This window comes from Xenopus laevis, chromosome 5S (assembly GCF_017654675.1).
Source record: "Xenopus laevis strain J_2021 chromosome 5S, Xenopus_laevis_v10.1, whole genome shotgun sequence".
Classification (NCBI taxonomy): domain Eukaryota; kingdom Metazoa; phylum Chordata; class Amphibia; order Anura; family Pipidae; genus Xenopus; species Xenopus laevis.
Genome location: NC_054380.1, coordinates 88,441,086 through 88,729,443, shown reverse-complemented (window position 1 = coordinate 88,729,443; position 288,358 = coordinate 88,441,086). Strand labels below are relative to the sequence as shown.

General features: G+C 39.3%; 3 protein-coding genes and 1 long non-coding RNA gene across 4 annotated transcripts; 3 read left to right on the top strand and 1 right to left on the bottom strand.

Annotated features, from left to right (window-relative positions):
• The first annotated feature begins 97,164 nt into the window (after window positions 1–97,164).
• Window positions 97,165–111,680, top strand: MGC89871.S (eukaryotic translation initiation factor 4E family member 2 S homeolog). The gene is made up of 7 exons (XM_018265609.2): window positions 97,165–97,314; window positions 99,803–99,917; window positions 102,194–102,328; window positions 104,101–104,205; window positions 106,817–106,969; window positions 107,842–107,978; window positions 110,782–111,680. Exons 1-7 carry the CDS (start codon window positions 97,295–97,297, stop codon window positions 110,819–110,821), a joined length of 705 nt encoding a protein of 234 aa, XP_018121098.1. The 5' UTR covers window positions 97,165–97,294; the 3' UTR covers window positions 110,822–111,680.
• An 11,716-nt stretch (window positions 111,681–123,396) lies between these two features.
• prss56.S (serine protease 56 S homeolog) lies at window positions 123,397–138,760 on the bottom strand. The gene is made up of 15 exons (XM_041564751.1): window positions 138,649–138,760; window positions 137,570–137,623; window positions 136,454–136,643; window positions 135,666–135,774; window positions 135,375–135,534; window positions 134,318–134,460; window positions 133,308–133,467; window positions 132,783–132,959; window positions 132,088–132,248; window positions 131,776–131,873; window positions 130,976–131,150; window positions 128,822–128,939; window positions 126,193–126,276; window positions 125,165–125,271; window positions 123,397–124,391 (listed from the first exon to the last, which is right to left on the bottom strand). The coding sequence occupies exons 1-15, from the start codon at window positions 138,758–138,760 to the stop codon at window positions 124,218–124,220; spliced, it is 2,022 nt and encodes a 673-aa protein (XP_041420685.1). The 3' UTR covers window positions 123,397–124,217.
• LOC121394265 lies at window positions 129,158–145,628 on the top strand. The gene is made up of 2 exons (XR_005961600.1): window positions 129,158–129,729; window positions 142,915–145,628. It is a non-coding gene; the product is annotated as an uncharacterized LOC121394265 (long non-coding RNA).
• A 15,842-nt stretch (window positions 145,629–161,470) lies between these two features.
• Window positions 161,471–286,704, top strand: LOC108718044 (solute carrier family 12 member 9). Its single transcript, XM_018265607.2, has 13 exons — window positions 161,471–161,736; window positions 174,317–174,451; window positions 184,463–184,600; window positions 186,856–187,155; window positions 189,802–189,909; window positions 191,775–191,886; window positions 214,762–214,919; window positions 227,024–227,106; window positions 239,637–239,761; window positions 269,523–269,715; window positions 276,332–276,506; window positions 279,583–279,729; window positions 285,466–286,704. Exons 1-13 carry the CDS (start codon window positions 161,559–161,561, stop codon window positions 286,278–286,280), a joined length of 2,667 nt encoding a protein of 888 aa, XP_018121096.1. The 5' UTR covers window positions 161,471–161,558; the 3' UTR covers window positions 286,281–286,704.
• Window positions 286,705–288,358: the final 1,654 nt, after the last annotated feature.

Below are 288,358 nucleotides of genomic sequence, written 5' to 3'. Positions count from 1 at the left end.
GACCTAACATGTATTGGTTTGTTTGGTTTGTTAGTGTGCACCATGAATCCTACGACCCCAGGGGGCGGCTCTTGTTTTTTAAAATGGCAATTTTCTATTTATGATTACCCAATGGCACATACTGCTGAAAAAGTATATTATTATGAAAATGGTTTATTTACACGAAGCAGGGTTTTTCATAGGAGTTTTTTTATGCAATGTCTTTTTGTAGACACCTACATTGTTTGGGCGGTATAGTTTTCCTATAACTGGTGATATCAGTCAGTGCCACCCTCCAACAGTCCCTTATTACTTCAGCCAAGGCACCACTGGCATAACTAACTGTCTGACCACTGGGCACAGCCAAGCTGCAACGTTCTATAGCCTCTCTCCTTTCCAATGAAGCTCTGTGTCACTGTTGGAAAGTAAGAGTGGCAGCATATTTGCTTCTCCCAACTACTACACCAATGTGGCTATGTGGCTCCAAACAAGACTGATGTGTCTGTGCAAAGAGATGTGCAGGGAGGCTGGAAGTTCACTTGGGTGCCTAAACAGTCTGGGCATAGTGGATGAAGTTTTGTGATAATGTGGTGTAGCTGAGGCCGATCAGATATATACATTTTTAAAATGGCAGTATTATAAGTCCCGGGATGAAAACATATATTTGCTGCTTGGTGTGTATTAGAATTCTATAAAAAACACTGATGAAAATACATAAAGAATTTTAGACATGGGTTTCCCTGCTCTTAATGTAATATCGGCACAAATGAAAATTGGAGTGGAGCCCCATTGGATATTAAGTGATTTCTTTAATGAGCTGGAAAGCCAGCGGATTAGTGGGATATACAGCCAGAGGACTGTGTAAGGCTCCAAGTAGTCACTGTTTGCTAAACATAAAAACAACGATACATGAGCTGAATAAAGAAAACTTTGCAGATCACTTGATATTGTTATTTAAATTAGCATTTGGGAGCATGGGTTTAAATCAACTCAAATTTGTTACTGTTGTTTTTATTGTTTTTTTACTTCTGCCTTGATTGATATTTGATTTAGCTATTTCTGATAAATAACCTACCTGATTACCAAACCAATCGGTTAGTGCCATCTTAATGTTATAGATTGAAGGAGACAAGAAATGTGCTTGAGTAATTGAGAGCCGTGTCCAGACAGGAATTTATAGCCTAATATAATAATAAGCTTCTGCAAATACATTTCTCTGGGGTAATAATCTAGCCTTACCGAGGAAAGCTTTAAATATGTTTGTAACCAGAGAACGGGTGTGATTTGCCCTATTAATGAGCCATTGAACCTCACTAATGGGCTAAAAGGAAAACATGTCCTCCTGGGTGAAATAAAAGATCATCTCCATATGCCAAGGTGTCTTCTTCCTCACCCACTAGCTGTGTCCGCAGCCAGCTTAAGAAACAGGTCAAGTTACTTCATTTATCAACCTGTCCAAGAGGATTGTGTACCTGCAATGCGTGACTGTAGGTGCAACCTGTGGCCCTCCAGCTGTTGTTGAACTACAACCCAACCATCCCTAGAGAAAAGCTGAGAGCTCAACAACAGTTGCAGTCTGACAGATCTAGCCAGTTACAGAACACTTTAAGGGGTTCATTGACATACAATTCCCACAGCACTGTTTGGGAACACTGCCTACCATAATCACTTTCTTATTTAATGTTTGAAACATCACACTACTAACAGCAATTGACAATTCTTACAAATATTTAAGAAAGATAAATCAAGCAAATATCAATTAAGCAGGATTAAAACAAAAACAATAAAAATGTCAGTAACTGATTTGAGTTCATTAAAACCCATGCTCCCAAATGCTTATTTAAATAACAATATCAAGGGATCAGCAACGTTTTCTTTATTCAGCACATGTATAGCTGTACTTGTGTTTAGCAAACAGTAACTACTGGAGCCTTGCACAATATGCTGGCTAAATATCCCACTGAGCCCCCTCATTTTGCTCTGGCTTACCAACTCATTAAGAAATAACTCAATATTTATACTGGCTCCATAACCATAGTTGCTTGTGACAATATAACATTGATAGTAGAGGGAAAATTATTTTCATCAATGACATTAATTACCTACCGCCAAAGAAATCAGTATTTTCATGCCAGGGCTTATAATAGTGCCATTTCTTAACCTATGCATGGGAATAGCACTGACACATGAATTGTGTAAAGTGTGATATATAGAGAACAAATCTGGAGTGTAACTTCAGTGGCCAAGGCACCAGCAAAAACATTTTGCCCCCAGCATAAAATTTTGGATCATCCATAATCTCACGTTTGTCATGACCCTAAATCATGTGCCCCCTGCGCCCCCGGTTTCCCCCCTCGTGGAGTCTGCTCCCTCTATAGTTACACCACTGGAACAGAAGCAGGGCATTATGACAATTTTAAAGGCAAGAAACATTTAAATTGCTATTTACTGTTGAAGTATTACTAGCATATATGTGTTCTCCCCTCTATAACTTGTAATAATTAGTATATCTTTACCTCTGATGCTAAAAGTAAAAATATTGTTTATCAGTCTATACATACAGCATTCAGAAAGCAAACACTTTGCTTGTACCTTACTTAAGATCCAACCTTACTTCAGCTGGATCAGAGTTTGATAGTAAAGTTCACTGGTAATGCACAAGTTCATCTAAAAATGAGCTTTTGGCACTTTGTAGATGGAAGCAACTTAAAACTCATGTCACATATAGTTGTTTAGGGTGTTTTGTCCTCAACACCTCCTCGCTTAAAATGCAGTTATTGCACCTACTGCTGTGCATTACATGTTTTTAAATCTGCAAAATGAATCGATAAACAAAAGAAATAAAAAAAATACCAATTGTAAGTTGTCTTAAAATGCAAATGTCTATATCTATACCACAATGAAAATACATGTTACGGTGACCCTCCTTTTAGTGCACATAAAGTACAATGCCCTGACACTGCAACAAGCTTTTTAGTATCTGTTAAGCTAAAATGACAATATATTTTGGATTTCATCTCTTAAATGTACCAGCAAGATTAAAACAATCTGCCCCACAGTTGCCTTTGTAAGGGTTCCTATACTGACCGGCGAGAGACTACTTTACTGTATGTATTTTCCTATTTTGATCTATACACATGCAGTTTTCTGCCAGGCAGTGCCTTTTGTTACATTTGGCAAAAAACATATTGATTTACTTAATGATGTGGATGGAGCAAGCCACACTTATTCACAGCTTGCTGTTGAGAATTTGTGTTGAGTTACAGCACAATGGTAACACTCCCACAAAACTACAATAAGATCCTAGCACGCTGCAGATGCATTCCAAAGCTTAACCCATGGCCTGTGGTAAAAAAAAGAATGATGTTTCTAGCAGAGCAAATATCATTTGTGCTCTATAATTACCAATCTGCTGGTGTCCCACTACAACGTTGCTATGTGCCATATAAGATTACTTAGAAAGAGCTCTTGGATGAGTGCTGCCCAGCTGGAGTTCTACTGATCCTACTCAAAAGGATTTTATGGCCCTCTAGATTTCCCCTTAGACTTCTCTGTGCAGCAACATTATTGAAAGTTAGGAGTACAAATAAGATTTGCTCATTTGATCATGCGAGGTATGGTTCTTTGCTTACTATGCTATGGCATGCTGACTCGACCCTTCAGCCCCAAGCTAATGATCAGAATATATTGGGGATGTCCATGCAGGATTACATCAAGTGCCAGGATGCAGACTCAAGAGTTACCAAGTAGTAAACATAGAAAAATTGGACAATCAGTCCACTACATGAAAAAAAGTTTATTTAAATCCTAAAATGAATATTTGCCTGATGTTTACGTGTTTATAAGTGCTTCTGTACTAGAACAATGCACTGAATTAAACAAGTCTTAAGCTGGCCATAGACGCAAAGACTTCCCCATCTCCCGTCCTGCCACTAACCATTCAGATCAAATAATGTAGTAAAAGAACAGATCAGCCGATGTTCTGCCCCTGACAGCAATCGTACAAAAGTTATGTCCGACAAAGCTAGTGACAGTCTTCCTCTAAAAATCGTCGATCGCAATTCATGCAGAGATATTATCGACAGCCGACAGAAATCTTTTAAACTGTCCGATCGACCAAACGACCGATCTCCGCCGGATGAAAAAAGTCAGGAATCTCCACACGGTCCAAAAATCGTATGAATACTCGATTCGTACGATCAGATCTTTGCGTCTATGGCCAGCTTAACATTATGTTTGTCTCTTCATTGATCTTTTGTCCCTTCATTTTCCCTTCATTGTCCCTGCTCTTTGCTATGCCAGTAACATGTCCAAGCTCAGTTCCAAACAGAGTGCGCATGGGCAAGGGGTTTGAATAGGAATGTTTGGTGTTAGCCTATAATGGTTGCTTCTGGAGCAGTTATAAAACAGTATGTTGTATTCTTAGTCATGGTTTGCATCTTTAGGACAAGTGTAGAAGCCATGGCCTTCAGATATCCTTAAAAAGAAAAACACATTTTTATATATTAAATGAGTTTAAAGGTTCCCTTTAGTGTACATTACAGGATATGCAACATTTTCAGGCATCTTTGCAATTTGCAGAAATAAAGGGAAAATGCACATATAAAGGGTGGAGTTGATATTTAAGGTTTTGCAGGGGGAACAGGTTCAGCTATCAGAGTGCAAGGGGTGGGGGAAACACAGGATAATAATATACAGCTGAAAAGTAATAGTTTTATTTGCACAACACACTAGGCTTGAAAAAAATGCCTTTGAGTTTGAATTGTTTCCACCCTGCTGGATCCAGTGTCTAGATACTGAAAGTATTTTCAAATCCCCAAAAATTTCCCAGGTCTTTGAATAAATGGAGCAGAACAGCATATTTTGTACCCACCAGTACCATGTAGGTCTTCAGTGAAACCATGATTAAGGCTACTTTGATTTTTATACTTCATAAACATTGAGAGGGCAGTGTCCAGTTCTAATTAATATTTCTAACATCAGTTGCTTTTCATGCACTGATCTCTTATTAGACAATTATAGTGCATACGTGTATGTACAGTATATATAAGACAGTGGTCCGGGGAATTAAATGGGGTAGAACTGTAACTTCAACTGCTGGCATAACTGGATTACACAATTAAAGGATGGTGTCTCTTAATAGCTATGCCTCTAATGACTACAATTTTTTTACTCCCTAACCATCATCTAATCATACCCTTTCAGCTCCTGTTTTTGGGTGGTGCTTTGAGACCTTTAACACTGAATGTTCAGACCTTACTTTGTTACAATCTTGGCATTTGTGCCACCTAAGGGTGGGTGGCAAAAAAACATACTGTCAGTGTCAGCGTGTCCAAATTGAGAATTGAATTTGACAATATCTTTACTTGGTTCATGAGACATCAGTAAATACAGAAGAGAGAGAAGATGCAGTCTATATGCCCTCTAAGGTGCACGATTGAGGTTAGCGCACACAGCAAATTGAGGTGCAGATGAAGAATTTTGTGTAAAAACACTAATTAATTCTGACCTGAGCACACACAAGTTTAAAATGTGCGCACAAAATTTTTTGTGTGAACATAACTAAGGAGTTAGAGGGAAAATTGGATGCAGTTTCCACTCACTTCTACCCAACACGGCCAATATTATCATCTTTTATTTATACAGGTCAGGCAAATTACACAGCATTTTATAGAGATTGTAATTAGATAAGTACATGTAGGATAGCTTGAAATTTGATATTATTGGCATCAGTGCTCCCCAATGTGTTGGCTAAATATCAAATATCAGACTTTGTTGATCTACTATAAAAATTGTCCCTCATAGAAACCAGTGGAGTGATGAGACAGTCTGGGTTAATAAAATACTCCATAGGTGGTCCCCATACAGCCTGTGGTTTTCCAGATGAACAGCAGTGTTCTAAATGCAGGTTATTTTACACCAGTGCACAGTCTCAATCCATTTTAAAGTCCTACCAGAATAATGAAGCCAGCAGCTCCATAGTTTAACTTGCTGAAGTCCGACACAGGTACTGTATGACAGTTCTTAATGATAGGGATTGTGTGCACAAGTAGGGAGATCCCTGAAATTGCTTCTATTCTCTATTGAATGTACTTTGAGCTCTCAGTTCTATAGAATAATGTGTGTTAAAGGCATTGTAATTCCTTTGTGGCAGACTGGCAGTTGAACTGACATATTAGTATTTACCATGCTTTGGTAGGAAATCACTGTTCAGGTCCCCTATGCAGGTTATTTTAATGACTAAATGACAATGTTTTCATGTGAAATTTCTGTTTATTCTGCGTATAACTTAAAACAGGTTTAATAATTTCAGAGAAGCAGCAATCAATGTTATTTTTTCTATTCTATGGCACATGCTGCTAAAGTGTTGGTGTTTACCTTGTATTTAGTAATACTGCTCAGCAGCAGAGCTGGAACTAGGGGTAGGCAGAAGAGGCCTAGGCATTTTTTTGAATGCCTAGGGCTATAAGCTTGGGGGCGCCAGGAAAGTACCCCACATGCAGCCTATCCCTAGTCCAGCAAGTCTTACCTCAGTGAAAAGTGGGTGCGCTTTCGGTTGCGCACGGTTCCGCACGCGGATCCCCGGTTGCGCACGGTTACCCACGGGCGTCCAAGGTTGCGCACGGTTACGCACGTGCGTACTTGGTTGCGCACGTTTACGCACGTGCGTACTTCGTTGCGCACTGCTGTGGATAGGGCCGAAGTGGGCGGCCGGCTGGCCTGGCCTGGCACTGCTCAGCACTCCCAGGTCCCTACAGAGACAGGCTTTTGCTTTTAGCCATGAGCATGGGAAAAGTCAGGGGGAGCTCTGAATCTGAATGCACAGACATCTCTACTGCCTTCTGCTACCTCTGCTATACCTCTGCTAGGCTCTTGCTGAAAACCAATGGCAGCACCACCAGTGGTTCTCTGTAACTTCCATATAAAGCAGAGAGATTGTTAGTGATCAAGTCACTCTTGTTCTGGTCTGATCTCTGGTACATCACATAAAGGCAAAGAATTCCCCATTTATAGGGAGTCCTGCAAGGTAACCCCTTCTGTGCAAGGGAAAAAAAATCAAATTCTTTCATATTAAATATTACTAACAACCTCTGAAAAGTGTGTGTGCTGAAGAAACTATTAAATATTTTTTTGAATGTTTGTAAGTGGAGTGGGTAACAAGGCAGGTGAAGAATCACGAGTATCTTCCATCCCTGTCCCGTAGCGGACACACATACGCCTTACAGTAATTTTCCAGACTTTTTTTTATTGCATATAGGTAGGGAAGGAGATAGATCGGTTATCCAAAAAAGTACTGCAGGAAGTTCATAAAACATTAGCTGACTTGTCTATTATTAATCTGATTGTCAAGCAGGTGAAACAGTTCCATAGTGTCAAATTTGGCCATCTATATAAACGGCAAATAATGAATTAGCTAATGACCAGAATGAGAGACATTAGAGCTGCAGGCATCAGTTTATGTGTGTAACCAATCAAAGTGGTTCTTTTGACTTTAATTTTCCCTCATTTCAGTCAGTATGGCAGCTCCACCACATATTAATAATTATAAGAAAAAAAGAATTACTGTGTTGAATAACAAAAGCCCATATATTTTCCTAAAAAGCTGTAGAAAATATAGGGTAGAAAAATGAATCACTATTATGCTTATAAAGAAGATGCTTAAGACATCTGCAACTGATGGGATAAAAGATATATAATTTCACAGATGTTGCAGGGCCATATTTACAAACTGTTTATTTATCACCATAGTTATATTTATTGCGCTAGCTAATTTTTACTCTTGTGCAAGAAATCATCTCACTAAAAAAGGCTAAATTGATGCATTAAAATCGTTGTTATTGTTGCCATCTAGTGGACATTTAAAAACAAAATGTGCAAAAATCTCAGTGTATTTGTATCAATCTTTGTCCCAGTGGAACCTACAATAAAAGCTGTCTAACAATCATTTTGATTGTAAGCTGTACAGGGCAGGAACCTCCATTTGGCTGCATGTGTTTGACTGTGGAACTATACTTTGTAACTGTGCATATTGTTTATTATTATTGCAATGTTTGTTTCCCCTGTTTGTACTATTACAGTATTGTAAAAATGGTTTCTGTCATGGAACACCAATTCTTTATCACTGTGGCCTCAGAATTACACATATTCCAGCTGTTAACATATATCCTATAGCTGTTGTTGGCTTGCAGCTCCCAACATCCCCTCCAATAGGAGGGTAGAATATTTGCTTTCAACAAGGAGGGTAGAATATTTGCTTTAAACAAGTGCAGTCAATTTTCCTTATTATATGTGGACATATATAATTTATGTCAAAGTATGGAGCAGTGTGTGTGGCTGCTGGGTTTTCATTTGGGGTTGAACTTGATGGACTTTGTCTTTTTTCAACCAAATTTAACTATGTAACTATGTATCTGACTGATCAGGAGATTTGCCACCTGCGATAGAAATGTGCGACTGCGGGCGACAGATGTCTCTAAAATGTTTCCCGTTGAAAATAACTGAAATCGCTGGCGGTAAAACATCGTCTTTTTATCGCGGGCGACAAATCTCCCCATCAGCCATTGCCCTATGGGGACACAGAAGCTGCTCTGGCAGTGCTTGGGGAGCTAATAGGTACATACAGCTGACGGTACAATGGTAGCTCATATTAGGAAATGTTGTGAGGCTTAACAGGCAATGGTTTGTTTTTGCTGCAGGAGGCTCCTGCCCAGTGGGACTTGCAGTATCAAGTGCCTGATAGAAGTATGGGACCTGTTATCCAGAATGCGTGGGACCTAGGGTTTTCCAGATAAGGGATGTTTCTGTAATAGGAATCTTCATACCTTAAGTCTGCTAGAAAAACATGTAAATATTAAATAAACCCAAAAGACTGGTTTTGCCTCCAATAAGGATTAATTGTATCTTAGTTTGGATCATGTACAAGATACTGTTTTATTATTACAGAGAAAAAGGAAATCATTTTATATGGGTAAAACGAGGTCTATGGGAGGTGGCCTTTCTGTAATTCAGACCCTTCTGGATAATGAGTTTCCTGATAACGGATCCCATACCTGATATACCCTATGGGTAATTTAATCAGGAGTCTATTAACCTGCCTGTATGTATATGGAGTGTGTGAGAAAACTAGAGTACCCACAAGAAAACCAAGGTGTGTGTGAGTAGAACATACACAATTCTAGCAAGCTAGGACCTTAGAGCTGTAAGGAAGCAATGCAACCCACTGCACCACTGTGCTGCCCATAACACAGCAATTCAATTTGTCTTGTGGCATTGTCCTAGAACTAGGCATAGAGTTTGTTGTTCCAAAAATACATTATAAGAAAGGAGTTAAAGGGAAATCAGAGATTTCTTGAAACTGCTTTTCCTTAGATATGCCTGGATCATTTAAAGATAAATCTAATTCAGTGTACTTATTTCTGTAGAGCACTCCCTGTTGGTCATGTGGGGAAAGTGCACACAGCATTGTAGAAGACGGGAGTTTATAGGGCACATTTATAAAGTTAGTTGGTGTAGAATTCAGAAACGAATTACAATCCCATTTGCTTATTACACTCATTTGCCAAAAAAGTAAACTAGTAATAATAATAATACAGGTATGGGATCTCGTATCAGGTAACCTGATATCCAGAAAGCTCTGAATCTGAATGCACAGACATCTCTACTGCCTTCTGCTACCTCTGCTATACCTCTGCTAGGCTCCTGCTGAAAACAAATGCAGCACCACCTGTGGTTCTCTGTGACTTCCATATAAAGCAGAGAGATTGTTAGTGACCAAGTCACGACGATCTCTGGTACATCACATATAGCAAATTGTTTGCACTTCATCAGTGCTGATTTAATTTCCCTCCCCTGTGGGAGAGCCTGTGCCATCCCTTATTTTTACCACTGTGGCATTTCATCAACAAAACTTGCTTTAGAACCTACTCTACATACTTAAAAAACAGCCCTTTTTCTATTTACCCTACTCTCTCAACATGAAGGGCACCAGCATCACAATAGTGCTTGTTAAAAAATTAGTTTCTCGTAGTGCATTATAATATCTTCTACATACAAGCCTTAGTATTCTGTGATTAGTGTTATTTATAGTCCTGATTATCAGATAAATCTGATCATCACTATCAGTACTGATATTAACCTGGAGCTCCAACCAGATTCATTCCCAGATTAGTGAAGTGATGGACCCTTTCTTAAACCTGTAAATAAAGATGATTATGAGACAGTATTTTTATGTAATGAGCCAACTGTTCAGTTCATCATAGATGTCTGGATGCCAAATTATAATAAAATAAGGATTTTATACAAATATCTTGCCCTCTTTAAACATTCGCCTCCGGAGTGAGTACCGTATCAATGAGCTGATATGTTCCTTGATCTGACAGAAGAATCAAGCCTGTCTGATCGAGATGTGGCCAATTATAGGCCAGATATTGATCGGGGAGGCTGTCAGAGGGCCCCATACACATGCAGATAAGCTGCAGAATCAGTCTAAAGGACCCAAATTGACATCTTAAATCTGCCCTTGTATGACCACCTTTAGTCTATTTTAGAACTGTCCAAGGTGGGAGGCAAAATAAAGACTCTGAAGCACCAGTGGTAACACTCCAAATACTTCCCAGATAATCCAGATTTTAGAAACATTTGCTGGATGTCCTGAGTAAATGTCCTTTCTTTCATTGTCCAAATGAAACTGACGTTACTGATTTCATAGCCCATAAGGAAAGGATTTTCCATTGGGCCTTTATACATTATTTCAGCTTTGTTGTTTTCTATTTACATTAAAATTAAAACTCTATTTGGGGAAATGTGCTCCATCTCTGTACCTGTGTATCCTAGTGGGCATTCTATGACTGTAGGTTCATATACACTGAATGCAGCAGGACTCTTTGTCCTGTTAGCCCACAATTCCCAGAATTTTCCCAAATCCAAATGACATTGCTTTGAGGGTATAACATGTTTCCACACATCTAATATTTTACTTGCATGCACTGTATGTTATACATTGTGAGTTGCAGTTATTGTTGATTGACATCTTTTTAATTGATGGGAAAATGGAAAATTAGAAAAAGCATCAGTAGAGGAAAAAGGTTTAAGAAAGAAAAACTGGAGTTGTTATTAGTTTAGTTGTAAAATTAGCATTTCCCTCTTTGCAGAAGAGGGAAATAGTTCTGCAGAACAAATCAGTGTATTATTCCATTACACATTTTGGTAATTTTTTTTGTTCCTCTGCATTCTGGAAGCATTATTTGTATCTTGTTGAACATTTCTAATCTAGGATCTACATCCACTCATAATATGACTTCTTCGCAGGCTAACCCTCAGCTTAATGCACCGAGTAGGATTTCCTTTTTCAGAGATACCCCTTACATTTACAGTTGCACTTTAATTTTAATGTAGTGATAAAAATGAACATATATACATATATATATATATATATGTGGCTTTGTAAGACATAAACAAGCTAAGTACTTAACACTGTACATTTAGTAGTGGGGGGGGGGAAGAACACCCCCATCCTGTGCTTTGAACATGCCACTTGATCTTTGTTAAGGTGTATATTCATTTTTATTTTATTGACATTTGTACAATTGCTGTAAACTCACATTGAATATAGCTATAAATAGTTACATTGTGTATTCTTATTGCTAGTACAATATACAGTAACTACTCAGATATAAGGCAATGACTGACTTCTGACAGATAACAAAGGCTTATTTTAAACTGATATACAACTATATATCTGAAATAGATTTAACAGTTGCTCTTACCTTAATATGGGCACTTCTTGTCTGCATTTTCATTAAAGGATGACATGAAGATTTCATTGGTATCATTAACTAACAACTTGCCTCACACGGAGATGGACCAGATAATATTCATCAGCCCCTCAGCAAGAAACCAAAATAGCTTTGATTTCCTTACTAAGATATTACAGGGGTATTTAAACTAAGAATAACAACGGCAGCAGCCACCTGCCTGGGCTCAAGCGATTGGTTAAATGGAGCCAGCCAGTAGTATTTTCATTGAGCAGATTTTTAGCTGACCTGTGATCCCTTTCCTGTTTTAGAAAAGTCCCTTTGATTTCATGCTGGCTTTTTAAATTGAGGATAAAGTTAATTCACAGCTGGAATTAAATATGCGTCTTCTGCTTCAGTAGGGAAGGGCTTGCATTTTACTCATGATACCTTATTGGGTCTTTAACACTCCTCAGGGATGGCACAAATTCAGCTATGCCCCCAGTGACCGGCAAGAAGTTAACTAATTATGAACATATGGTTCAGCAGTAGAACTAAACTCAGTGGATACCTTGTTAGATGTAATGAGGGTAGGTGATTTTTAAAGGGGAAAGTTTAAGGTTGAAGGTGTGGCTTAAAGTCCCACTGACAAGCCTTAGGGAGGCTTGATTGATCCTAATCTATTCTCATTGTTTAATGGCAGCATGCTGCTGGCAGTAACAGCTTGGTAATAACAGAGATTTATGGCCTTTATATCCTTGTGGTTATGACCAGCACGAGTCACTCAATTGGCTCCTCTTATGCTTCTTGTTTAATTGGCCTCAATGGTCAAAAATGAGATATTAGGTAAAGGTACAACACATGGTCTACCTGAAATTGCACACTGTGACTTAGAGCACAGATGTCCCCTTTATCAGATTGTTTACCACAAAGGGAATTAGAGATCACTCTAGAGAAAAGCACAGGGGACCTCGCAGTAGATCTGGAGAATGTTTAGTGTAGAATTAATTAGAGGGGCAGTCGGTGCAAGTCTCTCAGATGTTAGATAACATGTCAATATTGTCTGTCACTGCTTGGGCCTTGGGTTGTACTTGCAGGAATATGAAATAGTACTATATTGTGTGCTTTGTACCCTGAATGTATTGGTCAGCTGTGTTACACGGCAATGAGGTTAATGCTGATAAACCTCTAAAATATTCTGTTCTGGCATTATAAAATGATTCTCTCTAATGTATGAGTTACTACTATGCATCTGTTATCAACAAACAAATATTTTAACCCTCCTACTTCATGGAGTTTCTGACTCTCATTAGCACTGTAATTATTTCACAAACCTTTTTCAGCCTTGTAATAATATCCCCTTCAGTGCAACACAGGAAGGCACTGCCCATAAATCCCTTTGTTAGTACTGGGTGTATTCATCACTGTCCATGTACATGGAATTTGCTAATTGCGTATATGTTGTAATACAGATACCTTCTCCATTTACTGTTTGTTCATATTTACATTTAGGCACCTCTGTGGCAGGTATTTTAAAATATTTGGCTTGTTTGCAGCACACAGATACACCACATAGTGTTAGTGCTTGGAACACTTCTTTGCACTTGCATTCTTCATTACTGACTTAATCCTATAAATGCCATTAAACCTACAGGGAAGATAGATTAAAGGAATACAGCCAGCATTTATGGGGTTTAGTCAATTATTTTGAGAAGAAAGACTGACATCAGTAAGAGCTGAATAAACAAGCGGCTTAATTTGGAAACTATGAAACCCCTAGATGTGAAGGAGCTACACACATGTAAAACAGCATGCATAAAATAAATAGATGTTTTTGTTAAAATGTATTTAGATGTCTTACCTAAAAGATCCCCTTGAAATATGTTATTAGTAACCCATGTTTATGAAGTACCGATGTATTCTACAGTGCTGTACACAGCTAATATACAAATTGTACAAATACTATATAAATACTGGCTCGTGTAGGAGGTCCTCTACTCGTAGGTTACAGTTTTAAAAGCAGTAAGTGGTATGAGAAACAAGGCAGAAGGCCCGCTAAGAAATAAGCAATTCATACCACTCTATGCAAACTACATTCATGTATACTTACTGTACTTCCAGGTAGAGCAGAATTCCTTGTGTGCCAGTGAACTTAGTATCTAATTAAATGTTGTATTCTTAGCAGCTATGCACTGGCCCCTGCTCTTTAAGCCTATGATTGTTATTGTTAATTGCATAGCTTATTTATTTTTTCATGCCCTCTCTTATTCATTTTCCAATTTCTCTTTCAAACCACGTCTTGGTTGCTATGGTAAACTGGACCCTAGCAACAAAATATCTGCTGAAATTTCATTCTGGAGAGCTGCTGAACAACAAGCTAAATAATTTTAAAAAAAGCACAAAAAAAACCAAACAATTAAAATTGTCTCAGAATAGCACTGCCTGCATCATACTACAAGTTATTTGAAAGGTGACACATGGTGGTGACAGGCAGAGCATCAGCTCTGTTTATGCTTAGATTAATATGGGAAGCAGTAACTTTGTTCTCTCTGTTTTCTGCCTGAGCACAAGGGTGGTCAAAATGCTATTAGCCTTAACCGTCATTTTTAAATGTGTTTTTTCATTACACCTTAACTTATCCCTTCTGCTTGTCCCGCCACTCCAGTTACCTTACTCAATAAGGAAAATTACTTTGCATGTGGCCAAAAACGTAGTTACAATAAGCAACAAGGGTATTGAGTGACCTTGTTCTTTTAATCCCAATGTACAGTAGCTTTGGTCAGCAATCCTTAAATCTCTGTGTTCCACAGACTTGCTCTATACTGTCTGAACAACTCCCTCTGATCTCTTTGTGTCAGCTCCTGAATTCTTTTGTTAGAAGTCACTGTGTTACCCTTTATTCTGCCCATAATCTGGACAAGGAAGCTAAAAGCTATCAAAGCATTGATCCTTTCCTCATGCCAGTAATTTACTACATAAGGAAATGCAGTGCTGGATTTAAGGACTAATAAAAAATAAATGAAGAAAAATGATTTGCTAGAAATTAGTTTTTTAAGTGTAATTTTCTTTTCAAATACAATTTTATTTATATTCTGAAGAAAATGAGCTCTGTGAGAGAGAGAATATAGATTAATTTATGGCAAGTAATTTTCTATGGAGAATGTTTGTGAATATTGTAAAAACAACTTTGGCATAACTACCATACAACTGACCCTGCAACCCAGGTGATGCCTGGGGGATGGGAGTGCCCAGACTGTGAGGGTTCTGCTGTATGGTACAACATGCCCTGCTCCTTCTGCCATTTCAACTTGTGCTTCCCAAAAAAAGGCATTTTAAAGACTCAAATGTCAGATCACCTCACAAAAACATGCAGAGATTCACCTGTTATTAAAGGGAAATATGTGTTCCAAAGATTGTCACCTGCTGTAGCGCAGTTTACCCATAGGAGACAATTCTCCTTGTGTGCCTCTGTCCTATTAATTAATAAAAAATAATAATAATAGTAAAAGTTTATGACCGATGTTATGAATGGGCTTGGCTGTCTTGTGGAAAGCTAATGATGAATATACTGTGCAAAGCTATACTTTATACTCTATTTGCAGCATCAGATTAGGTGTATTTCTTCCTACGCTCCACTTTATAGACAGAGACACCTAAACTAATGTGGGTATGCAGTGGTTTGAGCACAAACACATGTTGATTTAAAAAGGGGTTAAAGGGGAATGTTGAAGTTTATTAAATGCCCTGTATTTTTTAGCTCATGGAGCTCAACATTCATGGCATGAGAGGGTGTGTAGGCCTCACAAACCCTTGTTTGTTATGCTAAACATCTAAAATTCAACATTTAATTGTCTGCAGTGCTGCTCAGGTTTAGATAAATTGGTATACTGTATGTATATATATATTGTACAGGTAATGTGCTAATACATAGTGAAAGCAAATCATAAAAAGTACTTAAAATGTTATATTTTTATTTACAGTTTTGTATCATAGGCAAACCCCCCGCCCATCATTCTGGTTTAATTACAAACTTGGGTGACTCTAACATGTCTTTGAAATGGAGAAGAGAGATCTCTGCTTAGAAAATGTCACATCCTCTTGCATTAACGGAATCATGTTCTGATCAGTGAAGCATTCAGCAGAAGGAGAACAGCTTATATCTTATGCCGCAGTAGATAATTCATTGACAGAGAGCTCACTGGCAACTATTTTCCCATCATATTAGCAATGTTTAGAAATCCTTGAGAAACCAGAAACTAGGCCAAAGCATTCTCCATGGCATTTTATATTTTTATTAACAAGTAATTTAAATGAGGTTCTCGTAAAGTAAACTTATGGGAATGTACTGTATATGGCGATGGCTGCCACAATGTTTCTTTAGCTAAGGGTGGGTTGTCATTGTTTAGGTTGGGGTTAGGGGAGACAAAGGGGAACTAAGTGGCTCCAAGCTGTTGTGTTTGACCTGCCCACATGGCCTACTCGACACCAATAAAAATTTTTAGAATTATGCTATATAGTATTTGTCACCATGTATCCCATGCAATGTCACCATCAGGGGGACAATGAGAAGTTGTGCTGTGCTTCCTGGTTTAGGCACCCTTGAGTCGCCGACGTAGGAGCCGAAGCTCCCGAGGGAGCCAAAGCCAAAAAAAGGAGCCAAAGCTAACAAAGGAAGAAGGTAAGAAAACTTGAAAGGTAAGTTTAACTGAACACCAATGGTCTTTTTTTTTTTCATTTTAAACCCCTGGCCATCAATGTTTCTTTTTATATTTATGGGGGGACCCTGGCCACCAAAGTTTTTTAAAAAAAATTATGGGGGAACCCTGGGCCCCAATGTTTTTTTTACTTGTAACAACATTTTGTGGTATAGGGCCCCGCGAATTTTGACAGCAGCCCTGATCCCATAACATTATTGAACAGCTTTAAACCCCTGGCCACCAATGGGTTTTTTTTCAATCTTAATGTGGGAACCATAGCCACCAATGTTTTTTTTCATCTTTATGGGGGGCCCTGGCCACCAATGTTTTTTTTTACTTGTGGGGAGAGCCTGGCCACCATTGTTTTGGTTTTTTCATTTGTGGGGGGCCCATAAAATTTTGTCGTACAGGGCCCCGTGAATTCTGATCCCATCGCATAAGTGAATAACCTAATGCATGGACTAAAAATCAAAGAAGACCATGATATTTTAAATAGAATTCATGGCGCACAGCTCCAAACTGGTTCTCCATGAATGATTATGGTGTTCTGCCATTTGCCATGATATAGATTACTAGTCAGCCTCCTAGTATATTGTGTACCTTAAATAAATCATTTACTGAATTTATGCATTTTCTCACTTTTCCTTTTTGTTTCACCTTTGGTATAAACATGGTCAGTCTGCATTTCCAAAAGCCCAAATGTTACTTTAATACACCTGTCCCACCACCTCCCCCTTTATATTTTGCTTATGGACCAATGCTCAGGATTGTCAGTCACATTCAAGTGTTCAGATCAGGATAATTGAATCTATTGTAGCCTAAAATTCTGAACAGCAAGAACAAACTGGCAATACAAATAGTGGCTAATCTGTGATATGAACTGAGCCCAAGGCCTCTTAGTTGCGGAGATTTACTACTAGTCTAAAGTTATGTAGTTAGTTGTAACTCAGAATAAAATTAAATGAATAAATGAAAAGTTAGTTTTGCAAGTGGTTTGGAGTTAAGTTCAGAATTCTAGGGTGAAGAAGCCCTGTGAACATCAGTCAGTAATTGTAGTGAAAGATAGTGTAGGCATAGCATAAAAAAAACATTGTTGAGGTTCATAGACCTAGCAGATGCATTTATTATGCACTGGAGAGTAGTGAAGGGCCAATTTGTCCCATTTTGCTTCACCACGAATATTGCAGATTTCCTGCGAAATTCGCGAAACTGGCGAAAAATTCACGCAGCGCTGATTTAGACGCTGGCGACAATTCACTGGCATGAAAATTGTGCGAGCGTCCGTTAATCTTCACCTGTGTCTAAATTGTCACTACTGGAGAGATGACAGGTAGAGTCAAGATTACAGATTTGTAGTAATCAATACATAACATGATGACATGAATTAGACTTTTGGTGGCTTTTTGCATGATGAATAATGTGAATGCAGATATATCTCTTAGGGGAAAGTGATTTTATTGAGTTATTAATTGCCTATGAGAAATAAAAGACATGGCAGAATCCAAGGCACTGGGTGTAGAATTAGGAGTCAAAAGATTAAAAGCCTAAAGATGGTTTTAGACAAAGGAGGAATTATGCACAGAGAATAACTGGCCCATGAGACTATATGCATGATATAACAGCAATGAGCGAATGAATCTTCTTCAACCTTCTACCCTGTCCCCCGCTCTGGAACTGTGAAAAATGTGCAACGTATTTAAGAGAGGACAGTATCTTCAAAAAATAAAAGCCAGGTTTTACTTGTCTTAAATAAATTGGTAATTAATAGGTCATGGTGAGAATTAGGTTAGTTGCATAAAGAACTTCCAGAGGTCAAGAGAGAGAGAGGGAAATTTATTTTAGGAAAGGGTTTTTTTTTATTATGTCGATGGCTGCATTAGACTGGAAGTTGGCTTTGTCTAAAATATGACCTGGTTAGGGCCATAGATGAAGCAAATATCTCGAGTAGTTTGTAATAAGAACGAGAGAAATATTAAGTGAGAGTGGGAATTTTCGGTGCTCAGTTTATTTGAGGATGAAGAAATTGGTGCAGATCTTACAGGTCATTGCGGTCAATGATGGAATAAACTAGTACATACCAAGCAGTCACCACAGAATAATCAGAATTGGCTGACAACCTATAGGCCGACATTGGTAAGTAACTCACCTTTTGGTCATTGTAGTGCTGGTCCCTACATGACATGAGTGTAAAGTGTTCATAAACACCCGGGATGGGAGAAATGTAAAACTTAAAACACTGACTTAAAACACTGACCTGTGAAACAAAGGGAGTAATTTATCTTTTACAATATGGATGCGGCACTTGATATGTGGGAAAAACCTAGCATAGATTGGTAACACTCCTATTAGAACATCAAGGCAACATCTTGAGGAAAAATTTGAAAAGCCTGGTGGCTAGACATTGTAGTCTGCATGGGGTCAGCCAGCTTCAGTGCTGGGGTCTACAAAAGATGACCCCCCCAAATATGGGGGTGGGGACCTTAATAGATTGCTATTACAAATTGAGGAATGTTAGATTTATAATTCGGGTACATTGTCCCCTGGAGGCTTGAATGAAGAACTGGTGTTCAGCTCCTTTGTTTATTAGATATGAGCCATGCTGATTGGAAGGGAGTTATAACAATCAAATATGCCTTTTGTTGATGATATTTGCATGTTATATTAGATATGTATTTTTCCTTTTTTACATGAGAATTTGGGAATTTTCTCCACTACCCCTCCTCTTTTATATGGACGTAAAAGCATGTATCCCTATGAGGATTATTCCTAGATTAAAGACAATGATTAGGCTTTATGATTCTGCACATGTGTATATAGATAGATGCATTTGTGGATATATATATTATTTGAGTGATAGATTCCAGATGCAGCGGCCATGCCGGAGCAGGAGTTTGTCTCTCCACCCCCAAGACCGCCATCAGGGGGGACAAGTGTCCTGGGCCCGGGCATGAAAGGGGGCCCGGCAGTGCTGCACTTTTGAAAGAGCCGGGCCCCCCATTGAGAGCGCCAAAGTTGTGCGGCCATTTTTGAAGTCCCGACCAGCTGAAATGTGAAAGTACAGAACAGCCGAAGGACCTGAAGCCGTGAAAACAGCTGAAGCCGAACTCCCGAAGTGGTGAAAAGACCCAAATACATTCCCCTGTCCGCAACATTGAATCTTTATGAGTGGTTATTTACTAAAATCCAAATTTATTCAAAATATTCCAAATTATTAAAACTACTTCGACCAAACAATTTTACCTTATTTATCAATAAATAAACTCGAAAAATCTGGTACAGGGAAAAGACAGGTGTGTGATACAAATCAGATTTTTCTCAGATTTGACCAAAAGTGACATTACTGGCGGCCAGAAGTGACGTCACTCTGGAGTAGGAGGCAATAGTCACCAGGTAGGGGGAAATAGTTACTTTTAACTGCAGGACTCTAACAGGAGGTGGGGGCAGAATGCAGTCTTCAATGGGCCAGATAGCTTTTAATTACGAAGCATTTGGTTAAAACTGTGCTCCCATAATAGGATACTTTGTAGTATGGGAACAATTATTCTTTAAGATGATTATTATGAATATGACCTCTCTGTATCACAACCATACAAGCATTACATTCTTGCTTCCTGGAATAAATGTTTATTCTCTGCTTGGATGACGTTTTCAATTTGACGTTCTACTGCTTGCTGGATGCCTCTTTCAACAGACATTGAGACATATTTATCCACAGAAAGACATTAACTGCACACACATTATTCTTTCAGACTTAATTGTCTCCTGAAATCACTGATGCATTTGTACCTCCTCTGAGAATACCTAATGAGACATTCTTTATCTCACTAGGTAAAGCATCAGTTAGAATTCCGAATCCATAACTATATTCATTATGGATGCTTAACTATGTTTTTGTTATCAAATGTATCTATACTTTAATGTACAGAAAATAAGCTCTGATATCTGGAAAAAGGCAAGAAAATTCTGCCATAAAAAATCTAGCAATGAATAGTGTTTTTCATGTAACAGGATTTCCAAAGCATTACTTGGAAATAATGACAAGGATTTTTTCATCTGGTTCCTAGTCATCATATAACCTCCTCTGGTACATAAAGTTTATTTTATAGTATGGTCAACCTTTACAATACTGCCTCTCCAAACTTGATATTGGCATTTGGCAGATTTCTAATTTAACAGAATTGATTGGTAACAATCTCTTATCGGCTTTGGTAACTTTTTCTATTTTATTTTGTTTTTTTCTTAGCAGGGCAATAGGTTTATTTACAAGATTTTTATGTACTGGGTTTTAGTAAAAACACAATGCCATAGTGAATTCCGTTTCTCTGTTGGAGGGCCAAATCTGGGTCATGGCCATTTAGTTAGACACTCTCAGTGAGGTCTACTTATCATGTAATTTTACTCTAGTCTCATAGACCAAATTTATGTAAATCTGAAATAATTTGTTTTATGGAAAATATGTTTTTCCTCCCTCTAAATTTTAGTTTTATTATTTGTGTGATAATTTACCAAACTGTACTTGGTCATTATAGAACACTACTACTGATTTACAAAACATAGGGAATAATGTACTCCCTATTGTAAAATATAAGTATATTGGATGCCACTGCGGAGTTCCATGGCCAGATTAATGCAAAGCCTTTATACACATCATATAGCTGTCAAAGTGACCTACAGCATCCTATTGTTTTACAAAATGGTGATTAGTGATGTAACACCAATTACTTTGCTAAGCGCAGAGTATAAGGATGTATTTAACAGAATATTATATACAAGTAAAACTAGGCACATTCTTGCAAATTACATGCACTGTTCTATGTGGGGGCACCTCTAACACGGATGCCTGTATGCAGAGATCCCTGGATAAATATCATCAAAACCAGGATGATTACAGGGTGGCCACCTAGCTAGACTCATGGTACAAGGAAGTGCTGGGGAAATTCCTTGTACCCAACGAGATAGCGAGAAGAATGAAGAAGGTTCTGTGCTGAAAACAGGTGAAGGCCTTCTCCCTCCCTGTCACATCTCAGACCTCTACAGCAACTCCACACATCAAGAAGACACATGGGCAGCAGAAGTGCATGTAAAGGTGGTGACCTGATGCATGTGTAGAGAAGGCAGCAGCAGCCACCAAAAGCAGCTGGACAATATGGAGACTACATGGGGTATGTGGGTGCGCATGGATTTTTGGGTTTCAACGCTTGACTAGTGGCCAGAACTGGCAGAATATTCCTAAAAGTGTTGGCTTCCCTCTTTGCCCATGTTCTGTCCTTCCAATTGACTCCAATGCATTTGAAAAATATCAGCCGAATGTCATCATTCCGCAAATGTTTCCAAGTTTTTTAAAATTTTTCAGCAGAGCAAAATGGGCCAGTTTCAATCATTACTATCCTCCTCTCCTTAAAGATTTATCTTCCTCTCCCAATGTTGCCATCTGTAAAAGGTATCTTGCAAACTGGTCGACAGCACTGTTGCAATCATTTTCTTGTTGTCATGTTCTTGGTGAGGCCTACACAACCTCTATGGAATATAAGAAAAGCATTTCCAGGTAGGTGGTCCACAAGTACCCTGCCTGGGTATCTGGTAAAGCTGCAGATTGATCCACCTCCGAAGTGATGTCACTTCCTGTCCATAATTACGCCATTTCTTGTTGCCCGGGTCCCTGGGTCAGTTGTGAGTTGCAAGTGTGTGTCAGGTAGTGGGTCTTGTTAGGGGGTATAGTAGGGGTGGCAGGTGTGTGTCAGGTTGCAGGTCCAGGTTGGGCACGGGTCTGCCTTAACAGACCCATGCAGGACTCTATCCTACTCTGAAGTTGTAGAAACTGGAGGGACACCAATATTAATAACATTAACAGTCTCAATAATGATGCTTATGCTCTACATTGGGGTGGCTTTGCAGGCCATGCATATTTTTAGACGAAAAGAAAATGTTTGAAGATTTATTATGCTCTGAAGCTACTAAAAATTTGAATCCTAAAATACTCCAGCTAAAACTTGTTGAAATCACGTAGAAGTCAAAGGCAGATGGGCCCTTTAACAAGTGGGAAATGTCTTTTACCCTCAGGAGTCTCAATAATTTTGGGCTGCTTGTGCTGGTTTTTGGGGCATTGATTCAATAAAGTTGACTTTTTGGAGTGACAATTTGAAAAAAAAAAAACGCACAGTTCAAATTGACGCTGTGTTTTGTCACAACTTTTTGTCACACCAATTTTTTAGAGAAGTTTCATTGGTAAATTAAGGGGATTCATGTTTGGGAGTTTGGTCAAGTTTTAGTAAAGTGGGGTGGCTTGCCTGTCACACTCTGAAGCCCTGCTACCTGTTTGTGCTCTGGAGATGCACTTACATACTATCTTTAATGTAATCCAAAAGTGTCACCCTACAGTCATCTTATTTAATGTAAATTTTACAATGGTCTAAAAAACTATTTTATGCAAACATGTATGTAACATTACAGTATTTTAAAGTTTCAGTAATGTGGCCCTCCTACAGAAGTAGCCTGGGCTGGTGTGTTATTCAGTTTACAACCATTATGGAAAAATAAGGAGAAGATAATAAGACACATTTAGAAAAAGGAAGATCCAAAGTGCTGCGTTAGGAAATTGCAAGAAAAAAGTAATCAGTGGTAGCAACGGTTAATGTATTGTTCACATTAACAAATGGAAATTTGATAGAAAAGTTTACAGACTAGATAGGTAGATTTTAAAGGGAACTATAGCTAAAATGAAAATTTTATAGAAGATTTCTCATATTAAATAAGAAATATTCTAAAATTAACCAATTTAACAATTTGGATCCTTTCTGAAATAATCAATTTACTCTTCACTTTCTCCTTTTCAGCATCTATTTCTCTTCAGTCTCTTTTCATGCAGGAGATGGGTGTCAGATTATGAATGTCAGTTACGTCTAATATTTGCAGGGTGCTCCTTTTGCCTAGAAGATATATCAGAGCTCAATCTTTTAAATTCTCTAGAAATCCTGTCTCTCTGTACATGCAGGATTTGTGCCAAAGTCAGTTATTTTGTTGGATTTTGTTTGATTTTGTTTGCACTGGAATCAGTTATTTGAGTGAACTCTCGTGCATATGCTCAAAAAGGGAACCCCCTAAAAATATATATTTTATCTAACTGTCAATCAAAATCGAACACCCAATTCCTGCATGAAGAGAGAATAAAGAGACTGATGTTGAGAGTGGGATAGTTAAGAAAAACTTGATTATCATTTTTAATTGATTATATTTACAACGTTTCTTATTTCAGTATCCTGAAGCCTATATTGAAGTTTAATTTTCGTGAGAGTGCCACCTTTAAGGGGACCAGTCACCTTAGGAAATATTTACAAATCCTATTTTATGATGTTACTCAAGCAAAATAAACTTCACTTACACTTTAAAATGTATTTAAATTTTGTTTTTAAAGTCTTGGGATCCACAATCACAATAAGCAGGCAGGTGTCATTTTGTAGACATTATTATTAAGGCAAGCTTTGCATCTTGCTAAAATCTTGTTTATGTGTCAGAATAGGGGAACCAATAAAGTGGTAATGAGGGAGGGGGAATTTGGGGAGTGCAAAGAAATCTAGGAAGTGCTAAATTAAAAGTGAACGTAAGTGGCTGCCTAAGGCATAGAGGAGGGGCAGGCAATATATGATTGACAACAGAGACTTTTTAACAAGCTTATAACAGGTATGGATGTGTTAATAACAAAAAGAATTTGGGTTTCATGTTTAATGTTTATTTTATCATACAACATTTATGTCTAGGTGACAGGTCCCCTTTCAATTTAGACTCTTATAAGACGGGGAAAATGTTTCACTTTACAGCTCATTTTAGTACAGATTCAGGAGAGGGATTTTCTCGAGAGCCAAAATAAGGGAGAATATAACTTCATGTTAAACACAAAAACAGGATGATGATAATTTAGTGGCTGTTCTGAAGTTAAAAAACTTGTTCTTCATTATCATTACAAGAGGATAGATGAATAAGACATAGTCTGGATCAGTGTTGTTCAACTTGTTTATTTTATTTATTTAATTTTTAGGCCAATGCTCTTTTAGCAAGTGAAAATAATGAAACATCCATCAAAATGAAGCTGCTGATTATTATTATGCTGCTGATTACGGGGAAACAATCATGAATACAAACATTTCAACTAATATTATTTCATGTAAACAAAATTTTTTAACAGTATAACAAATTGAATTATAGTTCTCCTTTAACATTGGAAAAGATACCCACCCTGTCTACATTCTCCCGTCTAAACATGATTTGTACCCACTCCTTATTTTCTTTAATTTTAAACAAACATTTAAAAAAAATTACTTTTTTTTAGGGAGAACTTGGGACGTCCACTTTAGAATTTTACACCTGAAAAAACTGGTGTGGGTATTAAAAAAATCAAATGATATGTAAATGACTCCCTTTTACCTTTTCCGCTCGATCTTACGTTCATACATTTTGTCGGGAATTCTAACTTGTAATAAGTGAGGAAAGCAGAAAAATTAGAAATAAAAGATTAAAAGAATAAGAATACATAGAAAAGGTTTCTTAGGGTAGAGTTGGGGTTTAAAATTAATCATATTTTTGTCATAAATGCTATTTTACTGCATTGGCTCCAATCAGAAGAATCTTTCCCTCTAAAAAATCAAGTAGGGATAGCACTATTCATGGTTTTGCCCACTGGAATTTTTTCACAAATCCAGGATAGAATTTTGTAAAGTGTAAACCTAAATTTCTACAGTGGTCTGAAAAAAGCCAATTGTGTGCATCGGCTTAAAGGACCAGTACCATCAAAAAATGTAATTGTTTTAAAGTAATAAAAATATAATGTAGTGTTGGAGTAAAACTGGTGTGTTTGCTTCAGCAACAATACTATTGTTTATATAAATAAGCTGCTGTGTCGCAATGGGTGCAGCTCTTCAAAGGAGAAAAGGCTCAAGTTACACTGCAGATAGCAGATAAGCTCTGTAGAACATAATGTTATCTGTTATCCATTATTTATCCTGTGCCATATAGCCTTTTTTCAGTTTCCGCCATTGCTGCTCAGCAGCTTGTTTATATGTTTCTGAAGTGAACTATAGTAGTGTTTCTGAAGCAAACACATCAGTGCAGGGAAACACTATGATATATTCATTACTTTAAAACACTTTAATTTTTTGGTGTTGATGTTTATTTAAATACGCCGAAAATGACCTATATACAATTAGCCTAAAGTATTCTTGGCACTGTCGTCCAGCAACATTTGAGTTGTATAGTTGAACTTGAACAATTTTGCTAGTTAAAACTGTTCCTGCAACTGCAGCTGGAAGCTTTAAACACAGTGTTTTGATTACAGAACAAATACACAGCAGTGTGATAACTAGGTTTGACTATAAAATAGTTGCCAATGCCTCTGATCAACTTTGTGAAATACATTCACAGACGCATATATAGAATAACAATATGTGTGAAATAGGTATGGGATATGCAGATGCTTGAGATCTTGTGTATGGGCAGCATGTTTCTCACACTGGGGGTCCAGCATCTTCAAACACAGCTACATATGTCTCTAGCCCTAAGGCTCTCCATACTCTTTCCCGCCACGTCTAACCTGTGCCACTGCGGTGACTTGCATGCTGCTGGAAGCAATATGTCAGATTTGCGACAAACAAAAGCTGACTTCAAAGCAGCCACAGAGGACTGAACAAACAGTCTCAGTAGGAGGATATGAACCTAGCCCTCTCTGACTAAAACAGCAGCCTATGTTTGTACACAGAACCTTTTAGTACCAGCGGGATATGCTCTGCTAGTTAATTGGATGTCAGATCATCCTGCAAGCACTGTCTAATGACTTTTCCTGGGAGAAAGAGATGTGTACGGTGATGTGTCGCTAGTCTGTTTACCTTAAAGGGATTAAAATGTATGACCTGGAGGGGCCATTGTTTACATTGACAATAATACCTCTAATGTGGGCCATACATGGGCCAATTAAAACTGGCAACTCAGGCCCTTCCAACCAAGTTGGCAAATTATAGGCCTTTGTATGGGGCCCACAGACCGCTGTCAAAGCAATATCTGGCCCAAACCAGGCAATGTGGGATGTGGAGTGCTTGAGTGCATTTATGCAGTCCTTGACCAATGGGATCCCATAGTCAATATTTGCAGCAGCGCACTCCGGACCTCCACAGAAAACTGCCGAAGCCAAGGTTCAGGTTAAGAGGATATATATTTTATTTATGCATCTGATATACAAACAAGCAACAGAGGTCTGATGCGTTTTGTGTCTACGCATTTTCTCAGAGACCTCATCCCACATTACTATGCATGGGATTCAACATGTTCAAATATTGTTGCACGTCAAAATTATTTGGCCTCCCATTGACTTTAATGCATTTAGCCAAAATAGGTACGTGTATAACAATTGTCGCGGGTGTTTAAATTGATGTCTAAATTATCAAAATAATTTTGACGCCCATTGACTTCAATGCGTTTCTCGACGCCCATCACTAATTATATTGTATCGTGGCAGCTAAGCTCTGTTTAAGGATACAGTATGTGCCATGTACATACAGAATTCTTCCTTTTATCTGCCTAGTTTGCCTCGTTTTAATGACATCATTGCATGGACATTAACAATGCACAACATATAGATAACAACTGCACTTTTACAGGATACAAATAGTGACTGAAGAGGTTAAATCTCAAACCAGGGATCCATTTCAGCTAACCAGCCAGTCTATTGTATGCAGCAACAGCCAGCACTTGGTTAAAGAAGAATTTTGCCTCCTATGCAGAGGCTCTCCTGCACAAGTGAGAAAATACCTGTTTTGCAAGTAAAAAGTAATTGGACAGCACAATTGCTGGTTTGTGGATAAATACTAACTGTTTTAACTAATTGCTTTAAAGAAATAGAGAGGGAAAAAACAATATGTGCAAACACCACTAGATATGGTAGCGTTAGACTTACAGTAGAAAGGCATTCAGGTAGCTTTAACAGAAATCTGTTTGTTGTTTTATTCATACCAGAGTTTCCAGAAACTCAATTCTTTTTTTACTTCGAATCCTTCACTCGAGCTTAGTAAATGTGCCCCTATATGTTACTAACACATGAAAATCTTCACTTTTGTCTCTGTCAAGATCATTTAAACATGAAGGAGCACATATCTGAATGTGCCCAATCTACAGCAATCCTTTTGCTACTTCCAAATTGCTGCACTTCAGGCTCAAATTTCAGCTTCAATAAGAAGCCACAACCCCCCTCTTTTTTGCGCAGTTGAATAGCTTTTAAGCTGTAAGTAAGCATGTAGTGCATGTAAGTAAGCATAAACTAAAACTTCTATGCAGTTCTATAGAAATAACTATATTAATTGATCCTCTGCAAGTGTCCTCTTGAGTACACAAACAGTTCCATATTCTGAGCATGAAAAAAGAAGTCTAACCAGTTATCAGAATGTAGAGAGAACGTCAGTTTTTTCACTCAATATAAAGAATGCATTGCATGCATTGGGGTATTAGTTCCTGAACAGGACAAAAATAAAGCGCAGGTTATTATTTCCAAAGCAAACAAACTATATATCAACAAAAATCAAAACCCAAATTGTATATATATAGATTTATTTAATGTCTTTTTACACAAAATTTACTTTTTATCACAGTTTTGTAAAAAGTTTGTAAAAAGTTGTAAAACTATAGAAAATAAAATCATCCAAACCACTCTTAAAATCATTAACAGAATCTATCATCACAACAACATCTGGCAGGACATTCCACAACTTCACTGCCCTCACTGTGAAGAACCACCTACGTTGCTTCAAATGAAAGTTCTTTTCCTCCAATCTGAAGGGGTGGCCTCTGGTACGGTGATCCACTTTATGGGTAAAAAGGTCCCCTGCTATTTGTCTATAATGTCCTCTAATGTACTTGTAAAGTGTAATCATGTCCCCTCGCAAGCGTCTTTTTTTTCCAGAGAAATCAACTCCAACTTTGACAGTCTAACCTCATAATTAAAGTCTTCCATCCCTCTCGCCCAGTTTATTTACATGTCTCTGCACTCTCTCCAGCTCATTTATATCACCCTTAAGGACTGGAGCCCAAAACTGCACTGCATACTCCAGATGAGGGCTTACCAGGGACCTATAAAGAGGCATAATTATGTTTTCATCTATTGAGTTTATGCCCTTTTTATGCAAGACAGTATTTTATTTGCTTTAGTAGTCACAGAATGACACTGCCCAGAATTAGACAACTTGTTACCTACAAAAACCCCTAGATCGTTCTCATTTAAGGAAACTCCCAACACACTGCCATTTAGTGTATAACTTGCATTTATATTATTATTATATTTATATTATTATTGTAACCTTTCATTTATCAATATTGAACCCCAGTTTTCCAATTTAGTCAAATCACTCTGCAAAGTGGCAGCATCATGCATGGAACCTTTAGTTCTGCACAACTTAGTATCATCAGCAAATATAGAAATAGTACTTTCATAGCCTACCTCCATGTCATTAAAACTAGTTGAAAAGCAAAGTTTTAAGTACAGAGCCCTGCGGTACTCCACTAGCAACACTGGTCCAATTAGATGTTCCATTTACCGTTCTACCATGTACCATTGTAATCTATCTTTCAGTCAGTTCTCTATCCAGGTACAAATACTATGTTCCAGACCAACATTCCTTAATTTAACCAGTAACCTTCTGTAAGGCACTGTATCAAATGCTTTAGTAGATTACACCCACTGCCATCCCAGAATCTAGGTCCCTGCTCACCTTCTCATAAAAATATCTATTATGGATAAAACCATGCTGGCACAAATTCACATTATTATTTTCAATGAAGTCAAGTATTTAATTCCTTAATACCCCTTCGAAAAGCTTTCCTACCACTGACATCAGACTAATCAGCCTATAGTTTTGAGGTTGAGAACGGGATCCCTTTTTGAATAGCGGCACCACATAAGCAATTCACCAGTTTCTCTGCACCATGCCAGAACTTAATAAATCCTGAAAAATAAAGTAAAGAGGTTTGGCAATCATAGAACTAAACTAGCTTAGTAACCTGGGAGGAATACCATCTGGTCCCGGACCTTTGTTTATCTTAACATGTTAACATATCTTAACATGTTCTAGTCTCTTCTGAATATCCTTGTGCATGAACCATGCATCATTAGTTGTATTACTAGAGTTGCGACTATTAAGAAGGAAACCTTCATTAACTGGTTCCTCATTTGTGTAGACAGATGAAAAATAACAGTTCAGAATCTCTGCTGTTCTCATCAACCAGCTGACCCCCACCGATATTAAGGGCTCCACCCCTTCGTGCTTTAGCTTACCTGATTTTTTTTGCATGATTTATTGGCCTCCTTGTACCTGATAAATGTTTCGGCTGTCCCAGCTAACTTCAAAGCTTAAAATGCACATCTTTTCTTACCCACCTCAGCACCAACATTTCTATTGAACCACAAATGTTTTGTTTTGTTCCTTGCTTACAAGGGGAATATACTAACATGTATATTTACTAAACAGCAGCTCCAGCCTGTATCTTACCCATTAAAATATGGCAACCTTATGTTTAAGTGATGTTCAAATCATAATGTTTTACTCCACACCCAAGCCTTCTCAATCTTGGCCCTCAGCCCAAGTTTGCACAGCAATCAACTCTAAGTGGCACTGCTTCCTTTTTAACCAACTTATTAAATGCTAAATGAAATATATCACATTCTGGGAACTAAAAGAGTTCCACTCTTGCACAATTCCTAGACAAAATACCTGCATTTAAACTACTGTAGGAGCTGTAAATCATGGTAAGTTTGGCATTGGGGCTCATGAATGTTTGGCCCTGAGAACTTGGTCACAGTTCTGAGACCCTGAGATTTTAACACTTTATATACTAAATGTATTATTCCTTGTTTGTATGTCAATATTATCTCCCCCCATTATTTGTAGTTGAGGGTGAATGGGGTGTGCATACAGATAAGTGACTCCATGGCTGTAAAATTTCTGTCTGGTAGTGTACCATAAATACATGGATAATAGTAATGTTAAAGTGAAAGGGATACTGTCATGGGAAAAAAATTTTTTTCAAAATGAATCAGTTAATAGTGCTGCTCCAGCAGAATTCTGCACTGAAATCCATTTCTCAAAAGAGCAAACAGATTTTTTTATATTCAATTTTGAAATCTGGCATGGGGCTAGACATTTTGTCAATTTCCCAGCTGCCCCAAGTCATGTGACTTGTGCTCTGATAAACTTCAATCACTCTTTACTGCTGTAATGCAAATTGGAGTGATATCACCTCCCTCCCTTCTCCCCCCCCAGCAACCAAACAAAAGAACAATGGGTAGGTAACCAGATAATGGCTCCCTAACACAAGATAACAGCTGTCTGGTAGATCTAAGAACAGCACTCAATAGTAAAAACCCATGTCCCACTGAGACACATTCAGTTACATTGAGAAGGAAAAACAGCAGCCTGCCAGAAAGCATTTCTCTCCTGAAGTGCAGGCACAAGTCACATGACATGGGGCAGCTGGGTAATTGACAAAATGTCTAGCCCCATGTCAGATTTCAAAATTGAATATAAAAAAATCTGTTTGCTCTTTTAAAAAATGGATTTCAGTGCAGAATTCTGCTGGAGCAGCACTATTAACTGATTGATTTTGGAAAAAATTTTTTTCCCATGACAGTATCCCTTGAAGACAGAGTTGCATAGATATACTGTACATGTCAGTATATTCCCATTGTAAGCAAGGATGTTATCACAAAGCAAAATCTTTGTGCTTTGACTTAAGTGTTGCTGTTGAGGTTGGTAATAAAATACATGTTTCAAGTTAGCTGGGACAACTGAAACATTTGTCAGGTATAAGGAGGCCAATACATCATGCAAGAAAGCTACCAGACAAGCTAAAACCGAGAGTTTAGTTTTATGTCAGATGTAGGAAAGCTTCTTGTGGGATAAGATACTTGACTTCATTGCAGATCATAATACTAAAAGTCTGTGCTATCATGGTTTGATGCATAACAGATCTTGCCAGACTAATTTAATGAGGAGGTGAGCATGAACCCCAACTCTGCAATGGCAGTGGATGTAATCTACTTGGACTTTGTTAAATCTTTTGATACAATAGCACACAGGAAGTTAATGGTTACATTTAGGAATATTGGCCTGGAACATAGTATTTGTACCTGGATAGAGAACTGGCTGAAGGATAGGTTACAAAGAGTTGTAGTAAATTGAACATCTTCTAATTGGACCAGTGTTGTTAGGGGCCTGTCCTGGACCTTATTAATGTCCTGGAGGTGGGCATGGAAAGTCCTGTTTCTATTTTTGCTGATGATACTAAACTGTGAAGAAATACAAATTCCAGCTGGATGCTGACACTTTGCAGAGTGATTTGACTAGATTGGAAAATTGATCCACAAACTGCATAATTCGGCTCAATACTGATAAATGCAAGGTTATGCATTTTGGCAGAAATAATATAACTGCAAGTTATACACTAAATGACATTGTGTTGGGGTTTCCTGTTATGAAAACATAATATTGCCTCTTTATAAGTCCCTGGTAAGGCCTCACCTTGAGTATGCTGTAGAGTTTTGGGCTCTAGTCTTTAAGAAAGCTATTAATGAGCTTTAGAGAGGGCAGAGACATGCAAGTAAACTGGTTATTGGGATGGAACATTTAAATTATGCGGGTAGACTTTCAAGGTTGGGGTTATTCTCTCCGGAAAAAAGATGTTTGCGAGGGGACATGATTACATTTATAAGTATATGAGAGGGCATTATAGACAGATAGTAGGAGATCTTCATAAAATGGATCATTGCACCAGAGGCCACCCCTTCAGACTAGAAGAACTTTTATTTGAAGCGGCGTAGGTGGTTCTTCACAGTGAGGACAGTGAGGTTGTGGAATGCACTGCCGGGTGATGTTGTGATGGCTGATTCTGTTAATGCGTAAGAGTGACTTGGATGATTTATTGGACAAGCATAATAACCAAGGCTATAGTGATATTAAAATATACAATTAATATACATAAATATACAAAAAACATTTAGTGCGCACTGTGCGTGCATGTGCACAGGCACATCGCCGGCGCGGCAGGGGGGGGGCCAGAGGGGGCCTAGGGGCAGTAGCCCCAGTGGGCCCAGGCCCCACAGTCCGACCCTGCGTTTATCAATATTGCAATGACATCTCAGTGGTACTCTTCTGTTGTTCTAGGAAATTGTATTAAAAAAACGCTGATTCTTTTTACATTTCTTAATAAGGTTCATCGCAGAAATGGCTGACCATTTTTTAGAATAGCTTCCTAAAGAGCATAGAGGCATGTCCCAGAGATGTCCATAAGAAACTGAAAAAAACATGGGCTGATATCTATGTGCACTATTAAACCCATATGCATATATGCACCCATGCATGTTACTGTGGGGGTTTATTCAAATACAAAGAAACAAACTATTAATCTGGAGAGAGCTTTAAAATTAGACCATATAAAGTGGAATTTAGGTACCCCCTTGGGCAGAGGTGCAAGAACACTAAGGGGTCATGACCCCCTTAGTGTTCTTGCAACCTAACTTATGTGTCTGAATGACATACAAGTAAAGGGATTGGTAGGGGGAGGGGGACATTTGCTTATTCCCTCCAGCCCCTCATCAATGCTATCAGTTCTAATTTCTTCAGGGCAGCAATAGGTCTTTGTGCTCCAAAATCTGCAGCAATTCTGTAGGGCAGGAAGGCAGTGTGCAAAGTATAAAAAAAAAAATACAGTATTGCTTTTCTTTGCACTTTGCCCACTTAAGATCATAAATAACCAATATATTGTGCCCCTCTGTCAGGCTGAAGGGAGACCATTAAGTACTTTGTCGAATTCTTGTAAGAGTCAGGTGATTATAAGTATAGTTTTCAAATATGCCTTTACCCCATTAAGGAGTGAACATTCATGCCACCTGCTAGTGTTACCACTGTACGTGCTCTTTTATTGTTTTACATACAAACCACATGTATTTTAGATCATTCAAAGAGTTAATGAAACCAGTAACTAAAACGAAACTAAGGTTGCAAGAAACAAAACATTTCCTAATCTCATGAAACTAGTGATGAAGGGTTTGACACCCTCACAGTCTTTGTGCTCTGTTTGACTATTGCCTCTTTTTCCTGTTCACAAAAACAATTAAATAACGTTCTGTAATTTGAGTAGATCTGATGGTGTGCATAACACTCCAGATTCCCCTAATTCATAACTCGCCAAATACTTTTTTTCATGCTTTGAATGTAGATAGATTATAACTATACAGGGATTTCTCCTTAAGAATGCATGGCCAGGAGTTAATAAAGCGGCAATGTAGAGAGTGCAGTAAGGGTCCATACTGAAATTAACTGTATATATGAAAATTTCAGTGTCAGAGTAGAACAATTTTATAGTTACTCTGTATTGTGCAGTTACTAGTCAGTTATATGTTGGAACCAAAGCCATCTTTGATCTGTTCTTGTTTGCAAATGTCCCCGTTGAGTCTCTTACAGACCTACGCTCAGTTGGCATATAGGTGACTAGCAAGGTTTACTAGTTATCAGTATATAAATACCACTATACTGTTTCACTACAGGGCTAACATACACTAAATCTATTCCATGTGTAAAAAGTTAGCTTTGTATGATTTTGCATTGCTTGCCTTTCTTTCCTGTAACCTCAAATTTGAAATATTGTCAGGCTGCTGGTGTCAGAGACAATCATTCTTTGTTATAATGATTTGCATGACTTATATTTCAATTCAGACTGTTTCATATACTTCCCTTTATGACATGAGCTCATTCAGTTGGGCTTATGTAAAAAAAAAAAGTAAAAATATAAGCATTCATACCCCCTGGAGAGGTCCCCCCCTGACCTGCACCTCTTCAAAGGTGTTATGTTTTGGTAGCCGAGGATGAATAGAGTATAACAGTGCTCTATTAGCAGGTTCATGCAGCCATTACACAACAGTAAGCAACTCTAACACCGCAAGCTGTATAGAAAGTATGCACAGTATACATCTTGAGCACAGTGACATCTACAGGCCATTTGTATAAACGCCACAAAAGGTGCCCTGCTTGTATTCAGGGCTGTATTTATGGTTGGTGCAGCCTTGGCACAGGCCGACAACTGTACTCCCCCTTTCCTCAGTAATTGGTGCATGCACAGCACAGTCTGTATACTGCACATGTGTTGATCACCAAACAGAAGTGTGCTCCTCTCTCTCAGTCAGCTCCATTGTGCCTAGCAGCAGGCTTGGTATTTTTTTAAATATAAGCATGTGAAGACTGCCCCCCCTAAAGCTGTCTTCCTAGGCACAGGCTATAAAGTGCCTCAGTATAATTACGACATTATTAATGTCCTTTGATTCTCTTTTGCACAATTCAAAAAACATAAACATTAAAATATAAATACTGGTTGGAAACTGATTGCCTTGTCATCATACTAAAAATTAATTCTGAGGTGAATTAACCATTTAAATATGCAACACGTGCTGGTGGGAGAAGGTGAGGATAACGTGGGCATCTACAAACAGGTGCAAGGGGGGTCACTTGCCCCCCCTCTGAATTATTTCGCATATCTCACAGCTAACAGACCGCTGGAGTATGTTTTGGAAAATGGGTGTGGTTTTTAATCGTGTGTTGCAGGTGGGCAAAAAATGTTTGGCACACTGCACAAGGCAGATTTCCATGATTTATCTCTCTACTTAAACAGCCCCCCTAGTAATATTATGTAAGCTGTTAGCAACTTAAAGGGGTTGTTCACCTTCAAACACTTTTTTCAGTTGGTTTCAGATAGTTGACCAGGTTTTTCCAATTACTTCCAATTTTCAATTTGTGACCATTTTTCTAATATTGAAGTGTAAAGTTTAATTTTTCACCTTCGAAAGAAGCTCTGGGAGGGGGAGGTGTCGCCGACTCTTTTAGCGGTTTTAAATGTATACATTTAGTTGGAACATTTGTTATCTTTAGCCCTGCAGAATTCCTGGTTTCATTAAAGGCAGCTGTTAGAATTGATACAATAGTTGCTAATATTCCACAGATATTTGCTGAGAAATCTATCAACTAATCAACTTGATGTAGCAAAGTGTAACAGTTCAGATGTTCCTGGATCACTTACCTGCCAGACTGAAACACCAGTGCCACGAACATTCAACTTTAAACTTAAATTTGGGTAAACTGTAAACTATAAAAGATGGAAAGCAATTGGAAAAAAGCTTTGTTTACGTTGAACAACTGAAAAAAATGTTTGGACGGTGAACAACTCCTCTAATGGGCCAATATTGTATACAGGCTTAGTCTAGAAAAACAGGTTGATTTTGCTTCATAACTTTGCCCCCTTCTGGAAAATTTTCTGTGGACACCCATGGCTTAGGGTAAATGTATTTGCAGGTTTGGACTGGCAATCTGTGGATTCTGGCAAATACGAAAATTACGCCCATAGACAAGGGTGAAAAAACTTGCATTTCACTGTTTCACGAAACAGGTTAAATTTGCCTATAACTAGTTGTTACCATGTTCTATTAAAAAAGCATTTTTTGCTGTTTAAGCAGATGTTTACCTCTTAAATAGTGCTAAACTAGTTCTAAACCTACACTTTCTGTTTCTGTTTTGCATCCAATATGCCCACTCAGGCTCTGACTTTCAGCATATTTTTATTGTGCATGATGTGCCTTGGAGCGTGTTTTCAGAAATAATTTCCTGCTACATTCCAGACTGCATTTGAGCCTAGCTTTATCCCCTTCCCTGCTGTTAACTGATCTCTAGTTCTCTCACTAGCAGTCCAAACAGACAGCCTGGCTCATGCTACCTGCTGCTTACAGGCAGATTAACTTTCTGTCAGCCATATGGACCAGCAACTTCAACAACTCTTGATGTTTTCCTTTTATTTAGCTAGGATCCTTTAGGTTTAGTTATGGGGGAAAAAAACTGTTTTGTACAAAAAAGAAAAAAAGATAACTTTGGTGAGTGTCTATCCCAATGATGCAGCCAAAGCCCTTTTAAATTTTCAAACAGAGAAGGAAGTTTATTGAAATACAGAACATAGAAGCATTCGGCAGCTCGGGAGAATGTTCTGCCCAAGCTGACCCTTACACACATATTTATCATGTTTCAAATGATATCAAAAGCATTGTGTTATACATGATTGGTTAAAATACATCTGCATTAAATCTATGTAATGAGACTAAGAAACATTCTTATATTAGCATAGATTTTATCCTTGGTACAGTTGTCTATTGACCACAATAATTTCATAAGAACCATCTAGCTAGGCATTGGCTATTAGGTTCCGCTTTTATAGCTGTTACATTTGCACATAGTTGCATCTTATAAAATCATTACTGTTATATGAAAATATATATGCTCTATATGAAATCTATGATTGCAGAAAATAAACAGGAGGTGAAAGGTCATATAGGCCTCAGAGTAGGCGAAATGCTAATAAGGATTCAACAGTAATAAAATGATGATGAAAATCTTCTGCAGTTGACTGTACAACACAATCTTTTACCTGTCCTTTGTCCAGTGGTGTAACTATAAAGTAAGCAGACCGCATCGTTGCAGGGGGTTTGGGGGGTTAGGGTGCAAATAACCCTAGCAAGCATGCATTCATTTGAATAAGAGACTGGAATATGAATAGGAGAGGCCTGAATCAGTGCCGGGCCAAGTCAGCCGGGCATTCTAGGCAGCCCAGCCAACTACTTTGCCCCTCCTTACATGCACTGAAGAGCACATGTTGGGGATGCTCAGGAAAGAGCGTACACGCTGTCTGTACCTGCCAGGTGGGGGACACAAGGGTCTGAACTAGGGGAAGGCAGCAGAAGAGGTAGATGGCTGGTGCCCCTCTACATTTGCGCCCTAGGCATGTGCCTCTTCTCTCTACCTCTAGTTCCAGGCCTTGCCCGAATAGAAAGATGAGTGATAAAAAGTAGCAAAAACTGTAAATTTGTAGCCTTACAGAGCATTTGTTTTTTAGAGGGGTCAGTGAACCCCATTTGAAAGCTGGGAAGAGTCGGAAAAAAGCAAATAAATAGAAAAGCTATTAAGAATAAATAATGAAGACCAACTGAAAAGTTGCTAAGAATTGGCCATTCTACTGTATAAGATACTAAAAGTTAACTTAAAGGTGAACCACCCCTTTTATGTACAGACCCATCTATTCAATTTGTCTGTAAATGATCTTGTGTGAAGAGTGCACAGTATTTTGATTACAATAGGTTAATAATATTATATAAACCACACAGTAACATAATGTCATTCACATTACTGAAAAAATACTATTTTTAATTTTTAATATAGTAAAAACCTTGTTTGCTCCTAATGACTAGCAGTGTCCTATTAGATATGTTTCATTGAGGTATATTATTAGTAGCTGTGGTCCTAAAAGCAGGCATTATCAAGGGAGGGAGCACAATTTAAGGATTTTCCATTCTGCACCCAGCTGTTCTAATTAGTGGCTTAATGATTTAAACTAGCACATTGGTGCTCTGCTAGTGATATCTTTGTAGCCTGAACTACATGCACATTATTGTCATCCGACACCATTGCCATCCACATAATCCCAAATCCAGTGAGAGCATGCGATTGTGTTGGAACACTGTTCCAGTGATGGAAAGTGATAAGCAATTGTGTGGGCTCACTAAAATGATATTGTCAATTTCCCTGTCAGCCCTTTAGGATTTTATTGTGATGAACATTTTAACAATAATAATAAGGAACTAATGTTGTATTGGAGAATAGATCACTTTTTGGGAAAAATTTTGTTATAATATTTAAGCCACTTAAAATGAGTGGCTTTCTGTTTTAAGCAGGCACTGTTCTCAGACTCCATCCCGTACTAAGCCATATTTAAAAAAAAAAAAAGGAATCAGCACTTTAAAGCTTCTTGTAGCCAGAGGCTTCTTGGCCAATTATTTGTGTCACACAAATTACCTGCATCAATAGAAGATATAATATGGAGAAAATGCGTATGTTGCCATAAAGAAACACTTTAGATAGATTGAAAATGAAAAAAATCCAGCAAAGTGTTTTGGCAAAACAAGTACCCTAACAGAATGGTACCTCTAGAAAGAAGGAAGAACCCAAATGAAGGATAGCTGTGTCCCTAAGGTAAAAGTAGTGGGAGAGTTTATGGCAAAATATGGTTCAGATTAAGAAAACTGCATAATACCTACATAATATCTACATAAATTCTATACTTAATTATATAAATTAACTCACTTGAAACTTATAGTAGTCTCACTTGTGGTGTCAGATAATGTCTAGGAGTGACCATTAGAGAGTATATACTGATTTAAGGGTGTCTAGCTAAGCATTGAAGAATAATTTGTAGGGCTGCCTGCGAGAGAAGATTAACCAGAATAGATTAAAGCCTAATAATGGTAGGTTGCTTAAAGAGCATCAGACAGTTAAGCTGGCCATAGATGTTGAGATTTTTAAAAGATCCGATCCTCATCGGGAGACCACGATTTTCTTGGAACGATCGTACGATTGTACGAATTGACCATCAACTTAAAAGACCAATTTGCCAGGAAAACAAAGGGGAGCTGCCTGCTTGTCCCTGCAAATATAGATAGATTGCACTGGGACCGACAAAGATTTTTTAACCTGGCCAATCAATTTCCTGACAGATGTCGGCCGAAAAATCATAAGATGTACAATCGTTCGAATCCCACTAATCGCACAATAATTTCAAAAGATTGGTCGGACTTCCCTAAAATCGGTCGTTCGGCAAGAAGAATTGTTGCGTCTATGGGGAGCTTAAAGGCTACAAAGTCAAGCAGCCCTTAGATTCACCAAGTATTAGCAGTATAGGGCTGCACTCATGGACTGGGGAAAATGTTTTGAGATTATGCATTCAATTTACAAGATCAACAACATGGATTAACTAAGGGAATAGTATGTTAAAATAATTTCTTGAGTAACATACAGTAATTAGTGATGGGTGAATTTGTCCTGTTTCACGTGAAACAGCAAATATATTAGCAAAGTCAACGGGCATCAAAATTATTTTGACACACGTCAATTTCGACGCCCACAACAATTTTTATACGCGTGCCTATTTTGTCCAAATGCATGGGCGTCCGAATAATTTTGACATGCGATAACACCTTATACGGTAACAAATGCCCATGTCTTGAAGTAAATATGTACTCACAAGTCTCATCTTTGTAAAAAAGATTAACTGAATGCAAGGCCAATGCTTTGCCAATTTTCTAACAAGACCAGCCTTTCTCAGGGTTATCGCAGAAGCGTTGGTAATATAGCTGTAGGCAATGAAAAATACTGTACCTTGTCAATTACACAGTATATGTTGCAGGATAAATAAAGTGTCATCCCCAAATACATGACAGCGGCAATTGTTTAGTTACCCTAGAACACATGGCTGACTAAATGCAGTACGGCTATGAGACCTGTTATCCAAATTGCTCCGAACTTGGGGTTTTCTATAATTTGGAACTTCATACCTTAAAAATTTTAAACAATTTAAACACGAAGTAAACCCAAAAGAATTGCTTTCCCACTAATAAGGATTATTTATATCTTAGTTGGGACAAAGTAAAAGGTATGGATATAAAAGGGAAATATTTTTAAAATTATTTAATTAAAATTGAGTTGATGGGAGACAACCTTCCTGTAAATTCGGAGCTTTCTGGATAATGGGTTTCTGAATAACAAATGCTATACCTCTACTAACTTAATTGTATAATACTTCCATACTGTTTGTTTGAAATTTGGGGAGGCTTATGGGATTATGCAGTAAGAGGCATAAGATGTAATTCACAGCACCCAATCAGTAGATAGCATTTACTAGTCACCTGTTTAAAAGTAAACATCTTATTCGTTGCTGTGAGTTACTGCTCCTAAGAAAAATCAGTGCCTTTTATTACATATGGGAGCAAGTATGTAGAAACTCATTGTTTGACTTAATTTATAGCAAAGGAGTTCTGTAAATAAATCCATAGATTCTGAAAGAAAATCAATAATTTTCCATGGATTCAAGTTCTCTTTAACTTACCATCAAGGCGGGGATAAACTGCTATGAGTTAACCCTACACTAAGGGACATATACATATATATATATATGTGTATGTATATATATATATATATATATATATATATATATATATATATATATATATATATGTGTATGTATATATATATATATAGATATATATATATAGATATATATATATAGATATATATATATATATATATATATATATATATATATATATATATATATATATATATATATATTAAGACTTTGCAGGCGTCGGCACTCACGTCACTAGGTACAACTTGCCTGGGTGCAGTGTCCAAAATTTTTGAACTAATTATTCAGTAAAGAAGGTCCGCACTCTCAGGACTTAAAAATGAAATAATTAGCAAAAGACTAACGTTTCGGCTTCGCCGAGGCCTTTCCCTCACTTTGGGTTCCCTGACGAAGGCTCCTGTGTGGAGCCGAAACTTTGGATCTCAATAAACCTCCACTGTTTTGACTATTTAAGTATCGTCTTCATATTATCCTCGGAGTGCTGTCAACCACTGCATTTTCTATTTGGATTTCTGGACTAGCACCCAGGTTTTTTTGTCACTATGGGAGTGTGTTCCATTCTGCTTGCTATATATATGTATGTGTATATATATATATATATATATATATATATATATATATATATATATATATATATATATATATATATATATCTCTACAGTATATTTATCAAAGAGTGAAATTTGGGCTTACCACAGTCCCATAAGAGTGAAAGTCCATGGCTCTCTATTAATTTCAGTGGGATAAGGGATATGCATTTGCTCCCGAAAATCCCAGAGCGATCAACAGAGAGTGACAGACTTTTTACTTTGGTGGACTGTGGCAAGTAGGGATGTACCGAATCCTTCAGCCGAGCCGAACTGAATCCGAATCCTAATTTGCATATGCAAATTAGGGGCGGGGAGGGAAATCGTGTGACTTTTTGTCAGAAAACAAGGAAGTAAAAAATGTTTTCCCCTTCCCAGCCCTACTTTGCATATGCAAATTAGGGTTCGGATTCAGTTCAGTGTTCGGCGAATCTATCGCAAAGGATTCAGGGGTTCGGCTGAATCCAAAATAGTGGATTCGGTGCATCCCTAGTGGCAAGTACCTGTTTCCCTTTTGGATAAAATGCTTCTAACCATATTTTTAACATCAACAGGACTATTAAGTGTGTTTGAAATAGTATACATTAATTGCATACATTGAATACCTCCTGACATAGTCATATTTAGGAAAACAATATGCTTCCATATACATCGAAATAAATGTATTTGCCAGCATGATTGCCATTACTAGCAGATACAAGGTACCTTCACATAAGTGTAATTTCCTATAGTCCAACTGTGAGCTGGTTAAATCCCTTCCCCAAGTATATGTAGAACTTCTCTGTGACCAGCTGGTTATTCTGTCCACAAATCTGTCTGATTTTCCTTAATGAGAACTGCTCTCATTATTGTGGTTGAAGGTCTATGGTGCAAAGTGTGCGTGACGCCACGGAGAGATGCATAAAGTCAGTCCTTATGTTTCACAACATACGGCCTTATTTATTTAGTGGGGATTTTGCCTTGTTTGTTGTGGTTAAATTTTTTTCTTCTTTATTAGTTTACTGTTGATTTGGACTGGCCTACAGCAGCCCAAACCCAAAGGTCATTTAAATAATATGTAACTGGTAGAAGGGAGGGGGCTGAATAATCTGCTTTCTTCTACTACTGCTGCTGACCAATAGAAAAATGTTACATTGTAACCCTCTCTAAGATGGGCCCAAACAAGATAGTGGCGAAAAGATTTTGAGAAGCTGCATTGTAATAGGACACTGATAATTAAATTCCAGTGATTTTTACCACAGTTTATTTAAAAATAGTGAAAGTACTTCCTGAGTCCTCCAATGGATGCTTTTCAGGCATGAAACCTAAGGCCAGCTTATGTCCACTGATAAATTCTTGTTAGTTTGAAGCAAATTTGAATGAAGTAGAATTTAGAAGAATTTACACTTTAACTGTTCTTTAATTAACCTCACATAAACCCATATGGGTGTTTAAGCTCTAGTGACCACAACTCCTACCCCACCTGTGAGATCTTGCTATATATTTCTTGAATGCTGGTTCTGTTCTGCAACATTGTAGCCTCCTGATCCAGTTAGGGGAACATGAAATCACAGACTGGTTCGCATTTCATTGGTTTCGGCAAATGGTTGCACTTGCACTGGCTAATACTGCTGTCTTGCATCACTGGGCTCAGTTACAACTGGAGAACTGTCTGCTTGTCTCTTGTACTGTTTGTGTTGGTTGTCTTCCACTAGGGATGCACCGAATCCACTATTTTGGATTCGGCCGAACCCCCGAATCCATTGCGAAAGATTTGGCAGAATACCGACCCGAATCCGAATCCTAATTTGCATATGCAAATTAGTGGTGGGAAGGGGAAACCATTTTTTACTTCCTTGTTTTGTGACAAAAGTCACGCGATTTCCCTCCCCACCCCTAATTTGCATATGCAAATTAGGATTCGGATTCAGTTCGGCTGGGGAGAAGGATTCGGATGAATCCGAATCCTGCTGAAAAAGGCCGAAACCTGGCCAAATCCCGAACCGAATCCTGGATTCGGTGCATCCCTATTTTCCACAGACTAAAATACATACAAACACACAGACAGGTTAGCTGGCTCCTTATGCAATTGAATGTGTGACTGGGGAAGGAAAACCGTATGCTCTAATGAGGCAAGAATATATTCAGATAATCATGATTCTCTATATAGCACTGTGGATTATGCAGGTGCTACATAAATGTAAAATATTAAAGATATTTTACCTGTGGAAGGGAGGTGACACCTATTGGTCTGGGGGAATTGGAAGCAGTACCTATTGTATAAAATGGAGAACTTTCTCCAGTCATTGGCCTCCACTCTGGAGGAAAGTGGGTGTTACTGCAGGGCCTGAACCGAAAGCCTTAATAAAGAATTGCCCTGAGGTTAGGAGAGCACTTCATCTTAAGGGGGAAGGGTCCACTGTGAATGAGGAGTAGGTCATGTTTAAGATTCTGTTATAGTATGCTATAGGAGTATAATGGAGTTGTGGGATAGCTAGCATGAGCAGTTCTACCCTCCACTGAGAAGAAGTAGTGCATTCTTAGTTCCCAACGTGACACCTGCTAGACTCAAGTGGTTAGGGCACGGAGCTGGACTTACTATTTTAAGTAAGACCATAAAAACCAATACACTGGGATAGGACACATGCTTTGTGTATCTACCCATGAAGGACACTATTTCTGTGATGGTGTCAGACAGACCTAATTATATTATTGATAATTAATTTGCCTTTATTGACCTATTCTCTTATGTCTCCTATTCGGAAATATTCTATGGATTTCATCATTAAAGTGCAATGTTTTTTACCACAATTTTTTTCAGTATTACAAGGCAACTATATATATATATATATATATATATATATATATATATATATATATATATATATATATATATATATATATATATATATATATATATATATATATACCAGCTACCGCTTTTCTTTTTTTCCCTCTTCTTTTTTCCCTTTTTCTGGGAGTGATAGTCCCAACAGTATGGCTCTGAGTTTGTGTTTTATGTTGTTTATGTTCCCCTTACTTTTCCTTCTTTACCCTCTGGTTGAGCCGGCTCTAACTTCTTAACAGGCGCTGCAACTACTGAGTGGCTAATGCCCTCTCCAAGCCTCAATCTATCTAGGCTACACATATATATTGTGTAATGACTGTCCATCGCTACTACACACATATACTTGGAAGGGTCTGGTGTCGCTAGCCCCTCTTGACTCCATCTAGGTGGCTGACCCTACCTACTACTCCAGTGTGTGAAGTCTTCCTGGCCTTACAATACCGAGTGCCAAGCCTAAATAAACAATTGATTCTCTGTAGTCCACCCTGTGGTGTTGACAAGCCATGAGGTGCCAATAGACAAAAAGCTGGATCTCTATCCCTGCAGCACGCCTCCAGTCCAAGCCATATGGATATCAAGAGCCTTGATATCAGCCAGCCCTCATGTGTTACATTCATTTGTGCTTATCTCTCTCCCCATGTTTGTATCTTCCAACTCACGCCAACATACTGAGTACCATTGAACCCTCCAAAAAATCTGTTATTAATGTTTATTTTTGTTTTTGTTTTTTAAGTTTAATTATTCATTTTTCATGTTTCATTTTTGATTTTTTTCCATTACTCAATTTCTCCTCCCTCATAAGGGCGACCGCTTCTGCCATATTAACCTCTATCTCTACTCATTGCTTGATTTTATAAAGAATCAGACTGACATGATCTGTGACTGCAGAATGGATCCATTACGTCCGCTGAGCTTGGACGCCTCCCCAGAAAGCACCTTGAACGATTGGTTGCTATGCACTGGGGGCATGACAACAGATCGGACAGAACACCCAGGATACAACCGCAGGACACTTTGGGGTAGCCATTGGTTACCGATTTCTCCACCGGATGTTTCGGACCTATGCATCGAATACTACACGCAGCACTGAAGAACCCTCCCGAGAGGAAGTGCCCCCTTGTAAGTACCGGCACTGACAGAACCAGGGGACGCATACATCCTAGCGATCGGTAAATTGGAGAAACGCGGAGCCGCCATAATGTAGATGCCCAGAAGTCTAGTGGAAAGCCGGTAACGTCGCGCTCCTTCATTAACACTACAGAGAACTGTCTTCTGTTGTGACTGTTTATTTCATAGCGCTTACAGGAATTAGACTATTTGTGATATTTTATTTCAAAACGCACATAGGAACTGAATGATTTGCGTTTTAAAGTCAAAGATTTTCTATTGCCTCACTAGCAACCGGACAAAATTGCCACTTAGATACTGCTTATAATTATGTAACATTGTTGCATTGTCTCTATTCACTTGACCTATTGCTAGCACAGTGGAACTTCCCCACACTTCCCGTCTGCACAGTGGAATTTCCCCACACACGTCATTATGACATCACCTACCCCTACTTCCCGCCATTTTGGGTTTAAATGGTTGATGTTTGTTTGCAATGTTCACTTTGAGAAAGGCTTGAGTGCAAGCCGAAACGTTAGTCGTTTTTTCATTGAATAAACACCATTTTTTGTTTTGATAAGTCCTGTGTGTGCAAGCTTTTCTACTTTGTTATCTAATTTTTTGGGCGTTTGCACCCAGGCAGCGATGACCTTTTGACGAGCAGTGCCGGCTTCCAGCTTATCTTATCCACATTTTTAAGCCGTTGCACCCGAGTTTTGTACACCTCATTCACCTAGTACCTAAGATCAACCGTTTCGACCCAGGCTATGGAACGCAGTGGAGATTCTGAATTAATTGATACACCACTTGGCGGACTCCAATTCCAGGATGCTATAGGTGTACTGATTGTACTACCTGTAGACAATTACTAACAGGACCTACATTCTCCCACCCACATTCAGGCAAACATGACCTTTTGACGAGCAGTGCCGGCTTCCAGCTTATCTTATATATATATATATATATATATATATATATATATATATATATATTTGTTTAGTTGGTGCAACAGATAGCAAATATTGGCTCCTAAAACTGCAGCAATTAATACTACACGTTGGTCATTTTTCAACTGTCACATGCTGCTATTAGTGCTTTCTCACTTCATAGGGCTCATTTGCTAATGGGGTTACTGCCATATACCCCTGCACTTTAGGCCATATAGAACTTGAAGGAAAAGATCTGTAAAATAAGCAACTGCATATTCTTACTGTAACTTTCTATTAGAACCAATGTTCCTAAGCGATCTTTCTACTAACTTTGTGACCAGGGTTTATTTGCTCCTATTGTTCCAAGCACCTGAGCATCACAACTGCATTTGTAATCATGGGCCATTTCTTTATAGCCTGCCTTATTATATTCAGGTTCAACAGCTTGAAGATAGTTTTATTATACATTTCTTGGGACTATGGGGGTCCACCAATGAGATCATTGCCCTGGGCCCAATAGCGTCCATGATTGTTGGCATTACCTATTGCAGTCTCATGACTCCAGGATTCCACTGTGACCACTGCTACAGTTTGGTGTGCTATACAGCTTGTCCTATATAATAATTACACCATAAAAGTAGAATTGCCAACAGGGATTAACATAAGAGAATAATACTGTTCTTTGTTCCAATATGCCACATGCAGACTGGCAAAGAATAGAGTTATTCCACACCTGTTGTCATTGCTTAAACATGCTGCAAGTGTTCTCCTCAGTGTTTGTGGTATACTCACCTGCACTGAAATCTGCAGCCACAAGATTGCTAGATGTCAGCAAAACGTACGTGTGGTTTCCTATGATTATAATCAGTATTTCCAGAGTGGATTAGTGGACACAGAATGAGCATAAAACATGAGCTTGAGCACGTGTAAGGGTTAAACTTTATAACCCCATTCCGATTTAATTTCAAGTTAAACCTCAAAATATTCCATTCAGTACAGCTTCCCAGTTGCTTCAGCCAAACAATGGTCAAATGAAACACAATGGAACACATAATTTTAAATCAAGGAAAAGCATGTTATTCAAGCCATTCTTCTTCATTCTTTCTTCAAATTCTTGCATGATGATGAACTACTGTGTTTTGTTACCTTATCCTAATGTGTGTACTATTTAGGCAATTTTGTTATTATTATACTTAATTACCCACTTATTTGTAATACCTACCCTCCATTGGCTGAATTCAAAACTCTCTTTTAAAAGAGGGGAATGTGCATCCTTAAAATTGTGTGAAAATCTATGATTGGTTCTATTCTCAATTTTTCAAATAAATACGATGAAGGCAAAATGGAAGTGTGGTACCATGAAAAACAGAGGAAAACACAGCAGTTACCACAGGAAACATTATTCACTCCCAATTGCAATTTTGAGCAATTACACAATTGATATTCATTGTTATTTTCAGCTTTTTCGCTGTAATAATAAAACAGAACCTTGCACTTGATCCAAACTAAGAAATAGTTTATCCTTATTGGAGGCAAAACCAGCCTATTGGGTTTATTTAATGTTAACATGATTTTCTAGTAGACTTTATATATGAAGATCAAAATTACAGAAAACCCTAGGTCCTGAGCAGTCTGGATAAAAAGTCCCATACCTGTATTAGTACAATTGTAGTAGAACTGTGTATACCTGTCCAGATTTCTCCCTGACAGCCTGTTTTTTGGAAGGGCTACCCTGGTGAAAGTTTCTGTCCGGATTTCCAAATTAGGAAATCATAGGGCGTGCGCGGCTCGCAACTTCCCTATTTGTTGGCGCGTGTCAACACGCCAGTGCACAGTGGCGCAAAGTTTAAAAGTATTTAAAGCCACAGAATGTATATTTCATTGCCTGTTATAGGTTTCCTCTTTGTGAGTTCCTGGTTCCTTCTGAGTATATCCTAGCCTGATTCTGATACCTGTTTTGACCCCTGCCTGGTTTTTGATGATTCTGACTTATGTATCCTGACCTCTGCCTGGTAACCGACTCTGCTTATTCCGTATTCTTCTGATTGATCTCCTGGTGTGACCCTTGCCTGCCCCGATCTGGCCTGATCTGACTATGCTTTCTGTCTACGCTGTGTACAGTGACCGTCTGCCCAAAAGACTTTGCATTACCGTCATGCCCCTTTGCTTGTTCAGAATCCTTCGCTTGGCACCTCTCTTAATAACACCTGGTGGCATCCGATTAGCCGAAGGCTCATCCCGAGGTGAAAGGCGGCTGTTAAAGGCAGAAGCAAGAGCCAAGAACAGGGTGCTTAGCATTGGTTCTGAATTTAGGGTGCTGACCGTGACGATGGATAGTCAAGAATTTTAAAAAGTTAGCAAATTCGCCAGGTGTAAGGGTGCGAAGTAACACTAGCGAATTTACGCCAGTGTCCGTTAGTGAATTGGCGAATTAACGAAAATGTGCTACGCTAGCGAATTAACGCTAGTGTTAGGCACTTTGTCCTTTAGTGAATTTGCCCCTATGGGCGTCCAACAAAATTTTTGGACGCACAATGCCATACAGGTCTATGGGCGTCAAAAAATTCGCCCATCCCTATTAGTAAGTTTTTTTCAGTGAGAGTATTTATTAAAAAAGCTTAAATCTCGAAACCCTACTGACTAAAAATGGGAAAGAAACTTGAAAGTAGCAAAATCACATTCTACTTATCATTTTCAATGAGTCTAGCAACTCTAAAAAATGTGAAAAACTCGAATTGCAAAAACTTCTACGAGAACACATTCTTTTAAATTTGAAAACTTATATTTTGGTAAATCTAAGTTGAATTTGTGAGTCAGGGAGCCCATTTAAGATTGCTTTTGTTTTTCAGCATGTGTAAATCCTTTATTTAACCCCCTTGAGTTTACTAATCACATCAGGTTTTGTACCTAAAAAAGGTGGCCAATTTTAGTAAATTTCCCAAACAGACTTTTGTAATGAAGAAAGACTTTGGCAGTTGGGATGTTATAATGTCCCAAACTTATGACCAAGTTTTTTGGTCTTCATTTTTTTATTTTGTTAAAGATGTTATTTGTCTTTAAACTTAACTTAACTTTTAGTATGTTATATAATGGGCAATTTTAAGCACCCTAATTGGTTGTCAGTATTTAGTTATTTGTTTATTTTTAGGTTTTTTAATTATTTGCCTTACTCTTCTGACTCTTTCCGGCTTTCAAACACTAACCCCATCTAAAAAAACAAACACTGACCCCATCTAAAAAAACAAACACTGACCCCATCTAAAAAACAAATGTTCTACAAGTCTACAAATGTATTGTCATTGCTACTTTTTATTACTCATCTTATCTATGAATTCAGGCCCCTTTCTATTCTCATTCCATTATTTTATTTAAATGAATGCATGGTTGCCAGGGTAATTGTAAGTGCAGAGCTGCTGAATAAAAAGCTAAATAACTTAAAAACCACAAATACAGTAATAAAGAATGAAAACCAATTGCAAATTGTCTCAGAATATCACTTTCTACATCATACTAAAAGTTACATCAAAGGTGAACAACCCTTTTAAATTGTTTACATTCTTCTGACACTTTCCAGCTTACAATGGGGGTCGCTGAACCCAGCAGACAAAAATTGTTGCTCTGTGAGTCTACAATATTGTTAGGGTTTAGTACGTAGGGGCACATTTACTAATCTTGAGTGAAGGATTCGAATGAAAAAACTTTTTTTTTTGGCTACTTAGACAATCAAATTGGCTACTTCGACCTTCGACTACGACTTCGACTTCAAACAGAACGATTTGAACTAAAAATCGTTTGACTATTCGACCATTCGATAGTACTGTCTCTTTAAATAATATTTCGACCACCTACTTCGCCACCTAAAACCTACCGAGGTACAATGTTAGCTTTTGGGGAAGGTCCCATAGGCTTCCTAACAATTTGGGATCAAAGGAAAATCGTTTGATCGATGAATTAATATCCTTCGAATCGTTCGATCAATGGAATTGCGGTAAATCCTTCGACTTTGATATTCAAACTCAAAGGATTTTACTTTGAGGTTCGAATATCGAGGGTTGATTAACCCTCGATATTCTACCAATAGTAAATGTGCCCCGTACTGTATTCAGCCCTCTCCTATTCATATTCACATTTCTCATTGAATCCATTTCTTGCTTTTGAGGATTAATTGAACCATAGCAACCAGATAGCTGCCAAAAATTCCAAACTGGAGAGCTGCTGAAAAAAAAAGCTAAGTACAACAATAAAAACCAATTGAAAATTGTCTAAGATTATCACTGCCTTCACCATATTAAAAATGTATCTATAAAGTGAACTAACTATTTAAAGGCAGTTTTCCCAGACAAGCACTGTATTGAGCTGTGCTTCATTAAGACTATTGATTTTATTGCTTAGGTAGCAATGCATTTAAATGATAATTGCCAGACCCGTGAGTGCACTTGTGGGTGCAGGGTATTACCATAGCAATATATGGACAATGAGCCTAAGGGTTTTGTCTCCCACACCTAAGTAAGAAAACATTTAGGCACAAAACATACAGAATTGTCCTTTGTGCCATTACACAAGCCCCCAAGATCAAAGAACAGACACAGGCCCCCATATTATTTGCACCTTACTCTTCCCACAGCCAGGGCCGGAACTAGGGGTAGGCAGAGTAGGCGCCCGCCTAGGGCGCAGTCATAGGGGGGTGCAATTTTGAAAAGAAAAAAAAAAAATATTTTTTACATTTTTTTTTTTTTATTTCTTTATTTTTTAACTCCCTTTTCCCCAATGGGGCTGCCCCAGGCCCCCAGCAGAGTTCCGCTCTGCTTTCCACCCTCCCCGACTCCCCGAGACCCAGCTAGTCTCTTACTTTCCCTGCTGGCTGGATCCGGATCCTTCATCAGAGGCAGCAGCGCACGTAATGCGCATCCAATCATGAGCTTGCAGGCTGCACGCTGCAGCAAGAGGAGCTCTGGAGGGCGCGGTGACGTCAGGAGGGAGCTGTGCGCGGCAGTGCGTCTGTGTGGTACAGGTACAGACTTGGGGGGGGGCTGGGGGGGCAATGGCACAATGCATTTTTTGGCACAACAGGTACAGTGACTTCAGGGGGGCAATATTTTGGTGCTGCTGGCTGGCACAGGTACAGATTGGGGGCAGTATTTTGGGTGCTGCTAGCTGGCACAGTTGTGTTAAAAGTAAAATGTTGTGGATATTCTAGTATTTGCACTTTGTTTAACAGGATAAAATTATCCTACTGTTTTGGTTTGTATGATATTTTTTTAGTGTACTTTATTTTTGTTTGTTAACATTACATATTTATATAAAAGAAAAGTTTAATTCATTAATGTGTTGTAAGGTTTCTTTATTAAAAAAACTGTAAGTGATTAGGTGGTAAATGGTCCTACAAAACGGGGGGCCCGCTGATTGAAGTCCTTGCCTAGGGTGCCAAACTACCGTGGCCCGGCTCTGCCCACAGCAAATGTGGGTGCAAAGCGCAAGGAACTGTACTTCCCCCACAAATACAATGCTACCTTCCTTTGTCAGGGTGAGATGGAGACATGTTAGCTCAGGTAGGGATTAGTGTCAGTAGAGCCCTGTACTTATGGTCTGACATATGCTGGTAGTAAGGACACAGCTGCCTTACACCCTCCAGGACTATGTTGCAGGTGCTATTTGAGTGAGCATTAAGGGGCCAGATTTTGTGCTGCTTGCTGCTCTAGCACTTGCTCCTGGTGATTTCTCAAGTGACCCCTCTATTGTTTATATTAAATGTATCCTTGAAAGAAAATTAGATTAATTGGAGTAGGATTTATAAAATAAAAAAAAATGGTTTGGATGAAAAGTATATTCCAGTTATAATATCCTCTAGCAAAAGCCATTTATTAGCAGACCTGTGAAGAAATATGCATGGAAATTAGAGTCTTGGCTGGAGGACATCTGACTTCTGCTACATAATATCAGCAGTGCAGAAAGGGACAAAAAATGCTGCATTCTGTTATAATTGCATTTACAAATGCCATGGGGACAGCCATCCAAAGTTAAAACAGGAGAAAAGGCAAATGTTTACATAGCAGATAAAATGTGTAAAATACAATGGGATTCTACAGAATTTTTGTGTTATCTACTATGTAACCTGTGCCTTGTCTTCTTTTTCAGCTTTGAATGGCTACCCCCATGGCTACACAGCAGCTTATTTATATAAACTATAGCAGTTCATACCTCCCAACATTTAAACAATGAAAAAAGGGACAAAAACTTGTGCCGCGCTTAGCCTAGTGAAAACATTTGACCACGCCCATTTTATGACCACACACACACTAATTACCATGTCCGTTTTATAAAATTTGTCAGGTTATGGAAGTTTGAACACATTTCTAGGAGTTTTAGTGCAATGTTTTATGTGTTATAACAGTTTTGCTAATGAAAGTGAATTGCTAGTTCTCCCATGAAACCTGCTTATCTTAAATAATTAGAACTGTTTTTTTTTGCTTATCTTAAATTGTTACAAAAGTATCTTAATGCAGCTGACGAATGTTCTGGAGTTTCCGCCAAAAAGCCTCTTATTTTAATTAAGTTTCAGAAACTTCAGTGCAGGAGATCAAAGAGAAAGTCGGGACATTTCAGTAAGAAATCTGAGACTGTGGGCTGATCTGTCAAAAATGGGACTGTCCTGCACAAAATGGGGCAGTTGGGAGGTATGCAGTCTTTCTGAAGCAAACTCACCAGTTTTACCAGTGCAGGACAACAGTATATTATATTTGCAAAAAATTTGCAAAAATAAGGGGTGGTGTTTCACTTTAAAAAAAAAAAAATCTTATAGCAAGATCCGTGCCCAACCTATAACCTCCATAAGCAGGAGCCTCTAAATGAAGAGCTAATTAAAGTTTTCTTGCAGAGTTGCAGGTCATGTTGTCAGAGAGATGGCGTCTCTCGTTTTTTCAGCACTATTTAGTGAGCATGTGTTCACTGTCACAAGTCTGCCACCCCTCCCCTCTGAAGGAAAAGCTCTGGACGGTAGGGGGTCAGTAATTTAAGGTGAAAAAAAATTCTTGAGGTAAAGCCGTAAGAGTAATCTTTTCAAAATATATTTTTATCCCTATTGTTATTCTAAGAGTAGGCAAGTAATGATTCAATGCAAGTCACTTCTGGATGTTATAATGTCTCATGGCATTGCAATTCCTTACTTACACTAATCTGTTTATTTAGTACTGTAATAGTGATGTACGATGCTCTTCAATTACTCACTATACAGATGGATTTAAAGGGACATTTCCAAACACAGCACAGTCTGAAAGTGCAATTTCAGATTCAAATTGACATCATTTTTTCTTCAAAATAATCTTTCATTCCCAGAATACCAGCAACACTGCAGCTACTTGCTGATTTGTCGGCTGCAATGATGCCCAATGTGACCAAATGAGCGCTACTGTGTGTATGTTTTTGCAGGTCAGATACACGTTGCAGAAACAATTTTCCGAGTGGGGATTTTTCCCTTTCCAGGGCACTGCATTTAAACAGCATTAGCGTGGGATTTTTTTTGGTGCAGACCTGTTGCAGCTACTAAAGCAGCCCACTGTGGGAACCCTGGATTTGCCACCAGGTTCAGGGTGGAGGTAGATCAAGGGCCTATAGTGTCAGTAGGAAAACTATTTATGAGATCAGACTGGGCAGATGCTGGACACTAAGATTGCCACCTTTTCTGGAAAAAAATACCAGCTTTCATATAGATTCATCTTTATTAATAATATTGTTACACATTGGTGCAAGTGCCCCATACAAAATTGGTACACACCACCCCTACAAGTTAAAAAAAAAAAAACATTAGTGCTATAGCCTCCTATAAGTTAAAAAATACATTTTCCAGCTTGGCTTCTTCATTGTTCTATGGAGCTGCTTTGTTCTTCTCTAGAGTGGCTTCTTCTGCAGCATGGCCTGGCCCCCCAAACCAGAAATCCTCCTGGACCCAGGGCCCCCCTGATTGCTGTCCTGCAAATATATTATGGTATCAGTAAGACCTACATTCATTTTAGTGCACTTTTACTTGAGTAATAATGCTTTTTCATTTCACACTATTTCAGAGGTATTGATTAAATAGATACCCCTTTGATTGGTGACAATTTCTACTGAAATTACTTTGTTTTTATTGTTAACTTTAACCCTTGAAAATATACTGGCATGGAATTGAGTGACAACTGGATCACATGTTCTTACCATTGTTCTTCCTCTTGAAAGGGGAAACAATGCTTTTCCTGTCATTAGAACTTCAGCAAGAGAAAGGTTGCTATTATTAGAAAAATAATTTGTATTTGTAGCTGAAAGCCTGCTAAAATGATAAAAGGAATTCCAAAATAAAATGTTTATTATTCCAAAATAAAATCCAAAATAAAATGTTTTTTTTAAATTATCTGTAAATGTAACTGCAACTGAAAGCAGTATTCATTTATCCTTTTCTAGTCTCCAAATCTGATACTTGGGGGCCTATTTATTAAGCCTCAAATTTTTCTGGTAGAGTTTTTAAAGGGGGAAAAACTTGGATTTTTTGAGGATTTTTCTCTAGATTTAGTATACCCCAAAGCTGCTAAAGATCTGAAAATACTCCAGCTAAAACCTGTAAAAGTCAATGTTAGTTGGTACCTTTCACAATTAGAAGTTGTTTTTTGCCTTTATGATGTTTGAACGTTTCGGGCTGTTTGATGCTGGTTTTTGTTCGATAATTTGAAATATGTGGGGTTTCTGTTCGATAATCAAAAAATGTTTAGTTTTTTGAGCGACAATGAGAAAAAATCAGACAATTTGAATTGTTGCACTATTTTGATTCCACGAGAGACTTTTCCCTCGTGCACAATTTTCGATCTGAATTGTTAGCAAATTAAGCCAGATCATGGCTAGGAGTTAGGTTGAATTTGTGTTATTAATAATAATAATGTTCCAGAGAGATAGCACTTGAAATAGCAATGATGTTTAAAAATAACTGTAGAACCCAGGGCCATTATTGGGGTTTTCGTAGCCTTTCAGATGCCGCCCCCTCACACCTGGAACTTACCTTTCCGAGCGCTGGAGCAGTTCAAGATGGGGTGGGAGCGCAATTGCACTAAATTTTGGCTCTTTCAATTACCAGGATTGACTTTTTGCCACCCTTGGAAAACTACTGCCTGTGGCCGCCTGAGGTGAGCAGCATCCCTAGTAAAACCACAAAACATATTTAATCAACAATTGCTTACACTTATGTTACATCTTTTTTTTGCTTGTGACTATCATTTTTTTTTATTCCAGAAACAGGGAAAGTTCCCCCTTTCAGTCCCAATACAGTTTTTTTTAAAGTTTTTTAAAATACATATATCTACTAAGAAATAGCAATCGAATCTGCAGCACAACAGAACGCCAGCATCATAATGTATTATGAAAATAATTAAGTCTTTTGATTCAGATTAACAGTTTTAAAACAGATTGGTTGCTTATTAACAAATATGTGAGGTTTCATGTAGCACCAATATTATATAATTTTTTGCATGTAAATCTTGATTGGACTAGAGAAGCAAATTCCATTTTACCTACACCCCCCTAAATAAAAAGTAAATAAAGGAATGCCATATTTTCCCAATGTAATGTGATCGGTAGCCCCCGCTGTCAGAAGCTGTGATTAATAGTCATTGCATGGGGACCTCAAGTTGGAGAAGGAGGTGAAATCAATTTCTGCTGACACAGGGCCAGTCACTCACTGGAGGCGTGCGGAGCAGGCCGTGACATTCTACCTCGTTCTGGGCTCCCCTTGTAGATGATAATGGAAGAAAGGGCATTTGAACAGCAGATAAGCTGAAATAAATATCAAACCTTATCTCAGAAGCATGCTTGTATTTTCCTTGACAAACATTCCTAGACACTTGGTGACATTTGTAGTCAGAAGGTAGCACAATGGCCAATATAGTAACAAATGAATCATGAAATTAGCCCAGATTGAAGCCAGAGAAAAGCTAAATGTACACAAATAAGTCTTCAAATGACAGGATCTCTGCCAGTTTAACCACCACTGCACTGGGCCAAATAGGATTGATCCAATCTGATTTTACAGCAGGCCTATAAAACCTGTATTACGCACAAATGCAAACCTTTTCAGGCAGATATTGGTTGAACAAGCCCACCTAAAAGCCCCATATACAAGAGTATAGCCATCTTATGAGTATTGAGTCTACTAGTAGTAGACAGTATTAAACATGAAATGTATTTGGTGCAAAAACCGTGTATGAGGCAGGGCAGGGACATTGGGAGCGTGGCCGGTGACATCGGGGGCAGGACTGGTGGCTTGCAATTAGCAATTGGCTGATCGCCATGTCATAATTTTCAATGTCCTGATCGGATTTCCTAATTTGGAAATCCAGACAGGAAGGTTTCACCCGGACAGCCTTTCCAAATACCGGGCTGTCCAAGTGAATTCCGAACAGGCGGCAAACCTTATCTAAAATGTTATGAAAAGGTAAAGAAACTGCCTGAATCGGATATGGTGAACCAGCTCTTGTCAAACTCTATCATCTTGCCTCTGAAAGCCTTAAGGTGGCCATACACGGGCCGATAAAAGCTGCCGACAGACTGTGTCGGCAGCTTATTGGCCCGTGTATGGGGGCCCCCGACGGGCTTCCCCGATCGAGATCTGGCCGAAAGTCGGCCAGATCTCGATCGGATGGGGTTAAAAATCCCGTCGGATCGCGGCCGCATCTGTTCGTTGATGCGGTACCGCGATCCGACCGCCCATTTGCGAGCGCTAGGATCCGATCGTTGGGCCCTAGGGCCCACGATCGGATCAGCCCGATATTGCCCACCTCAAGGTGGGCATATCGGAGGGAGATCCGCTCGTTTGGCGACATCGCCAAACGAGCGGATCTATCCGTGTATGGCCACCTTTAGTCTGGTGGTGGGATGCTGGTATTTCTTATGCAACATAATGAAAATAGATGAATATATTATGTAATTGGTTGGTATAAGCGGTAAAAACTGTTGCAAATGTTGTACCTTATATACATAACCTCCTAAGTATGTTATAGTATATATATAAAAGGTATTTTTGGGAAATCTGTTGCACCCTGATGTTGTTATAACACCTAGCAGCAGAGGGCTTTCTGGGTGTGTTGAAAACTTAACTTCAAGCTGGTCACAGATTGACTATCCTTGCTGGCTAATTTGGGCAGATACAGTACATGAATGAATGTGCTGCCCCAGCAGTTCATTATTTATTAGGTTTAAATGAGAAATAAAGCTTAACTAAAGAAGTAGGCTATAAATGTTGTACATTATGTTTCTGGCTTCTGTACCAGCCCAAGGCAACCACAGTCCTTTAGCAGTAAAGATATGTGCCTCTGATGATGCCACAGTAATAGGGAAATCCACTAAACCTGAACAGTGGCATTATGTTCCATCTGAAATTAACCCTGCAGATCATGCAACCAGGCCTTTGTCCACAGCTATCTCTGTAGGTACTTCCTGGTTAAAAGGTCCTGTATTTTCTCTGGTCCACTCAGAGGCTTCAACTACTACAGATGTCTTCAGCCTCCTAGATCCTGACAGAGACATCCTGAAGCTTCAACCCTTGCTACAAAAGCTGACCAAGGACTTGGGTTGCCAACTCATTAAACAATTCTCTAAGTGGATAGGATGCTATTTCACAGTTTCAAAGCCTCACCATATTGTTTTTCACAGTTGCCAAGGAGGGTACAAAGACTTTTATCCGGCTCATCACCGAACTTGTATTTTTTTTGCCCTTTGGGCAGGGGCGCTGCTGCCATGAGTCGAGTTGAGAAGCCGCTCCTGGTAACTGTAAGAGCCAAAATTCCGATAAATCTGAATTTCAGCTCTGCTAGTGCTAGCTCAAAATTGTACATGCAGGTTCGAGGGGGGAAAGCATCAAAAAGGCCACCTCAGGGTAGCAAGGACTACTGAAAAGCCCCTGCCTTTGGGGATTAAACTCTTATTTTGCTTCATCAGCACAGGATGCAGGATACTGTCACTGCTTAATGGAGAACCTCCCAAGGATATTGTGTCGTTTTGGAATGCCATATTGTTGCATTGCATGCTTGTTTTTCTTTTTGTCTTTCAGATCTCAGGATCTTCAAGTAAAATTGCACTGTAGTTTATTTGGCATTTTCATAACTGCCATTATGTTGTTTAATAATATAGTGATATCTAAAGATACTAGACAGAGAGTGTGCTGCCCCAGCAGTTAATTGTTTATTTTTTGTAACATACATATTTAATTTCTTATGTTTATATGCATACATATTGTTACCCTGCCACCTAGTGACTAAAGCTATATTGCAACCTATTTAATTTCCTTATTCGCAAAACCCTGCTTTCCATGTATGAGGGGAGCTGCTTCCGATGTTAGGAAGGAACATATTCCTTTTTACCTCTAACATTTGTCCATCCAACCAAAATAAAGAACCTTTGTGGATTCCAAGTGTCTGGTGAGTTCAGATTGCTGCAGTGGTTGTACCAGCTCCATACAGGCCAGGCAGAGAGGTCTCACTGGAAAATCAGCCAATATCACAATTGGAGTCAGGATAATGAATGTTGATTGGCAGAATTTTAGGACAGAAGAGAAGGATAGTGCTATTACTGTAAATGTTCTATGATCCCTATGGAGTTTGTCCTGGTTCTCACTTTGGTATTACATAAACTATGTAGCTACATCATTAGAATGTGATTGGTCAAACCCATTGTTAGAGGTCCCACATGAATATTGCAGATTATACAGTTTGAGGGGTATTTACTTTACATTGCACATAGGTGCATGTGGCCATCTTAAAGGGGAAGGAAACCTAGTTGGCGCAAAAAAACCCCTCCCACCCTCCCATGTGTTGCCCACCCTCCCTCCTCCCCCCTGGCCTACCCGTCCCGCTGGGCAAATGCCCCTAACTTGTTACTTACCCTTCTGTGCAGGTCCAGTCCAGGGAGTTCACAGACGACATCTTCTTCCACGCGATCTTCTTCCTGCTTTGAACGGCGTTTTGGCGCATGCGCAGTAGGAGCATTTCACCGGTACGGATCTACTGCGCATGCGCCAAAAGTCACAAAGTACTTTTGGTGCATCGTACTGGCGAAATGCTCCTACTGCGCATGCGCCGTTCAAAGCATTTGCCCAGCGGGACAGGTAGGCCAGGGGGGAGGAGGGAGGGTGGGCAACACACGGGAGGGTGGGAGGGTTTTTGCGCCAACTAGGTTTCCTTCCCCTTTAAAACCAGTGCTGAGAGAATGCATGGTTGTTATGTCTGGCTTTGTAATGATAGATGCAAATAAAGTAAGATAATTATTTGACTGGAAGTATTTACTCATCGTGTGGGTGAGAGAAAACTATTTGGTCTTAATCTGAGTTACTAGACCTGGAGCAAACTAAGCATGTACTACTACATAAACTGATGAATAACAAAGCAATGAGATTTCATTTATTTCCATTTTTCGATTTTGAGAGTTTAGTTCATTCTATCTGCCTTAATGGATTCAATGGACAGAAACAGACTGCATAATTTCAAAACTCTATTTTTTTATTTAGAATGAATGTATATATATTTATATAATACACAAAAGCCATGAATATCCTGTAAATTATATCCTTATAAACGGTGAGTTCTGATGTCATCAGTTATAAAAGGTGAGTTCTGATGTCATTTCTGTCACATGACTCACCGAAACTTGTGTATTATAATAAATAAAGTACCCCCAGTTGTAAAATATGAGGATATTAGAAGTTACCTCGGAGTTTCCTGACCTGTATAAAAACACTCGGCCTTCGGCCTCGTGTTTTTATATGGTCATGAAACTCCTCGGTAACTTATAATATCCTTATATTTTACAAAAGGGGGTACTTTATTCACTATATATATGCACACGCATATATATAAATATAAGTAAATTCGATAGATATCAAGTTTCAGGCTTCAGCTATTATGTTCAACTGTATTTATTATTTTATCTGAGGTATTATTATTATTATTAACATGTATTTATATAGCGCCAACATATTGCACAGCACTGTAAAGTAAATGTGATTATACAACTACATCACATGAATTACATATATAGAATATATGGAGTAACAAACATCACAATCAATACAGGTACAAAGAGGTGAGGAAGGCCCTATGCATAGGCATACAGTCTAAAGGGAAGGGAGTAATACACAAGGTGTGGGAGTGGGCAAGATCGAAGTAAGTGGGTGAGAAATGTGGTGTTGTATGTGGTGTTGCGTTTGGTAGTTAAGCAGAGATTTTTTGAAAGCAGAAAGGTTGGGAGAAAGTCGGACAGACCGTGGGAGAGCGTTCCAGAGGAGGGGTGCAGCCCTTCCAAAGCCTTGAATGCGAGCATGTGAGGAGGTAATGAGAGAAGAGTTGAGTAGCAGGTCAGTAGAGGAGCATAGTAAGCGAGTGGGTGAGTATATAGAGATGAGTTCAGAGATGTATGGTGGAGCAGAGTTGTGAAGTGCTTTGAAAGTCAGTGTCATTAATTTGAATTTGATTCTGAAAGGTAGCGGAAGCCAGTGCAGGGATTGACAGAATGGCGAGGCAGAGGAGGAGCGGTTGCTGAGGTGTATGAGCCTCGCAGCAGTGTTCATTATGGACTGGAGAGGTGACAGTCTCTGGAGGGGGAGGCCAATTAAAAGAGAGTTACAGTAGTCTAGACGCGATATGATGAGAGAGTGAATAAGAATTTTGGCAGCGTCTTGGGTGATAAATGATCGTATTTTGGATATGTTCCTTAGGTGGAAGTGACATGATTTAATAAGTGACTGGATATGAGGAGTGAATGACAGGGCAGAATCTAGGATAACCCCAAGGCACCGGGCCTGGGGAGAGGGGGTGATAGTGGAATTGTTAACTATGATGGATACTTCGGGGATGCTACTGGTGTTAGTTGGAGGAAAGAGAACCATTTCAGTTTTAGAGAGGTTTAATTTAAGGTACAATAAGTGGAGGAATTTCTCTGTTATTCCTTAAGCATTTGGAATGTTTTTCAAGACCCAGCCCATCTCTAAAACATAACCTGAGCCTTCTGAACATTCAGATTAAATATAAGTGAAATGAATTATTATATAAGAGTTAAATTGTGCTTTGAAAGATGACAAAACTAAGCAATATTTGTATGTATTTTGCCTTTCTTTAAGGGCAGGGACACACGGGCAGATTCAGGGAGATTAGTCCCCGGGCGACAAATCTCCTCTTCTTCAGGCGACTAATCCCCCCCGCCTTCCCGCTGGCTAGAATGAATATCTCCGGTAGGATGTCACTCGGATTGATTTGTTTTCCGAAGTCGCCTGAAGTTGCCTCACGAGGAAACCTCGGGTGACTTCGGAAACGAAGCGATGCAAGTGCCTTCCCACTGTCGATTTTCATTATAGCCGGGGGAAGGCAGTTTGGGGAGATTAGTCGCCCCAGGCCCCAAATCTGCCAGTGTGTCTCTGCCCTTAAGGAGAACTGAACCCTAGCCCCCATCCACCCCCCTCCACTGCCCGCTCTGTGGCCCCCCTCCAAGCTCCCTGCCCCCAGCATCTATATTCCTTTTAAAAGTCTGCCTGTCTCCTGACCTGCTATAAATCTGCAGAGTTGCCCAATGGAGTTCAAATGCCATCTTGTGTATGTCTCTGATCCTCTTCCCTAAGAGCGGGGACATGGATCTTAGAGGAGCATGCACAGTTGAATCTATACCCAGAATAAGCATGCTCCCATAAGATCCGTATCAGCAATGGGCAGAAGAGGATCAGAAGATGACCCCTTTGAACCCAACTGCGCAACTCTGCAGATTTGAAGTAGGTCAGGATACAGGGAAACATTTTAAAAAGGAATAGATGCTACGGGGAGTAGGCTTGGAGGGTGTCAATGGAGCGACAGTGGAGGAGGGCAAGGGTTTATTTCTCCTTTAAGTCTTTTTATTTAACAGTGGCTATAACTGAGTTGCATAATTATTTGAATGACAGACACCATTTATAGGGTCATTTAAAGGGAAGATATACAGAGATAAAAGTACCTTTTCTGAAGCCTTTCACTTTTGGTAAATAAGAAATGTGTTGCCCTATATTAATGGTAGGACCTTTAAGTAATTATCCCCCATCCTTAGAGGATAGCAGTAAAGAACCATTTCAACTTTATGAGCAAAACTATTATAACACATAAAACTTGACCCTAAAACCCCCAGAAATGTGTTCAAACCTTCCATAACCTGCCAAAATGTGGAAAATGGGCATGGTATTTAGGGGTCACAAAATGGGTGGGGGCAAAAGAAATTTCACCGTGCTATGGGTGGAAGATCTTTTTCTCCCTCTTTTCAATTTTCAACTGTTGGGAGGTATGAAAACCCTTTATAAGCTTTCATCATACTTGTCATTTTTATCACTCAATTTGCTGGCCATTTGATGCGTCTACAGGAAACCATTTTCAGTGTCACATTTGACCCCTTTTCACCACAATCTTCTAATCCATCACAGTGCCTTGTGGGCATTCTTTTTACAGCTCATGGTGTAGAAGAAGCACACAGTTTTTCCACTGCCTTCCTACAATAGCATCGCTGCTAAGCACATAGACTTAAACCAATATCCAACCACGTCAACAGCTGCCAGCACCAGGGGCGATCCTGGCCCCTCCGCTGCCTGAGGCAGCAGCAGTTGCTGCTGCCCCCCCTCCCCCAGAAATTCCCTCTTAAAGTACCAGCAGCAGCATTTTTGCTGCCCCTAGTACCTAGTGGGGCGCTGCCGCCTGAGGGGCCAGCCTCAACTCGCCTCATTGGCGAAGCACTCCTGGCCAGCACCTCAGGGGCACTACTGCACATATCATTTGTGCCAGCATGTTGCAGCTGTTTAGCCTACCTCTTATTTCATCTGGAGTTTGATATCTGTTCATTGCAAAATGTGCTCATTGCATTTTTCTGTTATTTGTTACAGTTTCACCTCTCTCTCTCTTCTGCACAATCATCCACTAAAATGCCACAGACTTCACCCTCTGTCTCTTTTAATGTAGTGTGGGGAGTTTTATCTGAATGTCAAACACATGCCTCAGGGTAATACGTAGTAAGGACAAAACACGGCATACAGCATCCCCACATTTTTAAAGAAAATGCATGCTCACTAGGTCTTGCTTAAGAATTCCCTGTCATGACTTTCCAATGTGCTCATACAGATTGCAGTGTAAACCTCAGGGAGATGCTTCTCGCCTTTGCAAAGTTCCTTTCCAAATTGCTATCACTTTACTTTCAGGCAGATTATTACTAGCTCTAATCCACCTATCGATCCTATATTGGAGTTTAGCGCTGCTTAGATTATTTGATATTCTAGTACATAAATGTCTATCTCTGCAAAGGGGTTGTTCACCTTCAAACAACTAGTTGTTTTCAGTTAGTTCACCAGAAATAGAGAGATTTTTTCCAATTACTTTCTATTTTCTATGTGTGACCGTTTTGCTAATATTCAAGTGTAAAGTGTTATTTGTCACCTTCAAAAGCAGCTCTGGGAGGGGTGGGGGATCTCTGAATTTTATTACAGGCAGCTGTTAGAATTGATACAATAGTTACTAATACTCCAGAGATGCTGCTGAGAAATGTATCAACTAAATGTTGCAAAATTGTAACAGTTTAGAGTCTGAATTAATGAGCTGTCAGACTGAAACACCAGAGACATTAAACTTTAAACTTAGATTTTGAAAAAGTGTTAAAGAATAAATAATGGAAAGTAATTGGAAAAGGTCTTTATTTCTGGTGAACAATTTGAAAACAACTGAACTGGAAAAAGTGTTTGGAAGATAAACAACCCCTTTAAGAACACCATAAAGTGCTCCTGGTTTTGCTTGTTGAGAAGTTAAGTTGAATGTTCCACTTTTTATTGATGTTTATGTACAGTATATAGCCTAACCAAAATGTTAATGTGTTAATGTGTCACTTTTTCTCTCTTAACGCTTTAAATTAGTGATCATGTGAAGCAGATCTATTTGTGAAATGTTCATTCCTGAACTGCATTTATATGCAAAACTTGGTCGACCTACAGGCTAAATATATTTTTTTTCATAAAAGAACTAGAAAGTATAACTTTATATGCCGAGATCTGTATTATTAAAACCATTATTCCCACTCCTATATCAATAATCTAGGCACAGACCACTATGATTCTCTTTCCAAAGAGTAGAACATTATCTTTTTTACAAACAAAGCTCACAAAGAACACACAAATAACACTAGCGCACCTACAGAAATAAGAATTTTCAAGTTTTTGTCTCTAATCACACATTCCCTTCATTTTGGGGTTTCAGCCTTCAGTCTGTGAGCAAAAGGTTTGTCATCTGCTTTCCCTATTTTTTTCCTTTTGGCCATTCTAAGTGAAAATGCCTTTTCCGCTTGGATGCAAAACAATCATTTCCGTCCAGAACCCTGAAAAGGCTTAGATTAGACACTTTGTCACTGGTGGTATATGAAGAGATTTCTATGTGCAGGTCAAGTTTCTGTATTGACATCTGTGCCCACAAACAATGGGTTGATTGGGCACACTATATTAATTAAACCAGTTTGCTCTCATATTTCTTATCAGTTCTAAATAAATGTACATTTCTAGACTCTCACAGTCCAGTATCAATGATTAGATATCTAATAATGTGTAGTACTCTAAACAGATATGATTTGAAAGGAATATAATGTGTCACAGAATTCCTCTTCTCAGGTGCTTCGTTGTGTAGAGCAAGCCATCAAGCCGTGAACTGGCTTGTTGACAGGTGGAAAGACATGCCTGGCTCCTGGCGCAACAGGTTAGCAGTTACTATAGAATAGACATAAAATGAATAACTTATTAAGATTACATAACATAAACCAACTTTACACTATGTCTTCAAAATCTCTTAATCTGCTTCCTTTAAACTGCTTAAGAAGTTTTTTGAAATGTGTGCCTGTTATCTGGAAAATGGGTCTAAACCTGATTTACATGTAGCCAAAGCAAAAAGTACAGCCCCTGCTACCTGAGGAATCAACATACTATTTTTCTGCATATTATTAACTATAGTAAACAAACAAAACAAACTGGAACTAACTGGAAACAAACAAAAAGACTGGAGACAAAAAAACTGTGAGAAGAAAGAAATAATCATCTCCCATAGATTCCATTATAATCAAATAATTGAAAATGATTTCCTTTTTCTCTGTAATAATAAAATGGTACATTATACTTGATTCCAACGATGATATATTAATCCTTATTGGAGGCAAAACAATCCCAACTCACAGCAACCAATAAGATGTTAGCTTTTAAACAGGTGACCAGTAAATCCTACCTGCTGATTGGTTGCTATGGGTTACTGCTCCTGGGCAAACTTATTACATTACCCATTATAAAAGTATAAAGTACAAAATATGAAAAGAGCCCTTATCTGGAAAACCACAAGTCCCATGCATTCTGGATAATAGGCCCCATACCTGTAGTTACTTATTCCTGTTTTTATTTGCCATGTATTGCTTGTCAGAACCACTAAACTAAATGAGTTGCTTTCTTTAGCTTTGAAGAAAGCTATCAACACTAAGTCTAGCACTGGGGTCATGAGAATGAAAAGCAGCTACTCATACAAATGGAAAAAGCTTTACAATAAATTAAGCAATTTCACTTTTCCTAACTGGAGTAGTGGAGTAACCAAGTAAAATAAGAAACAAATGAATATGCTAAAATATACATATATTAATATAGCTTGTTGTGGCTATGGGATTGCGCTCTAAGTACTCAGCTATTCAGAAAGCCTCCTGTAGGAATGGACCTCAGGTTCGTTTTGACTTTATTAGGCCAAAGCTGCATTTTCCTCAGGCTACATTAACGAGTAACCGACCTTTGCAATCAGCTTCTCAAATCCTTTTTTTTTTTTTTTTAAAGCTTGGTACAGAACACTCTCCTCATTAAGCAATTTGCTAAGGTCAACTGCAGGCTGATGCTAGGCAATCCCCAAAAAGGGTTCTGTATGGCGAAAAAAGACCCAAGTTGATGCAAAGCTAAGGTAAGGGCAAGGTGCTAGATGGGGAACCCCAGGCCTGAAGTAGATACCTGGGTAGCTTAGAATAACAACCCCTGTAAGAGAAAGGGGCAGCCAAATGATGGACTTCTGGTACCTTTCCTTCCATGATGCTTGAAGGTGGGTTAAAACACAACTGACCAGAGCAGTTTTGGGGCTGAGTTTTCAGACGAGGTGGGAATCAAACCTACGACCTTTTTGTTCAAAGGCACACACTCTTGAAGGCTCCTTTTGGAATGGATCTCAGGATGGTGTTGACTTTATTAGGCAGAAGATGGACTTCAGGCCCTGCCAGTCAATTCAGAGACACATGGGGACAATGGGTTATTACTATCATCCGGAACCTTTCCCAGCAGGCCTTGGTTCTTGTGGTGCAATGGTTAAAGCTTCTGCCCGTGGAGTCATGAGTTCAAATCCATGGTGGGTGATTTTTCAGACCTTTCAGGGTTCTTTATGCCTGTACAGAACCCTTTATACTATCAGGCTGCATTCAAGAGTGACTGCTACTTTGGAAATGGCAAATCCAGAGCTCCCATGTGGCTGTTCTATTGCGCTAGCAGCAAATCACCTTGTTTCTTCCCCCAAAGGGCCCAGAGCGTGAACCCCAGGGGGTACATTTCAGGGAAAGGTAACGTTTCTTCGGGCTACATTAATGAGTAACCAATATTTGCCGTTTGTTAAAGCACCAAAACTGCCTTCGCTAATCAGCTTCTCAAATTCTATTTTTCAAGCATTCTACAGAACCCTGTCTTTGTTAAACAATTTAATTTGATGCAAAGGTAGGGGCAAGGTGCTAGATGGGGAAACCCTGCCTGAAGTAGATACCTGTGAAGCTTAGAAGGACAAACCCATTGGAAAAAGGGGCAGCCAAATGGAAGGTGGTTGATGGACCATGCACTTTTTAGGCAGGCTCCTTTAGGAAGGGGCACAAGGGGGCAATAGGTTCTTACAGTCTTCCATAACCAGTCCCAGCATGTCTAGATTCCTGTGGTGTAATGGTTAAACTGCCTGTTTCCGCCCGTGGGGTCCTGAGTTCAAATCTTGGGTGGGTGCCTTTTTCAGGTTTCTTTATGCCTGTACAGAACCCTTTATGCTATGAAGGCTCGCCGATGGCATTTTCTTCATGCCGCATTCAAGAACGACTGCTACTTTGGAGACAGCAAAATCAGCACCCCCACATGGATGTTTCTATGGCGCATGCAGCAAATCACCTGTTTTTTTCCCCCCAAAGGGCCATGCGCGTGAGTCCCAGGGGTGCATTTGAGGGAAAGGTGCCTTTTCTTCAGGCTACATTAATGAGTAACCAATATTTCACATTTGTTAAAGCACCAAAACTTCCTTCCCTAATCAGCTTCTCAAATGCTTTCTTTCAAGAAGGTTCATCTGTGCCATCTTCTACAATCTGCATTCAAGAGTGACCTCTACTTTCTTTTCGGCAGAATCGCGCCCAAAGCTGCCCTCGCTAGTCAGCTTCTCAACTGCACAGAACACTGCCTCATTAAGCAATTTGCCAAGGTCAACTTCAGGATGATGCTAGGCAAACCCCAAAAAGAGTTCTGTATGGGGAAAAACATACCCAAGTTGATGCAAAGGTAAGGGCAAGGTGCTAGATGGGGAAGCCCTGGCCTGAAGTAGAAGTACATACCGGCGTAGCTTAGAAGGACAACCCCACTTGAAAAAGGGCAGCCAAATGATGGACTTCCGGCACTTTCCCTTCCTTCACTCTCGAGAGCTGGTTAAAGCACGACGGACCAGAGCTGAGTTTTTGGCAGAGGTGGGAATTGAACCCACAACCTTTTGGACCAGGTTATCGACCAAAGCCGCGCGCTCTACCGACTGAGCTATTCAGGGAGGCTCTTTTAGGAATGGGCCTCAGGTTGGTATTGACTTTATTAGGCAGAAGATGGACTTCGGCCAAGCCAGTCAATGAAGAGGCACAAGGGGACAATGGGTTATTACAGTCATCCAGAACCATGACCAGAAGGTCTAGTTTCCTGTGCTGTAATGGTTAAAGCGCCTGTTTCTGCCCGTGGGGTCCTGAGTTCAAATCCTGGGTGGGTGACTTTTCAGGTTTCTTTATGCCTGTACAGAACCCTTTATGCTATGCAGGCTCGCCGATGGCATTTTCTTCATGCCGCATTCAAGAGCGACTGCTACTTTGGAGACAGCAAAATCAGCACCCCCACATGGCTGTTCTATGGCGCATGCAGCAAATCACCTGTTTTTTCCCCCAAAGGGCCATGCGCGTGAGTCCCAGGGGTGCATTTGAGGGAAAGGTGCCTTTCTTCAGGCTACATTAATGAGTAACCAATATTTCACATTTGTTAAAGCACCAAAACTTCCTTCCCTAATCAGCTTCTCAAATGCTTTCTTTCAAGAAGGTTCATCTGTGCCATCTTCTACAATCTGCATTCAGGAGCGACCTCTACTTTCTTATCGGCAGAATCGCGCCCAAAGCTGCCCTCGCTAGTCAGCTTCTCAACTGCTTGTTTTTTTTAAGTTTGGCACAGAACACTGTCCTCATTAAGCAATTTGCCAAGGTCAACTTCAGGATGATGCTAGGCAAACCCCAAAAAGAGTTCTGTATGGGGAAAAACATACCCAAGTTGATGCAAAGGTAAGGGAAAGGTGCTAGATGGGGAAGCCCTGGCCTGAAGTAGAAGTACATACCGGCGTAGCTTAGAAGGACAACCCCACTTGGAAAAAGGGGCAGCCAAATGATGGACTTCTGGCACTTTCCCTTCCATCACTCTCGAGAGCTGGTTAAAGCACGACGGACCAGAGCTGAGTTTTTGGCAGAGGTGGGAATCGAACCCACAACCTTTTGGACCAGGTTATCGACCAAAGCCGCCGCTCTACCGACTGAGCTATTCAGGGAGGCTCTTTTAGGAATGGGCCTCAGGTTGGTATTGACTTTATTAGGCAGAAGATGGACTTCGGCCAAGCCAGTCAATGAAGAGGCACAAGGGGACAATGGGTTATTACAGTCATCCAGAACCATGACCAGAAGGTCTAGTTTCCTGTGCTGTAATGGTTAAAGCGCCTGTTTCTGCCCGTGGGGTCCTGAGTTCAAATCCTGGGTGGGTGACTTTTCAGGTTTCTTTATGCCTGTACAGAACCCATTATGCTATGCAGGCTCGCCGATGGCATTTTCTTCATGCCTCATTCAAGAGCGACTGCTACTTTGGAGACAGCAAAATCAGCACCCACACATGGCTGTTCTATGGCGCATGCAGCAAATCACCTGTTTTTTCCCCCCCAAAGGGCCATGCGCGTGAGTCCCAGGGGTGCATTTGAGGGAAAGGTGCCTTTTCTTCAGGCTACATTAATGAGTAACCAATATTTCACATTTGTTAAAGCACCAAAACTTCCTTCCCTAATCAGCTTCTCAAATGCTTTCTTTCAAGAAGGTTCATCTGTGCCATCTTCTACAATCTGCATTCAAGAGCGACCTCTACTTTCTTTTCGGCAGAACGCGCCAAAGCTGCCCTCGCTAGTCAGCTTCTCAACTGCTTGTTTTTTTAAGTTTGGCACAGAACACTGTCCTCATTAAGCAATTTGCCAAGGTCAACTTCAGGATGATGCTAGGCAAACCCCAAAAAGAGTTCTGTATGGGGAAAAACATACCCAAGTTGATGCAAAGGTAAGGGCAAGGTGCTAGATGGGGAAGCCCTGGCCTGAAGTAGAAGTACATACCGGCGTAGCTTAGAAGGACAACCCCACTTGGAAAAAGGGGCAGCCAAATGAGGACTTCCGGCACTTTCCCTTCCTTCACTCTCGAGAGCTGGTTAAAGCACGACGGACCAGAGCTGAGTTTTTGCAGAGGTGGGAATGAACCACAACCTTTTGGACCAGGTTATCGACAAAGCCGCGCGCTCTACCGACTGAGCTATTCAGGGAGGCTCTTTAGGAATGGGCCTCAGGTTGGTATTGACTTTATTAGGCAGAAGATGGACTTCGGCCAAGCCAGTCAATGAAGAGGCACAAGGGACAATGGGTTATTACAGTCACCAGAACCATGACCAGAAGGTCTAGTTTCCTGTGCTTAATGGTTAAAGGCCTGTTTCTGCCCGTGGGTCCTGAGTTCAAATCCTGGGTGGGTGACTTTTCAGGTTTCTTTATGCCTGTACAGAACCCTTTATGCTATGCAGGTTCGCCGATGGCATTTTCTTCATGCCTCATTCAAGTGCGACTGCTACTTTGGAGAAAGCAAATTCAGCATCCCCACATGGCTGTTCTATTTCGCATGCAGCAAATCACCTGTTTTTTTCCCCCCAAAGGGCCATGCGCGTGAGTCCCAGGGGTGCATTTGAGGGAAAGGTGCCTTTCCTTCAGGCTACATTAATGAGTAACCAATATTTCACATTTGTTAAAGCACCAAAACTTCCTTCCCTAATCAGCTTCTCAAATGCTTTCTTTCAAGCAGGTTCATCTGTGCCATCTTCTACAATCTGCATTCAAGAGCGACCTCTACTTTCTTTTCGGCAGAAGCGCACAAAGCTGCCCTCGCTAGTCAGCTTCTCAACTGCTTGTTTTTTTAAGTTTGGCACAGAACACTGTCCTCATTAAGCAATTTGCCAAGGTCAACTTCAGGATGATGCTAGGCAAACCCCAAAAAGAGTTCTGTATGGGGAAAAACATACCCAAGTTGATGCAAAGGTAAGGGAAAGGTGCTAGATGGGGAAGCCCTGGCCTGAAGTAGAAGTACATACCGGCGTAGCTTAGAAGGACAACCCCACTTGGAAAAAGGGGCAGCCAAATGATGGACTTCTGGCACTTTCCCTTCCATCACTCTCGAGAGCTGGTTAAAGCACGACGGACCAGAGCTGAGTTTTTGGCAGAGGTGGGAATCGAACCCACAACCTTTTGGACTAGGTTATCGACCAAAGCCGCACGCTCTACCAACTGAGCTATTTAGGGAGGCTCTTTTAGGAATGGGCCTCAGGTTGGTATTGACTTTATTAGGCAGAAGATGGACTTCGGCCAAGCCAGTCAATGAAGAGGCACAAGGGGACAATGGGTTATTACAGTCATCCAGAACCATGACCAGAAGGTCTAGTTTCCTGTGCTATAATGGTTAAAGTGCCTGTTTCTGCCCATGGGGTCCTGAGTTCAAATCCTGGGTGGGTGACTTTTCAGGTTTCTTTATGCCTGTACAGAACCCTTTATGCTATGCAGGCTCGCCGATGGCATTTTCTTCATGCCTCATTCAAGAGCGACTGCTACTTTGGAGACAGCAAAATCAGCACCCCCACATGGCTGTTCTATGGCGCATGCAGCAAATCACCTGTTTTTTCCCCCCCAAAGGGCCATGCGCGTGAGTCCCAGGGGTGCATTTGAGGGAAAGGTGCCTTTTCTTCAGGCTACATTAATGAGTAACCAATATTTCACATTTGTTAAAGCACCAAAACTTCCTTCCCTAATCAGCTTCTCAAATGCTTTCATTCAAGAAGGTTCATCTGTGCCATCTTCTACAATCTGCATTCAAGAGTGACCTCTACTTTCTTTTCGGCAGAAGCGCACAAAGCTGCCCTCGCTAGTCAGCTTCTCAACTGCTTGTTTTTTTAAGTTTGGCACAGAACACTGCCTCATTAAGCAATTTGCCAAGGTCAACTTCAGGATGATGCTAGGCAAACCCCAAAAAGAGTTCTGTATGGGGAAAAACATACCCAAGTTGATGCAAAGGTAAGGGCAAGGTGCTAGATGGGGAAGCCCTGGCCTGAAGTAGAAGTACATACCGGCGTAGCTTAGAAGGACAACCCCACTTGGAAAAAGGGGCAGCTAGGGATGTAGCGAACGTCAGAAAAAAAGTTTGCGAACATATTCGCGAACTTGCGTCAAAAATGCGAACGGTTCGCGAACGTCGCGAACCCCATAGACTTCAATGGGAAGGCGAATTTTAAAAGCTAGAAAAGACATTTCTGGCCAGAAAAATGATTTTAAAGTTGTTTAAAGGGTGCAACGACCTGGACAGTGCCATGCCAGAGGGGGATCAAGGGCAAAAATGTTTCTAAAAAATCCATTGTTGACACAGCGCTGCGTTTTGTGCTGTAAAGGGCAGAAATCACACTACATTTCTAAACCTGTGTAATAAAATGCTTTAAAACGTCCGGCGTCTACATGCCAATCAAGTCGTGTAAAGGTTACAGCCTGTTCACACGCAAAGACGAAACGCGGTGCTTACTGCAACGCAAAAAGACGCAAAGAGCTTTAATGAATGATACCGTCAAGTGAGCAAATAATAGTTTTTAATTACTAGTTGCTTCTCACCTCCAGGATGTTCGTCCTGTTGGTGGCAATATTTCTGTAGTGGTGTGTTTAGCAGTCACCGTGCTTGTGCGCACGTGCACGGTCAGGCAGAGGTAATTCAATGTACAGTGAAGTGAACCAAAAAACACTGATTCTGCAGTGTGGGCCCAGTTTTGGTCTACTTTATTGATCACCTGCGGTGACCATAAAAGATGCGATTTTGCCACTGTTGCAGAACCCTGAAAAATTAGGCATGTGTACTTTCCTGAAAAATTATGTTTTTTTTGTCGCAGCCACTGAACCAGAAGTCCAGAAAACAATATGCCATATAAATGCTGAAAATATTAATTTTTTTTTGTGGCAGCCACTGCAGCACAGAGGCCAGAAAAAAATATGCCATGTAAATGCAAACAATATTAATTTTTTTTTGTCGCAGCCACTGCAGCACAGAGGCCAGAAAAAATATGCCATATAAATGCTGAAAATATTCAATTTTTTTGGTCGCAGCCAATGAAGCACAGAGGCCAGAAAAAATATGCCATATAAATGCTGAAAATATTCTGTTTTTTTGGTCGCAGCCACTGAAGCACAGAGGCCAGAAAAAATATGCCATATAAATGCTGAAAATATTCAATTTTTTTGTCACAGCCACTGAAGCACAGAGGCAAGAAAAAATATGCCATATAAATGCTGAAAATATTCTGTTTTTTTTGGTCGCAGCCACTGAAGCACAGAGGCCAGAAAAAATATGCCATATAAATGCTGAAAATATTCTGTTTTTTTTGGTCGCAGCCACTGAAGCACAGAGGCCAGAAAAAATATGCCATATAAATGCTGAAAATATTCATTTTTTTGTCACAGCCACTGAAGCACAGAGGCCAGAAAAAATATGCCATATAAATGCTGAAAATATTCTGGTTTTTTTGGTCGCAGCCACTGAAGCACAGAGGCCAGAAAAAATATGCCATATAAATGCTGAAAATATTCATTTATTTTTGTCGCAGCCACTGAAGCACAGAGGCCGAAACAATATGCCATATGAATGCTGAAAATATTAATTTTTTTGTCACAGCCACTGAAGCACAGAGGCCAGAAAAAATATGCCATATAAATGCTGAAAATATTCTGTTTTTTTTGGTCGCAGCCACTGAAGCACAGAGGCCAGAAAAAATATGCCATATAAATGCTGAAAATATTCATTTATTTTTGTCGCAGCCACTGAAGCACAGAGGCCGAAAACAATATGCCATATAAATGCTGAAAATATTCATTTTTTTGTCACAGCCACTGAAGCACAGAGGCCAGAAAAAATATGCCATATAAATTCTGAAAATATTCTGTTTTTTTGGTCGCAGCCACTGAAGCACAGAGGCCAGAAAAACTCAGGATTTACCTGGATTCAAATTAAACCAGTAGGGTTTGCACCCTAGTTTGTAACGGTGGTGGAGGGAGGAGGACGCTAAAGGACAGCTGTATGTGGAGTCATGAGGCGTGCAAAGAAGGACAGCTGCATGGGGAGTCAGAATCAGAAACTCAGAACAAGTCTTCCGGCGTGCAGTAACCCTCCGAGATCCACCCCTCATTCATTTTAATAAAGGTCAGGTAATCCACACTTTTGTGACCTAGACGAGTTCTCTTCTCAGTTACAATCCCTCCTGCTGCACTGAAGGTCCTTTCTGAGAGGACACTTGAGGCGGGGCAAGACAAGAGGTTCATGGCAAATTGTGACAGCTCTGGCCACAGATCAAGCCTGCGCACCCAGTAGTCCAGGGGTTCATCGCTCCTCAGAGTGTCGATATCTGCAGTTAATGCCAGGTAGTCCGCTACCTGCCGGTCGAGGCGTTCTTTGAGGGTGGATCCAGAAGGGTTCTGCCGCTGCCTTGGACAAAAAAACATTTGCATGTCTGACGTTACAGAGTGGCCAAAGTGCTTTGTCCTTGCAGGTGCACTCGTGGCAGGATTACTGGCACCTCTGCCCCTGGAATGTTGATGAGTTCCTGAAGTGACATCACCCTTAAAAGCATTGTACAACATGTTTTGCAGGCTGGTTTGTAAATGCAGCATCCTTTCAGACTTGTGGTATGTTGGTAACATTTCTGCCACTTTATGCTTGTACCGAGGGTCTAGTAGAGTCGCGACCCAGTACAGGTCCTTCTCCTTAAGCCTCTTGATACGGGGGTCCTTCAACAGGCATGACAGCATAAAAGACCCCATTCTCACAAGGTTGGATGCAGAGGTATCCATCTCTGCTTCCTCGTTATCAAGGACTGCATCATCCACGGTCTCCTCCCCCCAGCCACGTACAAGACCAGGGGTCCCCAAAAGGTCACCACTAGCCCCCTGGGAAGCCTGCTCCTGTTGGTCCTCCTCCTCCACAAAGCCACCTTCCTCCTCTGACTCCACTTCTGACACCTCTCCCTGCGTTGCAGCAGGTGCCTGGGTTCGTTCTGGTGATTCCGACCAGAAATCGTGCGCTTCCTGCTCCTCGTCACGCTGGTCTACAGCCTCATCTGTCACTCGTCGCACGGCACGCTCCAGGAAGAAAGCAAAGGGTATTAGGTCGCTGATGGTGCCTTCGGTGTGACTGACCATATTTGTAACCTCTTCAAAAGGGCGCATGAGCCTGCAGGCATCGCGCATAAGCACCCAGTAACGGGGGAAAAAAATCCCCAGCTCTGCAGATCCAGTCCTACCACCCAGTTCAAACAGGTATTCGTTGACGGCTCTTTGTTGTTGCAGCAGACGTTCCAACATGAGGAGCATTGAATTCCAGCGAGTCTGGCTGTCGCAAATCAAACGCCTGACTGGCATGTTGTACCGCTGCTGAATGTCAGCAAGGCGTGCCATGGCTGTATAGGAACGTCTGAAATGGGCCGACACCTTCCTGGACTGCCTGAGAACGTCCTGGAATCCTGGGTACTTTGAGACAAAACGTTGTACTATTAAATTCAGAACATGTGCCATGCAGGGCACATGTGTTAAATTGCCCAGTCTCAGTGCTGCCAACAGATTGCTTCCATTGTCACACACCACTTTTCCGATCTTCAGTTGGTGTGGGGTCAGCCACCGATCGGCCTGTGACTGCAGAGATGACAGGAGTACAGATCCGGTATGGTTTTTTGCTTTCCAGGCACGTCATCCCCAAGACAGCATGACAACGGCGTACCTGGCACGTCGAATAGCCTAGGGGGAGCTGGGGGTGCACAGGTGTGGAGGAGGAGGACCCAGCAGCAGAGGACGAAGAAGAGGAAGAAGACGAGGTAGAGAGCGAAGGAGGAGTAGAGGTGGTGGCAGAACCGCGTGCAATCCGTGGCGGTGACACCAACTCCACTGTCGTTGTTGAGCCACACATTTCCTGCTTCCCAGCCATGACCAAGTTCACCCAGTGGGCAGTGTAGGTGACATACCTGCCCTGACCATGCTTGGAGGACCATGCGTCAGTAGTCATATGGACCTTTGGCCCAACACTAAGTGACAGAGATGCGGTGACTTGGCTCTGCACATGGTGGTACAGGTGTGGTATTCCCTTTTTTGAAAAAAAATTGCGGCTGGGTACCTTCCACTGCGGTGTCCCAATTGCTACAAATTTGCGGAAGGCCTCAGAGTCCACCAGCTGGTATGGTAAAAGCTGGCGGGCTAAGAGTGCAGACAAGCCAGCTGTCAGACGCCGGGCAAGGGGGTGACTCGCACACATTGGCTTCTTACGCTCAAACATGGCCCTCACAGAAACTTGGCTGGGGGCAGATGACTGGGAATGGGAACTGGTGGTCAAGGTGGAAGGCGGAGTGGAGGGTGGTTCAGACGGGTCAAGGACAGCAGAGGTAGAGCAGTAAGATGCTGGACCAGAAGGAGGGTGGCTTTTAGTTTGCCTGTTGCCTTTGAGGTGTTGCTCCCAAAGTGCTTTGTGCTTGCCGTTCATGTGCCTTCGCATAGAAGTTGTACCTATGTGGCTGTTGGGCTTCCCAAGACTCAGTTTCTGACTGCACTCATTGCAAATTACAACGCTTTTGTCAGAGGCACACACATTAAAAAAATCCCACACTGCTGACCTTTTTGAAGCTGGCAATCTGGCGGTAACAGTAGAAGTTGGCGGCGTTGGCGGCAATGGCGGGTGCGTTGGCCGGCTGACCACAGGTGCCGATACATGTTGTTGCCCTACTGTTCCCTGCGAGCTGTCCTCCCTGCTTCTTCTAAGTCTTATTCTCCTCCTGCCTCTCTGACTCTCCGTCTCTCCATCTGAACTATCCTCCTCTTGCTCTCTTCTACTGGGCACCCACAAAACATCAATCTCCTCATCATCATTCTCCTCAGATGCATCAATTTCTTCTAACAGCTCACAGAAGGAAGCAGCAGCGGGGACCTCCTCGTCATCACTCATTATGTCCATCTCTGTTGTGTTCTCTGCCAGAATTAAATCTGGTGTAACGTCCTCATCTCCTTCATCTTCTTCTGCCAATAATGGTTGCGCATCACTCAGTTCAAGAAACTCATGTGAAAATAACTCCTCTGACTCCAGTGAAGAAGGGGCGCCGGTGGTGGAGGAAGTGTTACGTGGGGTGGCCATAGCAGTGGAGGATGAGGATGTTGTGGTAAAGTTAGAAACGGTAGAGGATGGGGTGTGCTGTGTAAGCCAGTCAACTACCTCTTCAGCATTTTGGGAGTTCAGGGTCATTGCCTTTTTAAAACTGGGCAATTTCCTAGGGCCACAGGATAGCATAGCAGCACGGCCCCTAGTGCCTCTGCGTGGCGGCCTGCCTTTGCCTGGCATTATTTTTAAAACAAAAACAACAACAACTCAGGTGGTGTTTCTGGAGACGGTATTATTATTGATATTTAGACAGAATGTGAACAAGCTCACACAGCTAAGTGGCAGTGGTTTGAAAATGAAGAACACACTGGGCAAATAATGCCTGCAAGGTCAACGTATACACTACAGCAGTGGTGGATACGGAATATATTATTGCTGCTTGAAAAACGTCACTCAGGTGGTGTTTCTGGAGACGGTATTATTATTGATATTTAGACAGAATGTGAACAAGCTCACACAGCTAAGTGGCAGTGGTTTGAAAATGAAGAACACACTGGGCAAATAATGCCTACAAGGTCAACGTATACACTACAGCAGTGGTGGATACGGAATATATTATTGCTGCTTGAAAAACGTCACTCAGGTGGTGTTTCTGGAGACGGTATTATTATTGATATTTAGACAGAATGTGAACAAGCTCACACAGCTAGATGGCAGTGGTTTGAAAATGAAGAACACACTGGGCAAATAATGCCTGCAAGGTCAACGTATACACTACAGCAGTGGTGGATACGGAATATATTATTGCTGCTTGAAAAACGTCACTCAGGTGGTGTTTCTGGAGACGGTATTATTATTGATATTTAGACAGAATGTGAAAAAGCTCACACAGCTAAGTGGCAGTGGTTTGAAAATGAAGAACACACTGGGCAAATAATGCCTGCAAGGTCAACGTATACACTACAGCAGTGGTGGATACGGAATATATTATTGCTGCTTGAAAAACGTCACTCAGGTGGTGTTTCTGGAGATGGTATTATTATTGATATTTAGACAGAATGTGAAAAAGCTCACACAGCTAAGTGGCAGTGGTTTGAAAATGAAGAACACACTGGGCAAATAATGCCTGCAAGGTCAACGTATACACTACAGCAGTGGTGGATACGGAATATATTATTGCTGCTTGAAAACGTCACTCAGGTGGTGTTTCTGGAGACGGTATTATTATTGATATTTAGACAGAATGTGAAAAAGCTCACACAGCTAAGTGGCAGTGGTTTGAAAATGAAGAACACACTGGGCAAATAATGCCTGCAAGGTCAACGTATACACTACAGCAGTGGTGGATACGGAATATATTATTGCTGCTTGAAAAACGTCACTCAGGTGGTGTTTCTGGAGACGGTATTATTATTGATATTTAGACAGAATGTGAACAAGCTCACACAGCTAGATGGCAGTGGTTTGAAAATGAAGAACACACTGGGCAAATAATGCCTACAAGGTCAACGTATACACTACAGCAGTGGTGGATACGGAATATATTATTGCTGCTTGAAAAACGTCACTCAGGTGGTGTTTCTGGAGACGGTATTATTATTGATATTTAGACAGAATGTGAAAAAGCTCACACAGCTAAGTGGCAGTGGTTTGAAAATGAAGAACACACTGGGCAAATAATGCCTGCAAGGTCAACGTATACACTACAGCAGTGGTGGATACGGAATATATTATTGCTGCTTGAAAAACGTCACTCAGGTGGTGTTTCTGGAGACGGTATTATTATTGATATTTAGACAGAATGTGAACAAGCTCACACAGCTAGATGGCCACTGGGCAAATAATGCCTGCAAGTGCACTACTATTGGTGCACTACTATGAAGAACAGCAAACAGCACTGGACACCTTAAAGAACAGTAAGATAAGTAAAATAAAAAAAAAATTATATGTATATTAAAAAAATTTTCTCGGGTTGGTGCTGCTGAACTACTAGGAGCAGCACAGTAGCACACCAGTCCCACTCCCCAACACTTCTAGACTAATAGCACTTGGCTGTTAAAGTAGCAAAGTAAAACAACAAAAAATAAAATAAAAGCAGTCCTTACAAGGACTATTGGGTTATTACAGCAGTCAGCAGATGAGATCAGAAGAGATCAGTGCCCACAGCAGGCAGCTACATACAGAGCACTGCAGTAGAAGGTAGATTACTAGCCAGCAAAGCTACCCTAAAATGTCCCTCAAATCCCTGCAGACTTCTGTCCCTCCAATACAGAGCAGTATCAAGTAGATTACTAGCCAGCAAACTTACTATCAACTGTCCCTCAAAGAAATCAGTGAAATCAGTAACAGCTCTCTCCCTACACTAGCTCTTGCAAGCACACACAGGCAGAATGAAAAAACGCTGCAGGGCTTCAGTTTATATATGGAAGGGGAGTGGTCCAGGGGGTGTGGGGGTGGTCCAGGAGGGAGAGCTTCCTGATTGGCTGCCATGTATCTGCTGGTCTGGGGTGAGAGGTCAAAAAAAAGCGCCAGGTAAGGCGAACCCAAAATGGCGAACGTCGCGCGACGTTCGCGAACTTGCGGCGGACGCGAACAGCCGATGTTCGCGCAAACAAGTTCGCCGGCGAACAGTCCGCGACATCCCTATTTATCGTTAAAGTGGGCTAAGCAACTTTTCAATTGGTCTTCATTGTTTATTTTTAATATTTTGAATTATTTGCCTTCTTCTGACTATTCCCAGCTTTCAAATGGGGGTCACTGACCCCATTTAAAAAACCAATGCTTTGTAAGGCTACACATTTATTGTTATTGCTCCTATTTGTCCTGGTCCTGGTTGCTAGGGTAATTTGGACCCTAGCAACTATATTACTGCAATTGCAAACTGTAGAGCTGCTGAAGAAAAAGCTAAATAACTCAAAAACCACAAATAAGAAAAATTGAAAACCCATTGCAAATAATATCACTCTCTACATCGTACAAAAATTTTATTTAAAGGTGAACAGCCTCTTTAACTATGACTTCATATTGTCTTACTATGTCCATTTGTATCTTTAGGCTTTGAAGATGAACGAGACAGAGAGAATTCCATCACTCCTGGTAATGCCTCAGTGAAAAAAAATACTCTCTCATCTGAACTTTTGTTTCCCTATCACTCTTTTATATAACCTCTCCTTAGGGTTGGGGTACACGGGCAGATTCAGGGAGATTTAGTCGCCTGGCGACTAATCGCCTCTTCTTTGGGGTGACTTATCTCCCAGAACTGCTTCCCCCTGCCTTCTGCCTGCTAAAATGAAAAAAGGCCTGCGGCATGGCACTCGCGGAGCTTCATTTTCCGAAGTCGCCCGAAGTTGTCTCACGAGGAAACTTCGGGCGACTTCGGAAAACGAAGCACCGCTACTAAATCTCCCTGAATCTGCCCGTGTGACCTAACCCTTAAGCAGCTGTCTGTCTGCACTGCTTTCTTTTCTACATAGGTGGGAGCCGACATTGAGAGATTCTAATTACTACGTTTATATCCTTTTTCAGAAAAAATGTATGTACTATAGAAATCCTTTTCTGTCTCTATTCTCCTCAAAGCCAGACTGACTGTGAGTAGCATTTAGACGCATTTAGTATTATGTCCCTAATGCTCTTCCCTTTCATTTACAGTCACTGTTCTCCGTCCTGGAGGATTTCAGGGTGGAGGAAACAGATTTTGAGGCCCTCGCCTCTTATTACGGCAAAATACTATATTATTTATCAGTTGCTGAGGTTGCAGCGTTAGTTTTATTGTATGAGAATTCCTTTCCCCCTTTAGCTCAGTGTTTAATGGAAATGTGTTTTTCCCTGCAGAACATCACTACCGGGTCCAATATGGGAGCAACGTCATCTTGTAAGTATAACAAAAATGGTCTTATTACACGTTGGGAATAATTTGCTATTGTGCCAGGGGTAAGTGCAAGGGAAATAAGAGTGGAAAATGTTTTATTAACACTGGGATTTCTCTTTTTCAGAGATCAATTTATACTGCTCTACTTTTTGGACCCGAGCACGATCAATGGGAACATTATCCATTACTGGATAATGATCTACTATCTGGTAAGTAATGCAGAATAGACATTAAGATAAATATGGAATAAATGATATTAATTTGCCAGTTCTTGTCTCACACTGTTAATTTCTTTATGTTACAGGAAGTGCTTAAGAGGGAGCATGCCACCCTCTGCATTGATGTGTCGCTGTCTCCTGTAAGTGTCACTATTATTATTATTATAAGAGAGGTTATTGTTCACTGTGTGTCTCTATAATAATTAGGAACATTATTATTCGTTGTATGTCCTGCTCCCCTGGGAGGCATCTAAAGTCACCAACCCAAGTGCCATCTTCACCAGCAACAAAAATGTCATTATGCACAGACACTGCATAGAGTTTTGTTTCAAGGGGCCACATGGGCACAATAATGGTATTGGTGCAAAGCAGTGCTTAACATTGATGCTCTTCTTCCACAGGAGACACCAACAGAGCAGCAAATATGGAAGCAGCATCTGGAGTATCTGCGGCTGCAGAAAGTAAGTTCCCTGATCACTGTCTCTGATGCTTTTCTTGGATATTCAACCACTAGCTAATTTACTTTGATTGGTCTTTTTCTCCCTATGATGAGAAAAGGCATACTAATGGTCATAAATACAATACCACAACATCACCCGGCAGGGAATCCAACACCATCACTGCCTCAGCGTATAAAGTACTATGAGCACCACATATACAGGCATACTCAGGGCCGCCATCAGGGGGCGACTGGGGTGACAAGTGTCCTGGGCCTGAAGGGGGGCCTGGCAGTGCTACACTTTAGAAAAAGCCGGGCCCCCCTTGACAGCGCCGAAGCCGTGCGGCCATTTGCAAAGTCCCGAACAGCTGAAATGCGGAAATGCAGAAAAGTCGAAGTCCCGATGCGGCGAAAAGACGCGAAGCCACGAATACAGCCGAAGCCGAACTCCCGAAGAGGCGGAAAGACCAGAAGCCACGAAAATAGCCAAAGCCGAAAACCCCAAAAAGACCCGGAGTCACAAAACAGGCAAAATTTAAGTCCTGAAGCGGTGAAAAGACCCAAAGTCATGAAAGGAGGCAAAGTTGAATTTCTGAACACCAATTTGTGTTTTTTTTGTTAATCCCCTGGCCACCAATGTATTATTTTAATATTCTATAGGCCCCTGCCACCAATGTTTTTTTAAAAAAAATATTTTTTGGGGCCCCAATTTTTTTCAACTTGTAAGGGGGGCCCTGGCGCCAATGTTTTTTTTTTAAAAATATTCTTTTTTTTTTAAATATTTTTTTTTAACTTATAAGGAGGCCCTGGCCATCAATAGCTTTTTATAACTTGTGTGTGCGGGAGGTTACTTTTTTAGCGCTGATGTCTGTGTGGTCTTTTAACTGTGATGTGGAGTGGGTGGGATCAGGGGTGGGGCTTGGGTGCCAGGGGCCCCAAAAATTTTGTTGTACAGGGCCCCATGATTTCTAATGGCGGCCCTGGGCATAATCATAACTGTCTCCTTTCTTTCCTATCCTTGTGTTTCCCCTTTGCTCGCAGACTGTCCAATCACACCTTCTCCAGCTTGGCATGACATTCTGGGAGAAGGAGAAGAAACTGCAGGAAGCTGCAAACTGTCAGGAGGCTGACACTCCGAAAACGGGTCAGGAAGGCCATCATGAAGAGGCTACAGAGAGTTTGGGTAATGTATCTATTTACTGTCAATTACCCTTCATCTAGAGATGCCCCATGTTGTCCAGCGCAGTTTCACTTTACTTCCTGACATTCTGATAATTTTCGATCAGAACAATAGAAAGGAAGTTATACACCCTGTCTGTGTTGTCAAAGTGTTGATTTTATAGTAGGCCAATAAGAGGGAAGGTAGTTAACTCTTATAGGGCTGCTGTGCATCTAGCTTGGATATCCATCTTTAGAAATGGGTTGCCATTGGGTTATGAACTGGCACCAAGTGATCAAAGAGTATAAAAGAATAAATGGTGCATGCTCACTGAGGTTGATAAATCAGATTCATAACAGGCCCTGGCATTGTATATGTAGAGAGACCCAAACAGTCCCCACAGGCCTAACAAATAGTATGCTCTTAAAGACAGACTAAGCCTTTTATATCAGAAATAAACAAGTATTTGTATGTAATTTATTCTTATTTCAACACTTTCTAAACATTTTCTTTTCAGCATTCCACCAGAAAACTCGCCTGCTGCCATCGATCCACCGCCACCAACTGAATCCTTTTTATTTTTCCTGCAAGTGTGTAACTGTGTGTGTATGTGTGTGTCTAGCCATGATCCAGGGTGTAGAACTGACTGCCATTTCTAGGAGTCAGGAAGGAATTTTTACCTTCAGTGCAGATTGGCTGTTAAGCACTGGGATGTTTTTTTTGCCTTCCTTTGGATCATTAGCTTCTTGGGTGCATGTTAAGGGTGTGTGTGTGTAGGAGGGTGGGTACATGTATGTAGGAAAGAGGGTGGGTGGGTGCATGTATATGAGGGAGGGTGGGTGCATGTGTGTAGGAGAGTGGGTGGCTGTGTGCAGGAGGGTGGGTATGTGTAGGAAGGTGGGTACGTGTGTATATTAGAGAGTGGGTAAATGTGCGTAGGAAGGAGGGTGGGTGCATGTGTGTCGGAGCATGGGTGGGTGTGTTTTCTGTAGGAGGGAGGGTGCGTGTGTGTAGGAGGGTGTATGTTTTGTCTGGAGGAGGGAGGGTGGATGCATCTGTATAGGAGGGTGTGTGTGTGTGTGTGTGTGTGTGTGTAGGAGGATGGGTGGGTGCATGTGTGTAGGAGCATGTGTGCGTGCATGTGTGGGAGGGTTGGTGTGTATGTATGTGGGAGTGTGGGTGGCAGCATGTGTGTAGGAGGGTGGGTGAGTGTGTGTAGCAGGGAGGGGGGTAGGTACATGTGTGTGGGTGAGTGGGTATGTGTATTTTTCTGTAGGAAGGTAGGCACGTGTGTATATTGGAGTGCGGGTACATGTGTGTAGGAAGGAGGGTGGGTGGATGTGTATAGGAGCATGGGTGGGTGTGTTTTCTTACGGAGGGAGGTTGCGTGTGTTTGTAGGAGTGTGTGTGTTTTGTCTGTAGGAGGAAGGGGGGGCTTCTGCATAGGAGGATGGGTGCATGTGTGCAGGAGGGTGGGTGAGTGTGTTTTGTGTGTACCAGGGTGGGTGCATGTGTGTAGCAGGGAGGGAGGGTAGGTACATGTGTATAGGAGAGTGGGTTTGTATGTTTTGTCTGTAGGAGGGATGTAGAGTGGATGTGTGTAAGAGGCTGGGTGCGTGTGTATGAGGGAGGGTGTTGCATGTGTGTAGGAGGGTAGATGGCTGTGTGTAGGATGGTGGGGCATGTGTGCGTGTGGGTGTGGATGTATGTGGGAGGGTGGGTGCATGTGTGTAGCAGGGAGGGAGGGTAGGTACATTTGTGTAGGAGAGTGGGTTTGTGTGTTTTGTCTGTAGGAGGGATGGAGAGTGTGTGTTAGATGGTGGGTGCGTGTGTAGGAGGGAGGGTGGGTTTTTGCGTGTGTAGGAGGGTGGATGGCTGTGTGTAGGATGGTGGGTAAGTGTATTTTTTTCTGTAGGAAGGAAGGTGGGTGCATGTGTATATTGAAGGGTGGGAGTGTAGGAGCGTGGGTGTGTTTTGTCTGTAGGAGGGAGGGTGTGTGTGTGTAGGAGTGTGTGTGTTTTGTCTGTGGGAGGGAGGGTGAGTGCGTCTGTATAGGATGATGGGTGTGTGTGTGGGAGGGTGGGTGCATGTGTGAAGCAGGGAGGGAGGGTAGGTACATGTGTGTAGGAGGGTGGGTTTGTGTTTTTTGTCTGTAGAAGAGATGGAGGGTGTGTGGGTGTGTGTGTAGGAGGGTGGGTGGTTGTGTAGGAGGGAGGGTGGCTGGTGCATGTGTGTAGGAGGGAAGATGTATGTATGAGGGGTGGGTTTGTATGTGAGTGGGAGGGTGTGAGCGTGTGTGTATGCAGGAGGGAGAGTGGGTGCATGTGTACAAGGTGTGGGTAGCAAGTCTATGTAGAAAGGGTGGGTGGGAGCCTGTGTAGGGGAAGGATGGTGGGTTGATGTGTGTAGTTGAATTATTGTTAATGAATTTATAAAGCCATGGTCCAGGGAGTAAAACCGACTGCCGTTTGGAGTCAGGAAGGAATTTTTACCTTCAGCGCAGATCATTCCCAAGCACTTTAGGGTTTTTCTCCTTCCTCTGGATCATCAGCCGTTAGGGATGCCCAAACATAAATTGGCTATTTAATTTAATAAATCCTGTGCTCAATGCCTGGTTTCCCCATAAATATGTCTCTGTGTTTTTCTTTAATCCCTATGGTGAATATTGAGGGAAGGGGCTCCTGTGCCTCATTCTATTAAAGATAACTGGCAGTTGTGTGACGGGCTAATTAATACTGCTGGGGCTGCTCAAAATGGGCAAAGGCAGCATGGGGTAAAACTGGGTGGTTGTGCTGATATAGGGGTTTCGTTGAAGAAGGGAATGGGTTAATATTTCTGCAGGGTTAATTGATTAATATGTACATGATGGGACTTAAAGACCTAGGGACACATACTGGAAGGAACTACAATATTGCTTTACTCCATAGGCCACAATGCAATAGCATTTCTAAGTCCACGTCCCCTTTCTTAATATGGGAATTACAGCCACTTCCCACCAGCCTGTTAATACTATACCAGACATTTAGTATATGAATGTGATTGATATTGGGGGAATGCCTATGCTGGATTAGTTTTTGGGTATGTCCAGGTTGTGAGACATCCTTGTGGGGGTTGGGGTTTCTGCTAAAGTGATGCGTATTTAATTAAGTGAGGAGTATTTAATTTCTTCTTGCCCCCACAATGACACACTCTGTTGTTTGCTAGGCCAGCTAGCAATGTGAGGGGTAATAAGGAAGGTAGGGGCAAGTTGGACCAACCCTTTCCCTGGACCCACAACACCCCCACTCAGTACCAAAGGTCACATGGACATGAGCGCTGAACAGTAACTTTTGGCCAAAGGATTATTAAGCCTGCCACCATGCCAAGGTAGACTCTTTAAAGGAGAAGGAAACCCTGTAGAAAAAAAAACTGTACCCACCACCCCACGTAGACACCCATCCCTCTTCCCCCCACGCTAACTACCCCCCGGAGAAATGCTTACCGAGGACCCGGAAGATGGATGCCGTGAAGTCCGCTGCCAGAATCTGCAACGAGGGGTAAATATAAAGTATGGGGCATTTCCCTTGGGTGGAAGTTAGCCTGGGGGGAGCAGGGAGGGGAGTCTACGTGGGGTGGGGGTACGGGTTTTTTTCATATAGGGTTTCCTTCTCCTTTAAGCAAGTACCTAAGTGAAACTAAATCCCACTTAGTAGTAGAATTTTTCTGTGTTTATGATGTGTAACTAAGAGCCAGTTGGTTAATGTAATGGAAATGGAGGTCACTACTTACATCCAAGATGGTTACGGCGTCCAAGATGGCGACGGTGTCCAAGATGGCGACTCCTGGCCCCTCCATGTGGATCCTGCTGGTCGCAGCACTATGACGCCAGCGTCTTCCCGCCTGCTGATTGGTCGCCGGCGACGGAATGGTCGCCGGCGTCAGAACGTGAGTCAGCGTCAGTACGCCAGCGTCATGACGCCATTGCGCCCAAACTTTGGCACCAAACCTGGCCTATATAAAGCCTTCTGGACACTACAGACATTGCCCAAGTATAGGTTTAACTTTGTGTATTCCTGGGTGTGTTATTATTGATTGATTCCTGTGTACCTACCTTGCCTGTTATTTCGGATTGACCCTTCGCTGCCTGGATTGAACTTTTTGTCTGGACTTCGACTACTCTCTTGCCTCATTCTTCTGATACCACGAACTTTGGTTTGCTACCTGCCTCCTCCTTGGTCCGTACTCCAACTGCACCTTTGGGCCCTTACAGTTAAATCCCTTGGTCAAAAAGTAGCAATTCCTAATAAGGGCAATGGCAAACAAGGAAATTTGTTGCCCATGGGAAAATCTGCTCTATTGTCAGGTGACAGTTCTCATACCTTCCCCTGCTTTAACTCTTAAGTGTTAAGAAACATTGGTGGCCATTGGTGTTTATAGGAAGGTGTGTTCAAATGTGCATTCACTCCCCCAGTGCAATCCAAGTCAGACTTGTAGATTCCCAAAAAGCCAATGGAGTGCTTACCCCTGGTGCTCGGACCCTAGGGAGTCAGCACTTCCTCAACACATCCAGGAACAAAAGATACAGGTACCGGCACACAGGGCGAATTCAAGCAGGGGACTGGCCCCTTACGTGTAAGGGGCCAGTCCCCTGCTTGAATTCGCCCTGTGTGCCGGTACCTGTATCTTTTGTTCCCAAAAAGCCTAATCCATTTACCTCCCAGAAACTTGTAGAATGGTTTCTAGTCCTACTCACTGGCTAGCGAACACCACCGCTACTTGAATATGGTCACTGCCATTTAGGGGAGTATCTTAAATTGCCCCACCTTTTGATTTTCATATACTCAGATGTAAGTAATGTCTTACCCTCGGACCAAGAAGTGTTGCGCCACAGTTCAGCCGTATCACAATGGGAGAGAAGACCATCGTCCCTTCCACGCAGTGCTGGCACATGGAGTCAATCATGGATGGAGGGGAGTGCATGTGAAGGCCACACAAGAACAGGATTATGTGCGGGTTCTAAAAAGAAAGAAAGGAATCTTGCTTATACATTATCTGAAGGGCTGAGGTTAGAGAAATCAGGCCTAGGAACCCTAAGGCTACAGCTGTTGAGTTGAAGGTCCTCAAAAGCTGGAGGCCACATGATAGCCAATTGTAACGTAAATCACGGGGACCTCTTTAAAGTCAAGGGGACCCCTTCTGAGTTTGGGGTCCAAGACAGTTATCCTCTTTGCCGTGGCCTAAAACTAGTCATGGGCAGCAAAGAAACTCAATGATCATCCAGCCAGCAACTATAAAGCCAATGTCCGTCCTGAAGTGTCTCATTTTGCTGCATAGCATCACAGGCAACTACCATTGTGTTTGGCACAAAAAATATTTTTCAGAAATGAAGCAAATAACCCCAAACCATATCTGTCTAAGCAATCACTCTCTGAGGTAACTTTCCTTCACTACATCAATTCCAGCCTGCAGCCCGGCAGCAACACTCTCAGCGTTTCTTCACATTTATAATATTCTAAAGCTGAAAACAAGGAGAAAAGTTACAGGTTTAGGACAAGCAGCTTAGCACACACATTGCAAAGAGGAACAACAGATCAACAATTTAATTACATGAAGGCCAGTGGCTTTCAGATTTTTTGGGCTAAAGTAAAAAAATTAAAACGGTCAGCCAGAGGTATTTTTGAGTCCAACATTTGCACTGGGTTTACATTGTTTATTGTACATGTATTCTTGAATGTTATGACTACACAGAAATATTTATGTATTTATAAACCTTTCTTACCAGTTGCTGCACAGCCTTGATCTGTGCCATAGTGTAACTGCGTTCCTCTGTGGTCTTTTCCCACACTGCAAAGCTGCTTCCCATAACGGCCAAATACCACACGGGCAGCATATCGGGCTCAATAAACCAAAAACTGTCTGATAAAGGAAAAGAACATAACAGGGTTATTCCCATATCCTGATATTAGGTCAGGAAATTTTAATTGGTTCAAACTGATTGCAAAATGAACAAAAATAATATGACTCTCAGAAAAGGAAAATATGTCCCTGTTCTATAGTCAGAAATACAAAACATATTATAAATGTATTATATATAAAACTAGTTTAATGGCCCAATAATACACATAACATTACATTGCACAACATGCATAAAAGTGCCAACTTTATGTCAAATGCTCCAAAATATGTAAAGCGGTGTAAATGGTGATGTCGCCAAACGAGCGGATCTTTCCCCGATATGCCACTAAACGGAATGGCTATATCGGGGGTAATTCGACCGTTCAGCCGTACGGCCGAACGATCGAATTACGATACGCCAAGGGGCTCCAACGGGTCGGTCAGTTAAAAATCAAACCTTCTCGATCAATATCATGGCCAGATTTCGATCAGGAAGACCCGTCGGAAGCCCCCATACACGGGCCGATAAACTGTCAGATTGGTCCATAGGACCCATATCGGCAGCTTTATCTGCCCGTGTATGGCCACCATAAGACAACTCTCAGATGTCAGTGTCCCACTCCCCTCCGTGCACCAGCCCAAGGCAACGTAGAGTTAGAGTTCCTGCCCCTGCTTCTCTGCAGCATGGAAATCAGCCCTGCACTAAAGGCAGCACACAACGTTCAGTGTGCTATTCTCGCATAAAGTTTGTAAAAGACCATTCTATTCACAGAACACAGGTGCATTGGGAGGGGTCAGTCTGTGAGAGCAGAGGCTGAGCTACTGCAATGTGATTGGCTGAATGGTATTGCCTGCTACGGAGGGGGACAAAGTTATGAGGTGGGCACGTTTCCTAGGGGATTTTTCGACAAGTACTGAGACTCTGAAACGGGGTGGATCCCCGTGGGCCAGATGATAATCTTACCTTAACCCCTCTACCTTCTTTTTGCCTGAGCCGGAAGTCAGGGGCAGCAAAGGCAGGGAGCGGGTCTGTCCGACCCTGTCTTTCATATTTTCTCCCTCCTTCTGCTTTTCTCACCCCCAAATGTAATTCTTTCCCACCTTCAAACCCTCTCTCATCCTGCTCTTCTTATCCCCCCTCACCTTCCCTTTCCCTCTTTTCTACCCCTCTCTCATCCGGATATTCCTATCTTCCTTCTCCTGCACTTCCCAACATTTTTCCCCCTTTCTCCCCCACTCTCTTACCCCAGGCTCCTCCCATAGCTTAATTGTGTCAGACTTCCAGAGGCGCCACTGAAACAGAACAAACATTAAGACATTGTAGGGTTCAATTGCTATGTATGGGGGGGGTGATGTGCTGCCATAAGTTGGGGTGGAAACTTTCACATAGCCCTTGCACGGTTGCACCTGGCTGACTGGCGGGACAGCTGCTACTTACTCTGGTACAAGTAACGCGTCCGTCCTGTGTTGCGTCATGCATGCCTCCAATCCAAAGCCTAATCTTGCTCTGCAAAAGGGTGGGTGTGCGTCTATATCGGCTTGGACTACTCCATTTGAAAAAATAATGGGGGTGGGCTGTGGCCCAGCATTGATTCGAGCAAATAAGGAGTTCCAGGGTGTGGGGCCCCCATTGGCATAGGGCCCAATTGCGCCCAATCGGCTGGTCCTGTTTTCTGAAGCAAACACATCAGTTTTACCAGTGCAGGGCAACAGTACATTATATTGTCTTTCCTTTAAAACATTTTAATTCCTTGGTGTTGCTGTTCCTTTAAAGTAGTTGGCATTTGTGCATGGTTTCTGTTAATCGCTTGTTCATCCTGTTCATCAAGTGCACCTCCAAATGAACCCAGTGCACATGTTTACACATATACAGACCTATCTGTACACTTGCATATATATTCGAATTCTAACTTTATATACTGATATCTATCCTAAATTAACTGTAGATCTTCAGATCACAATAGCCTTGTGCTCAAGAAATCACCCAGCAGGGAACTCCACAACCTCACTGCCCTCAACATGATGAACCACCTATGCTGCTTCTAATGAAAGTTCTGTTCCTTTAAAGCAGGGATCCCCAACCTTTAGAACCCGTGAGAAACATTCAGAAGTAAAAGGAGTTGGGGAGCAACACAAGCATGAAAAATGTTATTGGGGTGCCAAATAAGGGCTTTGATTGGCCATGTAGTAGCCCCTATGTGGATTGTCAACCTACATTGAGGCTCTGTTTGGCAGTGCAGTTGGTTTTTATGCAGCTAAAACTTGCCTCCAAGCCTGGAATTCAAAAATAAGCACCTGCTTTGAGGCCACTGGGAGCAACATCCAAGGGGTTGGAGAGCAACATGTTGCTCACAAGCTACTGGTTAGGGATCACTGCTTTAAAGGAATGGTCTATGGTACCTTGATCTTCTCTATGCAGGGCCGGATTTCCTGTATGAAGACCCTAGGCCACGCGGCCCTATCGCCTTCCCACCAGCACCCCACACCCGCGATCGCACTCGAGCATGCACCAGAGCACTGGGGAGCTGCGTGTCCCCAATGCTCCTCAGAAAGCAGCTGGACGGCATGCCGCCCCTAGGCCAGAGCCTTTGTGGCCTCACCACAAATTCGGGCCTGCCACTATCTGTATATAGTGTTCTTTTATGTACTTCTAAAGAGTAATAATCAAGTCCCCTTGCAAAGGCCTTCTCTCCAGAGAAAACAATCCTAGCTCATTTATATCCTTGTGAAGAACTGCACTGCATATTCAATGTGCAGCCTTACCAGGGACCTATAAAGTGGCAAAATGATCCCCCTTTTTATGCAAGACAGCACTGTTTTTTGCCTTTTAATTCACATTTTTGTTACTTCTAGTGCATAACTTTGCACTTGTCAGCACTGTGTTTCCAGTTTGCTACCCAGAACTGCAAGGAACTTCTAGTTTTGCACAATTTAGTATCATCAGCAAAAAATAAATAAATAAACAAGTTGAAAAGCAAAGGACCAAGTACAGCGCCCTGTGGTACTCCACTAACAACACTGGTCCAATTAGAAAATGTTCCATTGATCACCATTCTTTGTAATCTATATTTAAGCCAGTTCTCTATTCAAGTACAAACATTATGTTCCAGGCCAATATTCCTTAATTTAACCATTAACCTTCTGCGTGGCATTGTATCAAATGCTTTACACTTGCCCAGAATAGTATTGTGATTTCAAGTATCACTTACCTTTCTTCGCCTTCCAAAAGCTTTCTACCGCTGATTTCTTTGCTGCAAAAATTAGTAAGCAACTCCATCTAAATTATATTTAAAAGAAACAACATTTTGCCTAATGAACAAAAATGCAATTCAGAAAGCTTTATTATATACATGAACTGAACTTTCTTAAAATCATTTTAATGACATTAAAGGGCTTGTTCAACATTGAGTTAACTTTTAGTATGACGTAGAGAGTGATATTCTGAGACAATTTGCAATTGGTTTTCATCATTTGTTATTTGTGGTTTTTGAGTTATTTAGCAGCTCTCCAGTTTGCAATTTCAGCAATCTGGTTGCTAGGGTCCAAATTACCCTAGCAACCATGCATTGATTTGAATAAGAAACTGGGATTTGAAGAGGAGAGGACTGAATAGAAAGATGTGTAATAAAAGGTAGCAATAATAATACATCTGTAGACTTACAGGGCATTTGTTTTTTTAGATGGGGTCAGGGACCCCCATTTGAAAGCTGGAAAGAGTCAGAAGAAGAAGGCAAATAATTAAAAAACTTTAACAAATAAATAATAAATACCAATTGAAACATTGCTTAGAATTAGTAATTCTATAACACAGTGGCGTAACTAGTTGTTACTGGGCCCCATAGCAAATTCAATTTAGGGCCCCAAAACAGTGTCGGACTGGCCCACAGGGATACCAGGAAAACTCCCGGTGGGCCCAGGTGTCAGTGGTCCCTCGTGCTTCAAAACATTTGGCATATTTCATGGCCATTACCTATTTCTATGAGAACAAAGAGAATAAATAGATTGAATTATAGATTATAGCATGTAAAGAAAAGAGACTTGCAGAATAGAGGTTGTGTGAGGAGAGGAATTATAATAGTACTGATTTAAGGTCTTTTGGTGGGCCCCTGGTCTAAAGTTTTTGGGTGGGCCCCTGGTGTCCCAGTCCGACACTGCCCCAAAATATTTATAAGTTGGACTATTTTACCAAGATATATTAAAATTGCTAATTAATTAGGGTCTCACTGGGCCCCCTACACTCCTGGGCCCCCTGCAACCGCAGGGTCTGCTTCCTCTATAGTTACGCCCCTGCTATAACATTAAAGTTATTTGTAAGTTTCTATTGAAAGCTACATCTGTGCATCCATTGCTATTCCCTGCACTGCTTGTCTGGACTAACTGTACGATCACTGAAACAATGTCACATTACTCAGCTCTCCTGCAGCCCAAATAAGCAAATATTGTTAGCCAGATAGAAGCAGTGGTTGTGATATTATGATTATGGCTGCAAGAAACCAGTGTCTATAATAAGAGTTGGTACTGGTAGCAGATGGATGCTGTCCCTTTGCACTGTATGGGGTTTTGCTGCATTTGGCACCAGGGAGGTATTAGTGACCGAGGGAGTAGATCAGTAATACTGAAGTGTGTGTGTGTCAGAAATGGTTCTACGTGGCCCAGTGTATTGTCTTTGTACCACACTTTTATAAGCACCTATAGAATGAATTGTGTAACTGAGAGTGTACAATCCGAATAGCACATGTGCACTCACCAAGAAAATCAATTCATGCACAGTTATAGCAACCACTCAGCTATGCGGCCCCCGCAACAGCAACCTGCTTATTTTGCACTGATTTGGGTCTATTTATTTTATGGTTACAAGGCAAAAAAAGAACAACTGTTCTGTAAGAACAATCAGATGTGCCTTGGGTAGAGCCTACAGGGCTTCAACAGAGAAGGGTGTGCTCCTGTCCACATATTGCAGAACTTCAGCTTCCGCTTTCTCCTGGGGGCTGGACAAAGTTGTAGTTTAACAACAGCTCGAGGCTGCAAGCTGGGCACCCCTCCATAAAGTTATAATTAAGAGAGAGAAACATGCATGTATTAATATGAATTCCTGAGTTCTGGTACTGCACATTGCTGGCCACTCTGTGTCTTAAAGGGGTTGTTCTGTAGAAATATGTAGAGGTGTGGGACAAATCCAAGGCAGCAACTGGACTGCAAAACTTCTTTATTGGAGATAGAGTTACACAACATGTTTCGTGCAGCGCCCTTTGTCAAAGGGGTTGTTCACCTCTGCATTAACTTTTAGTATGATATAGAGAATGATATTCTGAGATAACTTGTAATTGGTTTTCATTTTTTAATATTTGTGGTTTTTGAGTTATTTAGCTTTTTATTCAGCAGCTCTCCAGTGTGCAATTTCAGCAATCTGGTTGCTAGGGTTCAAATTACCCTAGCAACCATGCATTGATTTGAATAAGAGACTAACATATGAATAGGAGAGGGCCTGAATAGAATGATGAATAATAAAAAGTAGTAATCACAATACATTTACAGCCTTACAGAGCATTTGTTTTTTAGATGGGGTCAATTGGAAATAGTCAGAAGTAGAAGGCACATAATGAATAAACAATAAAAAAAATAATGAAGACCGTTTGAAAAGTGGTTTAGGATTGGCCATTCTTTAACATACTAAAAGTTAACTTAAAGGTGAACCACTTTCATGGAACTAAAGGAACTAGAGTGTGTAGCACTCCAGGTGGGAAGAGTCCAAGATGGGCAGTGCCTACTTTTGGTTCTGTACTTCTGTTACCTGAATCCTTAAAGGAACAGTAATACCAATAAATTAAAGTTTTTGAAAGTAATTCAAATATAATGTACTGTTGCACTAGTAAAACTGATATGTTTGCTTCAGAAACACAACTATACTTTATATAAATAAGCTGCTGTGCAGCCATGGAGGCAGCCATTCAAACACAGAACACATAACAGTATAGCCCAGTAGTAGGGTTGGACTGGGGGGCCGGGGCCCCCCTCCGGACCCCCTACTGCGACGCCGTATGTTGCAAAAAGAGCGGCACACATGCGCTGCAAATTGTTGTTTTTTTTTTTTGTGGGGCCAGGAGATCGGGAGAGGGGGTCTGGCATGGCAGGGGGCACATGAGGGCCGGGGCCCACCAGGTTTTTTCCAGGTGTCCCATCGGGCCAGCCTGACCATGCCCAGGTGGGTGTGTCCTAATGCCCTGCCAGAAGCACAGTAGGAGGGGACAGCCAATCACAGCCCTGCAGTCGCACAAGCAGAGACAGGCTTCAGTTCCCTATAAGGTCCTGCCAGCTGCTGATTGGTTCCTTTCCTACAGTGCATTGAGTTGAGAGACACCTGCTCCCCTGCACATCCTGGGAATTCAGGGAGCAGGAAGTCGAAGATAAGGGAGGGATTATTAGGGTTTTTGCAGAAATATTCAATAAATCAGCCTGAAACACTACTTTTTTAAGCACAATTCTTCTATATCTAATGGAGTATAATGCACTGGTACATTCTTATTTTTTTTACACAAAATGTCTCCTTTAAAAAAAATAAATAAATAAATAAGGAAGACCAATTGAAAAGTTGCTTAGAATTGGCCATTCTGCAACATATTAAAAGTTAACATGTCTGTAAATGTTAGCACAGGTGTCAACCCCAATACCATTACCATAGGATGCTGGGAGCTGCAATTTCAAAGCTACTGGAGAATGTGGAGTAGGTTATCCTCATGCTAGATGGCAGTGAGTATTAGGTTCTTCATTAATCACTAACCTTTTTGTAGTTGAAACCCTGACGTATTCTGTAATAGCAGCTGCGCCTATTATTTTAGGGTGAATAGGCTAGGGTGGCTGTGTCGCATCAGGGAATTGCTCAGGTATTCTACATATCAGCTGCGCTACCCTGAATATGCAATGTGTGCATTCTTTCCACAATTACTAATACACAGGCAGAAAAAGGCAACCCCCAAACTGACGAGTCGCACGTTAACCCTTTCATTATTCTAACAAAACCTCAGCATTCCACAAGTCCCCCCAAAATGCACTGTGAGCAAGCAGAACCTTCCAATGTTAGAGCTGGTGGGCACATCCGGACTACATGTCCCAGAAAAATGAATGGGCAGTTCAGTAAGCGGACTTTATTCACATGATTACAAATAAGAAATCTGTGAAGTTCACGTCTGATGAGATCCCATTAGTTGACTTACCACTTAAAATACGCTTTAACTAGGACCTGGTGGGCGTGGTCTGATGGCTGGGACATGGTATTGTCCCTCTGTGTCGGCATGTCCTCTAGGAGTTCTGAGGTACCTTGCAGTTGTCAGTATGCACATCCCGGGGAGGGGCCAACCCTTCCCTGGACACACCCACGCTAGGAAATGAGAGGCGGAGTAGGGAGTAGGGTTGCCGACCGGCCGGTATTTTTCCGGTAAAACACCTGCCAAGGCCGGGGTGGATATTACAAATTTACCAGCAATGCAGTTGCCGGTAATTTGAAATACCATTTAAAAAAAGCCCTTGGTCTGCCCCCAATCCGTGCAGAACCTTGTTTCCAGTGTTCTGGACATTGCTGCGATGTTGTTCCGCCCCTTTTGCGACACGCCACGTGGCTCCACCCATTTTGTGCTATGGGCCGCCTCTTTTAGTTCCCACCCCCACCGGCCGGTAATCTTTTTCAGTAAAGGTGGCAACCCTAGAGAGGGGTAGGGCAGAACGAGTCACACATCGCTATAATGATGCATTGTAAGGGTGGCCATAGATGCAAAGATCCGCTCATTGGCGACATCGCCAAATGAGCGGATCTTTACCCCCGTATTGCCCTTAACAAGCATAGCTATATCGGGGGTAATCTGAACGTTCGGCCGTATGGGCTCTGGCGGGATCGGTCAGGTCAAAATCAAACCTGACCGATCGACCAAACGACCGATCTCTGCCGGACGAAAGATGTCGGCACTCTCCACACACGATCATAAAATGGTACGAATCTTAGATTCGTACAATAGGATCTGTGCGTCTATGGCCAGCCTAAGCTACGTGAGTTCGAACGGTAGCGGCTAGTAGTAGTTTTTCTTATAATGTGGGTGTGGCTTGTTTTTAGAACGCTGCACTTTGAGCTATATTACGTTTGTACCAAAACTCACGGACTAAAAAGCGAGTCTTCACGTCCAGCCTACAAACCTAACAAGGCCTTTTATCAGTGATCCCCAACCAGTAGCTCGTGAGCAACATGTTGCTCTCCAACCCCTTGGATGTTGCTCCCGGTGGCCTTAAAGCAGGTGCGTATTTTTGAATTCCAGGCTTGGAGGCAAGTTTTAGTTGCATAAAAAGCCATACCTCCCAACATTTTGGAAGTAAAAAGAGGGACAAAAAATTTTTTCCCACACGTATCGCAGCAGTTTTTTGACCACACCCCTTTCTGTGACCACACCCCCTAATTACCATGTTTGTTTTACAAAATTTGGCAGGTTATGAAAGTTTTAAAATATTTCTCCTTATCTAAACTGTGTTTTTGTGTCTCAAAATTGTTACAAAGTATCTTATTTGCACCTGTTAACTGTTCTGGGCTCTCTGCTAAAAGCCAATTAAGTGAGAAACTTTGTTTCTTTTTCTGGCTGTTCAGTGCATAGAAAAGAGGGACTTTCCAGTACAAATGAGGGACTGCGGGTTCAGCTGTCAAGAGAGGGACTGTCCCTCCGAAAAAGGGACAGTTGGGAGGTATGTAAAAACCAGGTGTACTGCCAAACAGAGCCTCAATGTAGGTTGCCAATCAACATAGGGGCTACCAAATGGCCAATCACAGCACTTATTTGGCAGCCAAAGAACATTTTCATGCACGTGTTGCTCCCCAACTCCTTTTACTTCTGAATGTTGCTCACGGGTTGAAAAGGTTGGGGATCCCTGCCTTATATAGTAAAATGTCACAGCAAAGATGGCGAGCTGTGCCTTTTGCGCTACATTTTTATCTCCCCGAGTGGTAACGTCTTCCTTAAACTAAGAGTTCCGCATATGCACCGGAAATGGCAGAATTGTGTGCGGAAGAATGCCAGGGTGGGAACGGAAGTGGTCGGAAGTAGAGCGGATCGGCAATGAACAACAAATTCGATGCGTAAGTGTGCAAGGCTCTGTGCTGATTTATTGCTTTGGTCTTCCTGACAGTCGCCACATGGCACACTATCGTTATCTATATGTATAGTCGTCCTCATAGCAGCTGTATCAATAAGCAATACCCTGTGCTTGACTTCTCGGCCACTGGAGCAGTTTGTTGTGACGTTCCATTAAATCGGACTCCCATATTACGCCCTTGGTGGTTGTGAGAAATAGGAGCGCGGCACATTGTGTAGTTTTTATGCAGCTAACGTTAAGTGCCAATGGTTCAACGACTGAAGGGATTTTGGTAGCATTTTATTGTTAAATGCATGCAGGCTAAGGAATAATAAAGTGTTTAAAATGGTTTTGCAAAACGGTGTGTCATATTTAGTAATTGTGTAGCTTTGGGCTAACAATAATTCACTAAAGAGAAAGTATTTTTGGACACGTGGAAGTGGATTTCATGGTACTTCTAATTTTATGTATTATCCTGGAGAAAAAAAAAAACAGTCCTGTCTTGTCTTTTATGGTACATGGCCCAGAGCTTGTCACATGCATTTGCTTAATGGAAAATTTCTGCAGTTTATTTTCAGGCTAATACTAGAACTGTTAGACTATGGGAGGTGGCAGGGAGTCATTGAAACACTTCTGCACTGAAAAACAAAGCAGACTAAGAACCCCAAATTCCACCCATGTGTCATAAACCTTAAATTACATAGCTTCCTTAAAGGGGAAAATGAAAATTTAATATAAGCTTCTGCATACTGAAATAAGGGGAACTAACGTGAAAATTTAATATAAGCTTCAGCATACTGAAATACGAAACTTTCTAAATACAATCAATTATAAATTATGTAACGTTTCTGAAATAATCAAGTTTATCTTCACTATTCCTCTCTCATCATCAGTTTCTCCTCATTCTCTCTTCATTCCGGAGTTGGGTGGCAGATGAACGATCCAATACATATTATAGGGGGGCTCCGTTTGACTAGAAGATGTATTAGAGCTCACTATTAAAATCAACAGAAATCCTGTCTATCTACATGCAGAATTAGTGCAGATCATTTGTTAGATTTTGTTTGTACTGGAATCAGTTATTTGAGTGAGCTCTAATACACCTGCTAGGAAAGGAAGCCCCCCCCTTTTAGGAAATATTGGATCTAACTGTCTGACTCCCAACTGCTGCATGAAGAGAGAATAAAGAGAAACCGATGCTGAGAGGGAAATAATGACTGTAAACTTGATTATTTCAGAAACAATGCAGATTTTGTAATCGATTGTATTTATAAATTTTCTTACTTCAGTATATATTAAAATTTTATTTTTGTGATAGTTCCCCTTTAACTGAGATGTGTACTGACATGTCCAGGATATTGTTTCCAACCCATTATGTGACAGGAATGCACATGTAGTGAGAGTGTTGGCTGGTACTGCATACTGCTCTTAACAGAGGGGATCTGCTGCTTTCAGTACTCTACCTGTAATGTGAATAGCTGGTATTGTGTGATAATGTGTGTGAATGGAAGGTGGAACTGTCCTGTGGTGCTTATATTTGTGTTGGTGCAATATGTGTGAAGGAAAGTGAGTATTGCTGGTTCCTAAACTACGTTTGCTGTATGAACATATCATGGTGTAGAATTGTGTACAAGGTTGAGACCAAGATGGCATCAAAGCATTAACTAAATTATGTGCCAGTAAACTTGGCAAATAATTACAGAAATGTCAATAAAAATCAGAGGACGCACACTGGAACATATCCAAAAAGAATTACTGTACTTTAGCATGCCTCCTTTTTGGGATATACAGAATCCTTTGCTTAAATGGAAAATACACTATTACGCACAAGCTATAAGTGATAATGTGCCTGCATGCTAAGTGTAATTTACTTTTTTCCAGCAGCAAAACATTACATTTACAAAAAAGCAAAACAATAAAAGCCACCTAGAATTCTTATCTGTTTGGGTTGGTTTTTAGTAAGAGTTTTTAACGGAGCCGCGCATACGCGATTTGATGCAGTTGGGAGCTTATCCCCTTTATTTAACACACCAAATTATAACACAGCCATTGCAGTCTATAGTTGAATTACAGGGTGTGGTGCATTAACTTCATTCTTAAGTACTTGAATTGGATATAAAGCACTTTTGGATCCTTTTTGTATAATGATATGGTTAATGTGTTCCCATTCACATCCCATATGCTCTCCCAGTGGGGTCTTCATTGATTCATGTGGCACAAGTTACATCACAGATCAATATTTATAACAAATGACACTACTTAGGGCAGTTTATAAGGATATTATATTGGATATTCACGACTCTTGTGTATTTTATATACATGTAAAGTTCTTAGATACAGACCCGGTATTGAGGAGCCATGGTTTAAAAGAAAGGCGTTCCTGGTTCCTAACCATTCTTTAGTATTTTATAAATCTTTATGCAACCCCATTGTCTATATACAGTTAGCAACGTTTTTTTTAAACACACATGATATATTTATTTTTCTTTTAGTCTTAAAGATGACGACAGTGGGGATCATGATCAGAACGAGGAAAACGGCACACAGAAAGATGGTGAGAAGGAAAAAAATGACAAGGAGAAAAACCAAGGCTCTTCAAGGAAAAAGGTGTGATTACAATTTGCAAGTGAACATTTAAAGATATAAAGTCTGGCCATATAGGGACTGAATAGCATGAGATGCCACCATTCATCGAGCTGAATAATTGGCTATATGTTATTGATATTTGACCATGTACTTTGGTGGAAACGTAGCACTGATGTGACAGATCAACCTGTGGGCTCATTAGTATCATGATGGGATTTTTGCCTATGCTTTTTTAGGTTGGCTATTAATGGAGTATACACTCAGGTCACTGGTTTGCATGTTAAAGGGGTTGTTCACCTTCCAAACACTTTTACCAGTTCAGTTGTTGTCAGATTGTTCACCATAAACAAAGACTTTTTTCAATTAATTTCCAACTTTTATTTTTTACCCTTTTCTCAAAATTTAAGTTTAAAATTGAATGTTCGTGTCTCTGGCGTGGCAGCTCAGTGATGCAAGAGCATCGTAACTGTTGCAATTTGCTACATTTAGTTGCTACATTTAGTTGCTACATTTAGTTGCTACATTTAGTTGCTACATTTCTCATTAGTATCTCTGGAGTATTCGCAACAATTGTATCAATTCTAACAGCTGCCTTAAATGAAACTCAGGGATTCTGTTCAGCAGGGACAAAGATAACAAATGTATCAATTTAGAACAGTTATAAAGAGTCAGGAACCCCCCCAAGCTGCTTTTGAATGTGAAAAATTAAACTTTACACTTCAATATTAAAAAAAACAGTCACAAATAGAAAGTATTTTCAGGGAGCTCACTGCAGCCATCTTCCGGCTCTTCGGTAATCTTCGGAATGAGAGCATCGCTTCGTCAATTTCGGCTTTCGGTGCATGTGCAGTTGTCGCAAAACAGAAAATTGCTCCAAATGCGCATGCGCCAATACGGCACTTCTCGTAGATTAACGAAGCGAAGAAGATGGCTGCCATGAACTCCGCTGGACAGAAACTGCACTGGGGGGTAAGTAAAAACTATGGAGCATTTGCCTGGGGTAGCAGCTAGGCTGGGGGGGGGAGGAAGGTATATGTAGGGTAGGGGGGTAGGTTTTTTTTTTTTTACTTTACTGTTGAATTCTCCTTTAATTCAAATTCTGGTTTGCACTTTGTATGAGTAACAACAATAGGCAAACATAATCTTGAGTAAACGAATAAAACAAAAACAGTTGTACAATTTAATGTGAACCCCGTTGGCTGTTGTACAGAGGAAATAAGCTGGCAATCGTTTGACATACCTTGTTGTCAGAGGAATGTTACTTTTTAGAGTGGTGTAACGTTCTGTTACCTGGGATCCCGTAGGAAGATGGCTGGTCCACGGAGGACTGGTGGCAACTTGAACTCCTCTGCGGCTCCGGTCTTTACCGACGCCCTTTTGGGGCCCCGGGTTTTCTGCGGCGGAGACAGCAAAGGAGCCAAGCGTGTTACCAAAGCGTAGTACAAGGGATCAGGCAAGGTCAGTTCCAGAAGTCAGAGAAGCGAGGTACCAAAGGATAATACGAAAGCGTAGTCAAGTTTCAGGCAAAGGTCGGTTTCAGGCAGCGAAGGTTCGAAGGTCCAGGAAAACAAGCAGAGGGTCAAACGGGAACACGGACAACCAGGGCTTTAGCGGAACAGTAGAAACTGAAGCCAGCTTGGGCAAGGAGAGGAGGAAGGTATTTAAGGGAGCAGGTTGAGGAACAACAGGCACATCAACAGCCAATAGGGGACTGGGCGCACCATTATGAGGTAATACACCTAAGTGTTTTGACGGTAGCGTCCGTTTTGATGCGCGCCGGCGTTTCGACACCGGCACCTAAATTGGCTTACGCCGGCGCCTAAGTTGGTGCACGCCAGCATTTATGTGCTGGCACACGGCGGATGTTACAAGTGGCTAGATTGCTTGAAGTTTTAGGGCAATGATACATAGGACCTTTGCCCATGACTATGCCAAAACGTCCCTTGTTTCCTTTCCACCAGCTTTCCCCAGCTGCGATTCCCATGTTAGCCTGTGAACAGTAAACTAGGGGCAGTGTGTCTCTGCTGTAACATAAAGTAATCTTGGGTGATGAAATGTCCCACGTGACATTAAACTGAATGACAAACCCACACTTAATCCTTGTTCAAGAAGCATTAATATTTTTGTCGTTAGAGAATAAACACTATTTAATTCAGGGTAAATTTACCATATTAGTACATTTATGTTGTGGCTGTTTGTTCAGGTGCAGCAGAACATAATATATTTTTTTTAGTTCTGATGTGTTTTTACATGTTGTTTAATATTTATAAAACCCTGAATTATTCTGTGTTTCATAGAGTGTTGTGCCAGGACCAGCGGAGCACCCCTTACAGTACAACTACACATTTTGGTACTCACGCAGAACTCCAGGAAGGCCGACCAGCTCCCAGAGCTATGAGCAGAACATTAAACAGATCGGTATCTTTGCTTCTGTGAGTGTTGTTTCCATTGCATTGTCAGACGTGAGCAAAAGACAATTTTTATTTAAAGAAGTCTTGAGGGAAAAATTGTACAGATTATATTGATTCTAGGGATGCACCTAATCCACTATCCATGAAAGATTCGGGCGAATAGCGAACTGAATCCTAATTTGCATATGCATATTAGGGGTGGAAAGGGGAAAAATGTTTACTTCCGTGTTTTGTGCCAAAAAGTCAAGCTGTTTCACTCCCTGTCCCTAATTTGCATATGCAAATTTGGTTCGGCCGGGCAGAAGGTTTCGGCCAAATCCTGCTGAAAAAGGCTGAATACCGAACCGAATCCTGGATTCGGTGCATCCCTAATTGATTCATCCAAATGTAAAATCTGCTGGCTTATCCAATGTCTGTGAAAGTTGTAATTTGTCTTCTTTTTTCCATTTGTATAGTTATGGCAGAAGGAAGCTTGAAGTAATTTGTTGTTCTGAAGTTTTGGGGCAAAATACTGCAAATCTATTCACATTTAAAGTAAATAGGAAAGGCCACCATCCCACTTGTCCTGCTTAGTGATGCTTGTTTCCCTCAAAAGCCCGTGGTCCGGCATTTTCGGCCAATACATGTCTTCTGCTGATCAGGACAAAGTACAATTACAATATTTGCCATTCACTTTGAATGGTGGGACTTGTGATTTTCTTTGTTAATTTTCCCTACCTTGGGGCAGTAAGGCCTGCCTTAGATTCTGCAGATCTCGGCCTGTGGTGAAACGTAGACCCAAATAGATTGCCTCAGCATGGGTGAAGGCAGACATGGCAGATTTTGGTGCAAAATCTTGCATTTTACTGCTGAAATCCACTCCTCTGTCTGCACCTGAGCCAAGGCAATGTGTCCGGGTCCTGGCACATTAAGTGACGGAGCAGCAGATTGTCAGCCTTTTCCACAGGCGAGATCTGCAGCATCTGAGACTAGCAATATTCCCTCTTAATTCTCATTTGTGCGTACATTTTAAACTTGTGTTTGCGGTTTTAAAAACTGCATGCTCAGGTCAAAATGTTATACAGCATGATGGCATAGTTTCTTTATTTAATTCAACCATTAAACTTTGTTTATAGTTATAGCAACACTGCACATACCGCTTGTTACTTGGAAAAGCATATAAGGACCTTAAAGGGATACTGTCATGGGAAAAAACGCATCAGTTAATAGTACTGCTCCAGCAGAATTCTGCACTGAAATCTGTTTCTCAAAAGAGCAAACAGATTTTTTAATATTTATTTTGAAATCTGACATGGGACTAGATATATTGTCGGTTTCCCAGCTGCCCCCAGTCATGTGACTTGTGCTCTGATAAACTTCAGTCACTCTTTACTGCTGTACTGCAAGTTGGAGTGATATCACCCCCCCCCCAGCAGCCTAACAACAGAACAATGGGAAGGTAATCTGATAGCAGCTCCCTAACACAAGATAACCGCTGCCTGGTAGATCTAAGAATTGTAAAATCCAAGTCCCACTGTGACACGTTCAGTTACATTGAGTAGGATAAACAACAGCCTGCCAGAAAGCAGTTCCATCCTAAAGTGCCGGCTCTTTTTGAAATCACATGACCAGGCAAAATGACTTGAGATGGTTGCCTATACACCAATATTACAACAACAAAAAATACACTTGCTGGTTTAGGAATTAAGTTTTGTATGGTAGAGTAAATTATTTGCAGTGTGAACAGTGTAATTTAGAAATAAAAACGACATCATAAAAATCATGACAGAATCCCTTTAATGAATTTGTCTCAGGTGGAACAATTTTGGAGGTTCTACAGTCACATGGTTCGTCCTGGGGACCTAACTGGGCACAGTGATTTTCACCTCTTCAAGGAAGGGATCAAACCAATGTGGGAGGTAAGGAGCAACAAGATAATATGTCATAGGCGAAGAAATAATTTAAAAATGGAAAAAAGGGATTTTAAATGTTTAATTGACCCTATTACCTTAACTATATTAGGGCATGCAGGCACCACGGAGCAGAGGTAACAATGTGTAATAAAGGGGTGAACCTTTATAAATATTAATAATTTTATTATTAATTAATAAATATTAATTCATTCAATACAGGATCAATAATTAAACCTTTTGATAAACTGCTTGTGAGCAATCACTTACACACACAAGTGAAGATAGAATTTATAAACATTTACTTAGCTTCATATGCTGGTAATTACAGGAATAGCCAGTTCAGCATCAATCAATCAGCACAATCGGGGAGCTCCACAGCCTTTGGGTACATGAACCTCAGGTTCCCGATAATCAAGTGATGATCCAAGTTCCCGGCACTCTTTCAGGAGTCCAACGTTTCGGCCCCAGTTAGGGCCTTGGTGGATGAAACGTCGGAAATGCATTAAATAAAGCACAATTTATTCACAAGAAAATGAAGTGCGGGTCCTTCTGAAATATTATATATATATATATATATATATATATATTTATATACCACACATATATAATATATTCAATATATTAAAACACACATTTATAAATTGTAAATCATAAAAAATAATTCCTGTATTACACAAGGCTATGGCATTAGTTGCATTTTTCCTGCCCAGTAACTTTGTTCTTTTCTCTGTGCTTCTTAATGAAAACAATGGCCAAGGCTATGCCTATGGTAGATGTTGGCAGTGACAGCTTGGTACCCCTGATCACTCCTAAAAAGTGCGTGTTCTTCACCAACAGCTTATCCAAAGGTGGAGGGTTTCCTGTTCTTAATTTGATTTATTGACCTTAAGGTAAATGGGCCTAGCCTGAAACATGTAGTGTGTGTCACCCACTTCCTCAACAAAAGTATTTGCAGCTGAAAATACTACCTTGGACTCGTCCTACGTACTACGTTTAATCTTTGGATGATCTGTTTGGGATATCAGCACAGGATACCCCTTGGGAGGAGCCACAATTCCTAATCAGTGAGCTGCAGTAAAACTTCTTTACATTTGAACGTTTAAAATGACTCCTGCTCTTCTCAGGTATCCAGTTTTTTTTCTTGTCACCAAGAGAAAGGAACATGAACCTGTGAACACCTGTGCATATTGGAGCGGTGATAGTGGGAGTTGGACTTCTTGTGGTACTTTCTGTTGATGTTAACAGTAACTGATCTACTCCAAGTTAAAGTGGACCTGTCACCCAGACACAAAAAGCTGTATAATAAAAGTCCTTTTCAAATTAAACATGAAATCCAATTTCTATTTTTTATTAAAGCATTCATAGCTGTTTTAAGCTCATTATAAAATGTCAGCTGTCAATCAAATATTGCCTGCCCCTCCTCCTTAGATGTGTGTCTTTTTTCAACCTAACTTACTATGTTACTGTTAAATATTGTCTGCCCCTCCTCTATGCCTTTTGCTTCACTAATGTGATAAAATAGGATTTTGAATATTTTTTTGGGTGACGGGTCCTATTTAAACACTTTATTTGATGCATTGAGTGACCTTAGTTTTTGGATGCTATTTATAATTTTGTCATAAAAGTATTTGCCCGTTGCTTTTACATTTACATTGCATTCACCATGTTCCTCTATGAGGAGGCTACCATATGTGCAGCAGTAGTCTCTTGCATTAGAAACTCTATAGTCAGGTAGACACAACCGTGAGGTTTAGGAACTTCAGGTAACAATTATTTACAAAAGTAGACCTATCCGTGAAAAATGATCAACATGACCTATAGGTAACTCAATGTATAATAATATTTTAAAAAGTAGGTTTTTTTGTGTCCATATCAATTTATTGTATCCATATCTTGGTTAAGTTATTTTGTTATAATTACTAGTTAGTTTCTTATTTGTAAAATTGCTGCAGACACTTTGTAAAGAAAGCATTTCTTCATGTATTAATTTTCTATCATGACTTGACTGATATTTGTCATATATCACTTATGTCAGTGGTTATTCGACCTTTTCAGAACCCCCCCTCCATATGACCCAACCTTTGGTCAGTACACACAAGCATTATGTGAGGCCTATTTGTGAACATTGCAGCATTATAATGGAAGGATCTGCAAGCTTGTACGGGTACACCACAGAGTAATGAAAGGGGAAAAAAGCATTACAAGAACCTCAATAAATCCTACTTCCTCTTATGTGTGTACTTCTGTGCTTGACTCTTCTTGCCCACTTTTAAGTATAGGCTTGCATGAGACTGTTAAGAATTGATCAGTTACCAGACACCTGTGTAAAGGGCATAACAATTTCGAAGCCTAGTTCTGCCCCTTCCACTAGGTGATTTGCCATCTTTTCCAAACTTGAAGACAATGCTCTTATTTGAACTTTAGGGGAGAGCTAATGTGAACTTTGAGAAATGGGGATACAAGAAGAGGTATATGAACTCTGAAGAAAGTTTAAAGTGGTTGTAAACCAACCTTAATTCCATCCTACAGCGACCCCCCCCTTTCTATATATTGCGATATTACAACATTGTAGAATGATAAATACTTGGATCTTAAGTTTTCTCTCCTCTCTGCATAGGATGATGCAAACAAAAATGGAGGAAAGTGGATAATTCGCCTACGCAAAGGCCTAGCATCGCGATGCTGGGAGAATCTCATACTGGCCATGCTGGGAGAGCAATTCATGGTTGGAGAGGAGATCTGTGGGGCTGTTGTCTCTGTCCGTTTCCAGGTGAGATTCTGTTTACGGTAAAGCTAAAACATGCTATATGCTATCTTTTATATGTCATGTTGCAATTACAGAATGTCTTGCAAAATTATACTTCATTTACACCACTAGTAGAGCTTACTAAGTTCAGTCCTGCCGATGTAGATCAATTTCACCAGGAGTCAATTTAACTGGTTTATGTATTTGGAGTGTGGGAGGAACCTGAATGACCCGAACAAAGCCCATCAAACATAGATTCCATGTGAATAGTGCCCTTGTATTTGTAAAAAAATGGTTAGTGCACAGCTTCCATGGGCTGCTTTGAAGTGTAAATAAATTACAAACTTCACACGTTTTCAAACACACTCACATAGGTGTGCCCCCCGGTGGTCTATTTTAATTTGTGCATATGCTTATGGGAATTTGCTTGTCTTTTGTAAATAAATATCAGTTGAATTCTTAGTGGCAGATAACAATTATAGCTACATAATCTTTCAAGCAAGGGCAGAAGATTATTAATGTGAGTGTGGCTTGCCAATTTATTATGTACCAACTAATGTAGCAAATTGTAACAGTTCAGAATTTGCACCAGGATCACAGAGCAAGTGGAAAGCAATTGAAAAAGGTCTGTGTTTCTGGTGAACAATCTGAAAACAATGTTAAAAAGTGTTATGTGGAATGTGAACAACCCCTTTCTTTAAGTTGCCAGTATTACCTGTGGGTAACAATGTTTTATTATTTGTAAATATGAAGACCTTTGATAGTATCTTACCAACTTGGTTTATTTTAATCATCCATACAGTTAAAACACATTAGATGTGGACTGTATGAGTATTAATTGTTATGTCTGTGATTTAGGGATATAATGAAGTAATAAGGAATATTTTCCTGTGCAGGAAGACATCATATCCATTTGGAACAAGACTGCAAGTGACCAGGCAACCACTGCTCGTATCCGAGACACATTGCGGCGAGTCCTGAATTTGCCTCCCAACACTGTTATGGAATACAAAACACACACAGATAGCATCAAGTATGTAATGTTCACATTGCAAAGTGAATGAAAAATGACATCAAATTATTAATTTTGATGGTCTGAACTACAATAAGCAGTGTATTAAGCATGACAGCGTAGCTCTGTGCTTCCCAAATTTCCACTTATAGAAAATATGTTTTTACGGCCAGATTATATATATCAGTCTGGCCTTAATCTCATACAGGTAACTCTATGGAACTCTTGGAGGGCCTCATCCAACTCGAGGCTGGACAACAAGGAATAGCTTCTTTCGTAAATATAGACTTTATATAAACTTTTATAATAGAGAGATATGGTATGAAAGCTTTGCCTACAAAGTAAAGCTTGTCAATGAATTTACAACATACTCGTATGTGTACAATGTTTTAACAATCCATTTTTACTGCAGTGGTTTATAATTATCAGCTGTTAAATACCCCCTATTGCCCTTATAAGCTTTTTATTTTTATAACCCATTATTTTTGGTCAATCCGTCCATAGTTTTTGACACCATACCTAGAGACCAAACTTGCAAGGCAGGGTCTATTTCCTGGGTAAATCATAAAGAATGTCTTACTAGTCAACCATGCAGGATAGAGTACTCTTTAACGGGCTGCCAGTTTTCATATTATGCAGAACTACCCATAATAAACTGTTTTGTTTTCCCTACAGCAGTAATTCTCTGTTGTTAGTGCTTGTATTAAAGGGGAAGTTCACCTTTCAGTTCACTATTAGTATGTTTTAGAATGGCCAATTCTAAGCAGCTTTTCTGTTGGTTTTTGTTATTTATTTCTTATAGTTTTTGAATGATTTGCTTCTACTCTCTCCAGCTTTCAAATAGGGGGCACTGACCCCATCTAAAAAAACAAATGCTCTGTAAGGCTACAAATGTATTGTCATCGCTACCTTTTATTACTCGTCTTTCTATTCAGACCCTCTCCTATTCCTCTTGTCTCTTATTCAAATCAGTCCATGGTTGCTAGTGTAATTTGCACCATAGCAACCAGATGGCTGAAACTGCAAACTGGAGAGCTGCTGAATAAAAAGCTAAATAACTCAAAAACCATGAATAATAAAAAATGAAGACCAATTGCAAATTGTCTCAGACTATCCTTCTATACTTCAAATTAATTTAAAGGTGAACACTCCCTTTAATATAGATATAATCTCATTCAGATATGACAACCCTAACCATCTGAAAACTGAAAAAAATATTTTTGCACATTATGTGATGCTTTGGAAACACTTGCTGTTCATTTTGAATCTGTAAAGCAAGCTTGTTGTCAGGTCTGAGGTCTTTCAACTGATCATGCTTAGCTACAAATTTGGGTTACTAAGAGAAGTTACTTATACTTGCTCATGAATGTCAGTTCTTAGAGTAATGACAATTGGTGCATTTTGCTGCCCACAATATTTTTAACTGAAGGCTGTACATCCACTGCTCAGGTTATTATGGCTCAGAACTTTGACAATGCTAGTTTGCAAAAGTAATCACATGCATTATGGGTGCACCGGTACGCTCTACACCATTTCCATGATTATAAATGCAAAAGTGTTTTGCCACCTACCAATGAGCTAAAAATGGCTTGTGTAGAAAAACTCAATGTGCCACTACCTTTAAGGTGCTCTTTAGGTGTCCTACCAATACCTGTGCAGTGTATAGCTATAATTGACTTGTTCAGATCCCAGAGTAGAGACTGTAGAAGTGGTTTATATTAAAACACACATCTTTTGAGTTGAAAAAGAGCAAGGAGCCTTTAACACTTCATGTATGTATGTATAACTTTTTTTGTAAAGCGCTGTTAAGGAGCCGCAGAGCTGTACAGTGTATGAAAGTACAATATATAGATATATATATCTATATATATATCTATATAATATACACAGAGTCAATATCAGGACAAAGAGCTTAAGTGCTATGTGGTAAGAGACAGTGGGAAGGAAGTCCCTGCCCCGTAAAGCTTCTTCTCTATTATTTTTTGTGTAATCATTGGACCAAATGTACCACTAATTAGTTAAAGGAGAACTAAAACCTTGCTAAAACTCTAGGCACCTCCAAAGAACTTCTACCACACTACTGAACTGCACCACTGGGGGCCCAATACAGCTTAGTTCAAAAGCAGAGTAATGCAGTGGGGGTGGCAAGTGCCATCTTGCTCCACCTGATGTTCTCTTCTCTGTGATCATTGAACTGGAGCATGCTCATTCCCTTGCTGCAAATTGCTGGAAAGATATGACCTAGGACTACTCACCAACCCTGCTACATTACATTTATGTGTCCTGTATTTCTCTTTTGACCCCATTGCTGTTGGACTGTAAACAAAAGCAATCATTAGCCCATTCAGTGCATTCTTCATGTCGTCATTATTTTACAAGCCCTTACTTTTTAATTGATGTCTATAAACCCCAGTTTTATTTTTTATAACAAAATCAGATTGGAGTAAAGTGCTAATTTTTTTTTTTGTTCTTATTTCTGGTTACCCAGGGCCTGGGAAGAATTTCACGGCCTGCTGAACAACAGTGGCCGCTGAATGAATTCTCCCCCTCTCCCTGCATCCCACACCCAGAGGTGGGGCCTTTTTAATAAAATTCTTCCAAATAGTCACACCCCTGAAATTATTGTTCCATTTTTTGGATGCATTTCATAAATAAATGATCACATGTGTTTGAATGTTAGAGCAAATAAAGTGAAGATGGATCAGTACACAGTCCCCTTAGCAATGCCATGCCCACATTAGAGAGATGAGTTTGTAAACAAAACTACATACTGTGGTTGTTTTGCCATGTGCACCAGTTAATTGCGACTTTATTTGATTTGCAGGGACAAAACAAGCTTCAGGAATACCAAAATTGCTTTGTGAACACAAGGATCTTTTCCTGCTTTGCTGTCTGCATTCAGTTTGAGTATTCTCTGTTTAAGCACCACCAGGTCAGAGGCCCAACAGTTCTTGGTAAAAAGTTCTACAGCCTCAACTATGGCTGGGATTGGGTTTGATCTTTTTGCTGTTTTTTTTTTTAAGCCTGTTACCTACATCAATCATCTTTTAAAGATTTCTACCACTACAACTGCATCCCTCACAAGAGGGAAAAGCATTGTACATTTATTTTTGGGATCTGTTTTATTTCTTACATTAAATTTCCTTGGATCAAGAGCACAATGAAAATTGTTTGTAGCATGCCGGAATCCTCTAGTGGCCAAGCAGAGGTATAACAAAGCATGCTAGTAAGTTAAAAATATAAAATTTATTGCATGTTATTAAAATTCAAACATTCCCCTAGGCGCTATGAGGGGAATGTTTGAATTTTAATAACATGCAATCAAATTTATATTTTTAATTTACTAGCATGCTTTGGGAATATTTTTCAAGTTACATGTTTTTTATTTATAGATTTTATTTCATTTTTAAGTAATGAAAGATTGACATTGAACTTTTTTTTATATGTAGAGTCCTCTTCAGCACTGATGGAGTTAAGTACTCCCTTCTATTGAGAAGTCCCCCCTTTCCTCCCAGCATTTGCCTTGTTCCTTTTCTTAAGCACTTTGTTACTTTCCTTTCCATTTGTTATGCAAAGGATTATGTGTATAGTAGTAATCATATTGCCTGACCCATTACTGAGATATATCAGTATTATACTTTGTGTATATAAAAAAAATGTTTGTTTGCTGATGTCTGCAGCTGTCACTTCTTCTACAGCTTTGACATTAAATTGTAAGATCTCTTTGGTTTCATTTTTGTACTGTATTTTGAGCCAGTGACCTTAAACTGACACTAGGCAGAAAATTTATTAAGGGTCGAATATAAAATTCAAATTTGAATTTTCACTTTTTTTTTTGGTGTCAAAATTTACACATTCGAATTTTAATGTAAATTTGAATGTGAGATTTATTACATGTCGACCATGGAAACAGTCCTAATTCAAATATTAAGCACCTAAAATCTGCCAAGTTCATGTACAAGTCAATGGCAGAGGTTCGTTGAGCCATTTGGAGATGTTAATAGCCTTCCTGACATTCAAGATTTTTTGTTTTTTTTTGGAGAGAAACTTGATTCGTACGAATCGAATAAGATTAGAATTGTCGTGTCTGAACCATTCGATCGAATATTAGACATTCAATTTTTTCTTATATAACCTCCCAGTCGAATTGTGAGTATATTCAAGTTAAAAATAATTGACACAAATTTGAAATTCGACCTTTGATAAATGGGCCTCCCTGGGACTGATTTATTAAGAATCAAGGAAGAGGATCAAGTGTTGTTTATTGCTATCTTGTTCACAACAGGTGGTAAAATATAACATTGACACCTAAATACTGGCATTATTTTTTTTTTTTTAAATGTAATTGTTCAAAAAAAATAAACATGGGGGTAAATGCATTAATTGCTAATAAAAAACTATCATGATAAAGAACACAAGTTTATATTGTAAAACTGATAAACTGTCCCAGTTTTCAATGCTTGATAAATCAGCCCCCTGTGTCCCTTAGCTCTGGGATGCCCTTTCATGAGGACAAAAAGTAACCCATGTGTTTTTTTAAACTGGAAATTTGTCTTCTACTGCAGAGAGTGAAAAGCTGGCGGGGCAAACTTTTTATCTATATTTAATATAGACAAACATTAAATGCATGTCTGTCAATATTGAAAAAAAGATTAAGGCAGGTTACTGTGCTAACATGAGTCAGTCTATTTGTGGACACACAACACTGAGGTCAGGTCTTAGGGAAGGGCACATGGGCAGATTTGGGGAGATTAGTCGTCCCTGCAACAAATCTCCTCTTCTTTGGGGCGACAATCTCTCCGAACTGCCTTCCCGCTGGCTAGAATGAAAAATCGTCAGAACGGGATGGCATTTGCGTCATTTAATTTTCTGAAGTTGCCTCTCAAGGAAACTTCGGGCTACTTCGGAAAACAAAGCAACGCAAGTGCCATCCTACTGGCGATTTTTTATTCTAGCCGGTGGGAAGGCAGTTCGGGGAGATTGTCACCCCGAAGAAGAGGAGATTTGTTGCCGGGGCAACTAATCTCCCCGAATCTGCCCATGTACCCTTACCCTTAAAGACATTTGAAATAACATGGCAGACTGACTCCAATACAAGTGAAACAGGATGGCAGAATACAAGACATAACAGAAGGCTCCATGCTATCACATATTAGTAAAGCCATGTCCCAGGTATTTTCAATACAAACAATGCTGGCTACCACTGACTCATCTCGAATAAAAAATACTCTCCTCCAACATTTAGAACTCTTTGGTGGCTCTCAAAATAAAATTGATGAGCTACAGCTAGATGTGTCCTTTGTACACGTAAATATGAAGGCGATGGTGAAGTACACTGTCCAGCATGTTAGCTAGTGGGAGCATTGTTTTCAGCAGTAGCATCGTCTGCACCACTCCAATACAGAATTTACTAAGTGGCCAGAAGAACTTATCAAAGATGATTCGAAAAATGATGCTCAACAGTGATGAGCTAAATTTTTGGCGAAGTGAAATGGGTCAAATTAGCCCACCATTAATGCTCAACCTAAATACAGTATCTCTTTACAATGACTTTGTAACTGAGTGCATAATAAGAACACTGGGCTTTCTTCTGTGACCTTAGGTAAAAAGCAAGATCCCAAGGTTCTGCGGTTCACTCCCTTTTGCCGGTATATGACCTGTTCTCCCTCAGATCGACCACATGTAAACAACCTTTTCTTCAAATGAAGATATACCAGCGCTAAAAGCTCAGGGGTAGACACAAAAAATAAAAAAGGAATACAAACACAATATAGTGTAGTAGTTTCGAATTGAATGAAATATGTAACCCTTTGTGCAATTACTATGCGGTGTGGTTTGGGGTCTTCCACCAAGGGGTTAAGAAGCCATTCTTCCGTGCTTTTTACAGATAATATGGCCACCTCCTGTGTGGGGCAATGGGTACTTACAGACGTTTATAATTATCACCAGCATGTAATAAAATCCTTTGTCCCACTCTTGATAAGCTCCAGGTTTCTAAAAAGCATATGCTAAAATCGTGTAAAAACTTCTTTAATAGATTAAAAAGATAAAAATACAGATTGCACTCACATGTGTGTGCTTAAAATAAGCATGAAAAGCAGTGACGTCATCAGAGGGGGACCAAGATCGCGTGTCTTACCAACAAACGCCAGGCAAAGTGTAACATCCTATAATGGACCGCAGGACTTGAGAACCCCAATGCGAACTGCTTTTCATGCTTATTTTAAGCACACACATGTGAGTGCAATCTGTATTTTTATCTTTTTAATCTATTAAAGAAGTTTTTACACGATTTTAGCATATGCTTTTTAGAAACCTGGAGCTTATCAAGAGTGGGACAAAGGATTTTATTACATGCTGGTGATAATTATAAACGTCTGTAAGTACCCATTGCCCCACACAGGAGGTGGCCATATTATCTGTAAAAAGCACGGAAGAATGGCTTCTTAACCCCTTGGTGGAAGACCCCAAACCACACCGCATAGTAATTGCACAAAGGGTTACATATTTCATTCAATTCGAAACTACTACACTATATTGTGTTTGTATTCCTTTTTTATTTTCTTCTGTGACCTCTCACTTTTGAATTTAAATTACCATGGCTCAGAGCCAGAACTTGGGGTATGGAACAGAGGCATGTGAATAAGGTGCAACTATGCGGCAGAATTCTGGAAATAAAATATTTTTGCATGCTAGCCTCTCGTTGACCTGGTGGCTTCTGAAATGATAAGAAAGCAGGAGACGTTGGATGAGTGATGTCCTTATTTTGATACCAGTGCTGCAACTCTCTTGTGTAGAAAAGGTCACGTGCACACTCGGGCCCTTCATAACTGGTTCCACTTGGTGCACAAAGCTTAAGGGAGATGGCACTCCGAATATCCAAATAGTCCAACAAATTAAGCAGGCACACAAGGCGAGTTAAACCGGGGTTTATTGCGTCACACAATGTTTCAGACCAGGGGTATGACCCCGGTTTAACTCGCCTTGTGTGCCTGCTTGATTTGTTGGGCAACTCTCTTGTGACCATGAATGGTAAGTATGCAATGTTATTTTTGTAAATATACAGAGAATGCATGAACATCCACACCATACAGATTGGTCAAAAACTTGCCAAATTAAATTTCGTGCCTGGGTACTCAAAGAGACTGGAGATTGCACTTGAAAGAAAAACTTTATTTTAAATTATCTGTTAGTATATTATGGATGGGTTTATTTGTATCTGTTGGCCTTCCTATCTTGCCTCTGGTGTCCAGGGTCACTGATTTTGACAACCAGCTAAAAAATCATAGCATAATAATATGAACAACAAAAGCTGTAAAAATAAATTTTACATTGTATTTAGCAACATTCAGAAGTTATATATTAAATGTCATATTTTAACACCTTTACTTATTTTGAATTACCTGGAACTCTTGATCAGTGTGGCAACGGGTTGCTCTCCATGAGCCTATGATCCCCATAATTCCTTTCCCATCATACACTGCAATGCTTGAGCTGAACAAGATCCACCTAGAGCCCCACAAGGTATGTTTTGTGGGAATAAAAAAAATCACACTTTCTTGATTTTTGTTCAATAAAGGCCTTTCCTAAATGTTTCTTTCTATACACTATGATGTTTTCAGATTCATAAGGATCCTCTACAACTGGCCATACACGTTAGGCCACATGCTATTGTTCCATAAGTCCATTTGCCTGAATGATTGACATTATTAAAAGCAAAGGAGACTTTCTCGTCTGACAGATGGCACACATGCACACCATGCAAGTTTCATCTTGACCAGATCACCTGTAATCCAAGAGAGCTGCAGGGTGGCTTGTCCAAACCAACCCCTGATATGAGATGTATGCTCAAATGGCCACTCTGGTTGAACAAAATTACCTGTGTATCCATTATTGGCATCTATGAACAGTTTAAGGCTGTGTCACATCTAGTAAGCATGGTAACTCAGTGGGTAGCATTTCGGTCATGCTAGGGTCCTGATTTAGATTTAAGCTTGTGCGCTATCTGCGGAGAGTTTTTAAGTTCTCACCATGTTTTCATGGCTTTCCTCCCACACTCCCAAATCATACAGGCAGGTTAACAGGCATCTGATAAAACGGACTAGTGTGAATGTGACAGGTACCTCAGATTATAAGCTCCCCTGGGGAATGGACTGATGCTTAAGCGGTGGAAAGCACTGTGGAAATGTGTCAGAGCTAAATAAATATCAGAAAGGGAATAGTATTTACCATTGTTAATGTTATGTTTAAACAGTAAAACATTTTTACAGAAACTATATTTGGATACTGGAATACAGGGAACCACTATACTGAAAGCTTGGAGTAGTTACCAGTTAGGTGTAAGGGTTCTCTTGTACAGTTACAAACTGTACCAAAAAGCTAGAAAGAAATTGCATTGAGAATAAATAGGCTGCCCTTAGAACTAAAATAAAAACTTACAAATGGGGAGAGGGTTTAAACTACACTAAACTTCCTAGCTTATTTCAGCCAATTATTAGTGACTTTTCTTTCCATGTCTTAACTCTGTTTCATTACATGGTAGCTTACCCTTTGGATTTGAAAGTTATGCAGAACTGCTTGGTGCCTGCCAAAATTTGAAGCGCAGCAGAAACTGATTCGTGCAACTCTTCAACAACTGTTAAAGGCCTGTGTGCCTCAGGGTCCCTACCCCCAGGAATAGATGGAATGGAGGAAGAAGGTGTTGGAAAGCTAACATAGGACCTACAACGTGGTGCAAACATGCTCCAACTTTATGCTCTTTAGACATATCGAGTGTTCAATTTAGACCTTGGCAGTGGAAGGTCAACAATTGATTACTGGAAGATCCAATGGTTACAACTAAGATTCTAAAAATCATAGACACCATTTCAGAGACAATTCTGATAAAGGCTTGAATGAGCAAATAGTATGGGAAGCACACAATTAAATGTGTGCTGCGAGGGGGATTTATAAAAGTGGCAATGCAGGAAAAAGAAGGGGAAAAAACATAAATACATGCTGACCTAATAGCTTTGGAACAGTCTTCTAAAAAAGCCCAGACAGAAGCGATTTTGCAAAAAATTACTTAAAATGGAAACTAGATAAAGAATTTATTAAATACTTATACAGAAAAATATATTCAGTGTCAGAAATAACTGTACTATGAACATGGTAATAAATGTGGGTGTCTTTTAGCAGCCTCATTGAGATGCAAGCATAGGAGAAATTTTATCTCTAAAATCAGAGATGGTAGAGGGGAGACTGTATCAAGCTCCAAGGCAATTGCAGCAGCCTTCCATGATTTTTATCAAATGATATACAATCCACGTAAATCTTCTTTATCTGAAACACAGAAGCTTGTAAACAGTATTTTGTAGATTTAGCTAAACATGAACTACACAGATTGCCTGGATGCTATCGAAAAACCTATCACCACTCAAGAAATTGTATTAGCCCTGAAAACCACTTATTCTAATCAGGCCACTGGACCTAATTGATTCACCTGTTCCTACTGAAAAAATTACTGTAGCTTTACCTCCTAATTATACAAAAGTTCTTAATAGAATATAATGTGTAAATACCTTACCAGCGGCCACTACAATGGTGCATATTATTCCTCTACATGAAAAAAGAAAAGACCCCCCTGTATAAAAGGACATAGACCCATATCATTATTAAACATAGACACAAAACTAGCAGATCATCCTAAACTAATTATATCACAGATTATCCGTATTGGTCAAATTGGCTTTGTACCAAAAAAGAGAGGGTTGGGACAGTACACTACGCCTATACAGTCTTCTACACAAGAAAAACAAAATACCATTAGCTCTACTGACCACAGAGGCAAATAAAGCATTTGAGTAGATTGGAATGTCATCTTAAAAGTTGGGATAAATCAGGTTTTTCTTGGTTTGGGCGGATCAACATAATTAAATGAATACTTTTTGTTGTTTTTTTATTTGTTTCAGACTTTGGCTTATAACATCCCTAAAACATTTTTTAATATTGTACACACAACTCTATCTACTTTTTTATGGGGTAAAAAACAGCCTGAAAAAAATTTGCACATTTGTGGCCCAAAGAAAGAGAAGGCTTGGGAATCCTATATTCATACAGTTAACATGTGGGAGCAGTTCCCCAAACAATATCTGATATATCTTTTTCTGCAGATTATAAATTATGGGTTATGGTAGAGCAACAGAATGTACAAATTCCTCTGGAATATCTCCTTTGGTTACTGATGCACAAATATCCATATAAAATGGATTTTAGTCCTGTCACCTTTCGGATTATTAAAATATGGGATACAGTCAAATATTAAAAAGACATATTAAGCCCGGTGTCTAGACTTCTCCCCATGCTTCATAACCCAGATTTTACACTTGGTTTGCATCCAGATAATTTTAAAAATTGGCCTACCACGGGAATCTCCAGATTTCCCCCCAAGTAGACAGAGTGGGGCTGTATAACTGAATCTAGTGTCAAGACTACTACTTGTTGCAAATTACAGGAAAATAATTATAAAATACTTTCTCATTGGTGTATAAAGTACCCACTATTTTGGCCAAAATGTATAAGAATGTCCCAGATATATGTTGGATGAGATGCAATCAACCAAATGGAAATTTATCTCATATTTTCTGGCATTGTCCCAATCTATGACCATATTGACTTAAAGTTCAACAACTTTTATACAAATTTAATGATATGGATATAGAAGATTCAGCTACTTTTTTCCTTTTGCATAAAAATACTATGCCTACATTCCAATATAAAAACATGTTGATACCACTTCTTATTACCCCTGCTAAGTCTCTGATACCAAAATATTTGAAGTCTCAAACCATTCCGACAATTTTGGTTACTTAAAGTGCAAGACATTATTCAATTCGATAAGTGTAAATGGAACTAGGGATGCACCGGATCCACTATTTTGGATTCGGCCGGATCCCTGAATCCTTTGTGAAAGATTCGGACGAATACCGAACGGAATCCGAACCCTAATTTGTATATGCAAATCAGCGAGGGGGAGGGAAAAAAGAATGAAGTGGATTCGGTGCATCCCTAAATGGAACAAATTTGAATATATTCAACAAGATCAGTTTTCCCACAAATGGCATTATTGGCTCCTTTTCACAATATCAAGATTTAGGGGCAGATTTATCAAAATGTTAAATTAGAACTCACCACAGAAAAACTCACTCACTTTCTATTCATTCCTATGGAATTTTTAAGAGCATACTGTATTTGTCAATTGGTGCACTCCACTGATTTATTTATTTAATCTATTCAAACTATATAGCAATGGTCTTTAAAATAATTAGCAATGGCATTGCCATCATACCAACCCCTGGTCCTCCCCCATTTTATATATTTTATATTTACCAAATTGATCTTGGGCTGGCAGCATATTTTATATATTTATCTTTTTTTTTTCCTCTACTCTTAAATAACTGGGAAGTGCATAGCATGGATGTCAATATCCTCCTCATTAGATTGTTAAATGTCCATTTTTAATATTTTTATTGGCTATTTTATATGGATTTTGTTTCTCTCTCTGTAAAAGAAATAGTTTAAATACAGAATTTATTTTTAAAAAATGTCACCCATTAACACAAAACAGGGATTGTTTGTCCATATACTACAATTTATAAATATCTTTACACAGGCCACCTGTCTGGCAAGTCTTGTGCTCTCATCTGATTTTTTAAATTCCTGTATTTTACTCTTCATTTTAATAAGAAGCAATGGATTTGATGTAGCTCACCACTGAATATATTGCATTATATAAGGACAAATAATTCCTGATTTGTTTAAAGGGGAATTTTTTTGAACAAAATATCTTACTGTATATAGTCATATGGGTGTATGTGGATGTGTGGAGTATCTGTTTTTTTGTTTTGGAACCTCATCCAGAATGCTCAGGCCTTGGGTTTTCCACATAAGAGTTGTCTCCATAATTTAGATATTTAAGTCTACTAAAAATCATTGAAACCTCAAATAAATCAAATAGAATTGATTTGCCTCAATAAGGATTGATTTAGTGCTTGAATTGGGGTGAAAAGAGTGGAGGGATGCTATGTGTGCAATGTGTAGCTCAGTGTGCTAAAAATAAGCCCCTGCAACAATTATTAGCCCGACTCACCAATACTTTCTGGTTTCATGGACTTTAAAGGAACAGTAACACCAAAAAACCAAAAAAAAACCAAAAAAAAGTGTTTGAAAGTCATAGGTATATAATATTCTGTTACCCTGCACTGGTAAAAGCTGTGTGAAAGACTTTAGAAAGACTACTATAGTTTACATAAATAAGCTGCTGTGTAGCCATGGGGGCAGCTATTAAAAATATTAAAGATATTAAAGATAAAGATATGCATATCACAGCACAGATATACCATAAGGGTTATACTAAATTGCCTTTGTCCAAACACTGTGTGAAGTTGGGACACTCCGATTCTGATTTAAAATACATGGTATTTGAAGAAGTCAAATTAAATGTGGGGGGGGGGCATGAGCTGGCACTAAGAAGTGAGAAGTGTGGTGGATCCAAGAAAAGTGAAAGGTTTAGGGCACACTGGAAAACCACATGTAGATCAGACAAAAAATTGTTGGGTAAAGAGTTGATCCTTTAATAAGCATACCTCCCAACTGTTCCATTTCAGAGGGACAGTCCCTCTTTTGACAGCTCAGAATATGTTCAAACCTTTATACATTAAATTTTTCCCTAATTTTATTTTTATACTGAACTGTTCCTTTAAGTCTAAGCAACTTTCCAATATACATTTATTTTAGAAAAACCCCTACATGCTACTTTTTAAAGGAAAACTAAACCCTAAAAATGGATGTGGCTAAAAATGCCATGTTTTATATACTGAACTTATTGCACCAGCCTAAAGTTTCAGCTTCTCAATAGCAGCAATGATCCAGGACTTCAAACTTATCACAGGGGGTCACCATCTTGGAAAGTGTCTGTGACACTCACATGCTCAGGTGGCTCTGAGCAGCTTTTGAGAAGCTAAGCTTAGGGATGTTGCAAATTATTGAGCAGAAATTAAGATTGTCCTTTAATATGAAAGCTGATGCTACGGGGCTTATTATTAAATTCTGATGCTGCCATGTAGTAATAATCTGTATTAATTACTGATCAGCTTTATATTGTGACATTTCTATTCTATGTGTACTGTATATTTTGAGTCGGTCCCTAAACTCAGTGAGTGACAGCAGCACAGAGCATGTGCAGTGAATCAGCAGAAAAGAAAATGGGGAGCTGCTGGTTCAGAGACAAAGATATTTACTGCTAAAGGGTTGTAGTTGCCTTGGGCTGGTACAGAAGCCCAAAACATAATGTAGATGTGTGAGACCTGTTATCCAGAATGCCCGGGACTTAGGGTTTTTACAAATCTTTATTTAATTTGGATCTTCATATTTTAAGTCTAGTAGAAAATCATGTAATGTTATATAAACTCAATAGGCTGGTTTTGCTTCCGATAAGGATTAATTATGGCTTAATTTGTATCAATTACAAGGTACTGCTTTATATTATGGAGAAAAAGTATATCATTTTTAAAAGTTTGGATTATTTGGATAAAATAGAGTCTATGGGAAATGGTCTTTTCGTACTTTGGAGCTTTATGGATAACGGGTTTCCGGATAACAGATCCCATACCTGTATAACATTTCTAGGCTACTTCTTTAGATAAGCTTTAGTTCTCCTTTAAAGAAAAGTCTTAGTTCCCAGCAAAGACAGGTCTGTTAATCAGCGGTTTGTTCTACATCATACAAGGCTATTGTGATACTAAAATCTATAGTTAGTAGTGTATATAGTTTATGTGAGTGTATGGCGGGGTCACTGGGGCTCATTTATCAACACTGGGCAAATTTGCCCATGGGCAGTTACCAATAGCAACCAATCAGTGATCAGCTTTTTAAAGCCAGCTGCAAGTTGAACAATGAATGCCGCAAATTGATTGGTTGCCATGGATTGCTGCCCATGGGCAAATTTGCCCAGTGTTGATAAATGACCCCCTTGAAGTACTTGTATGTATGGATGCTGGGTTTCATTTGGAGGGGTTTAACTTGATGGACTTTGGTCTTTTTTCAACCCAATCTAACTTGTGTTTCAACATTCTGAGCCACCAGGGCAGAGAATAGAAAGGGACAGACAAATGCTGCTTTCAGTAGTAATAAATGTGATTGAGGGTAAAAGCTGCTCATTTTTGGTTTTAAAGGAACAGTAACACTAAAAAATGAAAGAGGTTTTCAGGAATTACATTATAGTATACTGTTGCCCTGCTTTGCTAAAACTGGTGTGTTTGTTATAGAAATGCGATTATAGTTAATATAAACAAGCTACTATGTAGCCCTGGGGGCATCCATTCAAGCAGAGGATACATAGTAGATAGCAGATAAGTTTTGAAGAATACCATTTTACACTACAGAGCTTATCAGTTATCTGCTGTGTATACTGTGTCTTTTCTCCTTGAAATGGCTGCCCCCATGGCTACAATTGCGCTTAGTTTTATAAACTATAGTAGAGTTTCTGAAGCAAACACACCAGTTGTACCAACGCAGCACTGCAGTACATTATATTTTCATTATTTTAAAACACTTTCATTTTTTGGTATTAAAGTTCCTCTAAGGCAGTGCTGTTTAACATGAGGCATGTGAATATCTTCTGTTTCATGTATGCTTTCCCAGCATGTCTTGCATTAAGAAGGGCTCTTTGGCTCTCTGATATTACTTTTATAGCTTTATTAAATATGCCGTTTCACAGTCATGAGCCATATCTTATTTACATATTCGTATGCCCCATACTCCATACTCACCCTTCGCTGCAGATTCAGAAACAATTGTAACAAGATAAGCAGGTCTCTTGGGGAAATGGTGACTTGCAGCTTAAAGGGCAATTTACCTTCATTAGCAAAACTGTAATAACACATAAAATCCACAGAAATGTGTTCAAACTTTCATAACCTGCTGAATTTTGTAAAATGAACATGGTAATTAGGGGGTGTGGCCACAAAAATGGGCATGGTCAAAATGCATGAATGCAAGTATGATCCTCACAAAATTGATTAATTCAACATTTTTTATAATTCAGTTGCACTGTAATTTGAACATACTTGGGGTCATTAATAAACACTGGGCAGTAACCCATGAAAACCAATCAGATGATTGCTTTCAGTGCTCAACCTGCAGCTGGCTGAAAAAAGTTAATCATCTGATTTCCATGGGTTACTGCCCAGGTGCAAATTTGCCAAGTGCTTATAAATAAGCCCCACTCTGGCTTTCTTTTTATTAACAACCAGGAAACAGCTGCGATCAGTTTGAATAACGTAGTACACACCACGTTTGAAGGTGTGTTTTTGTAAAAGCAGTCAAACTGGGCTATGGCGAGCCCTGTTTCACTGTTTGATAAATATATCCCATAGTGGGAGACCAGACCTTTTCTTACCTATAACTCTAGTCCTGCAAATGTAATACTCCTATGGAATTTTATGAATAAATATTTTCATATATATATTGTACATAGAATTATATATTGTGTTCACAAATATAGGTGCTTAACAATATCTGTTCTGGAAACCATATAACAGGATGCTATTAAAGTTATGGCAGAAATGTATTGAATGAATAATATTGACTAATAATCGAATTATCAGAAACAAAATAAAAGATTCCTGACATCAGTCTGATTGATGATGGGGAAAATCAGATAATGCTTCCCGTTTGCACAGTTACTGTTTATAGAATCAAAGAATCTATGGCAGCTTGCACTTGAGTCATAGTAAATCTACTGCTGGTGTGGGAGCATCTCCTTTTTGGTACCTTCATTATAATAAACATTCCATACAACACAGAACAACTAATCCATCAGTGTTTTTCATTTTGATGGTCTAGACCATAATTCATTTGCTAATAAGAATTAGAATATGTCTCTCATATGAGAATGCACTGCATTTAGCACAGTCAGATTTTTCTTTTTCCATTGTCACTCACAAAATTGCTTTGAAGGGTTTGGCATCTAACAAAGTACATGAGTTGTGTTTGTATTTTGTGTAAGCATTTGCCTACTGGATTTTAGTACAATGAACTGTGCAAATGATATCTTTCTTTCATCATAGCAAAGGTCAGTTAATTAGACTGGCCAAGCCTCTCTTCTTTTTGACTTCTTCCAGTGTAGAATTGATCCCTTGGATTTCTTTGGCTCCACACCCAGGTGTACATTTGATCTTCATGATCTCCTCACCTTTTTCCATAAGTGATCTCAAACAAACTTTAGGTTTTTAGGACATCCATTGACAGGGCAATGATTCCCGGCATGCTACGATAGAGGGAACTGGTCTCCAGCCCCACTAAACTGATAAAGGACGTTGGCTTTCCAGCTACTTGAACCCTGACACGGGCTCGGAAGAGGCCTTTAGCATTCTTAGAGTTCATGTCCACCAGGATCTGTCAGATTAAGCATTACATGTTACATGGCCATCCAGTTCACCATTGTGAATTTAAATAAGTAAACTATATTTGGGGGCAGATTTATCAAGGGTCGAATTTTGAGGATTAAAAAACCCTTGAATTCGATCCTCAAAGTAAAATCCTTCAAATTCGAATATGGTATTCGAAGGATTTTAGCGCAAAAGCTTCGATTAAACAAAAAAAATGGAACGATTCGAACGTTTTTAAGCGATTGATCGAAGGATTTTTATTCAATCAAAAAAAACTTGTGCTGGGGAAGGTCCCCATTGGCTAGCATTGTACTTCAGTAGGTTTAAAGTGGCAAAGTATGAAGTCGAAGTTTTATTTAAAGAGACAGTACTTCGATTATCGAATGGTCGAACGATTTTTACTTCGAATCATTCGATTCGATCGAATTTGACCAGTTTGATGGTCGAAGTACCCAAAAAATTATTTCAAAATTCGAATATTCGAATATTCGAATTATTCACTCGAGCTTAGTAAATCTGCCCCTTAATATGCTGAAAAGTTGTCTGAAGTGAAAGAGCACTTTTAAAAGTACTTGAAAGAAAACTTTAGAAGAAAATATATTCTGCTTAGAGAACAGATTCTAATATATACTGAGACTCTAATATATATATATATATATATATATATATATATATATATATATATATATATATATATATATACTGAGATATCATATACTCTGAGCAATATCCAGATATCACCTACATTAGAACTTTTAAGATGGTTTCCATCCCTCTTACCTCTTGGAAGTTCATGAAGAGGTCTCTCTCTGGCACTTGTAGGATCCATCTGTATTTCTCTTTAATGGACTGAACTTTTTGACCTGCTTCCACTAGAAGCTCACAGCCTAAATATAAACAATCATATTTTTCAAGCATACTTGTCAGTAGCTCACTGAGATACATTCTGTTATGTCAACAGTTGATTTGAGACCTACGCATGGAAATCTCATCCTCATGAAGATTTAAATCTGGGTTTTGGAGAGCATTTATCAACACTTGGCAAATTTGCACGCAGGCAATAATGTTTTGAAGAGTATTTTTAGGCGCAAAGCATAAGGGTCGCAGGGAGTGCAAAACAGTTTACTCTATTTCAAAGTAAAAGAGTTTAGAGTAAATATAATACAAAATGGTGCAATAAATAGTGTCTGACAGCATATCTGAAATCAGCATACAGAATTCATAGCAATATAAAAAGGTGTGCATTTTTATTTACTACAGAAATTGAAGATATGATACTTTAAACCTTTTGTAAAATTGTTCATACAAATTTAGGAAGGGCAGAAATTCTTGAGTAACCTCATGGCCCCCCTGGCCCCTATTGATTGATGAATCTGTCCCGCTTTGCTGAAAACCTTTCGAAACTCTGAAAAAATTCGCGAAACGCATTGAAGTCAATGGGCGTCAAAATAATTTTGACGCAGTGACAATTTTTATATGCGCAACGCTTTTGTCCGAATGCATTAAAGTCAATGGGTGAACGGCGAATAATTTTGACGTGCGACAATTTTGCAGCGAATTTTTCCATGCCGAATTTTCACAGCAGTTTCGCAAAAACATTTGTGGGTAGCGAAGTCCAGTAATGCGCTGCTAATCCATGCCTAGCAAATAAATGCGCCATCACTACTGGCCACCACAACCCAGATGTGAAACTCCTACACTTGAACCCCATGCAGCATGATGTTAATGTCATAATATGTGGTGTCTTCTGATATTGCTGTTTTACAAACCTTTATAAATTTGCTGTGTAAAGTAAATTGCTGTGTTACCTCCCACATTTTCTTTTTCCTCTTCAGTCACTCGTGTTACTTCCCTCTTCCTTTTCTGGGAATGGTAAGTAATAGACTTTGGTTCTGTGATATAACAACAAAATCGTCAAGAGCATAAGTGCGGAGTGCAATTTAGAGTGCAAGTCACCATGTTCATTACCACAATTCAGTGTTTTTCATACAATTCCAGTTTAAATGCAGCAGTGAGGTTATAATTTGCTATTGCAGGAGCACTGATTCTGACAAAATTGCACTGGAAATCTTCTGTCATACCTTAACTGTATACACTGATGCCAACCAGGATCTGCTCCCAGTCCCATCCCAATTCTGCCATGGTCCCACTCCCTGCCATGTACCCTGCTACACTGCTTTGAAACATTAGACAATTCAATTAACTGTAATAGAGAGGGCAAGTTAAGTTTTGGGAGTAATTTACAGCAGGTAACAGGGTGGGGCTTATATCAGGATAACTCATGAAAAATACAGGAGAGTTGAAATGTTTATGTTAAAGGTGACAACTAATTGTTAGTCAGTATGTAGCTTTTCTATATAAAACAGGCAGAAGGAAGGGGATGAGCAGAGCAGAGAATAGGACAAAGCCAAAGAATTGAGAATACAATGGCTTGAAACAAAAAATGAAAGAAATAGTAAAATAAAGCTGAAAAAAGATTTTCATAATCCAGCAATTGCTGCAGAAATGCTTTGAATAGATGAATGAAGTGTCAGTAAAGATGCTCAGATTCTGGTGCTGTAGGCTGCATTATCTCAGTGGCACTTGTATTTATTGGGAGATTGCTGAGCTGGCAATGTCCCTACTGCCGGATATGAGCCAAAATGAATGTTGGAGCAGCAGGAGGCACAACAATAGTTCAATTGCTGCTTACGACAGCAGGACTTTACAGTCATCAAAGTCTGCCTAACTAATGCAAACGGTGTTGTTACAAAAAGACAAAGTCCATCAAGTTCAACCCCTCCAAATGAAAACCCAGCATCCATACACACACCCTTCCCTACTTTCACATAAATTATATATACCCATATCTATACTAACTATAGAGTTTAGTATCACAATAGCCTTTGATATTATGTCTGTCCAATAAATCATCCAAGCCATTCTTAAAGGCATCACATCATCACCCGGCAGTGCATTCCACAACCTCACTGTCCTCACTGTGAAGAACCACCTACGTTGCTTCAAATGAAAGTTCTTTTCTTCTAGTCTAAAGGGGTGGCCTCTGGTACGGTGATCCTCTTTATGGGTAAAAAGGTCCCCTGCTATTTGTCTATAATGTCCTCTAATGTACTTGTAAAGTGTAATCATGTCCCCTCGCAAGCGCCTTTTTTCCACAGAAAACAACCCCAACCTTGACATTCTACCCTCATAATTTAAGTCTTCCATCCTTCTAACCAGTTTAGTTGCACATCTCTGCACTCTCTCCAGCTCATTTATATCCCTCTTAAAGACTGGAGTCCAAAACTGCACTCCATACTCCAGATGAGGCCTCACCAGGGACCTATAAAGAGGCATAATTATATTTTCATCCCTTGAATTAATGCCCTTTTTTATGCAAGACAGAACTTTATTTGCTTTAGTAGCCACAGAATGACACTGCCCAGAATTAGACAACTTGTTATCTACAAAAACCCATAGATCCTTCTCATTTAAGGAAACTCCCAATACACTGCCATTTAGTGTATAACTTGCATTTATATTATTTTTGCCAAAGTGCATAACCTTGCATTTATCAACATTGAACCTCATTTTCCAGTTTGCTGCCCAGTTTCCCAACTTAGACAAACCACTCTGCAAAGTGGCAGCATCCTGCATGGAACCTATAGTTCTGCACAACTTAGTATCATCTGCAAAAATAGAAACAGTACTTTCAATGCCCACCTCCAGGTCATTAATAAACAAGTTGAAAAGCAAGGGACCTAGTACAGAGCCCTGTGGTACTCCACTAACAACACTGGTCCAATTAGAAAATGTTCCATTTACCACCATTCTTTGTAGTCTATCTTTTAGCCAGTTCTCTATCCAGGCATAATTATGTTTTCACCCCTTGTGTTAATGCCCTTTTTTATGCAAGACAGAACTTTATTTGCTTTAGTAGCCACAAAATGACCTCAGAATGGCCAAAATTCCTTAACCAGTAACCTTTTGTGTGGCATTGTATCATTGTAACTTTAGAAAAGTCTAAGTAAATCACATCCACTGCCATCCCAGAATTGAGGTCCCTACTTACCTTCTCATAAAAAGAAATTAAGTTAGTCTGGCAAGATCTATTACACATAAAACCATTCTGGCACAAACTCAGAGTATTATGATTTGCTATGAAGTCCAGTATTTTTATTAACCCTTCAAAAAGCTTTCCTACCACTGACGTCAGACTAACTGGTCTATAGTTTTGAGGCTGAGAACGGGATCCATTTTTGAATAGCGGCACTACATTAGCACTATGCCAGACATCAATGAATCCTGAAAAATTAAGTAAAGAGGTTTGGCAATCACAGAGCTAAGCTCGCTAAGTACCCTGGGATGAACACCATCTGGCCCCCGGACCTTTGTGTGCAACCTGCACACAAGGGAGAAAAGTCACAAGCACTAGACAAACAATCAATGGTGTCATACCTAAAGTTGGCATTTCCAAGTAGATATTTACAGCTCCTTCCATTCTGAGTTCTGATTTCAGCATGTAAATCATATTCCACCCAACTGCTTCCAGTGTTTTCACTGTATTATCGTTTCTCTAAAATAGTGAGTAAAAAATAACAGTTGATTAAACTGGGTGTTGATAATTATATAGTGGATAATGTACCCCCTACTGTAATTTATAAAGAAATTATGTTACCGAGGAGTTATGTGACCATATAAAAGCACGAGGCCGCAGGCCGAGTGCTTTTATACAGGTCACATAACTCCGAGGTGACTATTAATATCTTTATAAATTTTCAGTGGGGGGTACATTATTCATTATAATCTACAATTTCTGGGTTCAGTTTGTACTTTCTGACGAGTTCTTTGCTTTTTAAATTATGACATACTTTAGTATATTTAGCTGGGTACCTTTATTTCTTCTTGCTATGGTCATGTCACAGCTGGGATGTAGTTCTTTCCTTTTTTTCTTCACAGGACTCCTCTCCATTTTTGCACCCCCCCTCTGCATTACCAAAGTCTCCTCCCCTTCGTATACACTACCTGGAGTCTCTCTCACCCTCCCTTACATTATCTAAGTCTCGCTCCGCCTCCCATCCACTCTGAAGGCTAGCTCCCGCACTGTGTGACATTTTCTTTCACTGCATCACAGACAGGTGAAGGCAAGGGAAGGAGGCGGAGCGAGTCTTCAGAGAGTGGACGGGAGGTGGAGCGAGACTTTGGAAGGGTGAGGGAGGGGGAGCGAGACTTCAGATAGTTGATGCGAGGGGGAGTGAAAATGGAGAAGAGAACGCTAGTGAGGCAGCTGCAGATTTTTTACTGGAGTGAGATCTGCTATGAAGGAAAGAGAAGCCGAAGGGAGGGGGTGGAGCGCGTTGTGGGAGGTAAGCAAATGCAGAGCCGAAAGCTATAGTGGTGGGAAGGTCGGGTAGAGGCGATGGCAGCAGCTGCGAGTGCTGTCCCTTTAAGTTTATAAACGGCGCGTTCTGGCGTCAGAACGCGCCGTTTATAAGGATATAATTTACAGTCTGGTCCCATTGGGAAATGACCAGACTGTAGATTATAAAATATATAAAGAAAGATTATGGAGGTCATTGAAAAGATATGTGGCAGAGGTGCAAGAGCCTACAGTATGTGCCTCTGTCAATCTTAAATATAGCCCTGCTAAATACAGGCACACTGTATTCATGGAGCAGCCACAGGACTCTGTGCTTCGAAATTAAACAGAGACCCACGTCATTTCAAGATGCAAGGAAGGCAGTGTGCAATACAAAAAAATGGCGGATTGTGCATGTTTTTTGCACTTATATCTTTTAGTCTTCTAGGTCAGTATCAGCTGGGGAATCATCTCATATCAATTGCTATTGAGAAAATGAATAGTTATATCCACAAGATTTGAAACTTGTAGTTCATTATGATACTCCACATATGGGTCCTCTATTTCAATGAGAAAACAAAGTAGTTCTTTAATATACACATACACAGTGACTCAAGGATGGTAAAGTCTAGTAGCTCATAGCAACCAATCATATGCTTGTCAGCTGTCCTAGATTAATAAAAGCATGGTTGCCACAATGAATGCACCAAAGATATCTAGAAAAACACATTGCACAAATTAAGAAATTAGCAAAAAGATTTGGAAAGAATGTTTTGGAGCTTCAGAATGGATTTTCCCCAAAACAGTAAAAACGGGAAACATCAATTAATGAAACTTCCTGGTTATTTAGGCTGCTGTTTCAATCAAAACGCTTCCCTTCAAAACTAAATTTGGGTACCACAGTAGACTGCAGAGACAAGCTTTCTCATAAGTTGACATGTACATGAATTCATTTATAAATGTGTGTAAATCTCTGTATTGATATTATACAGCGCCTTGTAAAAGTGTTCAGACACTTGACCAGTTCTCCCATTCTACAAACTCTTTTTTTTTTTATCTGTGATATTTTTTATTTCAAAGCACAAACTCACAATTATTTTTGAAAAATGTTATGTTTCAAAATGTAAATATGTTGTTTGCATTTATTCAATACTGAAGCTTTAAAGCCATAGGAAAGGGTCAATATTACTAAAGAGTTGTGGAACCAGCATCTTTCTAGCTAAAAGTCTGCCATCTGCCATCGAACATGTTACCTGAAGAAAAAGCTTTTTTTCCATTACTATATTTGTTTTATATGTCTGGAATTGTTGTGATGATCTTGCATTCTCATCCACCGTCATCTTACGCAACTTTATCATCCAATCTTCCACACCTGGACCCCAGTTTTGAAATAGCAATTCAAATGTTTTATTTTGCAGTATCTTGTTGCTGCAAAGGAGAACAACATCAAATCTGGAGCAACGTGTCATACTTTCTTACTATGGATTAAAAATAGGGACAAACAAATATATAGCTGTATGGTCACGCCTAATCATAAACCATGGTTTTAGTAGCATCTGGTTAGGGGCGATCCTGGGGCTGCTGCTCCCCCTGTTCTGCTCCTAGTCAAGGGGGGGGGCGCTTTGCTTGTGCAATGAGTGCAATAGCACTCTCTGCACTAGCGGAGCCGAATTTCCACATTATTACCCGGCAATTCAGCTTTTTGCCACCCTTTGTTACTGGCCACTCGTTGCCTCGTGGCAGGAGCAGCCCTGCATCTTGTGGTGCCTTTTCCCCTTCTACCTCAACAGCCTCAATGAATCCCAAAGGTGGGTGCCCCTTCCTACCCCAGTCATTAATGAAACATGGCAAAACTTAAAAGGCAATTAAAATCTATGCAACCCTGTGTTAGGAACTCCAACCCCATATTTGGCTTGAGCCCATAATCCTGTATATACTGTAGCAAATTAAAGGATATGTCACTACTTCACTCTTTAATAAATATACTCCTGTATTTTTCATTCTGATATCATTCTGATCTATACTGTATATTTATACAGTATAAATGTATTACCTGTCTGTATAATTTTCAGCTTGTTCTGATGTTTCATTAGACTTCACTGATCTCGTATCTTGTCTGATTTCTTCATCCGCTATCTCTGTTTCTGGGATCTGCTCTTTTTCAAAGAAGAAAATAAAGTGGACTTAATCTTTAATTAAAACATTTTTTTATATTTTTTATTCATTGATATTATATTATTACTGTAGTTCAATAGGGACATGCAAAAAGTATAAACCAATATCAATGTTATGAAATCAGTACTGCTTTCAGCTATTATTTCCCTTTTAAAGGCCTAATGGGTATGATATTTGAAGAGCTGCTTACCTGAATGTCCCTGCGGACTCTAGAGGTAAAGATATTGCTGTACACTTGCTCCATGAACTGTGGAATCGTCTGGGTGAAAAATGAGAAATCCACGTTATGCTGCAAGAAATCTTCTGCCCTGCGCATTAAGCTGAGAAGGGTTTGTAGATAGGAACGAAGGTCTGGAGAACAGATAAAGAAAATAATTTCACAGCCAGTCTTGTTATGTCTAAAGAATCTGCAGTTAGTCCCAGTACAAATGGCACAGTGCTTGACTGAATCGATTTTCTTATCAGCATTTGTAAATGTGTCTACATTTACATTTATTTTATTAAGGGAAAGTATACCACATAAGTAGATATTAGCATCTATTTATTTCCTTTATAATAGGGAAAACACATTTTGTCTGTGGAGCCTACCTTTACTGCATTCACCTTAATGTGGTGGAAATAAAGCATTCCAGACTTCCAAAAAGAAAGCATTGTTCTTGTATTAGGTACACCAGTTCCTTACCATCGATGCATACTGTTTACTGATGCAGTGCAGGCCCAAGAGGTCACTCATTCACCTGCATTCTAATCGATACTGTGGCTTGTGATTTATTGTAAAATGGATAAATGCATATTGCTTTGTGGGGATGAGAGACCAAGAATATGTCTACATATAAATATATTTGATAGGTAGATTCACATTTTTGTTTCAGTCTCAGAACTCACCACATCGTCTCTGTTTCTGTTTGCACCTTTCTTCTGTTAAACGTGTGCATGCTTCTTGGCTGAGGGGTGCAGGGCACATCTGTCTATACAAAGAGCAGAGGGAGCTGATTCCTTTTTCATGTAGGATGCCTAGCTCACTCAGTTCAAAGCAGGTAGGCTCCCTGATTGGAGGAGATTCTGTGGAGGAGTCAAAGAAATATTAAAAGAGCAACTAAATGTTATCATGCCTTGTGAAAACATAAATGAGTCTTACAAATTATGATATTTACTCTGGGTACCCATCCCATATACATTGTAGTATGTACAGCATTGGGATATTTTCAGTATATATTATATATCAGAATTGTTTCTGCTTTAAAAAGAACAACATTCAAATAATAAATAGGATGGGTCCTCCCAATGATTAACATCAATATACAACACTGTTACTACCAGTTAAAGCCATTTACTCCATACAGTATTGCAACTTATTATAACAATGTCACTTAATGTGAGTGGGGAGTGTAAGTTAGTGGAGATCATTACTCTTCATTTGGTGGCTGATCCAGTCAGTGAAGGCAGTGACTCTTGTGTATACTCCTGGCTTCCCTCTTTCCCCACAGCCATCTCCCCATGATGTGATTCCATACAGAACAAATTGTTTGGAAATAGGATCCTGACATGTCAGTGGCCCTCCTGAGTCTCCCTACAAGAGATTAAATGTCACTATTATGTCCAAATGTCAGAATAAGCATCTGTGTATGAAAAAGAAAGTACACTATATTCTCTTTGTAAAATTTTACTCTTTTACAAAAAATCTACAGACATAGAGAAGAAAAAAAACGTTGAGGCCCATTTATCAAAGGTTGAATTTCAAATTCATGTGAATTTCTTTTAATTCGAATATACTCACAATTTGACTGGGAGGTTATTTAAGATAGAAAATGTTATGACTATTCGATCTAATTGTACTGACCTGAAAATTCTAATTGTATTCAAATCGATTTGTAGGACTCAAGTTTTTATCCGAAAAAAAAAAACCTTGAATGTCAGGAAGATTAACATCTCCAAATGGCTCAATGGACCTCTGTCATTGACTTTTACATGAACTCGACAGGTTTCAGGTGGCGAATATCACGAATATTAGAATTAGGACTGTTTCCATGGTCGATGTGTGATAAATCCCAGATTCAAATTTACATTCAAATAGGGGTATTAAAATTCTAATGTGTGAATTTTGACACTCGGAAATTTGAATTCAACTCTTGATAAATCTCCCCCATAATGTACCATAATGTACTCTGACTTGAAAAATTCATTGGATCTCTGACTTAAAAATTCCTTGGATCCTCATAGTTCCGAATGGTTTATCAACTTATTAATAACCATACAGATTAAGGGTGTTCAGATTCAGTATAGCCTTGAAACAATCAAACTGCATAACAGCACCTGGAGTTGGGTAGTTGGGTAGCTCACATTATGGTCCTCTCTAGATTCTAGGTCAAAACATTCAAGCTTATTCTCATTGTATTTCCTCTGTAAAAACATTAAATTACCTGACAAGAGTCTATCCCACCAGTCAGGTAACCTGCACAAAACATGGTGCTGGTTAGCATGTCTTTCCCAAGGGTCCCTCTACAAGCTTCTTGGCTAAGAACTGGCACACGGGCTTCCATAATCACATCTGATAGGGGTCCGTCTGTTTGTTGGTAGAGAACCAATGTATGTAAATGTTACTGGTATCATACACATTATGCTGCCATTAGTGAATATTTTTACAGATCTTCCCAATACAGTGAGATAATTTTCCATCCATGCATTAACAATATTTTCCTTTAAGCCTGAGAAAGAGCAGGAAAACCTGCTATGAAGAGGGCCAGTTGGAAATATAACTTTTGAATACAAAGGTGGGCTTAAATCCAAAAAAGTCTAAAAACTACTGCCATCAGGTAACACTGGATGGTCTCTTCTTTAAAGCAAACATCCGTTTGGATCCTATGGGTTTCTTGCACTTGGTGCAGGGAGTGTGATTTTTATTACATGATACCAAAAGCAGGTAATATAAAATATAATAATAAAAAATTTGCACTAGGACATTCAACTAGTAGCATTTATGCTCATCTATTTATAGTTTTAAGTGTAAAAGTTAAAAATGTTGTAACAACCAAAATATACATTTAGCAGTGTAATATTGTTCATTATGCAAATTAACAATTTGTTATAAAATGATAAGGCCCCATAGCAAAGAACATTTCTGGGTTCCACTATTATGCTGTTGGTACCATTCAACCCCACCCCAACCCTTATTAGGGATTGCAAGCTCCATACCACATATCCTGTAAGTTCTACTTCACTCCCAACTTACTGGCGCAAACTGAGAAAGTTAGTAAATTATTAAATAATTCTGTGTTCACAAAAGTTATATGAAATAGACACAAGGGGAAAATGATTTGCATTGTGAACATATTTCAATGTCATTCATTCCCCTCTTATTATCAATACAGTTGATATAGCAACTGACCCTTTTTGATGCTTCTCTTTCATATATACAGTAACAATAATAGTTTAAGTGAAATTCCATATATACTGTATATATGCTGCATCTATACTGACCTTCATAGAGGGAGCCCCAGCCAGCAATATAGCAATTAGTGCCAGGGGCTGGATCTTTAGGCACTGGTGGAAGGCACACAGGTCTTGCACTTTGTGGAGCTGTGACTGAGCTGCTTAATTCCAGCAGGGCAAGGTCATTATCAAAGGTTTTCTGGTTAAACTGAAAACATGATGCACATATCAGTATTGAGTTGTACTTGAGATGGTACTAATAAATATGCTGCTAAGTAGAATTGTGGTAAGCACTGTTTGTGCCACACTTTTAGTGACATCCAGAAGAAATATTCATACCTTTGGATGCATCACAATCCTGTTAACTTGAAAAGTCTTCTCTCCTTGAGCCCTCTTGCTGAGATCATACTGACCAACCACTACTGTCCATTGGAGTTCATTAATATTTCTGTATCATTGAGAGAAAAGGGATTGTTGTAAAAACTCAGCACAGTGAAACCACAATGCCACAGTTTTACTTGCATAAGAAAGTGCTGTTCTAGTAATATTTGCAGTATAAAACTCAATAACAGCTCATCGGTACATACAAGCTTTGGGCTTATGTATCAGCAATCAGCAAAACTACACATGGGCAATAACCTGTAGCAACCAATCACTAAATAGCATTTTCAGTCAGCAGCAGGTAGAAAGTTGAAAGCAAAACATTGTTTGGATGCCATGGGTTACTGCCCTGGTAAAAACTTGCCCAGTGTTGGTAAATAAACCCCTGATGTTCTGGAGTCATAAAAAATCATAAGATGTAATTTTGCAAAGATCCCATAAGCTACCCCTCATTCCTTAAGCAATTGCATTTGGGGTTTTGATGTTCTTAAAGTTCCATGGTAAATTGCAAAGTGCATTGTTGCCAGGCAGAAGGGGTTTCATTTACAACTTGTGCAAGTTAGGGAATAGGGGGTGGGATTTCTATGTGCCTCCCGCAGTCTACCCCATATGAAATGCAGACCTGCGCCTGTGGGCACTGTCTGCAAAGCGCCAATAATATTGTGGCTTGTTCCTTTTTCTTCCACTTTGGACCTTACCCCAAAAATTGTAACAGACACTTTTAATGTTTAGCATTCATTCCATACCCAGTGAAGCAGTGTGCAGCTGTAAGGATCCACATGTCATCCAGCAAGACTCCTCCACACATCAGTTCGCCATTTAGTCGAATGTTCACTAACCAAGGCCAAGACCCAGGGGATGTTATGCTCCCACCCACAATGCGGCCCATAGCACCTGTGTTGTTAATGGTGAATGAGAACTTCTGTCCACATGTCACTGGTTCAAGGAAAAAAATATATTTTTAAAAAAACGTCCAGCCCAGTGAAGAGAAAAATGTTCCTTTTTGTTATTCTATTTCTCTAAATAAAGCATTTTTAAAAGGGGTAGTTCACCCTATAATTAACTTTAAGTATGAAAATGACATTTATATTTTAAGACTAATTTAGCTTGTTTTATTTTAGCTTAGCAGCTCTCCAGTGTTGAATTTTCAGTATCTATCTGGTTGCTAGGGTTTAATTCACCCTAGCAACCAGGCTGTAGGTTAAATAAGGGAATGGAAGATGAAAGTTAAGTAATAAAAATTAACAATATTCGAAATTCTCTTAGTAAACTGAGCAACAATCCAATAGTATATGGACCGGAAATTGCCAAAAGAGTATCTCCACAACCGCAAGGGTATTTCAAAAAAGGTTATATTCAAAAAAGGGATTTATACTCTTAGAACCGGCTGAGTACTACTTAGATATTTGTATCAACATGTGTATGAATAAAAAGGCAATGTTTATTAGACAACCATGCCAGGGAATCACAACACTTAAAACCAATTAGAGCTGTTAGGTACAAGAAGGGGCCCCTCCTATTTTAGGTATCGCACTCTATAGAGCTTAATTCAGGTAATGCACATATCAACATGTAGTATAATGCAGAAAAATTAATAATAAAGGACCATGAAGTTGTCAATAGAAGTGTCAAAATTTCAACATGTGTATCTGTAAGTCCAAACTGCAGTTAGTGTCCCATGTTGTTTAGGTTGTAAAAAAATAACTTTGATGATCCTGTTTCCTGACCCAAGGGAAGATCAAATGTGCCAAGTTAGGATGGACAGAGTGAATTGTGGCAAAAATTCAAATTTGAACCTTGAGAAATCAATCATCATTGCTATATGTGATCTAATGATATTTGTCGTTTACCTCATTTCTCACCTGGACTTCCATCTTCTGGTGAGGTATTTAAATAATCCATATTCATTTCTAGCTCTGCAAACAAAACAAAATAGATATATATATATATATCTGATTTTACAGTATATAGCATAACATATGCTTTGGAATATTAATATGAAGCAAAGCATAATAAACTGATACCAATATAGGTAAGAATTTTTCCTAATGATACATGTGCAGTCTGAAACCACACAAAGGGCTAAAGAATTATATTACTGTGTAGTTACATGAAGTCAATGTCAACACAGCAAGGTTAATAAAGCCATCCCACTTTGTATGTCTCCAGCATTAAGGGGGGATTTTTGACCAATTTGTAGTAACTTAAACTTAATTATATGCATGTATTCAGATTGGCACCTTTGGTTTGAAGATCACATATAAACAAATTTCATTAAACTAGTAGGTAGAGTATTGTTTCTACTCATTTTCATGGATTGAAATTGTTAATTTTACTTAATACCGCATTATAAATTTGGTAGGCATCAATTTAGTTCAAATTTTATTGCAGTGTGATACAATTGGCACTAAAAGTTATCTAGAATCAAACAAAGTTTAGCCGATCAGCACACCTATATATATATATATATATCGATGCATGAGTGACCTCTAGTGACCATAAGAGGCAAATATAGAAATACAAAATTCATGCATTTAGATAAAAACTGAATTTATTAGGACATGCCTATGATTAAGTGCTGGGTAAACATGAAACGCGTAAAGGTTTTTGTGGAGTCTAATGGATTTTAATATCTCCTAATGAATTCAGTTTTTTAACAAAATGCATGAGTACATACATTTTGTATTTTTAAAAGTTATCTAGACCAAGGGATCCCAATTACTCTGTATACCTAACACACACACACAAACACACACATATATACATATATCTATTGGGCACAGCTAATGAACCTGCTTTCTAGGCATCAATGTAAGTTTACACTTATAACTGTGTTCTAAAAGTAATAGATCTGAATGGAACTTGGAAAAGGTTTATCATGCCCTTGTGAAATGTTTGTTTTCATTCTTACACCTGAACATAAAATTCTTAAGATTCTTACTGCACTCCTCAAGTTTCAGTTGGCACCGACCAGCCATGGCTTGGATGCATTTGTCACCAGTTAGGTTCCCCTCAGGACATCGCTGATGGTAGAAGCTACAGACTTGACTCATTGACCAGCTTCTTTCTTGAGGGTCAGATTCTGAATGAGCCTCCAGGATCACATCACATGTTGGCTCTAAGTCTTCAGGCAGGAAATTTTCTGTAATTAGGACCAGTTATTTCTTCATGTAAGAGAAACTATTAAAGTGGACCCATCACCCAGACATAAAAATCTGTATAATAAAAGTCCTTCTTAAATTAAATATGAAATCTAATTTCTTTTTTTTATTAAAGCATTCATAGCTGTTGTAAACTCATTTAAAAATATCAGCTGTCAATCAAGTATTGCCTACCCCGCCTCTATGCCTAGGCATAGAGGTGGGGCAAGCAATTACTTTCACTTTCCATTCAGCACTTCCTAGATGTCACTGCTCTCCCTACATTCCCCCAGCTTTCTTAACGATTTAATTGTGTAACCAGGGCATGGGGATGGACATTGGCTCCCTGTCCCCTGGTGCACAAACAAGATTCTGAGATGATACAAGGTTTGCCTTAATAACAGTGTCCACAAAATGGCTCCTTCCTGGTTGCTATAATTATGAGTTCCCAGACTGATGGAAACAATATTCAAATAATTTATACAGTGTAATTAAAGTTCATTTTGCTTGACTAACATGATAAAATAGGATTTGGATAATTTTGTTTGGGTGACGGGTCCCCTTTAAGTTTTGCAATACAAACCCTTCATAAAGCCATGCTGATTGCTGCTCATAATGCCATTCACTAGGACAACATTTTGAATGTGATCCCTTAACAAGCCTTAAAATAATTTGCCAACCACAGATGTCAAACTTACTGGCCTATAATTGCCAAACTGAGATCATAATCCCTTTTTAAATATTAGAATGATATCAGTTTTCCTCCAATCCATAGGTACCATACCGGATGAAAGCAAATCTGAGAAAATCAGAAGTATCGCGTGAATATTGCAAGGAACTTGCACTTACGTCTGCACTGAGCTCTTGTGTTGGTGCATTCTGGAAAGAGGCAGGGGACACATGAGTTGCAAACCTTCTGATATTGTTCTTGTTCTTTTACAGCTACATCCAGAGCCTGGAGTGCTGTTTTCAATGCAGCCTCCAGGATCAGAGTTCCTCTGTCTGAGAGAGCTATAAGATCATAGGACATAACATTTACTTAGGAGAGAAAAATATAGTTAGCGTGCATTGTAATAGCACACACTGCATACAGTTCCTAAACAGAGTTGGATATTAAAGGGAATCATTATTGCTATCTATGCCTTATTGTTGTACAGTGTTGTTCATTATTTTGTCAGCTTATCACACTCCTTTTTGCAAATGCTTCAGTTACCTACATAATGTGAAAAGTTGCTGAATGTGGAACAAGGACTGATGCAATGAGATTTTGCTTCTACAAATATATGTAGACATATTCATATGCCACAGATGCGCACATATACACTATATGGCCAAAGTCCATTGTTAAAAACTAACTGGCAGGTTCCAAACTGTCTCTGGAAGCAATATCAGCACATGAACCATATGTTGGTAGTATGTTTTTCTATGGCCAATCTAAACCACCTGAAAACCTAGCCACTGGATTTGCAAGTTGTTCTCTTCAAGAGATACTGACACCTGGAATTAAACCTTTTTTTTACATCTATCATAACATTGTCTTTGCATGTGATCTATAATGTTGCCATAAAAGTATTTGCGGATGCTTTTAAATTATTCATCTGATCTTCCATGATCCTCTATGAGGGGGCTGCCATATTTGAGCTTCAGTAGTCTGCTAGCATGAGAAATTCTAACCGACATGTTGAGAAGGGACAGTCAGGTTGGCAAAACAGTCAGGTTTAGGAACTTCAAGTAACAATTACTTACAAAATCAGACCTATCAGTGAAAAACAATCAACATGAGCTATAGGTTACTTTTAATGTACATTAATATTTTGAAGAATAATTTTTTAGTGTCAGTGTGAATGAGGTGGATACCAGAAGAACTCAATCTGCCTGCATATATACCAAGCCATGGCCTCAACCCCATCAAATTGGACACCTGTAGGATATGATTACTATGGTGCTTACTATGACCCAGGCCTGATTAGCAAACATCAATGTCCATCATGAGGGAAGGGATGTCCAATTTCTTATCTGATTACTGCTATGAGAAACTGGACAGGAATATACCTGTATTGGATATTTATAGTTATAACGTGTATAGATACAGCCTTTTTCTTGATTCAGTCACCTGGGTCTTACTGCATTAGTCTTGTCTGTTGTTAAAGAAAACAACAGACATAAAAATATGCATATGAATAGAAATGTAAGATTGTTCATATGTTGACAAAAGTAAGCAATGATTTCATGTTGTGCTTTCCTTTTATGTTTTAATATTTTTTATGAACAATATGTGTAGAGCAGCATCTACGATAAAAGAATAAAAAACAGACAATTTTTGTAACTCCATACAAATAAGGGTTATTGAGATACAGTAGGAAGACACAAACTATAAAGCTACTAATCAGAGTCAATGGTTTTGGAGTTTATCCACAGTCTGCTGTGCGTGGCATGCAGGCTATGGTAGTTCCCCCTCTTTTGCTTTCTATGAGGCAGGCAAATGGATAGATTTGCTTTTGAAGAAACAATTAGCAACCATTACAAATGTTGGGCTCATGTGTTCTATCCACCAATGAACCATTTAGTTCACTGTGACCTGGGATAAAGAGAAACAGTAAAATCATCATATAAGCATTTCTTTTAAGAGAGATTCACCATGTGAATGAGGAGGCTCAGGTGCTCTGCCCTAAGCCTTCAGCATAAGGAAGCGGACATCACCGTATTGTAGGGTAGGCAGCAGTCCTCCAGGCAGTAGTAGTAAAAACAGGTCTATATTGTGTTCTCACAACACTTAATCATAGCCTATTATGGAGTAACCTATGATTAAGTGTTGTAAGAACATGAAAAGCGTATGGCTGTGATCCACACTTGTACCTCAATGTAGACCTGTTTTTACTACTGCTCTTTGAGTGCCTACCCTACAAAACAATACGATATAGAGAAAACACTCACCTTGAAGGATATTGGCTGGCATCCTGTACTGCTCTTTGTGTAATGGAGCACCATCAGAATGCTGAAGGATCAAGTCTAGAACTGGAAGCAGAGCCCAGCACAGTAGCTTCATCTTCAGATGCAGCTGTTTCAAATAACCTCAGCTTCTTTTCACCTCTAGTCTTGAACGTTTCCACTTTTGCACTGTAAAACCTAACCTCCCTGTTTTTCCGATTTCCCTTTCTGTTTCAGTGATACAGTGCCTCCTTTACCACTAACAATGCATTACCCAAGTGTATCAAATTATCCAATCACTGATTGTGTCTCTGCATCTATTATAAGCACATACAGCCAATTTCTCTTCTTTCTTTCCTAATTTGTGTCTTGCTTGTTCTATGTTCTTGTTCTCTTTCTGTGCTACAACTATATTCCCTGTTCTGTCTCCCAATGTATGTGATTTTGCTCTCCCTTCTACATTTGTCTCAGTCAGAACCGCCTCCAAGTTGACAGTTAAACAATACACAGCATGGTTAGCGGAGCTGTATATGTCCAGGACCACTGGGGGGGGGGGGGGGTAAGGGATGGAAGAGACAGTTCCCAAGCATTTGTGTAAACTGCTGAATTCATTAAGGCTTTGACAATAATGCCAGGACAGGAGGAGGAGGTGGGGGCTTGCAGGCTGGGGTGAGAAGAAAATTGTTGTGTTCATTAGCACCAGGACTTTTAAATCTCAAAACCATTTGTCTAGTGATATCTAACCTGTGGCACATTAGTTATTGCTAAACTACAATCCCTGCTTTCCTCAATAGGCTTCAACTCATATTGACAGTTGTACTACAGCTGAAGGGTCACAGGTTGGACAACACTGGTCAATGAATATTTCTTGAATCACTCGTATCACCCAGCAATATTTCCTACTACTTTAGTTGTTTCCTCCATGCCCAGGAGCATTCTCACTACAATAAATTACCTTCTTACAAGGTGATTATATATCATTTAGTAAATAATCCCTTGACCAAGTCTACAGTGCACTAAGACTCGTATGTGTTAATGAGACTTGGGTATGGCGGCATTAGAATGAATCTGAAGCATTTATCTTGACGTCATTTGCTTGTTGATTGCCTATTTCAGCTCCAAAACGTTGTTTTTTTCAGTTTAACATTTTGGCCTGCCTACGTTTCTGAAGGATGAAGAGAAAAAAGGAAAATCAGGAAGGGGGTCATGAGTACTCATCACTGGCTCAATAGAGGCATTGTATTCAGCACCAGAGAAAGCGGCTCTATCAAAGCTGTGCCCTGCTGATCAGAGAAGAGCCGCTGCTCTTGATCATTTTCACAATTTTATACTCATCAGTGAAATGTTGTCGGTTCAGATCACTCCGGTCCTCCAGCAGGAACATAAGAAGCAGAATTATTTTAAAAGTACATTAAAGTAAACCAAAGTGGAGATGGCTAGAAAGCCAAAAGGTTCCAAGACTAAGAATATGGTAAGACAAGGATGAAGGGAACTGCTAGTTGTCAGTTAACACAAAGGCCTTTACTACTTAAACTTGACCACTCAACCACTTAAAGGCACATGAAACTTTTTTAAGCCTTTTCCATTGTATTTTTCAACTAGAAATTTTAAAAGAAGAATATGTATAATTTTAATTTCTGCATAGTTTTATCATGCCCTACAAAAGTGTTAGTGTGCCTCACAGGCATCATAAAATAATTTCTATCATCTCCGTGTATCAATTTTGCATTACTGTTCATGTCACTATAGCCTTTTGCTCTGTTTGAAAGATGTAATAGGGCTCATAGCAAAATCTGTGACCCTTGAAAAAAAAAGTTGTGTAACTTTTTCCACTGCAAACCCAAATCCCTATCCATATATGCTAAGGTTACTGAGTCACCTAAAAATCAAGGATTGTTATAAATACCATAAGAAATGATGCAATTAATGCAAACCAGCTGCTATAATGATTTGTTAATAGACAAAGGCCAAGGCTAGTGCCACACAGATCTGATTTTCAGCCTAATCAGTTGATCCACTTGCCTCTGCTTGCTCAAAATATGCAGAAATTTGCGAGTATGTATTTTTGCACCAAAATCTGCTCCATTTCTGTCAGTATCCAGTCTGACACAGTGCTTCTCAGTGCAGACACAGGAGTGAATGAGCATGAAAGGGTTGTCCCTTGTCAAAGATTGTTTTTATGTTTGCAGTAGAACCCACTACCCATATAAAAGTTTAGAATATTTGGTGCTGTATATTTGCCCTTATTGAAGCTGTCATCCAGGTCCACCTGAAAAAGAATTCCTGTTAAACAAACACAAAATTCCCAATATGAACTAATTCTCTCAGAAGCTGATCATATTTTGCTAACAAATCACAGCAAAATCAAACACAGTCAGTATTAATAACATAATAATTAATGCAATCTGCTATCAAACACATGTAGCACTATAGATGGTACCCTTTCCTGATGCTTTCATAGGTACGGCACTGCTACATGTTACCCCTCACTTCAGCTGGATCCTCACAGAATAATTAAGTAGTCTTCAGGCTGAACTATAACTCTGCTTAACTCTCTTTAACACATTAACTCAGGTGCTTATTTTGTACACCAAACATATAAATGCATAGCTACACATCCCACACCAAATTTACGATATGTATCACTCATGCCACGGGTGTTTGTTCCCAGTGTACCAGTCTTACCCAGTCCCTACACTTGATGAGTGTCAACTGGAAAACTGCTCCACATTAATCCTCCTTAGTGGTACATAAAATAGTGAAGTCTAGTTAAGGTTGTCACCTGTCCGGTTTTGACCCAGACAGATTGGATTTTGGAAGGGGTGCCCAAGTCAAAACTGTCTGCCTAGTTTTCCAAATTAGGAAATATGGGCAGGATTACCTTGGATTGATATGGCAATCGGCAATCATAACCCTGTCCTTGACATCACTGGCCTGCCCCTACAGAGTCAAAACCCTGCCCCTCCATATAATTGACCGCCCCCAGGCCCAGATTTGTGATGAGGCCTAGGGTATTACTGAGCACCCGCTGCTTAATTTCAAGTCAAAACGCAAATGTCCCTGAGGAAGCCGAGCTATCGGTGAAACGCGTAGGGCGGGCGGCATAGGTGGATGAAGGGTGATTAGCTCCCACTCGTTCCCCACGTAGACAGGCAGGTACCACTGGGAAACGATTGGAGGGCAAATAGGCTTAACGGGTAGCGTTAACTGAGCATTTGCAATTTTGACTTGAAATTAAGCAGCGGGTGCTCAGTAATACCATCCATATACTTGTAGTTTTTAGATATATGTGGTTTTTAGGGACATAGTCCCACACTGCTTCAGTTCTATGTGTATGGAGGCGTGTGTCTTGTGTTATTGGTAGCGTGCTTTTTACTTGAATGGTTATTAAAAGTTAAGTATTAAATAGTAAAATAAATCCTCTTTATCTGAACTGGTTAGCTGGAAGCCCAGAGGCAATGCAAGCTTTTTGTAATTGGCTCTGACTGACTTCAGTTGTGGTTTGAATATTTTTGGCCTTAAAATTATGTTAGCGACAACTTCAGATCTCCATGTGTTCTTGAATAGAGTCAAGGCGGAATATCCTGAGATTGCCACAAAAGCACTGAAAACCCTGCTTCCATTTCCAACATACTCTGTGAAGTGGGATTTTCTGTAATGACAGAAACCAAAACGAGATGATGGAATAGACTGGACATAGGAAACACACGTCATGTGTCACTGTCTCTCTTCACTCCCAGATGGAACAGTCAAGTTACAGGGAAACAAGCTCAGGTCTCCCACTGATTCTGGATTCTGGCGAATTGTATTATTTTTTATATTACAATGTATTAATTAAATTATACATGCACTACTACTAGCTTGTGTTTACTTATCTATTATGTGTATCTATTATGTGCCTGAAATGTGTGCCCCCCGGCCCTTGCAATATTTGTCTTGCTTAAAACTGGACCCTGGTGCAAAAAAGGTTGGGGACTGCTGCTTTAAATGATGGTCTTGTGCCTTTAAAAATAGTTGCTGATCTAGTCAGTGTCTCTCCTTTAAAAGCAAATAACAAATATGTTTTCTGAAGGTAGAGAAACAGGAACTGTAATTTCAACAACTATCTTTTGTCAATATCGATCCCTCCATTGAGGCTCCTCCCAAAGTTATTTTTCATTCTCGGACAAATATCTTAAACCATCTACTGTATTCTTCATATGGCAAAGTTCAAGGAAAATGCTGCTCTAAACACTTTCATGAAAAAGCAGGTTTCTACCAGCTAATTTGGTCCTGTCCATAGCTCACATAGGCCAGATGTTTGCCATCATTAAATGTCAACATAAAACCTAAAAACAACTCTTTACTGGTATATATGAGTCTTAATTTCTGGCATGGGTTCTTTAGTCACACGATCATGGAAAGGCTTAGTCAGTGGACAAGCTCGTTTGGTGTGAATAGATAAAGGCAGATGGCACTGGTACTGAGACAGACCCTGTTACTGTTGTTGTCTCCTTGTTACTCAAATAAGATATTCATAAGAAAATATAAGTCCTCTTATTGTGTGTTTGTGGCACTTTTGGCCAATGACATTCAACTTGAATATGAACTTGAAAAAGATGCTGTTAATTGGGAAGACTTGGGTTGAACAGCCCAAACTGGTCCCAAATTTGTAATTCCTTCGCAATTCTGCTTGTCATTAAATTCATTTAGAAAGAAAAGGGGAATTCAGTTTATAAGTTCAAGAAGGTCAGGGAAATGAACAGAAAATCACAAGCACACTCCAGTCCCACAACAATAGGCTGGAAAACAATGAGGGGAAACAACCTAGTTCCATCACAGAATAAAAGGAGCTGGGAATATGCCAGTCTCAGATCCCCCTCAGTGTTAGAAGGCGGGCATCAAACTGCGCCTCTGGAAAAAAGATCTGACTGTCTGGCAGGAGGAATTGGAGAGGAAAGGAGGGAGAAGGGGGACAGACAGCAGGGATAGCGTCTTTCATTTATAATGAGTAACAAAGTCATTTCTATCTGCGTAATAAAGTTTGATGGATACCAATGGTAAAGCAGTGCCACCTGGTGGCAAGTGGAGTAAAGTATCAGTTCCGTATCGTGTCCTTACACGTGTAAGACCTCTAGTGAACCCAGCTTTTAACATATGAAACATAATTAGGTCAATTTTATTTAATCCCCAGTGCCTGTAACAGATGTTGCTTAACATGTAATTTATTGGAAAATGACTGTGATTCCATTTTAAATGGGCTAACTGTGCTTTTAGCCTGTCCATCTCATATCTGAAATAGGGCTGGTAATTTATATTTTTGTTTATTTGTATGCTTGTTTCCTAACTCATCACCAGTATAAAATGTACATGTGTAAGTTCAAGTTAGCATTGAGGAGGTTTGCATTTATCCCCAAATATCTCATCTTAAAGGAAAGGCAAATTACACTTGGGGGTGCCAAAAGTTGGGCACCCCCAAGTGATTATATTTACTTACCAGACACCCCGGGTTCTTCCATTGAGCAACACAGAGCGAGCCTTTTCCTGCTCAGTCTTCTTGCAGCTGTGCATGTGCAGTACAGCAAAAAGCCAAACTTGACCTAAAAAGCCTGCTATTTCTTTCTACTGCGCATGCGCCTTCCCACGGGAAATTTGAAAACCGTAGAAGGAGGAAGAAGATCACTCCATGGTGCTTGCTGGAAGAACCCTGGGCCGTTGAAGATTTCTGCTGATGGGAGCGCCCAGGGTGTCAGGCAAGTAGATATAATCACTTGGAGGTGCCTAACTTTTGGCACCCAAATGTAAAGTGCCTTTCCTTCTACTTAAGTGAGTGTCTTGTCATGTCTCATTGTATTTGAGTGGGATAACTAGATGTTACTAGGTCTCCTGGTCCCACCTATAAACACAGGGACTGTTTTCTCAGCAGTTACACTCCTCTTATCTTTTTTGCATTGTCAGTGCAAATGTCTATATGCAGGCAGAGAATCAGCTGGTCTCCTCTCATTCCTGTGTCTGCACGAAGAGGCACGTGACAAAAAGAAAAACTTACACTCGCACACCCTGGCCGTCCGAAATCACACGAGTTCCAGGTGCTAGATGTGTAGAGGAATTGGACAACCTCGAAAGCAGCATAGACACAAGACACACCAGCACAGCATGGATACTTCTAGCAGGATTAGACCTTGCTCGTTTATTTGCGGATGCAACGTTTCGGGGCGTGACCCCTTGCTCGTTTATTTGCGGATGCAACGTTTCGGGGCGTGACCCCTTTCTCTTGAGAAAGGGGTCACGCCCCGAAACGTTGCATCCGCAAATAAACGAGCAAGGTCTAATCCTGCTAGAAGTATCCATGCTGTGCTGGTGTGTCTTGTGTCTATGCACGAAGAGGCACTACATTGCCCTGGGTGCATACACACAAAGTGGCTTTTGGCACGAAAGTGTGACACAAGAGCAGAAGGAGACCAGTGAATCAGCTGATTCTTGGCCTGAATTTATATGCATAGCCCCATGTGACACTAGCATAGTAATTAAACTCGCCCTACAACTTTGTAGGTAGCATGTATAAACATACTTTATATAATTAATAATTAGAAATTTTGTTTATTGAAGGATAAAACATTTTGCTATAACTTATACAAGAGCAATGGCTAGCTCTATGTTGTAGTTCCATCATCCCCTTCATTAATTTCTGGCAGGTGATTCCAGTGGTGTCCAATAAAAGGGCTATAAATTGGAAGTTTTAATCTTAGAAAGTAAGTTCAAGGTAAAGCTTAAAACATGTATATTTTATTTTTTTATTCTGGGAATACTTGTAATATACTTGTAATATATGTAAAATATACATTTTGATTTTAATAGTTTAGACCAGCAGGTGGCACCAATCCAAAATGCTGGCCCTTCCGGAATTTCCCTTGGAATATTCTACAATGGGGAAGACCCGCCTTCCCACATTATAAAGGGAAGTGGGGAAGCCAGGAATTTCCTATTTTGTCTAATGACATGTAAAGGTAGAACAGACCTTGGAAGCCAGGCCAAGTGGGGAGACTGAATCTTGTTAGGAAATAGGAGATAGTTGGTATTTTAACAGCTCATGGCTGAGTGGCCTCAGAAGGACTAAAGACACTCTGCTGGTGTATTTCAGATGGCGCTGAAGATTCCATGATAAAAGGTGTGTGTTATGCATGCTTAAAATATATGAAAGAACGACCACCACTGCTACAAGTTGTTGCTGTTGAAATTTTATGAGAAGCCTGCTGCAATAAATTATTGCTTTGGTATATGGCATCTGTATCTACCATGTTTGCTTTTCACTGCAAAGACCTTCCTAGACATCTGTCTAGTAACAGGAGCTAGCCAGTGACAGGTTTTCCCCCTATAAATACTCGTCCCATTTAAAATGGAATACGCAGCCCCTAGAAAGTGGCATTAGGGGAACGAGAGAAGTAAACTGAAGAAAAAATAAATGACAATTGCTGAGAGCACCTAAGACAATTCTCAGATTTATGGAATCAGTAGCAGCCTTCCCGGCAACTGATAAGGTTACTCAGTAACTGGAAGACCTTTGTGCTTAGGTACCTTATTAAAATGCAGATCTGAAGTCTGAAGGAATGAGTGGAGTTGGACTTTAACCCTACACTTAATGTTATATTCCAATAAACCAGAGTGGAGCAACTTAACACAGTTAAAGGGATACTGTCATGGGAAAATGTTTTTTTTCAAAATGCATCAGTTAAAAGTGCTGCTTCAGCAGACTTCTGCACTCAGTAGTAAAATCCAGGCCCCACAGCAACACATTCAGTTACATTGAGTAAGAGAAACAACAGCCTGCCAGACACCAGTTCCATCCTAAAGTGCTGAAAGCACATGACCAGGCAAAATGACCTGAGATGGCTGCCTACACACCAATATTGCAACAACAAAACAAAATACACTTGCTGATTCAGGAATTACATTTTTTATGGTTTAGTGAATTATTTGCAGTGTAAACAGTGTAATTTAAAAAGAAAAACTACACCATAAAAATCATGACAGAATCCCTTTAATGTACCTTTATATGTGTGGTATTTGTATACAATAAAACTGAGCCTGAGCCGGTATATAAATCGGAACAAAAAATTGCTTCTTTCGATTTACACTTTACCCCCTTGATAGAAGTAGATCTCAGATCTTCCAGGCCATGCACTGATCCACTGAAACCCCTGCTTTTCAACAAACATAATTGCTCACAACTGAAAATATTTTCCAGGAACACTTCACAACTGGTCAAGAAACACTTCCAATTATGCATGACATACTTACACCCACATGTAATATCAGCAAGCTTTGTAAGGGCTCACTTTAAAAAAGACAACAAAATGTTCTATACATAATCCTTGCACCATCAGCCAGTTTTATCCCCTGTCATGGTAAAAGTTATAGCATAGGCTGTCTTGCCAATCAAACGTATGTATAGATTTTCCATACAGTAGTGTTTGAAGATAGATTTTACTGCTCACTATCTGAAACTTGATTTAATTTACTTTATAATATGCCAGGGATCATCACTCTTATTTAATAATAATTTGGGTAAGGCCTTTGCTGCTTTTGGGACACAAAATGTAAAGAAGTGTACACACAAAGGGGCAAATTCATCAAGGGTCGAATTTCGAGGGGTTAAATCCTTCGAAATTTGACTGGGGAATAGAATCGAATAGAATCGAATAGGCAATTCGGGCGAATTTACGCGCTGGCGAATAGTCGAATTGGTGAATATTCGCCAGGCAAATAGGCGCTCAATCGAATATTTGCTCGAAGGATTTTCATTCGATCGAATGCCTTTTTGTTCAATCAAAAACTTGGAAAACAAGCCTATGAGACTTTCCCATAGGCTTTTAAAGCAATTCGGTAGGTTGTAGGTGGCGAAGTAGGCAGTCGAAGTATTTTTAAAAGAGACAGTACTTCGACTATCTAATGGGCGAATAGTCGCAGCGTTTTTGCGCTCGATCCAGTACTTCGACTATCGAATGGCGAATAGTCGCAGCGTTTTTGCGCTCGATCTATTCGAATCATTCTACTCAGGCGAATTTATGCCAATTCGATAGTCGAGGAGCACAAAAATTCGAAGTTTTTTTACTTCGAATCCTTCACTCGAAGTTAGTGAATCGGCCCCTTTTTGTTATTTTCTTTATGGCAGTCATGTACTTGACTGCTTGGGCTAAAAATGTCATAATAAGGTCACAATAGAATGGAAATAATGGTCACTACTGATAATATTGATAATACTGAAGGAAGGGGTACTGCACTCATGAGGTGAGTTGAAAAATGCGCCTCAGATAGCAGCGTCACACAGGTTACCAGGGGTTGGTGTTAAAGTGGACCTGTCACCCAGACACAAAAAGCTGTATAAAAAAAAGTCCTTTTCAAATAAAACATGAAATCCAATTTTTATTTTTTATTAAAGCATTCAAAGCAGTTGTAAGCTCATTTAAAAATCTCAGCTGTCAATCAAATATTGTCTTAGGCATAGAGGCGGGGCAGAGAATTACTTTCACTTTCCATTCAGCACTTCCTAGATGTCACTGCTCTCCATACATTCCCCCCTCTCTCTTTACCATTTAATTGTGTAGCCAGGGCATGGGGATGGACATCGGATCCTCCATTCTGGTGCATAAACAAGATAATAATAAGTGTCCACAAAATGGCTCCTGCCTGCAGTGCTTGCTATAATTATGAATTCCTAGACTGAAGGAAACAAGATTGAAATAGTTCATATAATGTAATTAAAGGTCATTTTGCTTGACTTATGTGATAAAATAGGATTTTGAACATTTTTTTTTTTTGGGTGACGGGTCCCTTTTAAGAGCCAAATTTCTGTTTTTCAAACCAAAAATTTGGCTTCTCTAGTGCAGAGAGTGCAATTGCGCTTCTCCATGGTAGCATAATGCACCCCCTCCAGTGCAAAAAAAGTGAGTGTGGGGTGGGGGCGGTAGCAGCTATGGGTTACTGCACCAGGGCACCTGGTTGTGCCGTTTATTACATATTGGGGATCATTCTTTTATATAAAGGATGAAATAAAGTGTGTCTCTAAAATCGCTACCAAATTCATATGTACAGATTCAACTTCAAATAGCTGAGGGTAAAAAAATACATGATGGCCACAACCCAGAAATGCCAACCACAATCAGAACTCATCCAGCGACATCTTGGTTCAGGCTACAGCAGAATACAGGACCATACTTTTAGCATCGGACTGGCCCAACCTGTTACCAAGAGAAATCTCAGATGAGAAATACATCTGCGCAGCTGTAGAGGAGAAGTATGTTGGATGGGAGGTCTTGCCTCAGGTGAAGGAGGGGTTTGTGATGGAAGTGGGGTGTGCTCTGGGGCTGAAGCTGGGTGGAGGGACCCTGAGATGACAGCCCCAGACAGGACACCCCTAGTCTGACACTGCATACTTTCATTTTATTAACATGTGTAAAAATGACACTAGATTTTTTTATGGAGATAAAACAATTCAAATCTTAAACATTTTAATTCTTTCTATGAATTATTTATTTTTTGCAATCTCCTGGCTTTCATACTTATGGATATATACAGTCCTGATGTCTGCATCACAGAGCAACAGTGATAACACAGCTGTCAGGGAGATGGTTTGCAACACTTTGGTTACCTAAAAGAGGAAAAGAAGAGAGAAAGAGAACTCAAGAATAAGATTGTATGATGATAATGCTAAAAATCCCTGTTTCTGATTTTTTGTGAACTTAAAAAGAAATATTGGCATGTCAAGAATTTTAGCAAGCATTAATGGAATTACTGACCTTTTAATGCTCAAAGAACAACCACCAATAAAAAAAACCCAGGATATCTCAGTCATTTCACATAAATCATTATATAGCTTTATAGATGAGACTTAATTATACATTTGCCCTCAATCCCCAGCCCCTTAAACAAACAGACCTAAAATAGGTGTAATAAGCCACAAAGAAATTGTAGCAATATGGACACAGGGAATTACCCTTGCTGTTCTCCAGGTAGAGCACTGCTTCAACCAGAAAAACAAAAATGAGGATAGTATCCTTAATATTCATAGTTGCTACAGTTGGGGTATTACAACAGTATCACATGGGTATTGCTACAAAGGGCTTACAGTTTTGGAGCCAAAGTATTGTGTGCCATACTTTGTAATGCTGGGGTGCCAAAAAATCTTGGTTTTGCGGAGCACTATGATCTACTACACAGAGGCACTTTACTTCAGCACCTTAATACACTATTCTCCTTACCCCAACATGTTGGGCATTGGGTGTATTGAAATCTTTAAAATCCAGCTGATAGGCTGGGGGTAAGCCTTATTTATTCTCTTAACTCCATTTGGAATCAACTTGGCACTTATGCATTTTTGGATCTGGTGCAATAGCCTCTGGTTTAAAAGCATGTATCTGGGGGTGTATGTGGTCATTAGGTTCCTCCTCCCAAAAACCTAGCCCATCTGAGGCCACATTATGTTGTTGGTATCTGTTCAGAGGTCCACTGGTTTATCCCGACCCCTTGTAACCCTTTGGGCTGGAGGAGGAAGGATGAAGGGACCTCCCTAGCCTTGCGGCAAAAGGGATCTAAAGACCCTTGGCTCCTGTGGGCCTTTTGCCGGGAAGGTTGGGGATAATTGCTACAGTTGGTTACCACAAGCATATTAAAATCTCCCAGTATTTCCTCAAAGGAATTTCACACAATACTCTGTGTCCCCAATTGCTGTGCTCCTGATTTAACCATTTTTTTGCCTCTTTAACTATCGGCCAGTTAAAGGAGAAGGCATGTAAAAATCTGTGGTGCTGCCCATTTCTTTAGCACCCTAGTGACTAATAGCAACTAGCTACCCTGAGCACATTCCAAATACAGAACAGATTTTTGTACAGAGCACACACCCAAAGCAGGGGATGCCCCAGAACAGAAAAGAAGATGTGGCTACGCACTCTGCAAAGCACCCTGAGTGAAAGCATTTTTCTAAACAAGAAGAGCCTCATTCCAGGGCAGCAGTTTAGTGCTTAGATTTTTACTTTCCTTTCTTCTGCAGAGGCCCCAAAGCATCTGGCTCCAAAGGTTGACTTTGGTGCATGTGCTCCTGTTCAGCAATCAGCACCAGGGAGCAGAAATGAAGTGGTCAAACATGGCAGCCCCCCCCCCCAAACCTTCTAAGCAGCTCTGCCTTTAAAATTCCCTATACTTCTCCTTTAATTTCAACATTACTAATTTTGAGGAGGACATTGAGAGAAATATATCTGAATTTGGCAGAATTTCTCTAAAGAACTGTGGTGAGCTCTATTTTCACACTTTAATAAATATGTCTCTAATTAGTGGCAGATGAAATTGAGGTTTGATTAATGAAAGGTCATTAAGCAAGGATGAACTAAAAATAAAATAAATAATATATACATCAAGTGTCTTGCATCTAGTTTCTCACTGGGGATTGAAATCATCATCCTTTGACCACCATTATCCTGTGATTGCATAACCCCACGACTACCTGTGCTACTGTAAATGTATTCAGTTGGCAAATTGAACCTACAGCTTTTGTGTGATTGTGGATAAACAGGGGCTGTTAGCTATATTCATTTGAATAGACAGCCTCTATCATGCTATTTAGAGAGTTACATGATTTCAGTATCCAGGAAAATCTGCAATAATGTGAAGATGTCCTCCACTGAAAAACTACCTTTAGAACAGGCAAAAACATTTTATTCTAAGAAGCTTTGCAATATTCTGTTCATTAATTACAAACCTTCAGTGGTTTCAAAGTTACTTGTAAATGAAATTGTCGGTTTTCTCTAGCTTTCTAAACTTGCAGAAAATGTAAACAGCCAATAGCAATTACACTTAACAATTACTGTTTAACCAGTGAAAAATGCTTAATGCATATTGGAAAGTTGCATAGAATTACATTTTCTTCCATTTGTAATTAATATTTTTTGGGTGGACCCTCTTAAAGTTTTATATCTTATGCACGAACAGTATGTTTGTTGGATATGTTAGTAAATGGTTGGGGCCTTGTGGGCATTGTCACTTTAAGGGATGAAGGGCTACTTTGGGCACCAGGAAACAGAACATTTTTGATCATGATAGTGTGAGTCAATACTGCAGTGCTCAAAATTGTTTTTTTTTTATACCTGTTTTGTTGGTTAGAGATCTTGGCAGTAAGACAAATGTGGGCTGTACAGGTCTTTTATCCCAAGCCACATCTGCTAAGTTAGTAATTCAGACATTCAAGGAGGACATCACATAGATTATATTGTGCTCAAGTCAGGTATTTCATCCTCACAGTGATCCTGAGGCAGGAGAATGTATCTTGAGCTGGAAGTAAAGTCTCAAATAGAATAAGGCTAGACATGCTGTATTTTGTATACTACACATAAACATGAACTTACTGCCTAATCAAACAAATGATTTATGTTTTCAAAGTTGGTCACAGGGGGTCACCATCTTGTAACTTTGTTAAACATCTTTACAAGATCAAGACTGTGCACATGCTCAGTGTGGTCTGGGCTGCTTAGGGATCATCATAAATTATCAAAACAGCACAAGTCAAATAATATCTGCCAGAAGCCGATACAGCAAGACTGATTAATAATCAGAATAGACAGACTGAACTGGGTCCTATGTTGTCATGTAATCTGATGTGGATTTTATAGTTTTTTTCTTGTTTAATACAAACTTTCTCCAACTCTGCAGAACTAGTGGCTGCAGCAAAATAATTCTCCAAATAGAATCCCAGTTTATCTGTTTAAATCTGGTTCCATGTCTGTGTCCCTGCAGCTGGAGTTGGAAACAGTAAAGGGGATGTAAAGGCAAAAATAAAACCCAATCCAAATCTCTACACAGTCGCCGACTGCTCTACAGGAAAACAAACAAGGCTGCTTGAGTTCTGCAGAATTTTGCTGGAGCACTACTACTATTAAAGGGCATGTACAGTCAAAAAAGTAAAATCCCATTTTTACTTTCTTTAATGAAAAAGAAACATATCTCCAATATACTTCGTGTACTGTTTTTATAAGAAACCTGACTGTATGCAGTGGAATTCTCCCTTCATTTACTGCTGTGGATAGGAATTGTCAGATGGTCCCTAACTGCTGTGTTGTTCATTTCTTAGGTACCTTTAGACATGTGACTTGTGCTCTGATAAACTTCAGTCACTCTTTACTGCTGCATTACAAGTTGGACTGATATCTCCCCCCTCCCCTTTCTCCCCAGGAGCCTAACAACAGAACAGTTGGAATGTAACCAAATAACCGCTCCCTGACACAAGATATTAGCTTCCTTGTAGACATGAGAATAGCACTCAATAGTCCCACTGCACCCAGGAATAAAAAATTATATGGTAGAGTGAATTATTTGTAATGTAAACAGTGTAAAACTATGTCAGAAAAATCATTACAGAATCCCTTTCATGCACAAGTATACAAGTGTCCTAAAGCCCATGAATATTGGAACTCCAAATTATATTGTTTATATTGTTATATTAGTGAATGTATCTTCATTTATACCACCTGATCACCATATTTTTCATAATTACTGGACACCCCCTTATATCTCATATAAGCCATTAGAGTCCATGAGACATAAATCAGACAGCATGTAAATTCCTATTTAACAAAAAACAGTGATTGTGGCCACCTTTTTTCATAGATTTGTTTAAAAAAAGATGGTGCCTTTTATGCCAAAAATTTACAAGATTGTCTAAAATCAATACACAGCATCGTTCCTGTTTTTTTCATATGGTAAGGCCTGCTGATCAGTGACTCTGACAACTAAACAGCAATTTCAGCTGGAGGGTAGATAGAACCAATTGCAGCTGTGGGGTAGATAGAAGCAGAATAGTTTTTAATAATCATTAAAAAAACATAAAAAAATAAACAATAACCATACTAAAAGCATATTATTTATTTATTTTGGGTTGTATGGTAATTTTAGTTCCTCTTCAACTATATTTCAGTTTCACTTGGACTGGTATATTGTGTTACTTCCTCATTTCAACTGGGAAAAAAACTTTTTAAAGACATGGTATCTGGATATTGTGAATTCTGCCAGAATAAGTGAATTAATAGTACTAGTCTAATTATGAGAGGGTGTGATTCTTGCCTTTATAAACTGTTGTTGGTTGCTGAGGTACAGAGCAGCCTGGGAATTGATTGCACCCATTAAATATGGAAAAGTGAGTGATGTGCCAAATATTTACTGATACTGGCAAACCATTAACCAGGAAGCTCAGAATTACTGGATGCTTATTTCCCTGAGGTTGCCACCTTTCGGCTACTGAAGCTCAGAGCAGGGGAGTGGGTGGTGACATCATGGGGCGGCGATTGACCAATCGGGTTGCCACCTGTCTGCGTCAAAAATGGAAAGATGGCCTCCCTCCCATATAATGCAGTTTAATTGAATGATCCACAAAATAAAGAGAGAAGGCACAAACCCTTAGATTGAGCTACGGGGTGCTAATCCATAGGTGACTCCCCATAAGGGTCTCCAGAAGACCCTTAAGGTCGAAACGAGTTGGGCTCACCTTCCTACATTTATTTTTTGTTAATTATTTCCTTTTCTGTATTAAATTTTTTGTATTAAATTTACTTATTTTTCTTCAAATTGGGTGTGCTATCCATTAATTGAATGATCCAAACTTTAAAAAATGATTTCCTTTCTCTCTCCAATAACAAAACAGTACTTGTATTTGATCCTAACTAAGATACAATTAATCCTTACTGGAGGCAAAAAAATCCTATTGTTTAATGTTTAAATTTGTTTTTAGAAGATTTAATGTATGGAGATCCAAATTACAGATATACCCCTTATCCAGGTCCCGAGTATTCTAGCTAACAGGTACTATACCTGTATATTAAAAGTGAGGATCCACTGGCCTAATTTAGGTGCTCGCCAATGAGGCGAGTTGAGGCTGTCGCCTCAGGCAGCAGCGGCCCCACTAGGTACCTGGGGCAGCAAAAATGCTCCTCCTGGTACTTTAAGAGTGAATTTCCGGGGGGGGGGGCAGCAGGTGGTGGAGGGGCCAGGATCGCCCCTGGTTCACCCTTTTGTTAACTTTTAATATATCATGTAATGTATGTAATGGCCTACTGTCAGGAACTTTTCAGATGGTCATTTTTTAATGTTTACAGTTTACTGAATTATTTGCATTATTCTTCTGCCTTTTTCCAGCTTTCAGATAGGGGTCACTGACCCCAACCACCAAAAACCTATTGCTTTGTAAGACTGCATTTTTATTGTTATTGGTCTGTATTTATTATCTTTCAATTTAGACTCTGATTCATCATCCAGTCACTCGTTTGAACCCTACAGAGCTCACAGTCTTTCAGGAAGAGGAGACAGTGGTGTCTGTGGCGACGATGATGATCACATGCAGATGGTAGATCAAAATTAGGGGTTAGGGCGCAGGTTGTGATCCCAAACCAGTGGCTTGCGAGCATCATGTTGCTCACCAATCCCTTCGATGTTGCTCTCAGTGGCCCTTAAAGCGGGCACTCTGTTTTGAATTACAGACATGGAGGCAAGTTTTGTTTGCATAAACCAGATGTACGTACAAACAGAACCTCCTTTAGACTAGTAGTCCACATAAAGGCTACCAAATAGCCAATGATGGCCTTTATTTGCCCCCCAGGAACTTTTCATGCTAGTGTTGCTAGTTAACTCTTTTTTACAACTGGATGTGACTCACGAGTAAAAAGGACTGGGGATCCCTGTTCTATTGGATGGGCCTTTAGTGGGTCAGGTGAAGTGGGTTTGTAAAGTCTTTACAGTAAATATGTGCAGGACAAAATTAGCGAATAGGTTGTAAAAGTATGTAAACGGTTGTCTCCAAAATGTGCGATTCTGTTTCCCCGCACTTATTCACTTACAAACTCAGTCTCTGATCATTCCAGAGAGATCTCCACCTGTTATATGGGAAGCCTATTCACAGAGCACTGGGCCAGTCATTGGCATCTCATAGGGGCCTGTATATTATGCTGCGTATAACAAAAATGGAGTATGTGTAAAATAAATGGTGTGTTTAGTTTTATGTTGTGCAAACGACAGATTTTATGCAGTTATTTTAAGTTCCGACAGAAGTTTCTCTAAGAAAGAACACGTAAAAAAAATTGTGCCGTTTTTTCCAAATCAAAGCCTGACAATGTGTGGTAAATTGTGTCTTAAATGCAAATTAAATCTAACCCTTAGTAGGAGCTGAAAGTGAGATTAAAGTGAAAGATTTATAAAATGTGCAATGACTAATCATATGGAGCAGTGCTAATGCTATACAGGCCTGAGCCAGCATGTGACAGTCAGGCTTGCAGTGCGGATAGAATTTTGCATAATGCTGCTCCTTCAGTAGAAAGGAGGGACTGGAAAACACTGTGAGGCATGGGCTGTTAAACTTTTTAGTGGCATCATGTCAGGGAAGATCTTCAAAGAAAGAGTGCTTAGTGCTGATTGGTGTATTTAGTGGTGGCATAGGAGATATCTGGATTTGTTTCTCGGTGCCTTCTTGTGTACCTCTGAATTGAATTAACTTGTGTTCTGGTGTGTACCTGTGTACCTGTATAGGGTATCTATATGCCTGCCAAAGGTTATGTATAACTTCTGCCTGGGCCTGAGTTACAAAGCCATGAGCTCTGCCGTATTATATCTAGTATCTACCAAATGCATGTATTATATGTAGTATCTACTAATACAATTGCTGTGTGCCCTGTGCATAATAGTTATGGAGCTGGTATTGTATTTAAACCAACATAGTCCTGGGCTATTATTTGGAATCTGCATTGTATTTATTGTATTTAGTTACTCTGTTTTCCTCCTACACCCCAAATACATGCAGACAGGTTCAACTGGCTCCTGATAAAACTGACCCCACTGTGTGAATGTGATAGACTGTAATCTCAAGTAGGACAGGGGCTGATGTGAGTGATTTAAAATCTCAGCATACTTCCCAACTGTCCCCTTTTGAGCAGGACAGTCCCGATTTTGACAGCTCAACCCACTGTCCCGGATTTCTTACTGAAATGTCCTGACTTTCTCTTTGATCTCATGCACTGAATGGCAAGAAAAAGTTACAACATTTCGAACTTAATTGGCTTTTGGCAGAGAGCCCAGAATAGATACTTAGATACTTTTGTAATAATATAAGTTAAGCAGGTCTCTTGGGAGAATTTAGAGCTCTTATAGACGAGCGTTTGAAGCTGCGCTCCTCTGCGTTCCGTTTTTATGCGTTCAGCCGCAGGGGAGCGCAGGAGGTTGCACCTCAACCTGCCTTCGTCGCCTACATGCGCTTGTGTGAGTACAGCCCCATTGAAAAAAACTAAATGTGTCTACTCCTGCGCTCCCCTGCGGCTAAACGCATAAAAACGGAACGCAGGGGAGCGCAGTTTCAAACGCTCATCTGTAAGAGCCCTTAGGGGCAAATTTACTAAAGGGCAAAGTGGCTAATGCTAGCGAAAATTCACCAGCGTGACATCATTTTGCCACTTCACCAATTTACTAATGGGTGCTGGCGTAAAGTTGCTAACAAAGTGAACCTACTCTAGCTCTACTTCACACCCTTACGACAGGCCAAGTTGTGCTTTGGCGAAGGGACGTAACTAGTGATGGGTGAATTTGGGGCGTTTTGCTTCCCGAAAAATTTGTGAATTTCCAGCGAGATTCGCGAAATGGCAAAAAATTCGCGAAACTGCACTGACATCTCGTTTTTGACGCTGGCGTCCGTTTTTGATGCCAGTGTCCTTTTTTGGACACCGGTGCACATTCGCTGCGGTTTCGCGAATTTTGGATTGCTCCAAAAAAAGTTGTCATTTTTTCGAAGTCCCAAAAAACGCTGGCGTCTTTTACTTTTTATAGGGTGATAGGCTGAAAAAGATCGACATTTTTTTAGGGTACCCTCCTTCCCCCTTACATCTGATAACATATGGCACCTAAACTATACTGTGGGCACATGTGTAGGGCATTAGAATACATTTATTAAGGTTCCCTGGCCTTGTGTAGTGTGATGTGTTTTCTGCAGCATATACGTCCATTGTACTTTAACTGCACGCTGTATGCAAATTTGCCATCGCTACCGTAATTTCGAACCGCTGATCGCAACTTCGCAAACGATCGGTAACTTGTGCACAACTTCTGATCTTCGTGATTTTGCGCAGCCCTGGCGAATCTATGCCTGGCGAAGTGCGGCGAAGCCAACGCTGGCGCGACTTCGGAGGTAAGTAAATTTGCCCCTTAGACTCACAGCTTAAAGGGCAATTCACCTTTATTAGCAAAACTGTAATAACACATAACATGCACAAAATGCAAACTTACATAACCTGCCAAATTTTATAAAATGGACCTTGTATTCAGGGGGTGTGGCCACAAAAATGGGCATGGCCAAACATTGTCTTGCCAAATCTTTCTGTCCCTCTTAATGTTTCCAAAATGTTGGGAGGTATGATTTAAAGTGCTGTGGAAATATGTTGGTGCTATAAAAATAAAGAAGAATAACGTGTTCTCATATATATATATGGAATTGGCAGCTCTTCTGGCACAGAAATTGGACATGTATGCACTTTCCTGGGGCACTATGCAAGGTGACACCGTATATGCCATTTTACTGTGAAGAAAAACATTTTTTTTTGTTCAGCCTCCTTAAGGAAAAAAAAAAATCACCCTCCTCCCATGGGGATGTCCCAGCTGGAGGCAGGGCTTTGGTTACTCAGACATAGGAGGTGCAGCTTTTACTTTCAGAAGTATAGAAACCCGGCAAGTGCAGAGAACGCCTCTTCCCTGAGAGGATTATTGGAACCGAGACTGGGAGAGGGTGGGAAACATGAGTGAACGGAGCCCACTGCTTACCTATCGGCTCAGCAGCCTGTCAGCAGAAGAAGAGCCCCAGAGTCAGAATGGGAGCAAACACACTGGAAAGAGCCGAAAACTCTCCACCTTCCTTGGGGTGGTTGTACCCACCTTGCTGTCCATGTTCAGTGTGGTGCTCTTCCTTCGCATTGGTGAGTGAAGACTCTGCCCCTTTCCTCAATATGCAACTTCTTACGTGAGGTAATGCTAAGGTACAACTCAGTGCTGGGACAGTAACAAGCCAATGGCATGTTATCTTCAGGGAGGATGTTCAGCTTGTGCCAACTACTTCTGTGTCACAGCTAATTGGATTCTGGGGTCTTATGGTGTAGCTGAATACTTGCAGGTTGGTCAGCCATGGCCACACTTTAATACTATGCTGTGCACAACACATGCAGCAATGTTACAGAATGCCCAATTATAAGCAACTTTTCCATTGGTCTTCATTACTTATTTTTATAGTTTCTGAATTATTTGCATTCTACTATTTCTAGCTTTCAAAAGGGGGTCACTGACCCCATCTAAAGACAAATGCTCTGTAAAGCTACAAATGTATTGTTATTGCTACTTTTTATTACTCATCTTTCTGTTCCGACCCTCTCCTATTCATATTCCAGTCTCTAATTCAAACCAATGCATGGTTGCTAGGGTCATTTAGACCCTAGCAACCATATTAGAGAAATTGAAAAATGGAAAGCTGCTGAATAAAAAACTAAATAACTTTAAAACCGCAAATAATAATAATTTGTCTCAGAATCTCGCTCCCTACATCATACTCAAACTTTACTCAAAGGTGAACAATCCTTTTAATTGTGCAGTGTAGAAAAGCACAGGCTGCCTGGTGTTATTTAATGGCAGACACCCGAGCTTATGCTCATGGACTGGAAACAGGCAGATATCCACTCAAAAAAAGCCTTCATTTGCAATGCACTAGTTTGTAAAATTGGCACAGTGTTAAAAGTATTTGCACATACAGGCCAAAAATAATTTAAAGGGAACATTGGGCACAATTATCTGTGAATGCAGATGTAAGAATCGTTGAATGCAAATGTAGTTGCTGTGTGTTCTGTAGCATTTGAACTCTTTTAGCATAGGGTGTCATGGCCACACTGCAATAGCTGCTGCAAGTGGTGGACTAGTTAGTCAGATGATTAGTTTGCAGATCTGCTTGAATTGTGTCTTTGTAATGCAGTACTGCAGATTGATAATACTAATTTTTATAAAGAAAGCACATTATTCCATGCCAAGTGGTTGGACCATGTGACTGGAGAAAGCTTCTGTAGAGAAAGATGCATTTCATGCTGTTTGTAAATGTCTGTATCCCAGATATATCCATAGTTTAGTGTTCACAATACAGCATTTATCCCCATAATTCCAGCGTAATTGTGGTTGTGGAGGAGACTCATCTGATGCAATGAATTGTTAATGGATGCGACAAACTTGCACTTAATGAATTGTGTGCAGATCACATCCTGACAACAAAAACTTTCTGTGTCCAGTTCACATTGAGGCACAGACCCAGTTTTTTCTTCTCGGGACGTCATCATTTCTGGCATTTAGCATCAAAGTGATTTCTGGAATTTTCAGGAGCAAGTTAGTTGTGGACATTAACACAGGTTTCTGTAAGTTTTCTTGCATCACTGCATATTTGAGTGAATTCATTTCAGTTATGTAGCAGTGCACGGAAATACTTTTGACACATGTACCTTTAAAGGAGAAGGAAAGGCAATTTACTTGGGGGGGGGTGCCAAAAGTTAGGCACCCCCAAGTGATTATATTTACTTACCTGAAACCCCAGGCTGGTGCTCCTATTAGTAGAAATCTGCACCGGCCTGGGGTTCATCCAGCGAGCACTATGGGGCAATCCTCTTCCTTCTTCTTCTTCAGTTTTCAAATTTCCTGGGGGAGATGCATGCGCAGTGGAGCCAAATAGCCAGAATTTTCAGAAAGTTCAGCTTTTTGCTCTACTGGTGCTCAGTTGAAGAACCCTGGGCCGGTGCAGTTTTTTCCTGATAGGAGCACTGGATCAGGGTGTCAGGTAAGTAAATATAATCACTTGGGTGTGCTTAACTTTTGGCTTTTTTTTGCCCTTTGTTCTCCTTTAATAAATTTCATGTTTTTGTGCATATGTGCACATTTTGCACTTTCAAAAATTCATTCAAAAACCCTCACCCTAAATTACCCCATTATTTTCAAAGTGCTTTCATCTGCACTCCGTTTTAAAGTGCTCAGCTGCAGAGGAGCGCAGGAAGGAATGCAGTCACATGTAAGTGCAGAACGTAGGTGGAACGCAGCATGCTCACTATCTTGAGGCTAAGCGCTTTAAAAGAGAAGCTGTGGAGCGTAGGTTAAAGTGCTTGTCAGTATGATTCCTAAAGCACCCATTTGTTTGTTTCCAAAATCATGCACAATTGAGCTTATTTACACATGATAACCCTGGAGCCACCAGTATCTTGGTAGCAGTTAATAGCTCCCATTTTCCCACCGTGGCCTGCATCAATAGATGTAATTAACTTGCACTTAAGGGCTATTCCACACGGGGAGATAGCCACGCGTTTGCGGTCGCGGCGACAAAGCGCCGCGCCAGTCGCCGCGACCGGCGCAGGCGACAGTTTTGTATGGGCGCCTATGTAAAAACGCCTGTGCTAACCACACGAGGCGATGCGCTTTTCAACAGTCGCCTGAAAATGCCTGGCGAGGCATTTTCAGGCGACTGTTGAAAAGCGCATCGCCTCGTGTGGTTAGCACAGGCGTTTTTACATAGGCGCCCATACAAAACTGTCGCCTGCGCCGGTCGCGGCGACTGGCGCGGCGCTTTGTCGCCGCGACCGCAAACGCGTGGCTATCTCCCCGTGTGGACTAGCCCTAAGGGTTAGTTCACATGAGGAGATTCGGGGAGATTTTGTAATGAAAAGTCGCCTGCGCTAAAGCACACGCGGCGCTTCGTTTTTTGCCTCAAGAGGCAACTTTGGGCGACTATGGAAAACTCAGCGCCGCGACTTTTCATTATAGCGGATGGGAAGACACAAGGAGGCAGTTCGGGGAGATTGTCACCTAGAAGAGGCGATTAGTCGCCAGGCGACAAAATCTCCCCGAATCTCCTCGTGTGAACTAACCCTAAAAGGTTGTATGCAGACCTCATTTTCATGTTGAACAATATGATGACATCCAAACAAAGTTTGAAGGAAGAGGCTGCGCAGTGCACTTCACTTGAGGGCAGGGTACTTGATTCAAATTGGACACTGACCCCACTGGGGGAACCTGGTAGGTAATTGAATAGAAAACAACTTGCAGAAATGTAAACTGCATAGGGCTTCTGTATGTGAAACATATTACAGCTTTCTTTTTTATACTTGGTATATAAAATTATTTTTTTATCCTACATATTACACCATTTTATTTCCACTGAACAATAAATGTGAATGGGTAGGGCAGCATAAATGAGTTTGTTGTGTGGCTCACAGGAGTTAAAATTGTTAGACAAGCAATTTGTGTCTCAGTGAGAGTACACCATTGTTTCAGTCTGTACTTTTTGCTGCTGTATAGTAAGGGGATGATGGTATCACATGACTGGATGCTCTGCATTCTTAATGTATTTTACACAAAGACACAATATACCAACACACACACACACACATTTTCTTTAGGCAGTGCCAATCATTTTAAAAAGGTTTACAAGGTATAGACTGGTATATAAGGATTAACTTTATGTTGACATTGGATATTCTGGGTGTACTATCTGCTGAATAGCAACCAGCTGCTGAAGGCAAATTCTTTAGGGTTAGTTCACACAAGGAGATTCGGGGAGATTTTGTCACCTGATGACTTATCGACTCTTCTTCTGGGCGACAATCTCCCCGAACTGCCTCCTCGTGTCTTCCCATCTGCTATAATGAAAAGTCGCCTGCGCTAAAGCATACACTGCGCACCATTTTCCGAAGTCACCCGAAGTTGCCTCATGAGTTAGTTCGGGGAGATTGCCGCCCAGAAGAAGAGGCAATTAGTTGCCAGGCGACAAAATGTCCCCGAATCTCCGTGTATGAACTAAGCCTTAAAATTTCTGTAGTATCGCTGACCTTGTTCCCTGGACTCCTCTTTGTGAAAAAAGGCACAAAGTATACTCCTAACAGTGTTGTGCAACGATGTTCAGGCTGTTTTTCAATGGCTCATCCTGCTGCCCGGATCATGGGTATACTGCAGGTGCACAATAATGATTTTGCTGTGAGTATGCAAAATCTTGTTTTTCTTTGCCAAAATCGGTTGCGTGTTCCTGCACCTGGGCCCACACAATTATTCCATGTGCAGGCAGGACAGAATGCTGATTCTCACCCGATTTTCACCCATCTGGGATTAGCCTCAAGCTGGGCATAGATGCAAAGATCTGATCGTTCGAATCCTCGAACAATCGGACTTCCCCATCTACCGACCTGCCACTAATCAGTCAGTTTAAATAAAGTAGTAAAAGAACAGATCAGCAGATATTCTGCCCCTGACAGCAACCGTTGCGAAAGTTATGTCCGACAAAGCTGGGGACAGTCTCCCACTGAAAATCGTACGATCGGCAATACATGCAGAGATATTATCGGCAGCCGCCAGTAATCTTTTAACCTGTCCAATCGACCAAACGACCGATCCGCCGGACGAAAAATGACGGGACTCTCCACACACAGTCCGAAAATCGTACGAATCCTCAAATCGTACGATCAGATCTTTGCGTCTATGGCCAGCTTTAGCTAAGGCAATAGCAGTAGAGCAAGGGTCTAGTATGCAACGGGAATACAGCTTAAGCAAGTACTACCTTTGCTCAGTTAAGTATCATTTGCAAACTTTGGTTCTACTTTCAGCAGTAGTTGATTAAGAGAACAAGAGGATAAATTCATGTTCATTCATGCAGGTGTATCCAGCTTACAGTCCTCTCACTATTCTCAAGAGGCAATGCATCAAAGGTTCTGATGACTGGAGGTGCTAAGACTTGTACTTCTTTAGCTAACTGAGTAGTTGGGCACAAGTCCTAGACCTGAAAGTTATACCAAATTGACTAGAGCTCTGCTGTGTTTGCATTATGCTGTGTGCCTGATTATACATAAAACCAGTGGGTTAAATGCTACTTTTCAGAGGAAGTAAGGTTCAGTTTATTACCACATAATTCAGTTTATAAAGTTAGCAGGTAGAAGTAAACCAATTAAACAATGTACTGTTACTTGTTTAAGCACATAATGCATACTTAGGAATGCAGTTAGCTGGCCCTAATATATAGTGCCTGTCTGTAGAATTTTAAAGCTGTTCCCCTGACATTTGCCAGAATCTACAGATTGCCAGTCCAGGCCTGCTGGCAGGGGGTGCCAGAACATGTAGTTCTGGCAGTGGACTGGTTTTTTGGAAGGTGTGAATGGCCATCTTGGGTGGTGGGCCCAAGTCAAGTTGTAGTAGTGGGCCTCAGGTACCCTAGTCTGAAACTGTAGAAATAGTTCTGTAACAGATTTTTAGATTATGTACAAGATTTTCATAGGTACAGGGCTCTAAAGTACCTTGAGTTCCTACAATGCTCCTAATAATATACAAAAAAGAGGCTTGCCAAGACGCCATATTCAACCCTTGAGTCCGTGCTGCATATAAAGAAAGCTAGACCCTTTTGTACTCCTTCCTAGATTGCAGAGTTGCACCTGTGAGCAGTAGCCATAGGTCCCTGTTAAGAGCATTCTGAGAAAAAGATATGGCTCCTGTTTTTTGCACTTTGCTTTTGCCCCCAACAATACATGAGACTGTTGAGAGTACTGAACATTTTTTTCTCTGTTCTTATTGGAATCTTCCCTAATACAGGGATAAGGTTCATTATCAGGAAGCCTGTTATCCAGAAAGCTCCAAACTAAAGAAAGGCTGTCTCCCATTATTTATCCAAATAATCAGCTCCGTTGTTTTCAGATTGTTCCTCAGAAATAAAGACTTTTTATAAATACTTTCCATTATTTATTTGTTACCGTTTTTTCAAAATCTAAGTTTAAAGTTTAATGTCCCTATCTCTGGTCTTACAGTCTGGCAGCTCAGTAATTCAGGTGCAGACTCTAAACACACATAGAAAACAGAAAGTAATTGGAAAAATCCTTTATTTCGGGTAAACTATCTGAAACCAACTAGGTGTTTGAAGGTGAACAACCCCTTTAACAATCTGTTTTCAGCAATCACCTCACCCACTCACTGTCACCCCTACTAAAGGGCCAGTCACTTTTGCACCCAAATAAATATTAACCATTGCAAAGCTTCTGTATCCTTAGGTAGCTTTGGACAGAGCAGGGAGCACAATCTGTGGAATGGCAAAGACTGAAAACTTCTTGGTTGGCATCTCTTTAATAATCTTTGGTTTCAGTGCTACCCTGCCATTTACAGATGGAATAATGTGAACCACATGTTGGATAACCTGATAGCAACCAGTCTGGCTCCTGACTACAGGCGCTGTAAATTTTATGATCTGTGTCAGGTAAAGGTTTAATACATCAAAGGCAACTGACACAACAGCCTCAATCCATATGAATAATTGCAAATATTAAAAAAAATAATAATAATCTATGCAAACAATATGTTGCACACAAATACTGTTATTTGAAATATAAATGCAAGATAAATATTGTACATTTAGGTGTGTGTTTGAATAAAACAAAATTGTACATTTAGGTGTGTGTTTGAATAAAACAAAATGTTAACTATATGACATACAACCTAATATAATTATATAACATCACATATAAGTCTACTCCCACACGGGAAGGTACCTTCGGCTGCCTATTAACGCAGACCGAGAAAACGCCCATCCGCTCTGATCTGCAGAATGATGTCTGCACCTGGAGACCCAGCGCCTGCCTTGCATGGATTTGATTTTGGAGTGAAAATGCATACTCGCACATTTTCACGTTGAACTCTGCTCCATGTGTCTGCACCCAGACTAGCGTAGCATCTCTGGGTGCAGGCACACCATTCTGTAGAGTGGAGTGGCAGTTCCTTGGCCTGCGCTTGTACCCAGGCTGAGAAACCAACCCATGTGGCAGTAGCCTAACTGCTTTCAAAAGCAAATAAGGCTTATAAAATAAACGACAGTTCTGGTTTGCAGGGCTGGATTTACATAGCTGGCGCACCTAAGCCCCCTGCCGTTTGTCACCCCTGTCCCCTCCCCTTGATTTGTGCACATGCTCAAATTTTCATCATCAGGTTGGAAGCGCTGGGGATTGGCAAATGGGAAATTGAAAAAACGATTGTATCTCAGCCCTAGAGCTTCCGAACCAATGCTGGTGTGGTTCGGCTTTATGCCGCTCCCGCTAAAATTCTGTCGCCCTAGGCCCGGGCCTTGGTGGTCTTTCCAAAAATCCAGGCATGCCGGTTTGTGTAATTAAGTATCCAAAAATGTATATGCAGATCAGCGCCTATGGCAACAGAGAAAGAAACAGAAATAGCGCAATATGTTTCAAAATCACACCAACACCCAGTGTCCAGGTTTTTTTTTTAGGTGTATTTCCCCTTTAAATTTCCACTGTTATTGGTGTCATGCAAAGTTTTTCCAATTTTTCCACCACCGTTTTGCTGGATTGTCTACTTACAAACTGTAGGTATAGTATATGGCTCGTAGTGTTTAGTAGGTCTTTCCCTCCTTCTCCTGTCAGCTCCTCATGTTCCCATAGAGAGATATAAAGCCAGGATAGTATAACACCATTTATTAAAAAGTATATAAAAGTTTAAAACAAATTTGCTCTCACATATAGTGTGAAGAATGATCGCACATAGGAAAAGATATTTCTAGGGGCCCTGCCGGCGTGTGTATCCCCCTCGTGGCACTTCCTGTGTATCGTCACTTCCTGCCATGTCACCAATAACAGTGGAAATTTAAAGGGGAAATACACCTCCAAAAAAAAAAAAAAACCTGGACACTGGGTGTTGGTTTGATATTGAAACATATTGCGCTATTTTTTTCTGTTTCTTTCTTTGTTGCCATTGGCGCTGATCTGCATATACATTTTTGGATACTTTTTGTGCAGATGAGAGACTGTTCGAAGATCGGCAAGAGAAAGTGATTTTAAAGGACTTTTTTCATTTTTCTTAATTATTCTTTGTGGTTTGTATAATTAGACTGCCCAACTGATTCTGAATAACAGAGCCACAACAATTTGTATCATCAGATTGTCCAATTGTTTCTAGACGTATTGTGCATTTGATTTTGTACATTGCTTTTCTATCCATTGTAGTTTGATAACAGACTTGTGTAAATTCTGCTTGGATATAAATATCCACATTGTTAATTTGTAGGGATGCACCGAATACACTATTTTAGATTTGAAAAAGGCCGAATCCCGAACCGAATCCTGGATTCGGTGCATCCGTATTAATTTGCCAATGATTTGATTTAAGCTAGTGCAATTCCTAGCATTATTATCCTAGCAACAATGTGTTCTACAGATAGACGGTTAAAAAACAAAAGCTGTTGCTCTTATACTGTGCATTTGGGCTACACGTGCATCCCTCATTTTAAGTGGTTCACTAAGGAAGCATAGCCTCATCATATTCCTGCTGTTAGTAACTAGTAACTCCATTCACATGCAAATGGTGTTCACTGCTAAATAAGGTTTCCATTTAAGTGTCCTTTATAGACACCACAGATGGACACATGGAGGGGACCCTTCATTGGATAGGGTAATTACTACAGAAAAATGAAGAAAAAGAGTAAAAAATGGGTGGGTGGGGAAAGTACAGGTAAGGTGAAATACCCATTTACAGTCATAGGTGAATGGATAAGGAAGTTGGCAAGACAAATCAAAGATCTACCAAAAATATTTTTTTTTTAAAAGGTTGAGCTATTACAATATATTATTCATCAGATTGGAATGCAATAATCATAATGGACACACTACAGTGCTACCAGGTTTTGGAGGGGAAACACTGAAATCCGAATTCAAAGAAGCAACCAAGAGTAGACCATATAAAATGAAAGGCTGGGTCAAACTGGACCACAGTCGACTTGTGCTGCTTAAATTGTTTATTAAAGGGGAACTCCACAAAAAAATAACTTAAGATTTTTGAAAAGTAAACATAATTTCAAGCTACTTTGCAATATACATCAATTAAAAAATATGCAGACTTTTTTTTAATGGTTTCTGACAGTTCCCTAAGCCTAGCTTACTACAATCTCTCTGACTACTTTGCTGAGCTGTCTGACTATTGTTACTTTGTATCAACAGCCCTCTGTCCTCAGCCTGCATCCTCCAAACCCCACAATTCCCTGCACACGATTTCAATAAGGAACAGACCATCACAGTGCAATGCATTGTGGGTTATGTAGTTCCTGCATGCTGTCTGTAAACTGTGGAGAAGTTGTTACAATTTGTAACATCAGTGTTTTAGTCCCTCCTTCTCTGCCAGGATTTGAAATGATGCAGAAAGAGAAGAACTGTTAATAGCAGCAATGATCCAGGACTTCAAACTTGTCACAGGGGGTCACCATCTTGGAAAGTGTCTGCGACACTCACATGCTCAGTGGGCTCTGAGCAGCTGTTGAGAAGCTAAGTTTAGGGGTCGTCATAAATTATCCAGCAGAAAATGAGGTTGTTCTGTAAGATGATGTTACAGGGCTGATTATTAAATTCTCATGCTAGTTGCTTTTGTCTCTGTGCTGCCATGTAGTATTTATCCATATTAATTACTAATCAGCCTTATACTGTGACATTAGTATTCTATGTGTACTGTATATTTTGAGTGGGTCCCTAAGCTTAGTAAGTGACAGCAGCACAGAGCATGTGCAGTGAATCAGCAGAAAAGAAGATCGGGAGCTGCTGGGGCATCTTTGGAGTCACAGATTTTTACTGCTAAAGGGCTGTGGTTGTCTGGGGCTGGTACAGAAGCCTAAAACATAATGTATAACATTTCTAGCCTACTTCTTTAGTTTAACTATCCCTGTCTACTTTTTGAAGAAATGGATAACTGTAATGGGTATATTAGGGGGTTCTGTGTTATGTGGCCCTCTTTATAAAATTTTGGTATGGAAGCCAGAGTTCCCCTTTAAAAGGTTATAGCACCAATAGTGCAAACAAAAAGCCAAGGAGATGCTCACATCTCAACCCATCATCCCTGTACTGTCCAAAGACAGACAAAGAGGTTTTTCTTCTAACCTATTCTTCATACCCAAAAAAGACAGGTTTGCACAGCCAGTATTAGATTTCGAGGGTCTAAACAAGTTTCTCCATGTGCCCACCTTCAAAATGGAATCACTCACGTTCGTCATAGCCAATGTGGAGTCCGATGATTTTTTTTACATACATCGACATCCTAATATCCAAGAGAAGCCAATAATGTCTGCTTTGCAGTTCTAGGCAGACTAGGTGCACCTCCATTCAGGCTGGTGAAAGCACCACAGCTATTTACAAAAATTATGGCAGCACTAGTGGGTTACATGAGACAGTGGAATATTTCCGTGCTCCTGTATTTGGACGACCCTCTTCTCTGGCCACCCTCCTATGCCACTGCTCTGAACAACACAGAAAGGTGCCTGTTAATACTCGCAGCACACGGCTGGAAGATCAACAATGCCAAGGGCACGCTAGTACCCACTCAGACAATAGTGTTCCCTGAAGTTCAATACAACTCAAGGATCCACAAAGTATTTCAGACACCAGAGAAACTAATCCAAAGGGCAGCCAAACACAAAGCTGCACACAACTCAATAATTGTCAAAGACTGCATGCACCTTCTAGGCCTAATGTCTTCATCCATAGAGGTACTGCAGTTCGCTCAGTTCGACTTACTGCCCTTGTAGTTGGGGTTCCTCCAAGTGGCTCAGGGTACATCACAGGTTGGATGCTCATCCCACCCAGTTGCAGCAGAAAAACAGTGCCTCCAGTCCCTCCAATGGTGGTTCCAAGAAGCAATTCCCAAAGAAGGGAAACTTTGTTTCATCTCAGAGTGACTTTTAATCATGACCGATGCCAGCCTCATAGGCTGGGGAGGCGTCTTTCAACACAGAATGTGCAGGTCAAGTGGTCCCACAAAGAGAGTCGACTCCACATAAACATCTTGGAGCTCTGGGCTCTCTTTCTCAACCCCTGGTCCCCACTACTGCAAAGCCCCCAAATCTTTCACCGCAAGATGGATCAAGCTCCTCATAACCAAAGCCTGCCAGACCCATAACTGACCAGAAGGCATGTATCTGCTAACCATTACTAAAAACAAAATACATCTACATTGGAAAATTGCTACATTTCAGGAATTGTAATAAATGTCCCCCTTTTATTTCATTAAAGACTACTTGTGAATATTATATTTTTTGTGGTAAGCATTATGACCTAATTTCTCCTGTGTCTTTTAAAGGGGTGGTTCACCTTGAAGTTAACCTTTAGTATGTCATTGAAAGGCCTATTTCTAGGAAATTTGTTTTTGGTTTTCATTATTTATTTTTTATAGTTTTTAAAATTATTTGTTTTTTTCTTTTACTTCGTAATAGTGAATCATATTACCATGTTCGTGTTCTTAAAAAACAGACACATGATTACAGCTTTTTTATAGGGAGGGGGATTTTAAGATCTGTGACACTGCAAAACAAAATTAAAAATTAAAATCTTGTCTTCCCTTAATGTATGTCCTATCAGTTACCATATTTGAAGGTGGGAGGTGACAGGTCCACTTTAAAATAGACTATGTGGGAGATGGTCTTTCTATAATTCAGAGCATTCTAGACAATGTTTCTGGATACGTTATAGTAATAATCTATGTAAACCTCTTGTAATGCATACATCCAAGCTTAGGAAAAATGTGTGGCAGAATGGGGAAGGGCAAAGGGAGAAAATCTGGTTGGATGATGAGTGTTAGAGGTAAGGCGGCAGATAGTGGCGTAACTATAGAGGAAGCAGACCCCGCAGTTGGCTCGGCTGCTTCTGTAGCCACAAATCCAAGAATATGTGCATTTGCTGCACGTGTAGGTGGCACACACACAAGCAGGCAGACTTACTTGCCTGATGTCAGTTTTCAGTGTGCGCTGAGGGCACAGGCATTAACAGAAGAGTAGATAGAACATAATTTAGATTTTAAAAGGGAACTATATCCTAACTTTGGTTTGTATTTGATCCATTTCCTCACAAAAGAACAACGGGGGGTGCAAGGTGTAATGTGCAATGGGAATTGGGATGGCTTCACTTGAAATTACCACCACATCTAGACTGAAGTTATTTCACACATGCGAATATTTTATCAGAGCAGACTAGGCACTCCCTGCAAGTGCAAGAATTGTGTATGGGCCCAGAAACCTTTAATAAATAAAGTCAATGCTTGCTCGATTTAGTGTGCATTTTAGTTTGTCACGATTGTGGTTTCATTTGTAAATGAGCCCTTATGTGTCCCACAACCATAAGTGGCATACATATATGTATAAAACATTGCATTGTCTGTCTCTTGCTGTGTAAACAGTATCATTTTGGAGTCTACCGGGTGGTATATGCTGCACACTTCTCTAATAATATTACTAAAGTGGTCATTTACTGCAGTGCTTGTGTTTCCTGGCTATGGCACAGAAAGTAAGGCCAATTTTACTGTTCATTAGGAATTAATATAGACAGAAAATGAATTTGTTGACCACTTCTTCAATGGTATCTTTATGCGTTGAATCTTTTTTACAATGTCACGTTAATATCTAATTACGTTTATTTACCAGAGGTTCTGCTTGCTTTCATGCTCTAATTATACTTCCGATTTCTCTCTCTCCTGCAGGATTCGTGGTAGGACAATCAGGCCTCTATGAAACAGTGGGAATACTTATATTGTCCTATTTTATCATCAGTATGACCGTTCTGTCGGTTTGTGCCATTTCTACCAATGGGGCACTGGATGCGGGTGGAGCTTACTGTATCCTTTCAGAGAATTCAGCTGAGCAGTATGAAGTTATCTGTTTAACATGACTGGCTGTATATACTGCGGCTTATGTACTATTGCCACAGGTGTAAGTGTGAGACCACAAAGGGTGTAAGATTGCACCTCTTAGAACCAATGCACTTACTTGCTGTGCCTGGGTGAATGCATGAATAAATGCCCATGTGTAAGGGTTCATAGGCATGTTGTAGGATTTGTTTTCTCTTCAGAAAATAGTTTTAATAGATAATTGAGATTAACTGTTAAAGCTATTTAGATGTATTTTAAGGGTGAGTGGGGTAGAATCATATGCTACAAAGGTTTTACCTATTAAATGTAATTTAGGGTTGTCAGATTACTAGTCATAACATTTCCAACAGTTTCCTCTAATTCCACAGCTCTAGATGTAATTGAGTTGCACAGAAATACCAAGCTCTTCATCAGATCCTAATCTAGATTGAGAAGTACACAAGTGTAATAAGTACCATGGGGAATATTTTCTAAAGGGCAATAGTTAAAATTTTGAGGACCAGTCAATGTGTTGACAATTTACTAAAAGGAAATTATACGTTTTTAGCAAAACAATTCTTTGAACTGACAAACATTCGCATCCTTTTGCCAGGTTATAATTCACTAGTGAAACTGCTAAAATTCGTTAATTTATCGAGGGCACAAGAATGAATTTTCACCAATATGAATTTTTCAGCCACATTTGCATCTCATTATCTGCCTCACACCGTACATGCTAATATACAATATATGACATTTAGTTATGGCTTAAATTCTCTAGAGTTTTCCCCACTACAGTTGTATAGAATTTTCGCAGAGAATGTATGAAATTTTGGTGCGATACACTTGCAACGCCTTACTTTTGATTTTTATTAAATATGAGATATTGTGAAATGAGGCAAATTTAGTGAAGGAAAAAAATAACCCTTTAATAAGTATGTCCCCATGTAACTAGTGTCACTCCATAGAAAAGGATGGCAAACATTAAATTTTAACCACTTTGTGGCAGTATTGTATTGCTCCATTGTGTCACTAGATGGCAATCTCCTCTTTGAAGTAAAACCTGTGTTTCATATGCTGGATTTAAAACCCCTCCTTTCTGTGAGATTTGTATTCTCTGCAAGTGAATTTTTAGAGAAGTTCACATACAACTTTGCTTTGTAGAATGCGCAAAACAGAATACCACAATACATTATAATTTATGTTCATACATAGACAAGAAAATGTGAATATGTCACATAGCCCTTTGAAGTATTATTGTTTTACTAAAGTTAGATGAAAGTTGGATGAAAGAACTAGATGAAAATTCTGGTCAGTTGCTGTATGTTACTGGGTCAGAGCCAATGCTAAACTGCACATTAGGGGGCAGATTTATCAAGGGTCGAATTTCGAGTTTATGGGAGTTTCTAAAAACCCAATTCGGCAGGTTTTAGATGGTGAATACTTGAATTCAAATTCTTAAAGGGACAGTACATGATAAATTTCGGAATTCGAATTTCATTAAAACCTCTATTCCCTAGTCGAAGTACACAAAAATAACTCAAAATTCGAATTTTTTAAATTCGAACATTCACCTCGACCATTGATAAATCTGCCCCTAGATGAACTTCAGCACTAACTGGATTCCTAAGCTTCCTGAATGAAACTTTTTTTTTTTATCTGAACTGTAAGACTCCAAGGGGCATATTTATTAAAATTTGATTTAAAAAAATTCTGTTTAAAACAAAAATTTGTCCTAACTCTCAACCACAATATTGCTTAATTAACTAAAATTTCTGATCAAAAATTGTATGTGCGGGAAAAGTTTTCAAATTGTTGCCCAGCAAACTAGACTTAAACGGATTATCAAACGAAACAGTCAAACAGCCGAAACAATCAAGAATCTTGAAGGCAAAAAACACCTTCCACTTGTGAGAGACCATCTGCAGTTGACTTCTACATGAATTCGACAGGTTATACTATATGAAGTATTTTCAGATTCATATGTTTAGCAGCTTTGGAGCATAATAAATCTTGAAAATTTTGGATTTTTCCCCTTTAAAACTCAACCAAAACAATGTGAGGCTTCATAAATAGGCCCCCAAGTGTTTGCATGCTTCAGTGATGAGACCTAGATAGACTTAAGAATTTGTTCTGTCAGGGCTAAACTATACGGGAGATTTTGTTTGATTGGATGTAGTTGCATTGGTCAAAATATAATGGAACTGATTCAAAAATCTGATGTGCAAAATACATGCAAGATTTGCCATTTGACGCAATATGCCTGTCGAAAGGGAACACTATGTGCTGTGTCTTCATCCAATGAGATAACATTCGATGGTGTCTGACTGACTTCTACTTCTCATTTTATTTGACATTCATTGAATGTCTGATATAGATGCATGATCAACCCACACGATCTGACTTTATCTGATCCGACTTAATATTACAGCTATGGGGATCAGATTTTGTGGGATCCTATAAAATCTTGTGCTGTTGCATGACAATATCAGATAAAATCTGATGCACAAAATCTGATCAAAATCTCCCTTGTAGTTTAGCCCTTACTGATTAATTTTAGCAATATTTGATGTAATTTAGTACTTTATGTCTGTCTTGCTCCCCGCTGGCACTTTATATTGCACTGTTTGTGACTTTGTATGCAGCACACAGGTCTTTATTCTTAAATAACGATGTACCCATTTATTCTACCATTTATTTACAGCACATGTGGCATAGCATCACAGTAGTTAAGGCCAGCAACAACTTTAGTGGTGCTTGCAAATGCCTTATTGGGCTGTGCTTCCATGTGAGTTGGTGTATGCCCTTGTCTTAAACGTTTCTATCTTGCTTATATATATCTTGGTTTGTTCTGTACATCAATGGCATATAGGCTTATTCTTACAGAATAAACAGGCCCTCTGTTTCAGTGGGAACAGTGTTACACCTACAAAGCATTCTTGGAAGTGTGTTAGTATATGCTATTTACTCACATGCACCTTATGCAGTACCAGCCTGCATCTTGGCCATACAACTTTACATTATTCAGTGACAAGCTGCAGACATCAGCTGCACAAATGTGATGATTGAATACATGAAGAAAATGTCTCTTAAATGTCTATTTACACTTCTACTAAAGTATTTGAGTCAAGTTTTCTCCATAAGTTGTCATAAGCATCTATTTTACCTTGAATAGCTCAAAAGACGGAGCTAAAATGCTTTAAATCTAACCCCATTTGCCTTCTGTGTGACTAGATCAACTATCTTCCGACAAATGCTAAAGGGCTCTTACCCATGAGCATGAGGACGAAACATTTGATCTTTTTAAAGCTGGCTGCACTCACACAGGCGCATATAAGTGCTAAAGTAGGTAGAGTGCAACATGTTGCGTTCCACCTGTGTTCACTTCTTAAGGCCCCCATACACAGGCCGATAAAAACTGCAGACAGGCCGAGTCGGCAGCTTATTGGCCCGTGTGTGGGGCCATCTGACAAGCGTCCCGATCGATATCATGCCGAAAATCGGGCGGGGTAAAAAATCCCGTTGGATTGCAGCCGCATCTGTTCGATGGTGCGGTCCCGTGATCCGACCACCATTATTGCCTTTATTCTGATCCATTCATTGGGCCCTTGGGCCCACGATCGGATCAGCCCGATATTGCCCACCTCAATGTGGGCATATCAGGGAGAGATCTGACATTGCCACACAAGCGGATCTCCCTGTGTATGGCCACCTTTATACACTGTGAGTACAGCCCTGGAGGAAATCAAAGAATGCATTTCATCCTGCACTCCTCTGTGGTGGAATGCATTTAAACTAAACAGAGGGGAGCTCAGGAAAAATACTTGTGAGCAAGAGCCCTTATGCACATTTATGACAAAGGGTGTTGATCTTGGACATTTTCACCCACTTAGTTAGATGATACACATTGGATAACAGAATTCACATTCACTGTGATGGCTCTTGACCCAAGACTAAAGGGACTTAACACATAGCAGATTAAAGTGTCTGAAGAGGATGCATTTTCTGCATTGTCTAATGAAGAATATGAACTTTCATTTCAGCTACGTGTACCAAGATAGGCAAATAGGCTAAAAACTCTTTCAGATTTACAAGTGTTGAAAAGAAAGAACACAAATGTTTTTTGAATTACAGTGTTCACCACTCAAGTTATCAAACTGCACTGCATAATCAGCATTAAGTTAAACCCTTTGCTATCAACTGCAGCTGATCGAAGTATAAACAATGACAGGCTCAGAGACTAATCACGGGTTAAACTGTGTTTGTCTTTTTAGTTAATCTGGTTCTATTATTTTCTTCCACGGTACATTTGAAGAAAAGTCACACACTAGCCTAGACAATAGGTCCCTTCATATCATATTCTCACTTCAGTAATGTGCATTGGATTTATTTCCATGAGGCTCATTTTCCATTCCGCCTTTTATGATGCGCCCCAGAGGGAATGGAACAAAGGAAACCCACCGCGTAAAAACAATACTGTGCTCTGTAAAACTGAATCATGAACAGAGATTTTTGCCCTGTACTTTAATAAGATAGGGCTTAGCCTTATACCTTTATCCTGGATTTAAGAATAAGCTACCCACACATTTTTAAGGCTACATATTTCACTGATGTATCGAGATGACCACTCTGCAAAGCAGCTCACACACAGCAGTATACTTTAGCAAGATAGAAAAGGATTACGTTAAAGCAAAGCATGCAGAGCACCGTAAATATTTGATGCAGGGATTTATTTCTGTAAAATTTTCCCTTAATGTGTGATCTAATATTGAATTGCCTTGATTTACATTTATTACTTTATGATTATTTATTTATTGACACCTTCCCTTAATGTTATCGATCTTCATTGGCTGATACGTAAGATCTGTTTAGGATGAAATGCGTGTTGTACTGCATCATGTATTTTACATATGTGATATGTTACAGGGAGATTAGTTGTCGCTGCTTAGTGCTGACTAGAAATTTTCATTATTTACTATAAGAACCAATGACTTGTCTTTGTAGAAGCAGACACTTATTTCTTTGCCTGGTGAAAGCCTTGTGTTACTGCTTTTTGGATGTTGCTTTTCACACTTGCACATTTCATAGCAAGTTTACAGTACAACCCAAGTCTTTTTATTTGGGCATTGCTTCCTAATTTCTTTGCACTCTAAAGTTTCTCAAATATCATTATGAAGGCAGAAGAATTAGAAATGGTGTTGGACTTGGAAAAAAAATTCAGTCCATAATTAAATTACTTTAAGAATGCTGGAGCACTTCTAATTTTACCAGAACAGCAATAAGTGTACATTATTGCATATGACTATATATAAAATATAAGTAAAAAAAGACAGAATTCTTTCATGGGTTGTAGAGACCTGGTAGATTAAGGATTAAAGTTCAATCTTAGCCAGACCATTTAATTGAAGGAATTATATATCTTTGTGCTGACCTATTCACAGACCATTTTCCACCTCTACTGATAACTTTTAAAAATGTTTTTTTAAGTGTGTGTGGCTATTTTGTGTCTTATGTTGGAACTTTTTGAGATTTAGTCATACCCAGGACATTTTTCCAGCATTTTTCCACCATAGTGGAAATGTCTGGGGAAAAATGTTGATAGGTTAATTTGGCTTAATTCTGTATAGAGAACATTTTTGGAGCACAAAAACATTTTCAAAGAGCAATAACAACAGTTTTTTTTAATGTGTCTACAACACTTAAATTTGAACGCATTACTCCATTTAGTCCATAAAATTATATGATGCCTTCTGTGAGTTTGTAATTTTTACAATTTGGTGATCATAGTTACATAGTTCGTTACATAGTTAAATCTGGTTGAAAAAAGACAAATCAAGTTCAACCCCTCCAAATGAAAACCCAGCATCCATACACACACCCCTCCCTACTTTTAATTAAATTCTATCTACCCATACCTATACTAACTATAGAGCTTAGTATCACAATAGCCTTTGATATTATGTCTGTCCAAAAAATCATCCAAGCCATTCTTAAAGGCATCACAACATCACCCGGCAGTGCATTCCACAACCTCAATGTCCTGACTGTGAAGAACCACCATGTAGCTTCAAATTAAAGTTCTTTTCTTCTAGTCTAAAGAGGTGGCCTCTGGTACGGTGATCCTCTTTATGGGTAAAAAGGTCCCCTGCTATTTGTCTATAATGTCCTCTAATGTACTTGTAAAGTGCAATCATGTCCCCTCGCAAGCGCCTTTTTTCCAGAGAAAACAACCCCAACCTTGACAGTCTACCCTCATAATTTAAGTCTTCCACACCTCTAACCAGTTTAGTTGCACATCTCTGCACTCTCTCCAGCTCATTTATATCCCTCTTAAGGACTGGAGTCCAAAACTGCACTGCATACTCTAGATGAGGCCTTACCAGGGACCTATAAAGAGGCATAATTATGTTTTCATCCCTTGAGTTAATGCCCTTTTTTATGCAAGACAAACCACTATGAATTGTGTACTTCCTGACACTTTTATGCCTTTCCTCCCTATGTCATGGCATGCTGGTTCCATTAGAGGGGGCCTTGTATAATGCTGTGCTGGCTCTTTCTGCATGCACAGGATAATACATAATAAACTGAGATGACTGTCCATGCACCAATATTCAAACAATAAAAATATTAATTTAAATGTTCTTCCCCATATTTGCATCTTTTTGTACAAATAAATCAATTCAAAGAGAAGACATTCACAAAGACACAGGAACACAAGAAGATTCCATGGATTCTGCATTATAGCCTTCCCCTTTTTCAGTTTTTAACCTAATATATTTAAAAAAAAAATATTTCAGCTAAAATGTACCTTTAGTAACTTTTAGATGGCTTGGCTTGTGCTTTTTTACATACCTACTTTTCCATTCCTATGCCATTTATCAGCAAAGATGATTGCTACAAAGATCCTCTAAACAAAGAAGTGCATTATTCTACAATAATTTATTAATCAGCCCGCAGTTGTGCTTTCCAATCATCAGGAATCTGCAATTTTCTGAATTATCTGCCACTACTCAGATGAAATGTAACTCCCTTGCTTAATTAATTTCCATACACTATGCTATTTCATACACAATTGTATTACTATAGAATATTTCTGGAATTCAAATAATAAATTGCTTTTCTCTGAAAATGCCTTTATGTTAAATAAATCAAGTACATTAAGAATGAGCTTATCAGCTTGTGGTTTAAAGGAGAGCTAAACCCTACTAATGAATATGGCTAAAAATGGCATATTTTATATTGTACCAGCAGCAATGATCCAGGACTTCACACTTGTCACAGGGGGTCCCCGTCTTGGAAAGTGTCGGCAACACTCAGTTGAGGGGTTGTTACAAATTATCACGCAGAAAATGAGATTGGCCTGTAAGCCCAAAACATAATGTACAGCATTTCTAACCTAAGCTTAAGTTCTATAAATTAAGCTTTGGTTCTCCTTTAAAGCAGCATAAGCAACATATATTCTCCAGTTTATAAATTTTAAAGGCATTCTGTAATCCCGAAACCCACTAAAATGTTATGCCTAGTCGGCCAGCAGCAAGGTCAAAAGTGGAATGTCTGCCTAAACCTACCTACTTATTTACATTTTTAGGTTTGATTTTACTGCATAAAAACCATTGTAGCTCAGAGAAGGATCTATTTTTTGTTAAAGCAGTATCATAATATGGGGCATTTTTATTAAATTCTAGTATGAAAGCTCACCAAAGTCGACCAGAGTGAAATTCCACAACTCTCTGTTCATTTCTGTGGGGCTACTGTGGTGAACGTGACAATTTACCATTTGATAAATATGCTTCCAAATATCCCATAGAAATGAATGAAAAGTGGAGGAATTTCACTGTGATGAGCTTTAATTTCACACTCTGATAAATATACCTCTAAGTGGAATATCCTCTCTTTTGGGTGTTTCTGTTAATGTTTTGAATGTATAAAGAAATGCCAAATGAGGCTTATCGCCTTAGCCACTATGCTTATTATAGCAAAGCTGACTTTACCATAAATAAATAGCATCATTTATTGAATGTACAGAACATTCCGTCTCTGTTGACTACATGAACATATAAATGGGAGCAGTCATTCTGATTGCCTTATAGTTGGCAAAATGTGCTGAATCCTGGATTCAGTGCATGTCTAATTTCTTCTAATTCCTCTAGAATAGTTTTTTTGTTAGCTTCTTGTGCTTTAGTGGCATATATATTACACCATCTGCATAAAAATACTTTGCAGATTTCTCCTTACACTATGCATCACCACGGCATGCCAAGATTAAACCCAGCCGGCACAAAAAGGGGTAAACCCTCCCTAGATTTTTGTTGTTGGTATTAAACTTTTTTTATTTTATTATTTTCACATATATTTATGGTGTGTCTTATATTATAACCTGTGCAATGATTAAAAAATTAGTGCAGGTACCAGTGTAGTTGTAGTCTCATAATTTAGGTTTTTTTTTATCCAGAGCTCTAGTGTAGATGCATTTGTAACAAATAGTTACATTTTATTTGCAGAGCACATAAACGTACAGCAGTCCCATTCACATGTTGGAGTTGTTTGTATATTTTTATTTAAGTATTATTACTGTATGTATGCATAACTCTACAGCAGATCAATAAATGAATAGAACAAGCAGGATTAATATAATAATAAATACAAAGTACAGTTACATTAAATATCTAAGAGCTAAGTGTCAAAGAGACAAAGGAAGAATGTCCCTGTCCCATAGAGCTTACAATCTAAGTGATTAAATTACAGACATATAGGAGGATATTATATACTGCAGCGTACAGTAGTTGACACTGCAATAATAGATGTAGTGGGGTGCAGATGAATGAAGGGCTTTTAAGGTTATGAGAATAAGTTTTTATAAGATATTCTTTATTTTATGGGAAACCATTATAAGGACAGCCTGTACACTCTTATCAGCAGAATTGAATACATACTGAGGAGAGGAAGGAGTCAGAGACTACCCCCAAATAACACCGAGTTGACGGGTAATATGCATGCCATCAATAAAGATAGTAAAGTAGGAAGTAGGACCCGGTTTAAGTGGAAAGAGGACTTGTTCAGTTTTTATAAGATTTAATTTGAAATTGCATGGATTCATTCAGTTAGTGATCGCTAGGGTTGTTAGAGATTTTTAGAGTGTATATGAATAATAACAGACCAATTACAGGGCTATGCAGCATCCTTACATTAAAGGAACAATAGCACCAAAAAATGTAAGTGTTTTAAAGTAATGAAAATATAATGTAGTGTTGCCCTGCACTGGTAAAACTGATCTGTTTGCTTCAAAGAACTACTACAGTTCATATAAACAAGCTGCTGTGGAGCAATGGCGGAAATTGAAAAACGGCTAAATGGCACAGGTTAACGAATGGATAACAGATAACACCATTAGACAGACAGAGCTTATTTGTTATATGCTGTGTAACCTGAGCCTTTTCTCCTTTGAATGACTGCCCCCATTGCTACACAGCAGCTTATTTATATAAACAATAGTAGTGTTTCTGAAGCAAACACAACAGTTTTACAAGTGCAGGGCAACACTGCATTATATTTTCATTACTTTAAAACACTTTTATTTTTTGACGTTACTGTTCCTTTAATTGGAACTGTAAATTAAGTTTTGTTCGTATAAAAAACGGTGAACAATCTGTTAGCAGGATAAAACAGCCCGGGATGCAACCTGATTATCATAGAGAAGTGCCCTTTGGTTCAAATTCATTGATGGGTCATTATATTGTAAGGGGCACGTTGATTATATCTGATACATTTTATCTCCCTATGGGAATAAGAAAATAATCCAGTATGAAATTTGTATTTCACTCTTGTTCCCGTTTAATGATTTCTATGTTTATGGATATATTATAGATTGCTTTACTCACTGGCGAGTCTTCCCTTTGGGGCATTATTTCTGTCTCCCTTCTAGTTTGTGGTTTCTGTCTTTGTGTAGTTCCCTTTCTCATTTACAAATATTTCTTGCAATATCTTAACCACATTTTTCAGATATGATCAGTCGAGCTCTGGGTCCTGAATTTGGAGGTAGCATTGGAATTATGTTTTTCTTCGCCAACGTGTGCGGCAGTGCTTTATACATTCTTGGTCTGGTGGAAGCTATTGTGGATATGTTTGGCTTCTCACCAGGTAAGAAATATTACTGTTTCTGTATGAAATGGTTCTTAAACTTTTTCTCAGGGGACCGACATTAAGTCAAGTGCAAAAAGTGGAACTTTTGATTAATTACTATGAGAGTTACTGTATAGTCTAAAGTGCTGAAGTAAATGCATCTGATTCTTCCTTATGGGCACATATTCATGAAGCTGCGAGTAAGCACTGAACGCAGGTGGAAATCAAGCAAAGTTTGGGAACTTCTGCTGTAAAGACCAGCAAGCAAAATATAATAATGGTAGTATTGAGAATATGCTATTTTTGAACCAAATAATTGTGACCATTTTGCTATTTCCCAAGGGAACAGTGAAAGTGCCATTTGTTGGTCTAAGAGCTGAAGAATGGCTGCTGTTTTTCGTATAATAGTGCACTAGATCAGATATTTCACATCCAGCAGCTCTATTTCATTGCCGGCTCAGTTTCTGTACAATTTGCATGAACAGGAGTCTCCCTGAAGTGAAATTTTAAAAGTTGCTACTGCTGCTGTTGCCCCTGCTCATAAGCGATTCCTATGCCTTGATGAAGAAGCATGAGATAAAAACACTCACTGCTTCTCTTCCCTGGAGACACAAGCACAGAGTGCTCTGATCTACTTTCTGAAATCATGGCTCACTGTCCCTTCTTAAAAATGTTGTTTACTCTTAATTTTCCACTTATTTCACGCCAATCTGGAGGCGACTGTTCGCAATCATGAATAAGATGCTGAAATTCAAGCACTGATGGCTTTGCAGCTGTATCTGTAAGACGCAGCTCTGCAGCGTCCAATATTAACTCCTTCTCTCCTGAGCTTTATATCATAGATGGACCCTACAAGGGTCTGCAAACCTTTACATCACCTCGCCCCATATGATGGAAGTAATGCTTCACTAAAAAGAAAAATTCCATTTGTTACATTATTTCTCCTTTTGCTTATGTTGTACATACAAAGACAGACCTGTTCCTTAGGTCCAGTAATTGTGTGTGGTGAAGTATTCAGTTGCCGCTACACTAATCACACACTGGAGCCTAATTTGTAATGTAGCGGAGCAGATGTAATCCTTCTCTCCTCTCTTTAGCCCAAGTGCTGCTATGTAACTGCTAAACAGAGATCATTTCTGCAGAGCTGGCCTATGAAGTTGTTTTTTATTACTACTGCTGTTACCTGCTTATGCATTGATAAAGTTTATTAAAAGGAATTAAAATATATTTTTCTCTGTGACTTTTTATCTTTGCTGCGTGCAAGAGGACATGCTATTCTGCATTAATTATTTTAATCTATTTTTAGCTGTAAGTCTGGTATTTCAAACTCACATCATTCAACTTCTAGGAAGTATTACTGTCATTCCAGGATGATAGCAAGTACATGGCTGAGGGTCCTGGGGATACCATTCTCAACAGTTGGTGGGCTGGTAGTTTTGCATCCCTATTTTACTAGATTACAGGTTTTTACCTATCCATTAAATACAGCTATTGGGAACGCAGTGTTTCAGTTATGAAATGATTCCCTGTTGGTTTAATAAAAATCTATACTTAGGGGCAGAGTTATTAAGGTTCAATTGTTATATAGTTTTTTTTGCGTCAGAACTCACAAATTTGAATTTAAAAGCACCAACTCGAATGTAAATTCGAATGTGCCCATGGAAACAGTTCTTATTCGAATATTCACCTCCTAAAACCTGCCAAATTCATTTACAAGTCATAGGTCCATTGACCCATTTAAAAATGTTAATAGCCTTCCTGAAATTCAAATTTTTTCCTGGCAGAAAATTCTATTCACGTTTTGTTCATATTTGATTCAAATACGAATCAAATTTTCGGTTTGTTCCCATTCGATCATATTTTAGACGTTCACATTTTTTCATAAATAATCTCCCATTCGAGTTATGAGTACATTCGAATTTATTAGAGTAAAAAAAATTCACATCAATTTGAAATTCAATTAATTGATTAATTACCCCCTACATGTTCAACCTTCTGCCCTCCAGCTGTTGTTAAAGAGGTAGTTCAGCTTTGTTAACTTTTAGTTTGGTATAGAATGTCCAATTTCAACTTATTATGTTTTTCTTTTTTTTTTAATTATTTGGGCTTTTATACTAATGTTGTACATTAACCCCTACTGATAGGTTGATATAAATTACGGCACTGGAGTACATTTGCTCAGTATTAGTACATAAAGGAACCTCTTAATCGTGCAGTGATATATGCTGTAAAATGGAATACAAATAATCATTACTTATGTGTTATATTTCCAGATCATGCTGTGAAAAATGGACTTCATGTTCTTCCCATAACATACTGGTATGAGTTTCTCTATGGCACAGTTCTGCTTTTCATCTGCCTTGTTGTGTGCCTGGTTGGCGCCAGTATCTACGCCAAGGCCACCTTCATCATTTTCATTGTGGTCATGGTGGTTTTGATCAGTGTCTTTATTAGCTTCTTTGCTGTGAAAGAAACAGTAGTTCCACTTACATTTTCACAAGGCAATATCACTGTTTCAATCAATGGAACATTTACAGGCTTCAAGCTCGCCACCCTCAAGAACAATCTCTACCGTGAGTATTTCTCACCTTTCAGCCTTCTTTTCGATTATCCCTTTACAGATCCTGATATTGTATAAATGTACATGCTTTACTGTATTGGGCTACAAGGATATTATATACTTAGATACTGGTAATTCAGACAAGGAAACTGATTTGTAAAATATGTAAATCATGTGAGAAAAAAATGTTTTAAGGTGTTAGGGGAAAAGGCAAAATCTGACACGATAGCAATCTCCATTATAAGCGAGAGAAGCTAAATAATAGATATTTGTGCGCTGAACTACTGCTGCAGAGATATAAATCTATAGTCTTAAGATTTTCAGCCACTGCAGAAGTACTGCTGCCAGTATGCTTGTACATCCAGAAAGTATTAGGACATACTGGGAATTGTAGTTCTACAGTAGAAGTATAGATGATTGGATACTTTACTGCTTATGTTATTGTGAAGTTTATGGGCTTGACTTATGCTAAATCTGACATATTGCACAGTAAAGGTGACTGTAACATTATACTATTTACACAGCATTTTTCTGAAGTTTTACACACCTGATGAATTGCTGTTTGGCACATTGCACTGACTGAGCAGTCGGAAATTTCTGCATGGCATTTGTACACTACAGAGCTAAATTTCATTGCACCGATGAATCTTACAGTATGACAGTGTAAAGGTCAGGAGAAAATGGCATTAGAAGAGTTCACAGAGGAATTCTGGCAAAGAGTGGAAAGCTCCAGCAATCATCATTTTGTTAGAAAATAGATGGCCATTGCTTATCCAAAGAGTCTTTTTGACCCATGGAATGAGAACTTGATCTAAGGCAGGGGTGCCCAGATTTTGTTACCCTGGGATCTACTCTCGACACCTGGCCCCCATCAGGAGATCCACCTTAATAAAAATAGTGCGCTCTCCTAAAGCAAAAGAATGCAGATTCGCCTGTATTGTGCAATTTCATGTACAAATACCTCAGAACTCATAGAAGGGTGGCAATTTCATGTATAAATACCCCCGAGAACTCACAGCTAGATGGCACAGTGTCAGATTAATGTCAAATTCATACTACCAGAAGTCATAGCAGTGACAGATTCACAGAAGGCAAGGAGAGAGTTAATAGTCACTTTGGGATAAACATTGGGCAAATGTGTGTAAGAAATTAATTAGGGATGAGTTAGTAGGGAAGTGCCAGAGGGCAGTACAAGTAATAAAAACTGCTTACCATTGTACTACAGCACTTATCAGTTCAGGGGGGAGAGGGGGAATATGCAGAGTAGCCCTCCGTGCTCAACCCGATGGCACGACTTCCCTCCCTTCATGCTCAGCCGCCCTTTCCTCCCTCCCTTCTTTCCTTGCTTCCCCTCCCTCCATTCATGTTCAGCATCTCAGCCTGCCCTCCCTTTCTTCCTTTGTGCTTAGCCCAGCCAGCCCTCACTCCCTTTGTGCTCAGCCCTCACTCCCGATGCCGGACCCCAGGTAGAGGTTTACCAGGAACATTATTGGGATCTACTGGTAGACTGTGATCGACGTCCTGGGCACCCCTGATATAAGGGTTGTGCAAGGTGTATTTCAGGATTTCATGCCAGTACAGACTGACTACATTTTGACAGAGCTGCCTTGGTATAAAATTAGGTGGATGAGAAATGCTTTGCATCTGACAGCTTTGAAGAAAATGTTTTCTAAATTAGACATTCATGCTACATAAACAGATTCACAAAGTTACTAGATTGTACATAGTTAACTTTCCATGCAAAAATCTGTTTCTGACTCCACCTAGATCATGGTATTATGTGACAAAATGTGTGTGAGATGTTTTGTCAATTTTAACATTAAAGGAGAAAGCACACACCATTTAGGGGATAGATAAACTAAGGGCTCTTACATATGGCTGTTTTTTATGCATTTACAAACCCACTTGGATTTGGAAAATATATGCATTTTTAACAGAACTAAGTGACTTTTTGTGAGTTGCAAATGCAATCTTTTATTCTTTTGTCTTTTGAGAGTATGTCAAGGGCAAGAAAATGCAGGATGATAAAACACAAGTGCAATAAAATGCAACGTTGAACAAGTACTAACAAACAGAAGATAATGGATACAATTAACTGAGTTTCTGTAAACCTGAGTCTCAAACGCTTGACAAATGTACAAAAAAAAATACCTTAAAAGCCATTATCTTTAAATAACCTTAAATGCATTATTTTCAAATCTCCCTTGCATGTAAGAGTCAGGGTGACATTAAGGGTTTGATATGTACTAAATTAAATCTCATTTATTGTCTATGCAAAGAAGTACTAGAAATGTGCTGAAACGGTTTCTAAAAAATGGGCAACATGAACAGGCTATGAGTTAAAGACTTAACTGCTTAACTAATTAGCACTTAGTTTAAAAGTTTGTGTTTGCTCCACGGCTGTTCAAAATTCCATTCTGGACAGCCTGAAGTTTGATCTTAGGTAGGAAAAGGATAACCTTACCTACATCTGTTATTGAACCACAAATAGAAGTGTTAGTGATGTTAATATTAGTCATTGGCCATGTTCTTCCTTTGGGGCTTTTTGGTTTAGCGGAGATATACATACTATAATGTATCCTACTTCTACAAATGCATTGCTCAGATTGGATAGAATCTACTTTCTAATCACTTCACTTTTATGCTGTCATCCCTGCAGCGGACTATTCAGTTGATTACACCACAGGAAGGATGATGAGTTTTACTATAGTCTTTGCTGTGATGTTCAACGGGTGCACAGGGATAATGGCTGGATCAAATATGTCTGGTAAGGCTATTGTATATTTCCAAGTTTTCTGGCCTTTCCTTTTGTCAGTGTTGTTTGTAAAGAAAATCTGCAACCAAATTTTATTCAGTAAACTCACCAACTTACAAGAGGCAATATTCTCCTTTAAATAGTAAATAGTTGCAATATTCTCCTTTAAATAGTATCTTGTACAGGGGTTCATATGATTCATATGGTAGGAGGTTTTTATATAATGTCTATCTGCCCCCTACGGCTGACCTCCAGATACTAAACAAAATTTTACCAAAGTGGCCAAATATGGTGATTTGCCTACTATATGGGCGGGGATTTTAATTTAGTAATGGACCCAGGAATGGATAGGTTACACCCCTCATCCCGTGACGCAAAAACCTTCATCAACTGGGTAGAGGCCACAGGGTTAATAGAGATTTGGAGGTGAAGACACCCTCAGCGTAAACAATACTCTTGTTATACAGTAACCTCTTCAGCAATGTCACGGATAGATCTGTGTCTCAGAACCGCTGATATACTACCCCGGGCTAGCACCATTGAACTTTTGACTAGAATGTGTTGTGACCACCCTCCGCTATTGATGACTATAAATGGAGCCCCCTGTAACCCCAGGGAACAATGGAGACTACCTCCAAAATGGATAGTTAACCCTAAAGTAAGTGAACAATTTCTCCCCCAGCTATCACAATACTGGGAAATAAACGAGACTCACTGATAGAACCAAAAGCTGCACTAGCATTAGACCAGGTCATGCAAATAGCTCAGAGGAAAATTGATCTACTTCTAAAGGAGAAATATTCACAAAAAGTACTCTATAGAGCTGCCACTTGATATGATAAGGGGGACATAAATGGAAAACTGCTGGCACTACTAGCCAGAGGAGACATGCCCAGAACTGTGATACAGAAAATTCGTGATGAGATTGATGAGATTACAGATCAGGCTTCGATAACTGAGCACAAAATATTTCCAGTTGACATATCGGCTACCCTTGGACACTTCTCTAGAAGGAGTGAATAGGTACTTGGATGCTATAGATTTTCCAGAGGTCCCCCCAGACCTGGCATTACAGCTGGATGCAAATATCACAGTAGATGAGATAAAATAGGCAAAGAATGCATTCCCCTCTGGCAAAACACCTGGCCCTGATGAAATCCCCATTGAGTGGTACAAAAAGGACACTGATTTTTTAGGCACAAGATTGGTTACTTTATTCAGTAAAACCAAAGAAGGTAACAATTTACCTGAATTTTGCTATGATGCTCATGTCATTCTAATACTTAAGAAGAGCAAACCCCCCGATCACTGCAAATCATATCGTCCCATATACCTACTTTACTTGGATATGAGGTTTTTGCTAATGTTCTGCCCAATAGGCTTAAGTTAGCGATACAAGAGCTGATCCACCCAGATCAGACTAGTTTCATGCACCATAAAGCAACTGACATTACTATACGGTGCCTTTTTAATAATTTGATTTTAAATCTATTCAACATGATAACATAGGGACCATGCTTGTGGTGTCATTGGATACAGCCAAGGCCTTTGACACGGTCCAGTGGCAGTATCTCTGGGAAGTACTAACTCACTATAGATTTGGGCCAAAATTTAAAAGCCTGGATACAAGTGCTATACACTTATCCAGGGCAAAGATCCTGGTAACTGGCAGGTTGTCCTCAAACATACATCTATTGATTTGTTTTACACAGTATTCTTCATTCTGCTGTAGCCTATATTGTTCTAAACTCAGATACTGATTTGGTGATGTGTGTTTTTCTAGTACCTATCTTGTAATAATAAATATCCTGGTATATTTATAGTGCAGCATATGCATGGGAATGTGTTGATTTGTATATATGGATTTCTTGTTTTAGGGGACCTGAAGAACCCAAGCTTCTCAATCCCTAGAGGAACAATCACTGCTGTGATCTTCACATATATTATCTACAATTTGTTGTCCCTGATGGTCTGTTGTACCTGTGAAAGGTAGGAAAGATCTGAATATGCAAGGAACATTATTTACCAAGGTGCTACAGTTTCAAAAAGGGAGGTTTACCAGCATTTGTTTGTCATGTTTTCCTGGCATGCTGACTGTTATTTCTGTTATGGATGTGCCCCAGTCATAGTATGGTCCATACCATAAAGCTTAAAGTAAACTAATTTTTGTTTAATAACTTGGTATAGCTAATAAGGCTGGCATTAGGAGTTAAACGGCATACCAATGGCTAAAACAACACTGCAAATTTAGTATGGGTGCCTTGTAATGCAGTAGTTTGAACAAGATTACAGACAATTACATCCTTCGTAAAGCCAGTGAGAATGGGGTCTAGGTGTATATGACCCAGACATCAGCGTAATGTAGATAAACTTCACAGCATTTTCGAAAACACCAGGCTAGTACTACAAATTGGGATTGCAGGTATCAGCTGCTGCAGTTAAAAAATAACATATATAAGCATTAAAGGCTTGAGATGTGTATGGATTTTAACTTTAAATAATTTTTTTTAACTTTGTCAGTTCATACCCCGTGGACCAGTTTCTAGTGCCTGCCCAGTGTTATCAAGATAACCGATACCCATGGTTTGTGTTAGTGTGATATTCTGGACTAAGATATAATGGTGCATATTCATGTACTATATGAATAGATAGTGAGAGGATATTTAGGGTTCTCATTTTAAACACAATGCAGCCTTTATTGTAGTGGATAGGCAGAGGTGGTGTGGGCACAGTAGTACACAGTAAGTAATAAGCTAATTGAAATGATGTAAAAACATTTTATTAAGGCAATTTCTAATTAGAGCTCAATCACGAGTATGTTTTTGAAAGGGCATGCATAGGATGCCACTAAATCTTAACCTCTTAAAGCACTCATCTAGCTCTTTTAATAGCTCTTTTAATACAGATTTTAGTGCTTACAGTATTATATTAGATCCAAGAGGGTTTACATTGATAATTATAAATTTTATAGAGCCTATTACAACGTATCATATCCTAAATGGGAATACTTAATTTGTTTAAATTAAAAGTTTTTTATTCATAGTTCCATTACTGTTTTTAAAAAACATCTCTCAGGGCATCTATTAGTTAGCTATTTCTGACTTAAGGTATTTTAAAATTAACTTAATCTTCAAGACCCCTCAACTCATGTTGAGTTTTTAACCTTTTCTTGTGACGGTGATCAGAATTAAAAGTCCCTCTACATGAACGATTTTGTTGTAAAATGTACACAAGTGAATGCAAATTGATCCCTTAGTGGGTCGTTGGGTTTGATTGTGGCCAAATATAGTGGTACTCAAAATGCCATGCGTGTGCCATTTCCCTAAGCCTTCAATTCACATGAAACATGTGAAGGTAGGACCCTAACATCAGAACTGGGACATCTCTATGGTTAATATTATTTGCAGGATAATATCAATATGCCATGTTTAAAACAATAACAAAGCTATAGTTTAAAATAATGCTTGTCTGGCTTTTATACATTATAGAACATATCCATATGACTATCCTGTGAAAATAAAAATATAATCTACATATTCTACCAGTGAATGTTAATTTGCCAAATACCGGGGGTCCCTGTTTTGCGCTGATGCGCTGTGGCTTATAGATGTCCCTTTTCATGTAGACATTCAGTTGCTGAACACAATTCCTACATGGGCTTCATTTGAGAGCTGCCAATTTCTATCAGGTAATGCTGTCAGAAGAGCCTCATTCCCTGCCTTGATTATCCATGCGTTGCTCATCGGCAGGCATATGGAACAGGCATGGCAATTAAAACTTCACCATCATTTAGCTCCTGACGTGTCTTCTGATTGCATTAGATATGATCATTTGTATTCACTTTTTTCCTACTGTAAGGACAATATGAATTTGGAAAGATAGAAAGATTCTTAAAATTCTTTCCAATAAAGTTACCAATAAAGACACAAAAGGTTCATCTATCAGAAATGGGGCAAGCTGCCTGCTTTTGACAGCAAGGTATTTATGAGAGCCAGGTGCGTCTCCTTCCTGCCCTTATAGTGCAGCAAGATGCAAGTACCTTTTGAACAAGCCGTGAAGGTAAGATTTTCTGCTCTTAAATGGTTTAGCACTTGTCTTATTTCCTGGTTAATCAATAATTTACCTACTCAAAGTGAGAGATTTTTTTAACAAATATATTGGTAAATACTAGTAACAGACTAATGTCGTAGTAGTGGGAATTAATTTGGTGGTAGTCCTACCTGGATACACAATGTTCAACCCAAGCAGCACTCTGTATATTGTGTTCTGTATCTGAAATTAAATCCCCCTGTACATAAAAATCTTTAGTTAATCCTTAATCCTTAGTTGTATGCTTACATGCACTAATAGTTCTCGGTGAAGTGTGTTGGAATTAGTAAAACGGGGGAATCTATTGATAGGAGGGGACCTGGCTGATAAATTAATGACAATTTCGGAGACTGTTAGAGAAAACTCAGAACAAATATACCATACCATTTGTGATAAAAGAACATCCCATGACAAATGTGTTAGGTGTAGTATTCCATGATTTTCACTCAATGCCCTTACCTATATTTTTGAAGCTGTTAAGCAAACAAATTCATAAATGGAGTAAACTGAACTATGTAACCAGACCCTTTCTGTCTCACATGGTTGTTTGGTTGCTAGAAAAAACATTAGAACTATAATAAATTATATGATTCGGTTAGCTAGAACTTATACCTACTAAAAAATAATATAAATGAAGGGAATTTGTTTTACATTTAATTTATGAACTTTTTTATGAACATTTAGATTGTAAGCTCTAACAAACAGAATCCACTTTTTTTTCTCCTATATTGGTCAATATTTGTATGTAATTTGTATGTATGATAAATACACCATTCTGATGCTGCACTGCAGAATGTATTGGTTGTGTATAAATATATTGTAATAATGTAAGGGAGCAATGCCAGTCTGCTCAGTTGAGATTGGCAACCTTGGTGGGGAAACTTAAGAGCGTTATCTTTACTCCAGACCTAGTTGGCAGATTATTGTCTTACATATGACTTTCTTAAAATCCTATCTGGCCAATATGTGTTGGCATGGTTAGAAATTCCAGCTGTGAAATATATATTTGAAATACGTATGTGCATTTTTGAAACGTGCAAGATAAAAGTACCATAGTATTATTGCCTCCCTTAATTAAGCTCTGTAATACAATCCACAAGATTGTTAAATAATATCTGTTTATTAGGCATTTAGGTAATATGCATTTCAACAGTAGTTTATGAGGTTCCTGCCAAAGTAGGCCATTTCATTTTTCTAAGCTATTAAATCCAACCTGAATATTTGTGAATCATTCTCCCAGAAGCCATACATTAGCAGTGAGTCACTTCTCCTGGAAGTGAAGAATAATAAAATAATTTGTGTCTGTAGGAAATACACACATGTTATTCTAATCAAGTTAAATGCCAATGTGAAACATAATACAATAGTTATAACTGTTTATATAGTTTTATATTTATATAGTTGTTGGATTAAAAAAAGCCATCAAGTGCAACCCTCTCCAATGAAACCCACCTCACATTATAGACACATTCACACCATTACCTCCATACACTCACATAGACTATATATTGTATACCCATATCTATATTAATTGTAAGAAATCATCTAAGCCCCTCTTAAAGGCATTTATAGAATCAGCCATAACAACATTATCCGGCAGGGCATTTCACAACTCACTGTGAAGAACACCTATGTTGCTTCAAATGAAAGTTCTTTTCCACTAGTCTAAAGGGGTGGACTATGGTGCATTGATCCATTTTATGGAAAAAAATCTATCTGTCTATAATGCCCACTAATATACTTATAAAGAGTAATAATGTCCCCTTGCAAGTGTCTTTTTTTTTTTTCTTACTATCAAGCAGCACCTCCAAAATAAATACACCTTCAAGGCCATTTTCTCCTAACAAGGACTAGTTGCTTCTGAAGTTAAGACTGATAATCCTCTTGATCAACAGCCTCAGCTTGCCTCTCTTTTTTTTCAAAAAATTATAGCTACAGCTGAAGATGCAGGTGTAGCATCCACACACAGAAAATGTTCTCTCATAACGTGCTCTCTCTAGCCAGAATGAAGGAACTAATGGAGCAATCTGGTTTATGTCCCTCAGGGCTCTGTTTTGGGTCCAGTTTTTTTTAACTTGTTCATTAATTACTCAGGGGAGGGTATTGTAAGTAATGTTTCATTGTTTGCAGATGACACAAAACTATCCAGCCCAATTAATTCCATCCAGGATGTGGCATCCTTGCAACAGGATCTTGACAAACTGGCAATCTGGGCAGCTAAGTGGCAAATGAGATTCAATGTTGATAAATGTAATGTCATGTACCTGGGATGTAAAAATATACAAGCCACTTATTAGGGATTCACCGAATCCACAATTTTGGATTCAGCTGAACCCCTGAATCCTTCGTGAAGGATTCGGCTGAATACCAATCCGAATCCTATTTTGCATATGCAAATTAGGGGTGGGAAGGGGAAAACATTTTTTACTTCCTTGTTTTGTGACAAAAAGTCACACAAATTTCATGTCCGCCCCTAATTTGCTTATGCAAATTAAGATTTGGTTCGGCCAAGCAGAAGGATCTGGCCGAATCCCGAACCGAATCCTGGATTCGGTGCATCCCTACCACTTATACCCTTAATGGGACTGCACTAGGCAAATCCAAGTCAGCTGCTTCAATGGCAAATAAGGTATTGAGCTGTATTAAAAAGGGCATAGATTTGCGGGAGGTGGGAGTCATTCGTCCACTGTACAGAGTGCTGCTAAGGCCCCATCTAAAATATGCCGTACAGTTTTGGTGTCCAGTGCTCAAATAGGACATTATTGAATTAGAGAGGGTGCAGAAAAGGGCAACTAAGTTACTATGGTATGGAAAATCTCAGCTATGAGGAAAGACTGGCCAAGTTGGAATTGTTCATGCTGGAGAAGAGGTGTTTGAAGTGTGATATGATAACTATATATAATTATATAAGGGGATCATATAATAATAATCTCTCTAATGCTTTATTCACCAGTGGGTCTTAGCAGCTGACACAAGGTCACCCATTCCTATTAGAAGAAAGGAGGTTTTTACATTGAGATCTGTGAAGATGTGGAATTCTCTCTCTGAATAAGTCATACTGGCTGATACATTAGATAGCTTTAAAAAAGGGTCTGATGTCTTTTTAGCAAATGAGGGAATACAGGGTTATGGAAGATAGCTTGTAATACAAGTTGATCCAGGGACTGGATTTGGAGACAGGAGAGATTTTTTTCCCCTCTGAGGCAAATTGGAGAGGCTTCAAATGGCTTTTACTTGCCTTCCTCTGGATCTAGCAGTTAGGCAGGTTATATATAGACTTAAAATATTTAACTTGATGGCGGTGTGTCTTTTTCCAATCTAACTTACTATTTAACTTACTCTGTTACTATGTGACGTGGTTTTTATTATTAATAAAAGGCACACTGGCACACAAGCTGTGAATGCAGGTGAACACCTTGCAAAATTTTATTACCGGAAGTGCACTTCCGGTAATAAAATTTTGCAAGGTGTTCACCTGCATTCACAGCTTGTGTGCCAGTGTGCCTTTTCTTAGTATCAGATTTGAGGTTGCCGGTTACCTCTATCACTGTGCACCAAGGGAATTTGGAATTATCTACACAGACAGGTGTGCGTGAGCGATTACTACTTTGTGATTTTTATTATACCAGCCTTCATGCCTATAACTCCATTGGTTAAACCAAACAGGCTTATTTATAAAGGGGATAGAAAAATAGATTCCAAAAAGGGTAAAGCTGATATTTTGTGGACTATAATGAATGTAAACAGATTTGATCTGTACTGCATTATAGCAAAGAAGATCTGTGAACACTTGTCACTATTTCTATTGTAATAAAAGCATACAAAATATATAATTTAATATAGCCTAAGAACATATGTAAATACAGATACAAAACAAAAGCAGTCTTTTGCTTCAAAAATGTGCCATTGGTCAGCATATAACAATTGCAACCAAGGGCCTACATTATAAATTTATAGTATGTGAAACATCCCTCAGTGATATCTTTTCTTGACCCCATCACATTAATCTCCAGATAAAGGAACAAGCTAAGATGTAACCATCTCACACTTACGATTTAAAATACATTGCGATAGTAAGGACCTACAAAAAAACAATCAGTTCAAATATTTGAACAAAAAAAAAAACAGGCCTCGGATGGTACTGAAAGGTTCTTGGATATAATTCAAGAAGCATAGGTCTAGGAATTCCTTCTGTGCATATGGAATACAAACTAAAAAGATCCAAAAGAGGCAAAAAAAAGTCTTTATCAAATCCATGCACAACAGTTCTAACCTGCTGTTTCCCCATTATATTCGTGTTATTGATATAATGATTGTCATGGTGTTGTAATTGTACTGACAGAGAGAAACATCAGTGTGAAAGTGTGATCTAGTCACAATGGTACCATGATTCTCATTGAGACAGATGTTAATTCTTTAGTGTACTTGACTGGAAATGTGAATTTCTGTGAAATGACAGGGTAAGGATATTAAAGCTGCATTTTATGTTGATGACAAGCTATGTTTCAGGAACCCCACTACTTTGGACTGGTTGGTCCTGTTACTTTAGACTTATTTCTACTAGATACAACCTTCCAAAGAGAAGCCCGGAAAGAAATAATTATATATGGAACTCTAACAAAGTAGAACATAACAGCATGTGCTGTATGGTTAAAAAAACAAACAACCAATGGTGGATTAGTAATCCCATGCTTAGATACTAACTATAAAGCCATAATATTCGACACAGAATTATCAGAACTAAAAGAAGATCTTCTTCCCCATATTATCTGGAGATAGAGAATATAATTACCGTATCTATCAAACACTTACAACTGTAGACACTACCTTTCAGTTGTGGCATGGAGCAAATATTAAGTTTAAATTGGCTCATATACCCTCTGCAATACTGCATATTTACAATCTAAACATACCTATGCTAAGAATGGGGAAGAGTAGTTGGAGAAGGAATTCTCAGACGAACAACAGACCAAAGCATATACTGCTATAGAAATTGTTTCCTATTGCACTATTCATATACAAGTAGGAAAGTTTTATATGCTGACTGCTACTATGTCCTTTCTAGATTACACAAAATGTACCAGAATGCTACTGACAAATGCAAATTTATATTCATTCCTATGGGGGTTTTAGAAACATGCTTATCAGTGAGTCAAAGTTAGAGATTCCATTTGCTAAATACTCTTCTAAAAGTCCCGTATAAATTAATAGAAAGTGGTGAGTTTCTATTCTTAATAACAACCTTGTCACTGTTTGATAGAACAGCAACTCTGGAAAAGACCCTTATAGTATTGCTCCACTGGCATATTTCAGCTGTTGAAGGAACATTTAAGACCTCTACATGCTGCTTATCATTTAAATGAGTTAAAATGGTGGTTTGCAGCCTGCATGCACTTTTCTGTTTTTATTATAGGCGACACAGGTGCTGCCATAATGCTGCCTGTGTCGTGGCAATATAGCTAAGGAATAGGGGTTTATTTGTGAGTAATAATCTCCTCCTCTCACAATTGACATTAAGTTCAAAGAAGGGCCCATTCCAGGGTGAGGGAATACTTGAATACATTTGTTGTAATTCAGAATACAGAAAACATTACCAACATAGGCCCTAGTTATTACACTTTTATAAATGTGTTCAAGTGCATATTTTCACACTTAAAACAGGTACTGAGAAAACAGTGTGATCAAATACATAAATATTAATTAAAAAAATTGCTTTTATTCTCAGGGTCCCAACATAAACCATTTGCTGGGAGAGTCTTGCCTGTGGCTGGCGGCTGCACATGACTAGCAAGATAATGCCAGCACTTCTAATATATAAATGAAAAATAAATACTCTAGGTATATTACAGAGCTGTTCATTGGGGAGGCATTCTTGGTTAGCTCCCTAACCCCCTGTTCAAGGGGAGGCACACTAGGATAACTGCCCATCTCATTAAGCATCTAGTTCATATTGCTGTAGTGAAGGATTCTGACACCTTGCTATAGGAAGATGTATTGGCCATTGCAATGGGCACTCACATCAATTTTAAGCAAGCTTTTAGAGCTCTGATTAAATATTCAGCATACCCTTCGCTGGCTCCTATTAATACAAATGACATCTTATTTAATGGGGTTTGCTGTTCTGAAGATTTTTCCAAGAAGGAATTTTGTTCTAGCCTTTTTGTTGATAACAATTGACAAGTCCTACATCTACTGCACTTTACAGTGTCTTAAGAGTGAATATATTCCCTCTACGTGGCTTGCTCAGATTTCCCCACGGAGTTTGGCGCCTTTTCTCTCTTCTTAACTACTTTGTCATGAAGCAGCTGTCAGCTTTTTGTGTCCTACATATTACTGTTATTTTTGGTTTATAAAGTACCAGCATCTTCTAGAACAATTATTTCTCACAATAAGATACATTGAGCACTCTCTGTATGTACTGAGCCAGCAATGTGTTCCCTGCTACGTCTAGTAGGTGTTAAATCCCTGTTACTAAATAAAGGAAAGCATGGCCAAAGAACTTGTTGTTCCTACATGAGCAGTTTTTTTTTATCATAAGTACTTATTTATTTTAATAGTTATGTTCTTTTGCTGAACTTTAGATATCTAATATATAATATTAAATATGTTCTAACCAATTAGTCGAGTTGTCTTTGAGGCTGTGCATAAGCAGCAGTGATTGCCCAGACCCAGTTCTGTTCAGCAGCAGCAATATGCTGAATGGACTTCTAATAATGGCTTCTGTAAAGGGACAATAGATTTGTATACAGATTAAGTTGTGTTAGCAGGGAATTTCCAGGTAGCAGATGAAGTTGTAGAAATATTTTTTATCTACAGCATTGTAACTACCATGGGTACATAGCAGACCACTGCATCAGGGCCTACTCCCCTAGTGGGGCTGCCTGGAGTTCTGGATCCCTATAGGCAGAATTCACTGAAGTCCAACAAGCCCTGCCGCACTACAAAGTTCACAGCTTCAAGGTGATACCATATGGGAGGGATAAGGGGGTTTGGTTGGTACATTTTGACCAGTGGCCCATAATAATGTCATCATGCCACTGTGTTATCTAGGTTCTAGGAAATTACAGGTGTGCTTCTGATTTAGTTTGGACCTTCCAGAACTCTTGGGGCAGGGCTAGCTGGAAAGTGCATGAGGATTCAGGTGTATCATTTATGCAACTGGGGCTAGATGCTGTTAGAAGGTATGTTTTTTTTTTTTAATATATGGTGAATCTATATAAATCAGTTATTCGCAAACTATGGGGCTTGCCCCCATTGGAGCAATGGCAGGATGAGCTACAGTTGGGTACACCTAAAAGCCCTGCTTGAAGGTCATTTAGAGTTAGGGTAGGACTTCATGGTGTGCGAGGAGCCAACAGATGTCAGATGTTTTAAAGAAAAAGGAAGTGAAAAAGAAATCACAGGTAAGAACTACATTGATCTGACTGTGGATGAAAATGCAGCGCCAGTGCGCAAGCGACGACATCAGTGTGACTGCGCGGTGCACAAGTGCTGTGCCGTCACGCAGGCGCAATTTCCCTCACCATGGACATTTCAACAGTGGCCACCATTTTAGAAATGGCCTCAATATGTAAGACATTGTTGTTTCAATACACAATAAATAGGAGAATGTCAGTGAAATTTGATGTCTGGAACGGTCTAAATCCTAAGACGGACGAATGGCTAGTGTCAGAGGGTTGATAGTTGTCACCCCCACCCTCTATGACGCCATAACGCTATATGGCCCAAGGCAGGATGGACTAAAAAGGGCTAAATGGTCTACTGTGGACAATGGTCACTAATATAGCTTATACTAGGCCAGACAAATAAAAGATCCCCACTCTGTTACTTAAATTCCAGAGTGTCAGCACAATGCCAGTTTGCCTTTTGCATAAGTGTTGCTCAACCTTACTGGAATAATAACCACAAAGGCTATGTTTAGCCAATAGCTGATTGTGAGACTGTGGACCGTTGGAGCTAAGAACAATATGTTGCAATATTGTCTGAAATACTTGTAAGACTAAGCAAATTATCTAGACATTAATTGTACAAGGAGGAGTCAGACCATGTATGGTATTGGCATACCCCCATTTGTTATCACCCCCATCTATGACATCAAGATGGGTATATAAACTTATGTTATATGGGAGTATCTTTGGAAAGCATTCGGGTACCACCCAGGTGACACACGACCGCTTCCCCAGGCAAAATCTATTGTCTTATATTTTGGACACAATAAACTACCTCATTGTATTTGAACTTGCACTATTTCGTGGTTTTGCTTTACGTACGAGGTCATAGAGGTACAAATATAACAACAAGAATGGGCGAAAAACATACATTGATAATATTTGCATGATTATGAACATCTTTGAAGGAATAAAGTTAATTTATACAGAATGCATGAATAGACAAATGCAATAAACATCCCAGAGGGGCATTCACTATGAATGCTAGTCTCCAAGAAATTGCTTTTCTAGATGTTACAGTGATACGGGCACAAAACAGGTTTGCAACCAAAATATTCACCAAGCCAACAGATCGTAACCAGTTACTATCATTCAGAAGCTTTCATCCAGCAGCGGTGAAGAAATCCATTCCCATTAGCCAATTCACTAGGGTACATCGTATTACAAATGAGCCAGCCCGATTAGAACAGGATCTAGATACAATGAGAGGTAAACTATCACATAGAAGTTACCCACAAGAAATCTTGGATACCAGCCTAACCAAAGCCAGAGAGAATTTGAGGAGAACAACAAATAGAAACAAAAGCGAAGATAGGCAGCGCTTCATTTTTGTTGGGCAATAACATTCACAAAGTAATAATTTTCGACATTTCATGCAAGCATTGGCATCTGTTGAAGGATGCTTATCCCACAATTTCAGAATTTGAACAAAAGCCTATGATGTCATTTAGAAAGGGATGTAATATAGGCAAAAAAGTAACACAGGCAGAAACAACACCTTCACCCAGACAATACACCTTCATGGGGCCCCCAAAGGAGGGTATGTTTCGATGTAGGGGATGTGCACAATGTCATTTTGTTCTAACTGGAGCTACCTTTACCAATCCAACAACGAATAGGTAGTATAAAATTCAGGGTCATTATAGCTGTGATACTAGCTTTCCAGTGTATATGTTAGTATGCCCTTGTAATCATGTATATGTGGGTGAAACCACTCAAAAACAGATCCACGGTCAATACTCGCAACAGTGTTTTGCCAGTCTCTAAACACTGTATAGAAAAAGGACACACAGCGGAGGATTTAAAATTTAAAGTTATCCAACAGGTACCTCAGCCTCGAAGGGGAGGTGACAGGGTACTCCTATTGAAAAAGACAGAAGTTCAATGGATACATAGGTGAAAAACCCTTTGCCCATTGGGCCTAAACTAGGATTTTGACCTTCATCTATTTATCAATTCGTTTTACCCCTCTGGGATGTTTAAAGCATTTGTCTATTCATGCATTCTGTATAAATTAACTTTATTCCTTCAAAGATGTTCATAATCATGCCAATATTATCAATGTATGTTTTTTGCCCATTCTTCTATTTATTGTGTATTGAAACAACAATGTCTTACATATTGAGCCCATCTAAAATGGTGGCCACTGTTGAAATGTCCATGGTGAGGGAAATTACGCCGGCGTGACAGCGCTTTTGTGCCGTGCTGCTGCACACAAAGGTGACGTCATCCCGACCACATGGGGCGCCACAGGGATTAAGTGAGCCTCTGGGAGTTGTAGTCCTAGCACTGCATGAAGACCAGAGCAGCAAACACCCAAAACATTGCATAGATCTCCATATGGATGAGTATATTTAAGCTTACCTTGGCTGTTTTTATGCTTAAAAAATAAACTCTATGTTTTTAACTTTTATATCATGGTGTGCGATCTCATTGATCAATGTATATTTTTAGTGGAGTGACTAACCACATTTTGAGATAACTCACCCAGAACAGCTTAATCACTGCTTTTCAGCAAGTGTGCAATACACGTATTGGACTTGTTGTATATGTGTATATATATATATATGTATATATGTATATATATATATATATATATATATATATATATATATATATATATATATAATACACAAAAGCCACGAATATCTTGTAAATTATATCCTTATAAACGGTGAGTAGTGATGTCATCAGTTATAAACGGTGAGTAGTGATGTAATTTCTGTCACATGACTCACTAAAATTTGTGTATTATAATTAATAAAGTACCCCCAGTTGTAAAATATGAGGATATTATAAGTTACCTCGGAGTTCCATGACCTGTATAAAAACACTCGGCCTTCGGCCTCGTGTTTTTATATGGTCATGAAACTCCTTGGTAACTTATAATATCCTTATATTTTACAAGAGGGGGTACTTTATTCACTATATATATATATATGTATATATTATTGTTTTTTATTGTAAAAAGTTCCCTTGCATAACTGTCTGGTCAGTTTGATATTCAGAACATTAATGCGCTGCTGAATTCTACATGCCTCATTTCTAAATGCCAAAAGGTTAAGAGATTTCTCGTCTTTTCTGGTAGTACATCAGTCTCTGTGTCTCTCTGGCTGTGCCATATTCCTCTGTTTAGTAGAAACAGATGGCAGTGATTAAAACTCAGAGGGGCTTTTCCTTGCCTTAGGCTGAGGAACGTGTGTAGGTGGTACAATGCTGAATGATTTTTCTATTCTAAAATTAAGAACACCACAAGGGGGAATAAACTGTAAGAAAATGCTCATGAATGCTACAAACCTTTCTCTGACCCCTCATCCCTTTGTTAAAGCCAATACAGGTCTTCACAAAGTTTGGGGGAGTTCTAAAAATGTTTTTGAAGTAGGGGTCAGTAACTTATGGTTATACCATGGTTTGCAAATGCTAATGTATTTTAATCGTATTGTACTGACAAATATATAGAAAAAGATACTATGTTAAAGGGATCCTGTCATCGAGGAAAACATGTTTTTTTCAAAACGCATTAGTTAATAGTGCTACTCCAGCAGAATTCTACACTGAAATCCATTTCTCAAAAGAAAAGAACAGATTTTTTTATATTCAATTTTGAAATCTGACATGGGGCTAGACATTTTGTCAATTTCCCAGCTGCCCCTGGTCATGTGACTTGTGCCTGCACTTTAGGAGAGAAATGCTTTCTGGCAGGCTGCTGTTTTTCCATCTCAATGTAACTGAATGTGTCTCAGTGGGACATGGTTTTTACTATTTGTTCTAGTGTTGTTCTTAGATCTACCAGGCAGCTGTTATCTTGTGTTAGGGAGCTGTTATCTGGTTACCTTCCCATTGTTCTTTTGTTTGGCTGCTGGGGGGGAAAGGGAGGGGGGTGATATCACTCCAACTTGCAGTACAGCTGTAAAGAGTGATTGAAGTTTATCAGAGCACAAGTCACATGACTTGGGGCAGCTGGGAAATTGACAAAATGTCTAGCCCCATGTCAGATTTCAAAAATGAATATCAAAAAATCTGTTCGCTCTTTTGAGAAATGGATTTCAGTGCAGAATTCTGCTGGAGCAGCACTATTAACTGATTCATTTTGAAATTTTTTTTTTTTCCCATGACAGTATACCTTTAATCAAGCAATGCAAACACTACATGAAGTAATATTCTCACTGTCTGATTGATAAATCTGCCACTGGCAGTCTGCAGAGACGAGTGATTATGTTGATATTCTGGGAGACACCATTCAGTGCTACAAGGGTTAAAGGAGAACTAAACCCTAAAAATGAATGTGGCTACAAATGCCATATTTAATATATTGAATTTATTGCACCAGCCTAAAGTTTCAGCTTCTCAATAGCAGCAATCATCGAGGACTTCAAATTTGTCACAGGGTGGTCAACATCTTGGAAAGTGTCTGCGACACTGGGCTCTGAGCAGCAGCTGAGAATATCAGCTGATGCTACAAGGCTGATTATTAAATTCTGATGCTAGTTGCACTGGTTTCTGTGCTGCCATGCAGTAATTATATGTATTGCTTGCTAATCAGCCTTATATTGTGAAATTTATATTCTATGTGTACTGTATATTTTTAGTTGGTTCTTAAGCACAGTAAGTGACAGTAGCACAGAGCATGTGCAGTGAATCAGCAGAAAAGAAGATGTGGAGCTACTGGGGCAAATATGGAGATCTTCACTGCTAAAGGGCTGTTGTTGCCCTAGGCTGGTACAAAATCCCAAAACATAATGAACAACATTTCTAGCTACTTCTTAAGTTAAGCTTTAGTTCTCTTTTAAGGCAATAACAGAATCAAGATTTTGAGATTCAGTGAGTCTATTTTAGTAAGGGGACTATTAGCAAAGAGCCAAACACTTTGCAGTCCTACAGAGTTAAAATGAACTGTACACAATCCTTTTGCATAATGAAAGAAAAGGTAATTTTAAGCAACTTTTTAGCATATATTAACAAAAATTTTTTACTTGTTTTCTGCCTTCCTGTACTGCTAATTCTAACAAATGAAACAATGCAGCAGAAGCCATATCTCTTCCAACCAAAATTACAGTTCCAGCAATCCATTGGAGTCTTCACAGGTCCTTCAATTAGCAGGCTTTTGTTACATTTTTTTTTAACAGTCAGAAGCAGCAATGCAGAGAATAGAACAGGCAGATACTACTTTCAATTGCCATTACATTTACAAATGACTCTAAAATCATTAAAATGTATTCCACGTATAATATAAATTTGCTTCGAATTACATTTTCTGGATCTACCCTTTAATGTTGTGATGAGATCAGGTTTTGATGGCTCATTTAATAAGAGATGCTGTTCAAACAGCACTGTTATTGTCATGAGGCAAGGGCTAATATGAGGGGGAGGTTGCATCCTTCAATATGGCAGCACTCTGCACCATGATGTCATTACCCAGCTACCTTGACACTGAAAGTAAGCTAAATGTAGTACTTTGATGTTGTCAAATTCATTTTTGTGTAGTGTGCAATATTCTTCCCCCCCCCTCCATGTAAAACATTGTGCAGTTTTGTGGAGAGGACCACATTGGCACATTCTTCAGTCTTACCTGGGCAGCAAATAGGAGGCCCTATAGACAGACCAATAGACTAGAGGGGCAGCATTTAGCCTGGAGAGTTAAATATATAAGTTCTAGTGTCAGCCAGTGTCTCATTAGTCAGTACACAACAAGCAAGCACAAAAGCCTTTGAAATATTAATTTGACAACTTCAGTTTTTTCAGCAGACTTCATGCTGTGCTCGGACAGACAAAGTCAATATGAGCAGGAAAAAAACAGCTCCATTTTAAATTGAATTCACAGGCAATTTAGAATAAGTAATTTTGGCCTCCATATGAGTTTGCCTGTGCATTCACCTACTAAATACTCTCCCACAGACACAGCTATCTATTTGCTTGTTTTGGTTATTATTCTGTAGATTGAAATCCAACGATGCTGTCAAACGCAGCATCTGCTGGCTGGCTGATCAAAGAATTAATTAGGGGGGAATTAGGCTCCTTGGGCAGAGCAGGGTAACTAGGCTGGTATACCAAGATTCACTCTTGTGCTCAGGAATATATTTTTAAATTGCAATAAATTGTCTCATGTTTTAAAGAATATTTTTGCCCACGGATGTCAAACCTAACTCCACAGTGTACAGTTCTACATTATAAGTTTCATTTTGTAAAAATGTAATAATACAAATAATTCTGTGACTTCAGAAAATAGGGAATTGCTGAAACCTTTACCTTTTAAACATCTGATGGGATTTGTGCAACCAACCTTTTTCTAATTATGGATTTGTGCAATATCATTTGTGCAGTATTGGGTGTCAAATGATAATAATACATTGCAAGGGACAAATGAGGATAAAGGGCTTTTTCTTTTAGCAAGTGCAGTGCTAGGTGCAAACCACCACACATAAAGCATGCACACATATATTTTCTTGCCCCTGGTGTCTACACCATTTACTGTGAATCAGGCAAAAAAGAACACTATACTGCAGTTTCCTTTGCACTTTTCATCCATGCTGGATAGTGTATTACTATTACATGAGATATATATATATATATATATATATATATATATATATATATATATATATATATATATATTTTTTTTTTTTTTGTGCAAGTTTAATGGCATAGCTTGTTCTTGGTGAGTTTCTGCAAATTCTGCATTTACTGTACTTTTGGAGATTAATTTAATAGAATCAACAATTATTCTTAAAATTTCATTACTTATAATTTAATCTTCATACCATTTTCAAGGGGTTACATGCAATTAGGAAGTAATTGCACCCTATTAGGAGTATTGGGAATATATAAAGTTTTATGTTTTGCATCAGGTATGTACTAAAATCATGGTTATTTTATATCCTCATTTTATTACACTATCTTTTCCGTTATTGTGTATTTATCAATCTTTTCCCCAGTGGTTCTAACTGTTCTATATCACATTTGTATGTGCATAAAATTGAGTAAACTGTATTTTTTTATTTAGGTGTAGGGGAAGCAACCCCTAAGTTTGGGTGTTGGTAAGAACTTTCTTGGAAGGTTTTAGTGTTGGGGATGTTCAAAGTCTTAGAGCCTAAATTGGAGGGTTGGGGACATGGGAAAGGCATCTATGGTTAGACATCTTGAATGGAGACTTCCAGAATACTAGAAGCAATTTGATTTCCCGGCAAGGTCTTGTGGGTTTGAACTGTTTAGTAGGTCTGCTAGTGGAAGGTGAGTCTTGTTCTTACCTCACAGGTAAGAGGCAGTTGGCTTAACCAGCAAGTGTATATCTGGCCCCAGTGAGGATAGTAGTGGGGGAGGAACTTGGGCAAACACATCTCCAGATAGAGTAACAGCTGCTTAGTCCCAGGAACCATTGTCAGCTGGTACCAGAGTTATAACAATGTTATAAAAGTGTAACAAGAAAATAATACAGTGAAGTTCTGCAGATACAAATAGTGGCACGTACAGCTTTCTTCTCATGAGTAACAGGTACCATCATCATCATCAGAATTTTATTGGCTGAAGAAAACCGCTATTGTAGTTCACTTCAGATTTATAGTATGGTAACCCTTTTGAATGGCAGAACATATGAAAATGAAATGGCTATCAATACAGGAGCAAAAAAAATAATTCAGATAATTTTATGGCAACACTTATTGGGAAGTAATATTATCAAATGTCTACATTCATTTGCTGAAGTTGGGAGGCTACATGTATTCTGCAGTAGGCAAGCTGCACTTGTGACATCTACAATCGGAATGGCGTTATGTGGATTTCAACTTTCAAAATTTACTCAGAAGGAAAATCAGAGCTGCAAATGACTCCAATGAATAAACCATGAAGCTCTCATTTCAGGCATATATTATATGTTGGGAGATGTATAAGACTCTGACCGTGTCCTATGAAAATGACTTCAACATTTCAGAATAGAAAACAGAATATTAAAGGAGACTTTATATGTGACAATGTATTTTGTGACCAGCCAACTGAAGTTATTCCCCAAACTGTGCCTTGCTGCTGGAAACAGTTTTGCAAATTTAGATGTGTATTGGCACAAAACCATAGTAATTGGGAATCCATTTTACCCCAATCAATTCAATTTTTGAAATCCAAAATACCTGTTTTCATGGCATTCAGAGTTGGTGCAGTATTGACAGGAACCTTGTGCATGTTCATCACGTATTCACAAAGTTGACTTCATTCAAGATGGTACGTTTTTTTTTTAGAAAAAGAGTTGCGACAGATAAATTAAATGTAAGAGCATAGCAAAAGGCATGACAACTAGCTGAGAGATTGAAGAGTAAAATGATAGGAATCAACAGGTAATCTCCTGCTCACTTGTGCAGGATTGGGAAAATCTTTGCTCAGGTAGAAAAATGATGCATTTTTCAGATCTATCAGAAAATTTTCCAGACCGTCTGTATAACTAGTAGAATTGGGCTCTAAAGGGCATCTGAGTGCTTACTGAATCTCCTATTGCAGTGTATCAAATGTGATTTGAAAGGCATTCACTCCTCGGACACTGTGAAGACACACATTTTTGCTGCCCTCTGGCTAAAATTGCTGCTAATTTAAAGTATAACATCAACGGTTTAGTATACTGCTTTAAAGATGGCATAAGACAGCAGTGTTTGTAATATGCATATATTTTACCTACCTGTGTTTCCTTTTGTGGCCAATTAGCCACATCACAATCCCCTGCAAATGAAAAAGAAAGCATTAACTGCAACAAGTCATTTTAAGGTTCCCTGTACAGGTGCTGTACCTTGATGGTACAAAATGTGCCCTTCAGTTTGTATACTAAAGTATGGGGAAGATCTGCAAGTTGTTCTGCCCCAGGAAGAATTGCAAAGATATTTATTGGGCTGCTTTTCCTGGGGGTATTTATAAAGTGCGCCATGTTTTCAGGGCACTCAGTGTAACTTTACTTTCATGGGGTTTTAAAGATAACTGAAGCACACTGCTGGCAGTGTGATTGGATAATGCAGCATGCTCTATTTATCTGCCTCTGGTGCAACATTCCCTTTCCTACCATGCCAACAGTACTTAGAATGCTTCTGGCAATAGAGTGTTAAAGAGGCAGTAAACATTTTTATTAATTAAAACATATGTAATTCTAATCCACTTTCCAATATATATTCTATATAATAATTAAAATGTTCAGTTAGTTTAAACTCACTTGTAAATGTACTTGTTATATAAAGTTGTATCTGTTTATCTTTGTTATTCCCGTCACTGACAAGAAACCAAAGATGTTTTTGCTCATGGGGAGCTAGTGTGAGAGGTTGTACATCATGCACACCACAGCAGAAGCATTTCAAACAAGGCAAAACAATGCCCCCTTGGTTCTAAAGGCTGTTCCTTCTGTAATAGTCCTTACTACATGTATAAATGACAATTTAGCAACAATTCTCTCCCCTCCAGTCAAGATTCTCCTTTCAGCGAAACTTTGAATGTTATGTAATTAAGAGATCTGTAATGAAGAACTACTATAGGAATGGGCCAGGCATTGCGGAAATATGGCCATGCACAAGAGTGGCTAATTGCTATTGTTCTGTTCTTTCAGACTAAAAGCTTGCTTATTGGTGAGCTTTTATTAATACCAGTTGGGAGAACTAGACCACATCAGGAGACAAATATAAAATAAATGAAAGCATGTTAGAATATTTATAGAAATAGGACTGTATATATTTTTTAATTAGCATATGTGTAGTAAATACTGTGTTTAAAAAAATCATTATTTTTTTTCTTATAAGTTTACTTCTTTAGGTGCTGCTTTGCTACACAACCCCTTATGTTGTTACATATAACAATTACCCATTGTTAAAGATGGAAAATCTGGGTAATCTAAATTCTCATCAGTAATAGGTGGTGGGTATCTACTTGACAGGGAATTTTGTGCAGGGCCTGTGAATATATTTTTTACATTACTAGTAAGCAAGTTGTTGTACTGTCATTCTAGTGGTCTGGTATTATTTCTTTCTTGAATCCTAAGTAGTGGCTGATGTAATTCCCATAATGTCAGGGAGGGAGGGCTTGAGGGGGGCGGCATTGCTCCCCCACTAGTTTCTATCTCTGCAGAATGCACTCATAAATAACGTTTATTTCTGCACTTTTGATTAATAAGAAACAGACCAAAATGGGTTACAATTATAGCTGTCACATCCTAATATCTTAATGCACAGCAATAATTCTCCAGCATGCAGGGACCTGAGTGTGTCATTCATATTTATATTTATGTTTTGAATAAAAGGTTTCATGTATTCTAGGCTTTAACTTGTTATACCCTATTGGGACCTTGAATCTCTCTTAATCTTAGAGTAAACCAGAGCTTTTATTTTTGCTTTACCGGTAATGCTGAGAATTTTATTGCTGGCATAAAATGAAATCTTGTTTCGCTCCTCGCATTACTGTTAATAGAAGGAAATGCACCTTAGAGTCTCATGCAATGTTCATATGGCTTGTCCATCAAACAGAGCAGATTTAATAGCTGAGTTGTCATCCTTTTTTATTCTATTGTATGCAACAAAGTAGGTTTATCTTTGAAAGACAGATAGCAGCCCTGCATGTTTCAGTCCATGGAAAGCTAGACCCTTATAATGCACTGCAGACTGCATTTCCATTAAGAGACAATTTGTAGCTCAAGAAAAGCAGAGGGGAAATATAGCCCTTCCATTTAAGACTAACACTTAAGTGGGAGCTTCTGTAGCAAAATAACTTGTTATATGTGTGCCTTCCTTACTTTATATTGTGTCAAATAATGTTTGTAACACTGACAATTAACTTTAGTGTTACTTTATTATTTTTATATTATCACAAAATTATATAGCATGGGCACATTGTCTCATTATCCCTTTCTGCAAAATACGGATAACATATTCTTTGATGAAAAAAAAAAAAAAAAGTTGCTGTCTAAAGTGCCACGAGTTGTTAGGGGTGTAGGGTGTTGTAGTCCAACCACAACTGGAGAACCAGAGTTTGGACTTGGACATTGCTCAGTTAGAAACTGTAACTATATATCAATTACTGTTTTACACATTATAGATCTTCTGTACTTTTAAAATGCCAAGAGCTCAGTGCAAATGCAGGAAGTCACCACAAGGGACTTTGATATAGTTGGACATCTTTGCAGAAATGTGTCAGCATAAGATTGATCTGACTCTAGCCAAAAGAGGTTTTTATGTTTGTGAGTGTATGCAGTCTAGCCAGGCCCGGATTGGTGGAAAGACCACCTAGGCCCTGCCTAGGGTGGCAGGATTTTAGGGGGCGGCATGCTGCCCAACCACACCCACGTTGGTTCAAAAACACTGGGGATGCGCTGGAGATACTATCATTTTTTAAATTTCCTGTGTGCCAATCCCCATTGCTCCAGTCCAGATGATGAAAATTTTCATGAATAAAGGGGAGGGGACAGGGGCTACAAATGTTAGTAGGCCTAGGGGCGCCCACTATGTAAATCCGGCCCTGAGTCTAGCTTACGTCATACAACATTTTCAGTATGTGTGCCCCTTTTTTAAACTTTTTAGGTTCAAACAACCTTCTGTAACCACTTATCCATAAAGAAGTTTATAAATATATGTAACCATAATCATATTTGCTATCTATACAATAATACATTTTCATACTAATAATAATAGTAATCATATGATTTCATTGGTCCCTTCATACAATGTTGGCTTCTATAGAAGCTTTTTTGCCCTAGTGAGAGAAAATCTATGGAATCTGATGGTCTACTGAATCAAGAAACACAATTCTGTACCAAATAAGAATAAGCATCGGGAAGGTTTTGTTTCTTTGTTGTCTAACCCCTGTTGATGGCTAGAAATCATAGGGTAAAAGCCCTTGTTTTGTTATATTTAAAGGGCGATATGACTGTGTTAACACTATATATTGTGGATATTGAGACTATCCTGTCTGAAGAGTGTGACTTGTTTGACTATACTCAAGGGGTACCCTTCACTCCTTGATCTTGTTTTGGTGCCCTTTTTCATCCCAGGGTCTATTTGCCAGGAGTTGCATCACACCCAAATTTTTATTCAGCATTTATACAAGCATTCACAGTCAAACAAGTCACACTCTTCAGACAGGATAGTCTCAATATCCACAGTATATAGTTAATGGTCGAATGGTACACTTTACAAATTATAGTTAGTCCCATGACTAACAAGGAGGCCCTGACTCGTATTTAATAAAGGTCCTGGTATTTCAAGTATACAGAGGCCTAAACTGACCCAATAAATAGTGTCTGTCTACTGTATTGTACCGCAGTCCATCTGGCACTTGCCTGAATTCACAGATTGGCAGTTTGGGCCTGCTTGACGGCTTCCCTCACGTGGTGCATTCCACTTTCTTCTTGTGCTCATGCGTTGCTTCTTTAGATGTCCTATTGGCCTAAGAGGACCACAACCAATCCTGCCTTCCTTTTATACCCTTTGGGCCCCTCTCTCTGTTTAAAATCTTTCTATGGAGGTTCCTTTTCACCACCTCTATTTTTAACGTAGTCATAATGCCCTTAAGTATAACAAAAGTCTCTGCTACCAAGTATTGGTAAAATATACATTAAACACAACATAGCATTTTACCCTTTGTGTCACCCTCTTACAAGCACTACTTCCTTGCCACACTGGGGTCTTATGTTTGTGAGTTTGTATGTTCTTCCCATGGGGTTCCTTTGGGTACTCTAGCACTTCAAAAATACAGAGGCAGGTTAGTTGGTTTTTGGTAAAAACTCACAAATTCGAATTTTAAACCACCAATTAAAATTACAATTCGAATGTGAGATTTATCACACCTCGGCCCTGGAAACCTAAAACTAACCTAAAACCTGTCGAGTTCACATAAAAGTCAATGGCAGAAGTCAGTTGAACCATTTCAATGTTCATTGCCTTCCTGGCATTCAAGTTTTTTTTTCATAGGAAAACTCAATTCAAATTCTATTAAAATGTTCCGGTCGTTCACATTCAATCCAATATTAGTGGTTCACGGTTTTTCAGAAGTAACCTCCCGTTCAAGTACATACAAATTTATTAGAGTTCAAAAAGAATTCACATAACTTCAAAATTCGCCCTTTGATAAATCTGTCCTGAAATTGCAAGAGTAGCATAAGTCCTTTTATATATGAAGTTTAAATGTCTGTCTGGAAATATCTATAATTTTACTGATACTGGTATAAATGAGGATTTGTGAAATGTTTTTCTACTTCATGTGTTCTTTTTTTAACCATATACATTTCAGCATATATGCTAGACAATGTATAGCAATAAAAAATGTCAACTGTCAACTGGGAATAATATGTTTATTATAAATATGGCATCTTATTTATCCACAGAAACCTTCTGAAGTACAATTATGGCTTCTTACGGGACATCAATATCTGGCATCCTTTTGTCACCATAGGAGTTTATTGTTCCACCCTGTCAGCTTCAATGAGTAATCTAATTGGAGCTTCACGTATCCTCTATGCTCTGGCAAAAGATGAACTTTTTGGTAAGTTATTTAAACAAACTTGTAGTATTGTGATATGTGACCATCCAGTTAAAAAGGCCAAAGTTTATAATAAAAGTTTATGATACTGACCTAAAACCATGCAAAAAAAAAATCTGTTACGCTATTGCTGTATAATATGTAAATATTTTTTATGTTCCTTACAATATGTGTATATAGCTTGCTTAAATCATTCCAGAGAAGTATATTACTCTTGCTGCAGTAGTAAATGATGGCGGACTGTTGGTTTACTCTTTACCAAGCACTTTGTAAACTACAGTTATGGGACCGGTTATCCAGAATGCTTGGGACTTGGGGTTTTCTGGATAAAGGACCTTTCTGTAATTTGGATCCTCATACTTTAAGTACATTTAACACAATCAGGTAAACATTAAATAAACCCAATAAGCTGGTTTTGATTCTAATAAGGATTTATTATATCTTGGTTGGGATCAAGTACATTGTACTGTTTTATTATTACAAAGAAAAAGGAAATGATTTTTAAAAATTTGGATAATTTGATTAAAATTGAGTTAATGGGAGACAGCCTTTCTGTAATTCAGAGCTTTCTGGATAACAGCTTTTTTTTTTTTTTTTAGATAATGGTCCCATACCTGTACAGTATATTTACTGTTATATATTGTGTCTAATGGAGGAGCTGATGGGTGTCAGTGTGGAGGGGCAGATTTCTGGTGCAAAGATTAAAAAAAAAAAAATTGCATAAAAATGATTGGTGGACTTTTAGTATTATTGCCAACAGTATGTCAGCATTATTTATAGAATTCTTTCATTCTGCACAATTTATAGTAGCAGTGACATTTACTTTAGTCAATGATATTCAACTTAATTCATCTTAAACCTAAAGTCTTATTATGGACCTGACAAGCAATACGAAATCAATATCATATATTTCTTCGTTATTCCAAGTCTGGGAAGGGCAAAAAGCAACGGCCAGTAGCTGTATATCTGCAGCATGCATACAGGCCAGTTTTCAATGATACGCTAAGTACCTGCATACAAGCACCACCTTTAATTATTATTAGGGCCATCTTATTCTGCTGTAAATCAAATGCCTGGGTGCTGGTTAAGAATTGCAAAGGAGAGACGATACAACCAATTGGGGATATTATTTCCCAACATCGCTCCACAGTCAGGAATTGGCAGTTCCACATCATTTTAAACAAGCAGGACACAGTGCCTCTCAATTGCGATATGCTGTCATAGGATCAATTCTAGTACTTAGACGTGGAGGTAATAGTTAAACTTGGAAAAAACGTGAACATTTTGGATTCACACTGGGGACATTAGAGCCCAGAGGGATAAATTGTGATTACGATTTATATGATTTTGTGCAATTTCTGTATTGGTGTTATTTTGTGTCATTGTGAGTTGTAGTTCAACTTTAGTATATTATATGACAATGACCTTTAAGACAAAGCTAGTGAGTCAAGGGACTTGTGGGTATCAATCGCATGATTTGATTTGTATTTATATAATGTTTGAGAAAAGTAACGTGAGTCTCGAAACGTCACATGTATTTTTGCATGCTGCTTTTAATTCTCTCAATACAAATGGACTTTTGCATTTTCAAGGAGTGCTGGTGACTTTTGTATGTGGCTCACCCTTGGCTAGGGTTAAGGTGGCCATAGACACACTGATAATATCACATGAAACAAATTTTTGTATAATATGCTGTGCATGTATGGTTGGAGATGGGCCGACTGATATCGGCAGAAGACTTGGATATTGTTCATTCGCTCATTGATCGGGCTGGCTGCAAAATTTTGATTGGGCACCTTTGAAGGCACCCGAACTTCGGCCATTGGTAGTGCTGAATCCTCTGATACAGCAGGTAGAATTCTATTGTTACTATATATATATATATATATATATATATATATATATATATATATATATATATATATATATATATATATATATATAGGCCCGGGTTTGTGGTGAGGCCACAAAGGCCCGTTCCTTGGTCGGCACATTTTTCGACTACAAACAAACTACTGGATAGGTGCACTCAGAAAACAATGGAAATGCCTAGGTGCAGGAACATATATCAAAATCAATAGAGCAAAGAAATCAGCACTCATAGGTCTTTTGTGAAGAAAAAAATGGGTTTATTCAACGTTTCGGTTCTTAGACTCGAGCTGTTATATATATATATTTATATATATATATATACATATATATATATATATATATATATATATATATATATATATATATATATATATATATATATATATATATATATATATAAATATAATGTACATTCAGAGCAGTTAATTACAAATATGGAAATTTACATTGATTGATTTTAGTCCCCCCCAGTAACTCTTAAATAGTTAGTTTATCCTGAATGAATTTTTAGTATATTGTAGATGGCAGTGTTCTAAATATTTTACCTATTTTATTTGGTTTCTAGCGTGTTATTCTATTTATCTATTTTTTGTTTGTCTGGTTCACCCCAAGAATAAGATAGCATTTTCAGTTGCAAACCAGAAATAACACAATATAAATATAAAATAAATAGTGTAGGCTAGCTGAAAAGTAAGTTCTTTCTTTTATAACATACTTAAAGGTAGTGCAAAGGTGATCATCCCCTAAACAGGATGCCCAGAAAATGTTTTTAGATGAGATTTTATTTAATTATACATATTTTTATTTACATTGTCCTTATAATCCCTATAATAAATTACTATAATAAAGTACAGGTATAGGATCCCAAACAATTGAGCACTAAAACTGTTTAATTTGTAAAATAAATATTGTGTGAATGCTTTATATACTACAGCAAGCAAGAAAGATAATCAGAAATTTAAGAGTATATGTAATTAAATGTTTGATTGTGTTGCACCTTTGTCCTTCATAATTTATGATAATTTATAATAAAGTGTAACATGTTTTTTAATAAAAGTTTCTCCAAGTACTCCAAAATTAGCCCCTGCCAGTGCCGGCGTCCTTAATAACTCAGAGCTGCTTCTTAGCATCTTCAGAACTCTTGTACTGATTGGAGTACCCTCAGAAAGATTACTGCCAAGGGTTTCTTTTTTTTTCTATGGCATGTATTTTATGTATTTACATTTTACCAGTGCATGAATTCAGAGATCATGATGTCCAGACTTAACTGAAAAATATGACTGCATTAACCTGTGCAGTAAACACTCCCATATATATATATTATATTTTATATATTTTATTAATATATATATTAATTTATATATATATTTTTAATATATATATATATATATATATATATATATATATATTGTGTGTACATGTAGTTATTTGTTTGTGATTCTATCAATACATTTGAAAACATTTGAAACCATGTCACATCTATGCATTTTAGTACCTAAAGATAAAATCACATTTTCTTTTCCGTACCTGTGGGGATTTGTCTTTGTGCACAAATACAGGCAAACACTGTGAAAGTGATATAGGTGAATTAATCCACTATTTTTGGTTTACTCAAAAAGTCAAAGGATCTAGTGCTTTGGATATTGAAGAGCACTATTCAAAAGGAGCATGATTTCTCAGTAGTACAACGCGATTGTGTCATTTTGCTTTGGGTATTCTGGTTTCTTCCCACAATTCAAAAAAACCTGTTGGAAAGTTTATTAGGTTCTAAAACACTAGGACATGCATGGGTATAGGGGGTTAAACAAGTTTTTGTTTGACCATGAGAGAACTCCTACAGCCAATGAGCACATTGTTGACTGGAACAACAATAAAGGGGCACATTTACTAAGCTCGAGTGAAGGATTCAAAGTAAAAAAACTTTGAATTTCAAAGGTTTTTTATGGGCACTTCGACCATCGAATAGGCTACTTCTACCTTCAACTACGACTTCGAATCGAACTATTCGAACTAAAAATCGTTCGACTATTCGATAGTCAAAGTACTGTCTCTTTAAAAAAAACTTTGACTACCTACTTCGGCACTTTAAACCTACCGAGCATCAATGTTAGCCTATGGGGACCTTCCCCATAAGCTTTCTATGCTTTTTATGATCAAAGGAAAATCGTTCGATCGATGGATTAAAATCCTTCGAATCGTTCGATTCAAAGGATTTAATCGTTCGATCTAAGTATTTGCGGTAAATCCTTCGACTTCGATATTCAAAGTCGAAGGATTTTACTTCGATGGTCGAATATCGAATGTTAATTAACCCTCGATATTCAAACCTTAGTAAATGTGCCTCTAAGTATGCTGTCAATAACTCCCAAGAAGGAGAAACTAGAAAGAGCTATTCTTCACCTACTGAATAAGTAAATAAATTCTGAATCCTAACATGGTCCTTCCAATGCTTTGACAAAATGCTAAAGAATATTAAACACCCCAGGTTTCTTAGCAGTATCTATAAAAGTGGATATGGTAAGATATTTTGGTATAGAATGATTGCTCTATATTTATATTTTGTTTACTTGAATGGAAATGTTTTTTTCTGATACAAACAGAATAATCACTTTGCAACAGATTTCTTTCCAGCTCTGCCTTTATATGTGTTGCCCATATACATATTGCCCGTAGTTATTTATCTGAAAATGAAATTTCACAAAATCTCACACTGCATTAAACGGGGAAAAAGGATTTCTCAGTGAAAATTAAAATTTGTTCTGGATCAGTGTTCCAAATGTTTAAACGGCTTATTTTTTACCATGAATATTATATTATGTGCCCAAAATTATTTGAATCCTTTTGAATGCATTATTTATGTATACAATGTGTGTGTATATATATATATATATATGTATATAGCAGCAACACCGGAACGTTTGTTCAAAAATAATTCTATATTTATGTGAGCATATACAGTGGCTTACAGTGTTCCCATATGATACAGTATCCTTGACATAAGATAGGGAGAGTTATTTTTAAAAGTACAGGTAAAGTCTGGAAACCAGGTATCCACAAACATTTGAAATATGGTAAGACTATCTCGCATAAAGTAAATATTTCATATTTTTATTTCCTTTTTCTCTGTAATAATATAACAGTACTTGTACATGATGGTACTTGCATGGTAGGCTGCATGAATCCATATTGGTGGCAAAACAATCATGTTTTTGTTTAAATGATTTTTAGCAGTCTTAATATATGGCAATCGATGCTATGGAAAGATTCCTTATACGGAGAAGACCAGGTCCCAAGCATTTTGGATAACAGATACTATACCTGTAGTTCTAAAAATTGTTAATGTTTAAGTCCCCAACCTTTTTTACCCTTGAGCCACATTTAAATTGTAAAAGAGTTGAGGAGCAACACAAGCATGAAAAGAGTCCCTGGGATACCAAATTAGGGCTTTGATTGGCTATTTGGTAGCCCCTATGAATATTTGCAGTGTACATGAGGCTCTACTTGGCAGTATACTTGGTTTTATGCAATTAAAACTTCCAAGCCAAAAAATAAAAAAATAAGCACCTGCTTGGAGGTCAAGGGGTTTGGTGAGCAACATGTTGCTAAAGAGCCGCTGGTTGGGGAACACTTGTTTAAGGCTTTCATCTGAGACTGGAAAAAAGATAAGGGGAGTCCAGGGAGCATGATAGGGTGATTAGACTGTTCCGTTTAAGGCTACTCCTGTCTACTTTGCTACGGTTGCATGTCAAAAGCTCCAATGCTGCTCATAGCATATCTTGATTACATAGTGAATAAAGTATAAGTCAAGGAGTCCCAGTACCATATAAATGCACAAGGAACTCTAGGTGAGGGGCTACTTTATTATAATACACAAATTTGAGTGAGTATGTGACAGAAATAACATCATTAAGCACCAATTATAACTGATTACATCACTAAACTCTTTTTATAAGGGTATAATTTACAAGATATGCATGGCTGTTGTGTATTATATATTAATTTGCATTTATTATCTGTTATTTAGAGCTGGCATACAAAGATTATACATCTGCCCCTGTGAAGCTTACAGTGTAAGGTCCCTTTAACATTCACACCATGGGCTAATTTTTTCAGGAACAAATTAATCTCCCTGCATTGTTTTAGAGTCAGGGAGGAACACAAAAGACACCTGCAAAGGTACAAGGAAAACATACAAATGACCTGCAGGAATTGAATTAAGAACTGCAACATTCCAAGGCAGGAGTACTACTCACTGAGAGACTGTAATCCTCATTAGCCTCACTGCAGATCTGTTGGATTATGGCATTATAACACTGAAACAACATTTGTGCAGCATTACTCCAGCAGTGAGATGGCAGGACATGGTAATAATTACTAATAACATGAACACACAGGCAGATTTATCAAGGGTCGAAGTGAAAATTCGAATGTAAAAATGTGAATTTGAGTTTATTTTAGTGTAATTCGACTGGGGAATAGTTAAAATTAGAATTTTAAAAATTTATCATGAATTTCGAGTTCATGGGTGTTAATTGGGAGTTTTTACAAACTCTCATGAACTCGAAATTTGACCCTTGATAAATATGCCCCACATTGTACTGGCGATAAATAGCCAAAAAATGACAATGGAAAAAATCCATTATTATGGGCTCAATCAACAGGTAACCGTTTTCAGTCAATTGTCAACTCAATAAAACATAGCAAGTTTGTACCTAGGCTTTATAGCAGTATAATCTAGGAGCAGAACTTTTTAATATTCTGTTAATATGAGACTTTATACTTTTACTACATTTCTCTTATTTGTATTTAAAATGAAAAAGAATACTATAGAAATGAAACGGTACTGCTATACCATTCAATACCATGCAATTTTACAAAGCCCTGAGATTTTTATATTTAAAAAAGAAACTCTAGTCTGCCTATGATGTCAGTTATCTAATATTTCAGTCACATCACACTTTGGGCTGACTTATAAAAAATGAGTGAAAGGGATATTAACCTTTTAGTGCCCAGCTTTGTTAATATTGCTATTTAGATATACTGCAGCATGTATAATATTTATCGTAGCAACGAGAACTGTGTAAGTTGTTATGTGCAAATTTCCTTCACTTTCTGACAATTTCTAATTAAAGTTTCTTACTTATCTGTTCTTCCATTTGAATTAATTTCACCCGCCCCCATCTGCACCAAGTGCAGCTCAGTCATTTTGTTGGACGTCCTTGTCAAGTCCTTTCTATCTTTGGCAGGGCTTCCCAACGATCACTTGAGCAGATAGGAATATCAATGCCTTCCCTGGCTGGGTTTTGAGTGCCAGCTTTATGCAGCAGTGTCCATCTTTCATCCATTTCTCTGATGCTTTCTTATAGAAATTTTAACTTTTTCCTTCGGTGATAATGCGAAAAAAATCAGTGCTACAATACTAAGTAAAGCCATAGCCAAAGATTATATGCATTTAAAGCACCAACACTTTGGTGAATATAATCTGGTTTACGCACATATATTACACATTAATCTGGACCGGCATTGTTACAGCCCTAGCACGAACTCTAGTTTTTCAAAGGGGGTAACTATTGGTGGTGGTAGTGTGAGACCAATTACAGGTATTGGACCTGTTATCCAGAATGCATGGGACCTGGGGGTTTCCGGATAGCGGATCTTTCCGTAATTTGTATCTCCATACCTTAAGTCTACTAGAAATCAATACTCTCAACATAGATGCTATGCTGCTAGAAAATCATGAAAACATGAAATAAACCCAATAGGCTGGTTTTGCTTTCAATAAGGATAAATGATATCTTAGTTGGGATCAAGTACCAGCTGCTGTTTTATTATTACAGAGAAATCATTTTTAAAAATGCGTATTATTTGGATAACATGGTGTCTATGGGAGACGGCCTTTCCGTAATTAGGAGCTTTCTGGATAACGTGTTTCCAGATAACGAATCCCATACCTGTACCTCTTTGTGTTAATCAAAGGAAAATAAGATCTTAGTCTGAAGGTGTAAACATCCCTCTTAGCCATTAATTGAGACATTATACAAATCCATTCAATTTAATCTCATTTTAGGTTATTGGCTTTTTGTGGCCATTTGATCAGATGCAAATAGAATAACCTATTTATGTAATTTGTCACTAATGGAGAATGAAAAACAACCCTCAATGACATGCTGATTTCTCTGCATCCTCTGTGAATGTTTTTTTTTTTTTCAAAATGAAAACATTACTTCGGAGTTGCTCATTTTTGCTACACGACTAGGATTCTATTTTACATGATGAGCTTTCTGCATATTAATGCACATTCCAGTAAAATAAGGGCTAAAATACATATGTATTAAGCAAGAATGGATGCACAATCCTAAGAGAGCAGCATCAGGCTGAAAAACAGATGGGCCTTTCGCAAATTCCTACAGCCAGGGATGGAGGATTCCTCTTTGTTCAGATCATTAACTCTGCTGATTTTGTTTCTTTATGTCTGAGGAAATATGACTCGAAAAGTATAATACAATGGTTTTGCACATTATACTGTCATTTAGGTTAAAAAGCACGAATATAAAAGCCAGACGACCAGAACATTGAATCAGGGATATGAATGGCTGCAAAGAGTGTACTTTTGGTAATTTATTAGGGAAACATACAGTCTCTTTTTGTATCCAGATTCACCTAGCTCTTCTGCTCTATTTTTGCATTACATATTAGAGACGCCCATTTTCTGCCTACTGAATTCTTTCCATTTCGATGATTTTATGATGCGCATGTTTACATTGCCATTTAGGGTTCAATATTAGTAGCAAGGCAGTTAGAACAGGTGCCATATTTGCACATGGAAATGCCCTACAAATCTCCAGCTCTGAAGATGAGGGAACGTACCAGTCAGAAATCCTGAACCCTAGTTGTACTGGCTCTCTGTAGCAAGTTCTCATTTTGGTGGGTTAGCAGCAAGCAGAATGTCATAAGAAGAAACAAATCATTACAAAACAGTAAACACCCATGCTGGCCAGAATCCTAATGAAAGTTACAATGAAATTAACTGCAAAAATAAGAGATCAATAACAGGACAACAAAATGCTTTTGTTTGCCTTACAGTGTGACAAACTTCTTTACAAATTAAAATATAAATATGTCCTCTATACATTACTGTCTCTTAGCATAACCGATTTACTCTAAATTTGAGCTAATATTATAGATTTTAAAAGTTAGGATATAGATTTTAACTAATACTGTCTTGATTGTCATTAAAAGTGTTACATTAGGAGGTAAGGTAACCTATGAGAGCTCAGCTACTAAAGCAGTGCTGTATACAAAGCAGAAAACCTCATACAGGTTGCCATGTTTTTTTTACCTACAATTAGTGTTTTACCCAGCATTACAAAATGTAAGTTAGGTAGCATAAACAATTTAGCATGATGCAACTTGCGGCAGATTTGTCAGAAAAACATCATTGAGGGCATTCCAGAGCATACAGGGTTAATATCACCACTTGTGCAATATAGTTGGCATTTAGTTGGCAGTAGGAGCACATGCTGAGCAAACAAAGTGAATACTGGTTAAGGCAGGTGTAAACTACTCTTTATGCAAAAATGTGCTGTACATAGTGCCCTATTGGGCAAAGGAAACAAAGTGGTGCCTGACACAGAAGGAAAGGTTAAAACTAAGTAAGCAAGTAAGTAATCAGAAAGGTCTATATAAATACACTAGTAAACCCTCAAAGTAATGCTGCTCAGAGTCCGCTGTCAAAAGAAACACCTTTCTTTCCTTCTATTGTGTACACATGGGCTTCTGTATCAGACTTCCTACTTTTCAGCTGAAACCTCCTGGGCTTGGGCTTGAGCATGCTCAATTTGCTCCTCTCCCCCTCCCTGCTGCAAGCTGAGCTCAGAGCTATGAACACGCAGGGAGCGACTCAGGCAGAAAGTGACATCACAGCAAGCTAATATGACAGCTGCTATCCTATACAAACACAGACAGTGTCTAGAGCTATTTACTCAGGTATGAAAAAGCATTCTAAAGAATACAAATTGCATTCAAGCTTGCACTGTTGTGGCTAATCTATTGGCAATAAACTAGCTTGATAGCTTTCCTCCTCCTTTAATATTAGTTGGTTTTTTAACTGGTGCAAATTAGCATAGGTATGTGCACCTAGTTGAACCTTACAATTGTAAATAAGCCCTGTGATGTTATTTTCTCCAATTTCAGTAACTTTTAAGAAAAAAAAATTATTATAATATATTGCATAGGTTGTATCCCAAAGAATATGCAATATTTGTCATTTATATAACTGTTAGATTTATAGAATGCTATGCAAAATTTGTAAAGGCGTCTTTATTGTACAACCCCCTACAGCTTAGTCTGTCATAATAAAAAGGAATATCAGGAAGCTTTTAAAAGTTCCTCTTGCTGTCCCCTCTGGTGTGTCAGTCTATAAAATATGGACCATTTTACACATTTAATGCACGGCAGTTCCACTTATTCACAGTCATTTAACAATTTACATATCTGCGTACAGCTTACACCAGAAAGAGTGAATATGAAATTAATGAATGCAACGCCTACTTTACATTTACAAAATGCAGATTTATCACATCATCTCCTTGTAAATTACACATCAAACATACTGTGAGTCATTATAATTAAGAAGATTACTATTTGACTTTATTCTATAGCTTGGCAAACAAGTAATTTCTGCTTTTAATAGCTCTTTGGTCCTATTATCACGTGTTCTTGTTGCTGCGTTGAGGTGTTAAGAGCTCACTACAAGCTAATAACAGACAATACTTTATTCTATTAATATAAGGCAGTGCTGTATACTGTGCTATCTGCTTTTGGTATACATTTTTATGGGTAACTTGATGGGGTTTTAAAATATAATATAAAAATATAATATAAATGATACCACATTTAGCTGGAACAAGAAAGTAAAAATATGTGATTATTTTATGTACAGGTAAATGCACTAGGGGTGAGATCCTGGATTCAGTTTAGGATTCACCTGTATCCAGAGAACCAGACTGAATTGAATTCAGACCTTTAATACTATGTCAGTTTAGACCACTGGAGAACTGTTTTTTTTTCATTGAAATTTAGATTTCTATAATTAGCATTTTCAACGTAGGGCTCATATTCAGTTTGAGATGAGATGTGGATTAGTCAGGCCCGGATTTGTGGAAAGGCCACCTAGGCCCGGGCCTAGGGCGGCAGGATTTTAGGGGGGCGGCATGATGCCCAACCACACCCACATTGGTTCAAAAACACTGGTGATGTGCTGGAGATACAATCATTTTTTAAATTCCCATGCGCCAATCCCCATTGATGATGAAAATTTGCACACTAAAGGGGATGGGACAGGGGCGACGCACGGCAGTGGGCCTAGGGGCACCCACTATGTAAATCCGGCCCTGGGATTAGTGGTGGATTAGTTATTTGATCAGAATAAACAAATTGTGGATTCGGGTGAATCATATTTCGTAATTTCCTTCTAACCTTTATATTTGAGAGGTTGAATACCCTCTGTAGTACATGGATAGTTTGACATGGAACTTGTGTCATAGATATGTGTTAGATGTGTGTTAATAAAAAAAATATTTGGCTTCCTTTAGTCCATGTGTACCACTAACTTTCATGAATGTTGAGACTGTAATCTCACCACCAAAGGCATGAGGGCTCATTTCTTAGCAAGAAGGCATGGTGCAAAACATAGGACACAATTTTGCTTGTTTTTTGCACTTAATACCGTGCCACTGTGTTTGGCAGCAAGGTTTTTGTGAGGAGTATTGGGGGGGGCATGTAGGTGGCCACTCATGCCCCCTTCCTCTACCCTAACTTGCATGCCAGTCAGTCACGCAAATTAGGGGTCAGGTTACTATAGTCAGAAAAGTAACTATACTGCTGCACAATTTCAGGAAGCATATATACACCACTTGCACCTATAAATAATGGTTAGTGCAAACCCTTGAGTAGTGGAATTTTTGTGACTGTCAAGTTTTATGGATGTGAAATGCATGTGAACTAAAACTTTTCCATTTTAAATTTTGATAAACCTGTATTGTGCATGTCTTCTACTGGCACTAACTGGCATTAACCAAATGTAAAAAATTTTTACCTGTATTTTTCAACATCATTTTCATGATTATTCATTGTTACATACAAGCACACAATATTGCAGACACATTACAGAGATAACCCATAATAAATCCAATAAGTCGTTTCTTACCAGCAAGTTTGTTGTGTGTCTCTAACAGGGAAACTCTTGATGCCAGCAAAGAAGACATCCCGTGGAGGAAATCCCTGGGTATCTGTAATTATGTCCTGGTTTCTCGTTCAGGTAATAACAGTAATATCTGTGTTGTTATATGATGCTTTACTGGTGTGAAATAAGAAGGTCATTCCACCATTCCAAGTGCCTGAAGCATCTGAGCAGTTACAGTTACAGCCCATAAATATTTGGACAGAGACAACTTTTTTCTAATTTTGTTTCTGTACCACAATGAATTTTAAATGAAACACCTCAGATGCAGTTGAACTGCAGACTTTCAGCTTTAATTCAGTGGGTTGAACAAAAAGATTGTGTTGAAAAAAGGCTTTAGTTCCTCATCGCTTCATTTCAGGGGCTCAAAAGTAATTGGACCAGGGGCTCAAAAGTAATTTGACACTGACTCAAAGGCTATTTCATGGGCAGGTGTGGGCAATTCCTTCGTTATGTCATTATCAAAGAAGCAGATAAAAGCCCTGGAGTTTATTGGAGGGGGGGTGCTTGTATGTGGAAGATGTTGCTGTGAACAGACAACATGCAGTCAAAGGAGCTCTCCATACAGGTGAAACAAGCCATCCTTAAGCTGCAAAAACAGAAAAAAAAACATCTGAGAAATTGCTTCAATATTAGGAGTGGCAAAATCTACAGTTTGGTACATCCTGAGAAAGAAAGAAAGCACTGGTGAACTCAGCAATGCAAAAAGACCTGAACGTCCATGGAAGACAACAGTGGTGGATGATCACAGAATCATTTCCATGGTGAAGAGAAACCCCTTCACAACAGCCAAACAAGTGAACAACACTCTCCAAGAGGTAGGCGTATTGATATCCAAATCTACCATAAAGAGAAGACTGCATGAAAGTAAATACAGAGGGTGTACGGCAAGGTGAAAGCCACTCATAAGCATCAAGAATAGAAAGGCTAGATTGGACTTTGCCAAAAAAAACATCTAAAAAAGCCAGCACAGTGCTGGAAAAACATTCTTTGGACAGATGAAACCAAGATTAACCTTTGCCAGAATGATGGCAAGAAAAAAGTATGGAGAAGGCGTGGTACAGCTCATGATCCAAAGCATACCACATCATCTATAAAACATGGTGGAGGCAGTGTGATGACTTGGGCGTGCATGGCTGCCAGTGGCACTGGGACACTAGTGTTTATCCATGATGTGACACAGGACAGAAGCAGGTCTTTTCAGAGGTGTTCAGAGACATACTGCTCAAATCCAGCTAAATGCAGTCAAATTGATTGGGAGGTGTTTCATAATGACCCAAAACATACAGCAAAAGCAACTTAGGAGTTTATTAAAGCAAAGAAGTAGAATATTCTTGAATGGCCAAGTCAGTCACATGATCTGAACCCACTTGAGCTGCATTTCACTTGTTGAAGACTAAACTTCTAACAGAAAGGCCCACAAACAAACAGTAACTGAAAGCTGCTGCAGTAAAGGCCTGGCAGAGCATTAAAAAGCAGGAAACCCAGAATGTGGTGATATCTGTGAGTTCAAGACTTCAGAATGTCATTGCCAGCAATTTCAGTTATTTAATTTGTCCAATTACTTCTAAGCCCCTGAAATGTAGTGATTGTGTTAAAAAAGGCTTTAGTTCCTCACATTTTTATGCAATCTTTTTGTTCAACCCACTGAATTAAAGCTGAAAGTCTGCAGTTGCATCTGAGTTGTTTCATTTAAAATTCATTGGGGTAATGTACAGAACCAAAATTAGAAAAAAGTTGTCTCTGTCCAAATATTTATGGGCCTAATGGTAGCTTTTATTGGTTGAGGTGAGTTAAAATAATAAAGTGACTATGATTGTTGCTTTGTGACTAGGACAGGCTTGTGCTTCAAGTAAGCAGGCTACTTTGAAAAAGTATGGGCAACCAGTTTTATTACTTTGAACTGAATTAGCAGGTACTTTCCATGTTTGGCTAGTCATTTGGAGAACCTGTCATTGTTGGACCCTGTAGATCAAGAATACTATTGTTGGCACTTATTTAAAATCTTTGGTCAAAAGTATATGACAAGATGTACTTCTTTCAAGCAGTTTATGCAAACTAATTATTCTACTCACTGGCAGGTTCCTGATGCAGAAAATGTATTTTTTTTCTGCAATCAGGTATTAGTTGTTAAAGTGATAGGAATCCAGTCATTCTATCATCACAAAATGAATTAATTATCTGGCCAGGTTCATACATGGAAACATTATGCTGGCATTTTCTAAATATGGAAACATTATGCTGGCATAATGACTATGCTCTAAATATGGAGAAATAACTCTCCCCAGAGTTGCCAGTTTTGTGTAATGATAAATGCGACCCTTTGTTACTAGTAGCTTTTGCAATTAGGGAATTGTTTCTAATATAGAGCACACAGGAATACAATATTTCTATTCTCAAGAAAAAATCCACTATTTTAGTTGTTTGGTAACTAAATTCAGTTCAAGTGTGTCATTAAGAAAAAAAACTGAAGATAAATGAATATGTTAAATAGTAATTAGACCTGATTACCATTTGACGGGTAAATTATTTAGAAATGCTTCTTGTATTCTTCCTGAAGGTGTGTTCCTAGAATGGCCTCATCACATTCCTTGTACATTATTTATTTCAGACACAGCAACATCGATTGCCTTGATCTGTGATTTGCAGTCATGGTGTTCTGACAAACTGGTGGTGTTGACAGAGCAAATTTATAGGGGGGAAATTTAGAGGGCTAAAAACAGCTTATAGAATAATGTGCTCAAATTGGGCTGGTGATGGACTACAGCTAAAACTGGCTGCTGGCTGGAGAGAGGCTTAGCATAAAAATACATAATATGTTCTAAAGGAATATGTACTAAATGCTATTTTGGCAATAAACAGTCCTATAATATTGATTTATATCATTCGTTGACTGTTCGTGCTATGAGATCATCAACGGTTAGCACGTAGTATGTTTTAGTATTTCATTATCAGTGAAATGCTGTGCATGTACACTGTAAGTATATGTAAGTGAGGAAATGTAAAAATCCTATTATTAAACATCAATTTGCAATATGTTCGTATGACTTACCAGTATATTTGTTTTTCAAAGAAGGGTCAGATGGGAGAGATGTCCCTTTTGTGAAAGCAACATGATTTAGTAAGTGTTTGAATGATAGGTATGAATGAGAGAGCACAATCAAATGTAACTCAGAGGCATCGAACATGTCGAACCAGGGTTATGTTGTTGTTTTCCAAACAGAAGTGGAAACTGGGAAGATGACCAGTTCAGTTTTGTCCATGTTGAGGACATGCTTGTCCATTTTGAGTTTTGTCTATGATATAAATGTAGAAAGTGCAGTTAGTCTGTGACACAAGCTAAAACCAATGGCAGATCTGAAGAGGAGAGGTAGATTTGAGTATCATCTGCATATAAATGATGCTGAAAACCAAATGAACTGATTAGCTGACCAAGACCAGTAGTGTATCTTGAAAATAACAGCTTAAAGCCAATGTTTATTATACTTTGCTCTTTTCTGAGAAATTATAATTAATAATTAACAAAAGCATGTACATTCTATGATAATTGTTCATAGCAAATGTACTTTCACCAATGTCACATAGAACCGTACGAAAGAAAAATTTAAACCCTAGGAATAACCTCATGTTCCATGTCACCATGGACAATTTATTATTATTAATTGTGTCAAAAACAGACACATTTTTACAACTGCCTTACTCATATCTATATTTTGTTACAGAGTGTCTATAATATCTCAAGACAAGTGTATTTTTTTGGCCCATTTCCTCATTTCCCAAATTTCTTAGTGAATCAAGTATTACCGTATATACTCGCGTATAAGCCGAGTTTTTCAGCACCCAAAACAAGCTGAAAAACGCTGCCTCGGCTTATACGCGGGTCAGTTAAAAAAAACGCGATTCTGACACGATTCTGAGATGTGTAACTAAGACCACAGAAAGCAGCGGGCACAGGTAAAATGTTTGAGGGAACTATCCACCACACTGAGTCCAGCCCCTTCTCATTTAGTTACCGTACACAATCTGCTCGTTGCTCCCACAATGCAGCTAGGTAATACGCGTACGTGAAGTTGTGACGCCAGTCTCGCGTGATGACATTTGCACGATTTTTAATAGACGGGAGGAAAAGGTTTGGAGTTTACAGCCTTGGTGACGCCAGTCTCGCGTGATGACATTTGCGCGATTTTTAATAGACGGGAGGAAAAGGTTTGGAGTTTACAGCCTTGGAGATGGTGTAAGTAGTGATTTGGGACTACGGGCAGTGTAAGGGAAAGCGGAGCTGTGCATTTACCGGTATGTCACGTGGATTACAGGGTGAAGTTTAGCCCCAGGCTATCCAGTCGCCTCTATTGGGACGAAAACTGCTCTATATGTACACAAAGTGGCTTAGGGTAGAAAGATGCTGGCACCATAGCAATGGCCCTGTGCTCACACATCTGTAATTCAATGACAGCAGGGGGCAGGTAACCCGCTTTAACACCCCAAATTTTGCTGATCTGGCTGTAAATTCAGTCAATGTTCGTGCGTTTCTTAAATTATATTGGAAATACTCTATTGAAAGTGTCACATATCTGGCGTAGAGAATAGTTTTCCAGCATTCGTTGATGTCTCTTCCTATGGCAAAGCCTTGCTGGGAGTTGTAGTTCAAGTTCAGCTGGAGAAAGTGATGGGCAAATCTGACCCGTTTCTCTTCACCAAAAAAAAAAAAGCACAGCACACAGAAGTGAGACACAGAGAGTCTTTAGCTTTATTTCTCACCCTAGGCTTATACGCGAGTCAATAAGTTTTCCCAGTTTTTGTAGGTAAAATTAGGTACCTCGGCTTATACACGGGTCGGCTTATACACGAGTATATACGGTAACCAGATCATTGAGCAAGGGCAAAGTATTGCAAGTAGGTTATAGGTGAAACAGAAAAGAGCAAAAAGGGTAGAGAGACTTGAAGTAAATGAGAGTGTGGAAAGAAAGAATGAAGTAGAGGAATACTCAGAAATTAGCTTCTACACTTTGACAGGAGCCAGCAAAATGATTGTTCCCATTAGCAGAAAAAGGGTTAAGAAAGGTTAATAGCTTAGTGGGGATATAACAGATGATGGAAGAAGGTTTTGAAGTAAAATTATGATTGGAAATGGAATGGCACAAAGCACAAGGGAGTGGGATATCCCCCGAGCTGTTATAGGAAAGTGTTGATGAATGGGGGAATGATAGTACAGGTTAATAATAGAAAGATCACACTCCGTTACCATGTAGAAACTCAGAGTGAAGCTGCTCCTCTGCATCTGGGAGGAGTTTTATCCCCACCAGTGTTACATACAGGTCGTCTATTAACTGACCATGAGTGACAGGAGAGTGAGAACCTGAAAAACAGTGGAGTTAGATTTTAACGATAGAAGTAACGGCAAACGGCATCCTCATATTTTACAGTTTGTATCACATTAGTTACCAGAGAACAAACTAGAAGCGACAATAATTTGCATGCTAATCGTAACTGACAGAAGCATTATATTAGACTCTGTGGCATACACATCTGTATGCCACTAGCCTCATAAACTAAAGTATATTTCTTCCCATTAGATTTGCATGTAAAAATTTCAGCAGGGTGAGTTACCGAACAACTTCACAGCTGGTGTGACATTTAAATGTCTCCCCTCTGAGACATTTTCAGGAGCTGGAGTTGTCTGAGAGGAGCAGTGAGTCAAAATATGAACCACAAGAAATGAAAATAGACTTTTCCATCCTATTAACTCCAATTCATCTGCAGTTTGCCAGATGATGGGCAACAGTAATCACTGAATGTCAGCCAGTCCCTGACTATTACTCCTGGTGCCACCTCCTAAGCAAGTTCTGATACGTTTATTCTGCAGTCCATGGGGTTGCCTTGGCTTTATAAACAGCAGAATTTTTTTTTCTCATTTAGATGTTCTTGAAAGCCTTTCTCAAAGCACAAAAAACATTCACCATAATAAATACAAAGTTTTGGCGCGATCCCCGAGTGACGTCAACGTGAATTGAAAAAACGTGTAACACCCCTTGCATCCATCAAACCATTAACACTTTCGTTTTTTAAAACCTGAGCAGTGCGTTTTTTTGTCTATATTTGAATTGTTTTGAAACCAGCACCCAGGCATCCATTGTCACCATCTTAAACATCATGTCACTACAGGAGCATTCATTCTGCACTGCCCAAATGCACCACATAAATCTGTGGGCCAGTATAATTATAATATTCAACTTATCTCATACAAGCACAAGCTATAAAATCATTTGTATGTGCAAATGTATCTCCCATATTAGATCCCTGCATACTTATTTGTAATGCAAGGTACAAATACAACTCTAATGTAGAGAAAAAAATTAATATTGCTTCCAGTTCAATTTTTGGCAGGAACTTAATTTTGCCCAGTGTCTAAAGCCAGTGCACAGTGTTCCACTGACTATTTCAGCCGCATATATTTGCGCCTTCTGTTTAAGAAAGCAAAGGCTGGTCCTCTGTAAAATGTAACATCTGCTTGAGAACCTGCACCAACACCCCTGAATGTAGATCCATAAACTTCCTCCCTTGGCATGTCCTGTGTCTTGTAGTGAAACGTGTACTGTAGAAAGTAACAAATTACACAAAGGAAACAAACTTTATACCTTTCTTTACAGCTCAGCATTAAGCCCTTCCAATTGCCACTGTCTGTATTGTGTTAACTGCTAGGCCATGTAACAAAAGTTGTATATAAATTAGGGATGTTACTGTTAAAAACCAAGTAAAAGTAACTTTCGTTTTCTGTACAAGTAATCTTTGTATCTGTTTATTGAACACAGTGGCAGATAATTGTATGGAAATGATTTAGTGGTTCTTGAGCAATATGTTGCCCACCACCACCATTTGATTTTGTTCTCCATGGCCTCAAAACAGGGGCTTACTTTTAAATTCAAGATGTGGATGCAACTTTTGAAGGCAATTAGTGTTTTGCAAACCGAGCCTCCTATAGGTTGGCCGTCTACATGGGGTCAGCAAACAGCCAATCACAGCACTTATTTGGCAACATTTTCTTTTCATACTAGTGTGGCTCCCCAACACTTTTTGCATTTTAGTATGGTAGGTAAAAATGGTTGGGGATCCCTGTATAAGTGCAGCTTTGTTGAGATCTGTTTTCATATCAACGTGAAAGTCTATTTCTGTTGAAATGAGTTTCAAAAAAAATTAATTCTACTGTGATTCTATGTTCCATGACAATAAAATATGAAATCACCCAAGAGGATGCATACTTTTTATAGGCACTGTAAATGCACCATTTTGAACTATTTAACTTGCATGGCTGCTCCCATGACTATAAAGCAGCATATTTTTATAATCTACAGTAGTGTCCTTACATGCTGTTTTTGCTGGTGCAACAGGGTAACAGCAAATTATATTTAAATCCATAGAAACTGCTTACATTTTGTGCTGTGACTGGTCGTTCAATCCCACACTGAAGCTAGCGCTTTAGAAACAGTAATAGGGGATATAGAACAATCCTCTGTGCCCGGCAATACACATCTATTTGTTAACCAGAACAATCACAAATGCCTTCATGAAAGACAACAATTCTATGTTCCCTGCTCCCAGTGCTCACCTTATTAGTTAACATCCTCTGTGAGAGGGAAAGTTGGCTTTATTCTGATGGATGGTGTCTGTTTGTTATTCTACGTTATTAAGTTAAAAAAGAATCAAGATCCATGGCAATGCTCCGAGACTGAGGGCCAGAGTCTAGGGGTGATGGGTCAGGGACACAAGCATTTCTGATAAATCAAATGTATCAAATTAAGTTAAACAAATGTACCCCACCTAACAGAAAGCGACACTGCTATCTTTTTCATTGATGTGGTTATTTATAACAGCATTTTTCTCCTGCACGGTTACCTACTAAAAATCTTTGCTTTGCAGGAATGACCATGCAAATAATGTGCCAGATTTTGTTTGTTTAGGCAACTGCTAATAAATATACAGGTATGGAACCTGTTATGCAGAATGCTCGAGACCTGGGGCTTTCCGGATAATAAATCTTTCTGCAATTTTGATCTTCATACCTTAAGTCTACTAGAAAATAACAAAATATAGATCTATTTTTAATTAGCTCTTAGGGTAATGGCATGTGGAGTTATATGTAGAAATGTGTTGCACCAGCATTTTATAAATCTGTGGGAAAGTTGAAAGCACTTGGCCTATTTTTAGACAGAAAATGCTAACTAAAGACTAGTAGTAAAGACTACTAGTACCTAGTAAAGACTGCAAAACAGATAGGGGGCATCTAGACACCAAGAGGAACTCCACAAGGGCCATAGCAAATAGTGTAAAACTATAGTATTTATTGTAGATTAATTTAAAGAGGATCAGTATCTCCATTGGCTCTACGCATTTCATGTCCCTGGGTAATAATACATACCCAGAATTTATGTAATGCAGATTGAAAAAGAAAGCTTATTGCCAGCTCTATTATTAGGGCAATAATGATCTAGTCCTGAACTTTGGTATTAGATGGTTGACCCAGGTAGGTATTTTTAGTGCTACCTACTGCAGCCTATTTCTCACTTCCATACATTATAATTCAGCCTCTAAAGTCACTAAGAAGGGTGGGATGCATTGCTTTAGAAATACCCGAATGCTGTTGCATTTTTAGAAAGCATATTTATATAGAGGCTAAGCTTGTAATGATCTTAAAAGAGCGGATATTGAACATGTTAATTCTCAGCACTGCACTTTCCTCCTCACATTGGTGAATGCTATAAATTAGAATTTACTATATATTATTGAATCTGTCACTCATCTACAAATAACAAGATATGTATATAATTACCCTCTGCATAAAATCTCTGCATAATATTATGTGACTGAAGCAGATTTGGCTTGATACCAGATCACCTCGTCTTTGCTTCTGTTCCCCTTATTTCAGGTCCTATGACCTCCACTCACTTCCCTGTAATTGTGCCTTATACAGCACATTATAACATAGTAACATAGTAAGTAAGGTTGAAAAAAGACACGTCCATCTGCCTAACTGCCAGTTGATCCAGAGGAAGGCAAACAACCCATCTGAAGCCTCAGAAAAAATTCCTTCCTGACTCCAAAATCAGACTAGTCCCTGGATCAACTTGTACTATGAGCTATCTTCCATAACCCTGTATTCCCTCACTTGCTAAAAAGACATCCAACCCCTTCTTAAAGCTATCTAATGTATCAGCCCGTACAACTGATTCAGGTCGAGAATTCCACATCTTCACAGCTCTCACTGTAAAAAACCCCTTCCGAATATTTAGGCGGAACCTCTTTTCTTCTAATCGGAATGGGCGACCTCATGTCAGCTGGAAAGACCTACTGGTAAATAAAGCATTAGAGAGATTACTATATGATCCCCTTATATATTTATACATAGTTATCATATCTCCCCTTAAGCACCTCTTCTTCAGCATGAACATCCCCAATTTGGCCAGTCTTTCCTCATAGCTAAGATTTTCCATACCTTTCACCAGTTTAGTTGCCCTTCTCTGTACCCTCTCTACTACAATAATGTCCTGTTTGAGTAATGGAGACCAAAACTGTACGGCATATTCTAGATGGGGCCTTACAAGTGCTCTATACAGTGGAAGAATGACCCCTCCTCCCTTGACTCTATGCCCCTTTTAATACAGCTCAAGACCTTATTTGCCCTTGATGCTGCTGACTGGCATTGCTTGCTACAGACAAGTTTATCATCTACAAGGACTCCAAGGTCCTTTTCCATAATGGATTTGCCTAGTGCAGTCCCATTAAGGGTATAAGTGGCTTGGATATTTTTACATCCCAGGTGCATGACTTTACATTTATCAACATTGAATCTCATTTGCCACTTAGCTGCCCAGATTGCCAGTTTGCCAAGATCGTGTTGCAAGGATGCCACATCCTGGATAGAATTAATTGGGCTGGATAGTTTTGTGTCATCTGCAAACACTGATACATTACTTACAACACCCTCCCCTAAGTCATTAACGAACAAGTTAAATAAAAGTGGACCTAATACCAAGCCCTTGGGGACCCCACTAAGAACCTTACTTCAAGTAGAGAATGTACCATTAACAACCACCCTCTGTACCCGATCCTGTAGCCAGTTTCCTATCCATGTGCAAACGACTTCATTAAGCCCAACAGACCTTAGTTTAGAAAGCAGTTGTTTGTTGTATCAAACGCTTTGGCAAAATCCAAATAGATCACATCTACTGCCCCCCACTGTGCAGCATCTTATTTACCTCATCATTAAAAGCAATCAGATTTGTCTGACATGACCTATCCTTCATAAAGCCATGCTGATTGCTGCTCATAATGCCATTGACTAGGACAAAATTTGGAATGTGATCCCTTAACAAGCCTTCAAATAATTTGCCCACCACAGATGTCAAGCTTACTGGCCTATAATTGCCAGCCTGAGATCGCAATCCCTTTTTAAATATTGGAATAACATCAGCTTTTCTCCAATCCATAGGCACCATACCAGATGACAGTGAATCTGAGAAAATCAGAAATAGGGGCTGGTCTAAAACTGAACTAAGCTCTCTTAGAACCCGGGGGTGTATGCCATCAGGCCCTGTAGCCTTGTTTACATTATTTTTTATTAAAGCTTTATGAATCATGTCCTGAGTCAGCCACTGACTAGATTGAGCTGAGCCATTAGTGCAGCGAGTGAGCCTGGGAACTCAGACTCCTCTATTGTATACACTGAAGAAAAGAACTGATTTAACACATTTGCCTTTTCTGTATCTGTTACAACCATTATTTAATGGAGCAACACTCTCAACCTGCATATTATTAATATATTAAAAAACTTGTTAGGGTTAGTTTTCACCTCCATCGCAATTAACTCTTCATTTCCTTTCTTTGCCTTCCGGATTGCTGATTTACAACATTTATTACAGTGTTTATGTTCATTAAATGCAGCTTCTGTCCCAACAAATTTGTAGTTTTTAAATGCCTTTCTCTTCTTTCCTATTAACTTCTTTACTTCTGTATTAAGCCACATAGGATGATTCTTACAGCTTCTACATTTACTTCTTAAGGGGATAAATTGAGAACAGTAATGATTTAATATCATTTTAAAGGACAACCATTTCTGTTCTGTGTTTTTAGCTGAAAACTTAATGCCCCAATCAATACTCTGTAGGGCAGCCCTCAAGGCACTAAAATTAGCTTTTGCAAAATTCATGGTTTTTGTTGCAGTACTGTTGCTCCAGTCAATATCTGGGTAATTCAAAATTAAAATTATCATTACTTTACCCAAACTAGCAGCCTTTTCTATTTGCATGAGGAGCTTCGCCTCCCCCTCACTTACATTAGGGGGTCTATAGCATACGCCTACAATTAATTTGCTGGACTCTTTATAATTGGTGAAGAACTCCACCCATAAGACTTCTGCCCCCTCATTTTCTAACATAACCTCCTCTTTATATAAGCTTTTAAATCCTGCCTAACAAACAGACATACCCCTCCTCCTTTTCTATTGCCTCTGTCCCTCTGAAACAAAGTATAGCCACTGATATTAACTGCCATGTATTCTGTCAGCAGTACCTGTTTATAAGAAGAGCCCCCCATGACAAGAGCAATTGACATTGGAACACACTTCCTTTCAGCAGTCATAAAGCACCTACTTAAATTCTGTTTCTAGCAGCTTTGTTTGCATTTAAAGCAGAACTGTTAAATAACATTTTGATTTGGCCTTTAAAAAATAATGCATTGAATGCTGTTTCATAAGCTCTCTAGTTTAATGAAGCTTTTTCTTTTAATTAATTCCTCATTGCTATTCTTACCTCATCCTTTCTATTAAGTAATTCAGGTAACGTGATCTGAATTTTATATACAGGAACAATTTACAGCAATTCTGGCAAATAGAAATGGCTGCCATTGGGCAAACACTATGGCGTTATGGTTTGCTCTGAAACTTAAGACATCAGTGTTCAGAAGCAATACTAAATGAAGAGTCAATTGTTGCCATGGCTGCCATCCAGTAAGGAGGCCCATGGCAAAAGTGACCACAAGAGATAAAAAGGGCAAATCACAGTTCATGAAGGGGGTGATGGAGTAGGCAATGAAGGGGGCAATATGGAGTTGGCAGGATTTGGACAGATCATGGACAGGGATTGTTATAATAACCAGAGTTGGTCAAATCAGGGTGTGGCTATGTACCTGCCATTTTTTTTATTAGGGTTGAGTGCTACTCATTGGTAGGTCTCATTATACAGGGGTCCTGGTGACAGATGCAATATTGGGAGTCCCCTGTAAGGGAAGGCCAACCTAACTTAGTAGTAAAGGGGCCCCGTGATTGGCTGGTTTGCTTGTGTCATAGAGCAGATATTTGTAATTCACCAGAATGGGAATCATAGGCCAGAAAGGTGGGCATTTTGATCAATGTGGTTGTCCATTGCCCATCTGTCAGATTCAGTGCAATAGCTAGTATGGCAACAACTTACTGTGAGGGTTATCATTAAATCATATGCAAATTCTTTGTTAAACTTAAATGTTATTCATTTTCTTCTCTTTTTTGCTTATCTCTATTAAGGGATACTGAATCATATGTTATTTGAATGGCCCTTATAAACATGCTCATTTTATTTCAGTTGGTGCTGTTTGCAGGAAAGCTAAACACTATTGCTGCTATTGTGACAATTTTCTTCCTGTTGGTGTATGCAGCAGTTGGACTAGCCTGTCTCGCATTGGAATGGGCATCAGCTCCAAACTTCAGGTAAGCAAGAACTTGTGGAAGAGTATTTTTTGATTCTGCTCACACATTCAGTCTTGCCAGGTTGTTTCCCCATAGCTCCATGTAGTTTGATGATCTGCTTAGAGGGAGCTAAATGGTTGTGATCTGGTGTCATTTGGTGTAGGGGCAAATAAAAATTGCCAATAAGACCAATCTAGTTGATGGACTGTGCTGTGAAATAGAAAGCTCTGTCAGACCTGTGAACTGCTTTGTGGGGGGGGGGGCACATGTTTAACCACCGAGATTTATTACTGAAGGACAGGAGAGATGAGCAAATTGGGATCATTTACCTAAGTAGTAGATATTTTTATAAATTGGAATAATAGTAAATATATTTGATAAATTAGAATAATATCAATTTCTCCTGTGCTTAGATCCAGCTCACATTTTTTTGTTACTATGCAGTTTATTAATTTGCACTTGCCCTTCAAACAACATCTTCAGATACATTCTTCTCCTGTCGCAGGCAGCATTGAAATTGATACTTACAATAAATTTATGAAACTTTTTCTAATGCGCAACTGATTTATATGGCAGACTGCCAGGGATTCCTTCCATTCCATTAGTAGTAATTAAAGAAAAGAAAATGAGGGACACAGCTGCTCAAGGGTGGCATCTGCAGCTTATGAATTGTCTGAGCACTGCATCCTTGAACACAGGGATGTGCAACATGCTGCCTTTGAGCTGCTGAAGGTTCTAGGTAGTTGTAGTTTAATGGCAACTGGGGAGCAGCAGGCTACACTCCATGTTTTAACATACATTTTTTAGTGTTTAGAGTTGTCATTAGTTGCCAATGTGGTGGCAGATTTTGATAATTTTTTTAAATATTTTGTAGTTATTCCAGTTCAGTATTAAAAACAATGTTGAAAACAGTGGGTATCCCCAGTAGGATCAGGGGTTGAGTTGCTTAGCCTGATGGCCAGTTAGGATGAGATTTAAAGGAGTGGTAACACCAAAAAATGAGTGTCCTAAAGTAATGAAAATATAATGTACTGTTGTGCAGCACTGATAAAACTGATGTGTTTGCTTCAGAAACACAACTATAGTTTATATAAACAAGCTTCCATGTAGCCATGGGGGTAGCCATTCAAAGCTGAAAAAGGATAAAGGCACAGTATACACAGCAGATAACAGATCTGTGCTTTAGCATACAATGGGATTTTTTAGACCTTATATGTTATCTACTATGTGTCCTATGCTTGAATGACTCCCTCCATGGCTACACAGAAGCTTGTTTATATAAACTATAGTTGTTTTTCTGAAGTAAACATGCCGGTTTTGGCTGTGTATGGTACTAGTGCACTATATTGTCTTTTCTTTAGAACACTTTAATTGTTTGGTGTTACTGTTCCTTATAGACTAGATTGAACACCCTTGCATTATCATATAATTAAAGGGGTCCCTTACTTTTTCATTTCACATTTAATTTTATGTAGATCGTGATATTCAGAGGAAATTTGCAATTTCTTTATTTTTAATTTTTTTTTATAATTATTTTGCTTTCTGTTCAGCAACTGTTCTGGAATTTCAGCAACTATATGGTTACTGGGGTCCAATTTACCATAACAAATATGCACTGGTTTGAATCAGAGACAAGAAGATGAACAGAAGAGGGAATAAACAGATTGTAAACAATTATGTACAGGTATGGGATCCTTTATCTGGAAATCTATTATACAGAAAGCTCTGAATAACAGAAAGGCCATCTTCCATTTTATCCAAGTAATCAAAATTTTAAAAAATGATTTCTTTTTTCTCTGTAATAATAAAACAGTATCCTTGTTTACATGATCCCAACTAATATATAATTAATCCTTACTGGAAGCAGAATCAGCCTACTGGGTTTATTTAATGTTTACATGATTTTCCAGTAGACTTAAAGTATGAAGACCCAAATTACGTTAAAATCCATTATCCGGAACGCCCCATGTCCCGGCCATTCTGGATTATAGGTCCCATACCTGTAATAAAAAAATAACAATAAAATGGAGATTATATTAACAGGAAGTAGAATGTGACTTTACTTTCAATCTCACATTCCGCCCTGTTCAGAGCAAGAAATATATAACATGTATATATGCATTTCCCAATTAAAACAAATACATATTTTCCAAATTAAAACAATAGGCAAAAGTATTTTGATCTCAAGCCCAATTTACTGAAGTAATGTTAATGGGGAGGGGGGGGGGCGATATTTAAAAGCGAGATAGTGTGGATTTCCTCAGGGGAATCCTGATTTCTGCTATAGAAAATCACTTTTTTAGTAAATAGGATTAGTTGGGGGTTATCTGTCCTGTGTGATTTCTCCATCAGGAGAGTTACTTTAGGGAAATGGGAGTTTCAAGAATATTTTAAAAAGTAGCCATTTTTCAGTTAATAATTAAATATAATTAAAAATAAGTGTTAATTTCACTAAACACTTCCACAAATGTAAAATTACATAATTCTCCTCTGTTCTTAGCAGGCTGTTGCCTCAATGTATATATATAACCATAGTACATAAACGTATTGTATTTTCTACGTCTACTTCCTATGGATATTGTAGGATTTAGTTTTTGGACCGTATGGGGCAGATTTATCAAATTGAGATTAGAACTCACCACAGAAAAACTCACTTTCTATTCATTCCTATGTGATTTTTAGAATCGTAGTTCTCAACGGAGTTCATAATTTGATAAATATGTTTTTAAAAATCCCATAGGAATGAATAAAAAGTGAGTGAGTTTTTCTGTGGTGAGTATTAATCTCACATTTTGATAAATCTGTCCCTATGTGTCCATTAAATTTTGATTTAAATTACCGTAAAACAAAGTTATCACATAGGCAATGCTATAAACAAGGGTTCTCTACTGTGCCTCTTTCCTGGTGCAGAAATAATATCGCAGCATCCACTTGTAGTGTACAATGTAGATTTCTTGTCTAAGCTCTCATGGTTCCAGCACTGAAGAAGTTAATGTGAGTTTCTTTGATTTCTAAATGTGCAGCTCTATAAAATTGAATTTAACAAACAGCATAACGTATAGATTTGTATTGATCGACACTACATCCTCTAAAGAGTCAGGATTTCAATACCATAACAGTATTGTGAATGCAAATCCATCAACATTATAACCCCCCGAGGCATGCTATAATATCAATAAATCAGTCATTCAATTTTAATATGTATGAATTGACAAGCAGAATTATTTGTCGTGCTGACCACAGCTGTGATAGTTTCTGTACGGTTTTTCTTATTACAAAGTGTATTGTAGTAGCTGTTTTCCCGCTATCTCATTTTATTTAGAGCAAGTTTTAAGACGCTGTGTGTAAATGTGAGTGCAGAACAAGGGCCATACCTGCAGGAATTTTGGTGACAAAAATTATTGCCAGGCTCTCACATATGGATTCTACATATAATACAGGTATGGGACGTATTATCCAGAATGCTTGGGACTTGGGGTTTTCCAGATAACGATCTTTTCAAAATTTGGATTACCATACATAAAGTCTACTGAAAATGTATGTAAATATTTATTAAATCCAGTAGGATTATTTTTTTTCCAGTAAGGATTTATTGTATTTTAGCTGGGATCTCGTTCAAGGTACTGATTTATTATTACATAAAAAAAGGAAATAGAATGTGAATTATTTCAGTAAAATGGAGTCTATGAAAGACAGCTGTCCCGTTATGTGGAACTTTCTGGCTAACGGGTTTCCAGATATTGGATCCCATACCTTTACCCACATGTTCTGTTAATCAGGAAAATATATGAGACTCAGTAGTAGTATGGGCAGAAAGCTGGTACTTGGCATTACACATGGAATGATTCACCCTTGAACAAAAAAAAACTTGCTGTAGGGACTCTCTTTTAATTAAAGGAACAGTATCATCAAAAAAAAATTTAAAAAAATGTCTTAGTATAGATCGAAAAAATACCAAGAGAAATTAAAATTTAAAATAGCAAAGCCTTTATTAGGAAATAACTTACAGAAACCCCACTTCCTGTCCTCTTCAGAAAAGGCGACAGGGCGACCATCCATTCTGCGGCGCTTGATTTCTTCATCCTGGCTATTCCATTGACAGAGTGTCCGCTGCCAGCATACTCGTGAAGACCAGGGAAAATCAAGTGGCCCGTGGTGTCAGAGTGGGCTCCGGCAAAGCCCTCTGCGGGGGAGGTGAAAAGACTGTGCTGAGTAGAACATGCAGAGGAAGAGCATGGTGCACACTGGCAGCATGATTTATCTTCTCACGGGAGACACGGGGCTAACATCCATAGGGGCATCATTCAGCTGCAGCACCCCCACCCAGGGACCTACTCCTTCCGCGCCTCTAACCAAATCCAGGCGGAGCAGCCCTTCCACACACAGCTGGGCATCTCTGGGCACAGGATGGGGGTCAGAACCTGCCCCGGGGGTCTCTCCATAGATCCGGGGACATGGGCACCCTAATAGCTCATCCTGGGGGGTAAGTGCACCCTAATTCCAGCACGCACCCAATTGTATGCATAGCAGTGTCAAGAAGCAGCACACATTAGCACAATGGCACTTTGATGAAGCGGCACCTTCCTGCGTCCTCATTTGGCTGGATGTCAGGAAGTTACGGGACTTTCTTTTCCTCAACCGGTGCTTTGGGGAGGCCACCAGCGCCCAGCACAGTCCTTTCGCCTCCACCGCAGGGGGCTTTGCCGGAGCCCACGCTGACACCATGGGCCACTTGATTTCCCCTAGTCTTCACGAGTATGCTGGCAGCCACATTTCCCCCCAACGGACAGATGAGGCTAATAATCCTAATAAAGGCTTTGCTATTTTAAATTTTAATTTCTCTTGGTGTTTTTTTTTTTCGATCTACACTAATTTTTTTTAACTTTTTTTTTTTTGATGTTACTGTTCCTTTAATGGGGCAAATACACTTCATCCATCCACATTCAGTAGCTCTCTTCTCTGTAACATGGGCCATTCTTGGCAATAAGCAGATTTTCACTGCTCATTATTCTGATTGTTTACTTAAACACTCTCCTTCTTATAGTGCTGCAGGACCACTTTTCTGCTTCAGAACCTCCTCACCCAAACACGGAGAAAGCTGAAAGGGATACTGTCGTGGGAAAACATGTTTTTTTTCAAAACACGTCAGTAATAGTGCTGCTCCTGCAGAATTCTGCACTCAAATCCATTTCTGAAAAGAGCAAACATATTTTTTTATATTTAATTTTGAAATCTGACATGGGGCTAAATATATTGCCAGTTTCCCAGGTGCCCCCCAGTCATGTGACTTGTGCTCTGAAAAACTTCAGTCACTCTTTACTTATGTACTGTAAGTTGGAGTGCTATCACCCCCTCCCTTTCCACCCCCAGCAGCCTAACAACAGAAGAATGGGAAGATAACCAGATAGCAGCATCTCCATAACACAAGATAACAGCTGCCTGGTAAATCTAGGAACAGCACTCAATAGTAAAATCCCACTGAGATACATTCAGTTACATTGAATAAGAGAAACAACAGCCTGCCAGAAAGCAGTTCCCTCCTAAAGTGCTGGCTCTTTCTGAAAGTACATGACCAGGCCAAATGGCCTGAAATGGCTGCCTACACACCAATATTACAACTAAAAAAAATACACTTGCTGGTTCAGGAATGAAATTTTATAATGTAGAGTGAATTAACTGCAGTGTTAACAGTGTAATTTAGAAATAAAAACGACATCATAAAAATCATGACAGAATCCCTTTAATTTGTTAGGGCCACTGACAGCTTCTATACTAAAGGTTCTTTATCTACCTTCTGTAAACACCCCTAATGGATACTTTGGGTCATTTACAACCACAAGTGCATTTTTTCCAGAGCAACCTGCATTTTTCCCCCACAATGCCACATTACTTTTTTCCAGAATTCCTGCAAGTTCCAGTAACCGGGGGGTGCTTGGGGGGGCTGGAGGTGGATGCATCTGACACAATTAAGGCTGATACAGCCACTGTACACCATTGTATAAATAAGTAGCCATTGGATACAATTGTTCTCTATGAGCACATCTGCACTTTATCATGTTCTTACTACTATCATATCACAATGATACACCCATAATGTCTGATGTTTAGCATTATTTACTTAACATATTACCGTACATTTGCTGAGTGTGAACTGTCTTGTCCTGTCCCTGCACTGTGCTGACCTGTCTTGCAGAAGTTGTATATTTTTGCACTTGCACTTTTTGTCTGATGTCCGGTACATCTATGTTGTGTGTAGCACCATGATCCTAGAGGAACGTTGTTTCGTTTCACAAACGTATATGTATGAAATGACAATAAACTCACTCTTGACCTGACTCTTGATGCATAAAAATTAATGCAACAGCGATCACACTTAAGCACTAATTGGATGCAGCTGTGTTGTAACTTTTCTAAGTCCAATTGGCATCTAGTGTGTGAACATCGTGTCTTTTGGCACCCCTGCGCTATACCTATTGATGCAGGATGTTGTGAAAATCCTGGAGCTACTGGCTGGTTCAGAGGTTATGGTAGCTCCGGGGTTTCTATCAATAGGCACATCAGCGCTACATTTGCAGCAGGAGGAAGGCAGAGAAAGTGCACTGGGTGCATATTAATGCAATGGGGTTTTACATGCATCTGACTGGGGGGAATTTAGCAGCCCTGCAGCTGCGCTTGAGGTCGTAAATTACCACTTCCGAGTAACAACTCAGTCTGTCAGTCCCGGGATACAAGACATTGCAATCCTCACACTCTTTGTCTCATAAATAAATATGAAAAAGAAAGCATTCAAGAACTGTTCTGATATATCTGTGGATTAAAAAGAAAATACCTGCGCAAACTATATCTATCAACCTGATCACCTCTAACGCAGACTTGGGGGGGCATGAGGGCCAAGACCCACCAGATTTTTACTGTGTCCCGCTGGCCCAGTGCAACACTAATTGCTTTAGGAAAAAGGGCACTTTTTTCTCTTTTATTTTGTGCTGTTGTCATGTATGTTAAGCCTGGGTTTAAGCAGTCTGTACGTTTAAAGTGAATGCAGCTTGCATGAAAAAAAAACTTGTATTTTAGAAAGACTTTAGTAGAATATTACTAAAAAGTCAGCAGCATAGTTAAAAAAACATTCATTATGACCAGTGATCAGTAGAGATGTCGCGAACTGTTCGCCGGCGAACTTGTTCGCGCGAACATCGGGTGTTCGCGCTCGCCGGAAGTTCGCGAACGTCGCGCGACGTTCGCCATTTTGGGTTCGCCATTGTTGGCGCTTTTTTTTGCCCTCTCACCCCAGACCAGCAGGTACATGGCAGCCAATCAGGAAGCTCTCCCCTGGACCACTCCCCTTCCCTATAAAAACCGAAGCCCTGCAGCGTTTTTTCACTCTGCCTGTGTGTGCTGAAGAGATAGTGTAGGGAGAGAGCTGCTGCCTGTTAGTGATTTCAGGGACAGTTGAAAGTTTGCTGGCTAGTAATCGTTTGATACTGCTCTGTTATTGGAGGGACAGAAGTCTGCAGGGGTTTGAGGGACATTTAAGCTTAGGTAGCTTTGCTGGCTAGTAATCTACCTTCTACTGCAGTGCTCTGTATGTAGCTGCAGTGGGCAGCTGTCCTGCTTCTGATCTCATCTGCTGACTGCTGCAATAACAGTAGTCCTTGTAAGGACTGCTTTTATTTATTTTTTTGTTGTTTTACTACTACTACTACTACTACTACTATAAGAGCCCAGTGCTATTAGTCTAGCAGTGTTGGGGAGTGGGACTGGTGTGCTAATCTGCTGCTCCTAGTAGTTCAGCAGCACCAACTTTAATTTTTTTTTTTAATATTCATTTTTTTTTTATTTTACTTTTTTTATTTTACTACCGCTGTAGTAGTGTATAAGTTGACCTTTTAGGCATTATTTGCCCTGTAGGCATTATTTGCACACTGTTTTCTTCAACCCGCCATCGAGCTGTGTGACCTTGTTCACATTCTGTCTAAATATCCATAATATTACCGTCTCCAGAAAAAACACCGGAGTCACTTTTTTCAAGCAGCCATAATATATTTTACGTAATCCGTATCCACCGCTGTAGTAGTGTATACGTTGGCCTTGTAGGCATTATTTGCACACTGTTTTCTTCAACCCGCCATCGAGCTGTGTGACCTTGTTCCCATTCTGTCTAAATATCCATAATATTACCGTCTCCAGAAAAAACACCGGAGTCACTTTTTTCAAGCAGCATTCATATATTTTACGTAATCCGTATCCACCGCTGTAGTAGTGTATACGTTGGCCTTGTAGGCATTATTTGCACACTGTTTTCTTCAACCCGCCATCGAGCTGTGTGACCTTGTTCCCATTCTGTCTAAATATCCATAATATTACCGTCTCCAGAAAAAACACCGGAGTCACTTTTTTCAAGCAGCATTCATATATTTTACGTAATCCGTATCCACCGCTGTAGTAGTGTATACGTTGGCCTTGTATGCATTATTTGCACACTGTTTTCTTCAACCCGCCATCGAGCTGTGTGACCTTGTTCCCATTCTGTCTAAATATCCATAATATTACCGTCTCCAGAAAAAACACCGGAGTCACTTTTTTCAAGCAGCATTCATATATTTTACGTAATCCGTATCCACCGCTGTAGTAGTGTATACGTTGGCCTTGTAGGCATTATTTGCACACTGTTTTCTTCAACCCGCCATCGAGCTGTGTGACCTTGTTCCCATTCTGTCTAAATATCCATAATATTACCGTCTCCAGAAAAAACACCGGAGTCACTTTTTTCAAGCAGCATTCATATATTTTACGTAATCCGTATCCACCGCTGTAGTAGTGTATACGTTGGCCTTGTAGGCATTATTTGCACACTGTTTTCTTCAACCCGCCATCGAGCTGTGTGACCTTGTTCACATTTTGTCTAAATATTGATAATATTATCGTCTCTAGAAAAACCACTTGAGTTACTTTTTTTCAAGCAGCATTCATATATTTTACGTAATCCGTATCCACCGCTGTAGTAGTGTATACGTTGACCTTGTAGGCATTATTTGCACACTGTTTTCTTCAACCCGCCATCGAGCTGTGTGACCTTGTTCCCATTCTGTCTAAATATCCATAATATTACCGTCTCCAGAAAAAACACCGGAGTCACTTTTTTCAAGCAGCATTCATATATTTTACGTAATCCGTATCCACCGCTGTAGTAGTGTATACGTTGGCCTTGTAGGCATTATTTGCACACTGTTTTCTTCAACCCGCCATCGAGCTGTGTGACCTTGTTCCCATTCTGTCTAAATATCCATAATATTACCGTCTCCAGAAAAAACACCGGAGTCACTTTTTTCAAGCAGCATTCATATATTTTACGTAATCCGTATCCACCGCTGTAGTAGTGTATACGTTGGCCTTGTAGGCATTATTTGCACACTGTTTTCTTCAACCCGCCATCGAGCTGTGTGACCTTGTTCCCATTCTGTCTAAATATCCATAATATTACCGTCTCCAGAAAAAACACCGGAGTCACTTTTTTCAAGCAGCATTCATATATTTTACGTAATCCGTATCCACCGCTGTAGTAGTGTATACGTTGGCCTTGTAGGCATTATTTGCACAGTGTTTTCTTCAACCCGCCATCGAGCTGTGTGAGCTTGTTCACATTTTGTCTAAATATTGATAATATTATCGTCTCTAGAAAAACCACTTGAGTTACTTTTTTCAAGCAGCATTCATATATTTTACGTAATCCGTATCCACCGCTGTAGTAGTGTATACGTTGACCTTGTAGGCATTATTTGCACACTGTTTTCTTCAACCCGCCATCGAGCTGTGTGACCTTGTTCCCATTCTGTCTAAATATCCATAATATTACCGTCTCCAGAAAAAACACCGGAGTCACTTTTTTCAAGCAGCATTCATATATTTTACGTAATCCGTATCCACCGCTGTAGTAGTGTATACGTTGGCCTTGTAGGCATTATTTGCACACTGTTTTCTTCAACCCGCCATCGAGCTGTGTGACCTTGTTCCCATTCTGTCTAAATATCCATAATATTACCGTCTCCAGAAAAAACACCGGAGTCACTTTTTTCAAGCAGCATTCATATATTTTACGTAATCCGTATCCACCGCTGTAGTAGTGTATACGTTGGCCTTGTAGGCATTATTTGCACACTGTTTTCTTCAACCCGCCATCGAGCTGTGTGAGCTTGTTCACATTTTGTCTAAATATTGATAATATTATCGTCTCTAGAAAAACCACTTGAGTTACTTTTTTTCAAGCAGCATTCATATATTTTACGTAATCCGTATCCACCGCTGTAGTAGTGTATACGTTGACCTTGTAGGCATTATTTGCACACTGTTTTCTTCAACCCGCCATCGAGCTGTGTGAGCTTGTTCACATTTTGTCTAAATATTGATAATATTATCGTCTCTAGAAAAACCACTTGAGTTACTTTTTTTCAAGCAGCATTCATATATTTTACGTAATCCGTATCCACCGCTGTAGTAGTGTATACGTTGACCTTGTAGGCATTATTTGCACACTGTTTTCTTCAACCCGCCATCGAGCTGTGTGACCTTGTTCACATTTTGTCTAAATATTGATAATATTATCGTCTCTAGAAAAACCACTTGAGTTACTTTTTTTCAAGCAGCATTCATATATTTTACGTAATCCGTATCCACCGCTGTAGTAGTGTATACGTTGACTTTGTAGGCATTATTTGCACAGTGTTTTCTTCAACCCGCCATCTAGCTGTGTGTATTATCGTTTCCAGAAAAACCAACTGAGTTTTTGTTGTTGTTGTTGTTTTTTAAAAATAATGCCAGGCAAAGGCAGGCCGCCACGCAGAGGCCGTGCTAGGGGCCGTGCTGCTATGCAATCCTGTGGCCCTAGCAAATTGCCCAGTTTTAAAAAGCCAATGACCCTGAACTCCCAAAATGCTGAAGAGGTAGTTGACTGGCTTACACAGCACACCCCATCCTCTACCGTTTCTAACTTTACCACAACATCCTCCTCATCCTCCACTGCTATGGCCACCCCACGTAACACTTCCTCCACCACCGGTGCCCCTTCTTCACTGGGGTCAGAGGAGTTATTTTCCAATGAGTTTCTTGAACTGAGTAATGCGCAACCATTATTGCCAGAAGAAGATGAAGGAGATGAGGACCTTACACCAGATTTAATTCTGGCAGAGAACACGATAGAGATGGACATAATGAGTGATGAGGAGGAGGTCCCCGCTGCTGCTTCCTTCTGTGATGTGTCAGAAGAAATTGATGCATCTGAGGAGAATGATGATGAGGAGATTGATGTTTTGTGGGTGCCTAGTAGAAGAGAGCAAGAGGAGGGTAGTTCAGATGGAGAGACGGAGAGTCAGAGAGGCAGTAGGAGAATAAGACTTAGAAGAAGCAGGGAGGACAGCCCGCAGGGATCAGCAGGGCAACAACATGTATCGGCACCTGTGTTCAGCCGGCCAACGCACCCGCCATTGCCGCCAATACCGCCAACTCCGCCAACTTCTACTGTTACCGCCAGATCGCACACTTCCAAAAAGTCAGCAGTGTGGGATTTTTTTAATGTGTGTGCCTCTGACAAAAGCATTGTAATTTGCAATGAGTGCAGTCAGAAACTGAGCCTTGGTAAGCCCAACAGCCACATAGGTACAACTTCTATGCGAAGGCACATGAGCGGCAAGCACAAAGCACTTTGGGAGCAACACCTCAAAGGCAACAGGCAAACTAAAAGCCACACTCCTTCTGGTCCAGCATCTTACTGCTCTACCTCTGCTCTCCTTGACCCGTCTGAACCACCCTCCACTCCGCCTTCCACCTTGACCACCTGTTCCCATTCCCAGTCATCTGCCACCAGCCAAGTTTCTGTGAAGGCCATGTTTGAGCGTAAGAAGCCAATGTCTGACTGTCACCCCCTTGCCCAGCGTCTGACAGCTGGCTTGTCTGCACTCTTAGCCCGCCAGCTTTTACCATACCAGCTGGTGGACTCTGAGGCCTTCCGCAAATTTGTAGCAATTGGGACACCGCAGTGGAAGGTACCCAGCCGCAATTTTTTTTCTAAAAAGGGAATACCACACCTGTACCAACATGTGCAGAGCCAAGTTACCGCATCTCTGTCACTTAGTGTTGGGCCAAAGGTCCATATGACTACTGACGCATGGTCCTCCAAGCATGGTCAGGGCAGGTATGTCACCTACACTGCCCACTGGGTGAACTTGGTAATGGCTGGGAAGCAGGGAATGGGTAGCTCAACAACAACAGTGGAGTTGGTGTCACCGCCACGGATTGCACGCGGTTCTGCCACCACCTCTACTCCTCCATCGCTCTCTACCTCGTCTTCTTCTTCTTCTTACTCTGCTGCTGGGTCCTCCTTCTCCTCCTCCACACCTGTGCACCCCCAGCTCCCCCTAGGCTATTCGACGTGCCAGGTACGCCGTTGTCACGCTGTCTTGGGGATGACGTGCCTGGAAAGCAAAAACCATACCGGATCTGTACTCCTGTCATCTCTGCAGTCACAGGCCGATCGGTGGCTGACCCCACACCAACTGCAGATCGGAAAAGTGGTGTGTGACAATGGAAGCAATCTGTTGGCAGCGTTGAGACTAGGCAATTTAACACATGTGCCCTGCATGGCACATGTGTTAAATTTAATAGTCCAACGTTTTGTCTCCAAGTACCCAGGATTCCAGGACGTTCTCACCCAGTCCAGAAAGGTGTCGGCCCATTTCAGACGTTCCTACACAGCCATGGCACGCCTTGCTGACATTCAGCAGCGCTACAACATGCCAGTCAGGCGTTTGATTTCTGACAGCCAGACTCGCTGGAATTCAACGCTCCTTATGTTGGAACGTCTGCTGCAACAACAAAGGGCCGTCAACGAGTACCTTTTTGAACTGGGTGGTAGGACTGGATCTGCACAGCTGGGGATTTTTTTCCCCCGTTACTGGGTGCTTATGCGCGATGCCTGCAGGCTCATGCGACCTTTTGAAGAGGTGACAAATATGGTCAGTCGCACCGAAGGCACCATCAGCGACCTAATACCCTTCGCTTTCTTCCTGGAGCGTGCCGTGCGACGAGTGACAGATGAGGCTGTAGACCAGCGTGACGAGGAGCTGGAAGCGCACGATTTCTGGTCGGAATCACCAGAACGAACCCAGGCACCTGCTGCAACGCAGGGAGAGGTGCCAGAAGTGGAGTCAGAGGAGGAAGGTGGCTTTGTGGAGGAGGAGGAGGAGGACCAACAGGAGCAGGCTTCCCAGGGGGCTAGTGGTGACCTTTTGGGGACCCCTGGTCTTGTACGTGGCTGGGGGGAGGAGACCGTGGATGATGCAGTCCTTGATAATGAGGAAGCGGAGATGGATAGCTCTGCATCCAACCTTGTGAGAATGGGGTCTTTCATGCTGTCATGCCTGTTGAAGGACCCCCGTATCAAGAGGCTTAAGGAGAAGGACCTGTACTGGGTCGCAACGCTACTAGACCCTCGGTACAAGCATAAAGTGTCAGAAATGTTACCAACATACCACAAGTCCGAAAAGATGCGGCATTTACAAACCAGCCTGCAAAACATGTTGTACAATGCTTTTAAGGGTGATGTCACTTCAGGAACTCATCAACATTCCAGGGGCAGAGGTGCCAGTAATCCTGCCACGAGCACACCTGCAAGGACAAAGCCCTTTGGCCAGTCTGTAACGTCAGACATGCAAATGTTTTTCTGTCCAAGGCAGCGCCACAACCCTTCTGGATCCACCCTCAAAGAACGCCTCGACCGGCAGGTAGCGGACTACCTGGCATTAACTGCAGATATCGACACTCTGAGGAGCGATGAACCCCTGGACTACTGGGTGCGCAGGCTTGATCTGTGGCCAGAGCTGTCACAATTTGCCATGAACCTCTTGTCTTGCCCAGCCTCAAGTGTGCTCTCAGAAAGGACCTTCAGTGCAGCAGGAGGGATTGTAACTGAGAAGAGAACTCGCCTAGGTCACAAAAGTGTCGATTACCTGACCTTTATTAAAATGAATGAGGGGTGGATCTCGGAGGGTTACTGCACGCCGGAAGACTTGTTCTGACTTCTATGCAGCTGTCCTTCTCTTCAAGCCTCATGACTCCACACACAGCTGTCCTTTAGCGTCCTCCTCCTCCCTCCGCCACCGTTACAAACTAGGGTGCAAACCCTACTGGTTTAATTTTTTCTGGCCTCTGTGCTTCAGTGGCTGCAACCAAAAAAACTGGGCAAACAATGTCTACAAGGTCAACGTATGGCAAAAAATGACTATTTTCAGCATTTATATGGCATATTTTTTCTGGCAACTGTGCTTCAGTGGCTGCATCCAAAAAAATGCATATTTTCTGCATTTATATGGCATAATTTTTCTGGCCTCTGTGCTTCAGTGGCTGCAACCAAAAAAATGCATATTTTCTGCATTTATATGGCATAATTTTTCTGGCCTCTGTGCTTCAGTGGCTGCAACCAAAAAAATTTATATTTTCAGCATTTATATGGCATAATTTTTCTGGCAACTGTGCTTCAGTGGCTGCGACCAAAAAAATGACTATTTTCAGCATTTATATGGCATATTTTTTCTGGCCTCTGTGCTTCAGTGGCTGCGGCCAAAAAAACTGGGCAAACAATGCCTACAAGGTCAACGACGTTGACCTTGTAGGCATTGTTTGCCCAGTTTTTTTGGCCGCAGCCACTGAAGCACAGAGGCCAGAAAAAATATGCCATATAAATGCTGAAAATAGTCATTTTTTGCCATACGTTGACTCAACGTATATGGCAAAAAATGACTATTTTCAGCATTTATATGGCATATTTTTTCTGGCAACTGTGCTTCAGTGGCTGCGACCAAAAAAATGCATATTTTCTGCATTTATATGGCATAATTTTTCTGGCCTCTGTGCTTCAGTGGCTGCAACCAAAAAAATTTATATTTTCAGCATTTATATGGCATAATTTTTCTGTCAACTGTGCTTCAGTGGCTGCGACCAAAAAAATGCATGTTTTCTGCATTTATATGGCATAATTTTTCTGGCCTCTGTGCTTCAGTGGCTGCAACCAAAAAAGTTTATATTTTCAGCATTTATATGGCATAATTTTTCTGTCAACTGTGCTTCAGTGGCTGCGACCAAAAAAATGCATATTTTCTGCATTTATATGGCATAATTTTTCTGGCCTCTGTGCTTCAGTGGCTGCAACCAAAAAAATTTATATTTTCAGCATTTATATGGCATAATTTTTCTGGCAACTGTGCTTCAGTGGCTGCGTCCAAAAAAACTGGGCAAACAATGTCTACAAGGTCAACGTATGGCGAAAAATGACTATTTTCAGCATTTATATGGCATATTTTTTCTGGCAACTGTGCTTCAGTGGCTGCGTCCAAAAAAACTGGGCAAACAATGCCTACAAGGTCAACGTATGGCAGTTGTTTAAAGAGAACAGTAGATTACTAGCCAGCAAAGCTACCTAAGATAAAATGTCCCTCAAATCCCTGCAGACTTCTGTCCCTCCAATACAGAGCAGTATCAAGCAGATTACTAGCCAGCAAACTTACTATCATCTGTCCCTGAAATCACTAACAGCTCTCCCCCTACACTATCTCTTCCAAGCACACACAGGCAGATTTTTCAGATACATTTTTGCCCTTGATCCCCCTCTGGCATGCCACTGTCCAGGTCGTTGCACCCTTTAAACAACTTTAAAATCATTTTTCTGGCCAGAAATGTCTTTTCTAGATGTTAAAGTTCGCCTTCCCATTGAAGTCTATGGGGTTCGCGAACCGTTCGCGAACCGCTCGCGTTTTTGCGCAAGTTCGCAAATATGTTCGCGAACTTTTTTTCCGACGTTCGCTACATCCCTAGTGATCAGTGCCCATGAGTATCAACATAAAACATACTATATATAGTTATGGAATAAAGGTAGTTTGAGTCTGTATTATTCCTGAGTCAAAATAAAAATCATGCAAATGAAAATGGAGTTATCAATAAATGAGTGAATTTTCTTCTGTAAATTGCCACCCGGACAGACTAAGGGCTCTTACTCACTGGCGTTCTGACCTGCGCTCCCCTGCGTTCCTTTTTTGGCGTTCAGCCGCAGGGGAGCGCAGGAATAGACGCATGTCATTATTTCAAATGGGGCTGTACTCACTCAGGCGCGTGTAGGCGCAGAACGCAGGAAAAATGCAGCATGTTGGGTCTCAACCTGCGTTCGGCGCCTACACGCGCCTGAGTGAGTACAGCCCCATTTGAAATAATGACATGCGTCTATTCCTGCGCTCCCCTGCGGCTGAACGCCAAAAAACGGAACGCAGGGGAGCGCAGGTCAGAACGCCAGTGAGTAAGAGCCCTTACTTTGTGTGTACATTTTCCCTCTGGCAAAGTTGCTTGTATAAAGTTGAATCATTCATTGCATTTTGGGTGCCATTCGTTTTGATGCTCCCAAAACTAGTTTGTACAGGAAAACTGTTTGTAAAAAAGTAAAGCTTGGGGGGGGGGGTTTGTGAGTGTTTGTTTCCGTCTCCCCCACTGGGCAGAACATTGTTACTGGCTACGCCTCATTCTATTCCACTGCTGCAGTCTTTGCTGTGTGAAATAAAAAGGATTTTAATTACCTTTCAGCAAAAACAACAATTAGAGAAAATAACAGTATTTACTCCCTGCTCACACAGCCGCCTCCTCCTTCGTACCTAAAAGCCCCGCTCGTCTTAATGCCTCCAGCCTTTCAGTAGCTAATCAGAGCCATGACACAATGCTAATATTCTGATGCAAAGCACTGCAAAATATGCAAAGCGCTTAAAAAAAATGCCCATTTCACTCACTGAGGTACAGTAAAATGAGTTCTGCAGTTGTTAGTGATACCTATATTCCTGGGCTACCATCTCACTCTAACAGATCAGCCCTCTGAAATAAATGTCTGTCTTCTTTCAGTGCTGATTAAATTATATTGTTTTTTTCTTTAAAAATTACAGCAGGATTAACAAAGTCCATTAAAATCTTTTTTTTTTTTAAATTGCATTTGTGTTTCTATGCAACACCTCCAATCTGCTTTAACTCCTTTGTTCCCCTATCTAAATCCCCTGGTGTTATGTGCTCCTGATCCATATATTCTCCATAGCAGTCTAGTAGCATCAGGGAAAAGTTACAGACCCAATGAAAATCAGGATTGCTAGTACAAATCTACCCAGACCCAGATATTAGCAGCCGCCTTCTAAGTTTTATGCATTTGCCAGTTTCAGTTCACTTTTCTCTACTTAATGTAGGATCAAGTGATCATATTATTATGTATGTAGCACTACTGCAAGGTGATATTTGAAAGTGGGATTGTATATGGATTTTTCAAATAGAGTGCTCTGTACCCAACCCAGTGTTATAATGCAATCTTTATTTACCACATTTATATGTGTGCCTTTGTGTATAATAGTAAGTGCCTCCCCTAACCATAATACCTGTTTTGACCATTTTTAGTTGAGATTTATATAGATAGGGTGCTTTAGTATATAAATATGTAAGAAATACTGTGTGCTTGTTTTTCTACAGCAGACTTTGTCCACACACAAATATGATTCCTTCCATATGAGAAGGATTTAGTGATAAGATTATAAATATACAGTTCCCAACCTGTAAGTAGACCATTATACAGCAGCCATTTCAGTGGCATAACTAGATGTTTCTGGGCCCCACAGCAAATTCATTTTAGGGCCCCCTATACCTCCTGGGCCCCCCCTGCAACCACAGGGTCTGCTTCCTCTGTCGTTACACCTCTGGACATTAGCTGTGGGTAGTACAGGTGCAGGACCTGTTATCCAGAATGCTCGGGACCTGATAATGGATCTTTCTTTAATTTGGATCTCCATACCTTAAGTCTACTAGAAGATTATGTAAACATTAAATAAACACAATAGGCTGGTTTTGCTTCTAGTAAGGATTCATTATATCTTGCTATGATCAAGTACAAGATACTGTTTTATTATTACAGAGAAAAATTCAATAGTTTTTAAAAATTTGTATTATTTGGATAAAATTTAGTCTATGGCAGACAGCCTTTACATAATTCAGAGCTTTCTGGATAACAGGTTTTCATATATAACAAATCCCATACCTGTACTTAAAGTAGAAATCAACCTGTGGGGAAAAAAACCCCTTACCCCCCACCCCAGGTAGACCTCCCTCCCCCCAGGCTAACTACCCCCCGGGGAAATGCCCCATACTCCATACTTACCCCTCGGCACAGATTCTTCCAGCAAAGTTCCACTCGTCCATCTTCTGCGTCCTGTGTAAACTGACTGCGAAATTGGCATTTCTTCGCATGCTCAGTTGGAGCAGTTTGCGCAACTGCGCATGCGTGGAATTACACGGAAATTGGCGATCTAGCAGTCAGCTTACCGAGGACGCAGAAGATGGATGCGTGGAACTTCGCTGGAAGAATCTGTGCCGAGGGGTAAGTATGGAGTATGGGGCATTTCCCTGGGGCGGGTAGTTAGCCTGGGGGGAGGATGGAGGGAGGTCTACCTGGGGTAGGGGTTTTTTTTCCCCACAGGTTGATTTTTAAATGTAAATTATGGAATTCATTTCTGTCTCAATACAGTGGTTCCATTTTTCAGTGTAGTGATTTTTTTTCTTCTCGATAACTCATGGGCCCCAACAGATTTTATGTGATTACCTGGAACTTTGGTTCACTATTATTCACTGAATAAATGGGAGAATCAAATGAATAGTGCCTCTACTTACTAAAGACATTTTTGATTTTATTATTATTATTATTAACAACACATATTTATAAAGTGCCAATACATATCACAACAGTGACAATACAATACAGAAGTCGAATAATTGGGTGTATACATTGAACATACAGATTACATGCAAATACAAACAATAACATACACAAGAGGCATAAGGAGGGCTCTTTTATACTCTGATTTTTTTTTTTTGTATGTGTTTTTTGTTAGTGAGACGATTGAACCGTGTACTTATAGGGTAAGAGGGATTATAACACATCCATAATAGACATGCTTTTAAAATAATTACTCCCAACCCTTTGTGAAATATATCCCAATATATACTTTTTTCTTTCTCCTTCCTGCAACCTTAATGCCTGTGTATTGCCCTATAGGGTCACTATCATATCTAAATATCACAGCACTCCTGTCTTTTCTTGTACTTTGCATAACATGCCCGTTTTTTCCATTTCAAGCCTAGTTCTAAAAACATAAGTTGGGTCTAAGTATGTAGAGAATTCTATAAAATGACACAAACTACATCCGTAAAATACAACGGTATGCTTTAACAGCTTCTGAACTCTACAAACAATTTTATAAAATCATTCTATGAACAGAAAGGGATGTTTGCTGCATAAGATTTTTTTTGGACACCTACATTGTCTCTTCCCCTTTATTTTCTCTTCTCCCCCCACTATCTATTTGATGGAGGGCAGAATTAAGCAGTAGAGAAATGGTTTCTAAAAAGCTTGCACATTTTCTCAGCTGGATGCATTAATGATAGAGGGGACTGTTGATTGGAATGGTAATTACTAGCTCTGGGCCCTGCCTGCTGGATGTTATGATTAGGACATATTAGGAAGGTACATATTCAGAATGAGGGGGAAGTTTCCACCATCTGTGGAAAAATCTATTATAGCATGATACTGTTTTGTGGAAATATCAAGAATTATAGAAGAGGGGGCCTCCAGGCAAATGTAGAAAGGTAGGGGCCACATATCAGAGAAAAGCATGAATCAAGGATCTGCAGCCTGCTGCCCTACATCTGTTCATGAACACAAAATGATCCTACAATTACTACACAATACCATGTTGAGTTTTGTAATGTGAACTCAAAAAGTGGTCTGTGGGTAGAGTTGCCACCTGGCCAGTATTTTGCCGGCCTGGCCAGTAAAAATGTTGCTTGGTGACAATGTTATTAATAGGGAAAAACCTTAAAAATATAGAATTTACTTCCAGAAAAGATGGCAACCCTATCTGTGGGAGGTCCATAGCTATGATCCATTAACACTTTGATTTTCTAGAGCCTTTGAATACATAGTTTGTTATAGAGGTAGAGGAACAATAGGAAAAAGTATATTTAGCACAAGACCTATTTATTGAATAGGGGTATACTGCCAATTTTAATGCACATTAGGGGGGTTATTTATCAAAATCCAAAAAGTTCTCACTATTTCTGACTTTTCTCCCCTATATATCAATACATTTTTTTTAAATTTTCTTGTGCGGAAAAAAAAAAATCTGAATCGTACTAATTTTTCAGATTTGTTGCCAAGACTTGTGACTTTTTCGGATTTGCCGCCTGAAAACCAGTAATCTTTGGATTATTGAATGAAACCCAGTGCAGCTCAGGATATAAACGGGACATTTGCCATTGACTTTTACAAGAACTCGGCAGGTCTGAGTTGGAGTACTCATTTATTCTGACTTTCAACACCATCGGGTTTAATAAATCAAAGAGTTTTTTTTTCCTACAAAAAATTTAGTTTTTTTTCTTTAAAAGTCTGACCAGAAAAAAACAGACTTTAATAAATAATCACCTACAGTAGATCTAGGTGCTCTTTGCAATGAAAACGCATTAGCATCTTTCCTAGCTGCCAAAACAAGCAGTATTCTGGTTAGCTAAAAGCTCTAAAGGACACATCAAGGCATAATTGTAAATAAAGAGAAACTATATGCGATGTACATTTTCATATCCTCCAAAGTTCTGTAACCATTAGACTGCCACCCCAAAAAGTCATCTTTATAATCTGCCACTGCCATGAACCTGTACCAAACTAAGACTCACCCATAGGTAATAAAAGGCCCAGGTGCATCAACCTATATGTACCAATAACATATTTGCTTTTAAAAAGTGGGCAAGTAAATACTGCCTGCTGATTGTCTGCTATGGGTTCCTGAACCTCGGCACAATTTGTGTCTTTTTTTACAAATCCCTAAAGAAGGATGATGGAATTTTTTAATAATTTTGTGGATTGCATGTTTTGATTTAAAGGAATACTGTCATGGAAAAAAATTTTTTTCAAAATGAATCAGTTAATAGTACTGCTCCAGCAGAATTCTGCACTGAAATCCATTTCTCAAAAGAGCAAACAGATTTTTTTTTATATTCAATTTTGAAATCTGACATGGGGCTAGACATATTGTCAATTTCCCAGCTGCCCCAAATCATGTGACTTGTGCTCTGATAAACTTCAGTCACTCTTTACTGCTGTACTGCAAGTTGGAGTGATATCACCCCCTCCCTTTTTCCCCCCAGCAGCCAAACAAAAGAACAATGGGAGAGTAACCAGATAGCAGCTCCCTAACACAAGATAACAGCTGCCTGGTAGATCTAAGCACTCAATAGTAAAAACCCATGTCCCACTGAGACACATTCAGCTACATTGAGAAGGAAAAACAGCAGCCTGCCAGAAAGCATTTCTCTCCTAAAGTGCAGGCACAACAGAATGAACTCCCAGAACCCCCCTACCTGTACTAGATGTACCTCAGAGATGGGAACGCTCAAACATATGTTTTGGGATTGTAGGAAACTACAGAAGTACTGGGAGGAAGTGTTTGCTACCTTAACAAATGTACTGGGGACCCCTCTAGGCCCTTCCCTTGAATTAGCCATATTGGGTGCCTGTGATGACTCCCAATTCAATAAGGATCAGTTAGTTGTTATACGTCAGAGCCTATTCCATGCTCACAAATGCCTAACTCAACAGTGGAAGAATGTTGATCCCCCAACCCACCAGATGTGGATGGGACAAATGCTTAGCTTTATTAACTGTATGTCTTACATATACACTAAAAGGGATCCTCTAACAAATTTGATAAGATTTGGGGATCGTGGCCAGCCCCTAAGGCACGATGATTGGATTGAGCTATTGTGTGTAAGGTATATGCTTGCAAATGGACAGAATTGTTTACTGCATTCGGAGATCTTATCCGTATATACTATTGTTGACCGATCATCATATTGTTGTTTTTCTAGACAATGTTGACTATATGCACTTTCTCTGTTTTTTTTTTTCTTTTCTTTTTATTTCCCTTATTGTTTTCTTTTCTTTTAATTACCACATTGTATAACTTTGTATGACTGGTATGAGAATGTCATGTGATGTATTGTCTACTACATTGTCTATTAACCCTCATATGTTGCATTCTTCGATGCATGTCATGCCTATTATCTTTTAATAAAGGTTATGATGTTAAAAAAAGTGCAGGCACAAGTCACATGACTTGGGGCAGCTGGGAAATTGACAAAATGTCTAGCCCCATGTCAGATTTCAAAATTGAATATAAAAAAATCTGTTTGCTTTTTTGAGAAATGGATTTCAGTGCATAATGCTGCTGGAGTAGCAATATTAACTGATGCGTTTTGAGAAAAACATGTTTTCCGATGACAGGATCCCTTTAACCATATAGTTGACACTCCTCCATTCTCTTATCATGGTTATTTATCAAAATTTGCTCTGCCATGTCATAAACTATGTTCATACTTTATGAATCTCTTTTGATGCAAGTTTTATAGACCAATAGTTCACTGCTATTGGATTAAAAGAGTTAAATGTATGCATTAGACCCTGTTTTGTTTTTTTTCTCCATCACTTTCACCTGTAAAAGAGACCTTGTTCACACTGCTAACAATGCCACTTCCCTGCTCTGCAATTATATTTCTAATAGTAAGTCTGTGCTTGTCACCCATCGCAGGCTCCAGCTGAGGTGTCACACAGCAGAATAAGAACCGTCCATAAAGCTACAGGAAGAAATATAATAGAACTGTATAGTATTCCCTGCATCATTGTTCTAAAGACGCCAATTAATAATAACACAAATAATAATAATTTGCATATCGTAAACTCTATTGGGTAAGCATAATGTTGGCATGCAGCCATTCTGAAGGGAAGTGGAGACTAGACCTGCTACATGAAGTTAAGAAGCAAACAGTTACTCTTAGGGGCACATTTACTTAGCTCGAGTGAAGGATTAGAATGAAAAATACTTCGAATTTCAAAGTTTTTTTTTTGGCTACTTCGACCATCGAATTGGCTACTTCGACCTTTGACTTCAAATCGAACGATTCAAACTAAAAATCGTTCGAGTATTCGACCATTCGATAGTCGAAGTACTGTCTCTTTAAAAAAAACTTCAACTACCTACTTCGCCACCTAAAACCTACCGAGCACCAATGTTAGCCTATGGGGACCTTCCCCATAGACTTTCTAAGCTTTTTTTGATCGAAGGAAAATCGTTCGATCGATGGATTGAAATCCTTCGAATCGTTCGATCAAACTATTTGCTGTAAATCCTTCGACTTCAATATTCAAAGTCGAAGGATTTACATTCGGCAGTCAAATATTGAGGGTTAATTAATGATGTAAATCTGCCCCTAAGAGGGAAGAGGATCCTGAAGGCATAAATGTGGTAGGCTATTAAGAAAATTGGGGAGTACACACACACCCCTGCTGAGATCATTTTGAAATTTTTTTTGTAAACATTTTGTTTCCTCATGATCCTATTTTTTAATTATATCTCAACACATTTAGATGACTTTGGAGGGATGGAGCAGTGTTATCAGGGCAGCCATCAGGGGGGGACAGGGGGGAGAGTTGTAGGGGGCCCCGACGGTAAGATGGGCCCGGCCACGCCACACTTACTTGATTAGCTGGGCCCCCAATCTTTCTGAGAGCTGCTGACTTCGGGAAGGCATGGACGTTTAAGGGGCCCTGGCCACCAATTTTTTTTTCTCATGTGGGGTCCTAGCCACCAATATTTTTTAATGGGGGGCCCTGGCCACAAATGTTTTTTTATGGGGGCCCTGACCACCAATATCTTTTTATTTTTTATTAACATGTGGGAACCCTAGCCACCAAATTTTTTTTTGTTTTTTTACTGTGTGGTGGGGAGGGCGGACCTGTGGGGTGGGGAGGGCGGACCTGTAGGTGGGGCTTGCGGTGGGCGCAGCCCAGGGGGCCCAGGAAATTTTGTCGTATGGGGCCCTGCGATTTCTGATGGCGGTCCTGAGTGTTATGATAACCCCTCAGCAGCTGATGCCATGTGCTTCTTGCAATAGAGAAATTTGCAAAACAGTGGTTTTTCACTGTGTACTTTGTTGTAAATAGTGTGTCCTGTCATTTTTTTCCAAAGATTTTAAAGAAATCAGCACTTTATTTATAATTGCTTTCGCTTGGAAGAATATCCTTAATTTTAGTAACTATTTTTCAAACGAGACTGTAACTTTTCAGTCAGTATATTTACTAAATTTATTGATACCTTTAGATTAGATTGCATGGTTTTGTATATTTTTTGGCACATAAATAAAGCTGGAACACTTTTATGAGGACAGTACTGAGCCTTTTGCATTCAATGCTGGCTGGTTCCCCCAAAGCATGAGTTAGATCAAAGTTTTCAGTGGCCGCATCACACATCTTTACAATATCTCCTAGCACACACATCACTGCTAGTGATGGGCGAATTTATTCGCCAGGCACGTATTCGCGGCGAATTTGCGCGATTTGCCGCCAGCGAATAAATTCACCAAACGCCTGCGAAAATTCACGGCAAAAAAATTCGCCGGCGTCAAATTTTTTTTTTCGAAAAACGGACGCCGGAGTCAAACGGGCGCCGACGTCAAAAATGGGCGCCGGCGTCGAAAATTCGCTAATTTTTTGGTTAAGCGAAACGGCGCAAATTCGCCCATCACTAATCACCATATAGCCAACTTTCTGTCTGTCATCTAGCTTGCCTACAGTCATTATTTAATAGATAAATTATATACTGCACATCCTAGTTTTCCTATCCATACACTCCAGCAACTGGATAATAATAGCTCATGTACTATGGCTCTTAAATTACACTTACTGACAAACGCCACAGTCCATTTGAGCTAAGAGCTCATACAAGAAATAAATAGATTTCATATTTTTAGTTGCAATAAAAGGTTAAATAAAATACTGTGTTTATGATCTCAAGAACTACCTCTGGTCAGTTGGTAAAGGATTCCAAAACCTCTCTGTGCCTTTATGTTCTAGCACATTAGGCATGATCCTGATGTGAACCCAAATTCGTGCAAAACAACATTTTTATTTACATCAAAACATTTAGCAGTTCATTAGCTTTTTCCTTTAGGCTAAAAAAGATGAAAATGGAAACCCATACAGATGTGCTAACGTTGGAACTTGTACAAATATGTGCAAGAAGAGACTGAAACAGGAAGAGAAGAGTTTCTGTTCAGTTGGGCTTTCAATTAAGATTGGAGAATGGAAATAAAATAAAATGCAAAGTGTGTTTATTGGCACATTGGTCGGCCAGTAAAAAAAAAAATATTTGAGATTAGATTGTAAAATTCAGTAGCTGTTAAGGTTTATTTCTTATTTATTGGAGAAACAGAGGGCCTAAAGCTAAAAAGGATCAGAGTAGGTATCCCAAAATAGATGTATTTTTAAGACACTGCATAAATGGTAAATGTCTGATGGGATATGGAAGAAATTATGGAAGTAGAGGTGCAACTTCAGGCAGATTTTGAAGGCATGAATGTGGTGGGTTAATAAGAACTGTTGAGTAGGAGAATGTTGGTAGAGTGTAAGGAGACATTACAATTTGTGTTCAGATATTTAAAATGCAATTTGGACACCATGGACCGTTTTGAACATCTTTGTAATTTTAATTACAGCAGTAAGTAGCTAGAGTAGTCATTGGTAAAAAAAGATGCTATTGATTAGCAGAATGGGCAGATTTATTATGGAGAAAATATAGGGATAGCTAAAAATGTGTTTTGAGTGAAAATTGTGCTACAGACTGCCATTTTTAAGGTTCCACTACTGTGTGCAAAATCTTTTCCACTTGATCTAACCCTCTCACCATATACAATGGAAATAGTACCATCTGCATTAAATTGTATAAATATATAAACATATTTTCTGATCTCAATTTTACAGATCTATTTTATTAAACTTGAAAAATTACATTGCTATTGTTCTTGCTAAAAAGGCCTGTACCTTTTAGACTTATGTATGCTTATGGTAATAGTATAAAAAAGTCACATGTTTACTGCCGTTTACTGTAAATACAGTGTAAGAAATGTAAGAGATCATTTTAGGTGTATTTTTCACCTGTGTTAAAACTGCAGGGAAAATGTATAGTGTTGCAGCAAGCATAGCTGTGTTTGTTGCTGGCTCAGGAAAAGCCATATAAATGGGTCCCTCCAGCAGGATGGGCCCTCCATTCAATACTCCATTTAGAGGCAGATTTATCAAAATGTTAGAACTCCACAGAGAAAAACTCACCCAGTCTCTATGACACGTGTTCAAAAATTAACCCTGGCGAATTTTTGCAAATTTATTCGCCGGCGGTGAAACACGGAAATGTACCGCAAATTTGCGCACCATAAGTATATAAGTAATTGCAATGCATTGGCCTGTGTTGGGTAAGAGGTACCAAAGGGAAGGTTAAGTTGGGCGTAAGGTAGACAATTTGTCAACCCACACATAACTCTCACTGACAGGTGATACACCTGATACAGGATCTAACTGTAACAGCATTAGCTGATGTAGCCTAGCATGTATGGGTGCCCCTGGATTGGGTGTGAGCACAGATCTTTTCTACTTCATTGTTACGTATCTAGTCTTCTCTTTAAATACCATGGCCCTCAGTCAGTTATCAGACAGTCTGGAGGCCTAGCTGATGTCAGATCCAGAAAAATAGCTATTAACCCTTCGAATGTTGTATCTAGCTATGGTAAGGACAGCATCTCTATAATTCTTTTAGCACCTGAAACCTTATATGCTTTCTCAACCTCAGTTTAATCTAGTTGTATATGTAATCTCCTTTACATTAGATAAGTGTTAATCTTGTCCATGTTACATTGCTAACTTCCTGCAACTCCCAGCACTGTGTAGTGGCCCCTTTAAGCACCTTACCCCCATTGGGCCTGATCAATCAGGATGAAAGTAACAGCAGTCCAGGTTTATTGCTTCAAACAAATAAATTCTTTATTGGACAGGGGCAGGTATCTCGATCACAGCTTTCAGGCAATAGTATTTTCTAGTACATTCATGACAATCGGTGGAAACCCATCACACTTTCTGATATTGCTAGTAGATGCCTTTCAGGGAGTAGTGCAGCCTGTCTTGGTGATGTTCCCCAGCACTAATGATCCCATGAAGCATCTTGCTCCTTGTCACTTTCCCTGCTCCTGAGCTCACCCACTCGTGTCCCTGTCTGACAGCTTGATCACCCCAAGGGTGCTAACTAGGGTTACCCTGAGCATGTGTACTCTCCTTTTATACTTTTAAACACTGCCACCTACTGGGCAAACCTTGAAAATGATCCGTTACAATGGATCCAGGAAAAGGGACATAGCTGCCTGGGTGAATCAAAGGACCACTTAGGTGTCCAAATACAGGGGGAACTGCCTGAATACAATATCTAACCCTTAGGGTCTCTACACATATGTTACATGAATTTAAAACTTTTTGCTTTGCGTATTAAGTTTTGTTTCTATTCTGTGTTTTGCTCTTTAAAGCCTACAGAATGTTATATTTAGAAGTGCAGGATGATGATGGATTAAGATTTGCCTTTATGTTTTTATTTTATAAAGAATAAAAACACAATGAAGAGCCAAATTATGAGAGCTGACTTTAACAGGGCACCATGTAATAAGAACACGCACTTCTGTTCTCTTTTGCTTTGCATATGCTCTATTAGTATCAGATAAATTGTGCTTTTTTTACACAATTTTAAAAAGCATTTTATTCTACATATGTCTTCAGAGAACATTAAGAGCAATGCAGAAACTAGTGATTTCAGTTCATCTCCTTTCCATTACGTCTGAAATATTTTAGCTGTGTTTCTTCAGGAGCCAACCACTTACTGGGAACAAGAGTAGAAGTATCCTTGCAATTTCTTTTTAAATACAATTGCACCCTTTTTCCAGCTGAGAAAAACAGACAGAAAGGTCAAACCTTGTTCATAATTTAATAGAAAAAAAAGTGAAGGAACCTACATTATATATAGATATACATTATAAATAGATATCATTAAGAGGTTATTGCAAGTTATACTGCTTTTAAATTATGCATATTATCAGCACAAGAGGAAAGCTGCTTAGATGGTGTTGCATTTGCATCAGTCTAAAGAGAGCAGGTGTCATGTTGTACACAGTAGGAGAATTTTATCACTGCCCCTGCTACAAAAGCATTTAAGGGAGCATAAGCACTAAATCAGGTGCAAGGTTGTCCTAATTTTACCTTCTCCCATAGAGCCTGTGTCTACTGACGCCCTCTAACTTGCACCTATTACCCTCCCTTTGCCCTCCCCCTATGAATACAGTGTTGCTGAACAAAGACAGCACTTATTCTGAAAACACATTTCTCTGTGGTTCATTTTGCAAGGCAGGGCACAATGTGCAGAAAACATGGTGGATTGTGTCCATTTTTTTTAACTTGCACCATGCCTGTTATCCTGTTTACTAACTATGGCTTAATGGTTGCTGCTCAGTAAACAAATATTGACCATTGTATGTTTACCAGTTGTATTAATCCTTAATCCCTACTTGCTATCTGTATTGGTAATTATTGATTCAGAGGATTGTTAGAGCTCAGTGCTGTTGCTGAGTTCTAACAGCCAATCGAGAAAAATAGTGTTCAGTTGGTCAAAACAGCATTCTACAGCTGAATGCACTGATATATGGAACAGTCTGTTTTGCTTTGTTAGTTAATTGAGCCATATCTTTTCTTTCTGATTCCAGAGCCTGCCATTAGAATATAAAGACCACAGTTCTTTCCTATTCTCCTCTATACTTCCCCTTTTTTGGTATATCTAATTTTATTAACAGTTGTGGGATACCAACAGGCTCAATGCCATGCTAGCTTCTGCTCTCAAAGTAAAAAGAAACTGCAATATATGAATAATTGCATATGCTCTGTTCAACCACAGAAGCACTGAGTTTGGCTATTGTGCTGTTTGCTGCATTATTACCCAACAATAATTTGTGCAACACACAGCATGTTATTTTAATAAAACAGGAGAAATCAAAAATAGTAAAGAAATGTATACGTGAATTCAATTTTTCTCTGTCTAGTTAAAGAAACCTGTGTCTGTACAAGCCTGTGTCTGCACAAGTACATTATTAACAAAAGGAGAAACTGTTGTTTTATGTTGAATTTAAGGGACAGATTTATTAAGGGTCGAATTGAAAATTCAAATTTTCGAAAAAAAAATTCTGGTCAAAACTGTCAAATTCGACTAGGGAGTTATCCCGAAAAAATTCGGATTCGATTTTTGAGATTTATTATACTCTGGCCCTTTAAGAATTCAAATTAGACTATTTACCACCTCAAACCTGCCAGGTTGCTGTTTAAGTCAAAGGGTGGGGTCCTAGGATAAATTTGGAGATGTTTACAGCCTTCCTGACACTGGAATCGAGTTTTATTGAATTTGATTCGAGTTTTCGGGTCATTTAAATCCATCCGAGTCGGAATAACTCTGCACATTACAGCTAAGGTTGACACCTTTTTAATCACATCCCTATTGATAACTTTTGAACAAAGCATCATTTTATTAATAAATTTCAACTAGTTGAATTTTGGAGTTCAAAAAAACTCATATGAATTCTAAATTCGACCCGTGATTAATATGCCTCCCCTCCAGATGATGGTTTTAAAAGAACAAAAGAGGACAGTGAAGGTGATATTATGAACAGTGAGATGAATCATCTATATCATGGGACTTGCAATATCATGTTATTAATTATTCAGAACAAATGACTTTCTTACATCAGTTCTCTCTCCTTCATTCATACACAGGCCCACATTCCGCTACTTTACATGGTATACATGTATCCTGGGGATCTTGGGTTGTTTAGTCATGATATTCCTTATTCAACCAATCTATGCCTCTGCAAGTGTGGTCTTCATGTTGCTACTTCTCCTGTGTCTGCATTATCTATCACCCAACCAAAGCTGGGGCTTCATCAGTCAGGCCCTCATCTTCCATCAGGTAAGTAAATCACCTGGCTTTAAAAACAAGAAAAATTCAGGGAGCAGGGTATACATATCACAGCTGTGGGGTACTAGACTGGGCTAATCCAGTCATTAGGTTCTCATGCCAACAATAGGATCACAAGGGAGCCCAATGCATAAGTTGTAGGCTGCATCCATGGACTGATACTGATGGGTTTGCCTGTCCAAACAGTTTTTGAATTATTGAATAGATAGGCACAGTTCTGACCCTTACATGGGCAGGTGGCCATCTAGGTCAAGATTGACTGACTCAGAATGCAATGTCTGCCGATACATGTATACCTTTATATTAATTCTTTGTTCTTGGGCTTGCTGTGATGCATTTTTAAAATAAACATTTACAGTATGTAGTCCCACATTCCCTCTCAAAGCAGTGATGGGTAATGAGATAAGCTAGTAACTTAAAATTGTATTTTCCATTCAGAATTATTTGGACCACACAGATGAGATTGATTCAGGCCTAGTCATGCTGAAAAGCTACTGAAATTAAATGTGTGGATCAGTTTCCTAATTTAGACACATTTTGAATTCTGATTAATAGAGTTCTCCTTTAAAGTGTATGCTGCTTGTACACCATAAATATGAGTTTATGATACAGAGATGATTCCCTCTGTGGGTCTTTGTTTATTTATTTTGGCAAAAGTGCAAAACATTTGTACAGAGTATGAATAGGCCCTAAGGAACACAGTTGGGGTACTTGTGCCTTGTTAATGGTAAATGAGCCCTCATGCCTCTGCACATTACAGCTAAGGTTGACACCTTTTTAATCACATCCCTATTGATAACATTTGAACAAAGCATCATTTTTTAAATCCAGTCAGGCCTCTAAAATACTAGCCAGGTAACTCTAATTACTGGGGGATGGAGTTTGCACAAAACTGGATATGCTTAATTTACTAATTCAAATTACAAAAAAGATAGAATGTATGTTTATTCACATTTATTACTTGTTAAACAAGTAGAAACTGGGTTTCCCCTTATCTGTAAATAGAGTATATTTACTATAATCCTGTGCAGAAAGCAAAATACAGTTTGTTTTCTTCCTGACTAGCAATTCCATTGGGGCATAATATCTCCATTGTTCCCATTGTACAGACACAAAGCTAACTATCCATACAACTCTCCTGCAAAATAACACATTTAGAAACTGTATATTATTACAAGATTCACTTATCTTCCCGTGTCTGATTTTGTATAAAGCTTTTGACACTTACCTGAGAGAATTCTGTTATCACATAGCCTGTTAGGTGTCCATTTAAGCTGAATTCATTTTCTAACCCACCAGCGTTAATGGGATCAGCAGTCAATCCAAGACAAAAGACAATCATACCTTAGAAGAAGGATATTCTCTATACTGTTTGCTACTGTTTTATTAATACTTATTATTTGAAAATATTTCCTTTGTTGGCTGGGGTATCAAGCCATTTTTTCCAAATATTAAAAAAGTAGTGAAATAATATCATTGACTAAAAACAAATTTTGAAGACCTGTTATTGAAACTAGAACAATTAAATAGTTTATACATGTGCTGTGATTTTTAAAAAAAAAAATTAAAAGCTCTAGAAAGGATTTTCTTTCTTTTTACCAAAGAACCCAATTTGATATCTCCAGATTTTAATGTTTCTTGGGAAATGATGCTTTCACTGTTCTTATTCAGGCAAAACGCGTTTTCTTCTTTCTTGGAATTAACACCGTTTTAATACAGACCCCTGCGACATATATAATTGGGGTTCTATTGCATTTCTAAAAATGCATCTTATAGATGATAAACATTAGGAATTAACTAACAAGATATAAGGAGTCATTTACCATAGCCACTAGCACAAGTTCTAGCGGATTAGGGGTGCAACAGATGGGTTTTTATTTGCATTTTATTCTAGGAGCCTAAAGAGTTGAACCTTTGGGTGCAACCTGTGGACCTTGCCTTGCCCATTGTATCAGAAACTGATAGGTGTACATCACCAATAGGACTGTATAGAGAAATGGAATATTTTATTGCAGAACATCAGACCATTTTAAAATCTCCAACCATCTTTTATGACAAGCCTTATGCCTACGCCATACAGTTTAATTTACTTATAATATTGCTGCCTCAGCTTGAAGGCTATGTTTTGACTAATACAAGCAAAAGTAGCGGAGTCAACAAGAGCTGGTGGTGTATGAGAATAAAAGAAAAGATCTACTGATATATTTGAGTAATTTCAAGTCAGTAGGCACATCAGAGAGAAGATACAATGGATCCTTCTATATGACAGAGCTTTTGCCAAGTTCCATGTGCCTAGAAAATGTAAGCTGAAGTTAACTGGCTTTGGAAACTAGCAAATCAAGGGTGATTCTGGTACAGGTATATGATCCAAAGTACCTGGAGTTTCTGTATAAGTGATCATTCTGTAAAATGGCTAGTCATTTTTTAATGGCATTGTTTTGCTGGATTTATTTTCATTTAGTGGATAATAGATCCCTTTGCTGTATATCAGTGTGTAATCACACTGTAGCTAATCAACTTGCAGCTTGTTGTCATATTGCAGTGCTACAGATACAGTATCTAGTTACCAGGGTGTTCTTTCAAACCACTGCAAAACTATATCTGGTTTTACCCTAAAATAATATGGGTTTGTCTGAAGAAAAGTATTTCTGTCAGCATTTTTTCCTGCCAAAAAATTTCTTCTAAAGTTAAATAGATCATGTGACCATTTTGGTGATTCATGTTAAAAAAAAAAGAAAGAAACTGAAATTAAAATTAGAAAGCCATCATATTAAATCATCTGTGAAAGTCTATAACTTTTTTTTATGTACAGAGGGAGTCAAAGATTTTATTTACAATTTCTTTCTCACTAACAAATAAATTACTCTGACTTATATACACATTGTACTTGTTAGACAGTTAATTAAAAAAAGTTTTGGAGAGGGCTCACCCTGCAGGGAAACGGCATGATTTACACAACTAGCCAATGGCCTCAGTGATACAGAAATAGTTTTTGCCAGTTAATCCAACGTAGATTTGTAAAGTCACTAAGCAGTGTGGTTAAAGGAAATTCCTCGGTCCTCAATAAGTACTTATCGAACCAAGGATACATTCAAAAACTGTGTTGTTACTCAGAGCAGGAAGAATGATGTGAATGAGTGAACTCAAGCAACAACTCTCATAATATGGTACCTTAAAGGAGAAAGAAAGGTTAAAACTAAGTAAGCTTTATCAGAAAGGTCTATATGAATACACTAGTAAACCCTCAAAGTAATGCTGCTCAGAGTCCTCTGTCAAAAGAAACACATCATTTCTTTCCTTCTATTGTGTACACATGGGCTTCTGTATCAGACTTCCTGTTTTCAGCATAAACATCCAGCCAGGCAGGGCTTGAGCATGCTCAGTTTGCTCCTCTCCCCCCCCTGCTGTAATCTGAGCTCAGAGCTATGAGCAAGCAGTGAGAGACTCAGGCAGGAAGTGATGTCACAGCAAGCTAATATGGCAGTTGCTATCCTAAACAAACAGAAACAGTGTCTACAGCTGTTTACTCAGGTACGGAAAAGCATTCTAAAGAATAAAAATGGCGTTCTAATCTATTTGCAATAAACTGCCATGGTAGCTTTCCTTCTCCTTTAAGTCTAATGCCACACAGGGATGATTCATTACTTGTGGATAAACACAGAACAAGAGTCGATCCCATGGTTGGGTCATCCCTCTCATGAGTCGCGTCTGCACTGAAATCTACTGTGGTTACCAGACCTGAGCTGATGCAGCGACTCCAGGTGCAGACACATGAGAGGGGGCTGTTGCAAGCAGAGGGACTGATTCCCTGCCTGCTTTTATCCACAGGCCATGAATAAGCCACATATGGCTTTAGATTTAAGGTACCATTTTAGGAAGAATTGTTGCATGAGTTCACATATAGACCTCATTTTTCCTGTTTTGAGAAATAATGCAGACTCAGGATGAAAAATCAATCCAATGTGTCAGTAAGGCTTCTTCAGAAAAGTTTAAGGTTAGGTGCACATCAGATTAGTCATCAGAGGTGTAAAAAGGTGATCCATATGCATGAGGTTGCCCATATGGGATGCCTTGAAAACAATAATTATTACTGATATATAGCAAAGGCCCCTGAATGTTTGTCCCAGGCAACTTAAAGCAGAAGGAAAGTCTTTTTGCACTTGGGGTTGCCAAATGTTGGGCACCCTCAAGTGATTGTATTGACTTACCTGAAACCCCGGGCCGGTGCTCCTATCCGCAGAAAACTGCACCGGCCCTGGGTTATTCCAGTGAGCACTATGGAGACAACTTCTTTCGGCTTCTTCTTTCTTCAAACTTCCCCTGGGCAAATGCATGCGCCGTAGAACGAAATTGCTGACCTTTTAGTTAAAATTCTTTTTGTTCTACTCCGCATGCGCAAGCATGCGAAGAAAGAGGAAGCAGGAAGAAAATGTCTCCATGGTGCTCACTGGTATAACCCTGGGCCGGTGAAGTTTTCTGCCAATAGGAGCACTGGTTTCAGGTAAGTCAATACAATCACTTGGCACCCCAAGTGCAAACTGACTTTCCTTCTCCTTTAAAGAAAGCCTCTTGTATACATGAGTTTACAGTCATGCTCGACAGATACTAAGGCAGAAAGAATCCAGAAGAGTAGTTCTTGCTACCAAACATATGCCATGTAAACATTTGTATAGACAACATTGTACAATGGACAATGTGCTGCAAGATGGACAGCAGCACAGACCCAAATGTCATAGTCACTGCTAACATTTTTGCTCTAATAAGTCCCATGCTGTTTTGAGTACATTGCGAACCAGAAATTTTCTGACCAAAACCCATTTCCATTAAGCTGCTTTCTTTGCTCTCATTACACTTCTCCCCACAGCTTAGACATTGCCTTATTAATAGCTCATCATTGCAGCTAAATGACTGTACCTATAATCAACTATAAAGGAAACTGCTACTTATAAAATGGTAATTATATCTGTAAGGATGAGCATACCAATACTAGAGAATAAGAATTAGGAAAGTTCTTATACATGTCATGACTTTCATTACACGTCCTCACTATTATTGTATAAACTTCCTGCATCAGATTTACCACAATATAATACAACAAACCTAGTTAAAAGTGTTCATTATATGAAATAGTATTGTTCAATTTTCTTGCCATCTAGACCTTCTGCTGGCCCAGAAGTCATCCTAACTGGTCAGTGTCCTTTTGGTGGCTGTACCACAACCTCACTATTCTCAATGGGACTAAACCTATCAACTAGTTTTCCTTTTTGATTATTTAAGAAAGGTATGTAGACATATTGGTCATGGAGTAATCTTGCGCTAGAGCACACTGCAGACTCCTCTTAGCAGTATAAAGGTTCATGCTGATTAGAAAGAAAAATAGCATTGCTGTATAGCTTGGAAAAATCATGAACTTCAAAAGATTTATCCCATTTCTGAGGCTGATTTGTGCATGTCTTTAACCTCAAGCTATGCAAACTTGCGCTAAATGGTGACACCCTTGCATTCACAGCATTATTGTTATCTTGGAGGAAGGGTATGCCCTCCTATTACACCGGATTTCATAAGCGCAAAAGCCAGTGTTAATGATTCTCTTGAGCCTTCGGGTAATGGCACATGGCAAGATGAATAACGTTAGGATCGCTGGAAGTAAAATATGCTCATTGCAATTTGTCTTAATCATGGGAAATTGCCTCCTAATGGATTTCTTGTGATTAAGCTGGATTGCTGGATATGTTTTACTTTTGTTTTACGACCATAATGTTATTCAACAGCAAGTCATTTTTGGGAGATTGGTAACTCACAGAAGCACACATCTTACATTAAAGGGCATGTAAGTCTAAAATAGAATAAGGCTAGAAATGCTGTATTTTGTATACTAACTATAAACATGAACTTACTGCACCACAAGCCTAATCAAACAAATAATTTATGCTTTCAAAGTTGGCTACAGGGGGTCACCATCTTGTAACTTTGTTAAACATATTTGCAAGACTAAGACTGTGCACATGCTCAGTGTGGTCTGGGCTGCTTAGGGATCGTCATAAACAAAGCTGCTTGAGTTCTGCATAGCTGGTAAATAAGGCGGGCGCTCCCCCTGCTGTTCATAAGTATGATTGTTTCCCTGCTCAGCAGTTAGGGATCATCGGACAATTCCTATCCACAGCAGTAAATGAAATGAGAATTTCACTGCATACAGTCAGGTTTATTATAAAAAAAACGGTACACATTTTTAAATTAAAGTATATTGGAGATAGGTTTCTTTTTCATTAAAGAAAGTAAAAATGGGATTTTATTTTTTTGCCTTTACATGCCCTTTAAAGCTCTGAGCCCTGTGCTATGCACCTAGCAAGTGCTCTTTCTTAAGACAGTTTAACTTTATCATCAGGAAGTCTTAATTGCATATCTCTTAGTCTGGAATATGTTTCCTTACTGATATTTGTAAAATCACATAATTGTGTGTAAAAGATTTATAGTCAACACAACTGTTGCTTTGTTATTCATTCCTAACTGTGCATAATATATAACCTTCATGCAATATTTGATGTGGAAGACAGACAAAACAATGTCCTCAAGCATTATGCATTGTTGCATGTCATTCCCTGCCTAGGTGAGGAAGTACCTTCTCATGCTGGATGTGCGAAAGGATCATGTCAAGTTCTGGCGCCCCCAGATTCTCCTGATGGTCTCCAATCCACACAACCACAAAAGTCTTATCACATTTGCAAATGACTTGAAAAAGAGTGGACTATTTGTACTGGGGCACGTAGATCTGGATGAACTTGGTAAGAACAGTGAGATCACAATTTTTACCTCTGTTTTGCATCAGTTTCTGATGTAGGAATTCCCCATCAAGTTTATTACACAAATAGCTTTACATAAGTTGGATAATGCAAGGCATAATGAAACACTTTTACACTTAAACTACGCTACTTTCTATAACATTCATTGCATTTTGCTGGACAACAACAATACCCGTGGGAATTAGAGGCTAATCCTTAATTTTTCATCTTAATTCATCTTTGTCTCATGTGAACACTACAGGGTAGATTTATCAAAGTGTGAATTTAGAACTCACCACAGAAAAACTCACCCATGTTCTATTTATTTCTATGGGATTTTTAAAATCTTATTTATCAAATGGTGAACTCGATTGATAAATACGATACCCATAGGAATGAATAAAACATGGGTGAGTTTTTCTGTGGTGAGTTCTATATTCACACTTTGATACAGTAAATCAGCCCCTAAGGGTCATGTTTATAATGTCCATGGTTTTATACTGAGCAGTAAGCAGTGTTAGGCTGGGATATCTGGGACCAATGGGGGCTGCCACCTCAATGGTCTACCATCCCAGTTATGGACCCCCCTTCCCCAATGTGTACTTCCAAGCCTCACCCTCCTCCTTAACTCATAGCTCCTCCCCACACCATGTACTTTCTCTCCTCACAAAGTCATGTCAATTTGTGTGAACATTAGAAATGCTGGTTTGCATTAGAACAATGTCTAGCAATATTTACAATTCTGATACATTACAATAGACACTGAGTACATTTTATACTAACAGTTTTCCAGAGTTCTGAGTTGCCATAGTGACCATATACAGAAGCATAACTTGCGCATTACATGTTAGAATGAGATTCCATAAACTGAATCTCTCAGTGCAATTGTTGCCATTTTCCCAACACAAGCATATTATACGTCGCATTTAATAGAGGTAATCCCAAGACCCCATTGGAAAGAAAGGGAGATTCATAGGTTCACAGTATCCTTCCAGCAAGTGCATGTTCTTTTGTAAAGGGCAACTGTACCCTGTAGGTTTGGAGACGGCAACATTGTGATTAAAGTGGCAAATATGGCTGGTGTCCTTGGGCCTTTTACTCACAGCAAGAAAAGCGGATATTATTTGACATTGCCCTAGCTTAGATAAAGACATATGCTCCAAGAATGGAAAGTGTCAGGTAAAAACAGGTATATATTCCCTCCTGAGAAGCACTGCTGTAATGTATGTAATGAGACATAGACTAGTAGCTAGAGAGGGAGAAGGGACAGAGGGACATCAAGGGGCAGATTTATTAGGTAATGTAAAAAATGGAGGGGCAATTCGACAGGTTTCACTGTCTAAAAAAAATGTGTAATACTTGTTTATTTGAGCAACTTCCTCCGGAACTTACTTACAAACGTCGGAAGCAGTGCTGAATCTGGTGTTCATGTGGTGTAAAATAAAACACATCTTGATAAATTCGCATTTTTTTTACACAGCTTTTTACAATGTTTTTTCGGCGAATTTCATTTTACACAGCATAAAACATAGGCCCCTAAAAGTTCAGTATTTATAGCTGGGGTATTTGTATCTCTTTGCGACACTCATCAAACATCAAGGAAAACTTGGTAAACAAATCACTGCTGAATTGCAAATCATGATTTTAAAAAATCGCAATTGCTTTAAAAGTCACAGACCTGATTTTTTTTTTGGCCACAATTGTGAGCTCCCTTAATGTCCTGTTCATCAGTTTGATATCAATATGGTAGCACCTATTTCAAAGCCTTATAGGGAATGTTCAGCTTAAGGCAAATGTCCAAATATTAACAGTCCCTGTCGCTAAAATCATTTTCTCAATAGATTTTATCTTTTTTAAAAAGATAAATCCCACCTAAGCAACTCATCTAATTTCTTTTGCTTTCCCACCTAGCTGTTGCTCATGAGGCTGAACACGCTGAAGAAGAAGATTAGGCATGAATTGCTACTGTGCCTGCCCCTTTCATTCTGCTGATCTTCCATATGATCAGAACAATTTATGAGGCACAATAAAGATGGCAAGGAAGGACATGAACAGTAGAGCTTCATGTATAAACCCTCTTCAGCTTCCTTTATGTTGACATAAGGCAGGGGGTTGGCTTCCACATACCAGAGGCAGAGTGAAAAAAACCCTTTCTGATTCCAATGCTCTGTTTCAGTGGTATGATCATGAGAGCACTTTTCCTTCTTTATAAATAATGATCTATTGGGACAAAGATTTCAGTGACAAAAACTGGTCATATATGGGCACACATCTGAAGGTGAACGTCCCGTCTAAGAATAATTTTCAGAAGAGGATCAAAAGTATACTTATTTAATATATTATGTACCCTTATGATTTATTATTATAACTGCTTTCTAATTTCCCAACTGCATTTTCATCTGATGAGATACCATCTACAGCACTTGCAAAACATGTTTTAATTTTGGTTTCCTGGGATGTTTAGAGGAATAGATGATGTGGTTATGGTCAGTTTACTAACTGTAGGTGCTAAATGCAGCAATGCAGTTACAGGGGTTGTTCAATTTCCAAATCCTTTTTTCAGTTCAGATGTTTTCAGATTTACACTTTATTCAATTGCTTTCCATCTTTTATTTTGTACAATTTAAGTTGAAAGCTCCTGTCTCTAGTGTTTGTCTGGCAGCTCAGTGATCCAGGAGAATTCCGAACTGTTACAATTTGCTACATTTAGTTGATACAATAGTTGATACATTTCTAAGCAGTATCTGTGGAATATTAGCAACTATTGTATCAATTCTAACAGCTGCCTGTAATGAAACTCAGGGATTCTGCTCAGCAGGGACAAAGATAACAAATGTATCAATTTTGAACACTTAAAAGAGTCGGCGACCCCCTCCCAGAACTGCTTTAGAAGGTGAAAAATGAAACGTTACACTTCAATAATAGAAAAACAGTCATACATGTTAGAGTTATTGGAAAAAGTCTTTATTTCTGGTGAACAATCTGAAACTAACTGAACTGAAAAAGTGCTTGAAGATGAACAACCCCTTTAACATTAGCAACAACACTACATTTCTAGCTGCCTTTCCCTTTCCTCCAGATGTACTGCCATCAGATCCTCTGCAAACACAGACAGACGCATGGCTGCAGCTGGTGGATGAACTCAACATCAAGGCCTTTGTCAACCTGACTCTTTCTGACTCTGTGAGACATGGTGTTCAGCAGCTGCTCTTCATCTCTGGGCTGGGTGAGTAGCATTCGCTGTATATTATTCTCTAATATTCCATTGCACACTACATACAGAGAGGCAGTGGCATGGTCCTTACCAACAGGGGACAAACCAATTTTCTCCAATATAACTCGTATTGTTAGATGTTTCAGGATGTATTTTTACAAGTAAGATACACTTTGAACAATGTAACAATGATCCCCTGACCAGGGCCGCCATCAGGGGGGGACAGGGGGGACAAGCGTACCGGGCCCGGGCATGAAGGGGGGCCCGGCAGCGCTGCATTTTTTTGAAGATCCGGGCCCCCCTTACGAGCGCCCGAGCCGTACGTCTTGCCTCTTCAGTGCCGAATGCGGAAGTGCCGAAAAGCCGAAGCCGATGCGACGAAAAGACCCGAAGTCACGGAAAAAGCCGAAGTCCCGAAGTCACGAAGCGCCGAAAAGACCCGAAGTCACGAAAACAGCCGAAGCCGAAGTCCTGAAGCAGCGCAAAGACCCGAAGTCACGAAAACAGCCGAAGTCCTGAAGCGGTGAAAAGACCCGAAGTCACGAAAGGAGGCGAAGTTGAAGTACTGAAGCCATGAGTTCAATTCTACTGAACACCAGTTTGTGTTTTTTTTTTTTTAATCCCCTGGCCACCAATGTATTATTTTAATATTCTATAGGCCCCTGCCACCAATCTTTTTTTTAAAACTTTTGTTTTTGGGGCCCCAATTTTTTTTTTAACTCGTAAGGGGCCCCTTGCCACCATTGTTTTTTTTGGGGGTTTTTTTTTAAAAAAAAATTAATTTTCTTTTTGGTGGCCCCAAATTTTTTTAACTTGTAAGGGGGCCCCTGCCACCAGTTTTTTTTTTTTTTCCAAAAAAAATTATTTTTTTTTTAAATTTTTTTTGGGGCCCCAATTTGTTTTTAACTTGTAAGGGGGCCCCTGCCACCATTTTTTTTTTTTCAAAAAAATTTTTTTTCTCCAAATTTTTTTTTGGGGCCCCAATTTGTTTTTAACTTATAAGGGGGCCCCTGCCGCCAATGTTTTTTTTTTTTTTCAAAAAAAAATTTATTTTTTTTCAAATTCTTTTTTGGGGCCCCAATTTGTTTTTAACTTATAAGGGGGCCCCTGCCGCCAATGTTTTTTTTTTTTTCAAAAAAAAATTAATTTTTTTTCAAATTTTTTTTGGGGCCCCAATTTGTTTTTAACTTAGAAGGGGGCCCCTGCCACCAATGTTTGTTTATTTTTTAGTTTTTTTTACATTTTTTTTTTGTTGGGGCCCCAAGTTTTTTTTAACAGGGGGCCCCTGCCACCAATGTTTTTAAAAAAAAAAAATTTTAATTTTTTTTTTTTTGGGGCCCCAATTTTTTTTATAAGGGGGCCCTGACCATCAATAGCTTTTTACAACTTGTGTGGGGGGGGGTTACTTTTTTAGCGCTGATGTCTGTGTGGTCTTTTAACTGCGATGTGGGCGGGATATGGGGCGGAGCTTGGTCGTCAGTGTGGGCGGGGCCCAGGGGGCCCCAAAAATTTTGTTGTACGGGGCCCCGTGATTTCTAATGGCGGCCCTGCCCCTGACAGTTTGCTTCTTGAAAATGGCATATTTTGGGGCAAAGAAACTCCCTTTTGTGTCATTTTATGTATCAGATTTACTACTTACTGGCACAAATAAAAAAAAATATACAAATCTTTTTTCCATTGGTGGGTGAGTAGTTAAGTGTTTGCAAAGTATATTTTGTTCTGCATATTTTTTCCATTAGTTTGTTTATTGCATTCCTCCTGTTGTGTCTTATTAGTGCACAGAATTCATGATATGCATCAAGTGAGTGCTGAACTGTGTGCTATGTTTCCTGGGATCTTGCCATTGCTGGTTTCTCTCAATGCTTCGCACTTTGCTTCCTTGGCAAGTACTCTCTCTTACACACACATACTGCAAGCTCTCTCTCACACACATTGCAAGCATTCTCTTTCTCACACACTGCAAGCACTCTCTCATTGCAAGGATTCTCTCACACTGCAAGCATTCTCTCTCTCTCTCTCTCTCTCTTACACACTGCAAGCACTCTCTCTCATTCTCTCTCTCCTACATACTTGCAGATTAGAATCAATTGATTCATTGGGAAGCAAAGTATTAATTAGGGATGCACTGAATCCAGGATTCATTTCAGTATTTGGCCCGCATTCACCTTTTTCAGCAAGGTTCTGTGTATTCCAATTGCCGGCCCGAACCAAATCTCAAACCAAACTAATTTCAAATTAATGGAGCATCCCTAGTATAAATATACATATGTATTAATAAATCAATTCAAATATGTTAGTAAATATCAGTATGAAGCGAAGGGCCGGATTTACATAGCAGGCGCTCCTAGGCCCGCTGCCATTCATTCCGGAGCACTAGGGATTGGTGCACAGGAAATTACTATTGTATCTACTGCGAATACCCACCAATGTGGGTGTGGTTGGGCGGCATGCTGCCACCCCTAAAATTTTGCTGCTCTAGGCCCTGGCCTTTGTGGCCTTTCCACAATTTCGGGCCTGATGAAGTGCCCCCACTACATATTCAAATTAATATGTATGATGTAGTAACAAAATCCTGCAACCAATTCATTATATGGATACCACTTAACAGTAATTAACAGTAAAATTAGACCATTAGGACAAGATCAAAGAAAAGGGTCTTTCATCTCCCACTATGGTGCGTATTTACTGAAGGGTGAAAGTGAAAATTTGGAGTATTTTTACCAAAAATGAAGATTCCCCTCAACATCACCAATTTACTAAAAGGAGAATCTGTGCCAGATTTCTCTCCCAGGCTCCCTGAGGCCTCTGGGTCCTAGTGCCCTCTACCGTGTGCAGCTTTTTTTCCCCTGTGCTAGTGTGCGCATGCTTCACATCGATGGGGAACTCTGTGTTCCCATGCACTTTAGGATATGGCTGGGCAGCATGCCACCCCTAAAATTTCACTGGCCTCGCCACAAATCCCAACCTGAGGAGAAAAAAACTGTTTATCTTTACGGTGGTGAAATTTCTCTTTGCACTGGCATTATTTCACCTCTCTTCTCCAGGTGAACTGTCTAATTTCAACAAACATCAATTATGACTCACATTTTAACAGTATTCTTTTAAATATGCATCTTGGAACTGATGAAATAGCTGTCAAATACTTTGGACCCAATGATTCATGAAAATGCTTGGAGATGGCAGAAACCTTATTATTCTTTATGTTATGCTTATATAATTAAAGATTCTCTTAGATACTGGCCCTATATTGTGGATCCTCTATTCACAAGTACCAAGATAGTTCTCAGTATGTCTTACAGTTGGTATAGCATTTCATGGAATAAGTTCATAGCACAAAAACCAACAAAGGTCCTGGAGAGGCTCATAAAATCGCAAACTCAACGTCTGACATAGCCACACCTACTGTACTAGCCCATAATCCTCATTCTGGAATTTCTTATATGGCTCTTAGATAAAGATAGGTAGGGGCCCAAATGACATATAAGGATGGGGTCATGTAACAATACGGCAATATATTACCATATAGATAGTTTATAAGGGTGCATCTACACTGGGTAACTATGTACCGGGAATAGGGATACCTTTTAAAACAAATTGTTTGTGTATATATATATATATTTATATGTTTATATATATATATATATGTGTATATGTGTATATATATGTGTATATGTATATATACATGTGTGTATATATATATATATGTGTGTATATATATATATGTGTGTGTGTGTGTGTGTATATATATATATATATATATATACAGTATATATATATATATATGTATATATATATATATATATATATATATATATATATGTATGTATATATATATATATATATATATATATATATATATATATATGTATGTATATATATATATATATACACAAACAATTTGTTTTAAAAGGTATCCCTATTCCCGGTACATAGTTACCCAGTGTAGATGTACCCTTATAAACTATGTGTATGGTATTAGGGATGCACCGAATCCAGGATTCGGTTCGGTATTCGGACGAATCTTTTGGAAGGATTCGGGGGTTCGGCTGAATCCAAAATAGTGGGTTCTGTGCATCCCTATATGGTATGGAATTGTAAATGTTGCAAGAAAATAACTGTGCGTTATAATAACTTATGTTGTCGCTTATGATTTGGAAAGAAAGGGTTGATAAATAAATAATTACTAGTAATGATTCATATTCATCAGAATAACACATTAGGGCATAATTGTCAAAGATCCAATGGACATTTATGATATATTAGTCAAATTATGGGAAGCCTTAAAGGAAATTATTCAGACCCATTAAAGATCAGTTGATCTAAGGTATCACATTTTTTTTTTACAGTAAATCAAAGTCTGATGGATTTAGAAATAATTTAAGTGAATCAGTCAATGTCTTTAAAGGTGATGTAAACGCCAAAACTAAAAAGTTGCATTATGAAATAAATAATGCTGGTCTGTGGTCATAAAGGTATTTGTAAATATTCCTTTATTGAAACCAGCATCTGTCTGTCCCTTTCTATTCTCTGTCCTGGCAGGGTCGGACTGGCGCAGTCGGGGCCCACCGGGTTGTGAACCTCGGGGGCCCCGTGCGCATGCGCAAAAACTAGTGCGCATGCGCGAACGTCAGCCCCAATGCGCATGCGCGAACGTCAGCCCCCAACGCGTGCATGCGCAACATCGCCGAAAAACTTTTACTGCCGTTCGGGGGCCAATCTAGGACCGGGACTGGGCCGGCGGGGGCCCAAGTGGGCCGGGGCCCACTGGGTTTTTTTCCGGTTTCCCGCCGGCCCAGTCCGACACTGTGTCCTGGTGGTTCTGACCTTTGAAACAATATAGAAGAAACTAGCAAAATAATATCTGTGAAGAAACATGCAAGAGACAGAAAAGGCCTTGAGTATTCTTTGCTTTTTGTTCTATTAAAGTAATAGTAACATGTCAAAGAATGCGACTTCCACCTCTAAGCCTACTACAAATGTGGCTTCATACATGCCCATAGATAAGGTGCAACACCTACTGGACTAGGGGATAGGGATTAACTACACTGATAAAATATTTATAATTTTTTAGGTTGAATAATCATGTGCTGCCAGCCATGAATGTCCATGCCTTGTGTAACGGGTAATTCAATTGCTAATTATCTTTCTGTTTCAACCTATAACTACCCAGTTTCCAGTTTGTTTTTTCAAACCATGGGGTAGATTCCGCCACTAGAGTGAAATTCCGCAGCTCTCAATTCATTTCTATGGGATTTTGAAAGGCGTATTTATCAATGGGTGAAAGTGAAAGTTCACCCTTTGATAAATCCGCTTATAAAAATCCCATAGAAATGAATGGAGAGTGGCGGAATTTCACTCTAGTGGCGGAACTTCACTATTAACTTCACTCTTTGATAAATATACCCCTATGTGCTAATGTTTAGGGTCAGTGGAACTCTAACAACCAGATAACAACAGAACAGCATATATTTCAAAATAAAGTGCCAATATCTGGACCATACTGTGCTGGTGAAACCTGGTGAAACCTGCAGAATGTTTATACAGCATTATGGTTTTTTGCAAGTCACATTGCTGATGGCCAGATTCCAGACCATATCTAGCATGCATGTTACATATCTGTCAGTAAATTAAGTCTGACTTGAGGTTTTATACTTTTGCAATAAAAGCGATACATAAGATAATTAGATAAAATAGGAAGATAAAGAGAGTTCAGGAGGTATCATAACACACATTATTTTTGTTTTGCAGGTGGAATGAGGCCAAACACTGTCGTTCTTGGGTTCTACAGCCAATCAGCTCCACAGGACTTGCAAAAGAATGAACAAGAATTGAACACAGAGGGTTCTTTTGTGTTTTCCTCAGGTGGCAGAAGGCCTTCTACAACAAACTTTTCACCCTGGGAATATGTGGCTATTATTTCAGATACCATCAAAATGTCTAAAAATGTGGTATTAGCGAGATACTTCTCTGAGTTTGACAAGTCTTCTGTGTGTAACTTTCGGGGGAAAGAAACATACATCGATGTATGGCCACTGAACCTTCTACGTCCAGACAGCACAGCTTACGTGGACACCAGCAGCTTGTTTTTATTGCAAATGGCTTCTGTGCTGAACATGGTAAGGACTTGGAAAAAAGCTAAGCTGCGGCTGTTTCTGTGCGTTGAGGAAAACAGTGGCTTACAGGGCCAAGAGGTCAAACTCAAGCAGTTACTTAAAGACCTTCGCATCAAGGCTTCCATTTCTACAGTTGCATGGGACACTGTAGTTGCTCTGCACTGGCACAAGCAAGTGACTGTAGACTCAGAAGAGGCAGAGGAGGGCTACCTGAACTTTCCCAATAACTCTCTACGGGTTTCTGAAGAATATTTGGAGGCTGTAAACCAAATGATTTTGATGCAGAACCCCATGTCTCCTCCAGCTGTGAGATTTCTTTACCTCCCACGTCCTCCAGCAGACACAACAGTGTACAGAAGGTTTCTTCACCAGCTCGAGACAGTAACCCGAAACTTAGGTCCCACTTTGCTCATCCATGGAGTTACTGCTGTCACAAGCACTGAATTATAAAAAGTCAGGAAATTGCATTATATATATGTAAACTGCTGCAGACTGAGGACTTACCAAAGAGGACCAAACTGGAAATGCCTTGATTATACAAGCATGTCTGCTATATGATATCAGCTTGTTAAACTTCACTTTAGAAACCATCGAAGCAAGAAGCAGCATATAGTACATTATTCTTATTGTAAGGGATTAGCTAACTGAAAGTGGATGTGATTGGTTCATGGACTGGGTTTTATTCTGAATATTAGTTTACACATAATAATATTTCATTCCTGTTTTCCTCTTTGCAATCACAATACGTTCCTTGATTTTATTTAAAGCATTTACTTATTGTATTTCTGAACTGAATTTAGGTGAAGACATTTTTTGATTATGTTCTTTTGCACTTCAAACACTGAATGTATGTAATTAAAAAAATCTGATTTAACTTGTTGTTAAGTATCAAACTGAGGTTTATCACAGTCAACCTGATACTTGAGTGGAACCTTAACATGCTGATACAAAAGTGGAAAAATTAGAAAACTTGTTGTTTGACGGGATTGTTTACCCATTTGAAATAGGCCTGGAGGACTATTGCTAATTATTATGCTTGTCAGAGTGACATTGATCAGTTATAGAGACTTTAACTCACAGTAGCAATTGTGCAGAGCTAGGTACCTTCTTGTGACTCCAGCATTTCTGAGCCATCTATGAATAGGAGGTCTTCCATGCCCATGAGACTAACTCCTCTGCCCATAACCTTGTGCTGGGCTGATGTGCAATAGTAGTGTGGCAATGCCTTGTCATTTTTTTCTGAAAGGGATGGTATTACTGCCTCCTCATAGTCTAATTACAATCTCATTTGAGCCTTAGCACTAAGCTCTCTTAGTTTCATTCATTTCTCTTGTGTCCTCAGTGAAATCGTTGTTAACATTGAAAACCTAAGAATTAAATTGCTTTTACATTAAATGCATAACATCTAAATATTCTGTTCACTTTAACTCCTCCCTGGCTCTTTGGGGATGTAGGGATTCCCTGTAGTGTACAAAAACAGAACCACAAAAATTAACATGACGTGGCTGTAATTAAGTGTCAATGTCATACAATTGCTTATATTGCTTGTATATTTATCTGCTAATGCTTACCACAATTAATTTTTAAACAAAACAACTCCGATGCAATTGAACTGGAGACTTTCAGGTTTGATTTAGTGGGTTGAACAAAAAGATTGCATAAAAATGTGAGGAACTAAAGCTTTTTTTTTTAAAAAAAAAATTTAAAAACTTGAAATAAAATGTTCATTTCTAATACTTGAAGTCTTGAACTCATGGACATCACCAGATTCTGGGTTTCCTCCTTTTTAATGCTCTGCCAGGGCTTTACTGAAGCGGCTTTCAGTTGCTGTTTATTTGTGGGCCTTTCTGTCAGAAGTTTAGTCTTCAACAAGTGAAATGCAGCTCAATTGGGTTCAGATCAGGTGACTGACTTGGCCATTCAAGAATATTCCACTTTTTTGCTTTTTAATAAACTCCTGGGTTGCTTTGGCTGTATGTTTTGGGTTATTGTCCATCTGTATTATGAAACGCCTCCCAATCAATTTGACTGCATTTAGCTGGATTTGAGCAGACAGTGTCTCTGAACACCTCAGAATTCATTTGGCTGCTTCTGTCCTGTGTCACATCATGGATAAACACTAGTGTCCCAGTGCCACTGGCAGCCATGCACGCCCAAGCCATCACACTGCCTCCGCCATGTTTTATAGATGATGTGGTATGCTTTGGATCATGAGCTGTTCCACGCCTTCTCCATACTTTTTTCTTGCCATCATTCTGGTAGAGATTAATCTTGGTTTCATCTGTTCAAAGAATGTTTTTCCAGAACTGTGCTGGCTTTATTAGATGTTTTTTTTTTTGTTTTTTTTTAGCAAAGTCCAATCTAGCCTTTCTATTCTTGAGGCTTATGAGTGGCTTGCACCTTGCAGTGCACCCTCTGTATTTACTTTCATGCAGTCTTCTCTTTATTGAAGACTTGGATATCGTTCACTTGTCTGTTGTGAAGGGGTTTCTCTTCACCATGGAAATGATTCTGTGATCATCCACCAC

Excerpts from the sequence above, each read along its gene's own strand:
- prss56.S (XM_041564751.1), bottom strand. The coding sequence starts at position 138,760 with ATGAGTCAAGTCTGTAGCTTCTACCATCAGCGATGTCCTGAGGGGAAC. Across the intron at positions 135,775-136,453 it reads GCTGCACACTGCTTCACTGG|AAATATTAATGAACTCCAAT; the intron begins GTATGGAATGAA and ends TCAATGATACAG. Across the intron at positions 132,249-132,782 it reads ACAGAAACAGAGACGATGTG|ACCTTCGTTCCTATCTACAA; the intron begins GTGAGTTCTGAG and ends TCTGTTCTCCAG.
- MGC89871.S (XM_018265609.2), top strand. The coding sequence starts at position 97,295 with ATGAACAACAAATTCGATGC. Across the intron at positions 99,918-102,193 it reads AAGGCTCTTCAAGGAAAAAG|AGTGTTGTGCCAGGACCAGC; the intron begins GTGTGATTACAA and ends TGTGTTTCATAG. Across the intron at positions 104,206-106,816 it reads GGATCAAACCAATGTGGGAG|GATGATGCAAACAAAAATGG; the intron begins GTAAGGAGCAAC and ends CTCTCTGCATAG.
- LOC108718044 (XM_018265607.2), top strand. The coding sequence starts at position 161,559 with ATGAGTGAACGGAGCCCACTGCTTACCTATCGGCTCAGCAGCCTGTCA. Across the intron at positions 269,716-276,331 it reads AGGCCCTCATCTTCCATCAG|GTGAGGAAGTACCTTCTCAT; the intron begins GTAAGTAAATCA and ends TTCCCTGCCTAG. Across the intron at positions 279,730-285,465 it reads GCTCTTCATCTCTGGGCTGG|GTGGAATGAGGCCAAACACT; the intron begins GTGAGTAGCATT and ends TTTGTTTTGCAG.